Here is a 224,660-nt window from a genome sequence, read left to right as displayed (position 1 = left end):
GAAAAATGGCTAGGGGAAGGAAACCAATAGAGACAAGCACCCAATACTAGGACTTGTTGTGCAAGTAATTATAATACCTTTTTTCCATAATAGTGTCTTGTTTAAGTTTGTCCAATATTAATTTAAATTCATTCGAAAAACATCATAAGTAAAACAAAACAAGCATTTAATAAAAAATATAACGTCTCCGCCAAAACTTTATAAAACGTCCCATTGAAATGCAGCAATTTCTCTGACGTTAGCATGGAAAGATGTTTGTTGTATCACACTGAATGGTCACAGCTCTTTTTGGCCTTGTCGAGCCCCCTGTGATTCTAGATGAAGGGTACCGTGATAAACTTTGAAGTTCTCGAAATCTCTGTTTTACTGGTAAAGGGAATACTTGTACAGCTTAGCATTGAAGAAGTAGGCTGCAAGATTTAATTCATGCATTTAGTAAAGAGGCAGAAAAAGAGAAAAATACAACAATTTATTTTCCCTTTGCGCCTTGCACATATTAATATTGAACTGACGTGTTTCAAAAACATTATCATTGCTCATATTGTTACTAGAATTATTATTACCATCATTGATGTATTGCAGAAAACGTATTTCAGAGAAGAGGGTATATGTAGAGAAAATAGAGATAGATATATTACGAACACAGTTCTTGTATTTTTGCATATAAAGTACCAGTCGATCTACTAGTCACCAATTTCATACAGATACACATTAAAGATGAAATAATCATTCATTATTATCAAGTATCGATTTTCATGCAGCCCCATTCGTGTTCAATAATTATAACATAGTGTAAGAAGCACATCTTCTTCATATTAAATTGTTTTGATCTGATATAAACATTCTCTCGTTTATAGTTTCGTCTTTGTTGCTACTCTTCTGTACATCTCATCATGTCATTCTCATTTAAATCATTCATGATAACGTATTGGGTGTTAATGGGAAGATGAATTTTAAATAAAAACTCTGAGGTATTTCAGATAATACCAAGAGAAGAAATGGCTATGGGAAGGAAACCAAAAGAAACAAGTACACAATCCTAGGACATGTTGTGCAAGTAATTCTAATCCCTTCTTATCAGAGTATTGACTCGTTTTATTGTCTCCAATATTTATTTTATTTCATTCGAAAACATACGAATTATAAATAAATAAATGTAACATCTTCGGCATTACTTTATAAAACATCGCAGGGCCAATTGAAATACAATAACGTCTCTGACGTCAGCCGGGAAGGATGACCATTGCACCGAAATACATGGTCTCAGCTCTTTTTGGCCTTGCCGAGCCTCCTGTGATTTTGGATGAAGGGGACCGAGATAAACCTTAAAGATCTCAAAAGCTCTCTTGTACTGGTATAGGGAATACTTGTACAGCTTAGCATTGAAGAAGTAGGCTGCAAGATTGATTCTGGATAAATACTGCAATAAAACAAGTAGCAAAATATCAATGAGAAGGAGAGAGAGAGAGAGAGATCAAGGGGTAAAGTAAACACTAAAAAACTTTTTGTTTTTGATCAGACAATCTGAGAGAGGGGAAGACAAGATATGGTGGGTGTGTGTGTGTGTGTGTTTTGTGTTTGCACGCGTGTGTGTGTGTGTGTGTGAATACATGTAAAGAAAGGGATCAAGTCGAGAGATTGAATGGGTATGTAAATCTGAGATATACAGCTATCCTTAACAAATGGACTGTCGCAAAGTCTCCAAAATGTATATTTGAAAAGCATCAGCCTATTCGGTGTCAATTAAAGTACTAAAAATTGCCTAAAATGTTTAGATAAACATATTTTGGGAGACTTTCTTCAACTACCAACTTCATTATTTTAGATGAAGTATAGAGAGATGAAAGGAGAAGTAGAAAGATTACCGGATGATAAAATAAAAACAAAACACCGGTTTGCCGTTACATAGCGGAGAAAGATAAATAGACAAATGTGTGGATTAACTAGACAAGTATAGGAAATGCCGTACATTTCAATAGTTTCACTCATAAAGTACTCTTACAACTTGAATTTGTGTTATTAAATATCACTACAAATTATGAATTATATTATCCCGGCTGATGGAGCCTGACTACCGATTATAGGTGCTTTATACATGATTGCTTGAATTCCTTTCTACCGGAACCCATTTAACATCCGGGTAAAGAGAGGCAAAAGTATATTAATGTCTTACTAAAGGACACTATAATGTTGAAGCAGGGCTTGAAATCACAACCTTCGAATATCCAGTCAAGTGCTTAAACCACTCGACTACGACACACACCCCGTATGTGACTAGCCCTAAGTCTAAGAGGTGAATCGCCGTTTGGTCTGCTGCAGGGATTAACTTACGCCAACTAGCAAAACCCCGTCTGAACATGGCTTATGTAATCTTGAAGACGATTGTCTAAGGTTTTGTGGATTCAACTTTTCACTGCGTTGGAGAAACGCAAATGAAGATTGGTGTCTTCCCAAATGGCAACAGTGTTATGTGGCATGGATTTGAACTCTGAGCATTGTAGTACATAGCTCGGTGAGTTATCAACACAACCACGATATGTCTCTATATATCTGTCAACTATCAACGGAGCCGACCTTCTCTCACTGATGGGGAACCCCTGTAACAATGAACAGACTTATAACAAATCTGCCACGAGAACTCGCACTCCGTGTAGATATTCCCGCCCTTCATAACGTGTTAATTCTCTTATGTAATCTTGAAGATGATTGTCTAAGTTTTTCTTGATTTTACTTTTTTAAGGACGTAACTACAGTACCTATACTGTCATAATGGCAAGAGGGGGGGGGGGTGCTAGAAGTAAAAACAAAGAGTGATAGCAGGAAATGCTGATATTAAAAAGGGTAATACAATTACATGAATAGGTCATGCAACCACTTCTTATATCATCCAGTCACGCGATAGCTGATCATACAAATCATTTATTCTTGAGCTGGTAAAATAGTTTAAAACAGTTTGTCATCCATCTGATCTGATCATCAGAATCACTCAGTTGGAACTTGCATTGGTGGAACTCAACTCTCATTCACACAGCCTCAGCTAAGAAAACAGGATACTCAAACCGATATTCAGAGTCAATGTAATTGAATTATCATGTGCACGCTCTGGCTGGAATATGGAGAGAATACACCGTTAAGCGCAAAACCGTAATTGAGACCAGTGACTGGTATAGTAACAATACTGCAAATGCTTTGATCGGTTAATTGTTTATATTTCTTCTTTTTTTAAATAATAAATTGGAAATAGTAATTTATATAAGCCCACCTCATCTAAAAAGGCCCTAAAGTATAAAGAGTTAGATGTCTGCTGAGCGTTAACAATCATATCAGTTATGTTGCTAGGTGGGAGAAACAATATGGGTTACCTTACCTAACAACACGTAATGTGTGCAATTCGCATTCTGAATATTAAGACAAAAAATATTCGTAAAACTGGTGAAGAAATCATTTGTAATGAAGCACAAAACAATGACCCGATTCAAGATTGAAATGCTGCTTCAACTCTTCAGACAATCTGTGGAGCGAGAAAGATCAATCGAAGAAGATAAACTACTAGGCAGTGAAGTTAATAGGTGGTAGAAAAAGTATGGGTTACCTTACCTAACAACACGTGATATATGCAATTCGCATTCTCAATATTAAAATACATTTATTCGTAAAACAGGTAAATGAACTTATTTGTACTGAAGCACTTCACAATGACTCTTGCATTGAATTTATGTTTAACTTTATTTTGAAATTTTATGAGCGGCGCCTTGCATTGAATTTATGTTAAACTTTATTTTGAAATTTTATGAGCGGCGCCTCGCATCGAATTTATGTTTAACTTTATTTTGCAATTATATGAGCGGCGCCTTGCATTGAATTTATGTTTAACTTTATTTTGCAATTATATGAGCGGCGCCTTGCATTGAATTTATGTTTAACTTTATTTTGCAATTATATGAGCGGCGCCTCGACTTGCACTTGCGCGTGTAATTGCTATGCAACACTGCAATAGCGTAGTCTCATGGTCCCATGAATTTAGGGGGCACTGTGGCGGGGGGGGGGGGGGTGAAGGGGGTAGAAACATCTTCTTACTCTGAAATGTGAGAGAACATGCAATTAAGATCATCGTGAGGGGTGCATTTGATCCGTGCCTACTGCTGCTACGCGACGCAAAACGTAATGCATACATTGCTTTGTGTTCGCAACCTAGCTGATTCCTGGACTGGATTTAAATGTGAGAATAAGTCACACTTGGATAGAACAGAGTTCCATTACGCATAATCATCCTAACGTCAAGGACTTCATGATTGAGGATTCATAAAAATGGTAAGAACTGACGACAAAAGAAAAAAATGTTTGTATACATGACCTTATGATCTATTTGTTTGTGATTAATAATCACAATGATGATCCTAAAGGTTGTTTTTATTCTATGAGAAAGGGTTACAGTGTAAAAGTCGCTAAAGTTGTGTCCATCTTGCAGAAAAAGCTTGAATCCTAGATTTCACGATTGGAAGGCTTACAACCTATGAAAAGCTAATGCTTTTATTCTTTTAAACTTAACATGAGTTCAGAATACCACTTTTATCAATAGTCAGTTAGTTATTAAACTGGCCACAGAACTGCTGTAGTTTACTGTCGCAAAGTCTTGTCAGTCACCGTGCCTAACAGTGTCCGCACTCTTTGCATAGGCTGCTCTTTATTCGACACATCCAGAGACTGGTAGTACCAGGCTCTGACCAAGGCTTTAGGAATCGTAGTAAAGTGTCAATTAAGAGTATGTGTCTGTATAGTGGAACCGCCTTACTGTGGGCTGCAGCCCAATATCATCTGACAAAAGACAAATAAAATACAGTAAAATGATGATTACCTCAAAGGGCGGGGGTGGGGGGCACATTCTCTAAGTTGTGTAATTAAGTAGGCCCCTCCCACTTGGGTTATTAGGGAGGCACGTACCGTCCAATATCTGCATGCTAGTCGAGATGATCTATGATAAGATAAGCCACATAGATACTTAGAAAATTTATTATTCATAAATTTACATCAAAACTTCAAATTCATGACATTTATTTTGTAAACCTGTTTCTAATTACAGACCAGTAAACTAAAGCTTCATTGGAAGTGCATATATGGCACGGTGATCTTCCTTTCGGTTGGTATGTACCCTACATCAAAAATTAAAACCCGTTTACAACCCCATTTAAATAATTGTTATCTTTGTTTTTACCGAATGTTGTAATATGCTCATTTTTAATTTGTGATGATTATTTGTTCAACGGATTTCATCATTTTCCTTTGCATAAAGAAATCTTTTTGCCTTCTTTTTGTTTATTATCTCACACTAATCACCTAAAATACACCGTAAACTGTATTTCTATATGAGTAGCGTGTAGTTTTAAACCCACGTTAAAGATATTTTTTTAAATTTTTTATTGAAGTATGAAATTTATCTGGCGGCGTAGATAAATAAAATTGTAGATGAAAGAAGAGCATTGTAGCGTGCAGTGGCTAAACTATACAAGGGGCACATGCTTCGTACCCCCGTCGCCCACAAAAAGCGAAAAGAAAAAAGAAAAAAGGAGGGAGAGAGGAAGAACGTGAAAAAAAGGTGAAATTACAACTTTCATCCCCAAAATGTGGTGTTGTTTATTCACATTTCATGAACATAATACGAGTGTTACCCCTAGCTCCCATAATGTCAGTGCCTCCTCAAGACCCCATTGCCCCAAACCACACTTTCGTTTTGTTAGCATTCTTCATCTTCTCCGTAGTGTAATATAATTATCATTTTATTAATATTATTATTATCTTCATCATCATTTTGGCACACAGGTTTACCCGTGCCATTAGATGCAACGGAAAGGACACGAACCTGCCAAAAGAACGTGTTTGGACTCAATTACACCTTACCAATGTTCAACGAGTGTCTGCAGAAGCAACACACCAACGGCAGTATGGTACAGATGATTCCGAAACTCATCCCTGTTCCGCCGGCGGCTAACGGTTGCCCTAGACGGAAAGGAAAGTTAGGAATTCCTCCCGGATACAGAATTTGCAAATTTCCTGGTAATCATTTAGACCCCTCGCTTTTTTTCGTTACACAAAAATAGGCTATAATTACACGGGCACTTTTTTCTGAAGTTATCTTATTCTAAGTAGGTTCATAATCCCGGAATACAAATGTCAAATTCCAGGCCCGGTGGTTTATTATTCCAAATATAAAATAGGGTTCACAACTCCCGCAAACATTTTGGTTGTCCACGCATGTTTTGTTCTTTCGAAGGTCCATAATTTCGCAAATGATGAAATGAAAGGTTTCATTATTCCGAAAATAAAATAGGGTTCATAATTTCAAAGATCCATAATTCCAAGAATGATATTGTTTTTTGTAATGTAATCACAATGTATATATACCACTGTCTAAAAAATGGTATATTTTCGCTTTGAGATATCCATTTGTAGGTGCCCCCTTTTTTCTCCAGAAGGTGCCCTTTTGTTGGTGCCCCCCCCCCCACACACACACTTTGGAAGTCGCTTGGCCGCCCCTGGAACATCTGTAGATTCCATTGTGCAACCTTAGAAAACAGCAGCTGCTTGTAATAATTTGTTGCCAGTTTGGACTCAAGCTCTTAAAAGTCCTTGGTTTAATGAAGCCTGGGAAAAACGGCATGTACAATGACGGGGGGGGGGGGGGTGGTCTTCCTCTAAGCTCCCGCGCCAATACAATACACCTTTCTCCAACTACTAAATACTGGTATTAAGTTTGTTTAAAGCCTGACTGTACTACTTATAGCTACTTGCGCCCTCTATATAGCAAACAATGCGTACTCGGTGCTTCATATAGGTTTCAGTCAAAACTTCATTACCATCACCATCAAACAACATATTAACAATGAATTACCCCGTTACCTTGCAAACCTCACGTTTACGGTTATGTCAGATGTGTGTTTTCCTCTCATCACACGTGGCCAAAATGCATTTATGATACAAAGTACACTGTACCTACTAAAAATAGATTGGATGATTCTTGTACACTGTTTGTCATAAAGGTGGAATATTTTCTTTTACCCCAAGTTATGGAACGATTTATACGATGATTTATTTCTAATACCTCTGAATAATAGTATACACTCTCAGATTGTATTGGATACAAATTTGCTAGTGTTTGTCTTGCGTGACTGCTAAAGCATATGTATGCTAGTATGCTTATCAACAAGGGGACCTGCGTCCTTAAGTCATAACTGACAGAAATGAGGATTAATGCCTCACAAAAGGGCATTTATATAGCACATCGACACGGTTTTGATCCTGGGGCCTCACAGTTACGAGGCCATTGCTTTGCCACTGAATCGTGACCGTAAGGCATCTCCCACAAATAAAAAACAACATAGAAAATGCAATAAATCGTTCCCAACAGCAAAAATTCCTCTTTACGGCCATGCGTTATGGTTCAAGGCATGGTCACAAAGAGGATTAAAACAAACTGCAATCGGAAAAAAATTATTACTATAGCTTTTCTCTTTGCTTTACCTCTTACCAATACAAAAAGTATGTACCGGCATTTGTGAAGGAGGAGCAAAGGAAGTAATATTATTTCGTCCCTCCTTACAATTTTCGACCATGGGAAAAAATTCAGCATGCTGTGTAAACTAGTAGCTAACCGGGTGTGGAATAATTTTGTTAGCTCTTGTAAGATTGCACATGTAAAGGCATGAAATGAAGACAGATCTTGGAGGGGCATGTTTCACAAAGAATAAAAATCAACTTAAGATGGAATCGTACAATGACAGGCCGTTCATGCACTGGTTGCTCTCACCATAGGTCTCTCAAGGGATGTGCAAATCGTCGTCACAAATCTACATAATTGACATTTATTTTACAGTTCATTGAAAAAATGAATGTAATTTCAAGTTCTACAAAAGATTTGGACTGATACTATTTTATGATGATAGGAAGTATATGCCCCTAAAATATCTTACACCAGATGTACAATTTGAGGAAAAATACCCAATAAGTTATGATTTATCGATAATTGTATAGCTTTAACAATTAACTACAACAAATTCTATAAATTTGTGACCACGATTTCTACGTCCCTCGAAACGCCTGCCATATTTCAAGTCCAACTTAAGTCGATATTTTGTGAAACTCCCGAAGGTCTCAAAAGACCCTTCCTTATATAAATAGTCAGTCTCCCCTTTAATAATCCGATAGCCCTCAATAAGTGATTTTACTAATTTGTCTGTACTGGGTTGCGGGAAAACAAATATTATGCCCCTCCTGATGCCAAGGCCTTGGTAGAAGTTGTTAGACTTTTTTGTTAAAGTCTGGTTAATTTCCCTCTTTTTGTTATCAAAGAATAAGTAGATGTACAATTATTCACAGAATGAAAAGGTAAAGAAAAAAACTACAAATTTGTGCTGGTAAAAGCTGGCAGTTTCATATTTCCATTTCCGTTAGTTCATATAAAGTCGTAGGTTTTTTGTTTGATTGAGCATGCAATCAAAAAGCAAGACCAAAACATGCTCACCCGTTTCACAGACATACGCATAAACACACACTCACTCACACACACACACACACACAAACGAAGTTTCTTTCCTTTATTTTTAATAGATTGTGACAAGAAGCTCTGTGAAAACAGCTGGTGCGAGGAGACTATGGAAAGTTATCTGTGCCACTGTTCAGCTGGATTTCAAGGGAAACACTGCAATGAACGTAAGAACAATATATCAACAAAAATGAGTTCTGATAAAGGTTTAAAAAGGAAACATAATAAGGATATTTTGTGACATTTCCTATTCTTTTCATGTCATGTGAGTTTTGATGAATATCATAGCAGTAGATCTAATAGTAGCGATGGTATATGGTTCAGAAAGTTTGAATGTGCAGAAAGTAGAAGAGGGTATGTTGAGGAGAAAAGAAAGAGCCCTGATAATGAAGATGCGTGGCTCGGAGTTGTTGTCTGATAAGAGAACATTAGTGAACTCAAGGAAAGTTTAGGTCATTTACCTGGTTTTCGATTTTATTGTTCTTAATACTGGCAATTTGGTTTCGCCTTCTCGCTTTGTCCCCCCTTTTCCCTTGCCAAATCCTTTACATAAAGAGAATGTATCCCTTTTTAAAATTTGTTTTCTTCAAACATCATGGAAATTGGCACGATTCAACGTTTTGTCTATCATATGAAATCCCAAAGTCGAAGGTTTCATAAAATGTCAGTAGATGGGGCTGTGGTCTAATCCCATACATAATTTACAAGTATGTGTGAAATGCTGGGGAGAAACAAAGCTTAGCTTAATAGTGAAGAGATCTTTTTTTTTTTTTTAATTTTTAATTTTTAATTTAATTATTTCGGGTACGTTAGAAATAGGGGACTTAGGAATAGGACAATTAAATAAAATTGAATGAACAGAAAATAAAATGGTAGCGGAATAATAGATTTTTGAGGAGACAATTTTAAGAAGATGAATAAGGGAAAAAAAACGAACAAATCAAACAATGTATACAGCCTTTCTTTCTGTTAACAAGAAATAATGCGTGTTTCTGTTGTACTTTTCTGTCTTGAATAGTAATGTTTTACTTGTTTTTTGCTAATAGAAAACATAATTTATGTCTTAAGTTCAGTCCAGTTGAATGAAATTTATTAGAATGTAATTCGAATTCAAATTCTAACTTTGCTCAAATTTCCTTGTTATGAATGTCTTCACCAACACCAATCCGCAAACACGCACACTCCCATATACATACTCCATTTCACGCATGTACACGCACCCGCCCACCCCTACCCCCAATACACATACACGCACAATACACGCAACCACACCTCACACACACACACACACACACATGCACATACGCACACACCCTCATGTGCTATTAGTGGCGAACGACTCATGCATATAAGTGATAAACGTGCATTGAGAATATGTGAACTTTTAGGCCCTCCCAGTACGTTTTCGTTTGTTTGATCACATTCTGCTGTCCAAACAAAATGCTTACTAATGGATGGTAAGCCATTCAAAGATACTCCATCTTCAGGAACCATTTTATTACCAGAATTCCATATCATTTCTTAAAGACAAGACTGCTGTGTTCTGGTAGAGATAACAAACAAATTCCAAACTTTCTCATACTTTTTATGTTGATTCGGAAAAAGATAAATGAAAAATAATAATATTGACCTCATATTTATCATGTAACTATAGATAGCTGAAAAAAAATCGAGCTTATAATTAATATGATTAATATTTATATTATAACTATTTCTATTACTACTATTCATTTTACCATTATTAGTATTAGTATTATCATTACTATTATCATTATTATTATCATTATCACTATTTCTTTTTTTTCGATGATTCCACGCCTCACAGTTTGCAGCAGTACCACATACATTCGCCAAACAAAATTTCTTTCTTCATAATAATCGTTGAATCAAATTTAAAAAAAAAAAATAGTAATTCGTGGAAATGGCACGGTGCTACTGATTACTAATCAACTATTGTGTTGAAAGCGTATTAGCTAACAAATAATTGATTTGTTAAAAGCCGTTTTTGTTGTTGAGCGATCTTCAGTCACACAGGTGAAAGAGACATAGGGAGAGAGAGAGAAAAACAAAAGAGAGAGAGAGAGGGGGATAGAGAGACTGGGGGGGGGAGGCAAATGCTTCTATCTCCTGTAGCCTTGCCAATAAAATACAAAATGAATTTTTTATTTATCAGAAACAAAGTTTGACGAGACAAAATTGGCAAATATGAACTCCATCACCAAGTTGACATTTTGTTTATTGTCGCCAAGGCAACTAGGCATAATGAGTAAAACACTATGAGAGAGTTGATCCAGTCTATTTACAATATTTTAAAGAGATAAAGTAATCATAACAGTAAAAGAGGGCCACAATCCTTTGCATTCGGGAGGGGGATTTGAGATCATGGGGATTAATACTTAATTAATTTGTCGGGGGAGGGGGTATACCGCCCCAGAAATGTACCAGCATTATACAAGTTTTGATATTGGTTTGGTAAAAGTTGTTCTTTTGATACATCTTTCCACAATTCTGACTGCCGAAACGCAAAGGGGCAGAACAATGTTTAAATTTGAACTGTAGATCTCATGTGATCCCTCGTGGGGTTATTTGTTAGGCCTGTAGATGATTTCAGAATTACATCATGGTTCAAATGAAACCGAATATCCACATATATTTTATACAGTCGTGGAGAAATCACACTTCGTGCATTTCAGATTAATCATTGCCAGCAAGCGGCATTTTTAATTCACATTTCACGAACCTATTACGATAGGTGACCCCTAGACCCCCTAAATATCCTTAATCAAAAGCCATTTTTCTCGTTCTTCCTGTTCTTGTTCTTGTTTTTATTCTCCTTCTTCTTCGTTTCATGATGATGATTTTTTTTATCATTATTATTATTATCATTTTCATCATGATGATTATTATTATTGTTATTATCATCATAAATGTTATTGTCGGTATCATTATTATAGTATTATTATTGTGATCATCATTATCACCATTATCATCTTTATTATCATTCAATGCTTTGTATGAATCCTGTGTTTCGACAGAAGCACCATCAGCCATCACTCACTTCACTGACATGTCTACGATCATACCGCCCGAAATGACGCAAGTCACCGCCACGGCCGGTGAGCATTTCATATCATTCCCGTTGCACGCAAGGTTTCATTTAGCTGATGTAGGACTGTGTATGTAAAAATCAATTCTATGATGGCTAGTAATCTATAAGTATTATTGTCTATACGGTGTCACATTCATACGATGCGTCAAAGACGACACAGGTCGCTAACGCAGTCCTACGTCAGGCGAATGACACCTTCCGCTCAACGTCCGGCGTTATAACCGCTATATGTCTCTTGCAAACGGAGCGTCATTCTTGTGACGCATGGCTGAATTCGTGATTTGTGTGGTGTTTGACGCACCATTGGACAGTAGCATTCAGGGATTGTCAACAAAATGAATAAAATATGAACAGTACAAGGGTCATTTTGAATTACTGACTCGCACTCTTTAGTCCTCATCTTTTGTTGCACTATATAGCAGCAATTATTGTTCATAATAAAATTTAGATTATCAGGCCATTAGAGTCTAAACGTGTTATTTCTCTCAATGAGATGTTTTATTCAATCATTCAGGATCTAAAGCGACTTAATGAAATGTAAAGTTATTTTAATCCTCCTAGTGCGCCTTTTGGTATAATCACCCCTCCTGTTACTTGTCAACTTGACATTTTCTATGTGTACAGCTTTATACTGTATTGTTTCAGCACAACACCAAGTACCAGGCAAGGATAGATCTTTTTCTATGAGAGGCTGGTCCTCTGACCTACACCACCTTTGTTTTTCCTATCAGTTCCTAGACTCCCACGTGACTGCGCTGAGATTCAGACTGGTGGACTATCCCATCTCAGTGGGGTGTATCCCATCTATCCCGATGGAGTTGGGGATGATCCTCTCTTCGTTTACTGTGATATGGAAACGGACGGAGGTCGCTGGACGGTGAGAAATGATGATAGCTCGAATTTCAACTTCATCAACCCCGTCCACTTTTAAAATGATCGCATAGATTTTCAAAAAACACTAAAGCAAATATCTTCGAAAAATTAACCTTGCCTTGTGCGTCATCCATTTAAATGTATGTAAACATTTCAATAGAAAAAAAAATTCTTTAGGGAATACAATAGGGTATTACAATTTCCTTTTAGATGATTTTTCGAAAATGGATCGTATTAAGAATCAAATTTTGGGTAATATATACCCTGTATCCTATTTCATCCATCAACATTTTCCCACTCTCCGCCCTGGTGTCAACAGGTACCTGCTAATTGCTGGGCCCTCATGATAAATAGAATCGATATTGCTTATTGATATTGATTTGGTTGATCTTTTAAAAGTCTTTGCCATCGCATTATTATTATTGGAGCGAAACGTGATAACAGCCACTCTTCTTCGTGTTGATACACTGTTCAAAAGTAATTACATAAACTTTGATAACACACATCGCATCTTCAATCATCGCAAGTGTTATATGTTCTGAATTAATAATTAATACACACACACACACTCTCTCTCTCTCTCTCTCTCTCTCTCTTTCTTTGTCTCTCCCTCTCTCTTTGTCTCTCCCTCTTTCTCTCTCTCTCTATGCCTCTTTTTTCTCTCTCTCTTTCTCCCTCTCTCGTTCTCTATCTCTTTTTTTCTTTCTTTCGCCCCCACCCCCTATCCCTCCCTCCCACTCTCTCTGTAGGTCTTCCAGCGTAGACAAGATGGATCTGTTGACTTCTTTCTTAACTGGTCCGAGTACAAACACGGTTTTGGAAACGTTTCCTCCGAGCACTGGCTCGGTAACGACAACATCCACCGTCTTTCCCGTAATAAGACCTACGAGCTACGGATCGACCTAGAAGACTTCGAGGGACAAACGCGCTATGCCGCCTACAGCAATTTCAGTATTACGGACGAGGTCGCAAAGTACACGCTGGCCCTTGGCAGCTATTCCGGAGACGCAGGTATGTAATAGGGCGATCCCCTGCAATGTGGCCTGTACATAATATTATTCATTTTAAGTCATCACAAATGTGGTTCCTCTTGGTATCACTGATATTATTAACTGGCACAATCAATTAAGGTGTCTGTTTTTCTTTTTTCTATATGGAATAAATGGGGGTATGTCGTATTGGACCAATGCGGAATCGCGGAATCGTCCAAAGGTACAGTAATATGGTACTATATGATATGCTATACGGTAATATGTTAATACGGGAGGCTAATTCGGTAAAACAGTTTTTTTTTTTAATTAAAAAAAGGAATTCTGTATACTATAATTTCTTAATATTGTTCATTGTAATATGGTTAAAGGCCCTGTGGTAATACAATCATACATTTATACGGTTAAACGATAAAACGGTTATCGTTAATAGTGTCATGGGGGAAAATCTATTTTTACAGTTAATATACGATATTAAGGTAAAACGGTATTAACTATCAAACGCTCTCTCACAGTGACGAGGTAAACGACAGCAGTATTTTTTTTTTTGGGGGGGGGAGGAGGGGATTTGTGGTTGAGAGTTTTTGTTTGCTTGTTTTTGTTTTATTTAACCCGTAATAGGATATCAAGTCGAGAAATGAGGGGTTGAAAAAAGTATCAATGAATAATAACGAATACTCCCAAACGCATCTGTCTGTTATATCGAAATACAGAAGACACAGCATTCACCGATGGACAGACAAACGGACGGCTTCGTACAATACATACACGCAGCCTCAAATCGAGTACGGGGAGATCGTATCTATTTTGAATTGATTTATATCATGTGTAAACCATAAATCAATTTCTCATTTATATGCAGGTGACAGTATGTCGTATCATGAAGGTTATCCGTTCAGTACACTGGACCGTGATCATGATGGTTTAGGGGGAAACTGCGCCGACCTGTGCAAAGGAGGCTGGTGGTACAATGATTGCCATCATGCCAACCTAAACGGCCTATACCTGAACGGTCCAACCACACAAGTGGCCAAGGGTGTGGTATGGTATCACTGGCTCGGTTATACATACTCCCTCAAGAAGACGGAGATGAAGCTTCGTCCGACGTAATTAACGAACGCCTGTCATAAGAACGTGCCGGTTTACCGTGGGGTTTCGTAAGCACATTTAAAAACACCGGAATTTACATTTTGTATTTTATCACACACAGCTTCTCAGCTTTTTCACTTTGATAACGAAACATATAACAACTTCCTCAAAACAGTGTTACTCATTTTAGTATCGGCTGAACATGAAGGAAGTTATGCCGTGTTGCTGTAATAAGTATTCACAAATATTCACTTAAATAGATAATAATCCTAAATTTTCGAGGGTTATTTGGAAAATAAGTACTGTAATATTTTTTACGTATGTTTGAACATAAGGAAACTTCAATTAGATTATTTGCTAAATGTTGTCTGGCATTATTTAATTATTTCCCACAAGAATGTCAGCAACAAAAAAGATGCGGTGAATCAAGGGCGGATCTAGGGGGTTCGGCGGTTTAACACCCCCCCCCCCCCTTGGGCGGCCAAACGAGAAAAAAAAAGGGAGAAAAAGAAGGGAAACGAGGAGAAAAAAGGGGGAAAAAAGGGGAGAAAAAGAAGGAAAAGAGAAGGAAAAGAGAAGGAAAAAAGAAGAAAAAAGTAAAGCAGTGCAATTTTTGGAAAATCCTGAATCCGCCACTTGGTCAAATACCCCTTTGGAAAAAAACTAGATCCGCTCGTGTGAATTGTATCCATGTATTTAGAAAAGAAGCAGAAATAGAGAAAACTACAAATATTGTATTTTTTCCTTTGCACCTTGTAAATACATAAGTTTTAAATATTGAACTAACGTGTTTAATAAACTTTATCATTGCTCATATTGTTATTAGTATTATTATTACCATCATAAATGTATTGTAGAAAACGTACTTCAAAGAAGAACCTATATGTAGGGAATTTTAGAGATAGATATTTTACGATCACAGTTCTTGCATTCCTGCGTATAAAGTAACAGTCAATCTACTAGTCATCCATTTTAAACGGACACACATTGATGATGAAATAATCGTTAAGTATTATTAAGCCTCGATGTCCATGTAGCACTTTTCGTTTTCAATACTTATATCAAAATGTAAGATGCAATTTTTTTTAAATCTCATTTAAATAATATCTCGTTTAAATCTTTGTCTTTGTTCATAGACTTCTGGAATTTTCAACAACATCTCATTCTTATTTCACCCATTTATGGAAGGGTAACTTAGTGAAGTGCGAAGGTTGTGTGTGTATCGGGCTATGGTGGGATGGTGAATTTTAAAAGAATAGGTATTTTAAAAAATACCAAGAGAAAAAAGGCTAGGGAAAGAAAACCAATAGAGAGTTAAATACAAGCACCCAATACTAGGACAAGTTGTGGAAATAAATCAAATCCCTCCTTTTCACAGTATTGTCTTGTTTCACTTTTTCCAATATTAATTTGTATTCATTCGAAAAAATGAGAGATAAAACAAAATGATAATTTAGTGAATACATGTAAAGTCTCTCGTAGAACTTTATAAAACTTCGAATGGCCAATTAAAATGCTACAACGTCTCTGACGTCAGCATGGAAAGTTGTTCATTGCACCAAAGTGAATGTTCTCAGCTCTTTTTAGCCTTGCCGAGTCTCCTATGATTTTGGATAACGGGGGCCGAAATAAACCTTGAATTTCTCGAAATCTCTCTTCTACTGGTAGAGGGACTACCTGTACAGTTTAGCATTGAAGAAGTAGGCTGCAAGATTGATGCAGTGAATTGTATTCATGCATTTAGGAAAGAGGCAGAAAAAGAGACAAATACAGCTTTTTTTCCGTTGCCGCCTTGTACATATTATTATTGAACTGATGTGTTTCACAAACATTATCATTGCTCATATTGTTATTAGAATTATTATATATCACCATCATTGATGTATTGTAGAAAACGTATTTCAGAGAAGAGAGTATATGTAGGGAAATATATAGATAGATATCTTATGAACACAGTTCTTGCATTCTTGCATATCAGTAACAGTCAATCTGCTAGTCATCAATTGTAAACAGACACAAATTGATGATGAATCTTGAATTAATATTAAGTATCGATTTGCATTCAGCCCCATTCGTTTTCAATTCTTTTAACGTAGTATAAGAAGCACATCTTATTCATATTAAATTGTTTTTATCTCACATAAACAATCTCTCGTTTATATTTTCGTCTTTGTTGCTACTCTTCTGTAGTTCTCATCATGTAATTCTTAAGGTAACTCAATAAAGTGTGAAAACCGTTTGTGTATTCGGCGATAATGGCAAGAGGAATTAAAAAAAAATACCAAGAGAAAAACAAGCTATGGAATGAAACCAATATAGACAAGTACACAATCCTAGCCCATGTGTTGTGCACGTGTGTGTGTGTGTGCGCGCGTGTGTGTGTGTGTGTGCGTGTGTTTTTTAATTAGGGTTTTATAGACGTGCACCAATCAGATAAGTTATTATAATACCCCCTTTTATAGTATTGTCTTGTTTCACTTTGTCCAATATAAATTTAAATTCATTCGAAAAACATCAGAAGTAAAACAAAACGTGCAATGAATAAACGTCTCCGGTAGAACTTTATAAAACGTCCAATGGCCAATTGAAATGCTACAACGTCTTTGACGTCAGCATGAAAAGATGTTCATTGCACCAAAGTGAATAGTCTCTGCATGTTTTGGCCTTGCCGAGCCTCCTGTGATTTCGGATGAAGGGGACCGAGAAAAACCTTAAAGACCTCGAAAGCTCCCTTGTACTGGTAAATGGAATACTTATACAGCTTAGCATTGAAGAAGTAGGCTGCGAGATTGATTCTGGATAATCAAAGCAATCAAACAAGTAGCAAAATATCAATGAGAAGGAGAGAGAGAGAGGGGGGATCAAGGGGGTGAGTAAATAGTTGTACAGCTTATTATTAAAGAAGAAGGCTGCGATATCGACTCTGGAAATGAAGTAGAACGATTTAATAAATAGAACTTTTTGTTTTTGATTAGACAATCTAAGAGAGGGGAAGCCAATATAGGGTATGTGTGTGTGTTTGTGTGTGTATGTGTGCGTGTTTTTGTGTGTGTGTCACAAGAAATCAGAGAGGGATATGTAGAAAGGGATCAAGCCGAGGGAATGAATGGGTATGTGAATCTGAGATATACAGCGAGTCTCAAAAAAGGTGGATTGTTCTCAAAGTCTCCAAATATGTAAATTACAAATCATCGGATTGTTCAATTTAAAGACGATAGTCTCTACCATCCATAGGAATGAAAGTTGCCTTAGATTATTTTGATATACATCGTTTGGGAGACTTTATTCCAACTTCATTGTTTGAGATGAAGTATAGAGTATAGTTCATTCACAGCGCTCATATCCTCCAATATCACCCGGCTGATGGAACGTGATCACCGATAATAGGTGCTTTATATGGTATGTTGTTTATTTAATGTCTTTGTTTTCTACAATGTATTCTATTTTTTGTAAATCTTTGTATGTACTGGGCTCTTTTGTAAAGCAGGCCTCTGGCACTGAAAAGACTACCCTGTTTTTAAAGAAAACTGAATAAATAAATAAATATGGAATTGCATGAATTCCTTTCTACCGCAACCCATTTAACATCCGGGTAAAGAGTGGCAAAAGTATATTAATGTCTTACCAAAGGACACTATAATGTCGGATCAGGGCTTAAAATCACAACCTTCGGATATCCAGTCAAGTGCTTAAACCACTCGACTACGATGCACACCCCACATGTGACTACCCCTTAGTCTAAGAGGTGAACCGCCATTTGGTCTGCTGCAGGGATTAACTTACGCTGACTAGCAAAAACCCCTTCTGAATGTGGCTTATGTAATCTTGAAGACGATATTCTAAGGTTTTCTGGATTCAGCTTTTCATTGTGTTGGAGATACGCAAATGAAATTTGGTATCTTCCTAAAGGACAATAGTGGCATGGATTAGAATTCCGAGCATTGTAGTACTTAGCTTGATGAACTATCAACACGACCACGATATCTCTCTATATATCTGTTAACTATCAACTGAGCCGACCTTCTCTCATTGATGGGAACCCCTTTAACAATGGAGAGACTTATAACAAATCTACCACGAGAACTTGCACTCCGTGTAGATATTCCTGTTATTCATAACGGGTTAACTCTCTTATGTAATCTTGAAGACGATTGGTTTTCTGGATTCAGCTTTTTTTTACGGACGTAACTGCAGTACCTCCTGCCCTAATGTCAAGGGGGTGGTTAGAAAGAAAACAAGGTGATTGCAGGCATTCTTAATAAAAGTGTAATACAATTATATGAATAGATCATACTACAACTTCTCACATTATCCAGTCACGCGATAGCTGATCATACAAATCATTTATTCTTGAGCTGGTAAAATAGTTTAAAACAGTTTGTCATCCATCTGATCTGATCATCAGAATCACTCAGTTGGAACTTGCATTGGTGGAACTTAACTCTCATTAACACAGCCTCAGCTAAGAAAACAGGAGACTCAAACCGAAATTCAGAGTCAATGTAATTGAATTATCATGTGCACGCTCTGGCTGGAATATGGAGAGAATACACCGTTAAGCGCAAAACCGTAATTGAGACCAGTGACTGGTAAAGTATTAAACAATACTGCAAATGCTTTGATCGGTTAATTGTTTATATTTCTTCTTTTTTTAAAGAATGAATTGGAAACAGTAATTTATATAAACCCACCTCATCTAAAAAGGCCCTAAAGTATAAAGAGTTAGATGTCTGCTAAGCATTAGCAATCATATCAGTTATGTTGCTAGGTGGGAGAAAAATGATGGGTTACCTTTCCTAACAACACGTAATGTGTGCAATTTGCACTCTGAATATTAACAAAAAACATTTATTCGCAAAACTGGTGAATGAAATAATTTGTAATGAAGCACATAACAATGACCAAGTTCATGATCATTAAAATGCTGCTTCAACTCTTCAAACAATCTGGGGAGCGAGAAAGATAAATCAAAGAAAATAAACTACTAGGCAGTGATGTCAGTAGGTGGTAGAAATAGTACGGGTTACCTTACCTAACAACACGTAATATATGCAATTCGCATTCTCAATATTAAAATACATTTATTCGTAAAACAGGTGAATTAAATAATTTGTACTGAAGCACTTAACAATGACTCTTGCATTGATTTTATGTTTAACTTTTGTTTGCAATTTCATGAGCAGCGCCTCAACTTGTAACATTTGATTAAGAATGTTATAATGTCAAAGCAATAATAATTAATTTTTATTTAATTTAAGAACTGATAATACGTCGCGAATGGTAAACGACATCATTTTACCTCCTTAGATATTTCATCTAGCTTAGTCAAGGTCATATATTTTCGTCTCCATTTGGCCAATACTAAACTCAGAAAAAGGTTGCATACATATCTTTCCTTTCAATTTTTCATCCTACCGCACGCGTGTAATTGCTACGCAACACTGCAATGGCGTAGCATGGGCCCATGAATTTAGGGGGCACAGTGGTGGGGGGGGGGGGGAGGGAGTAGAAACCACGTCTTACACTGAAATGTGAGAGAACATGCAATAAAGGCCATCGTGAGGGGTACAGGTAACCCGTGCCTACTGCAGCTACGCGACGCAAAACGTAATGTGTACGCTGCTTTGTGTTCCCAACCTAGCTGATTCCTGGACTGAGTTCGCATTTGAGAATAGTCACACTTGGGTAGAACAGTGTTCCAGTGCGCTTCATTATCCTGACCTGAAAGACTCCATTACTGAGGATTCACAAAAATGGTAAGAACTGAGGGCAAAAGAAGAAAATGTTTGTATACATGACAATATGATCTATTTTTTGTGATTAATAATCACAATGATGATTCTAACAGTTGTTTTTATTTTATAGGAAAGGGTTACAATGTAACAGTCGCTCAAGTAGTGTCCATCTTGCAGGAAAAACTTGAATCCTAGATTTCACGATTGGAAGGCTTACAGCCTATGAAAAGCTCATGCTTTTATTCTTTTAATTTTAACATTACTTCAGAATACCACTTTTATCAGCAGTCAGTTATTTAACTGGCCACATAACTGCCGTAGTTTACAGGTGCAAAGTCTTGTCAGTCACCGTGCCTAACAATGGCTGCACTCTGAGACAATTCTGACGGCAGTTTGCCTAGGCTGCTCTTTATTCGACAAATCAAGAGACTGGTAGTACCAGGCTCTGACCAAGGCTTTAGGAATCGTGGCAAAGTGTCAATTTAGAGTATGCACCTGTATAGTGGAACCGCCTTGCCGTGGGCTGCAGCCCAATATCATCTGACAAAAGACAAATAAAATACAGTAAAATGATGATTACCTCAAAAGGCGGGAGGGGGGCACATTCTCGAAGTTGTGTAATTAAGTAGGCCCCTCCCACTTGGGTTATTAGGGAGGCACGTACCGTCCGATATCTGCATGCTAGTCGAGATGATCTATGATAAGATAAGCCACATAGATACTTAGATAATGTATTATTCATAAATTTACATCAAAACTTTAAATTCATGACATTTATTGTGTAAACCTGTTTCTAATTACAGACCAGTAAACTAAAGCTTCATTGGAAGTGCATATATGGCACGGTGATCTTCCTTTTGGTTGGTATGTACCCTACTTCTCAAACATAAAAATTAAACCGCATTTGCAACCCTATTTAAATAAGTGTTATCTATGTTTTTACCGAATTTTGTAATATACTCGTACTTAATATTTGTTATGATTATTTCTTCAACGGAATTCATTATTTATCTTTGTTTTCAGAAATCTTTTTGACTTCTTTTGTTTAATTATCTCAGACTAATCACCATATGAGTAGCTGTAGTTTTAAAACCAACGTTAAAGATGTTTCTTTCTTTCTTATTGATGTATGAAATTTATCTGGCGGCGTTGATAAAAAAGATTGTAGATGAAAAAGAGCGTTGTAGCGTGTTAACTATTCAAGGGGCACATGCGCTGCATCCCATTCGCCCTCAAAAGGCGAAAATAAAAAGGGAGGGAGAGAGGAGGAACGTGAAAAGAAGTTGAAATTACAACTTTAATCCACAAAAGGTGGTGTTGTTTATTCATATTTCATAAATATAATACGATTGTTGCCCCTAGCTTCCATAATGTCAGTGCCCCCTCAATACTCCATTCCATAAATACCCACTTTCTTTTTGTTATCATTCTTCATCTTCTCCGTAGTGTAATATAATTATCATTTTATTAATATTATTATTATCTTCATCCTCATTCTGGCACACAGGTTTACCCGTGCCATTAGATGCAACGGAAAGGACACAAAACTGCCAAAAGAACGTGTTTGGACTCAATTACACCTTACCAATGTTCAACGAGTGTCTGCAGAAGCAACACACCAACGGCAGTATGGTACAGATGATTCCGAAACTCATCCCTGTTCCGCCGGCGGCTAACGGTTGCCCTAGACGGAAAGGAAAGTTAGGAATTCCTCCCGGATACAGAATATGCAAATTTCCTGGTAATCATTTAGACCCCTCCCTTTTTTTTCGTTACACAAAAGTAGGCTATAATTACAAGTGCTCTTGTTTTCCCAAGTTATCTTATTCTAAGTAGGTTCATAATTCCGGAATACAAATGTCAAATTCCAGGCCTGGTGGTTTATTATTCCAAACGTAAAATAGGGTTCACAACTCCCGCAAACATTTTGGCTGTCCACTCATGTTTTGTTCTTCCGAAGGTCCATAATTTTGCAAATGATATAAGGTTTCATTATTCCGAAAATAAAATAGGGTTCATAAATTTCAAAGATTCATAATTCCAAGAATGATATATTTTTTTGTAATGTAATCACAATGTATATACCACTGTCTAAAAAATGGTATATTTTCGCTTTGAGATATCCATTTGTAGCTGCCCCTTTTTTCTCCAGAAATTGCCCTTTTGTTGGCGTTCCCCCCCCCACACACACACACACACACTTTGGAAGTCGCTCGGCCGCCCCTGGAACACCTGTAGATTCGATTGGGCAACCTTAGAAAACAGCAGCTGCTTAAAATAATTTGTTGCCAGTTGAGACTCCAGCTCTTAAAACTCCTTGGTTTAATGAAGCCTGGGAAAAACGGCATGTACAATGACGGGGGGGGGGGGGGGGGGGGGGAGGCTGGTCTTCCTCTAAGCTCCCGCGCCAATACAATACATCTTTCTCCAACTACTAAATACTGGTATTAAGTTTGTTTAAAGCCCGACTGTACTACTTATAGCTACTTGCGCCCTCTATATAGCAAACAATGCGTACTCGGTGCCGGTTGGTGCCCCATGATCCCCTTTTTCTTATGTTAATTGAGAGCTTATTTGATGAGATAACCACTGTCAGTGACCTTGCAGGGAGGTCTAATCCCCTGGCCAAACTAGTGCAGACGTGCTTTAATGAAAGCACAGCATTGAAATGAACCGGTCAGTGATATTTAGAGCAAAGTCCGATTAAACATAAGAAAGTTATGGGTTTTTGAGGTTGTGATAAATCAATCACAAATAGGAAACACGGTCACAAATATGCTTTGCACATAACATTTCAAAAACCTTTTTTTGTTGTTGATGACGGGATAGTTTTTTCCATACAGCGGTTGAATAGAAACATCTGTGCAATAGTTGTTTTTTAGGGTGTCTGTGTGATTGAAAATTTCTTTGAGGGAAAATAAAAAAATATCTGACTTTTTTCGTATAGTACAGAGCAAATAAAGGGCCTCGAGTTTCATATAGGTTTGAGTCAAAACTTCATTACCATCACCATCAAACAACATATTAACAATGAATTACCCCCGTTACCTTGCAAACCTCACGTTTACGGTTCTGTCAGATGTGTGTTTTCCTTTCATCACACGTGGCCAAAATGCTTTTATGATACAAGTACACTGTACCTACTAAAAATAGATTGGATGACTCTTGTACACTGTTTGTCATAAAGGTGGAATATTTTCTTTTACCCAAAGTTATGGAACGATTTATACAATGATTTATTTCTAATACCTCTAAATAATAGTATACACTCTCAGATTGTATTGGATAAAGATTTGCTAGTGTTTGTTTTGCTTGACTGCTAAAGCATGTGTATGCTACTATGCTTATCAACAAGGGGACCTGCGTCCTTAAGTCATAACTGACAGAAATGAGGATTAATGCCTCACAAAAGGGCATTTATATAGCACATCGACACGGTTTTGATTCTGGGGCCTCACAGTTACGAGGCCATTGCTTTGCCACTGAATCGTGACCGTACGGCATTTCCCACAAATAAAAAACAACATAGAAAATGCAATAAATCGTTCCCAACAGCAAAAATTCCTCTTTACGGCCATGCATTATGGTTCAAGGCATGGCCACAAAGAGGATTAAAACAAACTGCACTCGGAAAAAAATTATTACTATAGCTTTTCTCTTTGCTGTACCTCTTACCAATACAAAAAGTATGTACCGGCATTTGTGAAGGAGGAGCAAAGGGAGTAATATTATTAAGTCCCTCCTTACAATTTTCGACCATGGGAACAAATTTAGCATGCTGTGTAGCTAACCCGGTGTGGAATAATTCTGTTAGCTCTTGTAGGATTGCACATGTAAAGGCATGAAATGAAGACAGATCTTGGAGGGCGATGTTTCACAAAGACTAAAAATCAACTTAAGATGGAATCGTACAATGACAGGCCGTTCATGCACTGGTTGCTCTCACCATAGGTCTCTCAAGGGATGTGCAAATCGTCGTCACAAATCTACAGAATTGACATTTATTTTACAGTTCATTGAAAAAATGAATGTAATTTCAAGTTCTACAAAAGATTTGGACTGATACTATTTTATGATGATAGGAAGTATATGCCCCTAAAATATCTTGCACCAGATGTACAATTTGAGGAAAAATACCCAATAAGTTATGATTTATCGATAATTGTATAGCTTTAACAATTAACTACAACAAATTCTATAAATTTGTGACCACGATTTCTACGTCCCTCGAAACGCCTGCCATATTTCAAGTCCAACTTAAGTCGATATTTTGTGAAACGCCCGGTCTCAAAAGACCCTTCCTTATATAAATAGTCATTCTCCCCTTTAATAATCCGATAGCCCTCAAGAAGTGATTTCCTAATTTGACTGTACTGGGTTGCGGGAAAACAAATATTATGCCCCTCCTGATGCCAAGGCCTTGATAGGAGTTGTTAGACTTTTTTGTTAAAGTCTGGTAAATTTCCCTCTTTTTGTTTTCAAAGAATAAGTACATGTACAATTATTCACAGAATGAAAAGGTAAAGAGAAAAACTACAAATTTGTGCTGGTAAAAGCTGGCAGTTTCATATTTCCATTTCCGTTAGTTCATATAAAGTCGTATGTTTTTTGTTTGATTGAGCATGCAATCAAAAACATGCTCACCCGTTTTACAGATATACGCATAAACACACACACACACACACACACACAAACGAAGTTTCTTTCCTTTATTTTTAATAGATTGCGACAAGAAGCTCTGTATAAACAGCTGGTGCGAGGAGACTATGGAAAGTTATCTGTGCCACTGTTCAGCTGGATTTCAGGGGAAACATTGCAATGAACGTAAGAACAATAATATTTAAAAAATGGAGTTTTGATAAAGGTTTCAAAAGGAAACATAATAAGAATATTTTGTGACCTTTTCTATTCTTTTAATGTCATGTGTGTTTTGATGAATATCATAGCAGTAGATCAGACTTAATAGTAGCGATGGTAAATGGTTCAGAAAGTTTGAATGAGTAGAAAGTAGAAGAAGGTATATTGAGGAGAAAAGAAAGAGCCCTGATAAGGAAGATGCATGGCTCGGAGTTGTTGTCGGATAGAAAGAACATTAGTGAACTCAAGGAACGTTTAGGATATTTACCTGGTTTTCGATTTTATTTTTCTTAATACTGGCAATTCGGTTCCGCCTTCCCGCTTTGTTCCCCCCCCCCCCCCCTCTTTCCCTTGGCAAATCCCGTATATAAAGAGAGTGTATCCCTTTAAAAAAAATTGTTTTCTTCAAACCTCATGGAAATTGGCACGATTCAACGTTTTGTCTATCATATGAAATTCCAAAGTCGAAGGTTCCATAAAATGTCAGTAAGGGGTTGTGGTCTAATTACATACCAAATTTACAAGTCTATGTGTTAAAAGCTGGGGAGAAACAAAGCTTAGCTTAATAGTGAAGAGATTTTTCGATTAAAAAACCTCATTCATGCCATATAATTTGTGGATTTCTATTGAAATCATTTCTAGTACGTTAGAAATAGATGTATGGAAGAGCAATAGGGGACTTTGGAATAGGACAATTAAATAAAATTGAATGAACAGAAAATAAAATGGTAGCAGAATAATAAATCTTTGAGGAGACAAGTTTAAGAAGATGAATAAGGAAAAAAAAACGAACAGATCAAACAATGTCTACAGCCTTTCTTTCTGTTGACAAGAAATAAAGCGTGTTTCTGTTGTACTTTTCTGTCTTGAATAGTAATGTATTACCTGTTTTTGCTAATAGAAAACATAACTTATGTCTTAAGTTCAGTCCAGTTGAATGGAATTTTTTGGAATGTAATTTAAATTCAAATTCTAACTTTGCTCAAATTTCCTTTGTTATGATTGTCTTCACCAACACCAATCCGCAAACACGCACACTCCCATATACATACTCCCTTTCACGCATGCACATGCACCCACCCACCCCTACCCCCAATACACATACACGCACAATACACGCAACCACACCTCTTACATATGGAAAGCCGTTGGTGACTTTATTCACGTGCCCCAGACGTATGGAACGCGGCACACGTCTGCTAAATTGACCAATCACCGCCTGTTATTTAGCAGGCGCGTGCAAGGTGCAATAGCACACGCCTGTTACTTTATTAGCACACGTGTGCCTTTTCCCAGACGGATGCTGTTTACTGCGCATGCGTCTGGAATTGATCGACCAATCAGATACCTTGTTAAATATGGAGTTTAATGTGTGTGTGTGTGTGTGTACGGTGAGTGCATGCAGCGCAGACAAGCAAAAATGTGCCGGGCACGTGGTGATCGATGCACGTGGTACTCTTACCGTTCTTAAAAGTATTGACTTTGATTTCTATGTCAGAAAAGAAGTATACATTGTAAGAGTACTTCCATTGAGATTGGAACTTTCTGATGCAAAGAATAGTATGTCAAATTATAAACGAGGTGCCGAACTGCTATATATGAAAGTTTACTATAAAGCTAGTCTAGGGTTGATAAAGAAAAGGTAAGTCTAATATCATGAATGGTAGTTTCCAGATTTACAATCTATCATTCAGAACCTACTCTAATTGCAAATTAGGTGATATACTATACAACATGCAGTGCCATTGTGATAATATGTATGATCCAGTGTAGATACATAGTGTTGGAACAACAGAGTAGATCTCTCCCCCTCTTCCATCTCTCCTTTATCTCTCTTGGGTCACTCTGTACAGAGGTCACCTCACTCGTGGTAGGGGAACACACACTCTCTCTTTCTCTCCCTTTCTTCCCCAATATTCTCGTTCATGTTGTGTTGTTGAGCAACACTCTCCATTGGGCTAGGCTAGGACAGGGGGATTATTGATAGGAGGCATGTTTGCTTATCAGATTAGAAGTTGGAAACACTGTGAAGAGTTTGCATTTGCTTGGCACAAGGGATTGTCTGATCGACCATTATTATTTGGTAGTTTTCAGTCGAATAAACCTGCTCATAATTATCCCATATGCCTAATTGTATTTAAGGGTTGATGTTTGGATGTTGATTGGCTTATACTACAACATGTATTGCTGTATATTGCGTGAAAGTTTAGTTTAGTGGAAGTTATCACATTTCTTAGAGACAATCAATTTTAGTCTATATTTCTTGTCTTGTATATAGTTTATGATTATTCCTTTATATTTCTATGTCATATGGGTAGTCGAAGCATAATAATAGTGCAACAATTATAGGTGAATCTAATGCAGATTGCAGTATTGATTGATAAGCTCGTTTTCCTAAAACGATATTTACACCTGAGATTATATATGTATGTGTTGTGTGCTGGAAGAATACAACATATTTCTATGTTAGTATTATTATTTCTAAATCTGAGAGGATAATAGATTAGCGCGTTTAGATGAGATTGCCTAGGTATAATGAAGGTCTAATATAGAGTGAGGGTATAACGAATCACCGTCAGGGGCGTCTCCAAAGGGATGGGGGGGGGGGGTGGGGGAGTGGGGGATGGGGGTGGGGGTGCCGACAAGTCTTTTTCCCTACGAACTGTGAATTTTTATCCGCTGTGACGACTTCGAGAGTAACTACAACTACTATACTTGTATTTTCTCGAAGTTCACTTTCCTATAATATCAGCTTAAGAAATCAGAGGTTTGAAATTTTCGGGGAAACTGAATTCAAACAAGGTTTATAAGAGTCAACAACGGTACAACGAATCGTCTTCTTTCTCTAATAATTTAATGAATCGTCAAAGCTTCCGCGCTTCGCGCTAAAGGGGGAAACTGAATTCAGACAAATAGGGCTTATTAAGAGTCGAAAGCGGTACAATGAATCGTCTTTCTCTAATAATTTAATGAAACGTCAAAACTTCCGCGCTTCGCGCGGGAGGGGGAGAACTGAATTAAGATAAGGATTAAGAGTCGAGAACAGCTAGTACACCGAATCGTCTGCTTTTTCTCATAACTTAATGAAACGTCAAAGCTTCCGCGCTTCGCGTGGGAGGAAACTGAATTCACAAGGATTAAGAGTCGAGCACGGTTCAACGAATCGTCTACTTTCTCTAATAATTTAATGAAACGCCAAATCTTCAGAGCTTCGCGCGGGAGGGGGAGAACTGAATTCAGATAAGGATTAAGAGTCGAGAACAGAACACCGAATCGTCTGCTTTTACCATCATTTAATGAAACGTCAAAGCTTCCGCGCTTTGCACGGGAGGGGGAGAAACTGAATTCAGACAAGGATTAACAGTCGAGAACGGTACAATAAATCGTCTTCTTTTCCTAATAATTTGAGGAAATGTCTAAGCTTTAGCGCTTCGCGCGGGAGGCCTATCACCCACACCCCCGCGCGCTTGCTCACTACCGCCCCTCCCTAAAATAAGATCCTAGCTCCGTGTTTGCATTAAAATATATAGCTATGAATGCTGACTAAGTTGACGAAATAATTCGTATATTTGTGTCGTCGTGGGCGCATACGCAAGTACTATAGATAGTCCATAGGAAAAACAATTTAGCCTTTGGCCCCGGGTTTATAGGGTTACATTTGTAGATATTGGAAATTTAATTTTGTCGGTAATCGTTGGCCTCTACACCCCCCCCCCCCCCCACCCACTGAAAAAGGTCTAGCGACGCCCCTGATCACCATACTAGTATGAATATGATGTGTATAAGAACAAAACATATATAACATTATCTGTATGTAAGTGTTTATTCGATTTGATAATGAAACTGTTCTTATAATAATGTAGATGTTAGTTAAATAGGAACTCTGTAGGACCATGCATTATGGTTCAAGGCATGCCCACATAGATAATTTTGTTATGTTAGGGGTCGGGGCCAAATGCAATGAATTATTGATAATTTATTGCATTTTCTTTGTGTGTTTTTTTTATTGGGCGGCGACGCACCCTAGCCCCCGCTGTTTACTCGTACCAAGGGAATACTGCGGGGAGGGTGGACCGAATGGCGCAGCGTGGTCGTAATGATTTTTTTTTGGGGGGGGGGAGAGGGGGGCAGGGGCAGGATGATGGGTCGCGTACATTATTGGGGCACGCCTTTTTTCTTTATTTGTTCAGAAATGTACGTTTTCAATAAATGTTTTCTACAGATATTCGGGGCCATGTGGCGACCCCCGACCCCCCTCCCCCTGCGCCTACGCCACAGCTGTGGGGTGTTCCCTATCCATTATTTCGCTTTCTTATTATCATTTTGTTTATTTCTAATTTAATTTTCATTTAATTGTTTATGAAAAGCGACCCTCAACCCATTTTATGAATAGCGACCCTTAAACGCGAACCATCATCCCGGGCCAACCCCCCCCCCCCCCATCAGTCTGACCACGTAGTGCAAGTACATATTACCGACAATTTTCGTTCAAGTAGTTCATAGATGGCGTAGCCCGGTGTTTCACGAAGGGGGGGGGGCGGTGGGGTGTAACAGCGTTGCCATCTAGGGGCTGATGTATCATGTCCCTAACCCACAGCAAAGGAAGGAATCGACAGAGAGGGGGTTGTATGGAATTAAAGGGCAAGTCCACTTCAACATTTTATAACAAACCAATCAAACTAAAAGTTTGCAAAATCGGATAGCTAATAAGACAGTTTTGAATTTCTAATGACATGAAAAACTTTGAAAATCACAAGACAAATTGGCAACTCACTCATGAGTCTGTGACGTCATTCAGTCGCGGATCCAAGATTTCTTAGGGGGGGGGGCAAATTTGAAATCATGCGAGCCAAATATTGGTACGTAATGGTGACCAGCAGTGATGTAATAGGGGGTGGGTACAGGGACGGGCGAGCTTCCCCCTCCTTCCTCCACGAAGCGCGGAAGCTTTGACGTTTCAATAAATTATTAGAGAAAGAAGACGATTCGTTGTACCGTTCTTGTCTATTAATCCTCGTCTAAATTCAGTCCCCCCCCCCCCCTCCTGCGCGAAGCGCAGAAGCTTTTACGTTTCATTAAATCATTATAGAAAGAAGACGATTCATTGTACCGTTCTCGACTCTTATATTAATCCTTCAAAAATCTTCTTTGTCTGCTCCTTTTTCTTCCTACGTCCTCTTCCATTTCTCTCCTCTCTCTTATTTTTTTTGTTTTGGGGGACAGCGTTTAAGGGAGGACCGCCCCCACTGCCCCCACCCGGCCCCGGAAGCTCAGGGGTTTAAGGCAATAAATCACCGTCAGATGAGCATCTAAGGGCCCGCCTTAAACTCCTAGGTGGAATCCAGGGGGCAGAGCCCCCGAACGCTTAGGGGTTTTATAGGCATTTAATCACGGTCAGATGAGCATATTTTGATACCTCATTATTTTGTGCCACTGGCAGTTAACCATTCTTTCTTTCTTGCTCTCTTTCTTTCTATTTCTCTTTGATATACGTTTTTGTTAAGTGTGTGTGTGTGTGGGGGGGGGGGGGGGGAGAGCTCGAGGCTCCCGATCCCCGCCATTCCGCGCGCCCTGACATGTAGGCACCTCAAGAAGCATATTTTGTGCCTGGCTGTAAATTTAGAAATTTGTCATTTTCCAACAAACGCATATAAAAATATAGGTAATTTACTAAAAAGTGAGGACAAATCTCGGAAAAATTATGTCATTTTAGCATTATTTGTAAACCCCCGTTATGGAATTAGAAATAAACCACGTTTGAATTGTATCCCCCCCCCCCGTTACACCTTGTTGGCGGGAAAAAATCGCAACTGAATTCCCCTACCTTTCTTCTTTCTCTTTTTTTGTCTTTCCCTTTCTCTCCTCTTTACCTTTCCCTTCCCTTCCTTTTCTCTCTCATAGGTTGACCGGGGGGGGGGGGGGGGCAAGGGCCTTTCGGCCCCCATCCCGTTCCGCACGCTGTTGGAGGGATTAACAGCAACTGACCTTCCCTTCTTTTCACCCTTTTCTTTTCTTCTTCCTCTTTTTTGTTCCCTTTTAACTCTCCTCTTTCCCTTTTCCTTCCTTCTCTCTCTCTCTCTCTCTCTCTTTTTTTTTGGGGGGGGGGGGAGGGGGGGGAACAGCCTGGGAGGCAAGGCCCTTTTGACCCCGATCTCTTCCTCCCCCCTTTCTTTTCTTCTTCCTATTATTTCTTTCCCTTTCTCTCCTCTTTCCCTTCTTTTCCTTCTCTCTCTCTTTCTCTCTCTCTCTCTTTTTTTTTGCTGGGGGGGGGGGGGGGGGGGAGGGGGGGGGGGGGGGGCAAGGACAGCTCGGCCCCCGATTCAAAATTCAAGATTTTCGTTTGTCCATGACATCGAAATTCTCAAAACCTCAATAACTAATGATGGGGGGGGGGGGGAGGGGGTGGATGGTAGTATCTTCATTTGTTCATTGTGTATTATTTTTTTCCTTCTTTATACTTCTGTTCTGTGTTTGTTTTTAATATTTGAATGTTTAAGATATGTGTAATAATAATAATAATAATAATAATATTAATACTGTCTTGTTTACCCAGGGTAGCCTCATCAGTATTTATGCTGTTCTCTCTGAGGTCCCTGCAATCAAATTATAATAATACGATGTTGGTAATAAAGGTGGCCTATTTACCCCAGTTTATGGAATGATTTTGACAATGATTTATTCTTAACAGATCTAGATAATAGTATACGTTCTCAGATTAAAACAAAATAATAGTTTGCAAGTGTTTGTTTTACATGACTGCATGACTGCTAAAGTGTGTGCTACCAGGCGTGGGAGGGGCGAGGGGCCTTGCCCCCCACCCCCCCCCCCCGACAAAAAAGAGAGAGATGAAGGAAAATAAGGGAAAGAGGAGAGAAAGGAAAGAAAGAAGAAAAAGAAGATAAGAAAAGAGGTAAAAGAAGGGGATCGGGGGTGGGGGAAAAGGCCTTGCCTTCCCTTCCAGCCCCCCTTCGCCCCCCAAAAAAAGAGAGGAGGAAGGGAAAGGAACAGAGGAAAGCTATAAGGGAAAAAAAGAGGACAAAAAAAAATGAACAGGGTAAAAAAGGAGGGGAGATCACTTGCAATTAATCCAGCCAACGACGTGTTGATCGCGGGGCTGAAAGGCCCTTGCCTCCCCTCCCCCCTCAGCAAAGAGAGAGAGAGAGAGAGAGAGAGAGAAGGAATGTCGGGGAAGGGAAAAAGGAAAGAAAGTGAAATAAAATAAAGAGGAATAAGAAAATAAAAGGGGGAAAAGATAAGCTTTTGCGCTCCCTCCCCCCCCCCCCCCCCCAAGCGAGACCAAGCGCCATATACGCCACGGGACACTACTGGCGTACTCCCCCAAATAAGAATGTTGTGAAATGACATAATGTTTAGTAAATTATACTGTTTTATGAGTTTTAGGAAAATGACGAATTCCCAAAGTTACAGTCAGGCGAGAAGTATGCTTATTTATAGGTCTACATGTCAAGGCTCGCGGCACAGCGGGGCTCGGGGGCATTGGTCCCCCACTATTTTGAAATAGTAGATTCAAGAGAAGTAAGGAGAAAGTAAGAAAAATAAATTGTGACCTGCCAGTGTCACAAAATAATGAAGTCTCAAAATATGATCAACTGACCGTAATTAAATGAAATCTCGGAGGCTTCACCCTCTTGACCCCACCAAGGGCCCTAAGGAGTGCCCCTGAATGCTTATCTGACCGTTATAAAATGCCTAAAAATCCCTGAGTTTCTGGGGTATCGAAAAATGCTCATCTGAACGTAATGAATGCCCCGATAGCCCCTGAGTTTCCTGGGGCTCAGCCCCTGGACCCCACGCCAATTAGTGACCTACCTGTGTCATTAATAAGGTATCAAAATATGCTCATCTGAACGTAATGAATGCCCATTGCCCCTGAGCTTCCGGGGGCTCCGCCCCTAAACTCCTCACCAATTTGACGTGCAGACCTCAAAATAAGCATATTTCTCGCCTGACTGTAACTTTCGGAATTCGTCATTTTCCAACAAACTCATAAAACAGTATAATTTATTTTAAAAATTATGTCATTTTACAACATTTGTAAACCACTGAAATCGAATTAGAAATGAACCACTTAAGGAGGAGGCTGCCCCCTTCGAATTAGTACGCCAGTGGTGTCTAGTGGCGTATCTGGCGCTTGGTCTCGTTTGGCGGAGGCGAGATGAGCGCGAAACCATATCTTTTCCCCCTTTTCTTTTCCTCTTACTCTTTGTTTTCTTTCCCTTTCTCTCCTCTTTCCCATTCCCTCCCTCCCTTCTTTCTTTCTTTCTCTCTCTCTCTCTCTCTCTTTTGCTGAGGGGAGGAGGGGGAGACAAGGGCCTTTCGCCCCCGATCCACTCCTTGATGGAGGGAAAAATCGCAACTGATCACCCCTACCTTTCTTCTTCCTCTTATTTTTTCTTTCCCTTTCTCATCTCTTTCCCTTCCCCTTCCCTTCCTTCTCTCTTTTTAAAGTTTGCTGGGGGAGGCAAAGGCCTTTCACCCCCTACCCGAACCACATGTTGTTGGCTGGATTAATTGCATCTGACCCCCTCCCTTTCTTTTCACCTGTTTCTTTTCTTCTTTTCCTTTTTTGTCCCCCCCCCCCCCTGAGGATCAACAAATTGTTGGCGAGAAAATCGTAACTGATATCCTCCTTCATTATTTTTCTTATTCCTTTTCCCCCTTCCCTTTGACTCCTCTTCTCCTTTTTTTTAAATTTCCCTTTCCTTCCTTTTCTCTCTTTCGGGGGAGGGGGAGGGGGAAACAGCCTCGGAGGCAAGGCCCTCAGTCGCCCCCCCCCCCGCCGATCTCTTTTCCCCCTCTTTTCTTTCCTCTTTCCCCTTCCCTTCTGTTCCTTCTCTCTCTAGCTCTCTCTTTTTTGGCGGGGGAGGGGGGAGACCCCTTCGGCCCTCCCCTGGATCCGTGCCTGGCCGTGGGTGTGTCCCCCATCCAATATGTACTGACCTGAGCAGTTTTGTAATAGCGAACAGGCCCCGTACGTACTGATCGAGCTGAGCAGCTTTGTAACAGCGGACTTGATTGGTTGCCTTAAAAATCAAATTACGAGCGTTCTGCGCATCCGTCTGGCAAAGTAACAGGCGTGTGCTATCGCACCTTGCACGCGCCTGCTAAATAACAGGCGGTGATTGGTCAATTTAGCACCCGTGTGCCGCGTTCCATACGTCTGGGGCACGTGAATAAAGTCACCAACGGCTTTCCATACTTACACACACACACACACACATGCACATACGCACACACCCTCATGTGCTATTAGTGGCGAACGACTCATGCATATAAGAGATACACGCGCATTGAGAATATGTGAACTTTTAGGCCCTACCAGTACGTATTCGTTTATTCGATCACATTCTGCTGCCTAAACAAAAAGCTTACTAATGAGCCATTTTATTACCAGAATTCCATTTCATTTCTTAAAGACAAGACTGCCGTGTTCTTGTAGAGATAACAAAAGATCTAAGCTTTCTCATGCTTTTCATGTTGATTCGGAAAAAGATAAATGAAAAATAATTATATTGACCTCATATTCATCATGTAACTATAAATAGCTGAACAAATTCGAGCTTTTTATTAATATCATTAATGTTCATACTATAGGTATTTTTATTATTACTATTAATATTACCATTATTAGTATAAGTATTATTATTACTATTATCATTATTATTATCATTATCACTATTTCTTTCTTTTCGATGATTCCATGCCCCACAGTTTGCGTCAGTACCACAGATATTCGCCAAACAAAATATTCTTCTTCATAATAATCGTTTAATCAAAATATTAAAAACTCGTAATTCGTGAAAATGGCACGGTGCTACTTATCAACTATTCTGCTGAAATCGTATTAGCTAAAAAATAATTGATATTTTAAAAGCCGGTTTTGTTGTTGAGTGATCTTCAGTCACTGGTGAAGGAGGCATAGGGAGAGAGAGAGGAACAGATAGAGAGAGAAAAGAGAGAGGGAGAGAGGGGAGAGAGGGAGGGAGGGAGGCAAATGCCTCTAGCTCCTGTAGACTTGCCGATACAAATACAAACATATTTTTAATTTTTTTTATTTATCAGAAACAAAGTTTGACGAGACAAAATTGGCAAATATGAACTTCATCACCAAGTTGACATTTTGTTTATTGTCGTCAAGGCAACGAGGCATCATGAGTAAAACACTATGAGAGGGTTGATCCAGTCTATTTACAATATTTTTAAAGCGATAAGGGAATCAAAACATTCCAAGTGGGCCTCAATCCTTTGCATTCGGGAGGAGGTTTTGAGATCATGGGGATTAGTACTTGAATAATTTGTCGGGGGAAGGGGGTATACCGCCCTAGAAATGTTCCAGCATTATACAAGTTTCGATATTGGTTTGGTAAAAGTTGTTCTTTTGATACATCTTTCCACAATTCTGACGGCTGAAACCCAAAGGGGCGGAACAATGTTTATATTAGAACTGTAAATCTCATGTGACCCCTAGTGGGGTTATTTGTTAGGCCTGTAGATGATTTCAGAATTACATCATGGTTCAAATAAAACCGAATATCCACATATATTGTATACAGTCGTGGAGAAATCACACTTCGTGCATTTCAGATTAACCATTGCCAGTAAGCAGCCTATTTATTTCACATTTCATGAACCTAACACGATAGGTGACCCCTAGACCCCCTAAATGATCTTCATCAAAAGCCATATTTTTGATGATATTATTTATCTCGTTCTTCTCGTTCTTGTTCTTGTTCTTGTTATCCTTTTTCTTCGTATTATGATGCTGATTTTTATCATTATCATTATTTTCATCATCATCATCGTTAATAGTAGCATTATTATCATCATAATTGTTAATGTCGGTATCATTATTATTTTAAGTAGTATTATCATTGTGATCATTATTATCACCATTATCATCTTAATATTTTTCAATGCTTTGTATGAATCATGTGTTTCGACAGAAGCACCATCAGCCATGACTAACTTCACTGACATGTCTACGATCGTACCGGCCGAAATGACGCAAGTCACCGCCATGGCCGGCGAGCATTTCATATCATTCCCGTTGAACTCAAGGTTTCATTTTGCTGATGGAGGTCTGTGTTTTTAAAAATAAATTCTATGATGGCTATTAATCTATAAGCCATTAATCAATGAAAATGCTCTTTATTTTGAAATTATTATATATACGGTGTCACATTCAAACGGCGCGTCAAAGACGACACAGATTGCTAACGCAGTCCTACGTCAGGCGAATGACACCTCCCGCTCAACGTCCGGCGTTATAACGGCTATAATGCCTCTTGCAAATGGAGCGTCATTTTGCTGACGCATGGCTGAATTAGTGAATTGTGCGGTGTTTGACGAACCATGAGAGAGTGACATATTTAGGAATTGCCACAAAATGAATAAAATATGAACAGTACAAGGGTCATTTGGAATTACTGACTCACCCTCTGTATTTCTGTATTCCTTATCTGTTGTTGCACTATATAGTAGCATTTAATGTTCATAACAAAATTGAGATTATAAGGCCATTAGTAAAGAGTCTAAGCGTGTTTTTTCTCTCAATGAGATGTTTTATTCAATCATTCAGGATCAAAAGCGACTTAATGAAATGTAAAGTTTTTTTTAATCCTCCTAGTGCGCCTCTTGGTATGATTACTCCTCCTGTTACTTGTCAACTTTCTTTGCTAAGTTTTGTACAGCTGTACACTGTATTGTTTTAGCATAACACCAAGTACCAAGCAAGAATACAATCCGTGACCCTTTTCCTATTAGAGGCCGGTCCTCTGAAATTCAATTCTCTCAACTACACCACCTTTGTGTTTCCTATCAGTTCCTAGACTCCCACGTGACTGCGCTGAGATTCAGACTGGTGGACTATCCCATCTCAGTGGAGTGTATCCCATCTATCCCGATGGAGATGGTGATGATCCTCTCTTTGTTTACTGTGATATGGAAACGGACGGAGGTCGCTGGACGGTGAGAAAGATGATAGCTCAAATTTCAACTTTATCAACCCCGTCCACTTTTAAAATGATCGCAAAGATTTTCAAGAAACACTATAGCAAGTATCTTCGAATAATTAACCTTGCCTTGTGCGTCATCCATTTAAATATTTTTAAAAATTACAATAAAAAAAAAATCTATAGGACATACAATAGGGTATTACAATTTCCTTTAAGATGATTGTTCGAAAATGGATCGTGTTAAGAATCAACTTTAGGGCTATATATACCCTGTATCCTATTTCATCCATCAAAATTTTCCCACTCTCCGCCCTGGTGTCAACAGGTACCTGCTGATTGCTGGGCCCTCATGATAAAAAGAATCGATATTGGTTATTGATATTGATTTGGTTGATTTGTTTAAAGTCTTTGCCATCGCATTCTTCTTGGTCCACAATCTAGACTCAGTATCCTTATGATTGGAGCGAAATGTGATAACAACCACTCTTCTTCGTGTTGATACACTGTTCAAAAGTAATTACATACACTTTGATAATACACATCGCATCTTCAATCATCGCAAGTGTTATTAATGTTCTGAAATAATAATTAATACACAAACACACACACACACTCTCTCTCTCTCTCTCTCTCTCTCTCTCTTTGTCTCTCCCTAACTCTTTGTCTCTCTCTCTCTCTCTCCCTCTATCTCGATATCTTTCTCTACCTCTCACTTTCTTTCTTTCTCTCTCTTTCTATATCTGTGCCTATTTCTCTCTCTCTCTCTCTTTCTCTCTCTCTCTTTCTCTCTCTCTCTCTCTCTCTCTCTCTCTATATATATATATATCTCTATCTGTCTTTCCTTCTCCCCCTTTCCCTCTCACCCACTGTCTCTGTAGGTATTCCAGCGTAGACAAGATGGATCCGTTGACTTCTCTCTTTACTGGTCCGAGTACAAAAACGGTTTTGGAAACGTTTCCTCCGAGCACTGGCTCGGTAACGACAACATCCACCGTCTTTCCCGTAATAAGACCTACGAGCTACGGATCGACCTCGAAGACTTCGATGGACAAACGCGCTATGCCACCTACAGCAATTTCAGTATTGCAGACGAGGTCGCAAAGTACATCCTGGCCCTTGGCAGCTACTCCGGAGACGCAGGTATGTAATAGGGCGATCCCCTGCAATGTGTCCTGTACATGATATTATTCATTTTAATTCATCACAAATGTGGTTCCTCTTAGTATCACTAATATTATTAAATGGCCAAATCAATTAAGGTGTCTGCTTTCTTTTTTCTATGTGGAATAAATGGGGGTATGTCTTATTGGACCAATGCGGAATCGCGGAATCGTCCAAAGGTACAGTAATATGGTACTACATGATAAGCTATACGGTAATATGTTAATACGGGAGGCTAATTCGGTAAAACAGTTAACAAAACAAAAAGGGGCAATTCTGTATACTGTAATTTCTTAATATGGTTCATTGTGATACGGTTAAAAGGCCCTGTGGTGATACAATCATACATTTATACGGTTAAACAATAAAACGGTTATACGTTAATGGTGTCATGGGGGTAATACAGTAATTCATTTATATAGTTAATATACGGTATTACGGTAAAACGGTATTAACCATCAAACGCTCTCTCACAGTGACGAGGTAAACAACAGCGGTGTTTTTTTTTTTTGGGGGGGGAGGGGTTCGTTGTGGATTGTTTTTGTTTGCTTTTTTTTGTTTTATTTAACCCGTAAAAGGATATCAAGTCGAGAAGTGAGGGGTTGCAAAAAGTATCAATGCGTAATAACGAATGCTCCCAAACGCATCTGTCTGTTACATCGAAATACAGAAGTCACAGCATTCACCGATGGACGGACGAACGGACGGCTTCGTACAATGCATACACGCAGCCTTAAATCGAGTACGGAGAGATCGTGTATAATAGTGAACTGATTTATATCATGTGTATACCATACATCAATTTCTAATTTCTATGCAGGTGACAGTATGTCGTTTCATGCAGGTTATCCGTTTAGTACACTGGACCGCGATCATGATAATTCAGGGGGACACTGCGCCGGTCGTTACAAAGGAGGCTGGTGGTACAATAAGTGCCTTCGTGCTAACCTCAACGGCCAATACCTGAATGGTCTAACAGGGATGTACCACAAGGGTGTGCTCTGGGTTGAATGGCGCGGTTATAAATACTCCCTCAAGAAGACGGAGATGAAGCTTCGCCCGACGTAAATAACAAACGCCTGTCATAAGAAGGTGCCGGTTTGCCGCGGGTTTCGTAGAACACACCTTAGAGCACCACACTTAATGTTCTGTATCTTGTCACACATAGCTTCTCAGGCATTTTTCCTTTGATAAAGACACCAATTACAACACCCTCAAAACAGTGTTACTCATTTTAGTATTGGTTTAACGTGAAGGCAGTTATGCCGCGTTGCTGTAACAAGTGTTCAAAAATAATCACTTAAATAGATATATAATCCTACATTGTCGAGGGTAATTCAGGGAAAAAGCACTGTAATGTTTCTTACGGCTGTTTGAAAGAAGGAAACCTCAATTAGATCATTGCATGATTTAATTATTTTCTCCAAGAATTTTAACAAAAAGGATGCAGTGAATTATATATATGTAAATATATTGTAATTCTGTAATATTGTAATTCTATTATTGCAAAATTGTGTCCTGAAGTATGTTAAACTTTAACTCATGTCAGTGTATTTTACTTGATGGTCGGATGCCCACAATTATACAATTTTTCACACAACTGCGCCAGGAGTGACAATTTTGACAGACATAGCGCATTATAAATGTTCACTGTTAGTATTATTATTTAGGAAAGAAGCAGAAAAAGAGAAAACTACCACTATTGCGTTTTTGCACCTTGTACATACATTTATTATTAATATTGAACTGACGTGTTTCACAAACTTCATCATTGCTCATATTGTTATTAGTATTATAATTACCATAATTATATTGTAGAAAGCATATTTTAGAGAAGAGACTATATGATTCTGGATGACGGGTACCGTGATAAAACGTGAAGTTCTCGAAATCTCTCTTCTACTGGTAGAGGGACTACCTGTACAGTTTAGCATTGAAGAAGTAGGCTGCAAGATTGATGCAGTGAATTTTATTCATGTTTTTAGGAAAGAGGCAGAAAAAGAGACAAATACAACTATTTTGTTGTTTTCCTTTGCGCCTTGTATATATTAATATTGAACTGACATGTTTCGCAAACATTATCATTGCTCATATCGTTATTAGAATTAGTATGACCATCATTAGTGTATTGTGGAAAGCGTAATTAAGAGAAGAGACTATATATAGGGAATTGTGGAGATAGATATTTTACGAACATTCTTGCATTCTTGCATATAAAGTACCAGTCAATCTACTAGTCCTCAATTTTAAAAAAGACACATATTTATGATGAAATAATAATCATTGATTATTATGAAGTACCGATTTTCATGCAGCCCCATTCGTGTTCAATAATTATAACATAGTGTAAGAAGCACATCTTATTAATATTAAATTGTTTTGATCTCATATAAACAATCTCTCGTTTATATTTTCGTCTTTGTTGCTACTCTTCTGTACTTCTCATCATATCATTCTCATTTAAATAATTTATGAAAAGGCAACTCGAAGAAGTGTACAGGTTTTTTAATGTATTGGGTGTTAATGGGAAGATGAATTTTAAATACAAACTCTGAGGTATTTCAGATAATACCAAGAGAAGACATGGCTATGGGAAGGAAACCAAAAGAAACAAGTACACAATCCTAGGACATGTTGTGCAAGTGATTCTAATCCCTCCTTTTCAGAGTATTGACTCGTTTTATTGTCTCCAATATTTATTTTATTTTATTCGAAAACATATGAATTATGAATAGATAGATAAAACGTCTCCGGCATAACTTTTAAAAAACGTCGCAGGGCCAATTGAAATGCATTAACGTCTCTGACGTCAGCCGGGAAAGATTACCATTGCACCAAAATAAATGGTCTCAGATCATGTTGGCCTTGCCGAGCCTCCTGTGATTTTGGATGAAGGGGACCGAGATAAACCTTGAAGGACTCGAAACTTCTGTTGTACTGGTAGAGGGAATACTTGTACAGCTTACCATTGAAGAAGTAGGCTGCGGGATTGATTCTGGATAATCAAAGCAATAAAATAAGTAGCAAAATATCAATGAATGAGAGAGATAGAGAGAACGAGAGAGAGAGAGATCAAGTGGTAGAGTAAATACTTGTAAAGCTTATTATTAAAGAAGAAGGCTGCGAGATCGACTCTGGAAATGAAGTAGAATGATTAAACAAATATAACTTTTTGCTTTTGATCTGACAATCTAAGAGAGGTGAAGACAAGATACGGGGTGTGTGTGAGAGAGTGCGTGCGTGTGCGATATGTAGAAAGGGATCAAGTCGAGAGTTTGAATGGGTATGTGAATCTAAGATATACAGCGAGTCTCAGAAAAGGTGGACTGCTCGCAAAGTCTCTAAAATGTATATTGCAAAAACATCAGATTGTTTAGTGTCAATTAAAGGACGATAGTCTCTGCTATTCATTGGAATGAAAATTGTCTCTGATTATTTTGATATATATATCGTTTGGGAGACTTTTTTCCAAATTCTTTTATTTTCACAGCGCTCATATCCTCCAATATCACCCGGCTGATGGAGTGTAACCACCGGTTATAGGTGCTTTATATAGAATTGCATGAATTCCTATCTACCGGAACCCATTTAACATCCTAGTAAAGAGTGGCAAAAGTATATTAATGCCTTACTATAGGATACTATGATGTCGGATCAGGGCTTAAAATAACAACCTTTGAATCTCCAGTTAAGTGCTTAAACCACTCGACTACGACACACACCCCACATGTGACTAGCCCTAAGTCTAAGAGGTGAATCGCCGTTTGGTCTGCTGCAGGGATTAACTTACGCCGACTAGCAAAACCCCGTCTGAACATGGCTTATGTAATCTTGAAGACGATTGTCTAGGGTTTTCTGGATTCAACTTTTCACTGCGTTGGAGAAACGCAAATGAAGATTGGTGTCTTCCCAAATGGCAACAGTGTTATGTGGCATGGATTTGAACTCTGAGCATTGTAGTACATAGCTCGGTGAGTTATCAACACAACCACGATATGCCTCTATATATCTGTCAACTATCAACGGAGCCGACCTTCTCTCACTGATGGGGAACCCCTGTAACAATGAACAGACTTATAACAAATCTGCCACGAGAACTCGCACTCCGTGTAGATATTCCCGCCCTTCATAACGTGTTAATTCTCTTATGTAATCTTGAAGATGATTGTCTAAGTTTTTCTTGATTTTACTTTTTTAAGGACGTAACTACAGTACCTATACTGTCATAATGGCAAGAGGGGGGGGGGGGGTGCTAGAAGTAAAAACAAAGAGTGATAGCAGGAAATGCTGATATTAAAAAGGGTAATACATTTACATGAATAGGTCATGCAACCACTTCTTATATCATCCAGTCACGCGATAGCTGATCATACAAATCATTTATTCTTGAGCTGGTAAAATAGTTTAAAACAGTTTGTCATCCATCTGATCTGATCATCAGAATCACTCAGTTGGAACTTGCATTGGTGGAACTCAACTCTCATTCACACAGCCTCAGCTAAGAAAACAGGAGACTCAAACCGAAATTCAGAGTCAATGTAATTGAATTATCATGTGCACGCTCTGGCTGGAATATGGAGAGAATACACCGTTAAGCGCAAAACCGTAATTGAGACCAGTGACTGGTAAAGTATTAAACAATACCGCAAATGCTTTGATCGGTTAATTGTTTATATTTCTTCTTTTTTAAAATAATAAATTGGAAATAGTAATTTATATAAACCCACCTCATCTAAAAAGGCCCTAAGGTATAAAGAGTAAGATGTCTGCTAAGCATTATTAACAATCATATCAGTTATGTTGCTAGGTGGGAAAAACTGTATGGGTTACCTTACCTAACAACACGTAATGTGTGCAATTCGCATTCTGAATATTAAGAAAAAAAATATTCGTAAAACTGGTGAAGAAATCATTTGTAATGAAGCACAAAACATTGACCCGATTCAAGATTGAAATGCTGCTTCAACTCTTCAGACAATCTGTGGAGCGAGAAAGATCAATCGAAGAAGATAAACTACTAGGCAGTGAAGTTAATAGGTGGTAGAAAAAGTATGGGTTACCTTACCTAACAACACGTGATATATGCAATTCGCATTCTCAATATTAAAATACATTTATTCGTAAAACAGGTAAATGAACTTATTTGTACTGAAGCACTTCACAATGACTCTTGCATTGAATTTATGTTTAACTTTATTTTGAAATTTTATGAGCGGCGCCTTGCATTGAATTTATGTTAAACTTTATTTTGAAATTTTATGAGCGGCGCCTCGCATCGAATTTATGTTTAACTTTATTTTGCAATTATATGAGCGGCGCCTTGCATTGAATTTATGTTTAACTTTATTTTGCAATTATATGAGCGGCGCCTTGCATTGAATTTATGTTTAACTTTATTTTGCAATTATATGAGCGGCGCCTCGACTTGCACTTGCGCGTGTAATTGCTATGCAACACTGCAATAACGTAGTCTCATGGTCCCATGAATTTAGGGGGCACTGTGGCGGGGGGGGGGGGGGTGAAGGGGGTAGAAACATCTTCTTACTCTGAAATGTGAGAGAACGTGCAATTAAGATCATCGTGAGGGGTGCATTTGATCCGTGCCTACTGCTGCTACGCGACTCAAAACGTAATGCATACATTGCTTTGTGTTCGCAACCTAGCTGATTCCTGGACTGGATTTAAATGTGAGAATAAGTCACACTTGGATAGAACAGAGTTCCATTACGCATAATCATCCTAACGTCAAGGACTTCATGATTGAGGATTCATAAAAATGGTAAGAACTGACGACAAAAGAAAAAAATGTTTGTATACATGACCTTATGATCTATTTTTTTGTGATTAATAATCACAATGATGATCCTAAAGGTTGTTTTTATTCTATGAGAAAGGGTTACAGTGTAAAAGTCGCTAAAGTTGTGTCCATCTTGCAGAAAAAGCTTGAATCCTAGATTTCACGATTGGAAGGCTTACAACCTATGAAAAGCTAATGCTTTTATTCTTTTAAACTTAACATGAGTTCAGAATACCACTTTTTATCAATAGTCAGTTAGTTATTAAACTGGCCACAGAACTGCTGTAGTTTACAGTCGCAAAGTCTTGTCAGTCACCGTGCCTAACAGTGTCCGCACTCTTTGCATAGGCTGCTCTTTATTCGACACATCCAGAGACTGGTAGTACCAGGCTCTGACCAAGGCTTTAGGAATCGTAGTAAAGTGTCAATTAAGAGTATGTGTCTGTATAGTGGAACCGCCTTACTGTGGGCTGCAGCCCAATATCATCTGACAAAAGACAAATAAAATACAGTAAAATGATGATTACCTCAAAGGGCGGGGGTGGGGGGCACATTCTCTAAGTTGTGTAATTAAGTAGGCCCCTCCCACTTGGGTTATTAGGGAGGCACGTACCGTCCAATATCTGCATGCTAGTCGAGATGATCTATGATAAGATAAGCCACATAGATACTTAGAAAATTTATTATTCATAAATTTACATCAAAACTTTAAATTCATGACATTTATTTTGTAAACCTGTTTCTAATTACAGACCAGTAAACTAAAGCTTCATTGGAAGTGCATATATGGCACGGTGATCTTCCTTTCGGTTGGTATGTACCCTACTCCTCAAACATAAAAATTAAAACCCGTTTACAACCCTATTTAAATAATTGTTATCTTTGTTTTTACCGAATGTTGTAATATGCTCATTTTTAATTTGTGATGATTATTTGTTCAACGGATTTCATCATTTTCCTTTGCATAAAGAAATCTTTTTGCCTTCTTTTTGTTTATTATCTCACACTAATCACCTAAAATACACCGTAAACTGTATTTCTATATGAGTAGCGTGTAGTTTTAAACCCACGTTAAAGATATTTTTTATTTTTTTATTTTTATGGAAGTATGAAATTTATCTGGCGGCGTAGATAAATAAAATTGTAGATGAAAGAAGAGCATTGTAGCGTGCAGTGGCTAAACTATCCAAGGGGCACATGCTCCGTACCCCCGTCGCCCACAAAAAGCGAAAAGAAAAAAGAAAAAAGGAGGGAGAGAGGAAGAACGTGAAAAAAAAGGTGAAATTACAACTTTCATCCCCAAAATGTGGTGTTGTTTATTCACATTTCATGAACATAATACGAGTGTTACCCCTAGCTCCCATAATGTCAGTGCCTCCTCAAGACCCCATTGCCCCAAACCACACTTTCGTTTTGTTAGCATTCTTCATCTTCTCCGTAGTGTAATATAATTATCATTTTATTAATATTATTATTATCTTCATCATCATTCTGGCACACAGGTTTACCCGTGCCATTAGATGCAACGGAAAGGACACAAACCTGCCAAAAGAACGTATTTGGACTCAATTACACCTTACCAATGTTCAACGAGTGTCTGCAGAAGCAACACACCAACGGCAGTATGGTACAGATGATTCCGAAACTCATCCCTATTCCGCCGGCGGCTAACGGTTGCCCTAGACGGAAAGGAAAGTTAGGAATTCCTCCCGGATACAGAATATGCAAATGTCCTGGTAATCATTTAGACCCTTTCTCTTTTTTTCGTTACTAGGCTATAATTACAAGGGCACTTGTTTTCCCAAGTTATGTTACTCTAAGAAGGTTCATATTTCCGGAATACAAATTCCAGGCCCGGTGGTTTAATATTCCAAAAACAAAAATAGGGTTCACAACTCCCGCAAATATTTTGGTTGTCCACGCATGTTTTGTTCTTTCGAAGGTCCATAATTTCGCAAATGATGAAATGAAAGGTTTGATTATTCCGAAAATAAAATAGGGTTCATAATTTCAAAGATCCATAATTCCAAGAATGATATTGTTTTTTGTAATGTAATCACAATGTATATATACCACTGTCTAAAAAATGGTATATTTTCGCTTTGAGATATCCATTTGTAGGTGCCCCCTTTTTTCTCCAGAAAGTGCCCTTTTGTTGATGCCCCCCCCCAACACACACACACACACACACACACACAAACACTTTGGAAGTCGCTTGGCCGCCCCTGGAACATCTGTAGATTCCATTGTGCAACCTTAGAAAACAGCAGCTGCTTGTAATAATTTGTTGCCAGTTTGGACTCAAGCTCTTAAAAGTCCTTGGTTTAATGAAGCCTGGGAAAAACGGCATGTACAATGACGGGGGGGGGGGGGGGTGGTCTTCCTCTAAGCTCCCGCGCCAATACAATACACCTTTCTCCAACTACTAAATATTGGTATTAAGTTTGTTTAAAGCCTGACTGTACTACTTATAACTTGCGCCCTCTATATAGCAAACAATGCGTACTCGGTGCCGGTTGGTGCCCTATGATCTCCTTTTTCTTATGTTAATTGAGAGCTTATTTGATGAGATAACCACCTGTCAGTGACCTTGCAGGGAGGTCTCATCCCCTGGCCAAACTAGTGCAGACGTGCTTTAATGAAAGCACAGCATTGAAATGAACCGGTCAGTGATATTTAGAGCAAAGTCCGATTAAACATAAGAAAGTTATGGGTTTTTGAGGTTGTGATAAATCAATCACAAATAGGAAACACGGTCACCAATATGCTCTGCACATAACATTTCAAAAACCTTTTTTGTTGTTGATGGCGGGATAGTTTTTTTTCCTTACAGGAGTTGAATAGAAACATCTGTGCAATAGTTGTTTTTAGGGTGTCTGTGTGATTGAAAATTTCTTTGAGGGAAAATAAAAACTATCTGACTTTTTTCGTATAGTACAGAGCAAATAAAGGGCCTCGGGTTTCATATAGGTTTCAGTCAAAACTTCATTACCATCACCATCAAACAACATATTTACAATGAATTACCCCGTTACCTTGCAAACCTCACGTTTACGGTTCTGTCAGATGAGTGTTTTCCTTCATAACACGTGGCCAAAATGCATTTATGATACAAAATACACAATACCTACTAAAAATAGATGGGATGATTCTTGTACACTGTTTGTCATAAAGGTGGAATATTTTCTTTTACCCCAAGTTATGGAACGATTTATACAATGATTTATTTCTAATACCTCTAAATAATAGTATACACTCTCAGATTTTATTGGATAAAGATTTGCTAGTGTTTGTTTTGCTTGACTGCTAAAGCATGTGTATGCTACTATGCTTATCAACAAGGGGACCTGCGTCCTTAAGTCATAACTGACAGAAATGAGGATTAATGCCTCACAAAAGGGCATTTATATAGCACATCGACACGGTTTTGATCCTGGGGCCTCACAGTTACGAGGCCATTGCTTTGCCACTGAATCGTGACCGTAAGGCATCTCCCACAAATAAAAAACAACATAGAAAATGCAATAAATCGTTCCAAACAGCAAAAATTCCTCTTTACGGCCATGCATTATGGTTCAAGGCATGGCCACAAAGACGATTAAAACAAACTGCAATCGGAAAAATTATTACTATAGCTTTTCTCTTTGCTGTACCTCTTACCAATACAAAAAGTATGTACCGGCATTTGTGAAGGAGGAGCAAAGGGAGTAATATTATTTCGTCCCTCCTTACAATTTTCGACCATGGAAAAAAATTCAGCATGCTGTGTAAACTAGTAGCTAACCGGGTGTGGAATAATTCTGTTAGCTCGTAAGATTGCACATGTAAAGGCATGAAATGAAGACAGATCTTGGAGGGGGATGTTTCACAAAGACTAAAAATCAACTTAAGATGGAATCGTACAATGACAGGCCGTTCATGCACTGGTTGCTCTCACCATAAGTCTCTCAAGGGATGTGCAAATCGTCGTCACAAATCTACATAATTGACATTTATTTTACAGTTCATTGAAAAAATGAATGTAATTTCAAGTTCTACAAAAGATTTGGACTGATACTATTTTATGATGATAGGAAGTATATGCCCCTAAAATATCTTACACCAGATGTACAATTTGAGGAAAAATACCCAATAAGTTATGATTTATCGATAATTGTATAGCTTTAACAATTAACTACAACAAATTCTATAAATTTGTGACCACGATTTCTACGTCCCTCGAAACGCCTGCCATATTTCAAGTCCAACTTAAGTCGATATTTTGTGAAACGCCCGAAGGTCTCAAAAGACCCTTCCTTATATAAATAGTCAGTCTCCCCTTTAATAATCCGATAGCCCTCAATAAGTGATTTTACTAATTTGTCTGTACTGGGTTGCGGGAAAACAAATATTATGCCCCTCCTGATGCCAAGGCCTTGGTAGAAGTTGTTAGACTTTTTTGTTAAAGTCTGGTTAATTTCCCTCTTTTTGTTATCAAAGAATAAGTAGATGTACAATTATTCACAGAATGAAAAGGTAAAGAAAAAAACTACAAATTTGTGCTGGTAAAAGCTGGCAGTTTCATATTTCCATTTCCGTTAGTTCATATAAAGTCGTAGGTTTTTTGTTTGATTGAGCATGCAATCAAAAAGCAAGACCAAAACATGCTCACCCGTTTCACAGACATACGCATAAACACACACTCACTCACACACACACACACACACACAAACGAAGTTTCTTTCCTTTATTTTTAATAGATTGTGACAAGAAGCTCTGTGAAAACAGCTGGTGCGAGGAGACTATGGAAAGTTATCTGTGCCACTGTTCAGCTGGATTTCAAGGGAAACACTGCAATGAACGTAAGAACAATATATCAACAAAAATGAGTTCTGATAAAGGTTTAAAAAGGAAACATAATAAGGATATTTTGTGACATTTCCTATTCTTTTCATGTCATGTGAGTTTTGATGAATATCATAGCAGTAGATCTAATAGTAGCGATGGTATATGGTTCAGAAAGTTTGAATGTGCAGAAAGTAGAAGAGGGTATGTTGAGGAGAAAAGAAAGAGCCCTGATAAGGAAGATGCGTGGCTCGGAGTTGTTGTCTGATAAGAGAACATTAGTGAACTCAAGGAAAGTTTAGGTCATTTACCTGGTTTTCGATTTTATTGTTCTTAATACTGGCAATTTGGTTTCGCCTTCTCGCTTTGTCCCCCCTTTTCCCTTGCCAAATCCTTTACATAAAGAGAATGTATCCCTTTTTAAAATTTGTTTTCTTCAAACATCATGGAAATTGGCACGATTCAACGTTTTGTCTATCATATGAAATCCCAAAGTCGAAGGTTTCATAAAATGTCAGTAGATGGGGCTGTGGTCTAATCCCATACATAATTTACAAGTATGTGTGAAATGCTGGGGAGAAACAAAACTTAGCTTAATAGTGAAGAGATCTTTATTTTTTTTTTAATTTTTAATTTTTAATTTAATTATTTCGGGTACGTTAGAAATAGGGGACTTAGGAATAGGACAATTAAATAAAATTGAATGAACAGAAAATAAAATGGTAGCGGAATAATAGATTTTTGAGGAGACAAGTTTAAGAAGATGAATAAGGGAAAAAAAACGAACAAATCAAACAATGTATACAGCCTTTCTTTCTGTTAACAAGAAATAATGCATGTTTCTGTTGTACTTTTCTGTCTTGAATAGTAATGTTTTACTTGTTTTTTGCTAATAGAAAACATAATGTATGTCTTAAGTTCAGTCCAGTTGAATGAAATGTATTAGAATGTAATTCAAATTCAAATTCTAACTTTGCTCAAATTTCCTTGTTATGAATGTCTTCACCAACACCAATCCGCAAACACGCACACTCCCATATACATACTCCATTTCACGCATGTACACGCACCCGCCCACCCCTACCCCCAATACACATACACGCACAATACACGCAACCACACCTCACACACACACACACACACATGCACATACGCACACACCCTCATGTGCTATTAGTGGCGAACGACTCATGCATATAAGTGATAAACGTGCATTGAGAATATGTGAACTTTTAGGCCCTCCCAGTACGTTTTCGTTTGTTTGATCACATTCTGCTGTCCAAACAAAATGCTTACTAATGGATGGTAAGCCATTCAAAGATACTCCATCTTCAGGAACCATTTTATTACCAGAATTCCATATCATTTCTTAAAGACAAGACTGCTGTGTTCTGGTAGAGATAACAAACAAATTCCAAACTTTCTCATACTTTTTATGTTGATTCGGAAAAAGATAAATGAAAAATAATAATATTGACCTCATATTTATCATGTAACTATAGATAGCTGGAAAAAAAAATCGAGCTTATAATTAATATGATTAATATTTATATTATAACTATTTCTATTACTACTATTCATTTTACCATTATTAGTATTAGTATTATCATTACTATTATCATTATTATTATCATTATCACTATTTCTTTTTTTTCGATGATTCCACGCCTCACAGTTTGCAGCAGTACCACATACATTCGCCAAACAAAATTTCTTTCTTCATAATAATCGTTGAATCAAATTAAAAAAAAAAAATAGTAATTCGTGGAAATGGCACGGTGCTACTGATTACTAATCAACTATTGTGTTGAAAGCGTATTAGCTAACAAATAATTGATTTGTTAAAAGCCGTTTTTGTTGTTGAGCGATCTTCAGTCACACAGGTGAAAGAGACATAGGGAGAGAGAGAGAAAAACAAAAGAAAGAGAGAGGGGGGGGGGGGATAGAGGGACTGGGGGGGAGGCAAATGCTTCTATCTCCTGTAGCCTTGCCAATAAAATACAAAATGAATTTTTTATTTATCAGAAACAAAGTTTGACGGGACAAAATTGGCAAATATGAACTCCATCACCAAGTTGACATTTTGTTTATTGTCGCCAAGGCAACTAGGCATAATGAGTAAAACACTATGAGAGAGTTGATCCAGTCTATTTACAATATTTTAAAGAGATAAAGTAATCATAACAGTAAAAGAGGGCCACAATCCTTTGCATTCGGGAGGGGGATTTGAGATCATGGGGATTAATACTTAATTAATTTGTCGGGGGAGGGGGTATACCGCCCCAGAAATGTACCAGCATTATACAAGTTTTGATATTGGTTTGGTAAAAGTTGTTCTTTTGATACATCTTTCCACAATTCTGACGGCTGAAACCCAAAGGGGCGGAACAATGTTTATATTAGAACTGTAAATCTCATGTGACCCCTAGTGGGGTTATTTGTTAGGCCTGTAGATGATTTCAGAATTACATCATGGTTCAAATGAAACCGAATATCCCATATATTTTATACAGTCGTGGAGAAATCACACTTCGTGCATTTCAGATTAATCATTGCCAGCAAGCGGCATTTTTAATTCACATTTCACGAACCTATTACGATAGGTGACCCCTAGACCCCCTAAATATCCTTTATCAAAAGCCATTTTTCTCGTTCTTCCTGTTCTTGTTCTTGTTTTTATTCTCCTTCTTCTTCGTTTCATGATGATGATTTTTTTATCATTATTATTATTATCATTTTCATCATGATGATTATTATTATTGTTATTATCATCATAAATGTTATTGTCGGTATCATTATTATAGTATTATTATTGTGATCATCATTATCACCATTATCATCTTTATTATCATTCAATGCTTTGTATGAATCCTGTGTTTCGACAGAAGCACCATCAGCCATGACTCACTTCACTGACATGTCTACGATCATACCGCCCGAAATGACGCAAGTCACCGCCACGGCCGGTGAGCATTTCATATCATTCCCGTTGCACGCAAGGTTTCATTTATCTGATGTAGGACTGTGTATGTAAAAATCAATTCTATGATGGCTAGTAATCTATAAGTATTATTGTCTATACGGTGTCACATTCATACGATGCGTCAAAGACGACACAGGTCGCTAACGCAGTCCTACGTCAGGCGAATGACACCTTCCGCTCAACGTCCGGCGTTATAACCGCTATATGTCTCTTGCAAACGGAGCGTCATTCTTGTGACGCATGGCTGAATTCGTGATTTGTGTGGTGTTTGACGCACCATTGGACAGTAGCATTCAGGGATTGTCAACAAAATGAATAAAATATGAACAGTACAAGGGTCCTTTTGAATTACTAACTCGCACTCTTTAGTCCTCATCTTTTGTTGCACTATATAGCAGCAATTATTGTTCATAATAAAATTTAGATTATCAGGCCATTAGAGTCTAAACGTGTTATTTCTCTCAATGAGATGTTTTATTCAATCATTCAGGATCTAAAGCGACTTAATGAAATGTAAAGTTATTTTAATCCTCCTAGTGCGCCTTTTGGTATAATCACCCCTCCTGTTACTTGTCAACTTGACATTTTCTATGTGTACAGCTTTACACTGTATTGTTTCAGCACAACACCAAGTACCAAGCAAGGATAGATCTTTTTCTATGAGAGGCTGGTCCTCTGACCTACACCACCTTTGTTTTTCCTATCAGTTCCTAGACTCCCACGTGACTGCGCTGAGATTCAGACTGGTGGACTATCCCATCTCAGTGGGGTGTATCCCATCTATCCCGATGGAGTTGGGGATGATCCTCTCTTCGTTTACTGTGATATGGAAACGGACGGAGGTCGCTGGACGGTGAGAAATGATGATAGCTCGAATTTCAACTTCATCAACCCCGTCCACTTTTAAAATGATCGCATAGATTTTCAAAAAACACTAAAGCAAGTATCTTCGAAAAATTAACCTTGCCTTGTGCGTCATCCATTTAAATGTATGTAAACATTTCAATAGAAAAAAAAAATTCTTTAGGGAATACAATAGGGTATTACAATTTCCTTTTAGATGATTTTTCGAAAATGGATCGTATTAAGAATCAAATTTTGGGTAATATATACCCTGTATCCTATTTCATCCATCAACATTTTCCCACTCTCCGCCCTGGTGTCAACAGGTACCTGCTAATTGCTGGGCCCTCATGATAAATAGAATCGATATTGCTTATTGATATTGATTTGGTTGATCTTTTAAAAGTCTTTGCCATCGCATTATTATTATTGGAGCGAAACGTGATAACAGCCACTCTTCTTCGTGTTGCTACACTGTTCAAAAGTAATTACATAAACTTTGATAACACACATCGCATCTTCAATCATCGCAAGTGTTATTAATGTTCTGAATTAATAATTAATACACACACACACACACACTCTCTCTCTCTCTCTCTCTTTCTTTGTCTCTCCCTCTCTCTTTGTCTCTCCCTCTTTCTCTCTCTCTCTATGCCTCTTTTTTCTCTCTCTCTTTCTCCCTCTCTCGTTCTCTATCTCTTTTTTTTTCTTTCTTTCGCCCCCACCCCCTATCCCTCCCTCCCACTCTCTCTGTAGGTCTTCCAGCGTAGACAAGATGGATCTGTTGACTTCTTTCTTAACTGGTCCGAGTACAAACACGGTTTTGGAAACGTTTCCTCCGAGCACTGGCTCGGTAACGACAACATCCACCGTCTTTCCCGTAATAAGACCTACGAGCTACGGATCGACCTAGAAGACTTCGAGGGACAAACGCGCTATGCCGCCTACAGCAATTTCAGTATTACGGACGAGGTCGCAAAGTACACGCTGGCCCTTGGCAGCTATTCCGGAGACGCAGGTATGTAATAGGGCGATCCCCTGCAATGTGGCCTGTACATAATATTATTCATTTTAAGTCATCACAAATGTGGTTCCTCTTGGTATCACTGATATTATTAACTGGCACAATCAATTAAGGTGTCTGTTTTTCTTTTTTCTATATGGAATAAATGGGGGTATGTCGTATTGGACCAATGCGGAATCGCGGAATCGTCCAAAGGTACAGTAATATGGTACTACATGATATGCTATACGGTAATATGTTAATACGGGAGGCTAATTCGGTAAAACAGTTTTTTTTTTTAAATTAAAAAAAGGAATTCTGTATACTGTAATTTCTTAATATTGTTCATTGTAATACGGTTAAAGGCCCTGTGGTAATACAATCATACATTTATACGGTTAAACGATAAAACGGTTATCGTTAATAGTGTCATGGGGCAAAATCTATTTTTACAGTTAATAACTATCAAACGCTCTCTCACAGTGACGAGGTAAACGACAGCAGTATTTTTTTTTTTTGGGGGGGGGAGGAGGGGATTTGTGGTTGAGAGTTTTTGTTTGCTTGTTTTTGTTTTATTTAACCCGTAATAGGATATCAAGTCGAGAAATGAGGGGTTGAAAAAAGTATCAATGAATAATAACGAATACTCCCAAACGCATCTGTCTGTTATATCGAAATACAGAAGACACAGCATTCACCGATGGACAGACAAACGGACGGCTTCGTACAATACATACACGCAGCCTCAAATCGAGTACGGGGAGATCGTATCTATTTTGAATTGATTTATATCATGTGTAAACCATAAATCAATTTCTCATTTCTATGCAGGTGACAGTATGTCGTATCATGAAGGTTATCCGTTCAGTACACTGGACCGTGATCATGATGGTTTAGGGGGACACTGCGCCGACCTGTTAAAAGGAGGCTGGTGGTACAATGATTGCCATCATGCCAACCTAAACGGCCTATACCTGAACGGTCCAACCACACAAGCGGAGAACGCGGCCAAGGGTGTGGTATGGTATCACTGGCTCGGTTATACATACTCCCTCAAGAAGACGGAGATGAAGCTTCGTCCGACGTAATTAACGAACGCCTGTCATAAGAACGTGCCGGTTTACCGTGGGGTTTCGTAAGCACATTTAAAAACACCGGAATTTACATTTTGTATTTTATCACACACAGCTTCTCAGCTTTTTCACTTTGATAACGAAACATATAACAACTTCCTCAAAACAGTGTTACTCATTTTAGTATCGGCTGAACATGAAGGAAGTTATGCCGGGTTGCTGTAATAAGTATTCACTTAAACTTAAGTATTCACTTAAATAGATAATAATCCTAAATTTTCGAGGGTTATTTGGAAAATAAGTACTGTAATATTTTTTACGTATGTTTGAACATAAGGAAACTTCAATTAGATTATTTGCTAAATGTTGTCTGGCATTATTTAATTATTTCCCACAAGAATGTCAGCAACAAAAAAGATGCGGTGAATCAAGGGCGGATCTAGGGGGTTCGGCGGTTTAACCCCCCCCCCCCCCCCTTGGGCGGCCAAACGAGAAAAAAAAAGGGAGAAAAAGAAGGGAAAAGAGGAGAAAAAAGGGGGAAAAAAGGGGAGAAAAAGAAGGAAAAGAGAAGGAAAAGAGAAGGAAAAAAGAAGAAAAAAGTAAAGCAGTGCAATTTTTGGAAAATCCTGAATCCGCCACTTGGTCAAACACCCCTTTAGAAAAAAACTAGATCCGCTCGTGTGAATTGTATCCATGTATTTAGAAAAGAAGCAGAAATAGAGAAAACTACAAATATTGTATTTTTTCCTTTGCACCTTGTAAATACATAAGTTTTAAATATTGAACTAACGTGTTTAATAAACTTTATCATTGCTCATATTGTTATTAGTATTATTATTACCATCATAAATGTATTGTAGAAAACGTACTTCAAAGAAGAACCTATATGTAGGGAATTTTAGAGATAGATATTTTACGATCACAGTTCTTGCATTCCTGCGTATAAAGTAACAGTCAATCTACTAGTCATCCATTTTAAACGGACACACATTGATGATGAAATAATCGTTAAATATTATTAAGCCTCGATGTCCATGTAGCACTTTTCGTTTTCAATACTTATATCAAAATGTAAGATGCAATTTTTTTAAAATCTCATTTAAATAATATCTCGTTTAAATCTTTGTCTTTGTTCATAGACTTCTGGAATTTTCAACAACATCTCATTCTTATTTCACCCATTTATGGAAGGGTAACTCAGTGAAGTGTGAAGGTTGTGTGTGTATCGGGCTATGGTGGGATGGTGAATTTTAAAAGAATAGGTATTTTAAAAAATACCAAGAGAAAAAAGGCTAGGGAAAGAAAACCAATAGAGAGTTAAATACAAGCACCCAATACTAGGACAAGTTGTGGAAATAAATCAAATCCCTCCTTTTCACAGTATTGTCTTGTTTCACTTTTTCCAATATTAATTTGTATTCATTCGAAAAAATGAGAGATAAAACAAAACGATAATTTAGTGAATACATGTAAAGTCTCTCGTAGAACTTTATAAAACTTCGAATGGCCAATTAAAATGCTACAACGTCTCTGACGTCAGCATGGAAAGTTGTTCATTGCACCAAAGTGAATGTTCTCAGCTCTTTTTAGCCTTGCCGAGTCTCCTATGATTTTGGATAACGGGGGCCGAAATAAACCTTGAATTTCTCGAAATCTCTCTTCTACTGGTAGAGGGACTACCTGTACAGTTTAGCATTGAAGAAGTAGGCTGCAAGATTGATGCAGTGAATTGTATTCATGCATTTAGGAAAGAGGCAGAAAAAGAGACAAATACAGCTTTTTTTTCCGTTGCCGCCTTGTACATATTATTATTGAACTGATGTGTTTCACAAACATTATCATTGCTCATATTGTTATTAGAATTATTATATATCACCATCATTGATGTATTGTAGAAAACGTATTTCAGAGAAGAGAGTATATGTAGGGAAATATATAGATAGATATCTTACGAACACAGTTCTTGCATTCTTGCATATCAGTAACAGTCAATCTGCTAGTCATCAATTGTAAACAGACACAAATTGATGATGAATCTTGAATTAATATTAAGTATCGATTTGCATTCAGCCCCATTCGTTTTCAATTCTTTTAACGTAGTATAAGAAGCACATCTTATTCATATTAAATTGTTTTTATCTCACATAAACAATCTCTCGTTTATATTTTCGTCTTTGTTGCTACTCTTCTGTAGTTCTCATCATGTAATTCTTAAGGTAACTCAATAAAGTGTGAAAACCGTTTGTGTATTCGGCGATAATGGCAAGAGGAATTAAAAAAAAATACCAAGAGAAAAACAAGCTATGGAATGAAACCAATATAGACAAGTACACAATCCTAGCCCATGTGTTGTGCACGTGTGTGTGTGTGTGTGTGTGCGCGTGTGTGTGTGTGTGTGTGTGTGCGTGTGTTTTTTAATTAGGGTTTTATAGACGTGCACCAATCAGATAAGTTATTATAATACCCCCTTTTATAGTATTGTCTTGTTTCACTTTGTCCAATATAAATTTAAATTCATTCGAAAAACATCAGAAGTAAAACAAAACGTGCAATGAATAAACGTCTCCGGTAGAACTTTATAAAACGTCCAATGGCCAATTGAAATGCTACAACGTCTTTGACGTCAGCATGAAAAGATGTTCATTGCACCAAAGTGAATGGTCTCTGCATGTTTTGGCCTTGCCGAGCCTCCTGTGATTTCGGATGAAGGGGACCGAGAAAAACCTTAAAGACCTCGAAAGCTCCCTTGTACTGGTAAATGGAATACTTATACAGCTTAGCATTGAAGAAGTAGGCTGCGAGATCGATTCTTGATAAACAAAGCAATAAAACAAGTAGCAAAATATCAATGAGAAGGAGAGAGAGAAAGAGAGAGATCAAGGGGTAAAGCAAACACTTGTACAGCTTATTATTGAAGAAAAAGGCTGCGAGATTGACTCTGGAAATGAAGTAGAACGATTCAAAAACTTTTTGTTTTTGATCAGACAATCTGAGAGAGGGGAAGACAAGATAGGGTGGGTGTGTTTTTGCGTTTGCGTGTGTGTGTGTGGAATACATGTAAAGAAAGGGATCAAGTCGAGAGATTGAATGGGTATGTAAATCTGAGATATACAGCTATCCTTAAAAAATGGACTGCTCGCAAAGTCTCCAAAATGTATATTTCAAAAGCATCAGCCTATTCGGTGTCAATTAAAGGACTAAAAATTGCCTAAAATGTTTAGATAAACATCTTTTGGGAGACTTTCTTCAACTACCAACTTCATTATTTTAGATGAAGTATAGAGAGATGAAAGGAGAAGTAGAAAGATTACCGGATGATAAAATAAAAACAAAACACCGGTTTGCCGTTACATAGCGGAGAAAGATAAATAGACAAATGTGTGGATTAACTAGACAAGTATAGAAAATGCCGTATATTTCAATAGTTTCACTCATAAAGTACTCTTACAACTTGAATTTGTGTTATTAAATATCACTACAAATTATGAATTATATTATCCCGGCTGATGGAGCCTGACTACCGATTATAGGTGCTGTATACATGATTGCTTGAATTCCTTTCTAACGGAACCCATTTAACATCCGGGTAAAGAGAGGCAAAAGTATATTAATGTCTTACTAAAGGACACTATAATGTTGAAGCAGGGCTTGAAATCACAACCTTCGAATATCCAGTCAAGTGCTTAAACCACTCGACTACGACACACACCCCACATGTGACTAGCCCTAAGTCTAAGAGGTGAATCGCCGTTTGGTCTGCTGCAGGGATCAACTTACGCCGACTAGCAAAACCCCGTCTGAACATGGCTTATGTAATCTTGAAGATGATTTTCTAAGGTTTTCTGGATTCAACTTTTCACTGCGTTGGAGAAACGCAAATGAAGATTGGTGTCTTCCCAAATGGCAACAGTGTTATGTGGCATGGATTTGAACTCTGAGCATTGTAGTACATAGCTCGGTGAGTTATCAACACAACCACGATATGTCTCTATATATCTGTCAACTATCAACAGAGCCGACCTTCTCTCGTTGATGGGGAACCCCTGTAATAAAGGAGAGACTTATAACAAATCTACCACGAGTACTTGCACTCCGTGTATATATTCATGTTATTCTTAACGTGTTAACTCTCTCATGTAATCCAATCCATCCAATCCAAAAGATATTTGATATAGCGCCTTTTCCTTGCAGTTTCAAAGCGCTGCACACATGCTCGACAATGTTTGGGCCACTTAAAAACAAAAGTTAGACACTTCTCAGAGATCAGCAAAGTATATGTAGGCTGGTAATAAAGTAATTTCTAGCAGAAAAGATGTGACTTGAGTAGTTTCTTGAACTGGTCAACAGATGAGGCCGTCTGCACAGCAGTAGGTAGTTGGTTCCACAGTTTTGCAGCAACCGATGGAAAAGACAATTCACCAGCACATTTCTTAGAGAGACACTGAGTGAGCCAGATGGATGATGATGAGCGGGTATTTCGGACTCGAGGACGACGAACCAAGCAGTCAGCTATGTACGGGGGACATCGGTGGTTGAGAGACTTGTAGACCAGTAGTAGGATCTTAAAAGCTATTCTCTGTCGTACAGGCAGCCAATGGAGTTCAAGTCGAAGTGGTGTTATGTGAGTCCGAAGAGGAGCAGAAAAGACAAGCCTTGCCGCTGAGTTTTGGAGTCTCTGAAGACGATCAAGGTCCCTCTGGCTGAGAACACTGAAGAGACTGTTGCAGTAGTCTAGTCTGGAAAGGACGAGAGCCCTCGCCGCAGCGTGGCATGTTGACTGATCAATAAACCGCCTCACCCTCCACATGTTACGTAGGTGGTACTTGATGCTTCTGCTTAGAAGGTTAACATGCAGACTTAAGTTCACAGATGGTTCAAGTGTTACTCCCAGATTGCGGATGGACTTACATGGTGGGAAGGATTTCTCACCAATCATCAGTTTGACATCATTCATTAGATGGGATGACCGATGATGCGGTGAAGCAGAGACAAAGAATTCTGTCTTGCCATCGTTGAGTTTGAGCTTGTTCGCATTCATCCAACGCTGAATTTCAGTGATACAACTACTGAGTCTGCCAAGCGCAGCATCAATTGCCACTGGATCAGTTGGGTCAAACATCACGTAGACCTGAATGTCATCTGCATACATATGAAAGAATACTCCATGAGCCCGAAGAATATCACCAATGGGACGAATGTAAAGGGTGAAAAACAAGGGTCCGATGACAGAACCTTGTGGAATTCCATGTGGCAATCTACAAGCTTTCGAAAGCTGACCAGAGATTAGAACATGGCTGTTCCGGTCTTCAAGGTATGAATGGATAAGCTTGAGAGCGAGACCTGTAATACCAAAATGGTCTTCAAGACGATTCAGCAGAATGTTATGGTCCACTGTTTCAAACGCAGCAGACAAGTCAAGCAGCACCATCATTACTCCTTTCTGACTGTCAATGACTTGAAGTAAATCCGTCTGAATCTTAAGTAGTGCTGTTTCAGTGCTATGGTGTTCTTTGTATGCCGATTGCATGGGCTCAGCAAGTCCATTATCCTGGATGTGCTCAGTAAGTTGTCTAAGCATTATTCGCTCGATAATCTTAGACCGAAATGGTATATTTGATACAGGGCGATAGCTCCGCAGATCATTTCTATCCATTGACGCTTTCTTTGAGTGCCTCTTTGAGATCTGTAGGAAAGACACCACTAGACAGAACCTGGTTCGTAAGGTGAACAAGTTCAGGTAGTACAACTCTGAGATGTTTCTTCAACAGCCATGTTGGTAGAGGGTCAAGGGAGCAACTCTTTGATGATATTTTCCACTTCACTCTCAGATACTTCGGCGAACTCTCGGAACTGAAGACCTATCCCCTGATTACAGCAGGATGTGAACAATGCACAGGTAAAGTATTCACACTTGGCCATGGTGATGCACTTTTTGACATGAAGTTTTGCAGCTTGGAAAGCACTCAAATTTACATCAGTCTTGTGTTTCCCCCACCGCCTTTCACATCGGCGGTGTTCACGGCGTGAATCCCCTATTGTCGAGTTATACCACCTGGGCCTGCGACGAGCCTTGGTGGTGACTGTCTTCATGGGAGCGGTAGAGTCAAGAGTCTCCTGGACGGCAGAGTTGAATTCCGATACGATCTTATTGATACGACATTCATCAGCAGTCCCATTATCAGCCTTAGGAGCATCAAGTTTAGCCGCGAGCTCAGAGGCAAAATTGGAGTGATCCATGTCTTTGAAGTTCCTGTATGATATTTTTGTTGATATCAACTCAGGATGAGACACTCTTAGAGAAGCACATACCACGTGGTGATCAGAGATATGATTGACGTGAACTTTGTAGTTCATCAAACTATCACCATCAACACGAGTGATGATAGGGTCAAGTGTATGTCCCAACCTGTGCGTTGGCTCCGAAATGTTCTGTACAAGACCATTTGCAGAGAGTGAAGATAGAACATGAGCCACGTCTGATTTCCCTGGAATATCAAAATGAATATTCATATCACCCATCAGAACAAGCATACCTGACAGCAGACTTGCAGCGTCAATAAAATTGTCGAACTCTGATAAGAATGAGGAAGTACGTAAGCCATTTTTAGCTGAAGGATGGGGTCTGTAGATAACGACAAAGTGAATGTCTCTCGTAGTGTTGGATACCAACGCGTGTTCAAAGGTTACTGTATCAGGAAGAATACCAGGAACAAGTTGCAGATTGAGTTCACTCTTAGAAAGAATCCCTATCCCCCCCATGATGATCCTCGTCGGATGATCGGGGGACATTTAAGAACGAGTAACCCGGTGGTTTAAGTTCACCTATTATAACATTATCATCCTCACGTAGCCAGATTTCAGTCAAGAATAAAACATCTACATTATGTTCAATAGCATAGTCAGCCACATAGCAAGTTTTGTTGCGTGCAGAATCTTGAAGAAGATTGTCTAAGGATGTCTAAGGATGTCTAGATTCCGCTTTTTAAGGACGTAACTACAGTACCTCCTGCCATAATGGCAAGGGATGGTTAGAAATAAGTCGAATTGTTGATAAAAGGATAATACAATTACATGAATGAATCATACTACCACTTCTCACATCATTCAGTCACGCGATAGCTGATCATACAAATCATTTAGTCTTGAACTGGTAAAATCATTTAAAACAGTTCATCATCCATCTGATCTGATCATCAGAATCACTCATCAAAACTTGCATTGGTGAAACTCAACTCTCATTCACACAGCCTGAGCTAAGAAAACAGGAAACTCAAACCGAAATTCAGAGTCAATGTAATTGAATATCATGTGCATGCTGTGACTGGAATATTTTTCGGAGGAGTGGGGAGAAGGCATCGTTAAGCGCAGAACCGTAATTGAAACCAGTGACTGGTACAGTAACAATGCTGCAAATGCTTTGATCGGTTAATTGTTTTTATTTCTTCGTTTTTTAAGTAATAAATTGGAAACAGTAATTATAAACTCACCTCATCTAACAAGGCCCTAAGGTATAAAGAGTTATATGTCTGCTAAGCGTTAACAATCATATCAGTTATGTTGCTAGGTTGGAGAAAAAGTATGGGTTACCTTACCTAACAACACGTAATGTGTGCAATTCGCACTCTCAATATTAACAAAACATTATTCGTAGAACTGGTGAATGAAATAATTTGTAATGAAGCAAATAACAATGACCCAGTTCAAGATTGAAATGCTGCTTCAACTCTTCAAACAATCTGGGGATCGAGAAAGATAAACCGAAGAAGATAAACTACTTGGCAGTGATGTTAATAGGTTGCAGAAAAAGTATGGGCTACCTTACCTAACAACACGTAAAATATGCAATTCGCATTCTCAATATTAAAATACATTTATTCGTAAAACAGGTGAATGAAATCATTTGCACTGAAGCACTTAACAATGACTCTTGGATTGAATATATGTTTAACTTTATTTTTGCTATTTTATGAGCAGCGCCTCGACTTGTAATTTTGTTATTAAGAATGTGATAATGTCAAAGCAATAATCATTACATTTTTGTTTGAAGTACTGATACTAATACGTGTCGAATGGTAAACGATCTCATTTCAAACCTCCTTAGATATTACATCTAGCCTAGTCAAGGTCATATACTTTCGTCTTCATGAAGCCAATACTAAACTCAGAAAAAGGTTGCATACATATCTTTCCTTTCAACTTTTCATCCCGCCCCACACGTGTAATTGCTACGCAACACTGCAATGGAATAGCATGGGCCCATGAATTTAGGGGGCACTGTGGTGGGGAAAGGAAGTAGATACCAAGTCTTAAACTGAAATGTGAGAGAACATGCAATTAAGACCATCGTGAGGGGTACAGGTAACCCGTGCCTACTGCAGCTACGCGACGCAAAACGTAATGCGTACGTTGCTTTGTGTTCGCAACCTAGCTGATTCCTGGACTGAATTCAAATGTGAGAATAAGTCACACTTGGATAGAACAGTGTTCAATTGCGCATCATCATCCTGACGTAAAGGACTCCATGACTGAGGATTCACAAAAATGGTAAGAACTGACGGTAAAATAAGAAAATGTTTGCCGCATGCCTATATGATCTATTTCGTGTGAATAATAATCACAATGATGATTCTGAAAGTTGTTTTCATTCTATACAAACAAGTTATACAGTGTAAAAGTCGATGAAGTGGCGTCTATCTTGCAGAAAAAGATTGACTGTGGTAAAGTGTCAAATTAGAGTCTATGCATGTATACTAGGTAACTAGTGAGGCATGTGACCGCCTACCTCTGCGTGCTAGTCGAGATAATCTATGATAAGATAAGTGACATAGATGCATAGATAATTTATTGGAAAAGAGTTTCATCAGAACTCTATCATCATGATGATTTATTTTGTAAACCTGTTTCTAATTATACAGACCAGTGTACTAAAGCTTCATTGGAAGTGCGTATATGGCACGGTGATCTTCCTTTCTGTTGGTATGTACCCTACTCCTCAAACATAACATTTCAAAACCATATTGCAACCCTATTTGAATGATTGTTATCTATGTTTTCCCAAATTAATCCATATGCTCATGCTTAATATTCGTCATTATTATTCTTAAACGGTGGTCATTATTGTCCTTTGTATTCAGAAATCTTTGTGCCACATTTTATTGTCTATTCATCTCAGACTTATCACCTCAAATCTTATTTCTATATGTCTGGTGTGTATGATTTAAAAATAAATTACAGATGATTGTTTTTATTTACTTAAGCATAAACGTTATCTGGCGGAGTAGATAAATAAGATCCTAGATTAAAAAAAGCATTGTAGCATGCAGTTTTTTTTTAATTATCCAAGGGGCACATGTGCCGCATCCGGGAAATAAAAAGGGAGGGAGAGGGGAAGAATGTAAAAAAGGTTATATAACCACTTTCATAAAAAAAAGGTGGCCTTGTTTATTTACACTTCATAAACATAATACGATTGGTGCCCCTAGTTTCCTAATGTCAGTGCCCCTCCTAAATACCCATGTGCAAAAATCCACAATTGTTGTTAATAGTCATTCTTTGTTTTCTTATTGTTATTATGATAATTTCATTATTATTATCATAATTATCATCATTATTAATATTAGGTTTATGATATTGTTGGTGGTGCTGTTCGTATTGTCATAATCATCACCACCCTTAACGCCATCATCATCATCACTATCATCATACCACTATCATGGTCAACATCATTATCATCATCATCTTTCTGGCACACAGGTTTACCCACGCCATTAGATGCAACTGAATGGACACAAACCTGCCACAAAAACGCGTTTGGGCTCAACTACACCTTACCAATGTTCAACGAGTGTCTGCAGAAGCAACACACCAACGGCAGTATGGTACAGACGATTCCGAAGCTTATCCCTGTTCCGACGGTGGCTAACGGTTGCCCTAGACGGAATGGAAAGTTAGGAATTCCTCCGGGATACAGAGCATGCAATTTTCCTGGTAATCATTTAGACCCAACCCTTTTTCATAACACAAATGTAGGCGTTAGTTATGAGGGCACTCGTTTTCCGAAGTTAAATTCTACGAAGGTTCATAATTCTGGAATAGGAATGTCAAATTCCATTCCCGGTGGTTTATTATCCCAACAATGAAATAGGGTATACAACTCCCAAAAGTTTGGGCTGTCCAGGCCTATGGTTCTTTCTACCAAAGTCCCATAATTTCGAAAATTATGTAAGGTTTCATAATTCCTTAAATGGAATAGGGCTCATAATAATTATTCTAAACTTTCTTAAATCCAAAAATAATATAGCTTTCAAAGGCGTTCTATTGAATTTTCGGATTGACGAACATTTGATACTACAAACTCATGCATTTTCAAAATTACGAACATTCTTGTTAACGAAGCTTGGGGAAAACGGCATGTACGATGGGGGGGGGGGGGGGTCCTTCTCTTAGCCCCCCCCCCCCCCCCCCCCGCGCTCACATAAGTAAACCTCACATAGAAATCAAACATGCATTGTCAAACTGTCATTTTCTTCTTTGTTGATAGCGGGATAAACTTTTCCATTCATTTTCTTCTTTGCTGATAGCGGGATAAACTTTTCCATACAGAGGTAGAAAAGGAAAATATTGCAAATCTTTATATTTAGGGTGCTTTTATCATTGAGAATTTCTAGTACAGAGCAAATGGTGGGCCTCGACTTTCATAAAAGTTTGAGAAGCGCCGGCTTACGTTAGTCTGCAAGCACAGACCCTAATTTGACACTTTATCAAAAAATCATTGTGCCTTAAAAGAAGCCTAGCCCAGTGTGTAAGGAGCAGCTATAGTACATGGCATATGGTAGTCTTATAGTGCAGACTCTCTTTTACGACTAGCCAGGGTTTGTGCCTGCAAACTAGACTTACGTGGTCATAACTCCATTTGCATATCGATCAAACGCCATATTCTCAATAAGATACCCCGTTACCTTGCAAACCTCACGTATAGGGTTCTGGAAGATTTTTGTTTGCCTCTCACTACGGGGCCAAAGTGCATTTAAAATACAAAGTACCTACTCAAAAGAGAATGGATGGCCTTTTTATTAGAACAAACCGGTAATTGACCTTTTTCTTTGTTGAACCTCTTGCCAATACAAAGTGTTAAGTACCGGCGTTTTTGTAGGAGGAGAAAGGGGGTGTTTCACGAAGACAAAAAGGGACTTTTAGATTTGCGTGGACTGATACGTGTGACGTCCATTCAAGGACGTCGATCTTAGCAATCCACGTTGTCGTTGTGCTATGTTATGTAGCGGCGTTTTGTAGGAGGAGCAAGGGGGATGTTTAACGGAGCCAAATATCAACTAAAGTTGGACTTGAATTATGACAGGCCGTTCATACCACTGGTTGATCTCACCATTTGTCTCTAAAGCGATGTGCATATCTTGGTCACAAATCTACATAATTGATATTTTTGATGATTCATGGTAGAACCAAAAATTACTTAAATTTCAGTTCTACTTAAGATTTGGACTTATGCTATAATGGGCAGTTTATGCGCATAAAAGTTAATGAACCAGATATGAAATTAGAGGAAAATCCCCCCCCCCCCAAAAAAAAGGATATAAATAAATATGTTTTTTAGATAAACTTTTTCTTCTTCAACAATGAAAAATACAAAAGTGTCAATTTTGTAGATTTATGACCACAATTTCAACGTCCTTTGAAAGACCAACTACGGGAATGATGAGAGCACACAGTGGCACTAACAGCCTGCCACAGTCCAAATCCAACCTAAGTCGACCTCAGTCTTTGTGAAAGGTCTGAAAAGACCCTTACTTTTGAAAATAGTCAGCCACCCTTCCATAACCATGCATGACCCTCAGAGCGTGGGTTCCTAACGGAAACATACTGGATCACGGTAAAAACAGATATAATGCCCCTTTTGCTGCAAAGGCCTTGATACGCCACTGGTAGCATGTCAGAACATTTAAATACAAAACTGTAAAAAAAAAAAAAAAAAAGCTTCTCTCCGTCAGTCGTTCATAGACGTCTAATCAATTTCCCTTTAAGCCGATGGAACGAACTTTTAAATAACTAATGTCTGTGGCCCTATATTAAAATGAATATAAAACTGATACAACTTTTTGTCAGGAAGGGGTTGGCATAATACCTCTGCAAAAACAATAAATGTTCCCTCCAATTTCGCTCGGAAAACGATCTAGGTGTATCACCATTACGGTGTTCACCAGTAATTTAACTTATTTTAGAATTTCATATCCACAATAAATAGTCATGCAAATAGTGAACTATATGGGTTCCGGGAAAACTAACCCCTAGGACAACCACCCCGAGAACAATACCCCCCCCCCCCCCCTGGGAAATTGTCCTTGGAGGGGTGGTTTTCCTTTTTGGGTACTTTTCCGGTGGGTAATTTTCCGGGGGGTGATTGCACAGGGGGTAAGTGTCCTGATATGAACTATAAGGCCTAGGCCTGAACCTCATGGACACGAAAATTAAATGAATGAATGATACATTGATTTAATACATTGATTTAATAAGTATTAGTCATGTGCATTTACTGATGGAATTATAATGAGAAAGAGAAAATAAAAAGATGCTTATACCGTTGAAAGTTTACAGTTTCTTTTTTCCATTTCTGTATAGTTCATATGAAGTCATATGTTTTCCGTTTTATTGAGTATGCAATCAAAAAACCAAGACATGCTCACCCGTCTCATAGACAAACGCATGAACACACACACACACACGCACACACACGCATACACACACACACAAACTAAGTTCTTTCCTTTATCTTTTATAGATTGTGACAAGAAGCTCTGTGAAAACGGCTGGTGCGAGGAGACTATGGAAAGCTATCTATGCCACTGTTCACCTGGTTTTCAAGGGAAACATTGCAATGAGCGTAAGAACAATAAACCAAAGCATTTGAGTTCTGATAAAGGTTTTAAAAACATATTAAAAATATTTTGTAACTTTCCTATTTTGTGGGTTTTGAGGAATATCATAGCAGTAGACCTAATAGTAGCGATGGTATATGGTTCAGAAAGTTTGAATGTGCAGAAAGTAGAAGAGGGTATCTTGAGGAGAAAAGAAAGAGCCCTGATTAGGAAGATGCGTGGTATGAAACTGTTTTCATATAGAAAAAACATACGTGAACTCAAGTAAAGATTAGGGCATTTCCCTGGTTTTCGATTTTTTTTTCCCCCGCCTTCCCGCTTTATCCCCCTTTTCCCTTAATAAATCCCTTACATAAAGAGAGTGTATCTTTTTTAATTATTTTTCTCCAAACATCATAAAATTGACGCGGATCAACGTTTTTTAAAGTCTTGTTCAGGCGGAGGCAATTTACCTCGGGGTAAAGGTCGTGTTGAAAGCTATTCGGGTAAATATGGTAAGGTAGGTGTAAAGGTCGGAGTAGCACCGTCTAAACGATGGTCGTGTTAGCTACGCATACCTTTACCCCGACCTATTTACTCCTGGATTTATTCAGGAGTAACTTGCTAACACGACTAGAGAGTAGCTTAAGTTGACTGTGTGGATGCTCTCACCCAGTGGCGGATCCAGAGGGGCCCGGGGGCCAAGGCCCCCCCCCCCCTGGCCAAAAAAAGAAGGAAAAAAAGGGGAAGGGGATTTTTTTTTTTTTTTTTTTTGTGTTAAGAAAGAAACAACAAAAAAAGTATTCCTTCCCCCCTCCTAAGCCACTAAACGAAATATCTGACGACGTATTTTTCTAATTTCCGGCGCCAATTTTTTTTTTTTAATTGCTCATCTGACCGTGATTAAATGCCTTAAAATCCCTGAGCTTCCGGTGGCTTTGCCCCCTGGATTTCACCTAGGGCCCAAAGTCAGGCACCTGGATGCTCATCCATGGATGCTCTATCCAGGAGTAACTCGCTAATACCACTAGAGGGTAGCGTAAGTTGAACGTGTGGATGCTCTCACTTACACTCGGGGGGTATCTGTGACCTTTCAGTAGAATCGAAAATAAAAAATTAGATTTCGCACGGTTTATGCGGAAGGCGACATTACACAAGTTGATGAAGGTCGTGTTAACTTAATTATGGCAAGTTAAATTAAATGAGGTATTTACTGCTGTAGGGATTAACTTACACCGACTCGCAAAACCGCGTCTGAACATGGCTAATATCATATAAAATCCCACAGAATGTCAGTAGAGGTGTTGTGGTTTTATTACATACATACTTTATACGTCTAGATGTGAAATGCTGTGGAGAAATAAAGCATGGGTTAGTAGTGAAGAGATCTTTTTAATTCAAAACCTCATTCATTTCATTTAAAATGCGGACTTCTATTGAAATTATCTCATCTTGAGTAATTTTTGGAAGGGGTATAGTATATATGTAAAGCGCTTAGAGACATTTCTATTTAGCGCTATATAAAAGCAGATTATTATATATTATTAGAATACAGCCCCTAAAATGTACCAGCATTAGACAAATTTCGATATTTGCTTTGTTAAAGTTGTTTGTTTGATACATCTTTCCAGAATTCTGAAAGCTGAAATGTTAACACTGTGAATCTCATGTTACCCCTAGTGGGGGTATTTGTTAGCCCTGTAGACCATTTCGGAATCAAAATATGATTTTCAAATGAACGTGATTATCCACATATATTTTTATACATGGAGAAATCGCACGTTTTTCATTTCAGAAAATCACTGCCAACAGGCGGCCTTTTTTATTTACATTTGTTGAACCTAATACGTTAGGTGCCCCCCCCCCCTGGGTACCCTCAATACCCCCACACCTAAAGGCCATAATTGGTTTCTTATCATTCGTACTTTCTTCTTGTTTTTGCTCTTGTTTTCCTTCTTCTTATTATGATCGTGATTTATATTATTATTATCATTATGATCATCATCATTATCATCATCATAATTGTTATTATTAAATGCTTTCTATGAATCTTGTGTCACGGCAGAAGCACCCTCAGTTATGGCTGACTTCACGGAAATGTCTACGATCATACCGGCCGAAATGACGCAAGTCACCGCCACGGACGGTGAGCATTTCATAGCATTCCCGGTGTACACGGGGTTTCAATTCCCTGGCGTAGGGTTGTGTTATTTTTATCAAATCTATGATGGCTATTAATCTATAAGTATTATTGTCTATACGGTGTCTCCCTCATACTACGCGTCGAAGACGACAAAGGTCGCTAACGCAGTCCTACGTCAGGCCAATGACACCTCTCGCTCAACGTCCGGCGTTATAACCGCTACATGCCTCTTGTACACGAAGCGTCATTCTTGTGACGCATGGCTGAGTTAGTGATTTGTGCGGTGTTTGACGCACCATGGGAGATTGACATTCAGGAATTGTCGACAAAATTAATAAAATATGAACAATACAAGAATCCTTTGGAATTACTGACTCACACTCTTTAGTCCTTAAATGTAATACAAAGTTTTGGTATGGGGTCATGAATTTGGTTCAAATGAACATATTGTAAGCATATGCGATCCTACAATATTCAGTGATCGTTGTCGCGGTTGAAATCGGTTCTAAAGTTATGAAATTGTAAATAATAAGCTCTTTATGTTGTATAGCTCCCTCTCAAGGTCAACATATTAATTAAGCTATAAAACGATGTTTCTTGACTAAAATCGAACGATTAGTTGTTCCCGTCTGGAAATTATGTATCACAACTACATATTCTGAGTTTCCATGGCCGCAGCTACTATTGTACGGCCGTAGGCGCTATTTGAAATTCATCAAAATTTACCGGGAGCACCGGTAAATTTTTATATTCAATTTTTCTCGAAAGCAGAAGTGTTTCAGGGGTTAAATTTTCTAGTACTTATAATACATCTACATGGGCATCCAAATATATCAAAATTGTAAAGAATCACTATCTACCCAACTTTCAAAAATTCCCAAAACTTTGTATTACCTTTAACTTTTGTGGCACTAAATAGCAGCATTTGTTGATCATGATTAAATGTAGATTATAAGGAAATTTTAGTCTAAACGTGTTTTTTCTCACAATGAGATGTTTTATTCAATACCCTCCAAGTCCGCATTGTGGTATGATCACCTCTCCTGTTACTTGTCAACTTGACATTTTCTTTATTAAGTTTTCTTTACACTATATTTTTTATTATAACCCCATCCTTATACTACGTCGCTGATATTGGATTCCTGTCCTGGGCTCTCATCCAACACGTAAGGTGCTCAAAAAACTCCGATATTACCTTATTATCTCTATTTGCTAAGCTATCGATTCCGGAGCTCACGACATTGCAGAAGGTTTCTTCTTACAACCAGTCAGGTGCTCATATATTACACCTTGTAGAATACATGGCCAATTTAACATATAAGACATGTATATATATCTCCCTGGGTCGGAAATAAACCTTGTCCAAGGATGTAAGTACCAACCAAGGACGGAACCGGGATCTTTTTCTATGAGAGGTCGGTCCTCTGAAATTCAATTCTCTCAACTACGACACCTTTGTATTTTTTATCAGTTCCTAGACTCCCACGTGACTGCGCTGAGATTCAGACTGGTGGCCTATCCCATCTCAGTGGAGTGTATCCCATCTATCCCGATAGAGAGGGTGGTGATTCTATCTTCGTTTACTGTGATATGGAAACGGACGGTGGGCGCTGGACGGTGAGAAATGATGATAGCTCGAATAATTCACTTTATCAACCCCGTCCACTTTAAAAATGATCGCAAAGATTTTCAATAAACACGATATCAAGTATCTTCGAAAAATTAACCTTGCCTTGTGCGTCATCCATTGAAATATGTTTAAATTTGAAAAAATTACAATCCGAAAAAAATTAGGACATACAATACGGTATTAATTTCCTTTTAGATGATTTTTCGAAAATGGATCGTGTTAAAAATCAACTTAAGGGCAATATCTACCCTATATCCTATTTCATTCATCAACATTTTTCCACTCTCCGCCCTGGTGTCAACAGGTACCTGATAATTGCTGGGCCCTCATGATAAACAGAATCGATATTGGTAATATTGATATTGATTTGGTTAATCTTTTAAAAGTCTTTGCCATCGCATTCTTCGTGTTGCTACACTGTTCAAAAGTAATTACATAATCTTTGACACACATCGCATCTTCAACCATCGCAAGTGTTATTAATGTTCTGAATTAATAACTAATACACAAACACACACTCTCTCTCTCTCTCTCTCTCTCTTTGTCTCCCCTTTCTCTTTGTCTCTCCCTCTCTCTCTCTCTCTATCTTTCTTTCCTTCTCCCCCTTTCCCTCTCACCCACTGTCTCTGTAGGTATTCCAGCGTAGACAAGATGGATCTGTTGACTTCTCTCTTTACTGGTCCGAGTACAAAGACGGTTTTGGAAACGTTTCCTCTGAGCACTGGCTCGGTAACGACAACATCCACCGTCTTTCCCGTCAGAAAACCTACGAGCTACGGATCGACCTCGAAGACTTCGGTGGAAAAACGCGCTATGCCACCTACAGCAATTTCAGTATTGCAGACGAGGTCGCAAAGTACATCCTGGCCCTTGGCAGCTACTCCGGAGACGCAGGTATGTAATAGGGCGATCCCCTGCAATGTGGCCTGTACATAATATTATTCATTTTAATTCATCAAAAATATGGTTCCTCGTGGTATCACTAATATTATTAAATGGCCAAATCAATTAAGGAGTCTGTTTTTCTGTCTTATATATGGAATAAATGGGGGTATGTCGTATTGGACCAATGCAGAATCCCGGAATCGTCCGAAGGTACGAGTCGCCGGATTACTAGACCACTGCTCTACCGACTAGCTATCGCGTCTCCTCAATATGATATGGTACTACATGATATGCTATACGGTAATTTGTAAATACGGTAGGCTAATACGGTAATACAGTAAAACAAAATTTAAAAAAAGCAATTCTGTATACTGTAATTTCTTAATATAGTTCATTGTAATACAGTTAAAGGCCCTATGGTAATACAATCATACATTTATACGGTAAAACGAAAAAACGCTTTTACATTAATAGTGTCATTGGGGTAATACTGGCTTCGTAAAATACATATACGCAGCCTGAAGTCGAGTACGGAGAGATCGTATCTATATTGAACTGATTTTTATCATGTATACCATTAACCAATTTCTCATTTCTATGCAGGTGACAGTATGTCGTTTCATGCAGGTTACCCGTTCAGTACACTGGACCGCAATAATGATGGTGCAGGGGGATACTGCGTCAGATCTTACAAAGGAGGCTGGTGGTACAATAAGTACCTTCGTGCTAACCTCAACGGCCAATACCTGAATGTTCTAACAGGGACGGGTGTGTTCTGGGTTGAATGGCGCGGTTCTAAATACTCCCTCAAGAAGACGGAGATGAAGCTTCGCCCGACGTAAATAACAAACGCCTGTCATAAGAAGGTGCCGGTTTGCCGCGAGTTTCGTAGAACACACCTTAGAGCACCACACTTAATGTTCTGTATCTTATCACACATAGCTTCTCAGGCATTTTTCCTTTGATAAAGACACCAATTACAACACCCTCAAAACAGTGTTACTCATTTTACTATCGGTTTAACGTGAAGGGAGTTATGCCGCGTTGCTGTAACAAGTGTTCAAAAATAATCACTTAAATACCCAATAAACAAAATCACGCGAAAATCACGTCAATATCAAGGTATCGACTTGAGGAGAGTTACGTTCTTCAAACACCTGACATTTACGTAAATGTGTTAATACGTTTATTGCACTAGGTCACTTAAAACACACGTACACTAAATCACGCAATTATCTCTGCAATATCACCATTATGATAACGTGATTATCCCTACCTTGGAGACCATGGTTTGTAAACCTAATACTCCCGTGTTTGTTTGGTTATGAAATTACATCTTCATAAACGAAATTATCGCGTCACAGAAACACGTGAAGCGTTAGTGAAAGTTTTAGTCAAAATATCTGCGTGAAATTCACGTGAATATTACGAGGCTGACTTGAGATGAATCATGTTCTTCATTTACGTGAAATTTACGTCGAAGAGGAAATATGTTACTGTAACCCGCGTTCAACCCAATAATTACGCAAATGTTACACAATAAATGAACCAAAATAATGACGTTCTCAACCTGTTTCTGAACATCGTGTTTTGGATCTTCCATAATTACGTCCAGGCGCACCGGAAGCAGTTTGGGATAAGAGGGGGTGGGGGGGGGGGGGGGGTGGGTGCAAACATCCCAGAATAGAAAGCTAGTTGCAACTGGTCCAGTTGATGAACCAGTTAATACCACCTGGTAACCCTGGAAATTGAAATGGGCTAAATGATCCAGTTGATCCAGGCCTGTTAGAATTCAACTGGTCTAGCTGAGCCATTAGAACCATTTGGTAAAACTTCCTACCAGTTGAACGGCAACAACACTTCAATACTGGTACGTCTGTATTTCCAATGTAAAGGCATTGGTAATAAGTAGACTTTCATAATTTAATTAATCGAATTTTTTTCATATACTTGTATTTTATTGAAATTATTTAAGTTCATAGTTAATGTTTCCCTTATTCATGTTTAATTAAATGTAATTTATACGAAGTAGCAAAATGTCCTAATAACTGGTAATAAAAAAATTTGTAGTATTTTTTAAATGAATTGCATGTAACTAAATCATCAGTAATTAAGAAATATGCTGTAAATTCAGATAAATTGTTTAAAAAACATAGATCTGCACGCACCCCATCTAGAGCAGTGGTGCTCTAGATCTCAGAAATACTCGACGCATGGGTGCGATGGGTCCATTGTTTGACCAGCCTAACTTTCTTTTCAAAACCACAACGAATCTCTTTGATTTGCAAAACACCCGTGTCAGTCACGCGATTCGTATATGATTGGCTTATTAAAATGTAACAAATACATGGACTTATCGTTCGCATGTGTCTAACGTTTGGGCGTGGCTTCTCCGCGCCACGGCTGACCAATCTTCATGTTGGTCCGCAGTGGTGCTCTATCTCAGAAATACTCGACGCATGGGTGCGATGGGTCCATTGTTTGACCAGCCTAACTTTCTTTTCAAAACCACATTAAATGTGTAAAGCTTTTGAATCTTGAGAGAATTGTATTGTTGTCACTAATCTCAAATTGTCATGACCTTTCGGGGGTCATGCAGCTCCATTTTGTATCATGCAGGAATGTATAGCTTACCCTTCACTGGCCTCAGGGTCGTAGACAAATTTGTATTAACCTTTGATCTTGATCACTGGGATTGTCAAGAACGAATTCCTCACCCTTTATCAATAATTATTTGTATAGCGTTCAACTGTTTTGGATCCATCTGTTTTATTGTGGTTGACTGAAATTGTTTTGATGACCGGGAATTCATGTCAAAACCCTCTTTGCCACTTAATAATTGTACTCCGAATTGTCATGCTATCAAACATTATGTCATGGTCTGCTTTAGCATGCATGAATATTTCTCATCTGCACAACGAATCTCTTTGATTTGCAAAACACCCGTGTCAGTCACGCGATTCGTATATGATGGGCTTATTAAAATGTAACAAATACATGGACTTATCGTTCACATGTGTCTAACGTTTGGGCGTGGCTTCTCCGCGCCACGGCTGACCAATCTTCATGTTGGTCCGCAGTGGTGCTCTATCTCAGAAATACTCGACGCATGGGTGCGATGGGTCCATTGTTTGACAAGCCTAACTTTCTTCTCAAAACTCAATTTATTTGTTTATTTTTGTTTTTTTGGTTTTTTTATGTGACAATTATCATGATGGAAAATTCGATTGTCCAAATGGGTAAAGCATTTGAATCTTGAAAGAATTGTACGGTTGTCACTAATCCTAAATTGTCATGATTGTATTCCTTCCAGGGGACATGCAGTAGAACTTTGTATCATGCAGGAATGTATTCTTTACCCTCAAATGGGCTTGAGACAAGTATTCGTTATCCTTTGATCTTGACGACTGGTATTATCAAGACCGAAGTCCTCACTCTTTATCAATAATTATTATCTGTATAGCATTCCAAAAATTTGAGTCTATCTGTTATATTGTAATTGACTGAACTTTTTTTTGTTTTTTGAGCGGGAATGTCAAAACCCTCTTTGCCATTTAATATTATTGTACTCCGAAATGACGTTATTGCTATTAAGCATCATCTCAGAGTCTGCTTTAACATGCATACATTTTTCTCCTCCGCACAACAAATCTCTTTGTTTTGCAAAACTCCTGTGTCAATCACAAAATCCATTGTTATAGACTGAACTAGTTTTGATGAGCGGGAATGTCAAATCCCTCTTTGCCATTTAATAATCGTACTCCGATTTGTCATTATTGTTATCAAGCATTTTGTTTCTTCCCAGCCCCTCTATTTTGCGTGTCAAAAATACACCCTTTACTCGGGCGGTCGGGCTCCGCTCTGTTGCTCCTAAGCAATTATTGTAACTGTGACCAAGATGGGTCTTATTGTATTTTTATTTGTGTTATATTTTGAAGTTACCCGCACACTTGCACTTCGTACACACACAAACGCACCAGCATCACACATGCAGTTGTTCATCCTCCAAATTTTCGGTACTTTACATAATACGTATCGTTAAATGAATTCGCACGCGCACACTCCCGATATTCTTGTCGACGATATAAACGAGAGCAAATACTACACACCCCAAGAATTCAAAAATTCATTTTCTTACAAACCAGACAATATTTCACTTTTACATATAAACTCCAGAAGTCTGAACAAAAATTTCGAATACGTTGAAAACCTTTTACACTCTTTAAATAATTTTGCATTTTCCGTCATTGGAATAAGTGAGACTTGGTTACATCAGAATTCTCCAGATATGTTCAATTTGCCTAATTATAAGTTGATTAGGGCGGACCGCAAAGGAAGAAGAGGTGGCGGTGTTGCGTTTTATATTACACAAAACATAAACTTCAAAATCCGTTCAGATATTAAACTAACACAAGCTGAATCTTTATTTATCGAAATTAATAACTCAAATGCCAAAAACGTCATCATAGGTTTGATTTATAGACCCCCTGATTCTAATTGTGATTTATTCTGTGACGAACTGGATTTTTATCTTCATAAAATAGGGGATGAAAATAAACACAATTTTATCCTTGGTGACTTTAATATCAACTTCTCACCCTCATCTGATAACAGTAACTCAACCAATTGTATGCAGTTGATGCATTCATACGGCTTTTTTTCGATTATTAATAAACCCACCAGAATAAATCCACATTCATCAACTCAGATTGACAATATTTTTTCAAACGTACATAACAACAAAACCATCGGTGGAATATTGTGTTCTGAAGTGTCGGATCACCTACCCATATTTTTAACTTGTGAATGCAAACTATCTGGCCGTAAATCATTTGATGAGCTTATATATCGCAAAGAATCCAAACGTAATATAGAATTGCTGAAACAGGATTTATTTTTCGAGGGATGGGCTGAGGTATATAGTGTAAATGATGTCAATACTGCATATAAACATTTTAGTAACAAATTGCAATATTATTATGAAAAGAATATTCCTTTAGGCAAAATGAGTAATAAGCGAAATAAACCCAGGAATCCTTGGATAACTAAAGGTTTATTGAAATCAATACAAACACGCAATCGCCTCTACAAATTACATTTACACAATCCAACTGACACTAACCTAAACACATATAAAATTTATCGAAACAAATTAACAAAACTTATCCGTACATCCCGTAGATTGCATTTTTCTAATAAAATAAAAAAGGCCAGTTCAAACACAACTGCAACTTGGAAAATTATCAAAGAGGTAATGGGAAAAAAAACGAATCCCCCACCCACGGATAATATCACATTAAATGGCACTAAAATACATGATCCTAGTCTTCATGCAAATTCATTTAATTCATTTTTTACGAATATCGGCCCAGAACTCGCCAGCAAAATTAATAGAACTCACGCACACTTTAAAGACTATCTTTCCAATCAAAACCAAGAGTCCCTCTTTTTAAATCCGACAAATCCTAGCGAAATTATTAACATTACCCAATCTCTTAACAACTCAAAATCGCACGGTTTTGATAAAATAAGTATGTCTCTCCTAAAAGAAATAATGTATCCACTTGCAAAGCCTTTAACTCACATATTTAATCACTCGTTATCGCAAGGTGTTTTCCCTGATTTATTAAAACTAGCTAAAGTCAACCCCATTCTCAAAAAAGATGATCCTCACGAAATTAGTAACTATCGTCCAATTTCCCTACTCCCAAGTATATCTAAAGTCTTAGAAAAGATCGTTCATAATAGGCTACACAAATTTATCACTAAACACAAAATACTCAATTCAAATCAATATGGCTTCAGAAAAAATTACTCAACTGACTTAGCATTAATTCAAATTTATGACAAAATTACAAGTGCCATAGCTAACAAAGAGCATGTTATAGGTATATTCTGTGACTTGAGTAAAGCATTTGATACGCTCAATCACGCTATTCTACTCTCCAAACTCAGTCATTACGGAATTCGGGGTCAGCCACTCTTATGGTTTAAAGATTATTTAACAAACAGAAGACAATATGTTACATTTAATAGTTATGATTCTGATCCTCTTTTAATTCAATGCGGTGTTCCTCAAGGCTCCATCTTAGGTCCACTGTTATTTCTTCTTTATGTAAATGATATTATCAATACATCCCCCCTTCTTTCTTTTATCTTATTTGCCGATGATACAAATATCTTTTATTCCCATAAAGACCTTAATTCGTTAAACAATACTTTGAATTATGAAATTAACAAAGTATCAGATTGGTTTAAATCCAATAAACTTTCACTTAATACAAAAAAGACTCATTTCATGTATTTTAAACATCATTCTCATAATACAGAAACACCTATATATATTAAAATCGATGGTATGCTACTAGAGAAGAAAACTAATTCCAAGTTTTTGGGTGTTCTTATAGATGAAACCTTGACTTGGAATGATCATTTACACCAAGTTACAATGTGCATTTCCAAAAGTATTGGAATAATCTCCAAGTTAAAGTTTCTTCTACCCCATGCAACCTTATTCCTACTATATAATTCGCTAGTTCTCCCGTATATAACATATTGTAATAGTGTATGGGCAAATTGTGGTTCGACAAAAATCAATTCTATTTTCAAACTGCAAAAGAAAGCCATACGTATTTGTACAGGTTCGCATTTCTTAGCTCACACTGATCCTTTATTCTATAAACTTAAAACACTAAAAATTTTCGATCTGAACACTACTCAAGTAGCAGTTATTATGTTTAAGTACATTAATAATCTGCTTCCACCATCCTTTGATAACATGTTTAGGTTTAATAATTCCGTTCATTCATACTCTACTCGCATATCTGGAAACTTCCATCTTACAAACCCCAAATTATCAATAACACACAAATCTGTTAGACATTCTGGCCCGGACATTTGGAATGATTTACCCGACAACATAAAGTCTTGTTCAACCATCTACTCCTTAAAAGCTACACTTAAACGACAAATAATACAATCATACGCTCCCCCTCTCTAAATTAGTATAACAAAACCGTGACTTATTTATTCTTTATCATGCAACTGCTCACTGCACCTGCACTTGCACCGCACCCTCTTGGTCACTCAGTTTTTCGAAGAGAGTTATGTCGCCAATTCTTTTTACGAGGCCGCCATCCATCTCCAGCCTAACCGCTCACGATGGCGGTCTCCTGCGTTCCAAATTACCTCTCTAATTTATTGAAAATATTTCATATTTCTTATGTTATTGTATGCTTCGTACATGTTTATCGAATGATATAATTGAACATGATTTTTCATTTAATTACTTTTGTAAACATTGTATTCATTGTATTTGTTATTGTTCGAAATTTTGTACTTTGAATATGAATTTGTATATTTTTGAACGCAGAAATAAAATCAATCAAACAAACAAACAAACAAATATGCAAATTAATTGGTGTCGGCTGGTTCAACTGGAAATATGCCAACAGTCAGTCATCAACTGGTGCAACTGAAAATATGCACACAGACCAGTTATCAACTGGTGCAATGAAAAGATGCCAACAGTCACGGGATTATCAACACGGAACTTAAATGGTAACTGTGAAACCCTCAAGACACCCAAGAATAACTCATTTTTCACACCTGGAAATCACGGAATACCCAGATTATATTAATAATCCGATTGAGTCACGAGATCATCACCGCGGAACTGCTGACAACTTTGACACCCATTTAAATAGGTGTTTTAAGACACCTAATAATGACTAGTTTTTCACACCTAAAAAATCACGGATTCACATCTTAGATTAGTAATCAGTTTTAGCCACGTGATTATCACCAAGAAAGTTATGGTAACTTCGAAACCATTTAGAAAGGTGTTTTTAGACACCTAATAACTAATTTTTCACACCTAAAAGTCACGTATGCCCAGCAAATCCGTTTGAGTCACGAGATCATCACCGCGGAACTGCTGGCAACTTTGACTACCATTTAAATAGGTTTTTTAACACACCTAATAATTACTCATTTTTCACACCTAAATATCACGGATTCACAGCTTAGATTAGTGATCAGTTTTGGCTAACTTTGGTAACTTTGAAACCATTTAAAAAGGTGTTTTAAGACACCTAATAATTACTAATTTTTCACACCTAAATATCACGGATTCACAGCTTAGATTAGTAATCAGTTTGAGCCACGTGATCATAACCAAGAAAGTTATGGCAACTTTGACTACCATTTAAAGAGGTGTGTAAGACACCTCAGAATTACTTATTAAATATAACCAGAGATTTACGGACAGAACAATAAGACGATTAGCCAGTGTAAGTAACGTGATTATGACCATCAACCTTGGATAACCTGTGAAACCCATCGATAAATGTGCTTACAAGACCAAATAATTACTTATTTATCACCACCATCGGTTAACGGACAAAAACTCGTTGCTTGGTCAAGTGGTTATTTGGTCATAAAGACTTGATTTACAGAGGTAAGTGGAATCACGTTACTCCAGTCGCGTGATAAATTGGTGGTTTTTAGGTTAGATGAAAACGTGAACAGGAGTACCTTTTTTGTTTTAATGAAGGCACGTGTCGATAACGTTTAATTCTAGTTCAAAAGGCACCATACTTCAAAATCACTTAAAATACACTCCCAAAAGAGGTTACTTTTTAGTGTTTTGTTTATTGGGTAGATATATAATCCTACATTTTCGAGGGTAATTCAGGGAAAAAGCACTGTAATGTTTCTTACGGCTGTTTGAAAGAAGGAAACCTCAATTAGATTATTGCATGATTTAATTATTTTCTCCAAGAATTTTAACAAAAAGGATGCAGTGAATTATGTTTCCTGAAGTATGTTAAACTTTAACTTATGTCAGTGTATTTTACTTGATGGTCGGATGCCCACAATTATATAATTTTTCACACAACTGCGCCAGGAGTGACAATTTTGACAGACATGGTGCATTATAAATGTTCATTGTTAGTATTATTATTTAGGAAAGGAGCAGAAAAAGAGAAAACTACCACTACTGTGTTTTTGCACCTTGTACAAACATGTATTATTAATATTGAACTGACGTGTTTCACAAACTTCATCATTGCTCACATTGTTATTAGTATTATAATTACCATCATTATATTGTAGAAAGGATAATTTAGAGAAGAGACTATATGATTCTGGATGACGGGTACCGTGATAAAACGTGAAGTTCTCGAAATCTCTCTTCTACTGGTAGAGGGACTACCTGTACAGTTTAGCATTGAAGAAGTAGGCTGCAAGATTGATGCAGTGAATTTTATTCATGTTTTTAGGAAAGAGGCAGAAAAAGAGACAAATACAACTATTTTGTTGTTTTCCTTTGCGCCTTGTATATATTAATATTGAACTGACATGTTTCACAAACATTATCATTGCTCATATTGTTATTAGAATCAGTATTACCATCATTAGTGTATTGTGGAAAGCGTAATTAAGAGAAGAGACTATATATAGGGAATTGTGGAGATAGATATTTTACGAACATTCTTGCATTCTTGCATATAAAGTACCAGTCAATCTACTAGTCCTCAATTTTTTAAAAAGACACATATTTATGATGAAATAATAATCATTGATTATTATGAAGTACCGATTTTCATGCAGCCCCATTCGTGTTCAATAATTATAACATAGTGTAAGAAGCACATCTTATTAATATTAAATTGTTTTGATCTCATATAAACAATCTCTCGTTTATATTTTCATCTTTGTTGCTACTCTTCTGTACTTCTCATCATATCATTCTCATTTAAATAATTTATGAAAAGGCAACTCGAAGAAGTGTACAGGTTTTTTAATGTATTGGGTGTTAATGGGAAGATGAATTTTAAATACAAACTCTGAGGTATTTCAGATAATACCAAGAGAAGAAATGGCTATGGGAAGGAAACCAAAAGAAACAAGTACACAATCCTAGGACATGTTGTGCAAGTGATTCTAATCCCTCCTTTTCAGAGTATTGACTCGTTTTATTGTCTCCAATGTTTATTTTATTTTATTCGAAAACATATGAATTATGAATAGATAGATAAAACGTCTCCGGCATAACTTTTAAAAAACGTCGCAGGGCCAATTGAAATGCAATAACGTCTCTGACGTCAGCCGGGAAAGATTACCATTGCACCAAAATAAATGGTCTCAGATCATGTTGGCCTTGCCGAGCCTCCTGTGATTTTGGATGAAGGGGACCGAGATAAACCTTGAAGGACTCGAAACTTCTGTTGTACTGGTAGAGGGAATACTTGTACAGCTTACCATTGAAGAAGTAGGCTGCGGGATTGATTCTGGATAATCAAAGCAATAAGTAGCAAAATATCAATGAATGAGAGAGATACAGAGAACGAGAGAGAGAGAGAGAGAGAGATCAAGTGGTAGAGTAAATACTTGTAAAGCTTATTATTAAAGAAGAAGGCTGCGAGATCGACTCTGGAAATGAAGTAGAATGATTAAACAAATAGAACTTTTTGCTTTTGATCTGACAATCTAAGAGAGGTGAAGACAAGATACGGGGTGTGTGTGAGAGAGTGCGTGCGTGTGCGATATGTAAAAAGGGATCAAGTCGAGAGCTTGAATGGGTATGTGAATCTAAGATATACAGCGAGTCTCAGAAAAGGTGGACTGCTCGCAAAGTCTCTAAAATGTATATTGCAAAAACATCAGATTGTTTAGTGTCAATTAAAGGACGATAGTCTCTACTATTCATTGGAATGAAAATTGTCTCTGATTATTTTGATATATATATCGTTTGGGAGACTTTTTTCCAAATTCTTTTATTTTCACAACGCTCATATCCTCCAATATCACCCGGCTGATGGAGTGTAACCACCGGTTATAGATGCTTTATATAGAATTGCATGAATTCCTATCTACCGGAACCCATTTAACATCCTAGTAAAGAGTGGCAAAAGTATATTAATGCCTTACTATAGGATACTATGATGTCGGATCAGGGCTTAAAATAACAACCTTTGAATCTCCAGTTAAGTGCTTATACCACTCGACTACGACACACACCCCACATGTGACTAGCCCTAATCTAAGAGGTGAATCGCCGTTTGGTCTGCTGCAGGGATTAACTTACGCCGACTAGCAAAACCCCGTCTGAATGTGGCTTATGTAATCTTGAAGACGATTGTCTAGGGTTTTCTGGATTCAACTTTTCACTGCGTTGGAGAAACGCAAATGAAGATTGGTGTCTTCCCAAATGGCAACAGTGTTATGTGGCATGGATTTAAACACCGAGCATTGTAGTACATAGCTCGGTGAATTATCAACACGACCACGATATATCTCTATATATTTGTCAACTATCAACAGAGCCGACCTTCTCTCGTTGATGGGGAACCCCTGTCACAATGAACAGACTTATAACAAATCTGCCACGAGAACTTGCACTCCGTGTAGATATTCCTGCTATTCATAACGTGTTAACTCTTTTATGTAATCTTGAAGACGATTGTCTAAGGTTTTCTGGATTCAGCTTCTAAAGGATGTAACTACAGTACCTCCTGTCATAATGGCAAGGGGGTGGCTAGCAAGAAATAAAAAGTGATAGCGAGAATTTTTAATAAAAGGATAATACAATTACATGAATAGATCATACTACCACTTCTCACATCATTCAGTCACGCGATAGCTGATCATACAAATAATTTATTCTTGAACTGGTAAAATCATGTAAAACAGTTCGTCATCCATCTGATCTGATCATCAGAATCACTCATTTAGAACTTGCACTGGTGAAACTCAACTCTCATGCACACAGCCTTAGCTAAGAAAACAGGATACGCAAACCGAAATCCAAAGTCAATGTAATTGTATTATCATGTGCACGCTCTGACTGGGATTTTTTCAAAAATGTGACTGGCTGATATATTTTCGGCGGAGTGGAGAGAAGGCACCGTTAAGTGCAGAACCGTAATTGAAACCAGTGACTGGTATAGTTTCAATGCTGCAAATGCTTTGATCGGTTAATTATTTTTATTTCTTCTCTTTTCAAATAATACATTGGAAACAGTAATTATAAACCCACCTCATCTTACAAGGTCCTAAGGTATAAAGAGTAAGATGTCTGCTGAGCATTATTAACAATCATATCATTTATGTTGCTAGGTGGGAGAAAAGGTATGGGTTACCTTACCTAACAACACGTAATGTGTGTAATTCGAATCCTGAATATTGAGAAAAAAAAATATTCGTAAAACAGGTGAAGGAAATATTTTGAAATGAGGCACTTAAAGGTAATACAAAGTTTTGGGAAAATTTGGAAATTGGGTGGATAGTGATTCTTTACAATTTTAATATATTTGGATGCCCCTGTGGATGTATTTTAAGCAATAGAAAATTTAGCCCCTAAAGTACTTTTGCTTTCGAGAAATATTGAATATAAGAATTTACCGGTGCTCCCGGTAAATTTTGATGAATTTCAAATAGCGCTTACGGCCGTACAATGGTAGCTGCGACCATGAAAATTTCAGAATATGTAGTTGTGATATATAATTTCCGAACAGGAACAACTAATCGGTAGATTTTAGTCAAGAATATTCTTGTATGCTTTGATTTATATCTTGACCTTGAGAGGGAGCTATACAACGTAAAGAGTTTATCATTTACAATTTCATAACTTTGGACTCGATTTCAACCGCGACAACGATCACTGAATATTGAAGAACCGCATATGCGTCCAATATGTTCATTTGAACCAAATTCATGACCCCATACCAAAACTTTGTGTTACCTTTAACAATGACCCAGTTCAAGATTGTAATGCTGCTTCAACTCTTCAATCTTGCTCTCTGGGGAGCGAGAAAGATAAATCGAAGAATATAAACTAAATACTAGACGGTGATGTAGCTAGGTGGGAGAAAAGGTATGGGTTACCTTACCTAACAAAACTTAATATATGCAAATCGCATTCTCAGTATTAAAACACATTCATTCGTAAAACAGGTGAATGAAAGTATTGGTACTGAAGCACTTAAGAATTACTCTTGCATTTAATGTATGTTTAACCTTATTTTGAAATTTTATGAGCGGCGCCTCGACTTGTAAACATTTTATTAAGAATAATATAATGTCGAAGCAATAATCATTAAATTTTATTTGAAGTACTTATGCTACGTAAACGATGGTAAACGACATCGTTTTAAACCTCCTTAGATATTTTATTCTTTGCAATACGTTGTCTAGCTTAGTCTGGGTCATATTTCTTTCGTCTCCATGAATCCAATACTAAACTTTAAAAAAGCACTGTGGTGGGGGAGGGGAGTGGAAACATCGTCTTACTCTGAGATGTGAGAGAACATGCAATTAAGACCATCATGAGGGGTTCACGTGATCCGTGCCTACTGCTGCTACGCGACGCAAAACGTAATGCGTACGTTGCTTTGTGTTCGCAACCTAGCTGATTCCTGGACTAAATTCAAATGTGAGAATAGTCACACTCGGGTAGAACAGTGTTTCATTGCGCATCATGATCCTGACGTGAAGGACTCCATGACTGAGGATTCACAAAAATGGTAATAACTGACGGCCAAAAAGGAAAATGTTTGTATATATACATGACCATATGGTCTATTTCGTGTGAATAATAATCATAATGATGTTTCTAAAAGTATTCATTCTTTACAAAATTGGGTTACATTGCAAAAGCTGCTGTCCATCATGCAGAAAAAGCTTGAAGTCTAGATTTCACGATTGTTAGGCGTACAATTTATGAAAAGCTAATGCTTTTATATTTTTGTTAACTTCAGATTAGTTCCGGCAGAATACCACGTATATCAATAGTCAGCCATATAACTGGTCACAGAACCGCCGTAGTTTACAACTTTACAGGCACAAAGTCATGTCATTTACTGTGCCTACCAGTGTCTGCACTCTGAGACTATGTTGACGGCATTTTGCATAGACTGCTCCCTGTTTGAAACAGCCATTGACTCTAAGTACTAAAGTCTGCTCAGGGCTTTATTGGGCTGTGGTAAAGTGGCAAATTAGAGTATGTGCTTGTATACAAGGACCGCCTTTCTATGAGCAGCAGTCCAATATCGTCTGACAAAAGCAAAATAAAAAACAGTAAAAGTATCATCCCCACAAAAAGGGGCTGGGCACATTCTGAAAGTTGTGTAATTAAGGTAGGCCGATCCCACTTGGGTTGAAAGGGAGGCACGTAACGTCCTAAATCTGCATGCTAGTCAAGATGATCTATGATAAGATAAACAACATAGATACTAACCTGTTTCTAATTACAGACCAGTATAAAACTAAAGCTTCATTGGAAGTGCATATTTGGCACGGTGATCTTCCTTACTACTGGTATGTACCCTACTCCTTAACATAAGATATTAAACCCTATTGCAACCCTACTTAAATAACTGTTTTCTACGTTTTTACCGAACCTTTTAATATGCTTAAAATTCATGATTATTCCTCAACGGAATTTATTATTTTCCTTTGTATTCAGGCCTTTTGTTTTTTCGTCTCAGACTTATCAATTCAAATACACTCTAGACCTTATTTCCATATATGTGGTGTTTATGTTTTTAATACAGATGTTTGTTTATATTTATTTAAGAATAAATTTTATATGGAGGCTTAGATAAATAAGATTCTAGATGAAAAAGAGCATTGTAACATGCGGTGGCTTTACTATCCAAGGGGGCACATGTGACGCATCCTGGAAATAAAAAGGGAGGGAGAGGGGAAGAACATGAAAAAAAGAAGGTGATATAACCACTTTCATCCACAAAAGGTAGCCTTGTATTTTCGAATATCATGAAGATAATGCGATTGGTGCCCCTAGTTCTCTAATGTCAGTGCCCCACCCCCCCCCCCCCCCTCCCTACCTCAATATCCCCGTGCAAAAATAAAAAAAAAATCGTTTGGTTATCATTCTACTTCTTATTGTTATTATTATTTAATTGTCATTATCATCATTATTAATATTAGGTTTAAGTTATTGTTGGTGGTGGTGTTCGTATTAACATAGTCATCATCACCATCAACGTCATCATCATCATCACTATTATCATACCACTATCATGGTCAACATCATTATCATCATCATCTTTCTGGCACACAGGTTTACCCGCGCCATTAGATGCAATTGAAATGACACAAACCTGCCACAAGAACGCGTTTGGGCTCAACTACACCTTACCAATGTTCAACGAGTGTCTGCAGAAGCAACACACCAACGGCAGTATGGTACAGACGATTCCGAAGCTCATCCCTGTTCCCACGGTGGCTAACGGTTGCCCTAGACGGAAAGGAAAGTTAGGAATCCTTCCCGGATACAGAACATGCGATTTTCCTGGTAATCATTTAGACCCCACCCTTTGTAACACAAAAGTAGGCGTTAGTTAATATGAGGGCACTCGTTTTCCGAAGTTAAATTATATGAAGGTTCATATTTCCGGAATAGGAATGCCAAATTCCATTCCCGATGGTTTATTATCCCAACAATGAAATAGGGTATACAACTCCCTAACGTTTGGGCTGTCCAGTCTTTGGTTTTTTTTCTACAAAAGGTCCATAATTTCGAAAATGAGTGCTCTTTTGTGGGGCATTAATCCTCATTACTGTCATTTATGCCTTAATGGCGTAGGTCCCCTAGTCGATAAGCATAGTAGCATACACATGATTCAGCAGTCCCGCAAAACATACAATGGCAAATTATTATTCAATAAAATCTGAGAATGTATACTTTTATCTAGATCTATTAGGAATAAATCATATCCATTATTTTAATAAATTACTTTCAATGAAAATTTGGAAACCGGTCAGTGAAAATTTGAGCAAATTTCGATTAAAGGGATGCGGTGACTTTGTCTAAGTTCCTTTTAAAACAAAATTGAAATAGCTCATGCTGCATTCATAGTTGTAAACCTTTAGAACATACATGAATTCCATGACATTTACAAGCCGATCGTCTGTCTGATTATCAAGATATTTATGATTGGAAATCGAAATTAAATTTTGCGTTTTCCTAACGGTTTTCATAACACTACTGTAACAGTCTATTGGGGAAAATGAGTATTGTAAAACCGGTTACTCAAAGATTTTTTTACTTTTTTGAGGAATATCATGATCATTTTGAAGCGCATTTTTGTTAGGGTTTCAATATTACACCATATCACAAACACTAATGGCACGTAGGGCCGTGCATCTCAGATTTAACATTGTTAAACGATGCCTTTAAAGATAACAAAGTTATGAATTTTCGAAGTTGCGACGAACCAAACACAAATTGGTAACACTGTGACGGCTCTAACGAGTTCCTCCCTAATATGCTCTGTACAGAAGATTTTTTCTTCTTTTTTCTTCTTTGTTCATGGCCGGATACATTTTTCCATACAGGGGATATTTTAATAATTGAGCATTCTCTAGTACAGAGCAAATTGTGGGCCTCGAGTGTAATAAAACTTTGAGAAGCGCTGGTTTACGTGGTCGTAACTTCTTTTCCATAACCATCAAACTCATATTCTCAATGAATTAACCCGTTTCCTTGCAAACCTCATGTTGGGGGTTCTGTTAGGGATGATTGCACAGGGGGTAAGTCTCCTGATATGAACTATGAGGCCTAGGCCTGAACCTTATGGACGTGAAAATTGAATGAATGAATGAATGATTGATAGATTGATTTTATTCAAGTATAAGTACATGTGCATTTACTGATAACATGATAATGAGAACGAGAATATAAAAAGATACTTATACCGTTGAAAGCTGGCAGGTTCATATTTCCATTTCCGTACAGTTCATAAGTCATAGGTTTTCAGTTTGATTGAGTATGCAATCAAAAAGCAAGACCAAAACATGCTCACCCGTCTCATAGACATACGCATAAACACACACACACATATACGCACGCACAAAGACACATAATCACGCTCACACACACATAAACTAAGTTTCTTTCCTTTTTCTTTAATAGATTGTGACAAGAAGCTCTGTGAAAACGGCTGGTGCGAGGAGACTATGGAAAGCTATCGATGCCACTGTTCACCTGGTTTTCAAGGGAAACATTGCAATGAGCGTAAGAACAATACATCAACGAATTGAGTTCTGATAAAGGTTTTAAAAACATAATTAGAATATGTTGTGAACTTTTCTATTCTCTAAATGTCATGTGGGTTTTGAGCAATATCATATCGGTAGACCTAATAGTAACGATTGTATATGGTTCAGAAAGTTTAAATGTGCAAAAAGTAGAAGAAGGTATCTTGAGGTTAAAAGAAAGAGCCCTGATTCGGAAGATACGTCGTATGAAACTGTTGTCAGATAGAAAGAACATAAGTGAACTCAAGGAAAGATGAGGGCATTTAGCTGGTTTTCGATTATTTATTTTTTTAATATATTTTTTTTGTTTAAGAACGGGAATTTTTGTTTCGCCTTCTCGCTTTGTCCCCCCTTTCCCTTGATAAATCCCTATACAAAGAGAGTGTATCTTTTTTTTAAATTTTTTTTCTTCAAACATCATGGAATTAGCATGGATCAAAATGTTCTATAGTTTTATTCAGACGGAGGCAATTTACCCCGGGGTAAAGGTCGTGTTAAGAGCTATTCGGGATAAATATGATGAGGTAGGTGTAAAGGTCGGAGTAGTGACCGTCTGAACGAAGGTCGTGTTAGCTACGCCTACCTTTACCCCCGTCCTATTTACTCCTGGATATATCCAGGAGTAATTCGCTAACACGACTAGAGGGTAGCATAAGTTTACCGTGTGGATGCTCTCACCTACACCCGGGTATCTGTGTCTTTTCACGAGGGATGTTTGTTGCAATTGAAAATGAAAATTAGATTTCGCACGGTTTAGATGCGGAAGGCGGGTTAAGGTCGACTAGTGCGGGCGCCGCCACTCACATAAGTTACGCTGGTTGGTGGAAGGTCGTGTTAACTTAGTGTTGGCAAGTTAATAAAAAATGAGGTATTTACTGCTGCAGGGATGAAATACGCCGACTAGCAAAACCCCGTCTGAACATGGCTCATATCATATGAAATTCCACAGTTGAAGGTTTCATAAAATGTCAGTGGAGGTGTTGTGGTCTAATATTATATACATAATTTGTACGTTTAGGCGTGAAATGCTGGGGAGAAACAAAGCATAGGTAGGTAGAGAGAGAGGGGGGGGGGGAGAGAGAGAGGCAAATAGCTCTATATCCTGTATCCTTTCCGATAAAAATACCTTTTTTTTAATGATTAGAAACAAAGGTTTATGAGACAAAAATGGCAAATAAGATTTCCATCACCAAGTTGAAATTTTGTTTATTGTCGGCGATAAAAAGCGATAAGGAAAGCAAAACATTCCAAGTGGGCCTAATTCCTTTGAATTCAGGTGGGTGGGGAAGTAGAGATCATTGGAATTCTACTTGATTAATTTGTGGAGGGGTATAGTATATCTGTAAAGCGCTTAAAGACATTTTACATGATATTCAGAATTTTACATGCTATGTGCAAAAAACATGTTAGGGCCTTTTTGGCATAAGGCTTGAATGTAGCGTATTTATGCCAGAAGGGCCGTAACCTACTCGGCATTATGCCAAAAGGGGCGTAACCCACGCGGCGTTATGCCAAAAGGGCCTTAACCTGCCGTTATTGTACGCGCGCATAGTTAGCGCCCTTCTGGCATAAAGAAATTTTCTTGTTTCGCAACACCTTTGGTTTGCCAGAAAGCCTCTCCTACGGCTACTGGTTTACGAAAACTGATAAAACTGATTAATTAAAAAAATAGAAAAAGTATTTTTGATATCTGAATATTTTTATTAATATAATGCAGCTTCCGGTAAAGTTATTTTTTAGAGATCGTACATTTAGGACACCTTTTTCGTTGTTTATTTTCATCACAGTCCCATACGTTGGCATCTGCGTATTTCAACGAGTCGGTCGCATTTCATGCATCCACACCTAATTTAAATCTCACTCAGATTTCATGATCTAAATTCATGACATATACTTTCAGTGATTATTTTAAGTACATTGTGTCTATTGTAGACGAATCATGTTTTTAATGGTGTTTCTACTGATATTTATTGAATTAAATTGAAATTACGAAATAATCTATCATTGATAAAAGATTTGCCGTGTAGGTTAAGGCCCTTTTGGCGTAAGAAAAAAGATGAGATACGCGTTAAGGCCCTTTAGAAATTCATAATTATCTTCATAAATAAATCAAATTTCAACAAGTGAAGCACATCATTTTAAAGAGAATGTTGAAATCTACAAGGTGATGTTAATAACTCAATAAACCCCAAAATCGGGTTAAGGCCCTTTTGGCACAAGGCCGACGATATATTTGTATACAAGGAGAAATCGCACCTTTTGCATTTCAGAATAATCACTGCCAACAGGCGGCCTTTTATATTCAAATTTCGTGAACATAATACATTAGGTGCCCCCTAGGTATCCTCAATAACCCCCCCCCCCCCCCACCTAAAGGCCATAATTGGTTTGTTATTATTCTTCTCTTTCTTCTTGTTTTTGTTTTCCTTCTTCTTCGTATTATGATCGTGATTTGTATTATTATTATCATTATGATCATCATTATTATTATTAAATGCTTTCTATGAATCTTGTGTCTCGATAGAGTCAATCTCAGTTATGACTGACTTCACGGACATGTCTACGATCATACCGGCCGAAATGACGCAAGTCACCGCCACGGACGGTGAGCTTTTCATATCATTCCCGTTGCACACGAGGTCTTAATTTCTTGGCGTAGGATTGTGTTATTTTTATCAAATCTGTGATGGCTATTAATCTATAAGTATTATTGTCTATGCGGTGTCACCCTCATACGACGCGTCAAAGACGACACGGGTCGTTAACGCAGTCCTACGTCAGGCGAATGACACTTCCGTTCAACGTCCGGCGTTAAAACCGCTTCATGCCTCTTGCACACGAAGCGTCATTCTGCTAACGCATGGCTGTATCGGTGATAAGTGCGATGTTTGACGCACCATTAGAGAGTGACATATTCAGGAATTGCCACAAAATGAGTAAAATTATATGTTAAGGGTCCTTTGGAATTACTGACTCACACTTTATAGCCCTTATCTTTTTTTGCACTATACAGTTTGAGTCCAAACAAAGGTTTACACCTAAAGAATTGCCAATTATTTTAAAACTCATCTACGAACAGTAAATTATTATACATCTTATGAAAGATTGTTCATCCCGAATCATTTAGTATTATTCTGTGTGGTATGTGTTCACGCTTGGATGAACAGGAGGCATTGTTTGCGAGAGTACAGAAATCGACCTGCGCCAAAGTTGATTACATTCACAGTAACACAATGAAACGGGATGCTTTTTTCAAGGTGTAAAATTGTTTTTGGCTCACAAGATTCAAGAGGGTCTTTCCTTAGAGCCAGTCAGGTGCCCATTTATTACACCTTGTAGAATACATGGCTGATTTCACATGCAAGTCATAATATCTCCCAATATGTCCAGGGAATAAAATGTAAGTATCAAGCAAGCAATCCGTGACCTTTTCCTGTGAGAGGCCGGTCCTCTGAAATTCAGTTCTCTCAACTACACCACCTTTGTGTTTCCTATCAGTACCTAGACTCCCGCGTGACTGCGCTGAGATACAGACTGGTGGACTATCCCATCTCAGCGGAGTGTATCCCATCTATCCCGATGGAGTTGGTGATGATCCTCTCTTTGTTTACTGCGATATGGAAACGGACGGTGGCCGCTGGACGGTGAGAAATGATGATAGCTAGCATTTTATTTTATATCGACCCCATTCACTATTAACATGATCGCAAAGACTTTCAAGAAACAACTATTTTCGCCAATGAACCTTGCCCTGTGCGTCACCTATTGAAATACGCGAATATTTCAATGAGGTTTTCCGTTATCCGAAGAAAATAAATTGAATTGAATTGAATTTTCAAAAGTGTATTGTGATAAGAATCAACTCTAGGGCAATATAAACCATATATTTCATTTTATTCATCAACATTTTTCACTCTCCACCCTGGTGTCAACGGGTACCTGATGATTGCTGGGTTAAATGGAAGGGCACTCATGTTGAAAAGAATCGATATTGGTTATTGATATTTATTTGGTATATTTTTTAAAACCCTTTACCATCGCATTCTTCTTGGCCCAGAACCAGTGTTGCTACACTTTTAAAAAGTAATTCCATGAACATTGCATCTTCCATCCTTCCTCTCTCAAGTATTAATGTTCTGACTTACATATGAATACACACCCACACACACACACACACACACACACGCTCACTCTTTCTCCCTCCCCTCTCTCTCTCTCCCCTTCTCCCTTTCTCACGACATCTTTCTTTCCCCCCCCCCCTCTCTCTCTCTCTCTCTGTCTCTCTCTCTATGTAGGTCTTCCAGCGTAGACAGGATGGTTCAGTTGACTTCTTTCTCTCCTGGTCCGAATACAAATACGGTTTTGGTAACGTTTCCTCCGAGCACTGGCTTGGTAACGACAACATCCACCGCCTTTCCCGTAATAAGACCTACGAGCTACGGATCGACCTCGAAGACTTCGATAGACGAACGCGCTATGCCACCTACAGCAATTTCAGTATTGCAGACGAGGCCGCATATTACACCCTGGCCCTTGGCAACTACTTCGGAGACGCAGGTATTTCATAGGGCGACCCCGTGTAATGTGTCGTGTGCATGATGCTATTCAAAAATATGGTTCCTCGTGGTATCGCTAACGTTATTAAAGAGTCGAATCAATTAAGGCGTTTGTTTTTTCTTATCTTGTGTACAGGAAATAAATGGGGGGGGGGGTGTTGTTTTGGCCACATTACAATGCACGGAATCAGCCAATAGGTACGGCAAAGCTATGGTCACATTTCAGAGCGGCGACCGACCGATTTGTAGCCTGCTCGGTCGCCGCTGGAAATTAGGCATCGCCCTACGATTTTTGGAGAAGTCGAGCAGACTGTAAAGCCTCAGCGATGCCTGAGCGGTCCACTGTCATTTTCCCGTTGGTCGCCGGTCGATTTTGTGTCAATACTGGGCAAAATCGGGGAGCTTCTCCGGGCGGCGTCCTGGCAGTGACCGACTGATGACCGACCGATTCCTGAGTGATCTCCCACCGGCCACCGGCTAAGAAAAGACCTAGCGGTTTCGATTTTTGACCTAAATCGCTCGACGGTGAATGCTCGATTAGGTCGGTGCCTTGGCGGCGTCCGCCCGGGCACCAAGCGTATTTTGGGCGGCGAGTGAAAAGTGAGCAGGCGCTGCTGAATTTTAAAACCTTATGGAGCTCTCACACTCTGCCGTGTAGGCCTACCGTCCACCTGCCGGGCTATTAAAAAACAACAGAGTCCAGAACGTTGGGTTTTGAGCGAACTTGTCCCCGGCCGCAAAAAAAAATTCATAAAATTAATCTTTTCACCGTTTCGTTGCCATCTTCTGACCGTTCTCACCAGGCGCATACCGGGTGTTGAACGTGCTTCTACCGTCTTCACCGCCCAGATTGACTTTTGTTGAAAATTACCCATACCGGGTCTCGAACGTGTGCACCGGGTTTGTAGCAGCCACCTACCAGTCACTTAGCGTCCCCTCACCGCTCGGAGCGTCCTGTGAGCGAGTCCCCGGACTGCTGACGTCATGACACGACTGCCATAAATACCCCGATTTGAACGGCAACGGTCAGTCCGCTCTCCATTTTTCTTCAAGGAAACTCTATGACACTTCTCCCCATCTTTTGATCACATATTTACTGCATTATGCCACTCAAGAAGGGTAAGCCCTTCTCTGATTTCTCCTGACAATGTGGTCATTGACGTCTAGGTCCAACTCATCACGCTCACGCTGGGCAATAGCCAACATGTACATGAGTCGGACCCTGTCAGGACAATCCATGGTCAGTTGGTCAGTTGGTCACCGACTCATACGACCATGTACACAAGAAAAAGTAAAGCTCATCTGACGAAACCCCTCTATATACCCAATAATTAGTGACAAACGGTGGCACACGGTGACAAAAGTAAATTTGTTGGTAATGGCACGTTCATATGACGCTACTGTGAAGGTAAGGACACGTTATGGACCCGTTATAGGACGTTATGGGAACGTCAAGGCGTTAACAGGATGTTACCCATGCGTTAGGGAGGCGGCGCCGTCAGAATCAGGCGGTACCGCTTTGTAAACACCCGTTGGCAGTCCGGTATGAACACTGTAATGAGGACGGTATGAATACGTTATGAAGACGGTGGCACGGTATCAACACGTTCATGACACGTTCACAACCCGCTTACAACCCGTTGCAGACGGTGGATTTTTTTTTTGCCCGTTCATCACCGCTCTGTAACGGGTTATGAGCGTGTTGTGAACGTGTTCATACAGTGTGACCGTTTTCATAACGTATTCATACCTTCCTCATACCGTTGAACACCGTCCTCTTGCCGCTTACTTGCGGCCGGTGCCAGCCGGCCAAAGTTTTGAACATGCCCAAAACTTTCGCCGGGTCCCACCGGGTGTAAATAAGCGCCAACGCCCTATTAACGTGTTGCCCGCTTTGATAACGAACCACCGTGTGCCCTCGCCGTTCTCCACCGTCCGCAGACATTTTCGCGCATGGTGGCACACGGTAGGCCTACACGGCAGAGTGTGAGAGTCACTTTAGCGGCGACCGAGCGATGCCCTAAAAACAAGCGGTGCCCGGACGGCCGCCGCTGGGTGACCAGGCGAAATTGGCTAAAAACTTTCCGCCCGGCCGCCGACCAGGCTACTTTTGGGGGTTGTGACCATAGCTTACAGGCTACGACAGGATATGTTTTATGGTAAGATGGTAATAGTTGTACAGTAGGTTAATGCAGTAAAACGGCAAATACAGTAATACAGTAATTCGGTAATATGGTTCATTGTAATACGGCCAAAGGCCCTATGGTAATACAATCATAGAGGCATACGGTAACACGATAAAAACGGTTATATGTTAATAATGTCACAGGGTAATACCGTAATTCGTTTCTACAGTATACTGTACGTTATTACGATAATACGGTATAAACCATCAAATGCTCTCGCACATATAACGCAGAAAACAACAGTGGCGTATTGTGTTAGTGTTTTTGTATTGTTTGTTTATTTTCTTTAACCCGTAAAAGGATAGCATGCTAACTAACGATTGCTCCTAAACGCATCCGTCTGTACAATACAAACACACAGCCTCTAGTCGAGTAAGGAGAGATCGTTTATTGAACTAATTTATATCATGTGTTTACTATAAATCAATTTCTCATTTATATGCAGGTAACAGTATGTCGTATCATGCAGGCAATCAGTTCTCTACATGGAACGGCCGCGATGAGGGAAACTGCGCCGGTTATTTCAAAGGAGGCTGGTGGTACAATGATTGCCTTCGTGCTAACCTCAACGGCCAATACCTGAATGGTCTAACAGGGACGTACGCCAAGGGTGTGGTATGGTATCACTGGCTCGGTTATACATACTCCCTCAAGAAGACGGAGATGAAGCTTCGTCCGACGTAATTAACGAACGCCTGTCATAAGAACGTGCCGGTTTACCGTGGGGTTTCGTAGAGCAACGCACTTTATATTTTGTATCTTATCACAGATAGCTTCTCAGCTTTTTTTTACTTTGATAAAGACACATATTTCAACTCCCTCAAAACAGTGTTACTCATTTTTAGTATCAGTTTAATATTAGGGGAGTTACGCCGTGTTGCTGTAATGAGTGTTCACACATATTCACTTAAATAGAAATTTATCCTACATTTTCGAGGGTTTATTCGAGGAATAAGCACTTTGCTCTTTCTTACGTCTGTTTAGAATATGCATTTGACATACTGATCATCACATATATTTACAGCAATTGACATTTTACATGATATAATATAAAAGACAAAAGTAATTAATCGAATGGTTACATCCTAAAAGTTTCAGGAATAAATTTATTTTTGTTTTGTCAATAAAAGAAACTTTGCTTATTTACTATGTAATATCGTAGTTTTTATTTGAAATTAATAAAGAGACTTTTACTATTATACTCTCTACCATCATAGAGAATTTGGATATACAGTATGCATATTATGAATTAGCCTAAAGTTTAATTTAAGTTTATTACAAAATTTAAACCTATAACTAGTGATTTTTCATTAATATTTATTTTCTCATGAAAGTAATTATAAAATAATTTTCCAAGGAAATCGAACCTTATTACATTTCAAAAAAGCGTGCAAAGTTTGTTTCTGTTTCTTAACATATATCACACTGGTCATTGTCCATTATACGCCATCTGCATAGATCATGTTTGGATGGAAGGATAGTGTACAATACTTTCAAATTAACTCATTAGCTCATACTGTTAATGTTATTAGTATTATATAAGCATCATTAATGTTTTGTAGAACACGTACTTCAGAGAAGAGAGTATATGTAGGAAGAAAGTATATGTAGGAAGATATAAAATTAAATCTTTCAAAAACAGTTCTCGCATTTTTGCATATAAAGTTAAAGTGAATCTACCATCATCAATTGTAAACAGACACACATTGAGGATGAAATAATCTTGAATCCACATTAAGTATCGATTTTCATTTAACCCCATTCGTTTTCAAATCTTATAACGTAGTGTAAGAGGCACATTTTTTTCCTTTGCGCCTTGTACATATTAATATTGAAACCATGTGTTTCACAAACATTATCATTAAACATTATCATTGCTCATATTGTTTTTAGAATTATTATATATTACCATCATTGATGTATTGTAGAAAACGTATTTCAGAGAAGAGAGTATAATGTAGGGAAATATAGAGATAGATATCTTACGAACACAGTTCTTGCATTCTAGCATATCAGTAACAGTCAATCTGCTAGTCATTAATTGTAAACAGACACAAATTGATGATGGAATAATCTTGAATCCACATTAAGTATCGATTTTCATTTAACCCCATTCGTTTTCAATTCTTTTAACGTAGTGAAAGAGGCACATCTTATTCATATTGAATTGTTTTTATCTCATATAAACAATCTCTCGTTTACATGTTGTTCGTCGAACTCGAAAGCTTTCTTGTTCTGGTAGAGGGAATACTTGTACAGTTTAGCATTGAAGAAGTAGGCTGCAAGATTGATGCAGTGAATTTTATTCATGTATTTAGGAAAGAGGCAGAAAAAGAGACAAATACAACTATTTTTTTCCTTTGCGCCTTGTACATATTAATATTGAAACCATGTGTTTCACAAACATTATCATTAAACATTATCATTGCTCATATTGTTATTAGAATTATTATATATTACCATCATTGATGTATTGTAGAAAACGTATTTCAGAGAAGAGAGTATAATGTAGGGAAATATAGAGATAGATATTTTACGAACACAGTTCTTGCATTCTAGCATATCAGTAACAGTCAATCTGCTAGTCATTAATTGTAAACAGACACAAATTGATGATGAAATAATCTTGAATTAATATTAAGTATCGATTTTCATTCAGCCCCATTCGTTTTCAATTCTTTTAACGTAGTGTAAGAAGCACATCTTATTCCGATATTAAATTTGTTTGATCTCATATAAACAATCTCTCATTTATATGTTCGTCTTTGTTGCTTCTCTTCTGTAGTTCTCGTCATGTCATTCTCATTTCAATCATTTATAAAAGGCAACTCAATGAAGTGTGAAGGTTTTTGTTGTGTATTGGGCGATAATGGGAAGAGGAATTTTAAAAGAAGGGGTATTTCAAAAAAATACCAAGAGAAAAACAAGCTATGGGAAGGAAACCAATATAGACAAGTACACAATTCTAACACATGCTGTGCAAGTGTGTGTGTGTGTGTGTGTGTGTGTGTGTGTTTAATTAGGTTTTTATAGACGTGTACCAATCAGATAATTGATTTGAATACCTCATTTTAAAGTATTTTCTTGTTTCACTTTGTCCAATATGAATTTAAATTCATTCGCAATACATCATTAGTAAAACAAAACAAGCATTTAGTGAATAAATATTATGTCTCCGGCAGAACTTTATAAAACGTCCCATGGCCAATTGAAATGCTCCAACGTCTCTGACGTCAACATGGAAAGATTTTCATTGCACCAAAGTGAATGGTCTCGACTCTTTTTGGCCTTGCCGAACTTCCTGTGATTTCGGATGAAGGGGACCGAGATAAACCTTGAAGACCTCGAAAGCTCTATTGTACTGGTAGAGGGAATACTTATACAGCTTAGCATTGAAGAAGTAGGCTGCGAGGTTGATTCTGGATAATCACAGCAATCAAAACAAGTAGCAAAAAATCAATGAGAGGGAGAGAGAAAGAACAATGAGTAGAGTGAATACTTGTTCAGCTTATTATTGAAGAAGTATTAAGCTACGAGATTGATTCTGGAAATGCAGTAGAACGATTAAACTAATAGATTTTTTTTTAAACAGATAATCTGAGAATGGTGAAGACAAGATAAGATGTGGGTGTGCTTGTGAGTTTGTGTGTGCATGTGTGTCAGAAAGACACAGAGAGGGGTATGTAGAAAAGGGATCAATTCAAGAGATTAGATGGGTATGTGAATCTGAGATATACAGCGAGTCTTAAAAACGGCGGATTGCTTCCAAAGTCCAACTACAAAAGTATTTCAAAAGGCATCGGGTTGTTTGGTGTCAATTGAAAGACGATATTCTTTGCTATTTATAGGAATGAAAGTTGCCTGAAATTATTTTGATAAACATCTTTTTGGAGACTCTTCCCAACTTCCAATTTCATTTTTTTTTATGGAGTGTAGAGAGATGGAAGAAGAAGTAGAAAGACTGCCGTATGATAAAATAAATACAAAACACTGTTTTGCCGTAACATAACACTGGAAGATAGACAAATTTGTAGACTATCTAGATAGGTATGGGGAAACCCGTACAATTCAATAATTTCACTCATATAGTGATCTTACAACTTGAATTTGTGTTATCAAATAGCACTACAGATTAGTGATAATGAAAGAGAGGGAGAGAGAGAGAGAGAGAGGGAAGGACATGGTTGATTTGAAAGAACATTTAAAGAAAAGAAATCTTTGTTTTTCACGTTTTCATCTTTCAGATATATACCTAAAGTATACTTTCAAAAATGCCTTTAAGAATGCTAAATACCTGATAGATGCGACGTCGACATGTTCTGGTCCATATGCATCAATGAGTATCGCCAAGGCCTCAACCAAGAATGGTAGGGCGTCCTCTATAGTTGGATCTAGCTCCATCAGAGCCAAGCCAATGTTATTCAAGATTGTCGCCACTCTTGGTTTCCCCAGCCCCGCAGTGCGCTGTGTCTCTACAATGTCGAGAATATGGTATTGCAAGGCCTCTGTCGCTCTGCCTTGCTTCTGATATAACTCTCCAGTCTAGTAAGGTTCAATCCAAAAAATAGTAAAGGAGGCGGCGTTTACTCAAATATTAATAATTAAATATATAGTTTCATAAAATATGTATCTGAACAGGGCCGTAAGTTAACTTTTGTATTAGGAAAACAGAGTTGTCATAAGAATCTAAAATTTAAGGCTATGATATGCCATGGTAAAACCCCTGTTTAGCTCCAGCCATATAAACATATCACATATTGTTGATAAAATCCCATATTTTTTTAATAATCCGATTCAAGAGAATTTTATCGCATTCCCTGCCTTTCCATAACATTTCCAGCATTTTTTCTCTTCTGATTTCTATGATATCTGGAACCTTTTGACAGTACATGACTCAAAACCTTTTATGGAATAAAGATGAATTACCAGTCCGTTCAAGGTTGCAACATAGTGATGGTTCACCGGTACAACCTGGTTGCACACCTCAATGGCCTTTAAGACGAACCGGTGAGCTTCAAAGGGTTGTGATGTCACACCAGACACTTGGCTGAAATGAAAAACAGAAAACGAGAAAGAGAGAGAGGGAGGGAGAGATACAGGAAGAAAGAAGAGAGAGACAGATAAAGAGAAAACCTTAAACTATGCATATTATTACATGGCATATTTTAAAAAAAAATCTTGTTACAAATTTCAAAGCATACAGAGAGAATTTGTTGAAAATTGCTCTCAGCAAAACGGTGTGGCTCATAGAAGGTTAGATGATCCATTGCAGCTAGCTTTGTAGTATTCTAAAAGATCAAAGATACTGGTTTCAACTACAGTATAGAGACTTGAGTCGGACTTACAAATAGCGACAAGCTCTAACGTAAAAGGAAACCCTTATTCCTGGAAAGTTGCCTGACCTTCTTAGTTTTAGGTTTAGCCCCCAATAATAGGTGCATAGTGTTAATCCATTATGGAGTGGCAAACGACAAGCTATTTGTCCTTAGCAAATCATCGTAATTTTGTAACAAAACGAGCACCCCTTCACAAAAAAGGCTCATTGTGAAATGACCTAAATTTCGTTCCTGACCAAATCATTTTCATTTATCCATATCGTTTCATAATTGCAATAATTTTATATAGATTTATGGGATTAACACTTGGCAATCAATAAATAAGTGCCCTAAGTTCAGTCAGTGAAAACGCGATTCGTGTTCAATAATGTTTTGCCAAATGATTGATCCTCTTACCCGAGACCAGTAAGCGCCTTGACCATCTGGAGCCGCTGGTCAACGGAGTCAGGGTGAGCAAGCCTTGTGAGGGCGTCCTCGAAGTAGGCAGCGGCGGTAGTGTAGTCTGCTAACTTCTGACACACTATACCCAACTCAAGCAAGTTCTGAAATGAATGATAGTTAGAATGTACCCATATAGATGTATGTTAACCTTAATATATTAGTATTGTTCCATTAATTGTTTCTACAACTGCCAATTTAAATAGATAAGAAGGAAATCGTGACATAAGGAATGGCAAAAGGAATTATGACAAGGTAGCGACCCGAGTTTTGCCTAAAGTAGTAGCGTTTTATTTATTGAAAATGTGCTCATGTGACCTGTTAACATAAAAGATCGCCCTGTGCTATATTATTATTTACTACAATTGTTTGTGGAATACTGTGGATCACATGAAAGACAAAATAGTTACATACTCTTTCAATAAACAAGGACAACATCATTGGAATGTACGGTTATTTTATACCACAAGATTCATCGCCGGAACAGGTTACATAATAATATTATGATGCAGGTAAATTGTTAGGCGATGAATATGCGTAGTTTTTAAGGTAGGGATACTGACTTGAAATACATGGCATTTTGTTAATTAATTTACTTCATTTGAAGCAAAATCCGAATCTTTCCCTTTTAATATATTCACCTCAATGACGTCACGATGTCTATTTGTCCTCTTGGTCTCATATCTCACGTGATGTGTCACATGACAAACGTCATTTCTAGCATGAAGGTCCTCCAATGTACTCAAAAGTCTCTCATTCAATTGCCTGCATGTAGATACAAGTACATTGATAACGAAGAAATTGGTGAAATTCGAAAAGTTTAGGCCTATCCGATCTTTTACATCATTTAATATTCGATGATCCTACATTGCCTCCTCCGAAAATATTTATTGGTCCAGGTATTATTTCATCAAAGGTGCAGGTTTACGATTATAGGATCGCAATTGGGTTTAAGGTCAACTTTACGATAGGTGTTAAGTATACTGTTGCGTCCAGGGTTGAAGGCAAGAATTATGGTAGTGTAGAAAAAATAAAGGGGAGCAATTGTTCCAGGAGCAAGTGTCAAACAACCATTGCACAAGTAAAAAAAAAAACTGTTTAATAATTCTAAAAATCTTCTTTCGACATGTTTTCAATTTTTGAATTTCGTCTAGTTTTCCATACACTTTGGATATTTCTTTTGGAATTTTATGACCGAAAGAGTTGTTATGTGATCAAATTCAAACATTTCATACCTAGCAATTTTGAGGATACCCAGCTCTGTGAAGAAGTCTGTAAGACAAGCTAGAAGGGATTCCTTCTCCTCGACTTCCTTGAAAGCATTAGAGTGGTTGACGTATTCCAAGTAAGCCTGGCCTGCTTGCTCAAAGCCGCCAAGCTAAATAGAAAATTATAAGTGTGATGAGGATGCTGAATTGTCAGGGCTCACAACGCATCAAGCTTTGCTCATCTTGGAGCCCTGGCCACGTCTTTTTTGAATTATTTGATACATAGATATTATCTCCATGTATGTTTTGATGTATACTGATTTAGTAATGTATTCAGAACGGAAAAAAATAGAAGAAAATGGAAATTATACCAATAATAATAAAATGGTGCATGATTTGCTTTTTAAATGGCATATATATTTACCTCGATGTTCATTTAATTTCCATATAAATCGTCATACATATGCAAACGTTCAGCACAAACAATCTTTCATTGTAAAATATTAAAAAAAGAAGAGTCGTCATAAGCATAGATTGAGCTGAGGTCCTCATCATGAATAAAAATGCTCATGCTATGAATATACATTTGCAAACAATTCATAGTGGAGATCGGAAACAAGCTTGTTATTCAGCTTCGTGTACTTATCGATAGTTAAACAGTATATATTATATATCAAAACCATGTAGTGGTACGGTAAGGTTTTGACGCTAGCAAATGAAGAAGAGAAACCTCATGATTTTAAATCCAATTTTTTTTTTTTATTAGGTTACAATTTCTTTTACGTTAGTCAACGTTTTTCTCAAGTGCATATGACCAAAAAATAAGAATAATAATCCTTGTAGCGTTTTCAAAGCAATCGCATGAAATTAGAGGAGTGTGCATTTGTCTTCGGAATCTCCATTGATCTTCATATTGTTACAAAAAACTCCATTAAGACAGGGTTCAACATAATTTGCATTGCATTTTCGTAATACTGACATTTAAACAAATATTAAGAATTGCGATTTATATGTTTATGATGCCAGTCGCCAGGAAAATGTAGTCTAATTTCCAGTTTGTCTAATTCACAGTTTGTCTCATGCCTATTTTACTACCATCCATGATGTCTAATAATAATTCGATGATAAATATTATTTATGATTAAATGATTATTAGACCATATGGATAGTCGACAAAATGGTCCTTAGATAATCTAGGAATTAGACCAACTGGAAATTAAGCTAAATGGGCAATAGACCAAATGGATAGTAGACTTAACGGAGATTAGACCAAACGGAAATAACCCTTACCATTCTCCATGCTTGGATGAGCCGCACTTTACCCTCTGATGTCTTCATAAGAAGTTGGAATGCCTTGGGGATCATCACCAACGCCTTGAGTCGTGAGAGGTCACTCACCTCCATCAGCAAGGTTGGTAACTCCTCCACCTGTAAGGGATTGGAAAATCGTCTCATATTTGTTATTATATCCTGCATCAAAAAATTGTTGGCTTTTGATTGGTTGAGAGCTCGTCACATGGCCAGAAATATTTGAACTATTTTTAGAAAGTACTATATGAGAGTACTATTTGGGTTTACTATTTGGGAGTTGAAAAAAAATGTGAATTTTTTGGGGTTTAATTGATTTTTTTCTTCTCTCAAATCTTAATTTAATGAAAACAAAATATTTTAAATCTTTTTAGATAAAAATTGACATTTTTTTGTTCTAAATTTTTGTTCTTTCCCCAAAATTTGTTTTAAAATATTTTTATAAAATAATTTTTTGATGCAGGATATAAAACAAATATACCATGCCTCTATTCGAGGTACTGGTTAAAACTATGGGCCTCGGTAACCATTTGCTTCGGGGCTGCACCCCTCAGCAAATAGTACTATTGGAGTCACCTCTTGCGCATAGTTTTAACCAGAACCTCTCAAGACAGTGTATTTTTGGATAGTATTCGGTTACAGGTCATGCAATTTCGTTATCGAACACTGACATAGCCTCCTAAATATATATATATATATGTTATTATTATATATTTTTCATAGAGGGTATTCTGTTTCAGATTTAATCAAGTTTTTACTATAAGAAGGATATTTTAAAAAATTGTTAAGCTTATAATTTTATATTTCTTTTCCTTAATTCTCTTTATATCAATTCATGGTGATTTCATAATACAATTCTTTTTCAAATCCTCATCACATGTCTTAATGTCTGTCAGCAATTCAAAGATATTTATAAAATAATATTATGATGACAATTTTCAGCTCTGTCTGCGAATTTGATCTGACACCTCCAAACCTTACACAGTCACGTGCCTTGATGATAGCCATGCTGGTCATGTGAATTACAGGTACAAGAATTAATACCCTTTCATGATGAACTAATGCATCGTTAATTAGTTATACATACATATCTCTCGTTGATGTCATGTTTCTCGAAGAACTCGGCGAGTTTGAGGAAGCCTCGTCTCTTATCTGCCTGGATCGAGACGTACTTGCGCTCTACGGCCTGGCGTAGATGATCGTGAAAGAAGTTGACGATGCCGTTCCGATTGACGAGGTTTTCTTCGAGGGAGAGGTAGAATGGCGACCAAACACGGGATGGAACCTACAACAAAAAGAAACATAGAGAGAAAAAGATAAAAACAGCGTCTAGATTTTGATCTGACTGTCTATCCGTCCTTATTCAGAATATACCAGACAATGTTCCCAAAAAGAGTTTGATACAGTTTACACAGTTATTGACAAACTTATTACCTCACACAAAACCATTTTTTTCAAAATCAATTTTCTCCCGCATCTTTTTATGTCATGGTGCACAATATAGAAAATGTATGGAATGCCGAACAAGAAAACGAACTTTGTTGTACTTTCTAGGATTTCTCACCTGCAGATACGATATGAGTTCCTGTTCACTCATTCCCCTGCTACTACACCAGATAGCGCAAGTTGTGTCACGAACCAGGTTAGGTCTATGTATGATAAGGAAAGATTAACGAACGCATCCGTATGCAAGTTAATGATGTTTTAAAGCATTAAATATGTAAAATGAAGGAATTTGCATAAAATCATACCCAAACAATCAGAGCTCATATTCATTAAATATAACTATGCCTTGTTGTCAACAAACTATGTATTGTAGTCTATGTTATAAGTTGACAAACAGCTTTTATACTGAATAACTGAATTCTAGTAACGATGTCATTCATAATGGCTCGCGAAATATTCACGCAACTCTTGAATCTCAAGCTCATTACAGCGTTCAGGAAAACCACGCACAAATCTAAACATAGACGAGAAACAGAACTTTACAATCCTGTGTAGTAGGTAGTATTATTAGATTTTTTTTGCAACGAACAGTGGAGGCTGCATGCGAATAAATTGGCAATTTCATTACTAGTAAATGATAAGTTTTTCATCCTTTAAATCCCCATTGTACTACTCCTATCTACTTGCTCCCTCTATATATAAAACAATGCCTAAGCTCTTTTTCTTATGTTAATTGAGAGCTGATTTGATGAGATAGCCACTTGCCAGTGACCACACTGGGTGGTCTAATCCCCCTGGCTGAACTCGTACAGACGGGCTTTAAAAAGAAAAGGAAGAACATAAAAGGTAAGAATGACAGCCCCATTTACCTTCCGTGTTCTCCGCGTTCGAAATCGGACTCCAGTCGTTCTAAGACCTTGACAAAAAGTTGTCCCGGATCCCGCGCTTGTAAGTAGGTCTTGATAGCTGCCGTGAGCTCGTAGAAGGATCCATACACACGAACCTTGGACAAACACAAATAGTTTTGATACTTGGATAATCACTTAGCGCACATATCCACCATGCATGGTGCCCACGGCGCTCCAACTTTTACCCGGCTCTGCTAGGCAGCCGATTTCGACGCTAACAGCATTCAAGAAATTCCTTCCTACCGGTACCCATTTAACACCTGGGTGGAAAGTGGAAAATGTAGATTAATATCTTGCCAAAGTATTTAGTTGGATTTACATTTTCCCACCTTTATCAAATTTTGGAACGTCTTACGGACTTTTCGACCATCGTCACAAATACAGTGTCTACTAACGTAATGACTAACAAAATGGGTAGTCCACCGATTCACCGAGTAGAGAATTGCAAATGAAGATTGATGTCTTTCCAAAGGACAACATTGTTGTGGCAGGGATTTGAACCTCGAGTATTGTAGTCCATAGTTCGGTGACTTATCAACTCGACCACGATATCTCTCTATATATTTATCAAACATTTATCCATCAACTATCAATAGAACCGACCTAATCTCATTGTTTAGGAACCCCTGTACCAATGGAGAGACCTATACAAATCTTGCACGAGAATTTACACTCCGTGTATATATTCCTGCCTTTAATAACGCGTTAATTCTCTTATGTATTCTTGAATAAAACCTCTTTTTCTGGATTCAGCTATATAATAGATACAGTAACCTCCGGCCATAATGGCATTGATGAATCACAACTTTCATGCACGAAGCCTCAGAAAACTGGAAACTTAAACCGAAATTTAAAGTGAATGTAATTGGATTAGCATGTGCACTCTTTCAAAAATGTGACTGGCTGGAATATTGTCAGCGGAGTGGATAAAAGGGCACTGTCATGTGCAGAACCGTAATTGAAACCATTGATTGGTATAGTATCAACACTGTAAATGTTTTGATCAGTTATCTGTACTTTTTCTTCTTTGTTTAATAATAAATTGGAAACAGTCATTATACATACTTACCTCATCTAACAAGGCCCTAAGGTAGAGAGCGTTAGATGTCTGCTTAGCGTTAACAATCATATCTGTTTGTTCAGCATTGAGACTCTTAGAATAGAGCTCCATGTAACATCGTATTATCTCTCCTTTCTCTGCCTGGTCTAATGGTTGAACATGGAAGACTGGCCAGTTAAATGCCTTCACGGCATCTAAAGCCTGTGGAGGGTAATGATAGTCATAATGACTTGATTAATGACAACATTAGCAGGGAGAGAGATTTCGAAGTTTTTCTGAAGGTTCGTTTCTCAAAAAGCTTACATTTCCTGAATAATATTCATATTTCTTTTTATGACAATTACTTTACTTAAAATATTATAATCACATTTTCTATAATGATTTCATATACAGTATTACCTTTCCCGGCAGTGTGGAAAGAAGCATTTGAACGTTTGGCGGGAGCTCACGAGGCAACCATTTCAACTCAAGTTCATCTCCTGTTATAATGAAAAAGTGGATATATATATACAGAGAGAGAGAGAGCGATTTTAGTCAATCACAACAATAATGTTATTCAGAACGGCTAATATGAAATGAGGCACTCGTTAAAGTAATCGTGGTGATGAACTTATGTTCTTTCCGACAACATTCCCTGCAGGTGCTCTTTCGTGAAAGAAAAGGGTTATGGTTACAGTTATCATGGTTACAAATGGGTTTTTAGGTTAGGGCATATGGTTGGGGTACGGTATTTTGTTGGGTACGTGGGTGAAATTAGATTGTCAGAGGAGTATGAGTTTTAACGCGCTATCCATCTTGGATGATCAGTATTTCAGGTTTTAAAAAAGACAAATATTAACAATCAAAATAAAAAAATAACTGATATCAACTTCACAAGATAGTATACTTTACAAGTATCTCCAAAAATCTCCAGATCATCTGCGATAAGTTTCAGGGCATCTGCATGAATCGTCAGGAGTGAAGGTGGCAGAAGATGATTAGAAGAAATAATAGAAGAAAAAGAGGAAGAAGACGAAGAAAATGAGGAAGAAGAAGAAGAAGAAGAAGAAGAAGAAGAAATTACCTTCTCCACCTGCCCCGGAATCCAGTTGATTCAAAGCATCAAGAACAATGAGCACTCGCCGACCGTAACTCCCCGCGAGAGCTAACCACTTTGGTAGGTCTTGGGCGAGAGATTTGTCAGATGTTGGGATTCCCAGTTCAAGGTTGAAATGCTGCTTTAACTCTTCAAACAGTCTGGGGAGCGAAAAAAAATCAATCGTAGAAGATAAACTACTAGGCAGTGAGAGGGGTTCTAACATTGTCTGTAGACGTATCCTGGTATAGTGGTTCATTTACATGACTCTCAATCCATAAGTGGAAGGGTAGAATCTCAGCCCAGGACTAATTTCCTTTGGCAAGACATTAATGTGTAAATCGGTAACTGGCGATTTATGGGGTAATAGGCCTAACGACTGCAGGGACCTCAGGTAGAAAGCATTGAAGCTGATGAGGCTTCCCTAGGTTCACAAAATTATATATATTTTTATCATTATTATCATTATTATTATTACTATCATGATCATTATTAGAGCCTATTCGCCTCTCCCCCCCCCCCCTCCCATCCCCTCTCCTGGTGTGTGTTGGTATTTTCTAATCGTTTGATTGGGGGGCACCACCAGCGATTGGGACACATGTCTTCTGCATTGATTTAAAACCAACTTAACAACTTGGGGAGCGGGAGGGGTGGTCCTATCTTTTAATATTTTCTTCCTTGTTGTTTTCCACCTCTTCCTTTATGAGAAACATCCCTTTCCCCCCCCCCCCCCGAAAAAAAGCTTTGTTTCTGAGTAAATACCTTCTTATTAATCTAAGATGCGAAGCACTGTCTGCCGAGCTACCGATGAAATGCATAAACATAAAATCATTCGGGTGCTCATCCTCAAATCGGCCACACCAGTTGGCGACAAGCGCCGATTTCCCGCTTCCAGATTCACCGAGAACCACAAGCGGTAACTTCGGATCTCCGGCAAAGTAGTCGTTGATTCTTGTGAAGTACTCGGCCCGCCCGATGTATACTCTTCGGCGGGCTTCGGCAAAGGACAAGTGAGCTTCGCGTTCTCGCTGGAGTGGAGAGAGCTTTGATTCTGGTGGGAACTCCTGGTTGATACATCGCTCTAAGTCCTGTTTAAAGTAGACAAAGAAGAGAAATAACCAAATTATCGTTAGTCCGCTGAATTTGTAGGCCATTACTATTTGTTCAGGTTCGCTGTAGGGTCAGTTAGCTTAATGGATTTAAATGTTATATTGATGAAAAAGCTACGGCCAATATTTAGTGAATAATTAAACACATGACTGACATCTGCATCACAAGTTTAATTTCTCCTAATTTAATTACATATCATTAAAACTATTGCAATACAGACTTTGTTATTCATCCATAAACTTCTGCAATCTTTCCAAATCGGGAAATCATAAAACAGGTAATTTGCTTGTTAGTAGCTTATTTGAGCCTAGTACGTACATAGATTTAAAGTAAGAGAATTTTAACTGTCCTAATCGAAAGATCAATACTTCATAATCCTTTCGATGGGTGTGGCATACCTTACGAATGAATTCTGTGCCTTCATCAGCTACAGCGTAATGGCGAACTGGCAGACCCGATTCCTCCACAGTTTGGCGGAATCTTTTCTGCTGATCAATCTTCCATTCAGGCTCATGACTTTTCTCCTTCAGAAGCTCCTCTTTCGTCTGTATTGAAGGAGTGAATATGATAAAGGAAAGCATTAAGTCAAGAGCCTGTCCAGGGTACTGTTTCATGAAACTATCAATATGACTAACAAAATGCTAAATTTGTTCTCAGCCAATCCGTTCTCAGCCATAAATTTGACACCGTAAAGTTATTTCTGTCCGTTGAACATAAGGTGTAATTTCTACTGCGTTAATACCTGCGTCAATCGTCAATAGATCCCATGGAAGCAATTATCCCAAACACGAACTATCAAATAAATGCTTACACTTTTAATTTGGCTCTTTTAACTCGTTTTAATATATCTCTCTTACATGGTGCGTCATACACCACATGATAAACTGAAACCCTTCCTACGTCATTTAGATGATGCTTCGTGTGTGACATGATGGATCTTCGACAATAACCGTCAGTGTAAAGGTAGCCATCGGGTTTAATCCCGGTAGTCCTGTTAGCCCACATCAATATTCATATTCATATTCATATTCATATTTATTTCATTTCCAACAGAAAGGTAAACAAAGATATTACATTTTGTTCATACATAATTCATTTTTCTGGAAACTATACGTCAATACACTTTGCACATAATAAACTTATTTCAAGAAATTTCACTTCATCTAGGGATTATCTCAAAAGATTATTATAAGCTTTAAAAAAATGAACATATAGACTAAATTCCAGATATATCGTTCGCCCATAGGCCCTGTCCTTGGGAAGGGCTTTAGATGACAAATGGTAGTGCCTCTACATGGCAATATACATGACAGAAATCGAAGCGTTTATCCACCATACAGTTATTTTACCTTTGATTTTCTGAGATAGAAGAACGTCTTATCCGATGCATTCTCCCTTTCCCGAAGGGTCGAATGAAGGACTTCGAGCTGTAAAATAATATAGCATTAAAATCTGTTTAGATTGCAGCAAAAAAAAGCATATTAAAGGAAGTAATTCCACTTTTACTTCATATCTCAATGGATTGCAAGTGCATCGTTTAATTAAGCTTAGGCATATTAATTAGATGACATATTCCACAGCACTGTATATGTTACAGCACAACGTTTAAGGTACGAATATTCACCGACAACAAGTTGGGCTCTACTTCCACAGAAGGAGAAGAAGAATATTTGAAGTGTGAGCTTTTATAAACTTTGTCTTCGTGCGTATGGATTTTCATCGTTTTATGAAAATACCGCGTTGACATGAAACTACATATTATATGAATTAATTTCTCTTTTCCCAAACGAGTTCAAAATATATAAACATAGACACTTTCAGCATCTTGATCATCATAGAACGAATGAGGCTCAAAAGTACGTTTGCAAATTTAATTTGTTACATGTTAGATACCTGAACCTCAAGTGACAACTGTTTTCCCCCTAATTCGACGATTATGAGATTGCACAAACTTTGCTGCTAAACATATGTTGAGTTATCAAAGAAAATGAAAAAAAAAAAGATAAAATAAAAAAGGACTATTAGTGTGAATGAATAATTAAGTTGTATTCAAACAATGAAACAGACGTTGATGTCCTTTAAAGATTTAGAACTGGTCGTGGACACTTGTCTGAAGGACTTTGCGTTCAAACTTAACACTTGGCAAATCCTAACTTAACCCTGAACTTAATATTCTACCTAACCCATACCCTACTGCTAAAACTAACACAGCATCCGATATCTTGGATGAAATATACCGCTACCAAATGCAGTGGGGGCATGCCTCCTATCACCAAAGTATCATTATGATGTGTATGTGTATTTTAAAAGTTTATTTACATTTCTTGCCTAGGGAGGTATGTCTATGTTAGCATGATTTACCTGTGTCACACTGCTATTAAATCTGTACTCCTCGATCCACTTGAGAAGACTGAAGTTCTCGATTGCGTAGTCGTAGGTTTTATTGAGGAGTGCATCGACCTCGTCTTCCTTTTGACTCCAGCCGAAACGATCACCAAGAAGACACAGAAAAAAGGGACGACATCGGTCGATCTGAAATCAGAGATAATGTGGAATTTAAACCGCAACAAACAAAGCAAAATCTGATTGTTTGTGGCTTATTTCTATCAAAAAAATATTCAGTGCGTCCCAGAACAAACGAAACCGAGAATTATCGATGTTTTATCATAACTTAATCACAATTACAATTGATAAATGATACATAATTGTAAAGCTTAGATCCTTCCCTTCCATGTGATACAACTCATTTGATACATATTTGACCCATTAGTGATGAATAAGAATTTGAAAAGAGGGTACCGAAAAGTCGTTTGCGGGCGGTATCTGAATTTCAAAGAGAAAATCACATTTCCAGAAAGTTCATTTTCTGTCTTTTCCTATGACACCTTAATCAGCAAAATGAGCTAGGAATAAAAAAAAGTTCTATTTGTCTAAAGTAATGTTTGCATTTCCATAATTTGATTGAAGGAATTCGTTCTCACGGGCTGCCTGCCGTAGCAACAAACTGAATTGACAAAAGACTTAACTCTGTTTCGTTGACGATCAGCCATGCACAAAGAAGACGAAAGACTTGATGGATGGCTGATCGTCAACGAAACGGAAGCAGAAACCTCGAAAAATCAACCTAAGGCACTTGTATAAGATTTTCCCATAACTTAATCAAATGCACGAACGTTTCACTGCAGCACTAAGTAATCCGAAAATAATTTCTATGCGATATATATATATAATAAGGTTTTGAGTTGCCCTTAAGTTGATTTCTCAATTGTCTCTGCAATCATGATTTTACTGCTGAACCTGACGACGCAAAATACTGAAGACTGAAGACCCTACCTAAAAAAGTAAACAGTTGTGTAGGTTTAAAAAAGGGGGCAAATCTAGATAATTTTAATCTAAATCTTATTGACGATATTCTCTTATCGATCCTACCAACTTACGTTTAAACCAGAAAAGAGTAAAATCCATTAATAGTGTGTTTTTTCTATAGTAAAATCTTACTTTTTCGTTATATTATCTTTAATTTTACTTTTTTTTTAAGTACATGTCTCTTTTTGGGGTTGCGGGTCAAATGTGAAATAATTGTCTAACAATGTCGCACCTGTGGTTTATCGGGAATACCCAACACTGCACATTTAAAATAGAAATGTGACCCACAAACCTCTCTGAGACATATGGAGATTGTCTTGCCATCATTGCTCTGATCATTCGTGATGCCCCACCGAAGGTCCACATAGCTGAAGAACACCCCTCGATCAAGGCACATCTTCTTCAGTTTGTTGAACACCTTCTTGATGAGGATCTCCCTCTCTGCAGCGAAATCTAGGAAGGTGCTCGAGACGAAGACTCTGATCTCCCGCTTCTTCCTCGGGCTCGTTTGGGCTGGGTCCTTGGTGCGGTCGTGATCAGCGGTGACGTCGTCAGTTGGTTTGGCGCCATCGGACTTTGTCGTGGCGGGAGGCTGCTTTAGGGGTTCTTCTTTTGGAACCGAGACTTCGAAAGATTAATAAGGAAAGACATTTAACAAAAAAGGAACGATTGCAGGACCAAAGTGACTGATTGAAACAAACTTTGATAACATATAGCTCACGATACATACTGAATGATCTTAAGCAATTCAAAAACAAAACATACAAGGTCCTTCATAAAATGCTTTTGGGACGTGCACTAGAACAATACTGAAATTATTGATCTGTGATAAAAACTCAAATTTACTTGATCAGAGACTATGAGATGGATGACTAATTTTACAATCGATACAAATGTAAACTTCCTGAAATATTGCCATCCCAAGGTATGTGAATGCAATTGACGCGGTTTATGGTAGCATTTAAATATAAATCTCTTAGAACTAGCTTAACAGTCCTCAATATTCTTGTCAAAGATATAATATTCAAAATTGTATAAGTATAACAAAAAATTACTTTCATTTTCCGAGCGATCCGTCAAAGTTGGAAGTCCGTACTTCCGAACCACGTTGCGTATCAGGCTGGCCAACATCTTGGTATCTCTGACGATCTTAACATCATGCAATCCATCCCTGAGGCCAGTCCTGTGTGGTCGGCGACACTTTAGCCGCAAAGACGCAGCAGAGATCTCGACCCCTTGACCTTTGACTGACATTAAATATCATACATGCATATCGTTAATTTTTCCTGCATGTAATAAGCCACAATTCATTATGTGCTAAGAGTTCCTCTTTCAGGTAGGTCTGTATCCTTATAAGTACAAAAGTATCATAATTGTGTTATTATTATTATTCAAAACAAAGAGAACATATCAGCAAATTCCGATTTTGTTGGACAAATGTGCACCTACATATTTAGTCCTATTTGATGCGCTTTGGTATAATTCGTGTATATGTATACTCAGGAGTGAACAGCCACTTCAAACTCTAGCCCTTCTTTAGTTTTATTATTATCCTATCCTACTGTAAAGATTGTAATTATTAGTCTATACAGAAGGGAAATTTATCCTACTATGGTACCAAAGCGAAACATTAAACTAGACCTATTCACATACTTTTCTTTTATAAAGCTGCAAGGTGTGTCTTCAGATTGAAGTATAGACCTGCACTGTTGAAAGCGGACTGCTATTTTTTCCTTTGTCCTATTATATATGAACCTTTGGTGGATGCTTTCTTCACCGCCCGTCACGTCCTATATGTCCCTCCTTATTCCGTTTTTTTGTTTATCTTTCCTTTTAAACGCAACAGATCTCTTCGATTGAGATCCTCGTTCGTTCGTACAAAGAATATCAGGGAGTACATCATCTAGATAGAAAAATCCTTATTAAGCCAACTGATTGTCTCATCATCGAGCTCATGAACGAGTGTCTTAATTTTCTCATGAAAGATAAACCTCCATCAAGCTTGCTTGAACGATGGTGCTTTTTTAAGTTTTAAAGAACCCGATATTTAAATGAGTGATCAATTTGTAACAGATCAGCTGGGGACGTACACACCTTCAATCTTTATCTTGACACTCCTTACGCCCGCTCCGTATTCTTCAAAGGCCAGTTTGACCCTTGACCAACAATCTGACTTTTCCTGTGTTCCTTTTGTGCATTTCTCCTGGACCACTGACCCTTCCGATTTCTCGAGAGTAAATGTAATTTCGTAGGTAGCTCCCGAGGCGGCTAATGAACGCAGCGATGTTGAGAACTGTTTAGAAATTGATTAATAGTGACGATTTAATGACAAGATTTCATGGGCTCAATATATTTGTAATGAAAGAATAAATGAGAATAGATATGAACTTGAATAAAAGCTTGATTAAAAAGTGCGGATATCTTCCTTTCTTAAAATGCATCAGTAAACAAAATAAAGGAATATTCAAGCAGTATTTAGAATTGCAAAGCAGCCTCGTTTCTAAACACCTATTACTATCATAATTAATAAAGGAAGACATTCTTTACCATTGTCCTATATGTATCTGCACAGCAATCGCATCTGTCAAATAACTTCTGTCATGTGTGTTTATATCATTTTATAAATAATTTAGTGAATATGTCAGGAGGGTAAAGAATTGTATCTTTATTTCAACAGTTGGAATGACAAGAATTCAAAAAGACATAACTTTTTTTTGTACTCCGCAAAAATGTTTCAGATCAACTGTTTATAATACGAGAAGTACCGATGGCAAGGCCATATATTTTGGGGAAATGAGAGAAAGGGAGTTCAAAACCCCTAAAGGATGGGATTAAAGACATGAATAAGTACACCTTTTTATACTTACTTGAACAGGAGGAGCTTTGTCTAGACTTCCTGCATCAAAGAACTCTTCAAGATTCACGCGATAATCTAGGACACCACATTCACCAATCAACACCAGCCCTGCAGCAAATACAGTTGTATCGGCGTTAAAAAAATGGTGTACGAAGATGATGAACGATTAGCAGAAGAAATATTCGATGCCTAAAGAACAAGATTAACGTCAACTCTAACACTAAAGGCTACTGGATTTGTGTCAGTAAAATTTAAAAAATGAGTAGCAAAATAACTTTTCTCTTAAATAGTAAAAAGACTAAAAAAATATAAATTTCGAGAAAATGAATACTGTAGTTGTGGCAATGAAGATATACCACCAAAGATACTCTTAATAACATCATTTTTTCTTACTTTCCTCGACGCCATCCCCGCCACATCGTGATTGCCACCGAGTAGCATCTTGTTCCGGTACCCTTTTCTGCTTAAAAAAAAACATATCAGATTTACGTTACTTTTGATTGGTGAGGTACATATTATATAAACATAATTGTGGGTAGATTTGCTGTTGGTGTTCCGATCCTACACTCCACATTTAACCGTCTTTCCTTCCTCAGATTAGTATTTTATTTCAAACAAACGCCATTTTTCAAAAGGTCCCTTTCCATTTTGGCTACCTCTTACCTAAGTGATTACAACGACATAACAGAAAGAGTGAAACATTCGTGAAACTTGTTGTGGATCTTGATGTGCAATTAACAGAAACCAATTTTAAGATATTCTTCAATGAAAGATTATCATTACATGTTAACTGTAAAGTTAACCATGCTTCAGCTTACCATTAAAAGGGTGTATTTAGAAGGTAATTAGCTTTCTTCACAATGTTGCAAACTTTTTAGCTTCCTTTTGATAGAATATCACATTAGCCCTAGTCCTGATGCTGTCACTTTATATTGACTTAGTGTATACATGATAGTTGGACATTTTGAGAATTAAGGGGGTAATTTTCGGGAGGGGGTGGGTTGCCAACGTTACAATGCTTGCAAATCTGACGAAAGAAAAATGTTTTTGAAGCAGCAAAATATTTCACCAAAATTGGGTCCATTGCAAGTATGCAAAATGGGAGGTCCTCTTTCACCGAGCTAACGATAACCTTTGAATATGAAGAGGTGCCATTAGGGCTCCACTATATTTTTCTTCAAACGAAGTCTTTATTATATTTTCTCCAAAGCATGAAACAGTATAATCAGATATCCTCAATGGTGGCACCAATGTTTGACAAAGAAAGATACAATGAAAAACAAGATTTTAGTATTTAGATAAGTTGGACGTGCCGCCATCTACCAAGAATTAAAATGAAACCTATCTTGCTGAGCATAGATTGTTTATTCAACTTCATAATAACATTGTATTACACAGGAAAAAGATAAAGATCCTTTGAAACGTATAGTTGTAAATATATTATGTTTTGCATTCAAATTAACGAGAAAAAAAAGAGGAATAATTTCTACTTGGGAGGTTAAAGATGACATTTAATTAATTAAATTCAATTAAAAAATAAAATTATTGAAATCAATTACACACATCCCACCTTATTCATCCTAAGGATATCTCCCGAGCATCCGAGGTTTTGAAGGTCGTATCCGGCAATGTGACGACCGAGAGGGACAAGATCATCACCAATCTGTACCAATCAAGTGAAAGGAAACATTCAAGATAATGATAATAATAATAATGATTTTAATAATAATATTGGATATAATATACAAAACGAATGAATAAGTACAAATTCAAGTAGACTTTGAATTTGTCGCGGAGACGAATGAGGATCTGCCGCTTCGACCGAGACACGTTGAATCTCAATGGGAAATTTGGTCTTTAAAAAAAGAAAAACCCAAACCCACAATGGAAATTAGATACATGAAACGATTGTTTCAATCATCTGGAATTAGATGTTAGTTTTAATTTTAAAGGTACTATGTCCTATTTACAACCAACATCACATTCTGTAGAACTTTGCAGGAATTATGAATATGTGACGTATGTTCATCTGTGAAAATTAATCGGCTGATTGGTCATCAATTCATGCTCTATCCATGAAAAATAGTAAAATACATTTTCTATGTGTAACAACCGAACAAGACATTCTAGTCAAAAGGTTTATTGAAAGTGGTTTATTCGTTTCGATTATCAGAGTTTTCATTTTCATCTTTTCATTATTAAATACTTTCATGCAGTTGAGTTTTGCCCATTTTCATTTCTACGAAATTCACACGATGCATTTGAATTCTTCCGGATATTTTCACCCCGTAGAATATAACATACATGTATATGCATGTCATAAATCAAATGTTGCCGTCTATTTGCTTTCTATTTGAATGTATGCCATTTTAAACATGAAATATAAACATACGTTTAAGAGACATTGACGTGTTCGCGTGGGTGTATAATTCAATCTAAAGATGGGTTCAACTAGGGTTCAACAGGGGCGATAATAAACTTTTACATTATCTTTTCGAATCATTCCGGATATTCTGACAAGAAACCACGCGGGAACAAAGGCCGGAAGGACCTATCCAGCTTCTTTTTTGTTGTTGCAAATACCATTTTTTTCTACCAGTTTCTCTCGCATAGTTAAGCAAAGATGAAACACAACTGGTAAAGTCGTTTAGGAGCTGAAACAACATTCACCAAACGATAAGCCAGAAATATGGGCCCGGTTTCTAAATGACAGATCAGTTTGGTATGAAAAGCAATTATTCGGTAAATTCGTTTTAGAAATATTTTCATAAACATAAACTATTTGGTTAGCTTCCCACATCTTTCTGTAGGTGTAGACCTATACAACAAGTAAACAAATATATTTGAGTAGATGGTACTTTAAGCCGGTAGTTGTAATAACGATGATGATAAGAATAATTATAATGATAATAATTAGACATTGAATTCGTCACGGAGACGACTTAGGTGATCTGCCGCTTTGATCGAGACGTAGCACAAGTAGAAACTCAATGGGAGAGTTGCTCTTTTTTTAAATCCCACCCTCTACTCATGTAACACGCCTATGTAAAGCTCATTAGGAGATCCGCTACACTATGCGGCCGACTATCTAAAAACACAGAGTCAATGAGAAAAAATCCCACCCTCCGTTCATATTACACGCATATGAACAAATTCAGTCCCCCATGACGCGCGGAAGGACATTGTGTGACCAGAAGTTTACCCATGACATCGACTGCATGCATAGAATACCATTAAGCATGGCAATTATGACATATGAAGCGAACAAAGTCCCATACAGAAAGAAGAAACAAAGAAAAACAAAGAAAGATTTTGACGAAATTAATAGGTGCTTTGCAACGCTCCGTGGCAGATCACCTAATTATCTTGACGATTTCATGCTGAATTAAAATATTTCTGAGTGATTAGAGATTGAATTCCAGGAGGAGAGTAGATGAAAACATCATCACTTTACTGGCCTACCTCTTGCTTTTGGTCCGCAGATAATTCTAGCTGGTCTTTACGGGAATGTGTTCCATTTGAGTCTTCGTTTTGGACGAGGAGACCAGAAAGTTGGACACCACCACCTAAACAAAACGTTGCGAGCAATAGGTTCGCGATATGTATGTTCATATTGTATAGTCATGAAAACAAGTTATCAAATTATTTTACATTTATTCCATGGTTAATGATCAGAATAAAGATTGGTAATGATGTCTCGAATATTACACTCTTCTGATTTATCTTCGATGCCTTTGATATACTAAGTTTCTACATGTGACTTCCTCATATTCATTTATGATCGAGTTTTTTTTTTGAGGGGGCTGAGTCTTCAAGGTTCTGGCCCTGGTAAAAAATTGACGGGATTAAATGCTAACGTCAAGCCTAATCAAGGCTTTCGAATTTATTTTCAACTTGTTAATTTCATATCATTCTGAATTGACTTACTACGCTTGAGAGAGATATCCAGAGTATTGTCAGATGCAATTACAGGGAGTGATACTTTCTTTGCTGTGCATCCCGGGATCGACTCGACCTGATGATGTAATTGCTCCTGAATCTAGATTGAATAGGAATTTAATGGCAATGTGGTAAATGAACTAGATCGGACCGTTCTGACTGCAGATATTATTGATATATTCACGATACATTAAATGTCAAATGACTAAAATGTCTAAGTTGAATTTTACAAAAGCATTTGATAGATATAATCGTCTGGCAATAGGAACTCTTGAAAAGAAAAAGACATTTGTCAACCTTCTGTTTGTTAGAGGTGGAGAGTGGAACAGCCGTTAATATAAGACACTGACGCTAACGAACTAATAATTCAGGTACTTCACGTACTTTTCAGAACAATCATCTTTACTTCGAATACAATTTCAAGTTAAATTCCTTGATATTAAATAACAAATTTTTGTATATGGTTTTACTACAATTGGTATATCAAAATTGGCGGGTAAAAAACCGCACTCTAGGACCAATCAGTCATGGACACAGAAAACGAAAGAGGCTAGAGGAGTAAAAAAAAAAAAAAAAAAAGGGGGGGGGGAGAGTTATGAAGAGATGGATAAGCGGGAAGAAACAACAACAAAAACGTCACGTCACGTACAAAAAAAGAGATTGCAAAAAGAACAGTGCAGACAACCTTTTGATAATATCTTGTGTGAGAGGTAATTGCGTCCACAGGCTCGATTAACGCATTAAATAGCGCAAATAATAGCGCAGGAATAGCGTAATGGGAATGACGCATCACGTGCAACGAACATTACCTGAGTTGACACATCCGCTCCGTTCACTAGAACTGTGACGTCATCTAAACCCGAGGACATCGTGAACAGTGTGACGATCAACCTCCCTTCGGGTACTGGGATCTGAAATTGAGAAGATAGCATCAATGAATATGAAATGGATAAATAATTTTCACTTTTACACAAGTACAAGTTGACAGTAAAAGCTAAAGGTTACATTTTGACATGGTCATAAAAGTATTTAATTAGCTCAATAATTTGGCTGATGATTAAACGAATAGGTAGAGATAAAACTATGACTAATATCCTTGACTACTTTCTAGTCAAAGAAATTTCAAAACGAATAGTAACGAGAGGAGTAATATTTGAAGAAACAAGACATAGTCAATACCCTACAAGTTTGCCTCGCATTTGCTTATTTGCCTGCAGTATTAGGACTTTCTTTCGTAGCAGATCGATAAGTGATAAAGGCGTTGCCTATATTTAACAGTTTAAAAGGGGTCACTTCGAATCACCAACCCATCGTGTCCGTTCATGTAATTTCTTAACACGACCTTTAGTAAACCGAAAACGGAAGATCATGCGACCTTTCGTATATTTGCCGTAGGGTTTTCAAAAGTTTTGGGGTATATTTGACCAGACCACTTGTATAAGAGAGGGGCTATTTCACAAACATTACTCCTGACATTTTGTGAATAAAGGGGACTGTTTTAAAAAAAGATCGTGTAACGCGACCACCCGACCCGACGCGATGACCCGATGATTCGAAGTAAGCCGACCAGAAGCAAGTCTTACCTTGAACTCTACAGAATCAGTCTGGCTTGGTCGATTCCCAATGAAAGTGGTGTACAACGGTCCATCTTCTGTGTTTCCGACCACTTGGGGATAATTCCTCAATTGATCAATATGGCAGCCGTAATAACATCCATCTGCAACGTGTTTCATTAAGTGTTTGGAAAGAAAGAGGATATTGTTTTCGCTAAGCATCTAAGAGATCTACTACGGGAACGGCTGAACGACACAAGATCTTGCAACATTATCGCTGTTCCGTCAGTTCATATAACTCGGAACCTTGACGAATCACTATATTTAACTCCAACTTTATCTCTAGACCGTACCTACTACCCGGTTGCAAACTGAACCCTTACTCTAATCCTATACCTTTGGCGACATACAGCCCTGAGCAATTGTCCCGGGAAAAGCATGGGTCACCATTAGGGCAGAGTTTTTGATCTTGATAAATTACAAATCCTGAATTTAAAAAACTCTAAATCGTTCCATTTTTGTTATAACCGTAGGTTAGTTAAAGAAGTGCGATGAGTTAAATAAATTCAAGCGCTTGGTATTTTAATTTGTCATTAAAACATATAGCAAGATTGATTCTTATTTTGTGAAAATATTTTTCCTTTGGGTTGCTCTTGTACTGTAGCCTATAACATGTAACACTTAATAACGGAATAGGTATAGAGATAGTCATGTGGACGGGAGTCGCACTCCGTTAAAGGTCAAATTTTGGGGACATTAAAAGAATTGCCTCCCATAGAGATTATACGTGAGAGGAGATGATTTGGAGCTGCAAGAAATGACCTCTGAGCGCCTATGCTTGGGCGTGTGACAATATCTTTTTCATTGTGCCAATCATCAGGGATATGGGCTATTTCTTCCACCATCTATCATTTTTCAGAGAGAGAGAGAGAGACTCTAAACCTAAATCAAAACATCATCTTATTTGATGACACAATCGATTTTCTTACCGGAATCTGAGCAGATAGAGGCTATCGCAGATCGTCCGTCATCAAACACGACTCCATCTTCGTTCTCGTAGGCTGGGCCCCCGAAGTTGATAGCGAAGTGCACACCTGGTTTCTGCGTACTAATTCGACATGGCGAACCAGCCAATTCCACAGACACATCTCTTCTCTCTGCAATATATTTGTAAGAATACTTTGTGAGAACGCTTGTAAATATTTGCACAGTATTATCTTCACTCAAATCTTACTATTGTCACGACTTAACATGGCGAACCCGCCATTTCCACAGACACACCTTTTTTTCGCTGCAAGATATTTGCGGGAATACATGTAATTTAAACAGGTACAACCATATCTCTTAATTTGATGAGATGTATGGTTTCCTTGATGAACTAGCGACGCCGTTGTCTGACCTCACGCTACTGACACAAATGACTTAATTGATACACTGATCATATTTTCACAGGAATGATTTTCAAAAACTAATTGTGTTTGGCAACGCGGGTCTTCTTTGAACAAATTTTGGTTTGAATTTTCAATCATTGAAATGTTAGCAACAGGAAATTTCCAACAATATTTCCTCTTACCTTTGTTTTGTAAGGCAACGCTCGCCCTGAAAACCTTTACACCCTTTCCTTTATTGATTTCTCTGGAAACGTCTTTCTTGAAGATGAACCGTCCTGACTTTTCCTCCAACTCAGATTCCCGCACGACTTCGACAGCATCGGCGCCCGACTCGACCTTGATTTCGACCCGTCTGTCCGTCCAGATGTTCAGGAAACCTTCATCGACTGAAAGATGACCTCGCAAGGGGGCATCAGCGCCGGTCGCGATGCAATCGTTCTGAAGACATCTCTTTTCGAGGTCATCAAGGTCTTCTGGTGCATTGGAGATGAATGCGTACCGACAGGGACCGGTTAGGTCTGGTTTCATCTTCACTGCTAACTTCCCAATCTTCTTACTTACCAACCACAGGGCTGGAGTTGCCAGTGAGGTTTCATCTGTGCTTTCCGCGATGTAGTACACACCAACCTTGTTTTACATCGGCGCCACGAAATACAACGCCGATGTGACAAGGTTAGTGTCAGGATTCGACCTGGAGCAGAGTAAGAACATTGCTCGGCCGTAGTGCGTGCGGATCTTGGGTACAAGAGTCGTGCTGAGTTCACCGTTGTGCGTCTGAGCGAAAAACACTTTTCCACAAGGCGAGCCTTCGTTTACATCCCCAGAGTAATTTCGGTTGCAGAAGAACACGAAGTGACTTTCTGGAGGGCCTTCGATCTTAACACCACCGTCCTGGTTCATGTCGAATTTCCATTTATTTGTCATCTCACTGAACCCACATTTTCCACCAGGGACAGCGTCCAACTTCCAGTCATCTCCACTCTTCCAAATGTCTACCTGATAGCAGCAAGCGACAGGTGTGTTTTCGTCAGATCTGGATGTGCTACATCCGATCAAGAAAGATGCCGTATCCTCGACGGCATCCGCGATGGAAGCAAATCCGAGCTCCTGGAGGCTTATTACAAGGGTACCTTCTGGAGATGATTCCCTTTGCGGAAAGCGCCCTCCGCGGGTAAAGATGGCCTGATTGGAAAACAAAGTCACATTGTGCCTTCCATCTCTCATCTTCATGATCAGATCCCCGTCTCGATTCGTTTGAAGATCCCTGGAGATAGAGGCCGAATAGGGTACATTATCCTTAATTGCAGGGATACCTACCACTGATGTCGAAATCAACTTTGTGTTGAACGAATTCGAGTTGAAAGCGGATTGAATCAGACTCAGCTGGCTTTGGGTGGTGGACTGACGTTGGTGGGTGTGGAGCAGGATAGCTGCAGCGCCCCCATGACCAGCGTTCATGTTGTAGGGTAGGCCCTTCTCTCTTGGAAAGACATCCCCGTTAAACTCGTCGAAGGAGATAGTTGGTGGTGCTTCTGATAGTGCGATAAATATACAACAGAAGTATAATTAAAAGACCGTAATTAAGATTACAATGGTTCATTTTGAATTAAAACGTATGCTTAACTCTACAAAATAGTAAATGTACCAAATAATTGATCGTGCTAAAATTGGCATCTAATGCTACGTTTACACTATGTTCCCGGCGGCCACGGCAGCCACGTTTGCCCGAAACGTAGTGCGCCGTAGGATTTAGACCAATTTTATCTCTGGATTCAAGTTTTGTTACGTCTTGCCAAGTTTTCTTACGGGCTTCCAAGGTATCCGTGACGGGCCGTAGGGGGAAGGGGATGCTGAATCCCGGAGGCTCCAAGGCGCACTACGGTTTGGCCCGCGTTCTACCACGGATGCCAGAACGTTCCCTCCCGGCCCCTCATGTTCTGATGGGGTCCCTCACGTTTCCCACGTTCTGATCAAGGTCTGACACGTTTTTCACGTTCTGTCAAGGCTTTGTACGGATGAAACGTGGACGCAGGGCAGCTTTGGAGCACGTTTGTGTCGGCGGTATAAAAAGAAGGTCTCCTAAGCAATAGCAATCATGGTATTCTGAGACCTCGCGTTGTGTCAGACCGTAGTAGAACGCAACGCGCCGTAGCGTGCCGGGCGCTTAAACCGTCCCACTACGGACCACCCCCAAGTTTTGTTACGGCCTATTACGGACTGTCACGTTTTGTTACGTTCACCCCGGTTTATCACGGCCTACTAGGTTTCTCATCCGCACCGTGACTGCCGTGGCAAATTTTTTGACAGTTTAAAAATCTGACACGGTATCCACGGCAATCACGGCCTGTCACGTTTGCCCATACGGTCCCCCGCGTTGTGTCACGTCAATCCCGTTTCGTCCACGGTGGCCTGAAACGTGGTTGCCGTGGCCGCCGGGAACATAGTGTAAACGTAGCATACGACTGCCCCAATACATAATCATGAGATTCATTGTATTGCAACGTTTAACCCCGATCGGCTGAATAACTGATAACCTAGCAGACTTCATACGGACGTAGAAAAATTAAAGGAGTTCTATCTTTGATACCATGGGTACAGTTTTGCAGTTGTGTATGCCTTTTCAAACTGAATAAATCATTTCGTTCTTTCAAGTTCCCCCTCCGCACTTTATGGCAAAGCCGAGTACACCGTCAAAGTGATATTATTATCAAATTTGATTTCCCGAGGGTAAATATATCCTCTTTTCTCAGCATTTATGTTTTTTATTTTTCTGTTTCATGATACTAAGCGGATTACAACTTTTTACACAACATCATTGTCTCCCCCGTTTGCATAAAACTGTACACTCATCAATTATTTCGTTTTTAGAAATAATGCGGTCGCAAAGACTTTCCGGAAATCACAGATAAGGCAATTCCTTGTCCATCATCAAGTGAAATGGTGAAACAGATGACAATGACGTATTACTTAAATTCTTCATGATTTCTATGGTATATAACTATTTATACACAATCGGGTATTGTGAAAATGCCCTTCGCTTAATTTCTCGAAAATCTTTGTGATCATTTTAGATACAGGCCGCTGGGGGTAGGGTGCATAAACTTACTAGAATAAGCTGCCATTGTGGAGGTGAAGTCGCCTTCTTGCTGTGACCTCTCTCTGACGTTATCTCAATTCTGTGTTATCAAACCAGAGAAGAAGATGTACAAATAAATTCATGAAGCATTTAATGAACATTGCTCTTGAGAAACAACTCCCTTCGGGAAACATTTTGATCTAAATCAAGTTATCTAGGATACACCGTCATGAATTTTAAATAAAGTTGTAAAATTGAAATATTCTGCTCTATTCTAGCCCTTATCCAGCCATGGAGATAGGAAATTAAAATTAGTTTTGAATATCCTATCACTAAAATAGTATTGTACATGTTGTGACAGCCACGTAATATTAAACCATGATAGAAAATGATTTACACAAAATATGCAACATATGCTTGGGGTTGATCTCTTTGATGGTGAAGTGGTTAGTTCTCGCTTTATGATTGATCAAATTATTCTCGATGATCAAAAGGAGCGATTTTCCCCTTCAAATTCGATATCTTTACCATCAAATGCCTGCCATACACGCGCCCCCTACGTGTAGATCTTTGGATCTGCCACCAGGCGTTGTGGCGTGCGCCTGTAATCCAGCTAACAGTGGAAGTTACAAACTGATTTCAGCCGAGGACGCAGGTTCGAAACTGAGTCACGTCTTTCGGATGGTGACGTTAAAAGTCGGTCCCCAGACGTAAATAATCATATCTGATTGATACACGTCTGTAAAAACCCAATTACACACACACACACACACTACAAGCAAAAAGTAATTCATCGGCTCAGAATGTAATTTAGATAGCGAGAACCAAAGATGACAATGACTTTAATTGATCAATGAAATCATAGACTTACGTTAGGTTGTATTTGTATACTTTGAAATGGTTTATATTATCTCATTTTCCACAGCTTGAGTCCGCAAACTGGCCAGAGTTGTCTCTAACCGCATCACAGTCTTCAGGAATTTTGTTTGAGCCACGAAAGTGCCCAAGTGAGGCACCTCATTACGGAAATGTTTTTATTTTGTCACTGCACGCTCCGAGTATGAAAACGGCTTCCACCGATAGGTAATGAAATTAGGACGTTTTGATCATTGTCGACTCAACACGCGAAGGCATGAGTGGGAAACAGAATTAGTTGGTGTTTGCGCCCTATTACGATTGCCAGGAAGTATTAATGATGTCATACAATTTCCCAGGGTCGTGAAAAAGGGTACATATCCGATCTCTGAACAAGTATCTTCCTCCATATACTGTACGATCATTGAAACTATCCAGTGAGACTGACACTACTTCGGCAACAGAACGAATAAAGCGTTACATTACCCGAATCGGTCTGTGTGAATCAGGTGTAACTTGGATTTGAGTCAGAATGGCGTTGTAACTGAGGCGCTTTACGCATAAGTGTTTGTTGGGGGGGGGGGGGGGAGTGGTGGAATAGACACAATTATGCCTCAGTCACACCGCCAAACCTACTCATGCACACCCACTCCGAAATGACCAATAATTCCTTATTAATGTACATGTAATTCTTTGTTCGGTCTATCCAATATGCAATTTTGCTTTGTGACTATTGAAAAACAATTGTTCATAACAGGTAATTGAAATAATTCTAACCTGGCACTGAACAAAGATTCATGCATTGTATTTTTTGTTAATTATTATTTAGTTGGCATTTCAAACATACAATAGGAGGTACAATAGAATGGCAACATAGAATACAAAGTATGCAAAACTGAAATCGGCTTCCCATGCTGCAGAACCCGAAATTGCCAGGAAAAAGGAAAAAGAAAAAAAAAGGTATGTGAAATTTTTATAACCCGCAAGTCTTTTCTTCCTACTACAAGAAATGCAGCAGGAAATGCCTAAAATAGTATACATAATCAGAATAAGATCATACAAAAACAACAACTTATTGATTAAAATACATCAACTAAAGCTCGATAAATTGCAATATGTTATCTCGGTTGTTACTGGCATGTCTGTCTTATTGAAGCAAAAAAAGAAAAGTAAATAGCAGAAATTGGACTTGAATAATAGTTATTATGATTTTATTACATTATGATAATGGCCAATTGCAACATATCTTTCACCCTCGCCCCTTTCTCCGCTTCTCAATTCGCACAAAGTTGTCGTCATAACGATGGCTGTTATCATAATGATCATTATGTTTGTTCATCACATATGACAGCCGTCCACGTTAATAATCAGTTCATCGGGAGAGGGCATTTTAGCTTGTACGTAGTCTAGAAAAACAAGACACCATTCAGATGTTTGGTAATATTCAAAGGAGTTGTTATAGTAGTAGTAATAGCAGTAGTAATAGTAATAAAAGTCGAAGTAGTAGGGAAAAATCTTTTATACGATCATGCTTTATGGTTCAAGGCATGGCCACACAGATGATTTTTTATGTTGGGGATCGTGGCAAAATGCAATGAATTATTGATAATTTATTGCGGTTTCTTTGGATTTCTCTAATTTGTGGGAGGCTTCCCCCTACGCTAGCCCCCCCCCCCCCCCTGCGTACAGTCATGATTTAGTGGCAAAGCAATGGCCTCGTAACCATGAGGCCTAAGGGCCAAAAGTGTGTCGATCAGCTATACAAGTCAAGTGCTCTTTGTGAGGCATTAATCCTCATTACTGTCAGTTATGACTTAAGGCCGTAGGTCCCCTAGTTGATAAGCATAGTAGTAAACACATGCTTTATCAGTCACGTAAAACAAACACTTGCAAACTGTTATTCAATAAAATCTGAGAATCTAAGTCTATTAAGAATAAATCATTGTCAAAATCATTCCATAAACTGGTTTTTTTTTTTTAAATCCACCTTTAAGACCAACAGTGTATATTCTGTTTTATAATAGTTCTCTGGGCCTTGTATAGATTATGTTGGTCCCTAGATTATTTGAGGTGACCTCGACTCCATGATGAGAAAAGAAAGTTCATGTTAGTTCAAAATAACAGGAAATAACATGTTAACTGCAGGTCTACAGGATATCGCATGTTTTTATCTGTGCAGATGCTGTGTTTCCTTTTTTGATAAAGCTATGATATTCTGCTTTTAGGGATGAAAAATAAACATTACGATAGTTCAAGGGAAATGTTTTGGTGCAATATAAGTTGAATAACCCTCTATGCCACATATGATTTTACTGGGCGTTTCATTTCATATAAAATGAACAAAAAAGAAACAAAGGAAAGAAAGCCAGAAAATAAAAGTAAGCACGAAAGATAGAAAGAAAGAAAAATTAAGTTAAAAAAAGAAGGAAAAAAAAGGAGGAATTAGAAGTAAGAAAGAAAGAGAGAAAATTAAAGAAACAAATAAAGAAAGAGAGAAATAAAACTAGACCTTCTCTTTTTCAAGTAACCCAAAGGTGCTTTTTTTACGAGGGGTAAATGTTCCATTTTCTCCTAATAAGCACCCCTTCCCTTTGATAAGTGTCCCTATTTAAATCTGATATGTGCGCCTTGTACTTTGACAAGTGTCCCTTTTCCTTTGTAGTAAGTGCCCCTTTTCATCTCTGATGATAGCCCATTTTCTGATATGATAAGTGCCCATTTTCCTTTCAAATAGGTGGCTTTTGCCCTTCTGACTAATGCCCCCTTTTCTTTCTAATAATTGCCCTTTTACCCCCTTTTTAAACCCTGATAATAGGCTCCCTTTAGAATATGATAAGTCCCGTTTGTTACTTTGATTAATGTCCCTTTTCCTTATTATAACTTGCCCTTTGAACAGGGCACCTTTTTACCGAAATTTCCAAATGTTCCTTACAAAGTGTGCCCTTTTGCGGTCATCCGATGAGCCACATCTAGTTTCAAAGAATCGGAGCAGATTTGTGTAGTAAGTTCCCTATACCTACCATCACAATGAAAGTGTCGAAGAATACGAAGGGTTAGACAAAATGGCGGAGTTTTCTAACCCAATGGTTGAGACAACATTAGATGTTATAAACGTTGAATATACTAAAGCAAAAAGTTACTATAATTTGATGCTAGAAAAGAAAAAAGAGAAAGTTGGTTTCCATTTTTGTCAAAATTTGTTAGGTCTGCCAGAAACATTTGTTTTGAAAGCTATACTTCAGTTCAAATTTAATAAGATAAGAGAAAATAATATCAAACATATAACTTCACATTAATTCATAGGATCTTACCCTCTAAAGATAATCTCTTTACATGGAAAATCGTACAGTCTAACGAACGTGAAATTTGTCGTGAAAAAGAAAGTATTGAGCATTCTACGTTTTCTGGAAAATTATATCAAGAATTATATTTCATCTTTAAAATAGAACATTTACTTTACTTAATTTCTTGATAAATTATGCACAACTTGTAATATACACAGATTACGTAGAGCGGAACTTTGGGAAAGTACCAACCAATCATAAGAGGTTAATAAACAATTTCATTTCATCATTGAAATTTTATTTGAAATACAAAGAAAATATAAAATACTTCGATTAATGAAGAAGTTAAGAAAGTAATAGAAATGTTATAATGATCCGTTTCAGAAATTATGTTGATCTTGTATATAATTCATGTTTCGTTTTACTTGTTTTGCAAATAGTCTATATGTATTTTGAAATGGAATCATAAAGTCCCTCTGAAGAGGTAAAGAAAAAGAAAAAAAAAACAAAGGTTACTGCGTATACATTAACTAATTGTCATTGTCAAAAAGATATATGATTACCATTACGTGCTATGACAAGAATTACTCTTTTATCACCCCTCATATCCCCGGGAAAAAATTGGAATTGCCTCCCTATGTGTCCTTTATTTAATCAACTGAGAGCAATTTTTCGTTAATTTCCCGCATTTATTATTCATCTCATTAATTAACTTCAAAATAAAGTTCTTATTCATTCTTTCATCATGAGATTGTGCTTACAACCCCATCAGGATCGGTAAATTCATCTTATTATAAGACCTAATAGGTCAATTTTGATAAGCTCACTCACTTCTCTCGCTTCAGACCATCACACTCAACTGAAAAAGCATGATGGCGAAGAATTATGTTGGACCACGTAAAGATAAAATCTTTAAAGTCATCCCTGATAATGCAGTAGGGGTATATACCAAGGTTTAAAATTCATACTTTTTCCACTTCGAGATAAACCTTTTCAGGTGCGCGTCCCCCTCCCCCAAATGTGCCCTTTGGGTTGGTGCCCCCCCCCCCCCCGACGTTAAAAGAAACTCTGCTGCCTTTGGGCCGTCGAGTAGACTAAAGACTGATACCCTGCCCACCCCGACCCATGACTGAGCCCACGCTACGCAACTGCCTATCATTATAACCTATGAGAGAGTAAGAGAGAAAGAGGGAGAAAGAAAGAAATAGAGGGGGAGGGGTGGGGAGAGAGAAAGAGAGAAGGTAGGGAGACCTTGATCCCGTCTTCTGATCAAAATTGAATCATACAATAATGTAGAGAAAAATCCCAGCTAAAATAAAATGTAGGAGACATCAGAGTAGGGATAGACGACAACGACAAATATTACCTAATCGAATTAAATTCAATTGTTTTCCTTTGAGTGGCACTATATTGACGTCAAAATATTCTAAAAGCAAACGTGATACATGAAATTGCATCTCCATTTTATACTCTATCAGACCATGAAAGAAAAATTCAGGTTAACATAGCCATTCTGAAGAGTATTAGTGAATTCAAAATAGATACTTTTTTTTACCACTTTTTGCAATATTTGCATTTGCGCGCGTTTGTCAATTCTCGCTACCCTAAATAGGTACGAAAATCTCGAAATTCGCGAGACGAGGTAATTTTCACTCTCTCGGGTCGTCACTACAACTTCCGGTATAGAGTCCCATCCCAAGTCACGGCCTTCATCCACCCCCATTTTTCAGGGTTCTTACGCTTGGAATCATGAGCCCAGCACTGTGCAGCCTCACAAAAGAAAACCATCGTCTGATGTCAAAAGACGCAAAAAACAACGAATGCAATGTTCAAATAAACGTTGAAATATTTGCGGAAAAAAAACAAGACCGAGCAGACGACATATTCGGTGCATACACGTTGTGTGGCGACGGCGTTTTACGTTTGCGCTATCGCGCCGCCTGCACAGGAAGCTGTAATGTCGAAAAGCTATCCCATAATGCAATGCGCGTTTTCAGGATTTTCCCCGGATCTCGGCAGAATCGCTATTTGGGGTAGCGAGAATTTTGAGGTTTAACGAACGTCTATGAGCTAAATTTAGGTCAATAATGGCTAAAAATCTAAACAGAAGGAAAGAAGAATAAAATCAGATTCTGACGAATTCAAAAGGTGCTTTGTCAAGCTTCGCGGCAGATCACCTAATATTATACTAATACTAGTAATGACATATTTGAGCAATAATGGGTCTTTCTACACTGTCGCTCATATAGTTGGAATATTTTAGTTTTACCCCAATTTATGGAATTATTTTAAAAATAATTTAAAAATAATAGATATAGATAATAGTAAACATTCTCAGATTTTATTGAATAATAATTTGACAATGTGTGTTTTGCCTTGAGCCATAATGCATGGCCGTCCAGAGGATTTTTTTTATGTTGGGGACCAGGGTAAAATGCAATATTATTATATTATCGAAAATGTATTGCATTTTCTTTCTTTTATTTATTTATGGAAACTGCCCCCTACCCTAGCCCCCGCTGCGTACAGTCATGGTTCAGTGACAAAGCAATGGCCTCGTAACTGTGAGGCCCCAGGATCAAAACCGTGTCGATGTGCTATATTAGTGCCCTTTTGTAGGGCATTAATCCTCATTACTGTCATTTATGACTTAAGGGCGTAGGTCCCCTAGTTGATAAGCATAGTAGCAAACATATGCTTTAGCAGTCACGCAAAACACACATTATCAAATTATTATTCAATAAAATCTGAGAATGTATACTATTATCTAGATCTATTATTTTTTAATTATTTTAAAAATAATTCCATAAATTGGGGTAAAACAAAAATATTCCAACTATATGAGCGACAGTGTATATTGCTCTTGTCTGTAATACTTGACACTCTTGGCAGGGTCCTTCATTACCGTTACTTCCCTATTCTATATGCAAAGACTATACTCACGGCTAGAGTTCAAATTCTAGACAGTTCTAGAGCCTCATGCAAAGTATGCAGGCTTATTTTTTTAACACTTTATTATCATCGCAAATATGCGTGTAGTTTTTCGGTGACATGATCTATAAGTAACCTCACATCGCACGTATATGTGAGTGGATCCACTACAAATAACGTCGTGCCGAAATATATGACAGACCTTTTACATTTAGTGTAAAGCATATACTTACTTACAATATATTCCTGGAGACCTATATGAAAGAGTGGCTCCGCTTGAGTTTGGGCCGACTTCTTTGTCACCTCCTCGATGAGACCTCCCCTGCATTTGTCTCCTCTATTTCCGCATTGTGATCTCATTAGCCTACACAATAACATCGAACTGCTCAGTTCAATGCTCAATAACAAAATAAGGCAAAGGAATCGTTAAAACGCATACAGTCATATGTATTCGGTCACCGCACATGCAGTGGGGTACTACCAAGAAAACAAATATGCGTTATAGTCTCGTTATTCCGCAGAACAATAGATAGTCACTGGGGTAGAGAGAATATGTCACCGGAAGCAGTGCTCGTTATGGAGCGCAGAAATAGTTCCTTGGATAGTGATTAATGTACGGGAGGCACAAGTTTATGGAAGCAAGAGACCGTCAAAAACGTGGATACACGTCGTGACGTTATTCAAATTACTACACGCAAATAATTACGCAGTGTAATCATTCGAATTTTAAGTTTAAAATATAACCAGTGTATGAACTATGTGCAATTATCTCTCCAGTCTGAATTCGGGTTTGTCGGAACTAACGTGCGTCCCAAAAAAACTATTCACTTTTGAAATGGCTGCCGAATAAAGAAATATATGATTCTGGGGGAAAAGTGCTATATGTATGGAAAGCTCATAAACTCAACTTTCATATGACACCAAAAAGTCCGAAAATAATTCATGCTTGGGTGATGAGCACTGCTCACTTTTGTAAAGGGTATGCAAATTAGGTTGCGTAGGAATTAGCCTTCCAATTTGTGCGAGGTTAATCCTTTGAAGCTTACAAAATTGAGGGTGATATGATACATTCATGATTTTCTGATCAGTGGAGCGTAGATGTAGGGTTGGTAGGGTTATTATCGCCTGTGCAAATTGTGCTTGCCAACCCCGAACATATCTCCATTCATCATTTCAAAGCTCACCAGACGGACTATCAATATTCAAGGACATAACAGAGCTTTACAGGGCCACAAAATCTCCAAGAGGTAATATGCATACTCCTTACTTTGTGAATAAACTCTGTGCCCGTGTCGGCTTGATTAGAGTGGCCATCTTGCTGTCAGCTTTACAGCCGCACACTCAGGCGTCATTCATACCTTATCAACCGCTTAAAACTGCTAGTCTAAAATCGGCAGTGATCAAGGACGACAAAGCCGATCTCGTCTCCATGACTACGAAGTTCACTACCCCATTATTGTCAAGAGAGGAATGGTCTAAGCTCAATGATGAACTTAAAGACCTATTGGGTCCTTCCCATTTAGAGCTTTCAACAAACTCACTGTCCCCGGCCGCAGCATACACTGCCTTTGAATCAATTGTCCGAGAGTTTTTACTGTCACACAATGAATTTGTTTGTGTAAACAAGCGCCCCAATCAGCAAACAACAAAGGAGACAGAAACATCATCATGCATGAAAGAGGCTAGGAGGATTAAAAACAGTCTCCGTAAGAAGGCCTTTAACCGAAATGCAACCGAATCCGACCGATCGGAGTTTTTCGACGCGCTACAACTTTACGACTGTCTCCGAAGACGGGGAGAGGAGGAGGAGAGAACAGCTTCGACTGCGCATCAGGAAAAGATGTATCGTAATAACTTTTGGAACTTCAGTAAGAAATGTGTGACGGCAAAGATTGGGGATCGCCCAGTTGGTCCTTCATTTAACTCTGCTGATGCATCTAAGTACTTCTCTGCACGCTATGATACCAACGTCACCAGGATGGATGCGTCAAAGGTCAGCTGGATACCAGATGCTCCCGCCCAACAAGAGGAGTTCAACATGGACCCCATCAGACCTAGAGACATTCGATACGTCTTAAGAACCAAGTCTTCGTCATCTTCCCCTGGACCAGACGGTATCACGTATGGTATTCTTAAGAAACTCACTTGTACCCACCATTTCTTAGCAACTCTGTACTCTAAATTGTTATCCCAACCAGAACCACCGAGTGAATGGTCTCGAAGTAAGATCTCACTGATTCATAAGAAAGGATCAACAAACGATCCTGCAAATTTCCGTATGATCGCATTAACATCAGCGGTCAGCAAAATCTACCACCAGATCCTTTCGAGACGATTCACTCAGTATCTAACTGTTAACGGCTATGTAGATAACAGTACTCAGAAAGCATTTATACAAGGTATCAATGGATGTATAGAAGATCAGTGCCTTACCGAGGTTCTCAATCATGCCCGCTCGAAGAACAAAACAGCTCATGTCACCTTCTTCGACCTAGAAGATGCGTTCGGGAGTCTTCCCCATGAACTAATTCAACTCTCCTTAGAGAGATTCAGGATCCCATCCCAGGTCCGTCAGTATCTCCATAAGCTCTATGCCAATCTCTCAGGCTTTGTGAGAACCTCGGAATGGCAGACTGAACAGTTCAAACTATGTAAAGGTGTCTTTCAGGGAGACCCATTATCTCCAACTCTGTTCATAATGGCATTCAACCCTCTCCTTGAAATCCTGCAATCTGAAATTCAAAATGGATATGATATGAATGGCACTAAAATAATCACTACTCCATATGCGGACGATTTCAATATCATAACCCGCAACTCTAGAACTCACCAACGAATCATAAACAAGATCAATAAACTTGCTAAGTCCATGAACCTTAAGCTCAAGCCAACCAAATGCCGCTCCCATTCCATTTGCTCTGGAACCCCTACCACCGTTCAATTCAAAATCGAGAACGATGCAGTAAGGTCTGTAGCTGACGATCCTCATACATTCCTTGGATCATTGGTGTCCTTCCATACCAGCAACACAGAGATTTCCAATTATGTCATATCAAAAGTCAAATCAGATCTACACAACATTTCAAGTTCCCTGATACGCCCAGAATACAAAATAGCCATCTACAAACGATATTATTTGCCCTCAATTAGGTTCCTCTTAACAGTCCATGATCTAACTAAGACAACCCTAGACAATCTTGATGCCCTCACCAATAAGAAACTTAAAGAATGGGCCAAAATCCCACAATGTGGTACCCCAATAGCCATATACCTGAAGGAAACTTTAGGCATAACCCCAATCTCAGTCCTTTACAAGGAATGCCAAGCAACTGCATACACATCATCCATCTTGAAAGGCGATGACAAGGTACAAGCAGCATTAGCCTCTAGAGTAGAAAGGGAAAGGCAGTGGGTTAAGCGGAAATCGATCTTGCTCCCAATTGTCGAAACTGTCACCCGTATAGTTGAACACATTAACCCCACAGAAACACAAATAAGAGACCCAAAGATCCTCCAAAGAGCACAAAAGTCAGTTAAATCTAATCTCAGGGAAGATACCAGGAAAGCCTGGAAGGAGAAACTGAAAACACTCGTCCTCCAAGGTAATCTACTGGCTCTCACCTTGGAGGAAGAGTTGTCAGTATGCTGGAACAGTTTCATCTTTGACGTGCCGCGCAGAGTAATGCAATTCGTTCTGAACTCAAGCATTGACACACTCCCAACCAAATCAAACCTTGTACGTTGGGGCAAAAACGTCTCCGATAAATGTGACCTATGTGGAAACCGTGAAACTTTGTTGCACGTCCTGAACTATTGTAACGTGCAACTCACCCAAGGCCGATACACTTGGAGACATGATAATGTACTTAACGTCATACACACTGCCCTCACCAAGACAAAAGCAACAGTAAACGATACACCCAACCCCGAAATAATAGTAGATCTCAATCAGCCCAATGCCCATGCATCCTCAACTATCCCACGAGAAGTAATACCAACAACTGACCGACCCGATCTAGTTCTCTACTGGCCCAACGAAAAGAAACTGCTCATCTTTGAACTAACTGTCCCATTCGACCTTAATATTTCCAAGGCCCATGAGTATAAATGTAATAAATATGCCCCCCTGATTCATGACATTTCGGCCCGCAATTTTGATGTATCCCTTATAGCATTCGAAGTCGGGAGTCGCGGTCTACTAACTAACCACAACTTTCAGTCACTTAAATCACTAATCAAAATGGCTAACGCAAACGTAACCGCCAAAACCCTGTCAAATCAAATTTCAAAAATGGCTGTAGTGTCATCATTTTCAATCTTCCATGCAAGACAAGACCCAGCATGGACATTACCTCCACTCCTCCAATAACAGCCTATAGATGTGAAAAATACGTGTAGGAACCAGGAGGACACGAATATAACAGCTGAATGTTAGATATTGATATATACCGATATAATTATATAGTTTGAAGTCTATGACTGAATTGAAATTGGAAAGTATATTTTGTGTCAATTTTTATCAAATCAATTACTAAATAATGAAATTCGATGCTACAATTGTATTTGTCAACTACCAAAATATATACTTGGACATTAATTCTTTTAACAACAACAAACAAATCAGTGATTTTAAATTTAATCGAGTTTATCATCAATTGTAAACTATGAATAAACTATAAATGTAAACTATGCAATGTACCTTTTATAGCAACTCAAATGTGTGATTATTTAGAAGCAAATGACCAAAATTTTTACTACAAAATTCATGAGAACTCTTTAAATAATGATAAGTCAACTTTTATAACAAATGTGTGTATAATACGATACAGCTTATTCTCCGTGAGATGCAATCAAGAAATCTGTTGTAAATTCATTCTCTCCGTCTCTCTCCTTTGCTATGTCTCTCTTCCTCCCTTTTCCCACTTCATCCTCCTTCTCCGCTAAACTTTACCCTTACGTTCTACATTACATAAATATTATTATATTTTTAGATTGAACGAACCCCATAATTAATTTTTCATATTATAACTGATACTTCTGACTGCTAATGATCTTAGAACAAGTATATATGTTTGTATGTATATGTTTACATGTTAGGCCCTGCCTGAGTAATGTCAACGTCCTGGGCCACGATTTTCACGTCTTTATAATATGTCTATTCACTATGTGAAGGAAAGATTCCTTGTTATCTTATTTTGTATTGTTATATTGTTACATTGTATATGCTTTTCTATGGAAATAAATACTACTTATATATTCTCTCTAAACGTTTATGCATGAGTGAACAGGAATTGCATTATTGTAGCATTGTAACTTTCCCTGGTAGACTCAGTGGTGAGTAGTAGTTATAGCAGTGAGTAGGCGGACGGCCATAGGTTTTGTACACGAATATTTTCGTACTTATACTATTTCTAATTTACTCGTGTACATTAACTTTGACATAGTCTATTTTCGAGAAAAAAACGGACTTATAACACGCGTGTCTATGGGGTTTTGTTGAGGTCTTACCTTTTCGAATTTAATTAGGGATTTGTCATTTTGGACTTGTAAATTTTTTCGATAAAAACTGACTTATAACACGTGTATCAATGGGATTGTGACTTTATGAATTTTACTTAGGGATTTTTTCTTTTTGGACTTTTTTTTTCGAGCAAAATGTGTCTTACAAAAACGTGTTTCTATGTGAATTTTGATATTTATTATATTGTACAGCAAACATATCGTACACGCCGTAAATCCGCAGTTTACGCCGTAACGCCGTATCGTTATATTCGCAACGCAATTGACGGATCAAACAGCTTCATGATTAATCACCAACTTTTCTTCTCGACTCTATTTCATACTTTCACCATCTCGACTCTATTTCATACTTTCTCCATCTCGACTATATTTCATACTTTCACCATCTCGACTATATTTCATACTTTCACCATCTCGACTTTATTTCCTACTTTCTCCATCTCGACTCTATTTCATACTTTCTCCATCTCGACTTTATTTCCTACTTTCACCATCTCGACTTTATTTCATACTTTCACCATCTCGACTTTATTTCATACTTTCACCATCTCGACTTTATTTCCTACTTTCACCATCTCGACTTTATTTCCTACTTTCACCATCTCGACTTTATTTCCTACTTTCACCATCTCGACTCTATTTCATACTTTCACCATCTCGACTTTATTTCATACTTTCACCTTCTCGACTTTATTTCCTACTTTCACCATCTCGACTCTATTTCATACTTTCACCTTCTCGACTTTATTTCATACTTTCACCATCTCGACTTTATTTCATACTTTCACCATCTCGACTTTATTTCCTACTTTCACCATCTCGACTCTATTTCATACTTTCACCATCTCGACTCTATTTCATACTTTCACCTTCTCGACTTTATTTCCTACTTTCACCATCTCGACTCTATTTCATATTTTCACCATCTCGACTCTATTTCATACTTTCTCCATCTCGACTATATTTCATACTTTCACCATCTCGACTATATTTCATACTTTCACCATCTCGACTTTATTTCATACTTTCACCATCTCGACTTTATTTCCTACTTTCTCCATCTCGACTCTATTTCCTACTTTCTCCATCTCGACTTTATTTCCTACTTTCACCATCTCGACTCTATTTCATACTTTCACCATCTCGACTTTATTTCATACTTTCACCATCTCGACTTTATTTCATACTTTCACCATCTCGACTTTATTTCCTACTTTCACCATCTCGACTCTATTTCATACTTTCACCATCTCGACTCTATTTCATACTTTCACCATCTCGACTTTATTTCATACTTTCACCATCTCGACTTTATTTCCTACTTTCACCTTCTCGACTTTATTTCCTACTTTCACCATCTCGACTCTATTTCATACTTTCACCTTCTCGACTTTATTTCCTACTTTCACCATCTCGACTCTATTTCATACTTTCACCATCTCGACTTTATTTCATACTTTCACCATCTCGACTTTATTTCCTACTTTCACCATCTCGACTCTATTTCATACTTTCACCATCTCGACTCTATTTCATACTTTCACCTTCTCGACTTTATTTCCTACTTTCACCATCTCGACTCTATTTCATACTTTCACCTTCTCGACTTTATTTCCTACTTTCACCATCTCGACTCTATTTCATACTTTCACCTTCTCGACTTTATTTCCTACTTTCACCATCTCGACTCTATTTCATACTTTCACCTTCTCGACTTTATTTCCTACTTTCATCATCTCGACTCTATTTCATAGTTTCACCATCTCGACTCTATTTCATACTTTCTCCATCTCGACTATATTTCATACTTTCACCATTTCGACTCTATTTCATACTTTCACCATCTCGACTTTATTTCCTACTTTCACTATCTCGACTCTATTTCATACTTTCACCATCTCGACTCTATTTCATACTTTCTCCATCTCGACTATATTTCATACTTTCACCATCTCGACTCTATTCCATACTTTCACCATCTCGACTTTATTTCCTACTTTCACCATCTCGACTCTATTTCATACTTTCTCCATCTCGACTTTATTTCCTACTTTCACCATCTCGACTCTATTTCATACTTTCTCCATCTCGACTTTATTTCCTACTTTCACCATCTCGACTCTATTCCATACTTTCACCATCTTGACTCTATTCCATACTTTCACCATCTCGACTCTATTTCATACTTTCACCATCTCGACTCTATTTCATACTTTCTCCATCTCGACTATATTTCATACTTTCCCATCTCTACTCTATTCGTTCTGGATAAACGTTGTATGTTGTACGACTCTTGTGACGTATAATATACACATCCATGAAATAAAACACTACGTAGTAGGGACATTTTACTTTATTTGACTATATTTGTTTCCGTTTCAATCCAAAACAGATTTGAGTACAAGAATTGCAATTTAGTCATGTTAACAGGGAACAGAGATAAACTATACAAAACACTTTTAACTAGAGAAATAGAACCCAAGTCACATTTTTGTATTATTTCATAAATAAATATGTAAAAACTGTTGTACAGCAAACAATTAGTGTTTATAAATAACTATCTCTAAAACATAACAGAAAGTTTTCTCTCTTTTTTTTTTACCCGTACAGGTATGCACGTTTAAACGCAGAAAGGTCGATTGATGTACAACATGTTGAAATAGAGTAAATTTGCCATCTATTATTAGGGTTGTCTACGAAGTTCTTTGTTAGGGTGATGTCAAGCCTTAGTTGTCGCTTCCATCTGCACCCTCCGTCTCCGTCTCTTCTTCACTATCATCGTCATTCTCATCCTGATACTGGAATAACCCCTCGAATTGTATACCATGTCTTGCTAAGACTCTTTTCACGGCTTTCCGAAGATTCATGCCATTTTCTACTTTTTCCGTGAGGTCAGACATAATTTCATGATTGATGTCAGCTCTTCCAAGGTACACGTTCTGCTGCAAGAAGTTGGAGTAAAGATCGAAAAAGCTGCGTTTGACGGCCCATAGAACTTTAACGTGAGCCTTTTATTTAGCTTCTTCTTCATCCATTCCATCGGAGACATATTTTTGATATTTTTCGTCCCTGAGATCCTCGGTGTTTGTCATGGACTGTTCTAACCATTCTTGATAAGCAGGGTTGTCCTCAGGTTCATGTCAGGTGTTTCGGATTCATCCTCTCCTTCCCTTTCTGAATCACTTGTTTCAGATTCATCGCTAAATTCTACAACTCTTTGCTTTTTAGAGGGTGGTTCGGAGAAATCATCTTCACTAGCTTCTTCACCAGCGTTGGAATCTTCAGTCTCGTACCCATGATCTTTCATATCAGGATGTATATTCTGTCCGTGCCTCTTCATGTCGAACTTGCGACTATAGGTCCTATCGCAAAGTGAACAAGCGTAACGCTTGGACATATCGAAAGTATTCGTGTTGACTCGTTGGTGTTTAACTCACAGTCCAAAATGACAAATCCCTAATTAAATTCGAAAAGTCAAGACCTCAACAAAACCCATAGACACGCGTGTTATAAGTCCGTTTTTTCTCCAAAATAGACTATGTCAAAGTTAATGTACACGAGTCAATTAGAAATAGTATAAGTACGAAAATATTCGTGTACAAAACCTATGGCCGTCCGCCTACTCACTGCTATAACTACTGTGGTGTGTTCATGGGAGTCAGGATGAGGTGATGGTACTTGTAATGTCTATGTTACAAACTGTTATTTTTTTTTACATCTGTGACTTTGAATAAAAACCTTCACCCCACATTTCAGTTACCATTTACCTGAACAATAACTAGCCGACATCTTGGACATTCCTTTTGTCAACAAACCGTATTTGAATATTCAATTTACATAAACCCTACCACAAATTTCTCTCAGCAAACCCAAACTCATCACAATCGATCATAAATTGGTCATATCATCCTCCATTCCAAAGAATTTACCCCTCACAAATTGGATGGCTAATTCCTGCGCAACCTAATGTTCATTCCCTTTACAAAAGTGAGCAGTGCTCACCCAAACCTGAATTATTTTCGAACTTTTTGGTGTCATACAAAATATAATAGTTGAGTTTATGAGCTTTCCATACATATAAAACTTTCCCCCCAACATCAAATATTTTTTTTATTCGGCAGCCATTTCAAAAGTGAATAGTTTTTTCGGGGACGCACGGTATCGGTTAGGGTTCCTTCTCTAAAATTCCACCTCTCACTCTCTTTCTTTTCTCTCTGTTTCTCTCTCTCTCTCTCTGTATTTATCTTTATATATCTTCATCTCCCTCTCTCTTTATCTTTGTGTCTCATTATTTCTCACTGTCTCTGTTTCTCTCTATGTCTCTCCGCTCGTGCATTGGCTTCGGATGAGTTTCTGGGGGGGGGGGGGGGTGCAGGGATAGGGGTACTGTGTACTACGTTATGTTGAAAAATATTGAGGCACAAACCATGGACTTACTAGACACGCACAACAATCAGCCATACACACACACATATCACCCACCCACCCATATACACGCACGGAACCCTCCCACAAACACCTACAGCATTCACCCACAAACACGCACATCAACCACCAACAGACAGCAGTCACCCACCTATGCAGGCGCGGCACCCGGCCACCCAGAAATATGCACAGAACTCACCCACAGACACTAACAACACCCACCCATCCATCCACACGAACAACACTCACCCACAAACACTCACAACACCCACTCAAACACACGCACAACACCCACCAATACACGCGCACGGCACCTAGCTCCCACAAACACGCACAGCACCCACCCACAAACACGTACATCACTCACCCACAAACACGTAGAGCAGTCACCCACAAACATGCACAATTAACACCCATCCAAACACACGCGCGGCACCCACCCACAAACATGCACGGCACTCACAACACCCACCCATACACACACAGCACTCATCCACCCCAAACAACGCACATCATCCTCCCATACACACGCACAGCACAACACCCACCCATACAACGCACAACCATGGACTATAGTTGAACAGAGGACGTCCTTGTTTTGCGAGTACCCACCCATCCACCCTAACACACACTCCATACGCACAGAATCCACCGACAAACACGCAAAGAACCCACTCATACAAATGCACCACAAAGACGCACATCATTCGATCACCCACAAACATGCACAACACCCATCCATAGACAAGCACAGCACTCACCCACTAATATGCACATCACCCATCCACCCATACACACGAACAGCACTCACCCACAAACACTCAAAACACCCATCCATAGACACACACAGCACTCACCCACTAATATGCACATCACCCACCCATACACACGAACAACACTCACCCATACACACGCACAGCACTCACCCACCCATACACACGAGCAGCACTCACCCACACCACCCACCCATACACACGCACAGCACACACCCACAAACACTCACAACACCCACCCATACACACGAGCAGCACTCATCCAAATACAATGTAAGGTCACTCAATATTCTGGAATCTGCCTTGCATCAACTGCATTTATTGTTGTTACTTTTGTTTATATTTGGTTAGGGGGCTTCCTACCCGGCCCCCCCCCCCCACTCAGTGTTATTTAGGGTACACATATGCTCGTTCCCTCTTTTTGAAAGCACCCCCTATCTGAGGACTGCCAACATTTCCGTACCCCCCTTCCGCTGGCTTTTTGCGGGCTTTTCCTGCCTTGGAGACCCCCCTAAATCAGGAAATATGCTCAATGTACCCCCCTAAATTCGGAATAACTCCTCAGAAGTCCAAAGAGATGAGAGAAAAAAAAGGAAAAACACCCCCTCTTTAAAGAAATATCCGGGTGAAAAGTCAAATACACCCCTTTTTTTACAATTCTCGGGCCGGACTTTGTCGCACGAAAAGTACCCCTTTACCGGGCTTTCTATTAAGTTGTATGAATGTACAAAATCATTTCGGTTAGGAATTCTCATTGCTCATTGTATAGATCACAATAAAAGGGGGGAAAGGGCTTTTCGGTTGGCATAAATTAGATAATAGAGCACCCAATTTTCAGTCTTGTGGGTTATATTACAGATAATAAAAGATACACTCGACAAGCCATATTATACAAAGTTCTCTTTGTAGTTTTATTTTCAAATATTTAAATACACATCGTTTATGTGGAATGATTGCAATGTTATCTTTAATACCTACAATAAAATAGAAAATCATCTGCTACAAAGATGGACTATGTATACCTTGCATAAAGGAAGAAGAACGCAAAATCTTTACAGAGAAATGTGCATAACTATATAAGCTTGATATGTGCCGCATGTGCAAACATTTCAGAGTACAAAGACAATTTTAACAGACGATAATCCTCTCCTTCTCTCATTGTATTCAGACAGGAAATACCCATTATAATGTAGGCATGAGTTATTTAGTCGAGTTGGAAACATTTAAATAATGCCATTTGCTTTCTTTTTTTTTCAAACCTTAATTTCCATAACCTTAAATAAAAACATATGCACAAGTCAACCGCATACATGCCAATTATCTCGGATCAAATAGTTCCTTCAATCATTTGGAATGTCAGTTTTGAAACAAATGAATGCATACAAGTATTTGGTCTCTCTTTTCAAAATGCTGAGAATGTTCAGAAGCACAAGGTTGTTGGTCTTACATTTGATGTGACCCCATCATGCCCTTCTGCATGTGTAAATGCTATACTGGTGTGAATTTTCTATTTCCTACAGGCAGTAACTTGTGTCCTTTTGCCAGCAAAAAGAATTCATTGGAACGCTCAAACTCAGGTCCTAGCACATAGATCTCGAAAAACATTATGCTTCAAAGTACATGTAGCTCTCATAAGACGAATTGGATTCATTTCATGATTAACACATACGATTACCTATCAATGGTCTAATAAGAACCTTTGATATCCAGTGCATACATACTTTAATACCCACATCTAGATCACAATATATTACATTTTTAGGCATAAACCATATACATGTAGGCGTTGTATACATGCTTAAAAGTATTGTGTTCCAAGAAAATGACACCGGAAACATTTTTTTCTACTTCTTTTTTCAATTATATAGCATTGACATTATTGTATGCCACAAAGCATGATTCAAATACCATCAATTACTTCAAAAAAGGTGTAAATAAACTACATGTACATTATGAACCTGTATGGCCAGGTTCAGACAGGTTCCGTATGATGAATGCCTCAAACACAGACGCAGCACATTTTAACGTGTGTATATATGAATGGCAAGAGGTACTGTTGTAGGGTCAACAGGTCAGAAATGCCTGGCTGGAATGCTCCCCAGGGAATGGAGAATGTGCATAGTAAATTGTGTGTGTGCAAGCCTGAATCCCATAATGGGGGTTAGTAATACATCTATATCTGTCAAGCGCCCACAGACATTGTCATTGTATCGAACGCTATAGAACCCCAGCATATTATTATCACTATCATTGGTATTTTCATTTGCAAAGGTTTGAACAAGAACACATTCTACATGGTTGTGATACTACCATATGTATTGTAATGGAATAGAGTTATGTTCACAATATTGTCAAAAATGGTATAAATAAATATCTGACTTTATTCTAAGCCCACTTCACGACATGCTGTTATTTGGCAAGAATGTTTAGAATGATAATTGTACTACGAAAAATTGTGCACACATATGTATTTAATGTACAAAAAGACACATTTGTGTAATTTCACAATTTTGACCTCTTTGGTTTATAAAAGGGGCTTGGGGTAAAACTACACCTATATACAATAATGCACTGGGTTCATTCTTAGCCTCTCACTGAAAAAAAAAATTATTGTGTTGCTAAAAATAAATGATGCATTTTTCAGCATGTGAGTTGTGCATATAGCAGTCGTTATTCAATTAGTTCATCTCAAATTTCAGACAAAGATTTCCATATCTAACCTCTGCCTGAAAATAACAACATTCATTTTCACTGTGCTTTTCAAAAAAAAAATATGCGTTTTTTAGCATGTTGAGTTGTGAATAGAGCAGATGTTAATTGAGTTCATCTAAAGCTTCAAACAATACTTCAGACAATAATTTCCACATTCTTCTTCCAAAAGACAACCCTACAAAGCATTTAGTGTTTCAGCATACTGATATTTTCTGCTGGGAGCCAGAAGGGCTTAACATATAGTAGTAGGTGTCTATGTGTATTGCATCATAATTCGCTGACATCAGATTTGGTTGAATTATTGATTAATGTGTGTGTGGGCAAATGAAGCAGCGAACCCGTGGTCCCACCAGAAAATTCATCAACTCGCCTTCAGATCTGGAGGGTGAGGGAAATATGATGTCATGATGGGAATTTCATCCAGCGGTAGACTAGGGCACAAAGCATTACATTAGACTCGTCGGTTGTAAAGTCCACTCTCGATGATTGACGAAGCCCATTGTTGAGTAAACACCCAAGTGGTGTCAAATTTCCCATAAAAACCCACTACTATCAGCCTTTAACACAAAAGCAACACCCTCCTGGCTCTCAACTGATGATCTTCATATACATCTACATTTACGAGTGACATATCAAAACCTATGCAAATATATTTCATAGTCCAAAAAGGACCAACCATTTTGGCAAATTTAGTTTTTCAGCACATACACGGTAGGTATTTCAAACATCCAGTTTTGTTAAGGTTTTAATCAGCATATTTCACATCATCTACAGGAAAACAGACTGTATGAAATAATTCCCCACATCTACAGACAATACTTCTTTGGAGGTTTTTAACCCAAACCATTAATTGTTTACACTACAATAGCAACAAGAACCTTTTTTTTTAGGTCTGAACAATTTTCACACCATTACTGTTGACTGTAAGCTACTCTTTAATGTAAGTACATTGACATAATTTTTGTTTACAAAAGGCAAGTTATGGCAACAATGAGATTACTCTAGAAGCCAGCTAATATAAAGATTTGGGGGACCTATTAATTACCACTTTAACTTAATGGTTACAAGTCTATGTGAAAGAGTTTTTTGTGAAGCAGGAATCCCTAATAGTTACATTTTCACAAAATCCCAATCTTCAAGGTCGTACTTTTTTTTTTTTAAAGCAAGGCAATGAACAATTTGATCACAAATTGGAAGACAAATTTGTTAAGCAAGCAGCAAATCTTCGAGCTACAAAAATATAAAAATTATCAGAATAATCTGCTTACGAAAAATCAATACATTTTTGGTAGATCCTACTTGAACTGCGAAATAGCTTCTACACAAACTACAAACTTGCAAACTACGATAACTGACACTACAGTTTCCAAGATAACATCAGGGAATTGACATCATCTCCCTGATAACATGTATGCATATTGGAAATCATCTAAAACGGACTCTATCTTTGCTTATATTTTAATGTCGTTTGCACTATGGCATAAATACACTGGCTTGTTATAAAATATATTCTATCCTACACTTTAATTTGGAAATAATGAGGAAATCATTGACTTTTCAATAACAATGGCATTGTAAATAAGAAACACAGTCTGCACGTTTCATTTTTAAAAAAAGGACAAAAGAAAAGGAAATTGCGTAATGCTGTCATAATATATTAGCTATTTATAACTATGCATATAATCTTGTTAGCTCATATTCGACCATCTTTTTTTCCGCCTACGATCTTCCATCTCTCTCACACACATCCAATCTTGACTCCTTCTAGTTTCCACAATACAAGGCAAATATACAACCATAACAAACATAGTTACTTACATACAAACATTAACAGATACAAACATAAAACTTCATGGCTTTGTAATACCCGAACATATTTTCCTCACCAGATTAAACTCATTTCATGGTCACCTGAGGGCCCTGTTTCACAAAAATTGTTATTAAACAAATTGCAATAAGTGCTGTCAGCTGATGTGATTGTTTCATTTTGATTGGTTGAGAGCAAGTTGTCATAGAATTCCAGTATTAGTTATTCATGACAAGTTTGTGAAACAGGGCCCTGCTCCCACAGGCATATTCCATTGATATCTTTGTCTATATCATCCATATTTATCACTGTCTTGCCCTTAAAGCCCTATTGTCCTAGAAGCACTACCACAAAATCCCCTCTAAGGCCATCTCAGGTCAGCTGTAGCAGTATGGTCTCGTAACTTACTGCTTCCGTAGCTTCTCTGAAGTGCAAATTAGGTATTGGGTTACGCACTGTTGGCAAGTTGATCATGTGACGGCGCTGTGAAATACACAGTACGCTAGGGCAGAAAGTTCATCAGTTCAGTATCGTTTTAACTACGCATGGAAGAATAAATGTTTTTGCAGGGAAGAAGCTTATCGACATCAATGAACATTTTGATGGTAAATATTATGTTTTGTTGTCTCTTTTGCATAAGTCATGGCGATAACAACAAATAGATCTCCATACTGAAGCTATCACCAGATAGCGTGGATGGTGATCGTCATCTGTTTTGTAAACGTCAAGATGGAATGAACAACGATATCTAAAAGGAAGCATTCTCTTTCGTATCATAGAAAAGTTTGATGGTGACATCATCTGCTTTGCCAGAGCCACAGTGAGACTATCAAAGACACATGTAGCAATCTTGTTAGTATCACATACTAGTTTAAATAGTTGCCATCTCTAGTTACTTGAAGCACGACAGGGAACCTTGCACCCTTTATCTTTATAAGCTATCCAGAAGTCGTCTAATCCGTTCCTGTAGCCAATAGATTTATACAATGGACATTGTCATTCCGCAAACGTCCATTCCTTGTGGTGTGACGTTCTCGTAAATGAGCGTTTCTTTGTCCAGGCAGGCCTCGGCTGTCCCGATAGAGTCAGCAATTTTGTTATTGTTCTGCTTGACATGGTGATTATCTGTTCCCTGTAGCCAATAGATTAATTCAATGGTCATTGTCATTCCGCAAACGTCACTGTGAAACTGGCATTCCTTGTGGTGTGACGTTCTCGTAAATGAGCGCTTCTTTCTCCGGGCACTCCTCCGCTGTCCTGTTTGAGTCAACAATGGCCTGCTTATCGATTTGGATCTTGTTATCGTTCATCCTGTCAAAGTCGAGGGATGCGTATATGGTGGGTTCCTCCGTTCTGATTGGTGGTTGGCCTTCGGGATGCCTGTTGACGTGTGCAACCTCAGCGTAGATTAAACCATCATCGTTTACCTATACAGACAGAAATATGACACCCGCAACAACAGTGACAATAGATTTATAAGTATTACCTGTGAAAAGAGCACGGGATCTGGAAGTGGATGGCATAAGAGGGAAAGGAAGACTGAAGATTTCATGGAAAGATATGTTGAAGAAAGCAGTAAGGTTGGTCTAAATGAAGAGGATGCTTGGGACAAGAAGAAATGGAGGGAGAGAGTGCCATCATAGCACAAAAGTCAGTAACCCCTCGTAAGAGAGAAAATGTTGACTTCAAGTTATGATGATGATGATAATGATACATGATAGGCAAGTCCATGGTACGAGACCAACGTCACTATGATTTACAATAGACCCACTGATTTTATCAAGTTGACATCACTACTTGAATCTCACCAAATAGCTAGGACATTGGTGCTTGATGTTACTGTTTGTTCATTGTTTTTAGTCTTGGTAGCATGTATACTGCACAGCAAATGACCAAATACATGTGCCTTGGACTTTCCAAGTATGAAAAAGGCATCAACTGCTTTGCCATTGATCTGGATTGATAGAAAGTCTTCCAATCAAACGCAAACTTAGAAACTCCTATCTCTTCAGTACAGAGTCGGTACTGAAACCTACATGTACATTTGGTTGCGATCACTTTGAATTCATTGCAACTGTTTACAAGATAGGACCCTGCAATTTTTTAGCTACTTACCATTCTTCCTTCATGTTGTGATTTTCTAAAGTCCTCCTTCGCTACATCATCATATACTGGATTATCTGTCACGCAAAGGATTAAAACAAAGCTAAAACATTAACATACAAGTTATAGAATACCATAGTACCACTTGCAGAATCTTGGCAAGATAACTACATTGGCAGTGTAAGGGATAATTATTTGGCCCCTTTTACCAACCAATAGTACTCTTCTAGAATATGTAAATTTTGTTGTATGAAATGTATTGTTGTATTGCTGTTGGTAAATAAATCAAATCAAATCAAATCAAATATGGCTGTGCTGGGACTGGGGGATGCCAACTGAAAATAAGTCAGTGCACATAGATTGGATGCAAAGCCACACATGTAGGTCTATTGTTTAGAAGTCAACAAACTTGCTATTCCACAAGCAACAGTGACCACACCCAATTAAATGGGGTTTTTGCGATGTGATAGCACTGGAAGGAAATAAATAATGCAGCCTTTCAAACTCCTTCCCATACCCTTACATTCGTGGGTATGGAGAGGCAAATACAGGCACAGGTCATGCTTCTCCATGAGACAATGTGCTATGGCTGAGATTAGACCCTCAAGCACTTGATCTAGAATCCCGGACAAATCCAATGGACCACAACCCTTTGCCAATCCTATGGCGCAAGTACATGCTTATTACTAATCTATTGATGTACAGTGTGTCCCGAAAAAAACTATACACTTTTGAAATGGCTGCCGAATAACAAATATATGATTCTAGGGAAAAAGTTATATATGTATGGAAAGCTCATATACTCAACTTTCATATGACACCAAAAGTTGCGAAAATAATTCATGCTCGGGTGAGCACTGCTCACTTTTGTAAAGGGTATAAAAATTAGGTTGCGCAGGAATTAGCCTTCCAATTTGTGAGAGGTAAATCCTTTGGAGCTTACGGAATTGAGGATGATATGACCAATTTATGATCAATTGTGATGAGTTTGGAGTTGCTGAGTGAAATGTTTGGTTTATGGGATTAACATTTTATGCATGAGTGAACAGGAATTGCATTTTTTTTATTGTAGCACTGTAACTTCCCTGTTAGACTCAGTGGTGTGTTCATGGGAGTCAGGATGGGGTGATGGTACATGTTGTAATTTCCATGTTACAAACTGTTATTCTCTTACATCTGTGACTTTGAATAAAAACCTGCACCCTACATTTCAATTATTGTAAGATTAGTTGAACATCTCATTGATGTATTCAATACCCAGGTAGGGATAATGTAAATCGAATATTCAAATATGGTTTGTTGAAAAAAGGAATGTCCAAGATGTCGGCTACTTATTCTTCAGGTAAATGGTAACTGAAATGTGGGGTGAAGGTTTTTATTCAAAGTCACAAATGTAAAAAAAAAAACAGTTTGTAACATGGAAATTACAACATGTACCATCACCCCATCCTGACTCTCATGAACACACCACTGAGTCTACCAGGGAAAGTTACAATGCTACAATAGAAAAATGAAATTCCTGTTCCGTGCATAAAAGTTTGGTTTAATAAACCATGGAATTCACTCAGTAAATCATGAATTTATCATATCACCCTCAATGCTGTAAGCTCCAAAGGATTTACCTCTCACACATCGGAAGGCTAATTCCTGCGCAACCTAATTTTCATACCCTTTACAAAAGTGAGCAGTGCTCAATCAAGCATGAATTATTTTCAAACTTGTTGGTGCCATATGAAAGTTGAGTTTATGGGCTTTCCATACATATACAACTTTTCCCCCTAGAATCATATATTTTTATTCGGCAGCCATTTCAAAAGTGTATAGTTTTTTTCGGGACACACTGTATATGTATATCTTCAGTGTCCATCTTAGTCTTTTCTTCATCTTATCTCACTTTTCCCAGTCGTTTGAAAAGAAAATTCTTCAGTACCAATACCTAAATTTTGTGATGTTTTCTAACCATTTTGCTTTACTCTGTTATTTGTGAAAGTGGGTGTTTATCCATTCATTATAATGATAATAATAATAATAAATTATATTTCTGAAGCGCATTAATATGTCTCTTTGCGCTTTACATTGTATTGTGTAAAAGATTGATTAATTATATCAAGGTACTTCAACATGCTGCTGTAATACTAACATGTATAACTCCAACAATGCAGTAATACATTTACAAATGACAAAACTATTCATGTGTGCATACATATTACATGTCCATGCAAAGGCATGTATTAATCTATTCATGCTATGCATATCTAGAAATTAGGTCATAAAACTGTGTATTTGATCACATTTTGAATGAATTGACATAACTCAGCATATCCCTACTGGTTATAACATAAAGCAACAAGAAGCAACTATTGTTCTTATGTGGGCTCTTGAGTTAATAAGTATGCTAAAAACATTATATACATGTACACAATGAGCACAATAACAAAAAACAAAGCATTAGAAATATTTTTGACTAGTAGCCTACTACAAAAAAAATGCATTTCTTGAAAACAGCCCCAAAATTACAGGATAAACCCTTATTCTGGCATCATTTTTTGTCTCACTTGTATTTAAAAAAATTATATTTTTGTACTGAAAACATTAATTAGTATTTTAGGAATACATTCTGTACATTCAAACTATTTTTGCGTTACACAGATATACACTGTACATATACGTTGTGAGCAAACAATTTCACAAACAATACAAATAATCACAGGCAGTGCTAATTTCTTAAAGACCCTATCCTATGAAAATAATAGCGCTTTATATCAATGGAAAGCTGAATGAACATAGAATACAAATATAAAGGAATAGCAAATATTTTCTCTTTCATTATAAGACCATATTGACATAACATGTGGACCGAATAGGCTCGCCTATATAGCTGAGGCGATTAGCCGTGCTTAAATAATGCAAAGTCATCGTGAATATGCGTTAGGTCGACAACTTCTTATTTGCAAATGTTTAGATTTCAAGTTTTCAGAGAGCTGTTACTCCTCTCACAGACACTAAAATAGCATATAATTAATATCATTGTAATCTATGGCTCATAAGCTTTCCGTTGATATATAATCTATTCTATTTTTCACTTACGACAGGGTCTTTAACCAATACATTACATAATAATACAATCGGCCTGCAAAGGCAAAGCAAAACAAGATCACAGGGTGGGGGTGGGGGGTGGGGGTGCAAGAGAGTTTAGGTGAGAGGTAGGGTGCATTTACAGAAGGAATGTTAGGTGTATGTACTTTATTAAATAGCATCTGCACTATTGTATGGTGTGGTGCACTTGTGCAACAGGAAAAATTAAAATATTCATGCCATTAATTTTTTGTTTTATGTGTGTGTTTTGTATTGTTTTTGCTTCTATTTTACAAAGTGGCCTTTTTGTCCATACGTACCATAGCTTATACCTCGGCGTAGGTTTGATAAACAACATATTTTCTATTCAATCATTTGGTGTAACTTCTTTGACAGTTTCTCTCACAATTAATTTATCAATACTCAACTTCTGTTTTTAATACAGGCACCATCATTCTGGAAAATCCTGAAAATTATGTTCTCTTTCATATTAGAAAACAATATTGATTGTCATAACAAATGGTTTAAGCAAAAGACATTGGTATATGTCGGTGTAAAGCCGGCAGAGAATGCATACATTTATCAAAAGGTACATCTGCATGAGCAGCAGAAAAAAAAGTGCTTGTTACACGCAATATTTGTTTTGTTATGACGATCAACATAACTTTACCCTATAACAAAAACATATATTTCAAAATGCTGCAAAACCAGAAACTTTCATCCTCATGAAACGGTTGCAAATTTGATGAGTGGTCTCAATTAATAACTTGCGCACATATCCATCCATTGGGATGCTCAAGGCACCTACAATGTGGTATCATTACCCTGGTTTCAGCCCACCTGTCTAAAACGCACTAAAGCATTACAAATTCCTACCAGGTATACATTAACTACACCTGGGGTGAGAGTGGCAAATGAAGATTAATGTCTTGCCAATGGACATTAGTGCCGCGGCAGGACTTGAACCGTGAACCATGTGATCTACCGTCCAGTGACGTATCCACTAGACCATGGCACCTCTGCCACAAATAAAGGAATAACAATCGACACAAAACTGTATTTTTTCAATTCACACAAGTGTGAGACAAGAAGTGTCGTGGTCGAGTGGATACATCACCGGACTGTGGATCACAAGGTCCACAGTTCGGGTCCCACCGCGGCACTAATGTCCATTGCCAAGACATTAATCTACATTTGCCACACTTAACCCTGGTGAGGTAAATGGGTTACCTGGTAGGATTATTTCTTGAAATGCGCTGTGCGCTGATAACGTCTGCCGGATCTAAAGCTAGGGTAATAATTTCCAAAGCTCTTTCGAAGCGCAAAGAGATGTTATTGTTTACAAATCTCTAAAAATCTTGGGCGCGACAGTTTCTGGTTTTACAGCATGCCCCAGTTGACAAAGCAATGGGTTAAGAATTAGATTAGTTTGTTACCATACAGGAGACTAATGAAAGTGCTGAGGAAGAGCTGGTGACACGTACATGCATAATACCCACCACTAAGGAACGACCTAGCCTGGCCGTTTGTAGGCTGACCCTCAGGCCCCGATCTAATAGGACGAGAAATTGATTCTGGTTATTCATTATACAGTAATAGGTGATTCCCTGCAATGTGTCTTATACAACATATGGTAGTATAGAGCAATTTCATGTTATGTGTCCTATACAACATGTGGTAGTATAGAGCGATTCCAAGCAGTGTGTCCTATACAACATATTATTGTAGTATACAGCGATTCCAAGCAGTGTGTCCTATACCACATGTGGTAGTTTAGACCATTTCAAAGCAGTGTGTCCTGTACCACATGAGGTAGTATAGAGCGATTCCAAGCAGTGTGTCCTATACCACATGTGGTAGTATAGAGCGATTCCAAGCAGTATGTCCTATACCACATATCATAGTATAAGGCAATTCCAAGCAGTTTGTCCGATACCACATATCGTAATATAAGGCAATCCCAAGCAGTGTGTCCTATACCACATATCGTAATATAAGGCAATCCCAAGCAGTGTGTTCTATACCACATATGTCCTATTTCTACATAGTCATATCAAGAGATTTTTCATTATGGATGAAATGCATTGGATAGATGCCATATGTCATATGGGGCATATTACAAGAAATAATCTTACAGCAGAAACTTGTTATATGGCAAGTCCAAGCAACTTTGTCCTATACCTTTAACTGACCTTATATAAGATTTCACTGTGTATCTGATGACTTTATCAAGCTGATAGCCCTAACACAGCTTCAATTCAATGGTATTACTAGGTAACCTATGGGAAATAACTTTAACAAATATAAGTATCCTTGTTGTAATGAAACGTTGTTATATCAGGGCTAAACAAAAATTAAATACAGAGATAGGGGCCAGCAAAATGAACTTGATATAATGAGATTTTGTCATACCAGAGCTTTTTTAGGGCAAGTCAACAATGTATTCGTTTAAAATTCATTATACATGTCATCCTTCATCTAACAGTCCTATTTCACCTATAATAATGGGTATATCTTGATTTCATTTGGTATCACTTTACCACTCATTTTGGAAACAAAGAAAAGCCTAGGGTGATTCTATCTTACCTTACTGATGATTGTTGAAGCTTTGTTGCTGTGGTATAGAAACAAACATTGGAAGAAATTCAAATGAAGGGTGTGGAACTTGGTGTTTTAAAGGCACCAAAAACATGATATAAAAACTGAATAGATTGCCCTGAAATGTGAAGCTACAAGCAACAAATTAACCCAAATAATATATATCTGTAAAGGCCATTGAGAGGGCCTGCGGTCCTGAAATGCGCTATATAAGGACAAACTATTATTATTATTAGATGTGATACAGTGGAATTTTTTAAAACTGAAACCTGCAAATAAAGACTACTCAAGTGGGACATGAAAATTCAGGGAGTACTAGTTTTATGTATAAGTTCTATCAGTACAGGTTTTAATGTTTTAATGAGAAACAATGTTCCAGGGGGAAAATGTGTGGTCTTTATATACAGGTGGTATTTCGATACAGAAGGTTAATAAAGCAGGCTTGAATGTATGCATCTTTAGACAATGAACTTAAAAGCAAAATCGGAATACAAGCACTCACATTTATTTTTTCTGTCATGATTTCTCCTAACAAATACAATGACGACTAGTAGTAAGGCTATAAATACAATCGCTCCAATGATTGCAAATGTTACAGTCGATGGTGCTCCTCTGCCACCCTGATTTAAACTTGCCACTGATAAAGAAAAAAAGAAATTTGTTATTATATTAAAGCAAAAGTAGCATTCAAACTTTCATTTATGCTCAATTATGTTCACTGCACTGAAGAATGAGCCATTCAAAGTTGATTGCATGAAAATGTTGTTGTTTTTTAATTTGATTGCATTTAAAAGAGGTTAAATTGAAATGCATACCACAGGATCGTGTTCAGGGTTGCTGTATTAAATTTTGAATAATCCGAAGTTGTGATCATGGTTATTTATTGTGCATTCATCTTGATTGCATTCCATACTTTATAGCATTCAATTATATTTCAGTGACATATACCTGCCATCACCTCTTACAAAAATTCTAAGTTGGTTTGATTGCTATTATAAATGCATTCATGAATTCATTCACAAGTTCTCATATTTACTATAAACTGTTTCCCGCATGCTGCACATTCCTCTTCCAAAGCTCAACACTGTATACCTGCCTTCACCCACCTCCAACAAAGTTGGATCCTGATTGGCTAATTCATGGATTCATTTACAAGTTCTCATACTTACTATCAACTGTCTCCCGCACGCTGCACATTCCTCTTCCAAAGCTCGACACCATGACAGTCTGATCACTAGGCTTTTGTACGGGGGCTCCATCGGCAGGGTAGGCACTACTCCGTGGATTGCAGTACCCCTCTGCCTCGGTCTCGATCTTGAAGCGGATTTCGCCAGGGAAGTCGGTCGCAGGGTTGGAGATCAAAGTGATGAGTCCATTTTCGTTGGTCACAATGATACCTACGAGAAACAGGATTTTGAAGAAATGTACATTAATTGTGAGTGTATTGAAAGCATGTGATGTATCCTGTTACCAAAAAGAAATCTTTAAAAATACAAGCACAAGAGAAAAAATATTGCCAGTTCATTCCCATAAAAACATTAAAACGGTAAACAAATTGTGATATATTTACATTTCTCAACATCGGCATACATGCTGTTGTCATCATCCTTATCATTATAGTCACTATCACTACTAATATTATAACAATTTAATCATTATTATATTCCACATACTAAGAATCTTGCTCTACGATTGGTCAAAAGTAAATCACGTGATGAAAGATAGTTAGCCCAATATTGATAGGAGGAGCAAAAAGTTCGTTACACTGTGTAGATAGTACTACTATCTACACAGGGCAACGCACTTTAATTGTATACGCTGCGTATTGCTCTCCTCTTTACGCGCTTGTAGTGTTAGTACGCGAACTTTGGTCACGCGCGAACTATTTGGTCACGCTCGAACTATTTGGTCACACCACCAGATACTGCATGCACTGTACGTAATCGTAAACCGTTTGCTAGCTGTTAATTGTTGTTGCTCTAAAATGACGTAAGAAGTGAAACGTTTCCGATGTGGAATATAAAGCAAATAATCACCTTTTGGTTTCAGGCGATGGCAAACTATCACTTCCTCGGCGATCTGAATGTATACGCTATCTTTCCTCAGCTTCGCTTCGCTACGTCCAGATTGCCTCGGAAGTGATAGTTTGTCCCATCACCTTTACCAACGGTAGTTATTTGCTTACTATCATTAATATTATCATATCACTAATAAGGATAAATCAAAACAGTCACAGCTACAGTCCATGTAAATCAATGAAAAGATAAGCAATTACTCTGAAAATGTCAGTGATTTTTTTTTTCTACTCACCATAGTCACTAGGAGGTAAAGCTACAAAGAAAGAAGAAAAAATATCAAAGAATCAATTTGGAATTATCAATTTAAACTTGTCATGCACAAAACTTTTTTTGTAATTTTTTAAATACATATATATATTTTGTTTGGTGGGTCGGATGAGATACCCAGGGTGAATCAAATAAATGAGTCAACAATACTTTTAAAAAATCATAAAAATTGGGTTCACATTTATGGAAATCATTGTATAAATATTAGAATAAAATTGCAAGAATGCTGGAAAGAACGTGTGAATTCAATCATCACAGATCCAAGAAAATATGCAATTGACAAACAGGCAAACTTGTCAATAAATTAATACACATGCAAGTGAAATTGATCTTACAATTTCTGTAACACCCTGTATAACACGCCTAATAAAATCAGTTTGGCTAAAATCAATTTTGCCTTCAATGATTAAAAATTACAATTTTCTTCAAATTTCAAAAATAAAAAAATGTGAATTACAAAAGAAATTGAGACAGAGTTCTATAAACATCAATTGGACTTTTACAAAAACAATGCCATACAGGGTTAAAAGAGAAACAAACATATTCTATCACTCCAATACTCACGCGAAGTAGATACAAGGATTTCGCTGGTCTCGGAGCTTCTACCGTTACTGTTCTCTGCATAGACTGAGATAGAGTACCAGCCAAAAGCCTCAAGGTCTTCTAATAAATATTCAGGCTCCTTGATACCTAAAGGTTAGAAAAATTGAAATTTCATATTTATTGAAAAAGTCACAATTTCAACACATTTAATTTGTGCAACAGAGAACATACCTGCCGACCTTTCACAGCAAAAATTAGGAATCTCTCAAGGAAAAATTCTGGTCTATTTTGTTCAGAAAAAGAGAGAAATCTAGGGCTCAAAACAATAGCTCGAAGGTAAAAACAAATATGAATCATTCTTATTCCCCCAAAATAGGAATGGTTTGCAGCCATGGAGAAGGTTTTTTTGGCAAAATTGGAACTGAAAAAGATATTTTTTAAAGTGATCACATTCTTTGACACATGGCTCCTATGAAAAAGATTGAAATGAATAGCTAAAATAACTTTTTCTGACCAAGATCAGTCAATATTTAATAACATTCATCATATGGGAATACACTGAAAATCATCTACCGGTAATACATGCGCATGTATCCGTATCAATAATGTAGTAGATTCAATACAAAAAAACTGTGACAACTAAGATTGCAAATTATGGTCAAGAAATTAATAAAACAAGACTAAACCCCAACTTGGAAAATGTTGTCTGTGAACAGCCCAATTTTATTGTTTTTAAACTTTGCATGAAAATGACTGGCAAAGGGTAATTTGAATAGCTACCCACAACAATATCCCCTATGTGTACTTAAAGATGAAGTTGAGTTCTGGTCATGCAATTGCATTATGAAAGAAACGGTGTGGAATCAACCAGAAAAGGTTGATCATGTAGCATATAAGAATTTGTGTGTATTGCAAGGTTCTGGAATCATCAAAATGATAAGAAATTTGGCCAAGTCTTGGTAAAGTTACAAACACTGTACACAGAAAGATGTATATGGGACTACATGAACACGTGGCGTAAAAATCCTACCCCCGAGTTTTACGATGTTACATGACATATTTAGAATATAAAGGCATTTGAAGAGCCATGCTTTTCAGGGAACATGTCTTATTTGATGTTCTTCCACACTTGCATGATAAGAATGATAACGCTCACAAATTGTTTTTCACCTCTTCCCAGAACTCAACCTTCTCTTTAATAATCTGTATGTTACTAGATACAAAAATGTGACGCGTAATAACATTATCTAATCTAACTTTGCATGTCTTTCTTTTCTTCATTCAATTTAATTTCTCATGTCTGGATGTGGCAAAAACTCACCAAATATTTTCTTGCAGTCCAGTTGGGTGTCATTCAGACAGTAGGTTATGACGTATGATTGTTCCACTCCACCATTATAGCCAAATTGCCAATAAATCATGAATGAATGGGCTTTGATCTGGCTCGCATCAATCCGTAATGATGTAGGAGGCTCTGGTTTTGCTGTTTAAACGAAGAAGAATCATTAAACACATCTGTTTGTGTTTCCAGTTTCTTACAAGAAGATACAGTCACAGTGATATAAATTTCCCACAGTTGTTTCAATGTGATTGCAAACTTGATGAAAATATGCTAGCAAACCTTCCCATGAATTTTTCCACTGAATGAGAAAAAAATTGATTTCCATAGCATTTTGCCAGTGTAACAACACTTTGGGAAATTCATCAGGTGACTGGAACAACTTCTACTGATAGAAAATAATTAAGGCGGCATATCAGTATCAGCAGTTCATATTGATTTCTGAGCAAATGCAGAAAAGATGACATATTCCTAGGGAAATAATTTCAAAACACTTCACAAGCACATACATGTTAGAGTCTTGCATCAAAATGTGGCATGTACTATAAAAAAACAAAATTGGATTATTAATGGTATCATTATTTCCATTGTTGCAAGCTACATATGTATGTAAACATACTCTAGACTCTACGGGAAGTTGTTAGGAATCAAGTTTTTTGGACGTGCATTAGAAATTCTTAGATATAGATCCACAATTGCAGTACATTTCACTATGCAACCGATAGTGTCATCAAAGTGACCGATCAAACTTACATGTTCCGCTAAGGATAATGACAGCATCGTCTCTTCCTGCAGTGCTTATCGCCGTGCACTTGTAGTTCCCATGATCAATGTCCGGCTGTACGTTCAAGATGTTCAGCGTACTCGTCACCACGCTCTCATAATCACTGTTGACCTCTGTATTTACAATCACAGTCCTGTTCGAAAGCGAGTGGTTGCCGAGCCGTGTCCAGTTGACGTCTGGGCTGGGGTTGCCCTCAACGATGCAGGAGAGAGAGGCGTTCTTGCCCTCGTTGGCCGTCGTCCGGTTGTTGGCCTTATTTTGAATCGTAGGCGGAACTGAAAAGAAAGAGCACCAAGTGATTTTCCAGGGTAGAACTTCAACAACAAAAATTCTGTACGGGAACGTCAGGAATCATCATTTGCATTGATCAAACAGTCTCTGATGTCAGCACTCTATTTTTTTCTTTACTTTTTTACACCACCCTGGATAGTCCGTTTCTGTGAAAATTGTGAAATACTTTACAGTAACCAATAGCTGACTCCTAACCATTCACACTGCAATTTCATTGAAATTGTGAACGTAGTTTCAATGAAATTATGTTTACATTCTCATTTATTTTTAATCAGAGGCGAGTTCTAAATTAAAGCATGTTTCAAAACAAACACCAAATTTCCAATTTTTGAATTTGGGAATACACATCAATTTCTTGTGCGAAGATGGCCGTCATTAAATGCTGTGAGCGTCGAAATCGGCAGCCTAGCATAGCCGAGTAATGTTGGAGCGCCTTGAGGACCTTGCAAGGTCGATACGTGTGCTTTATAAGAATCCAATATTATTATTATTATTATTAACAATTCACTAAAGAGTAATGATAAAAAGGATCTGTTTTAAATGAAATGATCTAAAAAACCAAATGACAACTGGAGTGCCTTCTTGAGTTACGTGTCTGAAATGTTTTCATTAACGATGAGAAACTCTCTTCACTCACAATACACGATGAGTTGGTCATCTGTGCTGCTCCTTGGCGAAATGTTATTGTTAGCAATGCACTTGTATACCCCTCCATGATGCCTTCGGACCTCCCTAAATTGCAGCAGCTGGGAGCCATCCTCCTTGGTCAGCTGATCAAGCATTAACCCTTCGTTTTTGGCCTTCACCCAGGTCAGGGCGGGTCTGGGGTTGCCGTCAGCTCGGCAGGTGAATTCCAGGTCGACAGTGCCCTCTGTGACTTGGCGGCCGGGCATGTTCCTAGAGATGGTGGGCATTTCTGGTGCATCTGAGATGAATTACAGAATATATAGACTTAGAACCCATTTTGTTTAAAAAACAGAATAGGCCATTAAATTATATTTTATATTGAAGGATACCTGTCTGCCATACTTTATAGTTCACTTACATAAGGCCTAAAAAAAAGATGTTGTATTGCCCTTTAGGTGCCGAAACATGGGACGGATGGTCAGTCAAAAAGTTCTTTTTCTTTTTCTCCCTCTTTGGGCTGATATTTCTCAGTTTTGATACATATTTTTTTATTCATTAAACATTTTTTTTTTTTTACGTTTAAAAAAGAATTTTTTTTAAAAAGCCGACCATAGATTTCAAGATGGATGTTTATTCTAGCTTTCCTAGCATGTTATGGAGAGTATACTTGTATACATCTTTCGATCAAAATATACCTGTTCCTGAACAAAAATTGAGAAAAGAAGATATTGTGAGAATCTTTAAAACAACATCAAGTCCAAATTACTGAAATAGGAGGTTTCATGCATCATTTATGATTTAGTACGTAACAAACTCTATTGCCTACTGGAAATGATTGACTCCTGTATTAAAGCATATGGGAATGAAAGAATTCAATAGTATTATAATTGTTTTAGTTTGTAATGTCTTGTTTACATCTTGCATTTTGTTATTTTGTGAATTTTATTGTAATTTTTTTTCCACATTTGTCATTTATGTTATAGGTTCACCCACTTCCCTCAAGCCATCAGCTTTATTTGGTGCTAATGATCCAGTACACTCCTAAATGTATATTGTATGTGATTTAGTTTTAAATTAAATAATAAATTAAATTGAAATAAATAGTCAGGGGGTTAATTTTGTTATCTAATTCATCTCACACTATTACTAAAATATGTTATTAATTTTTGTTTTTATCTGCTACCTCCGAGGCCATGAGTTATTTCTATACTAACATTTGACATCTGGGACGCAAGGTTCAGAGCACACGGTAGAGTCACAGGATGGGCTGAGAGTAGTGCAGCATTTAAAGCTCTGTTTATAGTCTTCTTTGGTGAAGTTTCTCATGTAACTCAGCGTCGCCCGTCTTCCAAGGGGTTCGGTGCTCTCTTCGAAGTGAGTCTGTAAGGCATTTGGCTCCGTGACGCTAGTGACACCTAGACAGATATACAGAAATATACTCTTTAAATGCCACATAAATAATTTTCCTGTCATGTATCATGGGATAGGTATAACAAATGCTTCAAAATTATACACAATGTTTCCAGTGCAAGATTAATCTATATCAATGTTAAAGCCTGTCTGCACTAATTTGGCCAGGAGGGATTAGACCTCCCTGCTGGTCACTGGCAGGTGGTTATCTCATCAAATCAGCTCTCAATTAACATAAGAAAAAGTTGACCATAGGGGATCAACCATGGGGGATCAACAGTCACCACTTAGGCATTGTTGGCTATATAGAGGACGCAAGTAGCTACAAGTAGTGCAGACAGGCTTTAAGGTAAAAAGAGTTGTCATGGAGCTATTCAGGATCAGAAATGGATAATTTTGCAAAGCCATTGTGTTACACAAAACAATCTTTCCCTCAATTGGTGCCTGTTATTTTGTGCAAGATCACATGTGTGGCAAATGAGCAACTGTGCAGAGAGGCAAAGAAAGTAACCAAAGTGTAACCCTATATAGCCCGGGCTATTTTGAAACTGCATAGCCCGGGGAGGGGCTTCTAAGGCCCCCCCTATGATCTCGGCCCTGAAACGTTGAAAAATTATTGCGAAAAATGTTGAGGGGGGCGAGATAGGGTTAACCCTATCTAGCCTGGGAGGCTGGCTCCCCCCCCCCCCCCCCCCCCCCCCTATGATCTCGGCCGCCGAATGTCCGATGAACACGAAAATTTGCATATTTGTAGATATTTACGTAAGGAACAAGATGGTATCATTAGTTTTTTCCAAATATGCAAATTTTTGTCGTTATAGCCGAATTAATTATGCAAAATGCTAATTTTATGCATTTTACAGAAACCTCTACATATTTGTCCATAGACTTGTGAAGAATCTTGAAAATGTATTGGTTAATTTGCATAAATTATGAATACGCAAATTAGCATTCATGAATATCAAATCTGGAACTATATTTAGGGACTAGAATCATTACAAAAATTGTCAGACTCCACTTTTTGAATGTTGTAGCTCATTATTCATATGAAACATCTTTTTTAACACAAAATAGTTATTTGATGTAATTAATAATGATAATTTATGCCAATTTGATGCAATTTTCAACTATTTATTTTCTTAAGTATTATATTGTTTTTTATTTCTTATTATATCTATTGTTTTATTTCTAATGTATTCTTTTGTTCAGGAATACATCAAGTTTGATATCAATTCATATCTTCACATTTCTGCTTGTACATGAATATATGCAATTATAGCAATTTTTTTATGACATGCACATACTAATTGTTATGTAACACCTTACAGGTATATCTGATTTTGACGAAAATGGTATCAAAATGTGCGCAAGACTTGAGGGAAAAAAGTCATGAAACGACAATTCAAAATTCCAAGCCGTTGCGGCGCGATCTCCGAAAATGTCGAGGGGGGGGGGGCCTCCCAGGCCCCCCCACCCCCAGTAAAGTAAGGGTTAAAAAAGGGTTTCTCATTGAAACATGTACTAAAGGAACCTGTCTACACAGACCACCTGTTGTGTTTCCCTTGGGCGGTCGCTATAGACAGGTTTGACCAAACTACCTTATTCTGATCAAATTAGTGCGAAAAATGTTGAGGGGGGCTAGATAGGGTTAACCCTAACTAGCCTGGGAGGCTCCCCCCCCCCCCCTATGATCTCGGCCGTGGAATGTCCGATGAACACGAAAATTTGCATATTTGTAGATATTTACGTAAGGAACAAGATGGTATAATTAGTTTTTTCCTAGTATGCAAATTTTTGTCGTTATAGCCAAATTAATTATGCAAAATGCTAATTTTATGCATTTTACAGAAACCTCTACATACATTGTAGTTGTCCATAGACTTGTGAAGAATCTTGAAAATGTATTGGTTAATTTGCATAAATTATGAATACGCAAATTAGCATTCATGAATATCAAATCTGGAACTATATTTAGGGACTAGAATCATTACAAAAATTGTCAGACTCCACTTTTTGAATGTTGTAGCTCATTATTCATATGAAACTTCTTTTTTAACACAAAATAGTTATTTGATGTAATTAATAATGATAATTTATGCCAATTTGATGCAATTTTCAACTATTTATTTTCTTAAGTATTATATTGTTTTTTATTTCTTATTATATCTATTGTTTTATTTCTAATGTATTCTTTTGTTCAGGAATACATCAAGTTTGATATCAATTCATATCTTCACATTTCTGCTTGTACATGAATATATGCAATTATAGCAATTTTTTTATGACATGCACATACTAATTGTTATGTAACACCTTACAGGTATATCTGATTTTGACGAAAATGGTATCAAAATGTGCGCAAGACTTGAGGGAAAAAAGTCATGAAACGACAATTCAAAATTCCAAGCCGTTGCGGCGCGATCTCCGAAAATGTCGAGGGGGGGCCCCCCCCCCCCCACCCCCAGTACAGTAAGGTAAGGGTTAAAAAAGGGTTTCTCATTGAAACATGTACTAAAGGAACCTGTCTACACAGACCACTTGTTGTGTTTCCCTTGGGCGGTCGCTATAGACAGGTTTGACCAAACTACCTTATTCTGATCAAATGTTTTACACGCTCTATTTGGACTTCAGAGTTTGGAGCAAGCCTTCTCGCCATGAGGAGGGATACCTTTCTCATTCAAGAGGATTTCATTTCTCTACCCGAATCTGCCAAACATGCTTTTTAAAAGCAGTTTAAAATGCATTGATGCATCTTCATTTAGGAGGATACATCTTTCCTGTGCACTTTTCCCTTCTCACTGAAAGGTCACTGTCTTTCTTTAATTAGAATTCTTGATATGGATATGAATGATCTTGACTGAATGTTGATGTAATTAGCATAATTGCCACTCATGTAAAGTGGAATGATGACATGTACATGTCAATAGTTTAAAACAATGCATTCAAGTGCAGTGGTGGTTTCTATTTCGGTGTCATATGATATTACCTCATTACGGTTGTTGAGGCTTTGAGTAGTCTACTCAGCAGTTCCTTTACATGTACCTTTAAAATGCATCAATGCATCTTCATTTAGGAAATATCTTTCCTGTGCACTTTTCCCTTCTCACTCTAAGGTCACTGTCTTTCTTTAAATATAATTCTTGATATGGATATGAATGATCTTGACCGAATGTTGATGTAATTAGCATAATTGCCACTCATGTACAGTGTAATGAAGACACTTTCATCTATGTCAATAGTCTATTAAAACAATGCATTCAAGTGCAGTGGTGGTTTCTATTTCGGTGTCATATGATATTACCTCATGAGGGTTGTTGAGGCTTTGAGGAGTCTACTCAGCAGTTCCTTTACATGTACCTTTGTCTATAAAAGTGCAATCTCAGGTTTTAAACTTGCAATATTTATTCTTAAATAACCACCACTACCACTATTGTTAAAGGCAATATTTAAAGGGAAGGTCGGATTCTGGTGGAAATGATAATTCATTGGTAGGCTCCCTCAATGTTTTTTCAGTTTGCAAAAATATCATGGTAGAAACGTCGCCTAAAAAGGATTGCTCTCCAAATGCATTTGGAGAGCAAGCATTCTTAGATCTAAAGCATTGTCTTACACCCTGAGTTGTAATGATAATAATAATAATAGTTCAGTTCTTGTATAGCACATAATACGTTATGAAATAACATCTCTATGCGCTTCCAAAGAACTTTGGACTTTATTACCCTAGCTTTAGCTCCGGCAGCGCATTTGAAGGAATAATCCTTCCAGATACCCAATTACCTCACCTGGGTGGAGTGTGGCAAATGGAGATCAATGTCTTGCCAAAGGACATTAGTGCCCCAGCGGGACTCGAACCGCAGACCTTGTGATCGACAGTCCGGTGACATATCCACTTGACCACAACACCTCTACACTAATTTTGTTTACCCAGGGAAGCCTCATCAGCTTCAATGCTGTTCTTCCTGAGTGCCCTGCAATTGTTATTTCCCTAGCGATTGCCAGGTACCAATCTACACCCGAGTAGAGAGTGGCAGATGTGGATTAATGTCTTGCCAAAAGATGTGAGTGCCAGACATAGATTTGAACCCTCAACCTTTGGATTTAGAGTCAGGTGAATGAGCCACTATAGCATGACACCTCCATGGTCTTTATATACAGGTTTTACAGCATAGATGTACCTTTAATCCATACAAGATTTGACGCTGGATTGCTGGCCCCCGATCGGCACACCATGACCTCAGATGACCCCGCTTCGACCTCAGGGCAGATCGTCACATCCACTGTTGTTGGGCAATCTGGGTAGATAAGAGAAGTTTGAGTTACATGTCAATGAGAAATGAATCAAGGACTATTATTGAATCACAGTTCAACTATTCAGGCCATCACTATTAAATCAATTCCATAGGTTCCTGTGAATGATTTTTAATGTGCTGTTGAAAGGGTATAGATATCTCATAGTTTACAAGGTTGAATTAACTTTTAAAATTCATTGTTCATCATCAAATTTCTTTTTAAACAACATCTTCTAGATAAATATTAAAATCTTCCTACACTTGTTCATATTTTGTGTCTACAGTATAAATCTACATGGAATATCAATATTGATATTCCTATTGATTTTATCTTCATAGTTTTCAATATCATGGAAATATTTTTTCCATCACAATAATCGCCACTATCGCCATTATCATCATCATCATCACCACCACCACCACCACCACCACCACCACCACCACCACCACCACCACCACCACCACCACCACCACCACCACCATCAGAGATAGCAATATACTTCCAAAATGCCCTCATCAACTCACAATTGACTACCAGGGTATCGCTCATCACTCTCATGGGTTGCGAGAGCTGATCGTGGATGACATTGCACTCCAGCGCTAGACCGTTATCCTCTCTCATGGGCAGGTACCGCAGCTGGCTCGTGGCGTCGATACGGTTCTTGGCGTCGGCAGACACCTGCAGCGAAGCAGAGGCGCTCAGGTTCCGGCTGCCGATGAACCATTGGAACGAGGGGGAAGGGTGGCCATTGTCAGCCTGACAGGAGACGGTGGTCTGCTGGTTTTCGTTGATGTTGTCAGGAATACCAGCGATTACGGGCGGGTCAGGTGGACCTGGTCATTGAGAAGTTAAAACAAAGAAATGTTATTTTATATTTGTGTTTAGAGTCTAGTTTCGTGTTCTTGTATGCATTTCGTTTTTATACTGTAAACAATTGTACAATTCTGCCTAACAGCTGCAAGACAGAATTTTCAATGAAAATAACATTAATAACTAAATTAATTGTCATAGGCAAAATCACAATAACTAAACTTGAAGTATTAAAGATGAAAAAAAGACTATGAGGAAGAGGAAAACGGATAATAAAATAAAGGAAAGATGAGAATGAAGGCGATGAAAAGAAACAGAATGAAGGTTGACAAAATAAAGGAAACAACTAGGATAAAACTTGAAAAAAAATCTTCAACCCTTAGCACTACTACCAGGTTTTCAAACATGTGGCACAAAAATCGGGCCTTATTTTTAAACTGTTACTTGTCATATTTAGAATATGGAGGCCTTTGAAGAGCCATGCTTTTCAGGGAACATTTTTCTCTGATATGCTTCCACACTTGCATAATAACAATTATAACGCTCATAATTTTGTTGTCAATTCTCCCCAGAACTCAACCTTTTCTGTAAGCTATAAATTTCCTGGTTGGATCAAAACATAAATTATTTCATATACACTTCCTGTCACCAATTGAAAACAACAGTCCTTTCCCTTATCAAACATTTAGCTGCCAGCAAAGAAGGAAATGCTTTCTAGACAGATGGCATATGTACACAAAAAGGAAAAGCTTTAAAATGTCAGGGGAAAAAAATAAAGCAGGAATGCCAGATTTCAAGCTTTTGCATGATTTCAGACCCTGTCTCATCCCTGTTTCCTGCTATGTCAGACTGTATATTGAACAGAATTAAACATCTAGAACTCTTTTCAGCCTTATTGAGTTGTAGGCCTGGTAGGCCTCTTTAGATTCTCCTTTAATACTGAACTTGCATTGTGTATAAAGGAAGCTTCAAGAATGCGTTCTTTCCTTCCCATTTAAAAAATAAGACTCTTTAACAAACAAAAAATCCTCCTACCATCAACAGACAGTCGGACACTGGTATCATGGCTGATGCCAAACGTGGTTGCCTGGCAACGTAGAACCTGCTCGTGCTGCGCCCTGGTAGGTTGGATGATGATGCTGCTGGACGCATCCTGTAAACGACCGTCATTCATATTGGGGGAAAATACCGGTCTGCCGACCCCAGACGATACTTGGACGCCATCGAGGTACCATGTGATTGCAGAGGCTGGTCTTGTTCCGAGGCTTTCGCAGGTGATGGTGCTTGGGGTTCCTTCCTGTAGCGTCAGAGTCCCACCGTCAGAGACGATGGCAGATTGTAAAGCGATGTTCACATTCCTTGGAGGAACTGGGTGAAAGAAGGATATTATCTTGATGTTTAATGGTCAGGATGCTATCCATACATAATATCTATAATCTTAAATGCTACAGTATCTAATAGTAAGGTACAATGTAAACTAGGTAAAACAAGTAAACAAATGAAGTATTTTCCCATCAACAATTCCACTTCCGTCTTTAGAATCTTAATCTAATCTTAAATCTGTCTGATCATTACAACATACCTAAATATGCAATCAAAAACATAAGCTGATTTGAGCTGAGGTAAAGGAGTTACATTTCAAGAACTAGATAAAAAAGTAAAAATGTAACAAATAAGGAAACATGTTGGAAATTAGATTTACTGAAACTACAAGTTCCGTTGCTTGGCACAACAAGGTTGCACAACAAGATCAATTATTATTTTGTGTATGTTGCTCGACCTGTATATTGAAAGCCCTTTTTACACAATAACCCAAATCATTTGTCAGATATTCATCACATCATTCGAGGTAAAGGCTCGTTCAGATAAGATGTGGCAAAACTGCAACGTTTTTTTTTCATGACATAAAGTTTACATACGCTTCACATTTCGGTAAACAATAACACAGAGCTCCCTACCAAGACACGCAGGTCTTTTGTTGCGCGCATGTACGAAAACCGGGGCGACTTTCCAATCTGAACAGGGCTTAACTCTGGTTTTAATTGGTGTTCATTTTCATTCACTAACGAAACGGTTGTTACTATCTGAACTTAATTTAAACAAAGATATGTTACCTTGTACATCAAGCTGAATAAACTTGGTAAGGGATGATTCCAGAGCTGGATGTGTGGCTTCGCAAGTGACCGTCGTAAGATGGTCAGCCATAGACGGCGTGAAAGTCACCTCCTTGCTGGACACGGTCAGCTTACTACCGGTCACTTGCTGGTCATCTTTGTCCTCCTGGTTGATCTGGGCGGTGGTCGAAGTCCACTCCAGGTCCGCAGGTGGGTTGGCGCCAGGTTGGGTTGCACAGGTGACGGTGTAAGACTCGCCTGATAGGATGGGGACGATGTCGCCCTGCTCGTGGCCTCCCGGTGTCATAGTGTCCGAGAGTTTCAGGCTTACAGGTGGAACTAAGAGCAAGAAAAGGTAATTTCATTTAAAGCCATTTCAATTGTACATGTAGTGGCATGAGTGCACTGAGGCTACAATTATCATTATTAGGGAAGTCCAACCTTGCTAGCTAACTACTCTAGAGGAAAGCAGAAAAATAAGAGAAGCAGACTAGTGAAAGGTTGATTGAAATCAGACAAAACGATGATAAAGTTATGATTTTTTTTAAATCACTATACCTATGGGCTCTTCAAATTGGCTGAATCAGTAATGTCTGTGATGTAGTGCACCCTATTATTGAGAGAGTTACCCTGTTTAAATTAAATGAATAAATACTTAAAGTCAAAAGAAATACTCACCATTTACTACGAGTTGGGAAGTGCTCTCAGCAGCTCTATAGATAGTGGAGACTTTACACTGATAAACATTATCATCGGTCAATGAAACACCGGTGATGGTCAAATTACCACTTGATTGAAAGTCAACGTCCAGCGAATACCGGTCCGTATTTGTGTTTGTTCTGCTACAAGCGTTGGGGCAACTGACGGACGCTAACACAGTATCTCCCATTTGCCAAGAGAGGGAGGCAAAGTCTATCTTTTCGGTCTCTGGCTGATATGTGCACACTAATGTTACTGTTTCTCCTTCCTTCGCGGATAAATTGTCAGGCGTAAATGCCGTGGTAAACTGGGCATCTGCAACTGTTGAGTAGAAAGAGAAAGAAGGGAGAAATTATGCAACTAGAATGTACATGTACATGTGTGCGCAATATTTTATAAATGTACTGTACATGCATATCTCTGAGGAAAAGAAATTAAAAGCTTTTCATGGGTAATTCCATGAAAATGTCAACTTTTGGTTACAGCAAAATTGTTAATTTGAACCTTTTCTCCCTGTGTCAGTTTAATACATGATTTGCATTTCATGGAACAAGATTCAGATTTGTTCTTTTTTTTATTTGACCCAAATTTGCCATATTTTGACCCAAAAATTAAACCACACATTTTTTATGGTAAAATACATGTATGTCTAGTTAATTACAGATTGTGGTATTTTCAAAATGTTCTTCTCTTATTTTTTTAATAATACAGAGTTAATCAAATTTGGTTAATAAAAAAAACTATAAGGGGAACTTTTAAATGTCTAGTATTAACCAAAAAAAATCCAAAATTTGGATTTGGACCCCTTAGCTGCCCCAAAGTCATAGAGGAAGCCTGTTTTCAGTTTACAAGTACAATTGATTTCAATTATTATAGTATGTGTAGTGTCAGACCTGCCCTACAGGATACTTTTGCTTATGAACCAAGTCCATTTTTTTTTTGGTTAAAAGGCATTTATCATTTCAAGTTGATTCCATGTGAGTATATTTGTATCTTCCTGCATTTACATTCAACAATTAAATTATTCATACCCTTACCAAGTTTTGTGAAATTTTATTTTTGTTGAGAATGTACATCTGAAAGTATTCAACAAAGACCCTAATTAAACCGGTCCAACTTTCATTCTTGAGTTACAAAAACCAAATAAAAAAAAAACAACTTACAAGGGAAATGAATTTGTTAACTGTACATTTACATACAGCAGAGTCTGTGCATTCCTACATGTACATGTAATTGCAATAGTCAATACACAACACAATAATAAGATTCATGATTTTTGTCTCAATCGTTATGACTGGTCATTATTAAGCTGTGGGTAAAAGTACTCACCTAAATGAGGCCATGGCGTCCAAATCAGGGAAAAGACTGAGACAAGGAAGAGCTTGTAATGAGCAGCGGCTGCCATGGTAACCATTGTAATTACCTCCTGTTGCAAGACGACGCTAATCACCGTTTTCAAAATATCTGCTTTAAAATTCTATATTAGTCCCTGTTTATTATGAATGCTCTCCTTGAAACTTTTCTGCTTCTATATCCATCTGTTATCACATTGGAATATTGTCAATTTCTTGAGTTTTGGGGGACTAAATCTAAATCTCCTATTTTGGGCGTCAATTTGGCGTCTCTCTCCGAAACACTGTTCAACTTGCATATATTTCCATAGGGACTCCTAATTTCTCAACTAATTGTTCCTCTGTTTTTGATCCCCTCTCGATTCGAAGCCAATATGCAGTGTCGCTGCAGATCTGGGACTGGAAACAATTTGGCAGTGGTATTTTACGATAGCATCATTCACAATCCAGTGATTCCTTCCACCTATTCTCCTCACAGATTAGCCAAACAATTCATTTTCCTCGTCCCGTAGCTTTCTCTATAGTTTACTCAACGGATCTGAACAGAGGCTGCTTTTTCTTGTGATGTATCCTTTTGATTTCCAGCTGACTAAATGAGTAGTCCCACAAAAGATTCACCACTGTTTTGACAGCCTATTAAGCCATCAATGGGCTTTCTGCTGTATTAGACAATCCAGCGTTTGACAAACACGGCCAAACTTCCCCGCTGATAATTGCTCTAATGCCTCACTCCCAATGGGCTTTTTCCTGTCACGATGACGGCGGTAGGGGTGTACATGTAGACTATTCTGACCGACACCAAATATTCACGTGGTCATAATGGGATTGAGTCGCATCCTTCCTCGAATCAGTAACCATCAGTTTGATTATAGCCCTCCTTCCGCTCTGTGTATAAAAGAAAATAAACAAAGAATTTAATAGAATAAAACCACATTATGAACAAATATGGTTCTGTCGGAAACAATGGGATATTGTTCAATATCATCTGTGCATGGTGGAAGGTATGGTTTGTGGTTAATATCCCACAAAAGAATGATAATAATCATATTATTAAAAAACCTTTCAACTAAATGCACAATGCCAATCAAATCGGCCTGTATACGTCAACTACAGGAGTAATTTTTTTTTTAAACATTACGATAATACAATTCAATAAAAAAGGAATAGCTTTGGAATTGCAAGCTAATTGGTTGGTTGTATTTATTATGGTTGCATTAAATCTTGTGGATAACAATTTGTGCATTGGGGCAATAACATGGTAGAATAGACATTCAACTTCGCCTCCCAGCCAATATTTCATTCTAGATTTCTGCTACACAGGTTCTCGTGACCTTATCAAAAGAAGAGGGAAAAAAAGGCAACTACCTGTACATTAAAGTACAAGAGGTCGATATCTTGAGGTGCGTTTTACAAATTCATTCTGCATTCCTCGTTGATATCCTCTATAGTACATTGAACTTATTTCGGGAAGCTGTTCAAACTAATTTGCCTTGATTAACTTCAAGAAAAAGAAACAAAACTTGGAGGAAATCTAGACATAGTTCATTACACAGTAAATGACCATAAAATTAGTGGAAAGTGCAACGAAAACAGTGAAATTAGTAAAAGTGGTTAATGCCCGAGAAAACTAGTGACCCAGAGTACTATAATAATGTGCCCTGGGCTACTGAGAAAGTGCAGATACTACATGTACAAGTAAGCAGGTCAATTGAACTTGCAGTTGCCCAGCTGGACGAGCATAGTGTTTCAGTAGTTAGGTTCAATCACTTCAATGACAGTCAGCTAACTTTAAGTTTAGGTCATGGTTTTAAACTTTGAAGTTACAGTATCTTGTAGTTAGAGACCGCGCAAACGCACTCGTGGTTATGAAGCTTTAAGTTTACTCAAAGTTATAAAACACAGGCGATCTTACAGTTACTGCTATAACTACCAGCACCGAGGTGTTCCCACTCTCGGTTAATTAGTGCTGTGCGAACAAATTTAACTCTGAAGATACGCCAGAGCTTGCAGTTCGAATGACTGCTTGCCCAGTTCAAGCGACACTTTTTCACCCAAGAAACACGGTTTTCAAAGACACTCTCCCGCAGTAAACTGTGTTTTTTAACAGCGTTTTGATTTGTGATTCTAGCTTTTAAAAAAAAATCGCTTCAATACATATATTTTCCTATCGATCCTGTGTGAACCCTTGATGTTGTTAGCGGATCGTGGTTTAAAACGTAGATAGGTGACATACTTCTCGTTTTAAAAACTATAGTCTCGTGTGAACACAGCCAGCATTTCAATATTCCTTGCGTGACATTTTGAAGGGATCTACGGAGCAGTAAATCTTCAGCTGCACAGTTGTGGAATAAAGTGTACTGTATTTTGCAGCCAGTGGCGTCACTAGAGCATACTGAATGGGAAGTGTCAGACCAAATTGGCTAGCAAGTTAGCCAAGAAGTTCCCAGCAAGCACACCAAAAAAAAAAAACCAAAAAAAAAAGAATTAGATATAAAAAGAGGCTCTCAAATATAAAATTCTGCTGACAAGGATAAGGACAAGGCTTGGACCCGTCTTATCAAGAGTTGTGATTGATTTGAATTGATCGTAACTTAAAATCAATTGTGACTCCTGATTTGAATCAATCAGAGGGCTATATTAATAAGCAGGGCCCTGGTCTTTCGGTTGTCCAAAATAAATATTCTTAAAGCAACCAAAGAAATTATTCTAGTTTATCCACAGCCTACAAAATTTTAACATTTACGAACAGAAATTGAGAGAATATGACAGTGGGTGGCTGAAAAATCCACAGCTGCACAGTTGCGAAAGGAAAACGTAGTATTTCCCTCACCAATTTCTCCTGTGTAATACTTCCTGATCATAATAGGCAATCTGTCCAACTCATTTCCAAATTGTACAATAAGGGGGAAAGAGAGAAACAGAGAGAGAGAGAGAGAGAGAGTAAAGAGTAAAGAGTAAAGACTAAAGAGGGAAGAGGGGAGAGGGGAGAGAGAGAGAGGGGAGAGAGGGGAGAGAGGGGAGAGAGAGTGGAGAGAGGTGGGAGAGAGAGTGGAGAGAGGTGAGAGAGAGGTGAGAGAGAGGGGAGAGAGGTGGGAGAGAGAGAGTGGAGAGAGGTGAGAGAGATGTGAGAGAGAGAGGGGGAGAGAAGGAGAGAGCAACAGCATACACGTAGTAACCTTGCAAGATATAGACAATGGAGATATGAACAGAGGGAAGTGAGTCTGAAGGGGAAGTATTAATTAGTTTTATACTTGAAATAGCCCAAGCTTAATTAAGCCATTGTCTGAATAAAAGAGTGGCATATGAGTATCAAATCTCGTCAAATTGGCTAGTTAAAGGCCCACTGCACTACTGATAGCTACTTGCGCCCTCTATATAACATACAATGCCTAATCGGTGACCATTGGTCCCCCATGATCCTCTTTTTCTTATGTTAACTGAGAGTTGAGTTGATGAGATAACCACCTGTTCAGTGACCTTGCAGAGCGGTCTAATCCCTCCTGTAAACTAGGCAGATAAGCTTTAAAACATGAGTGACAAAAGAGTTATAAGTGTATGGGACGAGGGAAGATATATCTTACTGTAGAAATGCAGGAGGAGGGAACATAAGGGAAAAGAGAATGATGAGAGAACAAAGACAAAAATATTATTGTTATAATAAATAACTATAATAAATCTAAGCAACACTTTCTCATCCTTATCCTTATCCTCCAGAAAGACAGGCAATCAGAATTACAGCTTTAATAACCAAACAATCGTGACAATCTTCACTTCAGAGTCACATACTCTGGAAATATTGCACCAAGGAGAGAGAGAAAGGGGTGTGATTAAAATAGCATGATTGCGGTGGAATCACTCAAATGAAACTCACATTATAATATTCTTGAGTACTACTACTATATTCCTGAGTAATGCAAATAGCCATAGGCCTCCTCCTCTGTTCATTGTTGCAGGGACGTGTCATCAGGGCGGTGTTTCACAAAGATCCTAAGTTGAACCTATTTTTTAGTTGGACGTTAACAATTATTGAAAGCAGTTGGCATCTTTGAAAATATTTTGTAAAAGTCATTTCAAAGGGAATAAAATGTTGATTACAATCAATCATATTTTTTATTATCGAGGGGATTTCATGTTCTTGATGTGGAATTTATAAAAAGTCTAAATTACTTAAATTTTTGCTTTTGAATATGTGTTAATATTTTAAGGATATGAATGGCTCTCCATAATTTTCAAGTCCAACTTGGAGTTAAGTTTAAGTAAGCATCTTTGTGAAACACCCCCCAGATTGTCGCATGGAATGTACAGTGAATTTTCTATTTATAACGTAAATCACAGTTATTGCAAAATGAGTGTAATATCATATTGTCGACCCAACATGCTCATAAAAACTAGAATTTGGTGACAGAAAATTAAAATGAAAGTGAAATCTCAACTTGTTTCAGAGGTAATCAAAGTGCACTCCTCAGAGATAAGAACACTTTTACACAAACAAAAATCACCGTTTAGTAGCCAACCCTTTCCACCCCTGACAGACGCTCCAAACAGCGTTTCCAAAACGTTCAGCTATGAGTCCTGTTGTCGAGAAGAAAAATATGAGAGAAATGAACAGATCTGTCATCGATCAAAACGAGCTGTCTCAAAGCTGTCTCGATCTTTTCGCCTCTTGTTCCTGTCGTTAATTACGTCTTGCTCTCTGAAGACGGCGAATGACCTTTTTGTTTTTGTTGGGAAGGGGTTTTCCCCCATCCACAGCTCAGCATGGATGCACTTTTGTAAAATGACAAATGGCTATTTTGAGTGAAAGGGGATTTTCAACACATGGGTGTGTTCGGGCGTGTTCTTTTGCACTACAGCACAGTAGGTTCACACTCTTTCCAAATGCGATCTACTGTACATGTACATGTACATGCACTTCATGAATATGAATCATCAAAAATGCCCCCCCCCCCTCCCCCGTGAATCGTAACACGATATCCTAATATTCACATATTAATACACAATTTATCTCCCTTTGTGAGCATTATTTACGATGTGCTAACAACCATCCACAACTTAATTGGTTTCCATCTTTCATTGTGTACCCGTGGCCTTGTTTACACTCTCTCAATGACAAACAACTTCTTCCCATTAAGGCTCCCATCCCAAAAGGCAAGAGACTGTATGAACCGATTCCGAAAATACCCATTTGCAAATTAAATGAGATTTAGTGGTGCACATCAGATTGACAACAGTAACACAACTACATTTGTAGCACTAGTTTATAAACAACACATAGATTATCTGGGCCATACAGGTGTAATTACTTCATTAAAAACTTATTATCAATACTAAATACTAAAGTTCTATGACAAATTAGCTCAGATCCAATGATGCTATTTTAGTAGCTTATACATGTACAGTAAATGTAATTTGTTTTTGATACAAGAAGTAAAAGGTTTTAGGAAATAGGGTCCACTTTATCCCCTTTACACCATCATTGTCACTTGCCATTTATTTGTATGTAAAATAATATAAATTTTTTTACACTTGGATATTTTTCTATTTTTTTTTTTTTTGATTTTTTTTTATCGCTTTCTTAAAAGTTTATTTTTGAAAGAGCTTTATATGATATTCTTTGTAAAGGGTTTGTATTCTTTCCATAAAATTAAATATGTACAGTACAGTACACAATACACAGTATTGTAAATGTAGGCATGTAGACATATTTTCTTGCATTCTTCAAATTCTGTAGACATTAATATTGAACATGCTCTGAATATTAATAGGAAAACAGATGTCCCATAGATTAAGAGCAATGCCACGCTGCATTTCATTATTAATGAGTCATCAATAAATGTCATAATGAATGCCTTATTAATGATACATTGCCTATAATTACTCAAAATATATCTGAAGGCTTGCTGCTAGGGTAACAAACACATTTTGTGTTAATTGTTATACTTCTTCTTTTTGTTCTTCTTCTTCCTCTACTTTTTCTTCATATTATTCTCATTTTTCCCTTCTTTTCTTCTTCTGTCCCCTCCTCCTCCTTATTCTCACCTTGCTTTAATAATGCTTCTCCTTTTTCCTTCTCTTCCTCTTCTTCCTACTTTTCTTCTTCTTTTTTCTTCTCCTTCCTTCTTCTTCTTTCTCCTTCTTACTTCTCTACTTTGCCTCAAATAATTCTATAATTAATGCTAAAAATGTGACATTACCATCTATCTTATAACAGTGAAAAAAATTAAAAGGGGTCTCGGGTCTCTAAATCAATAATCTCCTTTAAAAAAGTGTTCCAAGATAATACCTCTCTCTCTAATCTCTAATCTAATCTAACCCCCTTCTTCCAACATCCCCCCCCCCTCTCTCTCTCTCTCTCTCTCTCTCTCACTCTCTCTCTTTTTTCTTTCTTTCTTCATTTTTTCTCTCTCTCTCTCTCTCTTTCTTTCTTGTTTTCTTTTCTCTCTCTCTCTCTCTCTGTCTGTCTCTCTTTCTCCATTTCCCTTTCTCTTTTTCTTTCTTCCTTTATCTCTCTCTCTCTCTCTCTCTCTCTCTCGCTCTCTCTTGTTTGCCTTACAGAACTTGATAAGCTGAAAATATGCATTTCATTTACATGTACGGTATCTAACTCTCTCCCTTTACAAAAACTCCACGGACTACTTGTCTCACCTTTACAACTGAAATGTATATCTATCTATATATAGATGTATTAAAAATACCACCCCTTTTTTCTCTCTCTCTCTCTGACTCTTTGCCACAACATGCTATATGGCACATTCTCTGAATAGCAAATATCATCCAAAAAACTAGGAAATTATTAATAGAGAAACTACCGAAATAAAACGCCTCCTTGGCGAAAAAACATAAACAATAAGTACAAGTTCTGTAAGCCACAACAAACTTTTCTCCATCTTCTTAGATATGGGCTTCCCTAAGCACCTCGTCACTTTAATCCAATCTCTCTATGTAAACCAAAAAGCTAAAATCCGTTGGGATGGTGAACACACTGAAGAGTTTGAGGTAGGAAAAGGTGCAAGACAGGGCTGCATCTTATCACCATACATGTACCTCTTCGTCACATACACGGAAAGTGGGATGAGGGAAGCAGATGTTGCGCACTACGGCATTAAATTTGGTGGCAAAAACATCTCAAATCTCAGATATGCTGACGACACAGCACTTATTGAATCTTCCAAAGATGGAATTGTAAGTCTCACACATGCAGTAAACAATGCCGGCAAGAAACTCAACTTACATCTAAATGTTAAAAAGACCAAACTCCTAGTTGCTGGTAAAACCTCAGATACCGATCGCAGCATCCAGATCGAAGGGGAAACAGTCAAAGAAGTGGAAAGCTTCAAATATCTTGGATCTACAAAGAACAGCGATGCCAGCTGTACCACTGATATAAAGATCAGAATAGCTATAGCGAAGAAGAGAATGGTTGACCTGCATGTACTTTGGAATGACAGGAATATCTCAACCGGCCTGAAAATAAAACTAGTCAAAACCCTGGTTTGGAGTGCTTTACTTTATGGTGCTGAAAGCTGGACACTGCTCAAAGCCGATGAAAATCGCATCATGGCAGCAGAAATGTGGTTCTGGAGGAGAATGCTCAAGATCAGCTGGAAGGACAAAAGAACCAATCTCAGTGTCCTACAAGAACTAAACACAGAAAGAGATCTCCTTGGAAAAGTGGCCCGCCTCAAGATGGGGTACTTCGGACACATTCTGCGTGGCAGTGGGAGCCCCTTAGCAGCACAAATAATAGAAAGCCAAGTAGAAGGAAAAAGAAAGAGAGGCAGACAGAGAAAGCAATGGTTTGATAACATCAAAGAATGGACAGGTCTCACATACTCAGAAGCTAAAAGATTAGCACAGGATAGAAACAAATGGAGAAAGACAACAAGAAGATGCGCAGATGTGGTCGCCAATCGCCAGCAACTGACGGCGGCAACCAGGTAACCAGGTAACAAGTTCATGACTTCATGTGCATACATATACAACTCTTATTTGAAAACATATGGCTGACTTGCAAGTGTCATATTTAGTAATTAAGTAGATATCAAGAAGGAATGAAAATAAGTTCATAAACAACTTTGTCCTGCATCCCATGCAAACCAGGTGGGAGGGACTCCAAACATGTTCATTAAAGGGAGACTGGTGTTCTCAAAGATGTATCAAAACAAATATTTACAAAATGAACATGATTGACAAAAGTTTTAGGACAAAAATTTAAAAAACAATCATTTTTGTTTGCAGTTTGCAATATATTTTCTTTCAGTATGTGGTGGGGACAATATCAGCTATTTTTTATACCAGGGTGGACTTTCTCTTTTAGTTTCCAACATTTTTTTTATTACTAGTACCTTAAGTGTGAGGTTTAATGAGATTTTTAAGAGGTTTGGGGGTTCTTATAATCAAGGTAGCGGCATAAAGCAGGATGGGGTCATGAACTTGATGTAAGGGTAGACTTTCCCTTTAAGCTTCCCAGAAGTTCTTTTTTTTCTTCTTCACTGCTTGAGATTACGTTTAAGTGTGAGGTTTAAGGAGATCTTTAAGAAGATCTTTAAGAAGATTGGGGGGATTCTTATAATTAAGGTAGCGCTGTGTAGCGGAATGACGTCATATCCTTGAGACGGATTGGCCAGTAAACTATTTAGTCATGAGAACTTCAACAACATGTTTTCATCGAACTTCAAAACAACTTAAAGTGACTCGGTATAACATTCCCTTTAGATTCTGAAACAAAATCTAGGATTTAGCTCATGCTGCAATCATAATTCTAAACCTTTAGGTCAGTCAGGAATACCATGACTTTTACAAGCCGATCGTCTGTCTGATTATCACGGTATTTATGATTGGAAATCAAAATTTCATTTTCGTTTTTCTAACGGTTTTTATAACACTACAGTCTATAAGGGAAAATGAGTATAGTAAAACCGGTCACTCAAAGATTTTTACTTTTTTGAGGCACTTCTTGATCATTTTGAAGCAGAATTGTTTTAGGGCTTCAATACTACATGTACACCATATCACAGACACTGATAACATGTAGGGCCATGCATCTCAAATTTAACATCGTTAAACGATGCCTTTAAAAAGGGAAATCCATCGTTAATAGCACACTACTTTAGAACGAAGCAGGAAAATCTGAGAAGCATATTAGTGAAAGTTTGAATAAAATTGGACAAAAAGTGAGAAAGTTATACTTTTTAATGTTGTAATCACTATACATGTACATGTAGGTACACTGTATGCATGGGCTCATAAAATTGGCTGAATCGGTAATGTCTCTGTGATGTACTGTAGTTGCGGACAACTTTCTCATTTGTTCAAAAACATAAAAAGACTAAAAATGTATGACTCAGGATGATCTCTTCTTTTCAGAGGACTTGTACTAATATAGTCTCCATTATATATTTTGAGTAGTATACCCCAAGGGAGAAGGCACTTAGAGAAAAACAGAAATTAGTGTTTTTTTGTACACGAATGGAAGACTGATCCGTGACCCCATCACAATCCACCAACAAAATTGCCATTTTGAGATTCGCATTGACTTTATTATAGTGATCTCATATTTCAAACATTTAACTTTCTTATTATTGGTCCTAGTAATTCAAAGTTTTGCTATTCTGTTTGAAAGAATGTTTGGCTATGAAAAGGATATGTTTTTGACGTATTTATTTCTTATGCTTAAATACTACATTTATTTATGCAAATTTCAAAGTAAAATACCCAATTTTCAGGGTTTCAGAACTTACATTGGCTATAATAAAGATCTTGAATATCGTATTGCAAAAAAGAAAAACAAACTGCCCTTGCACTTTAAAAAATGGAAGTTTGTCTTATAATCCTGTTTTATAATGTTGTAAATGTTGTAAATTTACTTTTCGTGAGGTTTTGATCTGCGTTTTACTGCTTTTTTGTAATGTTTTTATAATAACTTGTAAATACTGTGATTATTTTTTGATTATTCAATAAAACACACAAAGAAAAAAAAAAAAAAAAAGTTTTGCTATTCTGTTTCTCTGACATTTCTGCTTTCATTCAAATGAACTTTTTACAAGCATTGGTAGGGATGTCAGACGCTCGCGCTGCAATCCTGAAATCGAGCCATCAATGTGCGTACGAGCCAACGGTGATTGTAGTCGAAATAAAAACATGCAATCTTTAAAAATTCATTAAAAATCAAAATTAGCAGGAAAGAACTAATTGATAAATAATTACTGTAGATTAAAGTTGTATTCCAATATTAGAAGCATTTTCTTCACAAGTAGAATCGTAGAATCAATCAAAATATGGCAGTAAAGATGAGCTCTAATTCTCCCATTGGCCCATTGCAAGCGTTTGAAAGGCATTGCTGCAGCCATGGCACTGCTTTTCTGTGACTCTCTGAAAAACTGCGCATGTTTACATCGAAATCTAGAGGTGATCCTGGGGTCACACAATGCCCAAATTTGGACATGCCATTCATGAAACTTAGAAAAGTTGACCATGCGCGTTGACTTTTTTGCCTACCCCATACTTTTAATATATTTGAGCAGTAAAAAAAAGTTCCAATTTATAGCGATCTTTTTCTTATAAAAATGAACTTTTTGCAAAAGTCAATGTTAGTATATTTATAAGTGATATCCAAGCTATCTTTGAGCCAAAAATCTAAGGGAAATTCATTCAGGATCATCTACAGATAATCACAAACTTCCGATGTATACTACCCAAGACTGAACAACCGTAAGTCTTGACACTCGCCCTCAACCCCTGGTGATTCTGTGCTGAACACATACAGACTGAACGAAATATTTGCAGCTAGAAACTACTTTCCATGGATAAATTGAGAATTTTGATCGACTACAAACATTGAATATAAGTTTTTCATAATTAAATACTCCATTATTAAAGCAATAACTCAGTATTTATTATAGAAAAAGAAGTTGAAATGTTGAATGTGTGTACGAGTGAAATGCCGGGAGGAAGTATAAATGAAAGAAAAGCGTGATGTTATCATCAAGCCGCAATGGCCACGTGCGCGCACGTGGTAATTTCCATTGTAAGCGCCGACATGTGGCTCTTCTTCTAAGTGTACAAACTCCCTCTTTAAAAAAGATAAAATGCAAGAAATTATTAAAACAATGTTTCAAGGGAAACTAAACACTGTTTCGAGGGAAATTACGTAGAAATGAGCAATTCTAGTGACTCAGCTGTAATTGTAAATATACAGGTGTTATTCTCCTGATACATTTGTAACATTACAAGAGGTTTTCTGGACATTTACCATATTTGTTTTCCTTTATCAAAAAGCAATTTTACATGTACTTGGAATTGATATATTTTTCCACCATGACTGCCAGAATTTTAATCCAAGTTTACATTGAAATATCATCTTATATTTGTATCGCTGATTATTTGAAAATCTTTACTTGAAAATCAGCGATCCTCCAGATCCTCAAATCGATCCTCAAATTTTATCAGGAAACATTTTTCCTGTGATATTTTTTTTTTTTTTTTAATCTTCGTTTTTCTTTGTTTTCTTTGTTTGTTGCCATGGCAACCTTATATTTTAATTTTTAAAATGTTGTGGAAAGATGTCCCTGCCATTATCTTGGAATGCAAAGTGTTTTGAGTAGCAATTTGATCTGGAAAGTAAATACCGGTATATTACTTTTTAAATATTTTCTTATTTTCTTTGTTTTGTTTCCATGGCAACAATATATTTAATTTCAAGGTTTCTCTTAAAAATGTTGATAAAAAGAATATAATGAAGAAAAGTTCTGTTGAAATTTCAATGAGAAACAAGATATATTTTTTGAGATATGGCACATCAAACAATGCTTGCAATGTTGAGGTATGTACTCTTTACTATGTACTTAAATTACACTCGGTGCCATGCTTACATTGTAATTTCCTATGCAAAAACTTCAGGAAATACCCCTAAATAAAAATATTAAAAAATTAATATCTCGAGAATCGATTTATATTTTGACTCCATTTTTTTTCCATATTGAATGATAAATTGTGTTCTCCAAATACAGTGCAAAATTGTCATGATTTAATGGACTTCAACTTTTAGTCTAACATCCCTAGCATTGGGTTTAACATGACGTCATGTTCAATGTTATACAACTCTATATATCTGATTAATAATAATAATAATAATAATAATAGCTCACATTTATAACGCGCCTAATACTACGTTTCTAGGCGCGGAACATATTATTACCCCGGTCATCGGATTCAGGCTTACCCGCATACAAGGTATGCACATTCTCCACTCCCTGGGGAGCATTCCAGCCAGTCGCCATTTTACTAGCGCCATTGCTAATCAAACCACATTAGCTTTCGCATCCTACCGGGTACCCATTTTAACACCTGGGTGGAGAGTGGCAAATGTAGATCAATGTCTTGCCAAAGGACATTAGTGCTGCGGCAGGACTTGAACCGCGGACCCTGTGATCCACAGTCCGGTGACATATCCACTCGACCACGACACCTCTACGTACATGATTAATTGCAACTATTGCTGCATAAATGAAGAAAACCAATCATACAAATCAATCAAAGTGAATTTTCACCCTTGAAGTTCATATATCACGATTCTACAAATATGTGGTGGTGCAAAAGAGGTAAAAATCAACTTTGTCTAGAGAAGAGTCTACTCTCACTTGGAAACTACGGTATGAAATGGAAAAGTGTTTTTTTTTTGTAAATGAATATTTTAGTCGCCATTTTGGTCACCTGATTATGATTCATTTTCTACAAGGTTGAGCATGACGTATCAGTCACATGTCTTAAGCCTCTGTTCAGCAGAATGCAAAAGGAGTGACTATTGCCTTAGAATTAATATATCATTTTCTCTTTTAAAACCCTATTTTGACAGCACCTCAGGAAGAAGAAAAAAAATCACAGCACATAATAGAAAGTTGTGTTCCATGGCTGGGAGTGCTTTAGAAATAGGGTTAAGGTAATTTCCCCAATATGTGCAATTGATGTTTTGCAAGGCAACAACAAATGTTATTTTGAGGGGGAAATAACTTTCTTTTGGCACAGAGCCTTCTCATGAGTTAGCAGGATGTATGATATCTACTGTAAAAACATTTTTTTGCTTTTCATTAGCAGTGATGTGAGAAAAAGATATAAATAAATTTCTCTTGTAAAACCGTGTTCAAACTGGTTTTTGACACATTTTCTATTGTAAGAAATTGCACCACTTTTTTCCCACTTTTATTGCTCAATTTCTATCACATTTCAGGAATACAAGAAGAATGCACAAAGCCACAAACATATCGTCCTTGTTTTCACGAAGTGACGGTAGTGAGGAAAATCGTAACGCAAAGTGAATGCAATTTGTTTTCACTACCGTCACTTCGTGAAAACAGCGACGATATGTAGCTACAAGTAATATTTGAAAATGACTTGTGTTGAATGCCAGAGTCAACACAGGTTTTACTGGACCCGGGCTTGAGTAGGAAAAAATGGGCGGGGACCCGTTACCCGAAAAATTCAAGACAATGGCGACTAAATTGCATTGACCTTGTTTGACCTTTTCTTAAACGAATAATTTAATGCCCTCCTAAGTACGAAAGTCATCGACAAGGGGCATGCAGAGAAATCAAAAGTTGTAGACCAAAACATCCTCTTGAATGCTTTAACCTGGTGTACATACATGTATCATCCCGCTTGTGCAAGCGCATCTTCAATTCCACACACACACATATTGAATCTTAATTTATTGACCTAAACTATCAAAAGTAGGGATTTCTTCATGCTTTGACCTGGATTAAATATCATCTTGATCAAGTGTATGCACTCTCCCTTCCACACATACTCAGTAAATAGTTTTGGACCTACATGTGCATTGTAACAAGCCCCCCCCCCCCCCCCCCCCCCCCCCCCCACCTCACCCCAGCAACAACAAAATGCTATCAATAATTCTTCTTTTTTTAATACAAGGTTTAACCTGGATTAAAACATAACCCTGCTTATCTCCTTGTGTGAACACGCCTTCTCTTCCACATACATGTTTATAATGTACACACACCACAGGTGAAACCTGATCGCCATGTATTAGCCAAAGATCATCTCCAGTGGGGCAGGGGAGGAAATGATTGGGAAGCGATAGGCAGTCCTGGGCTGGCCTCAGCTACATGAGTTTCACTTCCATTATGACCCCATAGGAAACAAGGGAAATATAGGCAAGTGCAGAGAGGATTTGCGCTGGATTTATGATGAGCCTAACTAGATCTGTACCATGACTTGATGTGAACTATAAGCCCTGAAGAACCACAAGGACACTTTTTTGTTTAAATACATGAATGCTTTTGTATGTATTTAATGTTGAGAACCAGAAGAGCAATAATCTCGCGTTCTGGTAAATGACTGAGAACCCATTCTCACAAATCAAAAAGTCTGCTGAGAACACATTAAAACAGAAGAGCGATAATCTATCTTGACTCTTGTTGAGCTCTGAAATGACTTTAGAACGATTTCTCACGGAATCAACCGTCTGCTAAGAGCCAGAAGTATATTACTCATAAATCCATGCAAAAGTACACAAAATAATGCCTTTCTGGCTCGAAACTAACGAAACTAACGAAACAAAACCATTCCTGGGTCCAAACGCTCCTAGGATTGCGTAATACATTGTAAGTGATATCAGATTCTGTAACCACAACTTAAGATTGTTCTCTCAAGTGAGTAGATACAATTTCATTTTTATGTAAGTTCTCTTCTGGCATTGGTATAAAACAATTTCTTTTTCTCTCCCTCTCTCAAAGTTTCCTCATCCTTGTTTGTGCGGTTATGTATTTTTTAAATAAATTATGTTATATTTTCATAATTGTTTATTCCTTTATGTACTTTATTATCTTTTATCTTTTTAAATATTATATTGAATGTTCAATGAACCGTATTTTACCTTCATCAAGGGTGGTCGTCTCGATAAATCCACATGGTTTTTTATGGCCACCCAATTCCAATAATCTTATGTTGTTATCTGATGTATCACTTTATAGTTTTATAATTTTACCTTATTTTGTATTATTGATCGACTTATTCTGTCATGATTGTATTCTGTTTTGTATATTTTATTGGAATTGAATAAACTGAACTTGAACTTGAACTTAATTCATCAAACATATTAAGCAGTCACTTCAGGTGTGATTTACATGTAAGTATGTACATGTACAATCAACCAATTACAATATAGATCTACACCGGGTCGAGTCCAGGATTTTGTCAAAGAGGGCACAGCACCGATCAGGGCTGGTTGTGCCCAACCCCAATCGGTTACTGAATAAACTTGTACTTTTTTCTGGGACCTTCACTGCTGAAAGCCAAAAGGGCGCAACTGTTTACAAAGAGTTAACACCTTCTGAATCTAACTCTCAGCAGACAATATACATGTAATACTTTATGCATCCTCCAACCCCCAAGCAGCGCAGCATCGCAAACCAAATTTCAAAATCCTTTTAAATTGCGACGACGCTTAACAAGATTTCTAAAACTACCGCCTAAGAACATTACCATTCATTTCAATATCGCATACCCACGCCAATGAATCGCAGCTTTCAAATCTGGCAAATTAACTTGTAATTGAAAAGATAGGGTTCTTTTGACCCGAACTCCTGCCTTGAGAAGACTCCCTCGCATTTGCCCCTTGTGTTTTTTTTTTTCGTCAGTCGGATAAAACCATGTTGTCCTTGCCTCCTCGGCTTGTACCCCCGTGAAATTGACATGCAAGCATGGAAATTACTTTTGCTTCAACAAATCTCACCAAATCTTGCCCTAGCGCCCCTCGGGCATATGAATACAAAATAAATGAATCATACTTGAGCTGCATGGCCTACATGTATGTATACGCTCTAGTCCGTATTAGAATTGAGTGCATTAATTATACATTGCAGTATATGCATTACATATAATTACAACTGCATCAAATAATGTGAAATTACACTTTTTCATATTTCGGTAATTTGCATTTAAAGTGTTTTCATTTTGAAATTGAAAGTTGAAAGGGAAGGAGCCAATAACTGCATAATTGTAATCATCATTCGCAACCTAATAGTAATACAGAAAATCTCTTAATATTAAGAGGAATTATTCACTATACATACTTCAAAATGTTGGTTTAATCACTTTAATGCCACTTATTTTTGCACATTATACTTGTAGTTTTACCATGAGGAATTAAAAACAAACAGGAAACACATTGTTAAAGAAATCGTTGAAACATTGTTCCTTGAGCGTCATATTGGCATTACCGGTAAATTTAACTCTAAATGTTAAGTGTTTTTAAAGGTGAAGTCCACCAGGGAATAATTTTCCTCAAATTTTTTGATTAGCAATTTCAGCTGATGGATAAATATTTCAAATGAAATTCTGTACATTTCTATGGAAGAAAACTGCTACACAAAAGATATTTTGTATAGCAGTCATGCAAAAATGCATAGCAAATTGCGATGCGATACCAGGAAAATTATTCCCTGTCCACCCTGATATTATTGGTTTTAATGAAAGCACAAAAATGACAGAAATAAATTATAGACAATTTGAGCAATATCTGACTTAAACAAGGAAAATGGTGAATTTTTGAAGTTGTCATCAGTGAAATACCAAGTCGCAACACTCTGACATATCATGCGTGATCCTTTCCAATATGCTCTGTACAGAAAATATCATAAACATTGATTTTTTGAAGGAATAGACTTTGTTTCATACAGGTGTTGTGTAAAAACATATTTGCAATAATTCAGGGTGAATGTATGATTGAAAATATGAATTAAAAGTTTTTTTAGTATACTGTAGGGCAAATGGGAGGGGAGCCTGCAAGAAACGTCGCAGTGTTCCACTTTGTGTTTGATTGATCACACCTTCAAATATTCATAACATTCTTATTTAATCGTTTTTTGCTCAAACTTTCACTGACCTGTTTCTCTCATTTTTCTGCTTCTATTAAAACCAACCTTTAATTGATCCTTCTTGCTCTGAGCAGATGATAAGTCACCAAATACATTTCTTTTTTGAACAAATCTTTCAATAGTCAAGACATATAAAGTGTATATGTTCTAATTCTTAGAACATTGCATTGAAGGTGCAGATGAATGTAGAACAGTTCACAATTATTAATCATCATTATACACTACCTTATATCCTGTTTATGCACTTTATATCCATCTAAATATACTTTTAATGCTTAATTGATGGCAGGGATTGATAGAGTTGTCAAACCTCGGTCGGACGCCTGGCGACAAAAAATGAAAAACAAACAATCGTTCTCCGACGGAAGAAAGAAAAAACTGGTGGGGAGCTGGAGCGTGATTCATTTAATGTGGAATTAATGATGCCTGTTCAAACAGAGCGATCCATTGAGCAAAGTTTACGGCAAGGATAAATATTATTACCCTAATGGAGAGAAAATTCATTTTTCATACACCACTTTATATGCCATTGGTTCAAGTTCATTATCATTCCAAACCGTACCTACATTCCATGGGTTATGTACACAATGGTTCTGAGGATTTTTAATAACAAAAATCACAGAATTTGAATTAATGAAATGTGACAATTTATAGCAAAACAAAAATTATAACTAAAACAAAAATCATAATAAAAAAAAAAATAGAATCAGAACAAAAGGCAAAACAAAACAATGATATATCACAGGGTCTTCAAATTACTAGTATCCTAAAGAATTTACATGTACTGTACAGTTAACAACTAAATTACAGTGTGGGTTAGTTTTGTAAATGTTGAAGTATGTGAAAATTGGTTCCAACTGATGTTTCTTGAGAATGTGAGATATTAAAGCTTACATCTAAAAGTATTCAACAAAGGCCCTCAATTCAATCAGTCCAACTTTCATTCTTGATTTATGAAAACAAATAGAATATCAAATTTTTAAGTGGTATGAATAGATCAGTTGTTAATGGTATCCATGTACCCATGTGCATCTACAGTACGTCTATGTGTCTCTTATGATCTGCATAAGAAATCACTTTTAGCTAATATTTGAAAGACAATCAATTATTAAAAAAGAATACAATGTTTGTCACAAGATATCGAATGACCATATCTAACTAGAAGTTTGGGGCTTTTTCAAATTGTGAATTCCAAGAAAATGTCTAGAATTAGTTCATACACTTTATCGTCAATCCACTTGCAATTTTATCCTGTTTATGTTCACAAGTGTTTATGTTCACAAGTGTCAGCACAATTTTTTTTCTTGCATTTCTTGGCAAGTTAGCAAAATTAATGCAATTAACATTCACAATTTAATCTAATTGATATTCACAGGTTATTCTCATTATTCATTGGAAATCAAATGTGTCACTCAATTTTTCATCAAAGGTTTGTTCTCATGAGCCTCATTTTAAAACCACATTGGGTTTCGTAACGTTTTGTTTTGTTTTATTTTGTTTGATTGTTGTTGTTGTTATTGTTTTTTGTGAGTGTGTGTTATAAGTGAATAGCAAGGAGGATGAGAAAATTAGCTAGTTTACACGCAACAAAGGTCCTACATGTACGCGTACTCACTTTAATCTGTGTGTTATAAGATACAAAAGTGTGAAATGTAGTACGCTTTAAAAACGCCCCTGTGGCAGTTTACTGCGGCTTAAACTGCGGCACGTGTGAACATGCCCTAAGCTCCCTCGCCATGGCATACATGCCTGTGTAACATGAATCAACTATGGGCCCCTTTCAATGCAGGTGGGTCGGTAAAAGAGGAGGGAAGTTTAAGGTGATTTTTAGCTCTGGTTTACAATGACAACAACAACAAATCTCACAAAACCTCGAGAAATGTACCCTCTATAAAGTTCAAGAATGCAATGGAGTGGTAATTTTGGTCAACCAAGTGAAAAGCCTTGGAAGAAACAAGAAACTGTTAACATACATGTACTGTAGGATCTTTCCACCTGATTGCAATGACAGGCAATTTCACCGCAAGAAACTGTCAAGACTTAAGCAAACATCCAGCATCCTGTCACACTTTTGATTCAATAATTTAATTCAGAGCATGGAATTTCATAAACCACTTGACTTTGTGAACAGATCATACGTTCCGTGCACAAGTTTCTGGTTGTACGTTAAATTGTAAATTAACTCTGTACATGCCATACAAATAATCTCCAGGCACCACGTTGTATTTACAGATGCATCATGAGATAGATATGGGTCATTCCATCATAAAGTTGGGGCAAAAAGGAGTTGTAGTAGTGCCATGCCAGAATCGTTGCTGCTTCAGTTGCTTTTCTTCAAAATCTTTGCTAAATACACATTTTTCTTTTTACCAGCATTACATGGACACCAAATTAATATATTACATAAACTTTGGGACAATAATAATATTGAGTCAACATGAAGCTTGAGTACTTCTGAAGATAGCTGGCTATGCTGTTTACAGTTGATAATGAAAGGAGACATAGTTTCTCACTTCTATTATAAAGTCACGACAATTGCCCCAACTTTCTGGACGGACGCATATAGACATACCACAAAGGATGTACAAGATTATTCAACTGTTTAGGTTAATCTATATCAGTGTTAAAAGGGTTGCTATGGAGCTTAGCAAGACCGGAAACGGGTTATTTTGCAAAGCAATTGTGTGGCACAAAACGTAGCTTCCCCTCAGTTCATGAGTTTAAAAAGGAAAAGGAAGAAAGCATTGAAATGTGATCAATGCTATTCAGTGATTATCATTTCCACTGCTTCTTTTCTATCGTCGTCATCTTCCTTTCTTTCTTTCTTTTTAGTTAGATAACATACAGTATATCCTGATCCAAAACATCTCCTGCATACTACCAGTCATGGGCGTAAATCCTTCCGTAATACCTATTGTTCAGGGGGGATGATCTATTCATTCATCCCCCCCCCCCTGAACAATAGGTATTACGTAAGGATTAACACCCATGCTACCAGTAAACCATTCAAAATTACTTTTATATAAAAATTATAATTTTCTCTAAAAATATGATTCCTTTATCAGAACTCAAGATAAGTTTTGACAAGAATTTTCCTTTGCACAAAAGTTGTTTTACTCGTAAAATACACAAACTGCTATAAAGTATTTATGTATTCATACAGATTTTATAATTGGATTTACATGTACATATGAAAATAAAGCCTAACAATAACAAATGCCTCACTTCATGAAAAGAAAATACAAGTCTACCAAATATTATATTTCTGCCCTTTTGATTTTAAACAAATACTTTTTAAAGTGTCAAAACATTAAAAAACAGTGATTACAAGTAAAACAATTCAACATACTCACAGCCAACATCAATCTTTAAAGGCTGTCTGTACTAGTTTGGCCAGAAGGGATTCGACCACACAGTGTGGTCACTGACAGGTGGCTATCTCATCAAATCAGCTCTCAATTAACATAATGGTAAGAAAAAGAGGATCATGGGGGACCAACAGGCACCGATTGGAGAAGTTTTCTATATAGAGGGAGCAAGTAGCTACAAGTAGTATAGTGCGGCTTTAAATAGTCCTGTCCATTGTATGTACATGAATAACATTGGGAAGTCAATCTCGTATAGAAACAAAATATTGTAGTACCACATACCTTTTAGGTGTGACCAATGAGGAGTTATCACAGCTCTCTTTGTTCTGTAGAATCACCCTAAGAAAGAGACACTTCACTCAACCTCTGTCTGATCTGTGTAAGGAGACACAATAAAACACAGCCAGTGAATGGAGATGTTTACTAAAATTGCCAAACAAAGGCAGATGTTGATACTAATAATTTACTGTAGGCCTGCCTTCATCAGCTCCAGTTTGCCAAATAACATGCTATTGTAACTATCTCGATCGCAAATTAGCCAGTTAATTTGTGTCTTCATCAGCCCGCAGTTGCTAATAGCGGGATATTTGGTCGAGAAAATATTCAGCAAAATCTTGGTCTTGTTTACCAACATATCCCGCTATGTGGGAAATACCAGGCTAATTTGTGTCCGTCCGAGCTATAGTTTGTGAAGAGCATACCGGTCTGGTGAAGACGCAATTTCTGGCTTTGGCAAAATATCCAGAGTCTAAAAATAACAGGTTATTTGGCAAACTCTAGCTGATGAAGCTGGGCCTCCAGGTGGTGATTCCTACTGCGGTACTGCTCCACTATGGGTGCACTATGGTCCAATGTAAACAAAGTTTTTATTCTGATAACTGGAAGAAAAACGGCAAAGAGAAGTATCATAAATAGATTAATTCCAGGTTTATAAAAATTAAAAGACTCTTCAGCTTATATTCCTCTGAGTGGGAGTGAAAAAGGGAATGAAAAGTATTATAAATAGATGAATTCCAGGTTTTTAAAAATCACTCTTCAGTACATATTCCTCCAATTGGGAGAAAAATGACAATGAATTCCAGGAAAAGAATTGAATTTGCAGAGTATGTACGGAAATATACATCAGTTGCCTTGATTTTGATTCATAGGCTCCATACTGTACCTCGAGGTCACACGCATACCAGTACAAGTTCAATATTGATGACGAAAGAAAGAGAGAAATATCAAGCTTCACGTTTCTTATTTCACCATGAGCAAAGAGAACAAACGGTCAAAGCTAGTAGATATCACGCAATTCTTTTAAAATATATACCTGTAGTTTTCTTCTATTAAATAGGGTGACAAAAAGTGCAAGAGCTTGCGAAACCACCGTCCATTATCTCAGAGTGCATCAAGGATGAATTCAGTTCAGATTACACATAATAACCACAACAACCATAAAAAAAACATCACCGATCAATACGTCTGTTTTCAGATGCCTGGAGAAAAATGACAATCACTTTGTAAATAACACTCGATCAGGTACACACTAAAACTACACTTCCAGGTTTCCTTTTATCAAGACTTCCAATTGACTCTGTAACATTGCCTCAGATTCTAAAACAAAATCCTGGATTTAGCTCACGCTGCAATCATAATTATAAACATTTAGGTCATTCAGGAATCCCATGATATTTATAATTAGAAACTGGAATTTCATTTTTCATTTTCCTAACGCCTTTCATAACACTACAGTCTATTGGGGAAAATGAGTATGGTAAAACCAGTCACTCAAATATTTTTTTCTTTTTTGAGGCACTTCATGATCATTTTGAAACGCAATTTTTGTAGGGCTTCTATGATACACCATTATCAGAGACACTGATAACACATAGGGCCATGCATCTCAGATTTAACATTGTTAATAAACGATGCCTTTTATAATAGAATACTTCACACTCACCGCGGTTCTATCCTGTTCTCTCAGGAATCCTTTGGTATGAAAAATCACAAATGAGCATTGATCAAGCTCGTTAGACTGTGAAGTGTCCTTATCAGGTACTTAGTCCCTATACATGTACTCTTGCACAATGACATGATGTCATCACTTTCAAAATAAACATATCCGATTACTTTTGACCGTCAATGCAACATAGAACTTACAGAAATCATGATTGATAATCCAGTAGGGATGGCAAAGATAACAAAAGGAATTGGTTTATTATCTCCGGAGAAGGCCGCAACAACAGTGCGTTTAATACAGGAATGACAGGATGCAGTGAACGCCTCTTAATAATAGTCAGAACAGGGAGTGGGATCCAGGGCTGAGAGCTAGGATGGGCCTGAGATTGGGAGGAATTAGACAGTGGAGTAACACAACATAGATCCTGTTCACACTCATGAATTAAGCATGTTCTAAGTCATGTTTTTCCTACCTAGCAACAATTTGTGTATACATGCACTTCGCAAATCTTTGTGCGAGTGGTATCCTGGGCTGAGAGCTAGGATGGGCCTGAGATCAAGGGGGGAATTAGACAGTCGAGTATCACAACACAGAACCTGTTCACACCCAGGAATTAAGCACATTCTAAGCCATATTTTTCCTACCTACTGTAGCAATTAATGAATGCAATTCGCATTCTGACTATTGAAATACAGTTATTTGTAACAGGTGAATTAAATAATTTGTAACATGGATGATGGCATACTGGTAACAAAGATTTGTGTATTAAATTTGATTACATTACGAAAATGGTCTATTGCTCTTGTGAGAAATACATACATGCGCACTTAATTTGAGAGTGTGAAAGGAGTCATACATGGTCGGTGTTGAGAGTACCAGCCTTTCTCAGGAGGAAGGAGACAGGATGTGAGACTTGGTGCAACAAATCTGACAGATTTTAGGGGCAAACTTTGGTAGATTAAAAAAATAACAAGCCTACTTTCACAATCTAACCCTGCATTCAGACTTCCAGAATTTATCGTATAACTATACGATTCTTGTAGTTCAATTTATCTAGTCTGAACGCAATATAAAGAAATGACTTACAGATGTATGTATAACAAAACGTTGTATGAAACGTATGGCCAAATGCCTGTTTGAGCAATGTTTTACACAACTCAATAAAGAATCAGGGTCCCACACTACACTGTAGTCTGAACGTTGAATTGTACAAAAATTGTATAACTGGGCGGGGCTTATCATGAACAAGCACTGCTGATTGGCCAGCTGACTTGTCAACTAACTGGCCTCTTCAAAATTAGTTTCTTTATACGATGTTATATATGTTTTCTTGTCTGAATGCTCCTTTCACTATACATGCACACCTGTACAATTTTTTATATGACGTTTCTTCACACAAGGTTCTTATTATAATTATGAAAGAATTTCATCAAGATGGTTGTAATACTAGTTTGAAAGGAAGATGATTGAGGAAGATGTTTGAGCTCTAGACATCGAAACTGTTACAGATAGTTTTGACTTTTGGATGCGATATTATTAGAACTTCCAAATGAAGTTTCTTATAAATTTTCTTTAGTCGGAACAGGCTGCAAATTTCACTTTCCACAAAAAGGAAATCCTCTCAAATATATGTGTCCATTACACATTACATGTACATCTTTCACTCCACTTCATTTCATATGCACTATCAAGTTTCAAACATCTGTACTTGAAGATAAATTCTCAAGCTCTGAAGATGGATATGATGGTTTAAGAGAGACTTTTGGAGAGAGAACAGAGATTAATTACTTAATTGGGATTTCAAGAACTTGCGGGGAGAAGAGTTTGCGAACAAGACATTCGTCATATAATAAAAACATGCCTAAATACATGTACATGGATTGCCTGCTGAGAGCCAGAAGGGCATTAGCTCAAAAATGTACCTTTACGAAGAATCAACCACCTTCTGACACCAAAATAGACAAATCCATATCAAACAACAAGGATTTCAGCATTTTAAAATGATAAATCAAAAGTGAAATCATTTTTTACAGCATGCCAGTCATACAATGTACATGGCAAGCTGGGTTTTGTTCAATGTGAAAACTGAGTCTGGGTTTTTACTGAAAATGTTTAAATCACAAGAGAAATAGTTTTCTATAGTACATGCCAGACATTCAATGTTCATGGCGCGCTGGCTCTTGTTCATGTGAAAACTGGGCCTTTCACTGAAAATGTCCCCCTTTGACAACAGTGCAAAATTAATATTTGTCTTGCCCTCCATGATCAATGGAAAAGGGGAAATGACATTCTAGGCTACCAAAATATTTTCCAAAAGTGATTTGCTGCACTTTCGGGCAGCAAAAGAGCATTCATGATTATGACACTGGATAATGCAGCCTTAGAAATAGCTCATTAATCGTAGGCCAAATAACAAAAAATAATGTGTTTCTCGTCCGGACTCTTTAAAAAAAGGAGGAGGCAGGGCATTACTGTTTTATGCAATTTTTTTGGAATTTTTTCTAAGATGGCTGCCATGCTAATTATAGCTGGCCAAGTCTATTTATTCACCGAAATTGTGCTACATGTATGTGAGTATACTGATGCAATGTCTGACAAAACAAATGATTTGTATCACTTTAGCAGCTATTTAAACAAAATGTATATCACAGCCTTTTGGGGACTTTTTTTTCTTGTTATTTTTTCCTAATTAGTAAAATAGCAACAAACAAGGAGGAACCGGGGGCCAAAAAGGAGATGGGCGGGGATAAGAAACACTTCATTTTTGTTATTTGGCCTTAAAATAAAAAGTTAAAAACGAAGTTTGGGTCAACTGAAAACACAGGAAAGGGAAGAAAAGGGTTAGTGATTTAATTTCCTGTCAATCTGCAGGTCTTTCACTCATCTTCCAAGGTTACAGTCAAAACAATTCAATCAAGAAAAGTTCCACAGAAATACATTTACTGGTAGAAATTATACTTTTCCAAAGACTACCGGAAAATTAATCCTTAAAATAATAGAATATACTCCTGGAACTTAGCCAAAAAAATCAATGTGTGACCCAATTAACAAGAAAAAGCCAAGGAAATCAAGGCTTTCTCCTTGGTATTACCAAATAAACATAAAGATGTATGTATTTATAACCCTAACCCGAACCAAAAATTGAATTGCAACCATAAACTAGACATATAATACTTGTTTGGAACAAGTATAGGTGGGCTGGTCAACTAAATTTTGAGACAAAATAGAGCAAAAATAAGCGAGAAACTGCTTAAAAATTCTTAAAAAACAATATCATGTAGATTAGTCATAACACGCAAATTATGAAATTTCTGACATGAGGCCTTTAATCAAAATTTTCACTCTGATGACGTCATCAAAATGAAAAATGGTGATTATTGAGCTTGTAGAGAATTATCTTAGCTACAACATATCGAAATTTGGAAGAAAATCGATCAATATTTACAGAGATACAATCAATTTTACATAAATATGCTGACGTCATAATATGCAAATTCCTATTTATAGTTCGAAGGCCATTATGATGATGTAACGATACACTTAATGGCCAAATGAGACATAAAATCATATTTCCGACTCATACTCTATCCAAATATGAAAAAGAAATCGGGGTCTAGGTGCATTCCAAAGAGCTATAATGGATTATGTATAGGCATGTTTTTGCCCATGTATGTTATGTATTACAAGAGCTCGCGCGCACGGACATTTATCTTGAATGGATTTTCCTCTTCTTTATTATGGTCATAAAGAAAAAAACATGGTATCAAATTGTTTGAAAAAATATGGGAAATAACATGAAAGAACAAAAAATGGCGATTCTATGTTGTGTAATGGTGTTACGCGCGAAAACGCGCGCACATGCGCGTGTGCGCGTTTTTTTTTTTTTTTTATAAAATGCTTAAAATGACCTGAAACGTATGCAAAATGATTTTGAGACGATTTTGAGCATTTCAAAATTTTACGCGCGCATTGTCGCGCGGACGTACGCGCACGCGCGCGTTATTTGACCTGCCATTGACCGGACGGATATTGACCTTGATCATGATAAATATGAATGTGAAATACTTTTTGGTTATGAAGATATGATCATGAGTTGATTTTCAGAAAATTTCACAAAATGGCGCCTAGATGACGTAATCAGTCAAGGTCAGGGTCAAAAAATTTGCTGTGTTTTGTGCATATGCCTATACATATGTGTATCAAATTTTAAGATATTTGATAGAGCCATTTTCAAATTATCTTGCACACAAAAAAGTGGGTCGAAATAAGAAAAATAAACTAGACATATAATACTTGTTTGGAACAAGTATAGGTGGGCTGGTCAACTTAAATTTGAGACAAAGTAGAGCGAAAATAAGCGAGATACTGCTTAAAAATTCTTAAAAAACAATATCATGTAGTTTCATGACGTGAACGTAATTCACCTTCTACAGGGATCAGGCAAATTATGAAGGCCTTTTGACATGAGGCCTTTAATCGAGATTTTCACTATGATGACGTCATCAAAATGAAAAATGGTTATTTTAAAGCTTGTAGACAATTGTCTTAGCTACAACATATCGAAATTTTGAAGAAAATTGATCAATATTTACAGAGATGCAATCAATTTTCCATAAATATGCTGACGTCATAATATGCAAATTCGTATTTTGAGTTCCAAGGCCATTGTGATGATGTCACGATACACTTAATGGCCAAATGAGACATGAAATCATGTCTCCGACTCATACTCTATCTAAATAGGAAAAAAATTAAGGATCCCGGTGCATTCCAAAGAGCTATAATGGATTTTGTATAGGCATGTTTTTGCCCATATATGCTATGTATTATAAGAGCTCGCGCGCACTGACATTTATCTTGAATGGACGCTCATCTTAAAATAATGGTCATAAAGAGATGAACATAGTATCAAATTGTTTGACAAAATATGGGAATTATCAAGAAAGAAAAAAAATGGCGATTCTACGTTGTGTAATGGTGTTACGCGCGAAAACGCGCGCGCATGCGCGTGTGCGCGATTTTTTATAAAATGCTTAAAATGACCTGAAACGTATGCAAAAAAAATTTGAGACGATTTTGAGCATTTAAAATTTTTGCGCGCGTATTGACGCGCAGACGTACGCGCATGCGCGCGTTTTTTTACCTTAATTTGACCGGACTGATATTGACCTTGATCATGATAAATATGAATGAGAAATTACTTTTGGTTATGAAGATATGATCAAGAGTTGATTTTCAAAAAAATTCACAAAATGGCACCTAGATGACGTCATCAGTCAAGGTCAAGGTCGAAAAATTTGCTGTGTTTTGTGAATATGCCTATACATATGTGTGTTAAATTTTAAGATATTTGATTGAGCCATTTTCAAATTATCTTGCACACAAAAAAGTGGGTCGAAATAAGAAAAACTTGACATATAATACTTGTTTGGAACAAGTATAGGTGGGCTGGTCAACTAAAATTTGAGACAAATTAGAGCAAAAATAAGCGACATACTATCATGTAGATTCATAACGTGAATTAAAATCACCTTCTATAGGCATAACATACAAATTATGTCATTTTTGACATGAGGCCTTTAATCGAAATTTTCACTCTAATGACGTCGTCAAAATGAAAAATGGTTATTATTAAACTTGTAGAGAATTATCATAGCTACAACATATCGAAATTTTGAAGAAAATTGATCAATATATACAGAGATACAATCAATTTTCCATAAATATTCTGACGTCATAATATGCAAATTCCTATTTTTAGTTCGAAGGTCATTATGATGATGTCACGATACACTTAATGGCCAAATGAGACATGGAATCATATCTCCGACTCATACTCTATCCAAATATGAAAAAAAAATGAAGGTCACGGTTCATTCCAAAGAGCTATAATGAATTTTGTATAGGCATGTTTTTTCCATATATGCTATGTATTAAAAGCGCTCGCGCGCACTGTCATTTATCTTGAATTGACGCTCATCTTGTTATTAATGGTCATAAAGAGATAAACATGGTATCAAATTCCTTAAAAAAATATGAGAAATATCATGAAAGAAAAAAAAATGGCGATTCTATGTTTTGTAATGGTGTTACGCGCGAGAACGCGCGCGCATGCACGTATGCGCGATTTTTTATAAAATGCTTAAAATGACCTGAAACGTATGCCAAAAAAATTTGAGACGATTTTGAGCATTTAAAAATTTTGCGCGCGCATTGACGCGCGGACGTACGCGCACGCGCGCGTTTTTTGACCTGAAATTGACCGGACACATATTGACCTTGATCCTGATAAATATGAATGAGAAATTACTTTTGGTTATGAAGATATGATCATGAGTTGATTTTCAATTTTTTTTCACAAAATGGCGCCTAGATGACGTCATCAGTCAAGGTCAAGGTCGAAAAATTTCCTATGCTTTGTGAATATGCCTTTACATATGTGTGTTAAATTTTAAGATATTTGATTGAGCCATTTTCAAATTATCTTGAACACAAAAAAGTGGGTCGAAATAAGAAAAATAAATAAATAAATAAATAAATAAATAAATAATAAATAAAGGCGATTTTAACAAAAATATAAGGTGGTCTGTATTAGATACAGCCCACCTGATAAATAAATAATAAATAAAGGCGATTTTAACAAAAATATAAGGTGGTCTGTATTAGATACAGCCCACCTGAAAATGTCACTGAAGACATATCACATCTGTAATCCAAACACAAATGCAAATGTATGCTGAAAAGTAGAGATGAGGGGGCATTGCCATGCAACTTTGAAAAGGGGGTGTCCAGGCTAACTCCTTGAAAAAAAAGTCACCCAATTCGGGAACTGCTGACGAGGTTTACTGGCCTAAACAATTAAAAATATGGAAAGAGAATTCCACACTTGCCGTCAGAAAGAACACTTGCCGTCAGCAAAAGCATCAACCTCCCAACACCCTCCCCCACCCTAACAATGTTGGTGCAATCTTTTATAAAAAGGCACATTGCACATTTCAGTTTCATATCTTAAAAACACAAGTTGGGTAATGTTGTGATGAAATATATACAACTGCCCCTAGGGGCCTAAATAAATCACAGACACAGAGGAAACCAGATGGTCAGCTGGGCAGGACCAGGTTATCGCTCTAATTTCCTAGCAAGCACGCCCCCACAATCCTGACACCAAACCTGCCAAGGTTGCATCGGCTTTTGATGGGTAAGAGTTCTTCTTGAAGTTCTTCAATCTTTAAAGCCTGTCTAGGTCACTGACAGGTAATTATCTCATCAAATCAGCTCTCAATTAACAGAAGAAAAAGTGGATCATGGGGGACCAACATGCACCGATTAGGCATTGCTTGCTATACAGAGGGCGCAATTAGCTATAAGTAGAGCAGTGGGGCTTTAAATCATCATCTTTAAATCTCTCTCTCTCCCTCTCTCTCTCTTTGCATTTCTCTTCTCTTCCTACATGTACATGTGTATCTTCTATGCTCTTCTCCGCAATGCCAACAAACACGTTTAAACGGGAGGGGAAGTATGATTTTCAATTAAATTTAATAATCAATAAACAAAGTCTTTGATGATTTTGATTGCCTGACATGGACAACCACTACTTTTCATTTTCAAATATGTTGCTGGCAGAGCATTTCGGTGGCTTCACCCCCATCAACTGCTAGTGTCAAGTTGTCAAGGCTTGGTGAATGAAAGATCATCCCTTTGGAGCCAGAAGGCCATTAACTCTGTATAAAATAACATGAAATAACGTTCGTCTGGCTCCAAACGAACGTTTTATATGATCTCAGTGAATACATCATTGTCACATGAGGGGACTTTCGAAATGCAACTTTGAGAGGAAACTATAAAATACACAAAAAGATGCATCGCCGCTGTCACATGAACATCTCAAGTTACATTCGGCATGTGATAAGTTGATTACTCTGCCGACCAGGATGGGGTAAGATTCCAATAGAATATTCATAGTTTCGCATTTTTTCGTCCACATGGAATAAATCGAGGAGTCAATTGCATGGCTGCTTCATTGATGGTGTGCGAAATGAAGTTGTATAGGTTTACATTCTCATGTGATTTCTAAAAAGTGACAGTATTCCTTCTGTTCTTGCCCCTTCGTGTTTGTTTATCTCTCGTTTCCCCTTTTAAAACCCTTATTTTTACCCCTTCTATCTCTATCTTCCACTACGTCCATCCATCTCTATCGCTCTCTCTCTCTCTCTTTCCCTTTCTCTTCTCTTCTCTTCTCTTCTCTTCTCTTCTCTTCTCTTCTCTTCTCTTCTCTTCTCTTCTCTTTCAATCTCTCCTTCCTCTCTTCTCTCCCCTCCACTATTTTGGTATAACCGACCTCTGAGACCTAAAGAAGATCACTTTTTTCAGAAGAACAGTCTTGGGGTGCTTGCTGCATTCACACTTAATTGCACTATTGCGTGCTCTCAATAAAGACTTTGCAAAGTGTGAATGAAGACACTTTATATGTACAATGTACATGTAGATGAGTGTGGATTATATAAACTGTATGCATCCAAATTAAGGAGCAGTCTATCACCCTTAGTGCCTCATTCACTTAATCTGCCGCTGGATATTGTCAGCCAGAGTGGTAGAGCAAACCTATTTACACTAGGATGGGGCAACCCAAAATATACTTGATCTAAGATTTGTTCATAGATACAGGGTTAGGGAAAAGTTGCAATTGGATATAGTTTAGGGTTAGGGTCACAATTGGATTTTACTTTAGAGTTAGGATTGGTTTGGATTGGATTGGGGTTGGGTAGCATAGAAAATCAAAAAAGTGTTCCGGAGCATGTGTCCTGCACTCCTAGCTCTCAACGGAATAGGATGTCATCCAACAAAAATAATACTGGTAATACTGGTAATAAAGAATGGTCTCTGTATAACAGGAAATCATGTGGACTTCTGACTACTGTACCATACAGACGACAACTGACAACTATGTTAGTAGTAATATACAGACTGCAAGCTACAATGTACATTAGGTCTACTCTACCCCATAGGCTCTGTACTGTAGCTGCTCCTGACACAGGCGGAGACGGACAGAGTTAGGCTCAGCTCAAGGCTTTATCGTGGAATTGTGTTCAAGTGTCAAATTAGAGTCTGTAGCTGCAGACTATTTGACGACAGGTTCCAGGCCAATCAAAACATAGTAAAAGCAAAGGAAATAGGCATGTAATGACCTCCCTGTCTAATCAATCTGTTATATTTACTGCCACTGATCTGAGGCTAGTATCCTGTTGATAAAGGGTCACTAAAAGTGATAGACAAAAGTCACATAAGCAATTGTAATAATGACAATTGCACAAGCAGGCTACTGTTCTAGGACAACATGTACCTCCTGCACAACTAACTCAGGAAACTATTCCCTGGACACCTGGCAACACTCCCAATGTATAGGTTATTTAATTTAGTACAAGTTTCAATGACTAAACTATTTTCTAACAAGAAAAAAAAAGAGGTCTTTATAGACAGGTGGTCTTTCTTGTGGTTGTTAAAGCAGGTCGGACTGTAATCAATTGATGCAAGTGCATTGTCTATCCAGTACTGGCTAGTTTCAACAAGAGTGAAAGGGCAGATGACCCTCTGGAAATTTTCCCATGACCCTCTTTATACTTTTCAAAGCTCCCCTAGTAATGCATTCAAGTAAAGTGTCAAGCCAATAAATTGTCAACTGTGTAGAGGAAAAGTTGACTGAACTCAGGGGATGTTTGTACTTCTTTAGATTCCCTGCAGGAATATTCAGATCTCCTTATTGGTGTAAGGGGTTTCCTTCTATCCTGTTACCCAGCTTTATTTCCCCGCCAATTCTATACTAGTACTAGTCTTGCTCTTCTAAGACTCCAGGCAAATACTACATGTACATGTACAGTATGTTCATTTTGTCAATCTTGGCCCTTGTTGCAAAAGACTTACTATTGATGGTAACTTTGCCATCAATATTAACTACCACATATGGCAACATCACTCATCAGCCAATCAAATCCATGGAAGTTATCTTTAATGGCGAAGGTGCATAGAACTTATCATAGATGGTTACTTTGAAATCAATATTCACTAACGTGGCAAATCGAAGGACCCATGAAAGTTTATAATGAATGACAAAGTTAATCGATCGTTTATACTCAACGGGCCAAGATAAGTCTTTCTACAGGCCGGAGTGAGACTTTCTGCTATTACAATGTACATCCAAGAAAATATGCAGTACTTGGCCTAAATGAAGTCTTTCAAAGTCCGGAACCTCCAGATCTTTAGCCTCAACCCTCATCAAGATTTTGCAAAACTAAAATCGAATACATTTCTTAAAATAAAATTTGTGAGTTTGGAAGTATCAACAGTATACACCAAAATATGAAAGAGAGATCACTATAGGGGTAAAATACAAATAAAATCAAAATATGATCCAAACTAAAGAAAAAATTATCATTCAGTCAACCAGAAAGAACAACAGCTTGATTAAAAGTTTGAAACAGGTAAATATGCACGATCATATGCAAAAGTAGGAACTAGAAGTCGATAAAAAGCAAGAAATTCCCTTTTAACCATGAACAATTTTACAACTCAAACCATGTACAATGGCCCTTTCCAGATAATAACACATCCGAGACTTCCATTTTCTGGTCATAAATATCCATAAGTATGAAATTTTTTTGTTTGCACAAGGGAAGAGCAGAATATTTACACAACAAGAACAATAGAACAATACTAAGGATGCTACATAAACAGAATAATATTACTAAACTATGAGCTAGCTATTGTTTGATAAACCACAATACAAATTCCTAAACACCATCTGAAAGAAAAACCTGTCTGAAGCGATGCAAAGATTCAAAGAAAAACAAATAACTTAATATCTATACTAAAGTATGAATTTGTTAGTTTGCACAAGGGAAGAGCAGAGTATTTACAAAACAAGAACAATAGAACAATACTTAAGTATGCTTCATAGACAGACAAATATTACTAAACTATGAGCTAGCTATTGTTTGATCAACCACAACAGAAATTCCTTAACACCAACTGAAAGAAAAACCTGCAAAGATTCAAAGAAAAACAAATTTATGACATGAGTCATGATTTCTCTTGACTTTGCATTCCATTCACAGGAAATGTAAATATGATTAGAGTCGAACAATGATAACAACCGGACAATGAATGGAAAAAAACGTTTTTAAAACGTTACCTGCCAGCAAACAAAGAGCTTTCCTCCCACGGTATGAAGTCAGCTGTGTGCTCTGCTTGAGCCCAACCAGCGAGTGCAAGTATGCCGCATTCATTAGCAGAACTGTGTCCCTGATGATCATTTCATCTCGCAATCCACTTGGCCCCATTCAGACAAGAATACCCATTTGGACAAGACATGAGCATTTCTTATGCAAAGTCTACAATGTACTGTATATCTTAAGTAAACGGTATGGAGCAATATACATGGACTAACAAATTTGTTCTTGTCTGAATGTCATGCAAATTGTACAGAGAAATAGACATTTGAGTATCGTTTCAGGGTCTGTCACCCGTGTGAACATCACTAAGAAGTGAACTCACACCAAGGAGATAGGAGTGCTCTCCCAACTCACATAGCGTAGTTCATGTATACCGGTATGTACAGTATATAAACTTGATGGGGCTTATCACGCGTGTGCGCGAATATGACCTACCAACTTACATCTGTATTCACGCAACAAACACACAAGGTAAAAGCCTATGAAGTGAACATGTCTGGTGAAAGTTAACCTCCCAAACAGACCCAAAGCGTTTTCTTTTTTAATCCAATTTTCCAAAACATAATATTTGACTACCGGTACTCTTGCACTAGTTGTACAGCCCTTTTGCAATATAAACATGTACCTGTCAAAGTACCAATATGATACATGTACACACACGGTTAATCTTTATGTAAATGTTTCTTTAGTACAAATTTTGTATAAATTTTCTCTTGTGTAAATGGGGGTATTGGAGTACATGTATAGTGCTTAATCCGGGGATTACCATCCATGGCAAATTGTCTACATTAGAATCCAATAGACGCAAGATAAGAGCATTTGAGGGCAATCCCATACTGACAGCATGAAATCTCTTATCATTCGTAGAGGCTAAATCTTTTAGTAAAATTAAAGTACATTTAAAATCCCCTAGGATGTACATTTGTATAATTTTTATGATCTCGAGTTCCAGACCATGAGTCCTTTTATAAACATGTTTTTTTTCCTTAACCCCTTCAATGTTGAAGTTTACTAAACTTGTTTTTCAAATGTAAATTTTCCAAGATTTTTGAGATTCCGAGGATTCGATCAAAGTGCCCATTTCAATATATCTTTTGATAACACTCTATTTCAGGATGTACTTTTTTGTTTTCTGTACCTATACAAATTACAACGCATGAGTTAATAATGATTTTTACAGAAAGACAAGTTTTGCTTTGTTGAAAAAGTAATTAGATAGACAGGATCGAGATTGGAGGGGGAGGGGGTCAACCACCTACTGAAATGAAAGAGTTAACTGAGAAGATTTTATTAAAGTGAATCTCCTTTATTTGTATGTGTAACCTTTATTAATGATAAAGATCGGAAGTGTAATGTTTCTTTCAAAAGGAAGATCCGGAAACAGTCAAGCAGGATTTTAATATCTTCATATATACATTTAATAGTGGATAAGCTTATCATTACTTCTTGTCTAAGAGTAAAAATATATCATATACATTTTTTATATATAAATATTAAAGCTCATGAAGAATATTTTGCATTCTCTAATATGAATACTGTACATATATTTATATGAGTGTACACAAAATATTCTTCATAAACTTGCCACACTATGAAACAAAATCATGACCCAGGCCATAATTCAGCATTAAAAACAAATATGATGCAAATTCATTCTGTAAGAACATTTTAATTTTAGGAGAATCGCAAAAAATTGATTACCTGTGGACATTTAATATGGAACAATGAGACTTTGTGAACGAGAACAATGCACACAATGTACAGTGTATGACTACAAATACATGTATATTAATTAGGATCTTGAAATATGCAACCTTCAATGATTATTGAGGAAAACTGGAATCCAAATATTATATAAATAGATCAAACTTTGGAGTGTTGCCAACGAAAATACTGACAGGAAGATGGAACTTTCATTAGCTGTATTGTGATTGCATTGTTTCGTTTCCTCTTTTTGTTTGGCTCGGTCCTACATTAAAAAGTAAAGTTGTCGACATGTCATTGTGAAATTGGCAATGTACATGGAGGCACATATACATGTACATGTATTGTTCCTGTACCCCCCCCCCCCCCCACCCTCAACACTGTACATGAACTTTCCTTAAACTGCTGCCTCTGTCTTCATCTATCCATCTTTCTCTCTACATTGCTTACTTTAAATTTTCCCTTTTCCCTCATTCTACATGAATAACCCCTTTCGATCTGTCTGTCTGTCTCTATCTCTCTGTCTGTCTCTCTCTCTCTCTCTCTCTCTCTCTCTCTCTCTATATATATATATATATATATATATATATATCTCTATCTATCTGCATATATCTACCTAAAATAGACATATCTGCTGTCTTTGAATTTCTCTCTCCTCGTCTTTGATTACTTTCTACTCTCCCCTCCATGCCCACACTGCCCACCCTCCTTTCTCCCATTCCCCTCTCTCTCTCCCTCCCTTGCCTCCCTCTCTCTCCTCCTTCTCTCCCTCCCCTTCATGACTCTCTTCAATCCTCTCCCCATTCTCTCTCTCTCTTTCTCTTTCTCTCCGCACAATCCCAATGCACTTTCAAAACTTCCTCCCTCTCCCCGTCTCTCTCTCCCTCTCTCCCACCGTCTACCTCCCTCTCTCTTTCTCTGCCTCTCTTCCCTTTCTCCCCTCCCCATCTTTCTCTCCTGCACCTCTCACTCCAGCTAATCAATACAGTTTTATATTTCCCTCCAACCCTTTAACCTCCACTCGAGCCCAATGTACTTTCTACGCCCCTCCCTCCACCCCCTCCCCCCACCTTCTCTCTCTCTCTCTCTCTCTCTCTCTCTCTCTCTCTTCATCTCTCTCCTCTGCCCCTACCCTCCCTCCTTCCCTCCCTCTCCACCTGTTCTTCCCTCACAATCTCTCCCATGCCCCTCTCACTCCAGCTGATCAATACAGTTTTATATTTCCCTCCAACCCTCCAAACTCCACACGGGCCGAATATACTTTTTTACATCCCCCCTACCCTCTCTCTCTCTCTCTTTCCTCTCCTCCCCTCCCTCTTTCCCTCCCTCTCCACCTTTTCTTCCCTCACCATCTCCCATGCCCCTCTCACTCCAGCTGATCAATACAGTTCTATATTTCCCTCCAACCCTTCAACCTCCACTCGAGCCCAATCTACTTTCTACATTCCTCTCCCCCCCCCCTCCATCTCTCCCTCCTCTCCCTCTCTCTCCCTCTCTCTCTCTCTCTCTCTCCATCCCTCTCCTTCTCCATTGCTCCCTCCCTCCCCTCCCCTACTCCCTTTTTACATTCCTCCTCCCCCTCTCTCTCTCTCTCTCTCTCTCCTCCTCCATCCATCCCTCCCTCCCTTACGTTCCCTCCCCTACTCCCTTCCCCCCTCTCCATCTTTTATTCCCTCACCATCTCCCATGCCTTTCTCACTCCAGCTACCTAATCAATACAGTTCTATATTTTCCTTCAACCCCTCAGCCTCAAAACAATCCCTTTCTACACTGTACGTGCCCTGCCTGTTCTCCTCTATTCAAATTCAACTGCACGATGCCTCGCGACCCTCAAATCTTCGTCTAAGTCACTGCATTTTTAAGTTCTCGATTACCGTATCACTTTAAAGGCGCTATTTTTTTTAGTTAAAAATTAGAAAGTCGTTGGATCGTGCATAAATATACTTTTAAACTTGCTTGAAGACACAAAAATTTCACAAAAAGAATGTTAAATTGACAAGTGTCTCAAAATAAAGATTTTCCTCCAACCAAGTAGGCCTTACATATATTGTGAAAGCATTCCTTTTTGATTCTGGGTGCATCTAATAAATTATACAAGGGATAAGAGGCCCATAACCTAGATTTATGAAATTATTTCAACAACTAATGGCAATTTTCAAAACTGTTTAGCTTTCCACAGCTGCCAAACCAGCATCTACTCCTTCTTTTTCACTCATGTTCATGTAAAAGCAGCCAATGTGCAATTTTAAGAGGAATATTGAATCTATGAATAGAAAATATAAAAAAATCAACCCATGAATGCTCCCCAGGGAGTGGAAAATGTGCATACATTGTGTGCAGGTTAGCCTCAATCCAATGACCGGGGTAATAATATATCTGTAAAGCACTTTAATAGGCACTCCGTTGTATCAATGTATTTGGCGCTATATAAAAACTGAATATTATTATTATTATTATTATTATTAAAAGCAGCCAGTGGGTAATTTTAAGAGGAGCATTGAATCTATATGAATAGAAAGAGAAAAAAAAAAATCAACCTATGAAACTGAATGAATGAATCATTAAAAAAAATGAGTTTGCTCCAAATTCACAACTGGAGGAGATGAATTGGATCATAAAACAAATACCTGGGTAGTTTAGAGATGACGCACTGCATACCGTTCAATGAACACCGGAATCCAGACAGTTCCTGCTCTTTTCATACACAATGCACATCATGTACGGTATGCACGGAAAAAAGTAAATAGCAACCAGTCACATTTCAGTGAATGCTTGAATAATTGTTCAAATCGATTTGATGCATTTCCTGTGAGTACCCGAATCAATATGGTCAAGGCCACTGTACTAGGGATGTACAAAAAGGACACCCTCGCACAAAATTAATATCTGGTCTGCAGTTTCTGCACTTCTTTGTGACATGTAATTAAACATACATACACACATGCATGTATTAATAACAAATAATCCCAAAATAAGCCCTTTACTATAGTTATAAAATAACCACAAAAAAGAGATAAATTTTAAATATACCATGGACCTCCATGATTAAACTAAGAACATGGCATTAAACGTATGTGAATTAGATGTGAAAGAATATAAATTAAAAGGCCAAATAAAAAAATTAAAAAATGTTTATATAGCGTCCTGTTTTTTTGAAAATAGGAAGGAAGAGTCCCTTTTTTTTTTTCTTTCAAAATGGCCCCTCAAAATGGCCGCTCGGTACATTTTCCCCGACAGTTGGGTCTTTTTTTCAAGATGGCCGCCGACCTTTTTTTCTTTCTTTTTTAAATCAGAAATAGATCCATCTTAGCAGTGTTTTTCTCTTTTTTTTTCTTAAAAAAAATAAAAATAAAATAAAATAATTTTAATTAATTTAAAAAATAGGAGGCGGCCCCCAAAAAGGAAGCGGGCAGGGACGCTAAACATGTTTATTTTTTTAAGTGGCCTAATGCAGATGGACCAAGAATGTAGACGTGTATTGTAGGGCTTGTAGGCCTACAGCAATGTACAGCACACACTGTACATGTACCTTTTGAATGTATTCTTCCAATTCTACATTTTGGGAACAAGTACTGTACGTACACTACAAACTTTAACAAGGATTTCAAACTGGATTAAAGTTGAAATATAGAGAGTTTTAAAAAATGCAGTTGAGTAAAATGTGGATTTCAACAAAATAATAGGGCTTTTCCACAAGAAATGTGCATCTTTAGAATGATAACATACATTATTTGTTCAATTGAGAGATTCTTTTTTGTAGAATTTAGTTTTTTAAAAAGGAGCTCTGAACCAGCGCAGCTGAATATATTTTGTATAAAAGCTGCGCTATATAACTTTATTATTACTGTTATCATTATTATGATACTGATAGGTGCCCATGTGGTTGACAGCCTGTTACACTGCCATACTATATATTCTACAATCTAAACTTACACGCTTCATACTAAAATTAAACCCAAATCATGTACCGGTATATGTTCTTTAGAAGTGTGTGAAAAAATGTAAGTCAATCTAAAAACGGGATTAATATATGATTTAGTTTTCCTTTTCCTTTTCTTCGCTCTTCAATGCAACGGGGGTTGGCGGCTTGGTGCAACATAAACAGTGAAATTTGGATTTAGCAGACCAACAATAAACACTACTCTACGTCTCTACCATTATTCTCGTAATAATACACCTGTATATACTGCAGTACTTTTGAGCTGGTGTGAGAAGGAGAGCGAAAGCAAATTTTTTTTCCCCAATGGCTTCCCTCTCCCTTTCTTTCTCCGTTTTCTTTTCTTTCATATTTTAGTCATTTGTTGGGAGGGACACATGTCCCCTCATAATGTCCCCTGAGACAACACCACTTTGTAGCTTTCAAATATTGAACAAAAATGATATTCACAAAATATGACTGAATAGATGATTTGGGTTTATCACCTCCTTTCTTCAATGCAACAGAGATTGGTGCAACATAAACATTGAAATCTCAATTTAGCGGACCAACAATAAACACTACTCTGCCATCGTTCTCATAATAATACACCTGTACTGCAGTGCTTTTGAATTGGTGTGTGAGCGAGAATGATAGTGAAAGGAATTGACAAGCAGAGCACACGCCGTGAAGGGCATGCAGGTCTGCTGGTCCATATAATGCTAGGCCTGTCCCCATCGGCTCGAGTTTGCCAAATAGCCCGCTACTTCAGATCCAGGAAATTAGCCAGATCACGAATTAGTAGGCTCTTTGGCAGGTGAAGACGCCAAAAAGCAGGCTATTTGCTCGGGAAATCTTCCCAAGACATCTTGAGCTAGTTTACAAAATAGCCAGCTATTTGTGGTCTGTCCTCACCAGCCCGAAGACTCGCACTACGCGCGGACACTGAGCAAATTGTCCAGCTAATTTCTTGAGCTGGATTTTCGAGCTGATGAGGACGTGATTTGTAACTTCAGACTAATTTCCAGGATCACAAAATAGCGGGCTATTTGGCCAACCCGGGCTGATGAGGACAGACCTATAGCAAGGCAAGGGAGGTTGAGGAATGACTCATAGTATAGCAGTCACATTACAGCTGTACATACCCACGGCACCTGTTTGGGCTCTAGAACCAAAGCAGGGAGGTTGAAGTTTAAAGGGAACTTATCAATTAAAAAATGAGATGAGTGATTACTTGCAGAATGATAAATGAAGGGGCTTCTTTTAAATCGATCTTTCCATCCCCCAAGTTCTATTTTTACCTTTCAAAAATGGCAAAACTGAACTTTTAAGCACCAAATATAAGTGGCTTTATTTGTCCTTATGGCTTCTTCTGAGTTCATCAGTTGGTTGGGCGGAGGTACCATTACGATTACAGTGATTAAGTTTGCTCTCTTCTTCCCTGGCCGCCATCTTTTGCACTCAGAATATTGCTACAAAAATTTGTATTTGTATAATTTTTGTCATTCTAATTTTGTAATCACCATGATTATATTGAATTATTTCTTGAAAGTGCCAAATAAATAATTTATTAAAAAAATGTACATGTAGTGCATAGAATTACTCCCACACGAATCTTACACTGAAATATGAAATACGATGAATCAATGTAATTTTGTCTTTGTCAGAACAAGAAAACGCATTCTTTAATAGTCCAAGTATACAATTTTCATATCCCGGCCCCTAAATATTCATAAATTTGTATGTCTACACATCATTCAAACATCAGCAAAAATTAGTCAAAATATTACTTCTTGTGTAGTATTCACTATCTGGTGAAGAAAACATTTGCCGAGAATCGACTTCCAATCTCTTCATGAGCACGGAGGCATACAAGTCTCACAGATCTACAGGTACATATAGCAAGTGACATCTTGGATAACAGTGGGCCTCTCTGGAGGGCCTACTATACAGGCAGAGTCATACTCACATACGTACAGCCAAAAAACAAAAACAAATGTTTTTGACACATGATGAACGAAACCTTTCGCCCTTTTCCTCTTCATTTAAAACACAAAAGGCAAAGTTTAAAGTCATCAATGCGCAGAGACCGGACCGGAAAACTGAAAGCTGGTTATATACAAAGAACAGTTGCATTAAAATTGAGTGATAGATTTTGGCTTGAATTTATATTTGAGTTATTGTAGTCACCACACTTTTTTACAGTGCAATGTACTATGCCGACATGGGCAAGTAGATCAAGTACAAATTTATTTCTGATTTGTAAAGTTTGACCAAAATTTTGCAATAAATACACTGCATGTGTGATGAGGGCCTGAGGTTTCAGAGAATGAAATTTGATTTATTTCTGGCATTTTGAAAGCGGTGGCCTACTACAAAATTCAGTTCACCCTTTTATGCAAATGCCCATATTTTGTACTTTGCCATGATTTACGATTCAGTGATTTCAGTGAAAGCAAAGACATTGAATTATGAGTCATCCTTACATAGGCAGATAAAGAGGTTGTGGTGCTATTCAGACTGCTTTTCACTTTAGAAAAAAGAGTTAACTTGTCATGTCAATTGCATTGTGAAGTTATTGGAAAGGATTAAGCCTACAGGACATGTACTGTACTTTAATGGACTTGTACCTACAGTGTACAATAAATGTGAATAATTGTGTATTAATTAATAATTTATTTAATAGCGCGTTACCATACATGTATGCAAGATTAATTGTATATACATGTTCAAATGCACTTTACAATTATGTTTTTGACAGAAGAGGTGAGTTTTGAGATATTTTTGTTGGTTGTGAAGAAATCTAGATACATGTAGGGGTGTATTCAAGCAACACTTTTTCACCCTAGAAACACGGTTTTCAAAGACGACGACCGTATTTAATTCAAAAAGCACGCGGCGAAGTTGACCTATACTTCCTGGTTCAAACGGCGCAGTGTGATGAGCAGTGGCTGGGCTTGAAATGAGCGAGAATCAGCGTTGATGAAAAATCGCTTGAACGCTCTCCCGCAGTAACCATGTTTTTTAATGGCGTTTTGATTTGTGATTCATGTTTGTGATTCTAGCTTTAACAAATCGCTTGAACGCACTCTAGGTTATTCCAGTTTGGGAGCAGCCGTTGTGAATGCTCAGTCACCAAGTGTGGGAAGCATCTTGAGAGACAGATGGTGCAACGTGATGCCTTGTGAGAGAGGCGAGGGGAGTACCGGTATGGGTGCCTGATAGCTATGAGTTCAGGGGGTGTTTCACAAAGATCCCAAGTCGAACTTAACTCTAAAGTTGGACTTAAAAATTATGGAGAGCCATTTGTAGCCTTAAAATAAGATATATTCAGAAGCGAAAATTCAAGTAGTTTAGACTTTTTATTAATTCCACATCAAGAACATGAAATCTTCTTGATAATAGACAATATGAATGATTTGAATCAACATTTTATGCCTTTTAAGCTAACTTTTACAAAATATTTTCAAAGATGCCAACGGCTTTCCATAATTGTTAAGTCCAACTAAGAGTTACGTTCGACTTTAAGATCTTTGTAAAACACCTCCCAGATACATGTAGGTAGGGAGGAGCCAGACCATGGATGCATTTATTTGAAGGTGAGAAAAATTATTTTGTTATATTGTGACTGTATGTAATGTGGATTCATACTACCGACTCTTGAATCTTGCTGGAGAACTTGTGCAGGGAAAAGCAGTGCACAAAAATCTGGGTATTTGGGACTACACACACAAACTTGATCCAAGTTTCAAACTATTTATAAATCTAACATAATTAAGAACAACTTTGAGAGTCATGGTAGCAGCACAACAGTGCCCTAACAACAATATAACAACTTCATTAGATGTTAAAGAAGGTTCTTAAAACTCTCCTATTCAATGATGGTTGTGAACTTCTAACGCGTGTATGTTAATTTGTTTAAACTCTGTAAAGTGCTGTAAAACTATATGTACAGTATTAAGTGCACTACATAAATGAATTATTATTATCATTATTTTGAATAAATTAACAATGTGAGCAAAAGGCAGATTTCACGAACAATACTTTTAAAGTGACATTCCTAATACAGGGCTCAACATCAACTTAACATTTAAGGGTTTGTATGCTTGAGCCCTACGTAAAATATTCAGATTTTGTTTAGGTCCAGACTTAAGATTTTTGGGGGCCCATGTGTCCGATGCACATGTTAGTGTCCAGGGGGTGTTTCACAAAGACTAAGATCAACTTTAAGTTGGACGTAACTATGGCAGGCCATTCATGTCACTGTTTGCTTTCACGTTTTACTGGCATTGGTCTCTCAAGAGACGTACACAATTTTTGTCACAAATCTACAGAATTTACATTTTTTGATAATTCGTCATTGAAGGACAAAATATTATCTAAAGATCATGATTGTGAAGGCAATCAGTTGCATGAATGGCCTGCCATAGTTAAGTCCAACTTAAAGTCGATCTTAGTCTTTGTGAAACACCCCCCTGGTATTATAAAAATTATATGTAAAAATCTCCATGTACATGTATATAAGCTCATATGTTTACACCTTTACAACTTTACAAGAATAAATCTTCTCTTTAAACTGTTGGGACAAGGATAATAGGCTAATGGTTGTATTAACCTTTTAAATGCAGTCAAATGGCTATTGACATGAAAGGTCAACAAACTCTGTAGCTGGTAACTAGCATTCAAGGTCAAATTCAAGGTCAAGGTCATGTCCATTAATTCCTTTTCAATGTCAAGGACAATGTCAAACAGGTGTAGTCACCATAAAAGTGTTTCACTACAATGTCTAATTGTCTATGGTAGACTGTACAACAGTCACCTCAAATCTCATAGAGAAGATTATGTTCTTGAAAGGATCAAAAATAGTTTGTGAGGTTTTCTGATTTATTGTACAGTACATGATCAGTTTGGCAGAATTTCATTGTAGAAATGTCTCCACCATTAAATATTAAGTTGGTTTTAATAGAAGCAGAAAAGAAGCAGAAAAGAAGCAGAAAAGAAGCAGAAAAGAAGCAGAAAAAAAACAGAAAATGAGAGAAACTGGAGAGTGAAAGTTTGAGAAAAATCCAATCAAAAATAAGAAAGTTATGAAAGTACTGTATGAAGTTGCTATTGATCAATCAAACACAGATTGCAACTCTGTGACATCCTGCGAGCTCCCCTCTCATTTAGTCAGAAATTTCTATTTTTGCCCAAAGGAGAATTTCTGATCATATATGCACCCTAAATATAATTGTTTCAAATATAATCTTATACAACCCCTGTATGAAACAAATCTATTCCGTCATCAATAGTGAAGTAAATTTAAGGTTATGAAATTGTATGTACAGAGCAAATAGGAGAGGAGCTCACAAGATACATATTATGTCACAGTGTTGCCAACTTGTGTTTGATGGATCGCATTTGAATTGTTTCTCTCATGTTTCTGCTTCTGTTAAAACCAACTTAATATCAGGGTGGACTTCCCCTTTAACTAAGGAGACATTCCTAGGATGGCTCTTCAATTGCCCACTTGAAATCCCAAATCAAACAACAAAAGAATGTTTCTAATGCATTTTGGAAGAAAATAAACATGAATAGAAACAATTTCCCAGTTTTGTCTTGTTTGTGAATGGTTTCATATCAGTCATGGAAACTAAATTTCTCAAAATAAATACACAACAGCTGGTAAAGTGATGTTAAACCAAGAGTAATCTAAAAATAAAAATTGAAAGCATCGAACATGAGAACACTTTATCTGTATACCGGTAGCACAGACAGATCTTATGCAAAAATAAGTTTGGAAAGGAAGTGTTGTATAGAATTTCTGTATCAACCATGTAGCGGTCTAGCGGACAGTATTTCATTTCACACTTGAAATCACTTAGGTAATTTGCAAGTCAATATGTGAATGTGCTGCTGGGCTATTTAACCTTCAAGTGGATCAGCTACATTACGTCAGCTATGTTCACATAGCAGCGTCCAAGTTAAAATTTGCGAAACCTCAAAAGGCCCTTCTTCATTAACTCAAAATTGCCAAATATCCCGATATTTTAACTACCGTAATTAACGGTGTATTAACCGCACCTTTTTGCTGCCAAAAAAAATTCAAAGTCGGGGGTAATCATATAATCATCCCAAGAAATCTTGAGCTAGTTTGCAAAATATCCCGCTATTTGTCCAGTGCATCCTCACCAGCCCCTGAAATTCGCATTATGCATGAACGCTGAGCAAAATATCTCGAGCTTAGAGGTCGAGTCTCTAGCTGATGAAGACGCGATTTGTAACTTCAGGATTATTTCCCAAATCAGAAATAGCGGGCTATTTGGCAATCTCGAGCTGATAAAGACATGTATACCTGCATGTAAAGTTATAAACTATGATCCACTGACCACGATGAGGGTTCACACGTGACCGCAACAACCGAGTATTGAAAGTTAAAGTTACAGGCAGAAAGCATTCATTTTTCACTACAAGCTGGCATAACCTTACAGTAATAATGTCATCCACTTGAACGGCTCATAATGCTAACCTTATTAGGATCTGTCATGGCTTGTAACTACGAGTTTCATAACCATGAAAGCATCTGCACGGTTCCCAATGTACATGTACAGTTTATAACTACAACCTTATCTTAAAGTTGTGTGAACCTATTAATACGCAATGGGGGTAGTTACACTGCGAGCACAAAAACCCAGCGCATCATTTCACAAAGCCATCAAAAAAATATATACTTTGTAATACTTTGTATTTTCTAATGCCGGGTATAATTCGGTCATTTCATATTTCTTATATTGAAACACAGATGTTCATCACCCTGAAAGCATGAACTGGCCATTGTATTGACATTAAGGACATGTACATGTAATTAATCTCATTATCTATTGATTTCTTAATTTTCAATCCATTTTTTCCACCTTAATTGATATTTGAATGGTCAAACTTCTTTTCTCAAGAGTATTCTGTCCTGTACTTTTGCACTGGGCAGTCACATACCATATTTGAAATTATTATTGAAAAAGGCAGAGAGGTTTTTATCTACAAAACAAAGTTTTGTACAAGCTTGCTTTCATGTACTGTAGGTCCCATCATTTCTTTTCTCAGTTAAATCAGTACTCTATATCAATTGACCAACTATTTTTTACATGTATTATTGATTGTAATTTAATCAAAAACAAAAAAACTTTACATTATTTTGTAAATGTATATGTAACATGAGAAATAGGAAAATAAATGAAATGAAAAGAAATAAAGTTTCCCAGTTCTTTTCCATCCCACTGAAGAAAAGAAACATCATTCTCCTTTCACTTTCAACCATTTCTATTTTCAAGATAAAAATATATTTACTTTCGCTCTCTGAGGAAACAATTATTTTCTAAAGTACTTCACAAACGGAAAGGTTTGTGGTTAATATTATCTTTCAACGTTAGTACAGATGCAATCATTTCAGGATTTGAAACTATTTCTTTCTTTTTGTTGTCTTCAAATTATGCTTAGTACAGTATCTCACCAAGTACATTCAAAACATTATTTGGATTTAATATAACAGCACACTCCTGGAAAAGAAAATAAATATGCCCCAAATGTGTAAGATTAATTAACACTTTGCTCTTATACTGAGAAATGTTGGATGTTGATCCACTTCAAAAGGAAGCATTAATTTTGGAACAAACTGAATGTTATTGAGCCAGCTGAGTCATTCCTCATAAAAACAACTCTTAACGGTTATTTCCTAACACTGTTTACAGATCGGTGAAGATTTTCTATTTGGCAAAAGAGCAAGTATGTATGTTTTATCCTAACAACTCACTTACATTTTGGATACAAATTGAATATGGATATTGTATCATAAAGGCACAAGATGAAAACAATGTGCAAGTGGGGAATTTGGGAAATCTTGCATGATATTGTTTTAGGAAACAGAAAGCTAGAAACAGAAAGAGAGAAAGGTAAAGATGGGGAGAAAGGAAGGGTAGAAAGCGGGGCTCTGGCTTTATGATTACAAGTACATGTACATGTACCGGTACGTTATTCTCAAAGTACTCAATCTTTGCAAAATAACAAGTTAATCTGATTAGTTTTAACTTTTAAACCATGAATTGTACATGTGAACACTGTACAAGCACAGTGTACGTGGATAAGATTTTGTAATTTCTGCAAATTTCCACATAAATGTGAGGAAAAAGTCCTGTATGTATGATCAAGATTTTCAAAATGCTCAAAATATATAGTTCTGGTGTGACTCCTCTCTCTGAGTTCAAAACCACAAGCACTAGGGGTCACGGATTGAGACTGACCAAGCGCATTGCAGATTAGTAGACAAAAGTATTCTTGGTAATTTCTTCTCCAGGTCCAGGAGAATAGATAATATGTGGAACAGCCTACCAAACCAAGTTTTGGAGGCAGGTACTGTTTTTCAGTTTGAAAATAGGCTAGATAAGCTTCAATAGCAGAATGCTAAATTTAAGTATAATTACAGAGCAGCTCCCCCAGACGGCACCTTTAATGGTGAAGTACTTTAATACTTCATCACACGGATCTGGAGTCGGGACATATGATAGAGGCATCTCAACCTAGGTCCAGAAGTTGACCATTTGGAAGTAACCTTATGTAAGTTTATGAGTGATTCTTTTCCATATTTCAATGTTAATATAAAGTTTTAGAAAAAGGAGTGATTTTTGTTCTTCTAAGTTCTAACCATCACAGCCTACACGTGTACCATGGAGACACGGTAGAGGTCTCCATCTAATTTAATTGCTTTGCGAGTTTCAATTCAGTCTTACTCTTTAGATTTAATACTGTAGATGCAATTTGTTGTAGGATTGGAAATTTGGAATCTAAACTAAAAGTTCTTAAATGTTGTTGCAATTGCATATTAACATAACATCACAGACCAATTTGCAGTGTTTTGTTTTAAATTGTTGGTTCTTATTAGCAATTAGTGTAGCATAATTCTTTTTTTTACGAATAGAATTATAAGTAAAAGAAACTTCTGAAGAAGTACATGTAGGTACTTCCCTTTCTCCTTCATTCCTTTTTTTTTCTTCTTTTCCTCCTCTTCTCTATTTTCATTCATTCAATTTACATATGAATTTTTCCAAACTAAAAGTCTTCGGTCTAGAAAATCTAACAAGTAGACCCAACCATGTAAAACAGTCCGATAAATAAGTCTATTTCGTTCAGGGAAATGTTCTGCTGAGACTACGATATCTGGTTTCACTGAATCATTGTCTTGGAGGAGAGATCAACATTTAAAAGATGTTAAAAACTCTTCAGAACAGACAGATTTTTCAGAATGGGTGAGTTAATCTTTGGAACTTCAAAGAAAAGAATAGAATGATTCTTTTTCTTTAGAATTAGAATAAGGACTTTATCATTTCATTGAAATCTCATATTGATCTACCAGAAATTTATTTAGCTTGAATCTTGATACCATCACATGCATTGCATGCCAATTGGCAATGTAGATCTAATACTAATAAATTAGTAATACTACTAGGTCTAATAGTAATAACGTCACAACTTTTTAATTTTTGGCTCTCGCGCGAACTTAAATATATTCTCACTGAAAATGGTACAGTTGACCAAATTCAAGAGGTGAAATTCAACTGTAAACACAAAATCTATGCCTACTTCTGAGACAATCAGTAACTTTAAAAATCTAGCTATTTTGCGGCACTTATTTATTATTTCAAACTGAAACTAGCGACGCGAGCTCGAGCGACGCGATGCAGAGCTAGCTAAGTCGAGTTGCATGCCCTGCCCAGTGTAGGCCGCCGCACCCTTGCTGGACCCGGGCGTGCAGGGGACCGAACAGCGGTGCAAGTGTCTCTCAATCTACCTGCGGTGGGTCGCGGTCTCCATCCTGCTTTTGTCATCGCCATAGTCATACGACAAATACTTCTTCACCTTACAAATTGCGAAACACTTCACAAATCCATATCCCACAATATTCTATCTTGTATATAAATGTGTAAAATACATGAACAGAAGGTATAAAATTCGTCAACTTACCGCAAAAAAAATCACAGAATCCCTCTCCAGCAGTACAGCCGTGCCTTTGTGGCTTCTCATTTTCTAACCTTCGTGTAGTCTAAAGATTTAGGCTCACATTTATGAGAAAGATTATGGTTGTGCAAAATTAAAGAAAATATTGACGAGATATTTTGAATACAAACTTATATTACATTTATAGTTTGTGATAGTTTTTATTCAGTAAAATTGACCTTATTCAAACTACATTCATTTTCTTTAGCATAGATATTCGAAAGTTTAGTAAAGAAGGGTCTGTATTTTTAAACTAAGAACAAATCAAGTCGGGTGTATTATATCGATATGAAGATAATGAAACAACGATTTTCGTTATCCAGACTTTGTGGATTTGTTTTTGTTTTGTTTCTTCCTTTCCTGTCTTTCTTTTTTTTTTTCCTTCGGCTATTTCCAGAACCATTGGCGCCTCTAGCTCTTTGCAAGTCTTCCTTTATTACTCCTCGCATAAGATAAATAAGTTGACTTGAAGAACTTCCTCTTGTCTTTCATGTAGGGCAACATGCCAAAATGTGTATTTTCAAAGCCGCTAATTCTTTCTATTCTTTTCTCATTTCAAGGCTTTATTATCCCGTTTTCACGAAGTGACGGTAAGTGAGGAAGATCCGCACGCAAATTGTATGCGATTTTCATTCACTACCATCACTTCGTGAAAACTGAAACATGATCGCAACCCCCCCCCCCCCCCCCTCCCCTTCCCCCATTCCCCTATCTCTCCTCTCTCTCTCTCTCTCTCTCTCTCTCTCTCTCTCTCTCTCTCTCTCTCTCTCTCTCTCTCTCTCTCTCTCTCCTCTTCCTCTTCCTCTTCCTCCTTATCCCCACTTTAATCAATCTTGGCGACATGGAGACCTCTTTTATCTTATATCTTGCGTTATATAGCTAGGTTCATCACCTCCTCCAGTTTCCGTTAACTTATGATAATTATCATGTAGTTTTTAATGAATTCTTGATAATACAGAGTATAGGGGCAGATCCAGCTTGCGGGGGGGGGGGGGCGGGGGAACATTATTATTAACATTCCCCAGGTACAAGATTTAGGAAATCTCATTATCCCTGAAGGGCCGGGAGTGGTCGCAAGAGTCGCCCCCCCCCCCCCCAGATCCTCTCTCTCTCTCTCTCTCTCTCTCTCTCTCTTTCTATTTATCAATCTCTATTATATCTCTCTCTCTCTCTCTCTCTCTAGGCTCTCTCTCTTAATAGGGGGAATCATTTCACCAAAATGTTGCTCTCAGACTGACTCAGAAATGGGAGGGTCATCACCTTCTTAATTTAGTCTCTCTTTATTTCTTGGTCAAAATCAATGAGGATCGACCAGTCACCCCGTCACCTTACAGGAAAGTCAGATATTAAACTGGGATATTAAACCACTACAAAATGTAACGTATAACCTATCTCATCATTGATTCGATATAAAATGAAAAAGTAGAAATATTATGATGGATAAAGTAAATAGACCTAGCTAGGCCTATATGATAACCAATTCAAGTCTCGATCAGTTGCAGAAGTCAGACATATCGAAACATAATAGATTTGTAGGATTGGCATGGGCAAAGCATCTTGAAAGAATCTTTCAATTATGATTTTTATCGATTCTGTGTATAACTCTTTGGCTTAGATCTATACAAAAGGTATTATTTTAAAATTATTCAGAGCATTGAAGACAAATATATTATTTTGAGCATACAGACAAAATAAACAAAGTTGTTCATGAAAGTGATTCATGGCAGTTCCGTGATGTACTGCCTTGACTTAATTAAAAAACACAATTCTGCTGCTTTCAACTGCCCATCTATATAGTTTGACTACTGAATTAATAGTTGTCGAGGGTTTTCTTATATTTTGACATCGAAAAATAATCTCTTTGCCACCTATTCAAATTGTCCACAGCTCTCGCAAAGTGTGAGTGACTTTGTAGAGTGGTCGTTGAGCGCCCTCTATGAATGTAAGCCGAAAAGGGTCTTTGAGGGCGAAATGATTCTTTGCCGCTTTTCGAATTTCTTATATTCATCGTCTTCTTCTCCTTCTTCTTCTTCTTCTTCTTCTTCTTCTTCTTCTTCCTCTTCTTCTCCTTCTTCTTCTCGTTATCCTTCTCCTGCTTCTTCTTCTTCTTCTCCTCCTCCTCCTCCTTCTTCTTCAAGTTCTTCTTCTCCTTCTCCTTCTCCTTCTTCTTCTTCTTCTTCTCCTCCTCCTCCTTCTTCTTCTCTTCCTCCTCCTCCTTCTTCTTCTTCTTCTTCTTCTTCTTCTTCTTCTTCTTCTTCTTCTTCTTCTTCTTTCTTCTTCTTCTTCTTCCTCTTCTTCTCCTTCTTCTTCTCGTTATCCTTCTCCTGTTTCTTCTTCTTCTTCTTCTTCTTCTTCTTCTTCTTCTTCTTCTTCTTCTTCTTCTTCTTCTTCTTCTTCTTCTTCTTCCTCTTCTTCTCATGGTTATTTTCATAATTTATTGCTTCGAGGGCCAATAATATTCCTATCAAAGATATTTTTTAAGGAGTGAGGAAGCCATTTCTGAGCTTACCAAAGAACGGGAATTTCCCAGTATTTCCTAAAATGCAAGTGTTGATACATAATTTACCTTTTTCTTCTCGAGATGAAGCCAATTAATGAACTTCTAGGACCCCCCCCCCCCCCATTGCTAATTTATATGAAGTTTTT

The 224,660-nt window shown here is 37.6% G+C and overlaps 7 protein-coding genes across 13 annotated transcripts; 5 read left to right on the top strand and 2 right to left on the bottom strand.

The window, feature by feature from the left end:
* The first annotated feature begins 11,627 nt into the window (after positions 1–11,627).
* On the top strand, positions 11,628–15,032 carry LOC755229 (ryncolin-1-like). Its single transcript, XM_011674157.2, has 4 exons — positions 11,628–11,652; positions 12,377–12,522; positions 13,268–13,529; positions 14,370–15,032. The coding sequence occupies exons 1-4, from the start codon at positions 11,628–11,630 to the stop codon at positions 14,615–14,617; spliced, it is 681 nt and encodes a 226-aa protein (XP_011672459.2). The 3' UTR covers positions 14,618–15,032.
* A 21,134-nt stretch (positions 15,033–36,166) lies between these two features.
* LOC755206 (ryncolin-1-like) lies at positions 36,167–39,956 on the top strand. Its single transcript, XM_001188867.2, has 4 exons — positions 36,167–36,287; positions 37,031–37,176; positions 38,042–38,303; positions 39,145–39,956. Exons 1-4 carry the CDS (start codon positions 36,167–36,169, stop codon positions 39,390–39,392), a joined length of 777 nt encoding a protein of 258 aa, XP_001188867.1. The 3' UTR covers positions 39,393–39,956.
* An 11,888-nt stretch (positions 39,957–51,844) lies between these two features.
* LOC115921329 (ryncolin-1-like) lies at positions 51,845–54,862 on the top strand. Its single transcript, XM_030978697.1, has 4 exons — positions 51,845–51,911; positions 52,636–52,781; positions 53,528–53,789; positions 54,606–54,862. Exons 1-4 carry the CDS (start codon positions 51,845–51,847, stop codon positions 54,860–54,862), a joined length of 732 nt encoding a protein of 243 aa, XP_030834557.1.
* Positions 54,863–69,781: 14,919 nt separating this feature from the next.
* On the top strand, positions 69,782–73,483 carry LOC581104 (ryncolin-1-like). The gene is made up of 4 exons (XM_030978984.1): positions 69,782–69,862; positions 71,331–71,476; positions 72,122–72,383; positions 72,978–73,483. The coding sequence occupies exons 1-4, from the start codon at positions 69,796–69,798 to the stop codon at positions 73,214–73,216; spliced, it is 714 nt and encodes a 237-aa protein (XP_030834844.1). The 5' UTR covers positions 69,782–69,795; the 3' UTR covers positions 73,217–73,483.
* Positions 73,484–85,728: 12,245 nt separating this feature from the next.
* On the top strand, positions 85,729–96,885 carry LOC581168 (microfibril-associated glycoprotein 4-like). 2 transcript variants are annotated; one of them, XM_030978075.1, is made up of 8 exons: positions 85,729–85,903; positions 86,633–86,696; positions 87,463–87,696; positions 89,317–89,418; positions 91,966–92,046; positions 92,940–93,085; positions 93,737–93,998; positions 96,629–96,885. In XM_030978075.1, the coding sequence occupies exons 1-8, from the start codon at positions 85,901–85,903 to the stop codon at positions 96,865–96,867; spliced, it is 1,131 nt and encodes a 376-aa protein (XP_030833935.1). In that variant the 5' UTR covers positions 85,729–85,900; the 3' UTR covers positions 96,868–96,885. The 2 variants fall into 2 exon arrangements, with proteins under 2 accessions (XP_030833935.1, XP_011660855.2); XM_011662553.2 differs by lacking the exon at positions 86,633–86,696.
* A 216-nt stretch (positions 96,886–97,101) lies between these two features.
* Positions 97,102–133,864, bottom strand: LOC581277 (TPR repeat-containing protein DDB_G0287407). Of its 2 annotated transcripts, none has more exons than XM_030978072.1 (31): positions 133,558–133,864; positions 126,285–126,354; positions 123,361–124,710; positions 122,777–122,944; positions 121,818–121,951; positions 121,044–121,145; positions 120,223–120,334; positions 119,758–119,861; positions 117,866–117,958; positions 116,689–116,755; positions 116,306–116,403; positions 115,533–115,731; positions 114,494–114,685; positions 113,731–114,062; positions 112,434–112,604; positions 111,422–111,499; positions 110,471–110,617; positions 109,725–110,050; positions 108,951–109,123; positions 108,287–108,366; positions 107,897–108,088; positions 106,789–106,922; positions 106,038–106,122; positions 105,561–105,758; positions 104,456–104,593; positions 103,193–103,335; positions 102,599–102,722; positions 101,916–102,061; positions 101,110–101,230; positions 100,478–100,725; positions 97,102–99,602 (listed from the first exon to the last, which is right to left on the bottom strand). In XM_030978072.1, the coding sequence occupies exons 3-31, from the start codon at positions 123,704–123,706 to the stop codon at positions 99,434–99,436; spliced, it is 4,620 nt and encodes a 1,539-aa protein (XP_030833932.1). In that variant the 5' UTR covers positions 123,707–124,710; positions 126,285–126,354; positions 133,558–133,864; the 3' UTR covers positions 97,102–99,433. The 2 variants fall into 2 exon arrangements, with proteins under 2 accessions (XP_030833932.1, XP_030833933.1); XM_030978073.1 differs by having other exon boundaries at positions 133,562–133,864.
* Positions 133,865–144,929: 11,065 nt separating this feature from the next.
* LOC581462 (roundabout homolog 1) lies at positions 144,930–222,042 on the bottom strand. 5 transcript variants are annotated; one of them, XM_030978068.1, is made up of 20 exons: positions 221,982–222,042; positions 193,484–193,576; positions 172,919–173,826; positions 171,569–171,910; positions 170,891–171,229; positions 169,812–170,144; positions 168,491–168,799; positions 167,852–167,968; positions 163,481–163,681; positions 162,277–162,564; positions 161,318–161,623; positions 160,547–160,708; positions 159,247–159,372; positions 158,648–158,668; positions 157,507–157,734; positions 156,840–156,974; positions 156,326–156,353; positions 155,224–155,291; positions 150,677–150,741; positions 144,930–149,988 (listed from the first exon to the last, which is right to left on the bottom strand). In XM_030978068.1, the coding sequence occupies exons 3-20, from the start codon at positions 173,001–173,003 to the stop codon at positions 149,740–149,742; spliced, it is 3,402 nt and encodes a 1,133-aa protein (XP_030833928.1). In that variant the 5' UTR covers positions 173,004–173,826; positions 193,484–193,576; positions 221,982–222,042; the 3' UTR covers positions 144,930–149,739. The 5 variants fall into 5 exon arrangements, with proteins under 5 accessions (XP_030833928.1, XP_011660853.2, XP_030833930.1 ...); XM_011662551.2 differs by having other exon boundaries at positions 155,239–155,291; XM_030978070.1 differs by lacking the exon at positions 221,982–222,042 and adding an exon at positions 206,329–206,592.
* Positions 222,043–224,660: the final 2,618 nt, after the last annotated feature.

This window comes from Strongylocentrotus purpuratus, unplaced genomic scaffold (assembly GCF_000002235.5).
Source record: "Strongylocentrotus purpuratus isolate Spur 01 unplaced genomic scaffold, Spur_5.0 spur5_scaffold_1, whole genome shotgun sequence".
Taxonomy (NCBI): domain Eukaryota; kingdom Metazoa; phylum Echinodermata; class Echinoidea; order Camarodonta; family Strongylocentrotidae; genus Strongylocentrotus; species Strongylocentrotus purpuratus.
The sequence above is the reverse complement of the archived record's forward strand: the minus strand, read 5'-3'. Positions and strand labels throughout refer to the sequence as shown.

Excerpts from the sequence above, each read along its gene's own strand:
- LOC755229 (XM_011674157.2), top strand. The coding sequence starts at position 11,628 with ATGACGCAAGTCACCGCCACGGCCG. Across the intron at positions 12,523-13,267 it reads CGGACGGAGGTCGCTGGACG|GTCTTCCAGCGTAGACAAGA; the intron begins GTGAGAAATGAT and ends CTCTCTCTGTAG. Across the intron at positions 13,530-14,369 it reads CAGCTATTCCGGAGACGCAG|GTGACAGTATGTCGTATCAT; the intron begins GTATGTAATAGG and ends ATTTATATGCAG.
- LOC581462 (XM_030978068.1), bottom strand. The coding sequence starts at position 173,003 with ATGGTTACCATGGCAGCCGCTGCTCATTACAAGCTCTTCCTTGTCTCA. Across the intron at positions 168,800-169,811 it reads TGTCCGACTGTCTGTTGATG|GTCCACCTGACCCGCCCGTA; the intron begins GTAGGAGGATTT and ends CTCAATGACCAG. Across the intron at positions 162,565-163,480 it reads TTGCGTCCCAGATGTCAAAT|ATGCACCAGAAATGCCCACC; the intron begins GTTAGTATAGAA and ends AATTCATCTCAG.
- LOC755206 (XM_001188867.2), top strand. The coding sequence starts at position 36,167 with ATGACTAACTTCACTGACATGTCTACGATCGTACCGGCCGAAATGACG. Across the intron at positions 36,288-37,030 it reads GTTTCATTTTGCTGATGGAG|TTCCTAGACTCCCACGTGAC; the intron begins GTCTGTGTTTTT and ends GTTTCCTATCAG. Across the intron at positions 38,304-39,144 it reads CAGCTACTCCGGAGACGCAG|GTGACAGTATGTCGTTTCAT; the intron begins GTATGTAATAGG and ends ATTTCTATGCAG.
- LOC581104 (XM_030978984.1), top strand. The coding sequence starts at position 69,796 with ATGGCTGACTTCACGGAAATGTCTACGATCATACCGGCCGAAATGACG. Across the intron at positions 69,863-71,330 it reads GCAAGTCACCGCCACGGACG|TTCCTAGACTCCCACGTGAC; the intron begins GTGAGCATTTCA and ends ATTTTTTATCAG. Across the intron at positions 71,477-72,121 it reads CGGACGGTGGGCGCTGGACG|GTATTCCAGCGTAGACAAGA; the intron begins GTGAGAAATGAT and ends CTGTCTCTGTAG.
- LOC581277 (XM_030978072.1), bottom strand. The coding sequence starts at position 123,706 with ATGAAACCAGACCTAACCGGTCCCTGTCGGTACGCATTCATCTCCAAT. Across the intron at positions 108,367-108,950 it reads TTCCGGGGCAGGTGGAGAAG|GAGATGAACTTGAGTTGAAA; the intron begins GTAATTTCTTCT and ends TCATTATAACAG. Across the intron at positions 108,089-108,286 it reads TTTCCACACTGCCGGGAAAG|GCTTTAGATGCCGTGAAGGC; the intron begins GTAATACTGTAT and ends TACCCTCCACAG.
- LOC581168 (XM_030978075.1), top strand. Across the intron at positions 93,086-93,736 it reads CGGACGGTGGCCGCTGGACG|GTCTTCCAGCGTAGACAGGA; the intron begins GTGAGAAATGAT and ends CTCTCTATGTAG. Across the intron at positions 93,999-96,628 it reads CAACTACTTCGGAGACGCAG|GTAACAGTATGTCGTATCAT; the intron begins GTATTTCATAGG and ends ATTTATATGCAG.
- LOC115921329 (XM_030978697.1), top strand. The coding sequence starts at position 51,845 with ATGACTCACTTCACTGACATGTCTACGATCATACCGCCCGAAATGACG. Across the intron at positions 52,782-53,527 it reads CGGACGGAGGTCGCTGGACG|GTCTTCCAGCGTAGACAAGA; the intron begins GTGAGAAATGAT and ends CTCTCTCTGTAG. Across the intron at positions 53,790-54,605 it reads CAGCTATTCCGGAGACGCAG|GTGACAGTATGTCGTATCAT; the intron begins GTATGTAATAGG and ends ATTTCTATGCAG.